Below are 251,312 nucleotides of genomic sequence, written 5' to 3'. Positions count from 1 at the left end.
AGAGGTGTTATCAGCTCTGAGAATATTTGAAAAATGCACTTGAATGCCATTAGAACCTTGAGTACCTGCAGGTGGCACTTACTGGAGCACTGGCACAGCCCTGGGGACTGCCTGGCCCAGGTGTCCCCAAGGAAACCTTTGCTGGTATGAGCAGGGTGGGGTACGGACACACCTCTCCCTCCTGCAGCCTTTAACAATAACTGGGGTTAAATCTTCCCCATTCCTGCTCTCTTCCCTTCCCCATGCCACAGCAGTGTGGGGTTGCAGAGTTGGCTTCCAGAGCTCCTCCACTGCTGGAGCACAGAGCAGCCAAGTGGGTACAGAGGCCACCAGGGCCTGGTGGAGCTCAGATGGACACAAAGAGTGGCCACTGTCTTTAGGGTTCCTCAGCCCAAAGAAGAGGCAAGGCAGCATGCAGAAAAAAAACAGGGAGTGATTTTCCTATGGGGCTTTGCAAGAACCCTTTTGGTTCCCAGATCACTGCCCAAGGCTGTGAGAGGGCTGTGCAGCACATCTCATTCTCTGGGAACCCTTGCTCGTGTTTTGCAAGAGCTTGGGGCAGATGGGGACAAGCAAGAGGAAGAAAAAAAGCCACCAGCTGTGGTGACAGGAATGAGGAAGCCCAGAGTGTGGGGCAGCTCCAGCCCCAGCACAGCCTGGGCTCAGTCCTGGCAGGGCAAAGGGTGTCCCAGCTCCACCCTAGCACTGCTCAGCTCAGGTCCCTCGCTCAGGGCTGGATCAGTGGGACCAGCGCCTTCTGCTTGGGCCCTGTCACCTCTGGGACCAGGAAAGGTTTTGTCCTGCCTGTCAAGACCGGGCCCATCGCTCCACAGAGGAACCCACACCCCTTCCCTTGGCTCTTCCCTCTGCCGTGGAGACCAGGGAAAGGAGACATGGCACAAAGGGATGGGGAGATGGTGAGGGTTCTCCCTCCCCCCCAGAGGAGCCACATCTCTCTGGGCACACATTTTAATGAGCAGTGAGTGGCCCAGGGACCGTCCCAGGCAGCTCTCGGCGCAGCCCAGCCCGGGGAAATCAGCCTTAAATGGCAAAACCTGGCCCTGTCTGCGGTAACCAGCTGGAGCAAGAGGCAGAGAAACCGGAAACCAGAGAGCAGCTGAGGCCCTCCCCCCCTCTCCACGGCTTTGTAAACCTAAATTCACCAGGAATATACCTTAGAAATGATCTCCTCCCTCCTCTGCCCTGTGCAAGTGCTGGGGGTGCCCTCCTATGGGGTGGGTGCCCCTGCTCATCCTGCACCCTGCTCCTGAGGCAGCACAGGGAGAGAAAAGCTCTCTGTATTCCCTCTCCCTTGTTCATCAGCTCAAGGAACATTGAGGGACAGGAGCCCCCTCCCCAACCTCCATTGTTACTTTTGTGGGTTAACTCCCAGCAGATTCCAGGGCACAAATTCCTTCCAAGAGAACTCTCTGTGCTCAGCAGCGAAAACATTGCTGAGCTCCCCCAGTCTCCATGTGCTGGGATAGAGGGAACTTGGATGCTCACTCCTCAGGGGGATTTTGAGGTGCCTCTCAGGCCCAGCTGCTGTAAAGGAGAGCCTCAGATCTGCCTGATATTCTTTTCTGGGCTGTGGACAAGGAGGGTCTCACAGTACAGCCTGAGCCCACCAGTAACATAAATTTCTTCTCATAAATCACCAGTCCCACTTAATGAGCCCTGCACTGGTGCCTGGTGTATTGGGAGCTCCCATTATTTGCTTTGGCTGGGTTGTTGGCCACCCCACTTTTTTGGGATGAATTTATTCCTTTCCCTCGGCCCAATCACATCCTGATAACCAGCAGGCAGTGGGGCTGTCAGCAAGCTGCTGCTCCTGGCTAGTGCTGGGGTGGAGCACAAGGTCCTTCACCCAGCTGCTGCTGCCATGGATTCCCATCTCTGGGATGGGACAGAGCCTGGAAAGCTGAGACTTGCTGCGTTACCATTTCCCAGCACGTTTCTCCAGGAGCACTCTGCCAGCAGCCTCATTAGCTGGGACATCTCATTACAGCAACCATCCTTGGGGGAATTGGCTCACACACAGGATCGGTGTGGCCCTTTTCCTCCCCACCTTCAGACAGGAGAGAGGATGGAGCACTGGGAGAAGCCCCATCCATTGGGATACCCACAGCGGCTGCCCTGGCTGCCAGGGGAAACTGCGAAGGGAAAGTCAGAGGGAGAAGTCTGCACACATCAAAAAGGAATCAGCTCAGCAAAGTCACAGTTATTTAAGAACCCCACAGACAGTCAGAGCTCCCATGGAGCCTGGGGAGGGGAGGAGGAGGCTTTCTCCTGTGCCAGGACCGGTTTCCCAGCTCTCCAGCCCAGTGGGAATGAGGCTCTGCCTGCCGGCCCCGCTCTGTCACAAGGTCCCCACCCTGGCTGGCCAGGGGACAGGGAGTTGCAGCATCTACAGCCCCTGGACTGGGAGAAGCATGGAAATGGCCTGGAAACTGGCTCTGGGTGGATTTAATCCCATCTGATTTCCTCTTCTGTGAGCTTTTTCCAAGTCTTCTGACATTGTTTCCACTCCTAAATAAATATGTTTCCAGCCTGGGATATGCTCTTCTTCTTCATCAAACAGGGAAGGACCAACTTCTTCATCTCCCTCTGCTCCAAAAGTGCCAAGCTTAAGGCAAATAGGGCACAACCATCCTTGGGTGGAGATGTAAATCCCACAATTCAAAGACCAATTTTAAACAACAAAATGGGGCTGTGGGACACCAACAGAGCTGTCAATCCCTGCAACCATCCAGGGTGGTTGATTTTCACCATTAAGTGCTACCACCACCACCTGGCATCACTGCATCACTTCCAAGCTGCTCCCCACTGCTCAGTCTTTCATAAAAATCACATAAAACCAGGGACTAGGACACCACAGTCTGCACGGAAAGAGTTTCCTCACCTCTATACCACTTCTTTGCCACTGTCAGTCCAGCCCAGGATTTCTGCCATTGCCCACAGAGGACAAAGTGGTCCCTTCCTCCACACCTTGCCCAACTGTGTCTCCTGTAACTTCCTTTCTCCAGCCAGATAAAGGGAAGTAGAGATTTCCTACAACCCAAGCACTGCAGATGCTCAGCATGTCCTGGGGCAGGAGGGGCTCTCCCCAGCCCATCCCAGCTGGCCCTGCAGCTCAGGTCTCCCAGCCCACCTTCACCCCACCTTATTGATAACACCTCACACCTGGGGGGGCTGAGCATCAGCAGCTCAGTGAGGAGAAGAAAAACAAAGATGAAAAGGGGTTTTAAACCACTTCAGCCTTTTTCAAGCCTCAAAGAAGCTCAGCCCTCCTCAGCAGGAGCCCTTGGTCCTAGGGGGATGCCATTGTCCCTCCAATGCAGGCAGCAGAGCCAAGCCACAAGAAAAAAAAAAAAAGAGAGAAAAAAAAGGACTCCAAGCCCCTTCTCCATGGTTTTATTTTTCTGCCAGCAGCTGCCAGGAGGAGTCATGCTGCTGAAGGAGGTCAGAGGGTATTTTTTCCCCATGGACTGCCTTGACCCAGGGTTGCATGAGCCCTGCCTTGCAGCCAGGCCCAGCTGCCGCAGCCGAGTGCCCGGGGGCTGCGGGGACCGGCCCGGCCCCGTCCCTCCCCGTCCCCGCCGTTCCCACAGCCCTGCCTTCGAAGGAGGTTTCACCTTCTCCAGGCAGAGCAGCGCTAATGACAAGTGAAGGATGCTGCCACACCTGCACAAAACCATTTTTGGAAGGACACCTGGGGAAGAAATGTTTCCCATGTCGCTGCTCTGTAATTAGCATTAATTACCAGGGCTTGTGAAACCTCTTCCCCATTTACTGCAGGCAGCATCTGACGGAAACTGTGGGAATCCCGCACGGCTGAGTCAGCCAGGAGCAGGGGAGGGGTCCAGGAGCCCCCACAGGCTGCAGGGATCAGGCCCCAGGGTCCCCCCCTAGGTACCCCAGCCCATGGGGACAGAGTTTTGGCCAGGGGGCTGCAGGCCTGGTTAAAAACCCAAAACCAGCTGATCTTCATTCATCTCAGACTTCCCCACAAGGTGCCACTGTCCTTCCCCAGCCAGGGCACAGCCTGGGACATGCCAGGCTCAGGGGGGCTTGCACGTTCTGCCCTTTAAGGCATGGCAGAGTGGGAGGATCCCCAGCAGCACATTTCCTCGGGTATGTGCCTCTCCCTCAGCTCACTGCTGTCAGCAACACCCCAAGCTGTTATTACAGACTTGGGGAAAATCCACCCCAAAAACCTAACCCCAAGCAGCCACTTTGTCACCACCCAATGGCAGAGTACTGATGTCTGAGTAATTCCTTCTTTTTTTTTTTTTTTTAATAATATTAATGATTAGAATGAGTCAGGATGTTTCATCATCTGGAGTGGCTTCGGAGTCATCTCACCCTGCCCCAGTGACTCCCCAGAGCCTGGGGCTAGGGACACATCCACCAGCCACCCCAGGGTGGGGTGCAGCTGCTGCAGCCTCACCCCCAAACTGGCAGATTTTGGCTTCAAAATAAAATGATAAAACAAGAGGGGGGAAAAAAAACCTTTCCCACATGCAGGGCCTGTTTTCTGCTTGCAGCAGCTCAGGGTGCTCCAGCATCTTGGGGCGATCCCCAACCACCACCCTGGCTGGGTGTCCCAGTGGCACTGGGCACCACCATGGGGATCCCAGGGCAGTGCCCAGGTGACCCTGGACATTCCACACATCTTTGTTCTGTGACCTCCAGGGGTGCCCACAGCTCCCAGCACCACGTGGGACCCTGTCCCTCCCCAGGGACCCGGGTGTCCCCTCAGCCTCCCACTTGACCTACCCTCCTGTCCATAAATGGAGAGGTTTGAGAGCTGTCCCCGGGGTGGAAGAGGAGGAGAAAAAAGGAGAATAATGCCAAGAATGCAGGACACAGCTGAGGAGCCCAGTCCCAGCCCCTCGACACGGGCTGGGGGCTGTGGGACAGCCAAAGCCAGTCCTGTCCCTGCAAGCCACCCCACTGCAGTCACTGCAAAGGTGCTATTTTTGTTTCTCTCTCTCTGCTTTTCTCACCAGCTGGGGACTTTCCAAGGCTGGGCTGCCCCGTTTCCATCTCAGCACCATGGAGCAGCCCTGGGGTGCAGAGCTGTGCCCCCACACCCCAGGAGTGTCCCTTTGCAGCAACGTCCCCCAGCAGATGATGCCCCCACCCCTGCAGCAGTGTCCACTTCCAGCGAGGTGTCCCCCTGCAGGGACACATCCCCTTTCACCTCTCTCTTCGCCCCATCACCTGTGGGAAAGCCACACTGGGAGGGATGTGAGGTGCAGGGTGGCCCCAGAGAGGCTGGCACGGAGGGTGGCACGGAGGGTGGCAGCAGCCACACGCCCCGGCTGGCACCGCGGGCCTCCGCTCGGAGCCAGAGCCCAGCGCCTTAAAATAGAAAGTGAAAACATTCGGGTGCCCCGTCCGGATGGGCGAGGGGGGCCCATCCCCGCCTCTACCAGCCGAGCACCGCCCCACGACCCACCCTGCTCGCCAGCCACCCTTCTCCAGCCCGGCAGTGCCCATCCCCAAGGTCAGGGTGGATCCCTTCGGCTCCTCTCGGAGAATTGCTCCAGCGGCTCGCTCAAATCCTCCATAAAAGGAAAAACAGCCAGCAGGTAGCACTGCCAAACTTAGTCATCCCCAGTCCGGCAGCGCTCGCAGCTCCGTCAGCAGCAATTTCCTCTCCGCGCTCCCCTCTGCGCGGGGGGGACGGGGAGGAGCGGCTCTGCCTCGGCCGGGACCGTGCCCAAAGCTCCGCGGCTGCTGCCGGACACGCTGCGCTGGGCAGATGCTGCCGCGGTCCCAGCCAAGAGCCAGGGGGGAGATGCACGCTCTGGGAAAAAGAAAATTTGGCACCCGGTGCAAGTGGTGTCACTGTTGGTCAGGCAGCAAAATCTCATTTTCTGCAAAGAATTTGCTCCTGAGCACAGATGTGTGGATGTACCTGGGAACACCTTGAAGCGCCTGGAAATGGGTGGGCAAAGCCTGTTTGCTGCCCACGGGACAGGGACCACAGAGCCCACGAGATGGATATCACAGAGCCCATCACTGATCTAAGGGACCCCCAGCCCCTCCAGAACACAGGCTCTGGGTGCTGGTCCCATCCTTGATGGCTCCAAGGGTGACCCGTGAGCCAGACATGGGACATCCCTGAGTTCCATCCATGCCACCTCCTCCAGCCCTGGCTCTGCCTCGATTTCCCCACAGAGGAAGCAGGGCTGACTGCCTGCTCTGCCCCAGGGCGCTTTATGGAGCCTGAGGGGAGTGACCAGGGCTCCTCACCCCTGCAGGATTGCCCACAGCATGGCACACTCACCCGGGACTGAGTCACAGGCAGAAACGCCCTGGGGCGTGAGGAAGTGACATCTTCTGCTATTGCCCCAGGAGACAGCCTGGGTGTTGCTCCAGGTGGCTGTGTCACCCTGTCACCTCACCATGGGGACACAGCAGCGCTGTGAGGTTTGAAGCCTTCTCTGGAGCAAGGAGGGGAGTCAGACTGGTGGCATCCGCACTGCAAACACCTCAAAACCCTCTCGGGGAGGCTGTGTTCAGCTGGCACCAGCTGGCACCAGGGTTTCGCAGACAGGCTGGCTGCCCCAGTAAATGATTCACCCCAGCAATAAAAGACTGGAGATGTTCTGGTGACATCTCACAGCGCCAAAGGTGTGTGCAGGGCCATGGGGAGTGCAGCGTCCCCGGGGCTGGAGGGAGTGACAGGTCTGTGTGGGGGCCAGGTGCTCTGCGAGTCACAAAGAAAGGTTGAGGTGGATGATGCTGAGAGGGTCGTGTGGGGTCTCTTGTCCCTGTGCTGGGCACCACGGTGTGGATCAGGCTGCGATGGAGTGACTGGTTACACCAGCACTTTGTCAGCTCAGTGCAAGCTGAACCAGCCTGAGGGGACAAGCTGGAGCCTGCTGTGAGCAGCACCGAGCCTGGGGCTTCACCAGCAGGGATCTGGTGGCACCGGGGCACCCATTTCCCCGTGCTGAGATGCCCACTCCCACCCTAAGCTCAAATCCCACAGACAGAGCTCTGGCTCGCGTTCCCAGCAATGCCCAGAAAGAAGCGACCCGCCCGCGGACAGACAGAACACCCAGGAGGGGCTCAGCCGCCCTCGGGTGCGGCCGGAGCGGGCTCAAGCCCCCACCTCGCTCCCTGAGCGCTTTGTTCGTCTCCACGCTGCCCGTCCTTGCTCGGCTCGCCGGCGCCGCCCGTCCCGCCGCAGCTGGGTGGTGCTGTTGGGATGCGCACTGCCGGCCGCGCCGGGAGCGCGCACCGGGAGCGCGCACCGGGTAACGGAGCGCGCACGCCGGGACGCGCAGGGCACAAGCGATCGTGCGCGCTGCGTGCAGGATCGTGCACACGGATATATATGTTGCATGTGGAGTCAGGCATGCCAAGATGCACAGAGCGCACGGGATCATGCGCACCAAGATGAACCCTGCACATGGGATCGTGCACACCAATGCATGCGCTGCACGCAGGATCGTGCACACTGAGATGCGTGTTGCACGTGGAGTCATGCATGCCAAGATGCACAGAGTGCATGGGATCATGCACACCACACACAGGAGCATGCACACCACAATGCATCCTGCACTTGGGATTGTGCACACCAATGCATGTGCTGCACATGGGATTGTGCACGCTGCACATGAGAGCACACACATCAAGGTGCACATTGACACACGTTGGGGTCACTGTACCAAGATCCACACGCTGCACAGGCTGCATATGGGGCCACGGATGAGCCACACACTGGGATCACACACGCTGCTGCATGCAGGTTCATGCACGCCATGCTGGGTGTGGGATCACACACGCTGAGATGCACACGACTCACATGTGATCACTCCAGGGTGATCCCAACACACCTGAAATCACAGCCCAGCACACACACACTGCATGGCATTGCACACAGCAGCACGCCTGCTGCACGAGGAATTGCATGAATGACACACGGGGCTGCACACACCAACACACACACACGGTCTGTGGGACTGCACACACGTGCATACCCCACACGGGATGGGGCACACCAGGGTGCTCCCTGCCCATGGCACTGAACACAGCAAACTGCAGCTGTGCATGGCCTGGTACAGCGATGTGTGTCACACAAGGAATGTCAGGCACGAGGGATTGCACACACCAGCGTGCACACAGCACACAGCAGTGCACACAGCCTGCACACGGAGTGCTCCTGCCAACACACGCAGCACAAGCAGTCACAGGCTGCAGTGGGTTGCCCACTGACCAAAGCTCCCCACCAGAGGCCTTCCTCACCCTGCAGAGCCACCCCTGTCCCTGCCAGGGACCCTCTGGTGGCTGTGCACAGTGCCTGCCCCAGGCTGCCCAGGGTCCAGCCCAGTTTTGTGCACACACCCAGGCCCAGGGGCTGCTCTGCTCCCCGGGACCCCAACCTCACATCAGCGGTGTTCTCCTTCACCTCCATTTCCAGCTGGGAATGGCTGTATGCAACTGCATCTGGGGGATGGCAGGAGGGGCTGGGGAGGGGGCTGCCAGCCCCTTCACTGCAGGGAGGGCTGCAGAGCCCCCAGCCCCAGCTGCCCACAGCCCCTGTGCGAGGTTTTGGGTTTCAGGGCCGCCCCCCTGCCTGCATTCCTGCCTTCCCAGGGCCTCTCACAGCCAGCCTGGCCAGAGCCCCCCAGCCTGATCCCTCCTCGTGGCCATTTGCCCACGGACAAAGCCAGCCTGTCAGCACTGGGGAGCCAAGGGAGCTATGGGACAGTGGGGATGGGGGGATAAAAGCCCCCCCAACTCTCCCTGGCGCTTCTTTCACACCAGCAGGCACCAGGTTCCCTGAGCTGGAGGTCAGATCCAGCCCCTCTTTGCAGAGGATACAGGGAATCATGGAATTCCTGCCCAATGGAATTATTCTCAACTCATCAAGGGGCTCCTGATTTTGGGACTTCCCCCCCCCCCTCAGCCACCCCTCCTTGCAGATACCACAGGAAGAACGTGTTCAACTCTTAGCCCAGATGTGGTTTCCCACAAACCAGATGGCAAGCACAACTGGACTCCACTGCCTCAGTTTCTCCATGTGCAGAACTCCCTCCAGCCCCCTACAGGGATGCACAGGAGGCCCAGACACTGAGGAGAGATGGGGTTCTGTTAACCCCTTCTATCCAAGGGGCTCTCCTCCTGGGAGAGTTTGCAATTCCATGAGAAAATGCAATGGGGAGCAGGATCACATCACCTGGGGACTCAGCTCAATTCCTTTCACAGATTTCCACATTTCTCAGCCCAGTGGTTCAGAATCCCATCCCTTTCTGCATCCAAAAACCCAACGGGACTCTCTAGTGCCCCTGGACCAGCAGCACCAGGAATCAGGGAGGGCCAGGTGGGAGGTGCAGGGCTAATCCCCAAAGGCCCCGTCCCTAATCCTGACTAATGGACTCTTTTCACTATTGACAAAGGAGTTATCCATCTGGAAGGGGATCTCTGGGCCCAGGAAGGCACAGCTGGTGGGGGCAGGGCTGGGCAGGGGGGTCTGACCCCTCCCCCAGCCCCAAACCTCTGCTTCCGATCCCCTTCCCTGGCCAAGACCCCTCCTCCCCGTGCAGGCAAGGGCACGGCTCTGCTGCCCCCTGCATCCCGCCCCACACTGCCCCAACACCGCCCCCAAGGAGTCAAACAGCCCCCTCACCTCCTCTCCAAGGCACAGGCTGTAAAAGGCCCCTGCCCCTCTCAGCCCTTTATAGGGCTCCCCCGGGGCATCCCAGCTGGCTCCTATTGCTGCTCCTATTACCAATACCTCACCCTCGAAGAGATGCCCCCCCCTGACCCGGGGTGTTGGGGGGATCCCCCTGGTCCCTCTGTTTCTCTCCAGGCTGAGCTTCACCCCCCTGACCCCCCCAAGGGGGATTTGTGCACCTGTGGGTGCTGCACCAGCATCCTGCCATGTCCATGTCCCCCTGCACGCTGGGGAGGTGGCAAACACAAAACCCCGAGCTGTCACCTCCTCCTCGCCCCCCACCCAGAGTGGCTTGATCAGAGTCTGCTCATCCCCGTCCCTGACATCCCCCTGCTGCTGTCTGACTCATTTCCAAGCCCTCCCATCCCTCTTATGGATGCACCCTGCTCCATCTCAGTGTGAGGATGGGACAGCTGTGCGCTGCTGGGTCCTGCAGAGGAGGGGATCTCCATCCCAGCCTTGCCCTGAGCAGCTTTGGGGATGCTGCAGGTCCAGAGAGCAGCTGTGCGCTGGGAATGCGGGCAGTGAATGCCTGAACCTGCCCTGATGTCCCTTCCTGTGCCCTGATGTCCCTTCCTGTGCCCACCAAACCCTCCAGCATCCCTGGGCACAGAGGCCCTGAGCAGAGGCAGCATCAGACACAGAGCCTGGGCTGCGGTGGGGAGCGGGGATGAGGCACGGCCGGGTGAGGAGAGCCGAGCAGAGAGGAGCTGCTGTCGCTGCTGTCGCTTCTGTCGCTGCTGTCGCTGCTGTCGCTGCTGAGTCACCCGCTCCGCCCAGCGCTGCCGGAGCCTGGGCTGGGCTATTTTGGAGCTGCGTGGGAGCCGCTGGTAACACACTTTGCTCTGCCCTGCAAACTCCTCTCTGCTGACTCTGCGCTGCAGCAGGGAATTAAAAGTGGGGCCAGGCAACAGGGCTGGCACTGGGATCTTCCTCTGGGCCTCCTGCTCGGGGTCTCATGGCTACAAAAACCCCCAGGGCTCTCGCTTGCTCTGCTTGCAAACTGGGCAAATTTTCCTTTTTCCTGTTTTTTTTCTTCTTCTTTTTTTTAAAGGCTGGAAAGCTTCCCCTGGTAATGGCTTATTTTGTCCCACAGAACGCCCTGTGTCCCTCGTGTCCTGCTCCTGGGCACTTGCACTGGATTACAAGAGCCCTGGTGTCCCTCAGAGCCCCGGGGACCAGGCAGGGCACTGGCTCCAGGACAAAGAGCATCGTCCCCACCACAGAGGTCAATCACTGCTGCACAAAAGGTCTTTGAAGCTTTCCTAATAAAATTCCTTCTCCTGCTGGATGAACCAGCCCCAGCCTCCACCCCACCTCCGCAGGGTCCTTGGGGGAGACGGAGGAAGGAGCAGGTTTTCACGTTAATTTCTGGTAATGTAAAAACCACACCAGAAAACACCAGAAAATGAGCTGGGGTGGGACGAGAGGGATGAATTCCCAGTGCAGAGTGTCCGTGTGCATTCATCCACTTCCTTCCTCCATTTGCTAGTGTCCAACATCCAAACTGTTTAAAGCAAGGCACTTCAAGCACTTCCACCTCTTTTTGCTCTCTGGATGCAATTAAATTAAGCTAAGGGGATAAATCCAGCTAATAGAGCTGAGCAAGCCACATGAGCAGTGCTGTGCCTCACCCTGGTGTCCAGGAAACGCAGGAGCGTGGCTGAGCCCCCATCATACCCCACCTCTGTCCCTTGCTTCCTGAGCAAACCCCCTTGGGGCAGCATCCCATGGGAAAGCATCCCTGGAGCACGATCTGCCTCCCTGAGCCCCTCTCTGAGGGCTGCTCTTTGTTCCCCCTGGTGCTGCTGCTTTTTTTTTTTAACATACAGCCTAATACAATTTTAATGAGGCTGGGGCGCCTGCCAACTGTCGGGAGGGCCACCAGAGAACCTCTGCTGAGCTGGCTGGTGGCATATGGCAGCAAGAGTGGGCACCCTAGGGTGTCCCTGTGGCCCCCAGCAGCAGCAGGGGACAATTGGGGACCTGGGGAAATGCAGCCTCCAGCCAGGATTTTGTCTGCACCTGGGACTTGTTCCCAGCCCTGGCCCATGGTCTCTGATCCCTGGGTGGTTTTGGCAGAGCCCTTTATCCCGCTGGAGAACAGCTTAAGGTCGCCTCATCCTGCCTGGGATGGAGGTGGTGGAGAGCTGGTGACCCCAGCACTGCATCCCCATCTCTGCTGAGCCCCTCCAGGGGCGAGGGGGCATCTGCGTTGTGGGGGGGCTTCCCAGGCCAGCCTTGGCCATGTCACAGCCACTGCCACCCCCACGGGGACAGCAGCACCCCCAGAGGGGTCTGTGTGTGCCATGGACCCTGAACAGTGCGTGGGAAAGCACCTGGCTGGTGGGCACTGTGCTGGGGGTGAAAACCAACCAGCAGCACCCCCCCAGTGAGAGTGAGCCCCCAGATTTGCTCCATCAAAGAGGAGCAGGGAGGGCTCAGGCCAGGCTGGAATCCCTGAATCCCGGGGAGAGATGTGCTGCAAGGGAGGGACCAGCTTTGGACACAGTGACACAGCTGTGCCCGAGGGTCCGTGTGCTCTGGAGGGCAGGAGGGGGCTGGGCACAGCTCAAACCATCCCTGGCCGCTGTGCCTGGGGCTGGAGCTGCTGCCTCCCCACTGCCCCTTGGCCTGAGGACATCCCTCTGTGCCCTGGGCTGTCCCCAGTGCCCTCCTGGGGACACAGGGCTGGGACACTGCACGCTCAGACTCCTCAGCAGCCACTGCTGTGCCCTGCGTTTGCTGTCTGTGTCCCCTCTGAGCCCCGTGCCAGCCCCTGGCTCCGTGCATCCCCCCGTGCTGCAGAGCCCAGCTCTGCCCTCCCAGGCTCCAATGAAAATCCCGGGATTGCTCCAAACCAAGCCGGGCTGCCACAAGAACCGTCCGGCCAAGCAAAAAATGGGAATCCGGGGGCGTTTCTGTGCCTGAGGCAGGCGGACAGGGGTCACTCCACGGCCGGGGCTCCTTTTCTCCTGGCTTTTCTCTTTCGGGATCTCTTTGAGGTCCCACAGCCCCTCGGGGGACTCAGCCCGGGGAGCCCTTGTCAAAGTGTGCCAGGATCGGAGCCCTGCAGGGGCGGCGCTGGGCGGGCTGGGGGTGACCTCGGGAGCGTTTTAGTGACGGTGCCTGCAAAGATGACGGGAAATGCAAAGCACAGAGGGAAACCCAGAGCCTTTCCTGCCGCTCCAGCAGGCGTGGATGCCCTCGGGACAGGGGCTGTGGCTGCTGCACCCCCAGGTCAGGGGGCACTGGGCACCCTTTGGCACCACAGCCACATGTGGGGGGGTTCAGACCGTGTTTAGGGCTCTCCCAGCCCCCGGAGCAGGCAGTGCAGGCAGGGTGGTACAGGCAGGGTGGGTGCAGGCAGGATGGGTACAGGCAGGGTGGTACAGGCAGGATGGTACAGGCAGGATGGGTGCAGGCAGGGTGGGTGCAGGCAGGGTGGTACAGGCAGGATGGGTACAGGCAGGGTGGGTGCAGGCAGGATGGTACAGGCAGGGTGGGTGCAGGCAGGGTGGGTCAGACAGGGTGGGTCAGACAGGGTGGGTGCAGGCAGGGTGGGTCAGACAGGGTGGGTCAGACAGGGTGGGTGCAGGCAGGATGGGTCAGGCAGGGTGGGTACAGGCAGGGTGGGTGCAGGCAGGGTGGGTACAGGCAGGGTGGGTACAGGCAGGGTGGGTACAGGCAGGGTGGGTACAGGCAGGATGGGTGCAGGCAGGGTGGGTACAGGCAGGATGGGTACAGGCAGGATGGGTCAGGCAGGGTGGGTACAGGCAGGGTGGGTACAGGCAGGATGGGTACAGGCAGGATGGGTCAGGCAGGGTGGGTACAGGCAGGGTGGGTGCTGCTCTGGAGGGACCCAATCTGCTGAGCCAGGCAGTGCCATCCATCCACACAGTGCCACCATCCACCAGTGTCACCCATCCATGCCACAGTGCTGGGCGGTGGGGAGAAAACAGGGTGGGTTTTTCTTTCTCTGCATAATTGCCTTTTTTTTTTTTTTTTTGAGGAGAAAAGCTGTTTCTTCCCTGGCCTCATCACCATCTGCCCGTGGCGGCCGGGGAAGGCAGAGCCCAGCAGCTGTGGGTCTGGGCAGCTGCTCAGCCTCACGGCCAGCTCTTAATGCAGGGGGGCTTGGAGCCAGAGCAGCAAAAGGGATTTGCTGGGCAAACATGGATGTGCCTCACTGCAGCTCGGAGGGGACTTGTTTCCAGCCCAGACAAGAGGCTGTGGGCTTGGCTCTGCTTGGCAACGGTCTGTCTGGACTTGCAGGGCTGGGCAGCAAGGATGAGCACAGAGCAGGTCTGGCCAAGACTTCCAGGAACACAAACCCCATCCCAGCCTGGCAGGTTTGCCCTGGAGGGGTTGTGCCAGTGACCCCCGGGCAAGGCTGGCCTGGGGTGGAGCAGTGGCTCCAACCAGTACAGCCAGTGCAGAACCAGCGGAGCCTGAAGGGCCTTGGCAGGTGGGGTGGGATGGATGCCATCCTGCCTGGGATGGGTGAGCCTGGGGCAATTCTTTGTGCCAGCCCTGAGCTGGCAATGTTGTGCCCTTCACTTGTCCTGCTTCATCTGGGACAGGCAGTTCAGCTCCCTGATCCAGCTGAAAACCACCCCATCTGTCCTTGCCATCTTCCCTCTTTCTCTGGTTTTCTGGTTCTGCACATCCCTCCAGCCAGCTCCCCCCTGTAAGTGCAGGGCTGTACCTGAGCCAGCTTCAAATCAACCCCTGCAGCTGTGCTCCCACTTACTGCTTTGTGTCCCTGTCAGAGACACAAGAAATGTACCCCAGGTGCACAGACAGCCCTCCCCAGGCTGGATTCTTCCCATCTCCAGGTCAGCCCTGCTGGATGTGCCACCAGATCATTGTGCCACTGTTTGTCTACTGGATTTGCTGTGGCAGTTCAGCTCCCCAGGGCCAGGGTGCTCCAGCCTCAGTGGTGCCTGGCACAGGGTGCTGGGATGGCTCAGAGATGGCAGGAGGCCACAGCACCCGTCACCCTGCTCCCCATCTGCCCCACAGCCTTGGGACATGGCCAGCAGCCCAGGAGGGACAGAGGGGAGCAGGGGGGTCTCACAATGCATTGGAGTGGGATGGGGATGTGCAATCAGAGGGATTCTTGCAGTGCAGGACAGAGACTTGCAGTTCAAGTGGGCGTTGTGCAGTGCAAGGGGTGTTCTCATTATGGGGAGGGTCCTGCAATGCTTAGGGGTCCTGCAATGTGTGGGGCCCTGCAGTTCAAGGAGGGGTCTTGTTTTACAGTGGGGGTCTTGCTATGTGTGTTTGGGGGTCCTTCAATTCAATGGGCCCCTTCCTGGAGGGGCCTTTCCATGCTGAACTTGTGCTGGAGGAGGAGATCCTGCAATTCATGGATGCTCCTGAAATGCAGAGAAAGATCTTGGGGTCTTCCAGTTTATGGGGAGATTTTACACTTCAAGGGGGCTCTTGCCATGCTTGGGGCAGTCTTGCCATGAGGTGAGGACCGGCATTGTGTGGGATTCCCGAAATGCAGGGAGGGCTCTTGCCACGCACTGGTGCTGTCCCACAGCTCAAGGAGGCTCCTGAACTGCATGGAACAAACACTGGGGGTCCTGCAGCGTGGGAGGACCCCGCGATCCATGGGGGTTTTGTCGCACAGGGCAGGGGCTCTGCACGCAGGGGGAGGCGGGGACGGTGTCCTGCGGCTCTCGGGGGCTCCGCTGCTCCTGGCGGGGTCGGGCCGTGCCCGGGGCCCCGGGCGGTGCGGGGGGCGGGCGGGGGTCGCGGCGGGGCGGCCCCGGCAGCGGGCGGGGGGTGCGGGAGGCGGCGCCGCGCCCGGCGCTATAAAGGCGGCGGCGTCGGGGCGGGCGCGGCGGTGGCTCTCGGTGTCGTTCGCTCGGTGTCGGTCGCTCGGTGTCGGTCGGCGGCGGGAGCAGGATGACGGCGAACGGGACGGCGGAGCCGGTGCAGATCCAGTTCGGGCTGATCAACTGCAGCAACCGATACCTGACGGCGGAGGCGTTCGGCTTCAAGGTGAACGCCTCGGCCGCCAGCATGAAGAAGAAGCAGATCTGGACGCTGGAGCAGGACGGGGAGGACTCCAGCGCCGTGCTGCTCAAGAGCCACCTGGGCCGGTACCTGGCGGCCGACAAGGACGGGCGGGTGAGCTGCGACAGCGAGGAGCCGGGCCCCGACTGCCGGTTCCTGGTGCTGGCCCACGGCGACGGGCGGTGGTCGCTGCAGTCCGAGCCCCACCGCCGCTTCTTCGGCGGCACCGAGGACCGCCTCTCCTGCTTCGCCCCCGCCGTCTCCGCCGCCGAGAAGTGGAGCGTCCACCTGGCCATGCACCCCCAGGCCAACCTCTACAGCCTGGCCCGCAAGCGCTACGCGCACCTGGGGCCCCGGCGCGACGAGCTGGCCGTGGACCGCGACGTGCCCTGGGGCGTGGATGCGCTCATCACCCTCCTGTTCGTGGATCAGCGGTACAGCCTGCAGAGCTGCGACCACCGCCTGCTCCGCAGCGACGGCCGCCTGGTCCCCGCCGCCGAGCCCGGCACCGCCTTCACGCTGGAATTCCGCTGCGGAAAGGTGGCCTTCCGAGACGGGGAGGGCCGCTACCTGGCCCCCTCGGGGCCCAGCGGCACCCTCAAGGCGGGCAAGAGCGCCAAGGTGGGCAAGGACGAGCTCTTCGCCCTGGAGCAGAGCTGCCCGCAGGTCGTGCTGAGAGCCGGCAACGATAGGAATGTCTCCACCCGGCAAGGTACGAGGGGATGGGGGCTGCGGGTGGGGGGAACGGGACGCCTCGGCTGTCCCAGGGCTGTGGCCGCCTCGGGGAGCGCTCCTGCATCCCTCGGGAATCTCCCGCCGCGAGCAGCCCCGTGCATCCCTCCGGCACCGGCATCCATCGGGCATCGCCCGCCCCGAGCAGCGCTTTGCATCCCTCCGGCATCGCTTGCCCTGCATCCCCTCAGAGTCGCCACCTCGGAGTGCTCCCCTCGCAGCACAGCCCCCCCGGCCCCCAACATCCGCTGCCTTCCTCTGCTGCCATCCCACAGGCGTCTTCCTCCGGCTCAAGCCCCTTCTCACACCCCTCCCCTGCAGCCACCATCTCCCCCCGGGAACCCCCTGCACCCCTCAGCACGGCTGCCCGCGGTCCCTCCCCAAACCCCATCACGATCCCCCCGCATCCCTCCCACATCCCTTCCCCTTCCCCCTCTCGCATCCCTCCAGCATCGCCTGCCCGGGGCCCCCATCCCTGCGGCACCCCCGTCCCTGCGGCACCTCCATCGTCGCCTGCCCGGCACCCCCATCCCTGCGGCACCCCCATCCCCGCAGCATCGCCCCCGCAGGGCCGGGGGGGGGGCAGGGGCGGCGAGGGGCCTGCCTTGGGGTGCAGGGATGGACAGGGAGGGGGCTGGCAGGGTGTGGATGGAGCCTTCCCTCGCCGTGAAGGAGGCAGGGCTGTATCCCTCGCCTTCCTTCCTTTGGCGCTCATTGTTCGCCCAACAAAGCCTCCGGCAGCCTCCCCCTCCCCGAGCACGGCTGAGCCGTGTGCCCGGCGGATCAGGGAGGCTGCGGGTCCCCTCGGGGGGCTCTGGTTGTCCCCAAGGGGGGCTGGAGACCGCATAGGTGTGGGGCTGGGAAGCAGCGTTACATAAAGGGTTTGCCGAAACTCCTGCATCCCGCATCCCCCCGCAAAAAGGCCGCCGTCCCTCCGCACCCGCAGCCCCCATCCCATCGGAGGGGTCACGGTGCCACCCGCCCGCCTCGGGTGCCACCCACCCGCCCTGGGGACCCGCTCACAACCGGAGCTGCCCGGGCCGCCCATGAGTGCCCACCGGGCATCGCAGCCCCGAGCCAGGGCTGCTGCTGGAAAATGGGGGGTCCCGCTCTGCACTGCTCGGGGGTCCCGGTGTGTGCCGGGGGTCCCGGTGTGTGCCTGGGGGTCCCGGTGTGTGCCCTGGGTGCCCCGGGGCTCATCGGGCCGCGCCAGGTCAGGCCGGCACACGCCGGGCGTGGGATGGGTGCGAGCACGCAGCAAAGCCTGCAAGAACAGCGGGGGATTTTTTTTTGGTGTGTAAATGTTGTATTTCAAGGTTGCTGCTTAACCCTGATCCGTGCCTGGGCAGCTCCGTGCGGGGAGCTCCATGCTTTGCTCTCGTCCGAGGGCAAATCCTGCCAAGTAACCCGTTGAAATGAATAATAAATTCTGCCAGGATGGGCAGCGGGGATTGTTTTGCCAGGCGCGGGGATTTGGGGAAGAGCAGGAAGGATGGCGGTGGCGGGAGGATGGCGGGAGCTGCCGCAGCGCCGTGGGGGAAGGGCTGCTGCAGCCCTTTGTCACCAGAGATGGGGAAACCAGATGTGGGGGGAGAGGCGAGGCACGGAGCGGTGGCGGTGGGGGACCCGCGGTGGCGGAGACCCCATGGAGCGGTGGGAATGGTGGGAATGCTGCTGGCCGACCCTCCGGCTTTGTCTGCTTCGGAAGGGATGGGGGAGCGGGAAGGGGGAGAGCAAATCTCCCCAGCAACAGAGGGCCCTGGGCTGTGCCCGGCCCCTTTCCAAGCAAAATACAGCGGGAAGGGCCGCGCTGGGGCTGCACATCCTCGCTCCAGTCCCTTTTGGCTGGAGCAGCCGTTTCCACCCGGTTTATCCTTCCCGATGGCAGTGGAAGGCTGGGAGCCGCCGCTTTGTGGGGCTCACCCTCCTCCCATTGTGTCCCAAAGGTTCCGAGAAGGCAGCAGAAACAGCGGTGGGAGGAAGCCCGTTCCAGACAGCCCTTTCCCCGCCGGGCTGATAAGCGCCGAGCTGCTGGCAGAGGCTCCCATGGCCACTGGGGATGCGGGCTGCGGGCCGGCAGTGACCGCAGCTCGGCACAGCCTGGCGGGAAAAAGGAGCTTATTCCTGTGTGGAGTCAAGGAGGGAACGGGGATGGCAGTGGCTGCCCCATGGGAGGAGCAGGGATGGGTCCATGGGGCTCTTCTGCTGTTCCCTTGGCTGGGATCCAGCTTTGGAACGGTGCTGTCCCACCAGTGCCAGGTCAGCTCCTGGCCTGGCATCTCCTCCCTGTCCCGGGCATGGCCAGCACCCCCTGCACCCCGGGACCACCACACAAACACCCCGGGCATTGCCAGCACCCCCTGCACCCCGGGACCACCCCACAAACACCCGGGGCAGCAGGGGATGGGTGCCAGCCCTGCCTCTGCCCCGGAACAGGCTCTGGGGGTGTCCCTGGTCCCCCTCTCCTGCCCCCAGCCCCAGCAGGATCCCCGGGCTCCCCGAGAGCTCCCATCTCCCGTTTGCAGCTCGAAGCGAGCGGAGCTGCCGGCGGCCAGGGGGCCGAGCAGCCTCCCCCCGCTCAATGGCTCCTTTCTCGCCCGGCTGCGGCAACAAAGGCGCTTTGTGGGCGCGGGGGTCCCGGGGGCAGAGCCGGCCCTGCTCCTCCCCGAGGTGCCCCTGCCCGGCCCAGGGGTGCCCCTGCCCCCCACACCCATGGGGGAGAGGGTGGCAGTGAGGAATTCCAGGAAATGGGATCTTGGGAAGGGGAGGAGGGCGAGCGAGCCTGGACGTGCCGTGCTGGCAGCGGGGAGCTCTGCCCCGGGGCCAGGAGCCCTCCCGGCATGGGCCGAGCCGGATTTTCCCCCCTCCAGTTCATCTCCGTGCCTCGGCAAGGCGGGAAGATGCGGCTCCAGGGCAGGGGGCACGCAGGCTTGGATGTAGATTTTCATCTGGAGATGATGCCAAGCGGCCTGTTGACACTTGGGGGATACCACAAAGCCACAGGAAATCCACAGGGAAGGAGGGGTGGGTTTTTCAGGAAATTCATGTTTCACCCCTGCCCGTGACCCCTTAGCAGAGCTGCACCCTCAGCAGAGGAGCTGCCGGCTCCCCGTGCTCCAGGGTGTTGGATTTAGACAAAAACCTGTTGGATTTCTGCAGGGGCGCAGTGTGAGCCCAGCTGAAGGGCAGGGAGGGGCAGGAGCAGGCTCTGAGCACGTGTGTGGGTGCAGCGCTGCGTGGAGGTGCCGGAGCCCACAGGGAGCCCAGCCCCGACCTGTGCCGGGCACAGCATCCCTGTCCCACCCTGAAATCCTGCCCTGGGGGCTCTGCAGGGTGCTGCCCCTGCGTTGTGGAGCCGTCCAGGCATCCTGGGCTCGGTGTTCTCAGCTGTAACCCTGGGGTTTTTGAAAGGAGAGTTGGAGATGGGAAAGGCTCCTCCCCATGGAGCTCATCCCGCTGGCTCTCGGCAGCATCCCAGCACAGCCCACGGGGGACATTCTGTGTGAGCTGAGCGCAGAGGGAAACTTTTCTGCCTGCCCTGAATGGCCCACGCTGGGTCTGCAGTGCCCCGTGGTGTGGATGGAGGTCAACAGAGCTACCACAAGCTCTGCTCCTCTGGAGAGAGAATCCCGGCTCTGCAGGAGGGGCAGGGAGGTTTGTGCCTGCCTCGGGACGGCCGCAGGGCTCCTGCTACATCCACACTCCTGGCTGGAGAGCAGCGAGGGCTCCACACCAATCCTGCAAACCCACGAGCCTGGGGGGCTTGGGGAGCCCTTTGCTGCTCTCTGAGCGCCCCAAGCCCGGGGACTCAGCATTAGGAAGCTCTGGGGTGACAACCTGCTTCAACCTTCCAAGCTCTGCGTTCTCCCCAAGATCCCCGCTGCACACAGAGCCCGAGGACATCCCTCACCAGGAATTTCGGGGTGTGCAGCCGTACCTGCCCCCCCTCCCAAGAGCCCCCATGTGCTCACCCCTCTCCTGCCTCCAGCTGTAATTAGCAGCTTCCTCAAGGTCAGGAGGAGCAGCGCCAGCTCCAGACTGCGAATTTACCAAGAGCGTTAATTAATCCGTGATTGCAGAGGGAGCGGCCCTGGGCTGCCACAGCGGGGGGGTGGCTGTGGGGACAGCCTGTCCTCCCCACGGGGACACGGGGACATCTCTGAGGGAGCCCCCACGGTCCTGCAGCCTCGCACAGCCCGTGCAGCGCCCCCAGCCCAGCTCCAGCCCAGCTCCAGCCCTCTGAGCCTCCTCCTGCCCCAGCCCCAGCGCATTCCTTTGTGCTGAGTCGCTGTAACCCAACCCCAGCTGCTGCTTTTGGGGAGGGGGCTGTGGGAGACCCTCCTGCTGCTGCTGCTGCTTCCAGGCACTGCGGAAAGCCAAAGCACAGAGAGTGTGGAAAATGGGCAGGCAGAGAGGTGGGGGAGGCTGGTGTGTGCCCTGTGCTCCATGCCAGGGGGCTCTGGGGGCAGGGAGCAGCGTTTGGAGGCTCCTGGCACTCCCAGTCCTGCTCTGGGGCACACAGCATCCCCTGGCCCTGCCCAGCCTGCTCCCTGCAGGTCAGGGAGTTCTTCCCAGAAAAGTCAGGGAGGGGAAGCACCACTGTCCCTGCTCCCCCACAAACCACAGGCACCCACAGCTCTCACAGTCTGGGGGGCCCAGGGGTGCTGCCAGCCTCGAGGGAGGGGCTGTGTCCCCCAGGGGCACCTCCCCACAGCCCAGGCTCTCTGTGAGCCCCTGCAGAGCCCCTCTCTCTCTGTTTTACAGCTCTGGATTGGGGCTGGAGCCGGGGATGCAAAATCAAAACCAAATGTTCCCAGAACTGCCGGCTCAGCCCCCGGCAGTGCTGGCAGGAGGCGACTGTGGGATGGCTCTGGGAGCTGAGGACGTGGCCAGTGGGGCTGGGCTGGTGGCCACCAGCACCCTCTGCCCCCTGCCTTGCCCAGATACCCTGGGGAGCAAAGCACCAGGGCGGCTGTGTGTCCATCAGGAGAGTCTTGGAATCACAGAATGGCTGGGTTGGGATCATGGGCAGGGACACCTCCCACTAAACTGGGCTGTTCCACACCCCATCCACCCTGACACTGAGCACTTCCAGCAAAAGGTGCTGGAGGGTGCCTGGTGAGAGGGGGGATGCTGTGAGCAGGTGGGAGCTGTGGGCCAGTTGGGATGTGGGAGATAAGATTGTGGCCAAAAAAGTGGAGCCTTCAAAGCCTGATCCCTTTGGGAACAAAGTCTGATCCCTCTGGGAACAAAGCCTGATCCCTTTGGGAAGGGTGGGTGATGGATATACAAAGCTCCTGGGTGTTGGGATGGGGCCTGATTTGAGACATGGACAGAGACACAGACAGGTGATGTGGAGCCCCAGGGAGCTGAGCCTGCAGCACAGCTGGGTGCAGCTGTGGGACCTCCTGGTGGCTTCCCAGAGCAGTGGGGCCACTGCTGCCCCTGAGCCCTTGCAGTGACTGTGCACAGCACCAGAAATCCCAGCAGCCCAGAAGCTGGGATGCATCATGGAGCTGTGAGGGGCTGAACAGGAGCCCCCAGCTCCCTCAGCTGCTCCTCATCAGACTTGTGCTCCTTCCCCAGCTCCATTTCCCTTCTCTGGACTTGCTCCAGCACCTCCAAGTCTACCTTAGTGAGAGGACCAGAACTAGACAGAATGTGCCCTCCAACCCTGTGCACCCCTTTGCAGCAGGGAGCGATGCAGGTGTGTTTGGCTCTGGAGAATTCATCCAGCTCCACTGAACTCCCATTTCACTGAGCTCAGTAGTGGGGCTGAGCTCTGCACCCCAGCACAGAGCTCAGCCACTGGCTTTGGCTGCAGCTTGTGGCTCTCATCCCCAAAGTGTTTTTAGGCTGAAATCCACCAAGCTGGAGAGCTCTGGAGCAGTTTTGGCCCTGCTAGCCCTGACTAAGCAGGTTTGCTGGGGCTCAGAGGATGCACACGTGGCTGGCAGTGGCCCAGGGCTGTGGCTGGTGGCCCCAGGACCGGCTGCATCCTCCTCTGCATGGAAATGCTGTCTCTGGCCCCTTGGGCACAGGGAAGGGCCATCCTGGCTGCAGAGCTGGCTGGTGCTGATGATTTTGGAGAGTCAGGGAAAGGCTTGGCTGCCCTGGGTCTTCCCTGAGCCTCCTGTCCCTGCACACCTCAGTGCCCCAGTGGGATATGACAACTGTGGATGAAAAACCTTGTCATGGTCTTTAAACATGCCACGAGCTGGGATTCATGGGTGCTGCAGTGGCCTCTGCTAATGGGCTGACAAACCTGGCTGTCACCTTTGGGAAAAACTGCAGCCCCTCCCTTATAAAACATCTACGCTGGTCTCTGCTTCGTTGTGATGGAGCTGCTGGGTCAGGAGTGGAAGCTCATGGCTGCCCACCAAATAACCAAATGAAAACCTGGATTTGAACCCCAAATGGCAGAGGGGAGGGATTTGGGAGGCAGCAAAGCTCACCCGGGAAGCAGGAGCCACTCTCAGTTGGGTTTCCTGGGCTGCCCTGCACCTGGAGCTGCTGGTCCCACCCCCCAACTCCGTCTGTCTCTGGTCTGTAGGGATGGACCTTTCAGCCAACCAGGATGAGGAGGGTGACCAGGAGACCTACCAGCTGGAGATCAACAAGGACACCAAGAAATGCGCCTTCCGCACCTACACCGGGAAGTACTGGACCCTCACCTCCAACGGGGGCATCCAGTCCACAGCCTCCACAAAGTGAGTCCTCAGGGCCCTGCCTGGGCTTCAGAGCACCCTCTGCACCTCCCAGGGGAATTCAAGGGGTTTTCCAGCTTGGGTGCTCATCCCAAGCGCTTCCCAGCAGAGGCAGTGCATTTTGGGAGAGCCAGGGATGGGTCGGGACTTGCCGCCCACGATGCTCTGGAGGTCCCTGGGGCCACATAATCCTTCCTGGCCGGCTGGGGCTGTCGAAATGTTTGCCCTGCAGTTCAACCCTGAGAGCCAGGCGGAAAGCCCAGAAGTGCCTTTGGCTGCCTGCCTGCCTCCTGCCCCCGGGGCGAGGGCTCCCCAGCGGGATGGCCACCACAACACAGCTCATCCTGCACAAACAGATCGAAGCAGGCTCTCCTGATCCAGCTGTGGCCCTTTCCAAGCCAGCAGGGGGGCGGTGGCAGGGTCCCCCTCCATGCCACCCCCTGACTGTCCTCTGTGCCCCACAGGAACTCGAGCTGCTACTTCGACATCGAGTGGTGCGACAAACGCATCACCCTGAAAGCTGCCAACGGCAAGTACGTGACAGCAAAGAAGAACGGGCAGCTGGCAGCCTCCATGGAGACAGCAGGTAAGGGACCCTTGGGGACCCCACACTGGGGCAGCAGGGGATGAAAAAAGCCCCCCCAGTGCCAGGCACTTCTTCCAGGTGATGCTCAGGCAATAAATTCTCTTAGCGGCTGTTTGACGTGCTGGGAGATGGGGTGGGTGAGGGCGCAGCCCTCGCTCCTCCCCGCTGCCTGCCAGCTCTGGGCTGTGGCTCTGTGCCCCCCCGGCTGCTCTCACAGCCCCTCGGTGTCCCCTCGGTGCAGGCGAGACGGAGCATTTCGTGATGAAGCTGATCAACAGGCCCATCATCGTGCTGCGCGGCGAGCACGGCTTCATCGGCTGCCGCAAGGTCACCGGCACGCTGGACTCCAACCGCTCCTCCTACGACGTCTTCCAGCTGGAGTTCAATGATGGTGCCTACAACATCAAGGGTGAGTGCCCAGGGTAGCCCAGGGCTGGGGGACAGTGGCCTTTGGGGTCCCCGTGGTGGCTCATGAGGCCACCGTGTCCCCTCTCCTGCAGATACCACTGGGAAGTACTGGATGGTGGGGAACGAGTCGTCCGTCACCAGCAGCAGCGACACCCCCGTGGACTTCTTTTTTGAGTTCTGCGACTATAACAAAGTGGCCATCAAAATCAATGGCAAATACCTGAAGGGCGACCACGCCGGGGTGCTCAAGGCATCGGCCGACACCATCGACACCTCCACCCTCTGGGAGTATTAATGCACTTTAGGGTACCTCCCGTTGCCAACTTCTCTTTCCCTTCCTGTCCTCTTTTCCTTCGGGTTCTGTTTCTCCTCTCTGTAACAGGATTTTCAGACTGGCTTGCCCTTCCCTCCTGCCATAGAGTTGGTGCGTTATGTGGGAGGTGGGTCTCCCTAAATCCCTGTAAGAACTGGAAAAGTGGTGGGGCTGCCTGCCTATAGCTTTGTAGAGGGGTCTGTCTCTTTTCCCCCATCCCTGCCTCCCTCCAGGTTTGCTGGGCTTGGAAATGGCCGTATCCCCCTCCTGGCCCTGAGCATCACCTTAGGTAGTTGATTTTCCTCTCCTCAATTAAAAAAAAGGGAATAAGATCACCTCTGTGCTCGCTTCTGCCATATCAGCACTGGCACAGCCTCAGACTGTGCTGCCAGTGTCCCCTGGAGCATCCATCCTGTCCTGCCCTGCTCCAGGCAGGGGTGGAGAGATGGTGCTGGGCTCAGCTGGCTCAGCTGGCTGGTCCCAGCAGCTTCTCTCCCCTCCTGGATTGTGAGGCAGGTTCATCCCCAGCTGAGCTGTAAGAGGTGACCTTACATATCACAGCATCCCTGGGGATGGGGCTGGCGTGTGCCAGCACATCCCTGTGGAAGGGCCAGCAAGCTGCCCCTCCCCAAACACCTGGAAATGATTCTTTAGGGTGATCTTGACTGGAAAGCCTTTCATCTCACGGAGCCCCGTGCTCCTGTCCCTCCACCCCTCCTTGTGCTTCTGGCTCTGGAAGAGCATCCCAGACCCTGATGGTGGGTCCAGCCTGCCCCGAGGCTGGTCCTGCTGCTGTGCCTGGAGGGGAGGGCGTGGGGGACACAGAGCCAGCCCGTGCCAGGGTGGGGGCTTCATCCAGCCCATCCCCAGTGGGCTTTGGTCCCAGCAGGAGCCGGGCTGGCCAACGTCATCTCCCCGGGGCAGTGGCTGGAAGCATAAACTGCAGATTTTGGTTTACAGAATAGAAAAGTTCCTTAGCAAACTTTGCACAGTGATATTTGCTCAGTACCTTTGATGTTGTTTTTTTCTCTCTCATAAAATACTGGAACAGTGAAGCGAATCACTGAACACGTAATGCTGAATTAGGAAGCGCCCGCTCCCGCGGGCACCCCGAGGGGGCAGCTCCTGGTCCCACCACCCCCAGGGCACCTGGGCTGGGCTCTCATGAATTGCAACCCTACTGGAAAAGGAAAAAAAGAAAAAAAAAGACCAAAACAGTATTTTTGTTAGTCTCTATTTATATATGCTCTCCATGGCACTGTGTGACCAGCTGTTGTCTGTACTAGGTCTGCATTAGAGTTTAACGCTGTCTGTAAGGGTGATGCTGCGTGTTCCTTAGGGTGGTGAAAGGCACTTTATCCTTTGGGGCCTTCCCAGGGCCGGTTTCTGCTCCCTACAAACACACCAAGGAGCCTTTTCCCGCGTGGGCCCCCTCTGCAGGGGGGGAGTGCTGGTCCCACCCCACACCAAGGGTGCTCTCGGCATCGCTGCCGTGCCAAACCAGGGCCGGTCCCTACTGCCGGAGGCCAGGCAGGGGCTCGTCAGCCTTAAAGCCATGAGGAGGGATCCCCTCCACAGGAGCTTGGTGCTAAATTCAGCTGGGAGAGCGAGTGGCTGTCCCCAGGCAGGGGACAGCTCTGGGCTGGGGTCCCTGGCGGGCGCAGGGGATCCTGGCTGGGACTCTACCTCGGCTCTGCGCTCACGCCCAGGGGCTGCCCGCGCCCCCCGGCCCCCAGGGACACGCTGCCCCTCCAAGGACCGAGTGTCTTGAAGCCCTGTGTGACCCTGTGACTTGACACACACCCTCGCTGGCCTTCACCCCCTCCCTGTGTCACCTCCTCCCCATCCCCGTCACGCTCCCACCTGTGTCATTCCTGCTCCGGCTTCTCCCGTGTGACATTAGGTCAAACATCTCTCCTGTCTCCTCTTATCGGGTGTCGTGACTCTCTGAAAACATCTCACTCTGAAAATTTAAGTTTTGGGTTTGTTTGGTTTTTTTATTATTATTATTTTTTTGTAAGTGCCATTTGTATAACTTAAAAAAAAATAGCTTCAAATGGAGAAAGATGAATTAAAAAATAAAACCTGCATTCGGATTCAACCTGGTGTGTGGTCTGTTGGGGCTGGCAAGAGCCTGAGTGTGGAGATTTGGGGGAGTGGAACCTTTGTCTGACAAGTTGAGCTGGTTCTAGAGAGTTCTAGAGGAGATGGTGGGAAGGGAATGGTGACTAAGAGGCTCCAAAGAGGTGTAAAGCCAAAGCCAGAGGCTGGGTCACCTCTGGAGATGCTCAGAGCCTGAAGCCACTGAGCCCAGGGACAGCTGGGGATGGGTGACCCATGGGTGGGTCAGGACCAGGAGGAAAGCTGTGCCCCCTCTTGATTCAGGGGTTTCACCTCCATGGGATGGCCCAGATGGGAGGGAAGAGCTCTGGGATGGGGGCTTTGGGTGCGTGGTTGGGTGGGGGTCAGCAATCAGCCTCCTTTACTCAGGGATGTGGAAAAAGACAAGCTAAAGGACTAAAGAGGGAAGGGGAGCCCAGCCCAACTCACATCCTGGAGCCAAAGGAGCCCTCCAGCTCCTCCCAGGACAACTGAAAGCTGCCCTGAAACTCAACCAACAGCACCTGCACTGAGAGCAGCCAGAGCTTCCCTCACCACCACAGCCTGGCCGGGCACCCATGGGCTCCTGTTTGCCTTGGAAAATGTAAAGCTGATTGGAAAAAGCAAAGTTTGGGATGGGGGGGCTGCCCAGCTCCCCCCAGGCACAAACCCCAGGGGGATGGCATTGCCCAGAGGGACCTTTACCATCAGATTGGGGGGGTGAGCCCTGCAAGGGCCAAAGGAAGGAAGGAAGGAAGGATGTGCAGTCCTGACCACAAACAGGGAGAAATCAGGGCACTGCAGGAAATGCTGAGCAGCTCTGATGGCCACACTCGGCCTCAGTGTGACACCTGAGTGTGCCCAGACCTGGCTGTGACACCAGCCTGTGACCCCCAGCCAGGGGAGCGGCTCTGCCAGGGGGCGCCCACCTGGGCTGGGCTCTCCCCCATCCCCTCTCCCCAGCTGCCAGCACACATTTCCTTTTTTCCCCTCAAGGCTGGATTCTGCATTTACCATCATTCTCCAGACTCCAGCAAGAGGGGAAATCCCCTCAGCCTTCCCCCCATCCTGGTTTCCATTTAAAGGAGTGACTGGAAACCATTTTCTATCCCATCCACTTTTTCCTTGGGAGCACAGGGAACAGGTTCAGCTGTTCCAGGAGGGTCAGCTGGGGTTTTGACCTGGGCAGTTTCCATGGCACAGGCAGGATGGGAGGACAAGGTCATGGCTGTAAGAAAAGCACACAGGTGAAAAGCCAGAGTGCACAAATTTATTTACAAAAATTCAAATTACAATATAATACAGGAACTTTTTACACACAGAATATTAGAACTGTTTACTACCAGAATGTAAAGAAAAATATTTTTTGGTTTTTTTCTCCTTTTTTTTTTTAAATAAACCACCTATTTATTTTCAGCTATTGTTATACAAAGTTGCAGAACATGCACATCTTTACAGGTCTTTTTTTTTTCTTTTAATACAATGTTTTGCTAAGTGCAAATACTAAGTTTCTCTCTCCACCTTTAAGGCAAGTAAATGGGACACTGCAATTTAGCTGTAAGAAGTACCTGTAATGGGATCAGCCTGGGCACAGCAACCTCCCCATTGCCTTCAAAACCTTTAAACAATTCCAAAGACTGTGAGACAAGAGGGAAAGTGAGATGCAGGAGTTGGAAACCAGGTCAAGGCTGGATTGGGTGGCTCAGTAAGTTTTGGGCTTTTTCTCTCCTTTTTTTTAATAAATCAACACAGATTCAGAAACAACTTGAGATCTCCTGGGTTAGAGGGGAGAAGCAGCCACATGCCTGGGCTGCAGGTTTTTGGTGCAATGGCTGTTTCCTTGGGGAGAGGGGCAGTGCTGGGTGTGGTGTACCCGCACACCACAGACCAGGCACTGATTTATCCTCTCCTGGACACAAAGAAGCCCTTGGCTCTGGCAGGGGACCCAGGGAACCCTCCCTTCCCTTCCCTCTGTATCCTCCAGGACCCCGCAGCTGTGCCAGGGCAGCAGTGACCCCAATGGATCACAGCCACCAACCTCCCTGTGCCACCTCTGTGCCACCTCTCCAGCCCCTCTGCTCCACACTTCCCTCTGCCAAGGCTCAGCTCTCCATGCCCACACATCCCTGCACCACCATTTTTTGCTGGATGACCACCCTGTGTCCTCCTTAGTTTGGGCCACTGCCTGATCCTTCCTGCACCCACCAGGAAGGGAGAAATGCCTTGGAGAGCCTGGAGGGCTCATCCAAACCATCCCTTGAGCCAATAAAACCTCAGCTATTAAGCAAACAGGATTTCCTTTGCATGAGGGAAGGCACCACTGCTTCTTCTGCCCTGGGTCTGTTTTCTCAGCAGCTGCTGTGACAAAGCTCCCCCTCCCCAAGCCCAAGAGGATTCCTGCTCCTGCCTGCTGCAGGAATCAGTCGTGCAAGGCAGGATTTAAACCTGGTCAAAGCCCAGCTGAGTAACAAGTGACAGAGCTCCAGCAGCCCCCACACCCCTGCCAGGAATAAACGAATTCAAAATAGAAAATTCCAGCAGCAAGGGAATGGCAGTTGGTTATTAATGCTAGAGAGGCCACAGCACAGAGGAGCCAGAGAGCTCCACAGGGAATGTTTGACCCACAGGCAATGGGAAAAGCACTCAGCTCCAAAAGGCAGGGAAATCCTCCAGTCTGGGACACCTTCCTGGGGAGAACAGTCCCCAAATGCTGCGCCGGGTCCCTGTCCAGGAGCATCCCACTGACACCCTGTGCCCCCTGCACACCCAAGGGCTCCTGGAGTGCTGCACTGGGGCTTTGGCAGAAGCTCTGAGGTGGAGACAGGGAATTTTACCTGAAATAAACAAAGAAACCCACAAAACACCTGGATGCTGAAATACAGGGGGGAATGACAGGAGGGGAAGTGCACCCAGAGAGTTCCCAGCAGGACAGAACAGGATGAAGGCCAGAACAAAACATTTCGAGAACAACAGCACAAATGGGCTGCTAAAAGCCAGCCCAGCATTCCTGGGAAGAGGGGTTTTTTCCACTCCAACCATTTTCTTTTCTAGATGGGGCCTGTACCAGGCAGCACAGCCAAGGGATGTGGAGAAAGGGCTTCGTGCCACCCTCCTCCCACAGCCCAGCACTGCACCCCCCACCTCTCACAAGGAAGTTTTGCTTTTCCCTCACTTTCTAAGCCCAGCAATACTCAGGTTTAACTTTTAACACACTTTTCCAAAGCCAATTAAGCTGACACACACGTTTTCAGGAGTTATTTGGTGCTGTGGAAGCAGCCAGCTTCCTGCAGCATGAGGCCCCAGCTGCCCATTGGGTTGTGAGGGGTTGGGTACAGGGGCTCCCAACTCGTGGCAGCTCCAGGGAACATTCCCAATTTTCCTTCCACAGGACACATCACTGCCTACACGTCTGTCTGGGTGTCTCCCAGGCAGTTTTTGCAATAAAGGGCACAGCTTTGGCTCCAGGTGGTTCCACAGCTGCCTGAGCACTGCTGCCAGAAGCTGGGGGAGGTTTGGGATGCCAGATGAGAAGAGCAAAGCAAAGGCCACGTTTCAGAAGCTGAGGGGCACACACCTTTAGGGGGAAAACTGAGCCCTTCAGAGGGGGCAAGTTCAATCCAGCCAAAGATTTGGGTGCCCAAATCTCCTGCCACTTCCTAACACCCCCAAACAGAACATGGCTGTGGGCTTCCTACCAAGCCCTGAGCAGTGGGGCAGCTGCTGCAGCCCCTCGCTCTGCTTGGAGAGTGAGGCACACTAAAAATGCTACACTGACTTGCTTTTGAACAATTTATTTCTGTTGGGAGGTGGCAGCAGGATACAGGGATGCTGGAGAACACAGGAACCCCAGCCCTGAGCCTCACCACAGGCAGGAGGCTGGGGCAGCTGCCTCCTGTCACCTCACTCCTGAAGTTCTTATGCTCACTCAGATGCCAAGTGTCTCCTCCCTTCCTCCAAGGCTCTCCTTGCTGCTCTGGCCAGTAGGAAGGCAGGATTTCTGGAAATTCCCCAAGGAACAGCTGTATCCCTGTGTTCTACAAAGCCTCACTCTTCCTCCCAACAGCTGCCTGAACAGGCTTTGTCAAAACAAAACATCTGGAGATGCCCAGCTCAGGAGGGAACCCCACCCCTGGGAAATGTAGCACCAAACGCTGTCGCAGCACAGGTTGAAATGTTGGATTGCAAAGGTTTGGAGAAGCCCTAGAGAGGATGCAGCACAGGGACACTGAGACCCCTGGCTGCTGGCTAGACCCCAGAGGGGCTGGAGTGGGGAGGGGGTGACATTAAGGGGTGGCTTTGCCCTGTGGTGACCCTGCCAAGTGCTGTGGGGCAGGTCAGAAGCGGTGCCGGGGCTGAGGCCCAAAGTGCATAGGCAGGTTGTGCTCCAGCTGCACGTTGATCTGGGGGAAATCAAAGTTCACCCTCATGTTGGGCAGTGGGGGCACGTAGGGGGCGGGGATGGGGCCGATGTTGAGGGGGATGTTGTTGTACAGGGGCCGCACGGGGGGCAGGGGGAACGGGGGGTGCACGAAGGGGTACGGGGGCATCCGGGGCTGGTGGAAGTTCTGAGGCACCGGCCTGGGGATGGCCTCCATCCTCTGGATCTTCTCCACGGGCTTCTCCACGGGAGGGCCGATGCGCTTGAAGCTGTTCTCTGCACGGGGAGGAGAGCAAAGAGCTGTGACCCCACAGAGCAGCTCCTGGCCCCACAGAGCAGCTCCTGGCCCCACCACCACCAGCAGCCCCATTCCAAGCACATTGCACAGCATCACTCCCTGAAGAGCTCCATGAGCTCTCCAGCCCGGTTCCTTTCACCAACACCACCCCACAAAGGGGGAATGTTTCCTGCTGTGGGATGTGGGGCAGCCCCTGTGCCCCCCAACATCACAGCTCAGAGGTTTTGATGCCCCTCAGCTACTTTGCCAAGCAGAGACATCCACAACACTGGTGCCACATGAGAGCTGGACACAAATCTTGCTCACAATCCCAGCAAAAGTCTGCAGGCAGCAGCACTTTAAAAACAGACCAGCTCCCAGGAGAACAGAACCCAGTGCAGGTCCAGGGACCCATCAGTAGCTGGGAACTCTGTGCTGTCCCATCATCCATCCTCAGTCTGATCCCACAGTGACTTACCCCCATTCTTCTTTCTTTGCTCCTCCTCAGCCTCCTTCTGAATCTCATGAATGATCTTCTCATCATCTTCCTGGAAATCAAGGAATACCAAGAATCAGTGGGAGAATTCCTGCTGCAGCAGCTTTCTGTTCTCTCAATGCTGCTTTTCTTTTCAGCACATTTTCACAGGAAAAACCAAAATAGATTAATTTGGCTGAATTGTCCTTGTTGGGGCTGGCCTAGATTTACCCAAAAGCAAAGCTGTGATGGGGGAACTGCAGCAGCACAAATAACCTGCACTCCATGGAGTATGACCAAGCTGCTTGGATCAGCTTTCCAGGGAGATCAGCACTAAAATTCATTGACTTGATGGAAACCAGAGAACAGCGACCCAGCTCCACCCCTCTGAAGAGCTGTTAATCTTTTTAATGGCAATAGTCTATTAAATATTTACATTATCCTAGCACTTGTAGAGTTTTTGGCCCAACAGCTGGAATTAACACAACTTAAATCCTGGCTCTAGTAGCTAAATGGTGCCATTTAGATCTTATCTGTAACTCTAAGAAGGGCATAAATCGAAATATGTTTCTTTAATGTCTGTCTAGAGGTTATAGCAAGAATATTCAGGGCTGCCGCTCACTGGGAAGACAAGAACAAGCCAGAAATTGAATTTGTCCTGCTGCCTCTCACCACCTTAAGCTCTCTTAACTTAAAGGAGCATCAGTGAGATGCAATGAAGCCTCAGGTGAGTTTCTGCATGTCTGTGGGGATGAAACCAAACCTGGAGATTTCAGGGAGAGCAGTCAAACCTCCAGGACAGTGTTTGGAACCCTGAGCCCCAAGGACTCCACAAAGCACAAGACTCTGCTTGTTTTAGTCACCCTAATTTCAGTACTGCCAAAACACATAAATTTCTTCCTGAACACTCTTAATGTGAAAAATATCCCTTATTTTGAAGAGTGCTCTGGAACTAAATCCAAAATATGCTTCGTGCATGCAGCTACACAGAGATGATTTTAAGCTTCCCAGTCCCCAGCTGACAGTCCTGCACATGCACAGCCTGGGAGGCTTGTGGAGAAATCCCCTCCTCCACCACCAGATAAGGTTTCCCTGGGAGACTGAAGTTATCTTAATGTGCAGAAAGCCAAAAACTCAATACTTCCCTCCCTTTTATTATTCTCTGAGTCGATGGTTAAAAATTAAGACTTTCCAGGACATGTCTTTTTTTTTTCTTTTTTTTTCTTTCCCACTCAGGCTGCTTGCATGGGCTGTTAATTACAGCCTATCTATCTCCACAAGAGCTGCTGAAGAATGGCTCTTCTGAGCCTTTATGGAATGCCTAACTACCCCCCAAATATCAATTTTCCTGTCTGGAAAACCACCTGGGCTTGCTCCACAGGCAGCCAAACACCCCCTGCTCTTTAGCTGCCCCAGCAGCACTCTCAAAGCTTGGTTTCAAGCTTTAAGACTTGATTTTTTTGTTTTCCTTCTCAGACTATATTTTGCAATGCTGTTGAAAATGGACACAGCCACCACTCCCATTTTATTACTGGAGAAGATGCACCTGAAGTTTTATGTGACAAGAAATATATTTTAAGCTCAGCTGAGCAAGATCACCCAGTATCTTCTTTTCTCACACAAAGGATAATCCTTACCTTAAAGGCCAGAAATGTACTCTTTAACTTAACAAAATGCTTTTACTTTAGCCTAAGTCAGTGATTACAGAGTAAACTCTTCCCTGGCAGGGTGGGCAGGCCCTGGCACAGCTGCCCAGAGCAGCTGTGGCTGCCCCTGGATCCCTGGAAGTGTCCAAGGCCAGGTTGGACAGGACTTGGAGCAACCTGGGACAGTGGGAGGTGTCCCTGCCCATGGAAGGAGGTGGAGGAAGATGAGCTTTAAAGTCCTTTCCAACAAAAATCTATGGTTAATCCTGTGAAGTGGTGCTTCCCCTTCCTGTCACCACCCCTGATGCTGCAGCTCTGGTCAGTCCTGCACAAAATTGGACACAAAACCAACTTTCCCAGACCCTTCTGCAGGCAGGGCTGCTCCAGCCTCCCAGTTTAAACTGCAGCTGACCTCCCTGTGATGGGCTGGACACATCCATCTGCCCCGGGGCTGGAGCCAGCTGCACTGGCCCAAGGTGCTGCTGGATTCAATTACTGCAGCTCCCAGAGCTCCTGGGAACAGCAAACCCATCTGCCAGACCTCCAAACTGACCCCAGAGCCCCCCAGCCACAGACCCCCCCTCAGCTCCAGCCCCTCGGGGGTTTCAAGAGGGACAGAGCTCACAGCACACCCTGGGTGCAAAAACCTGCCAGGATCAGGATGACGAGTCCCTGACGAGTTCTGAAACCACAAATCACAGCAGAGCCACAACAAACCCCATCTCCAAGAACAGAACTTATCAGCCCTGTTGCTTCTCTGCTGATAAAAGTGTATTTTCCCACTGGAAGGTTAAGAAGTGCTTACACTTAATCTCACATACCAAGACTTAGCTTGGGATTTTTTTTTTTGCCCCAGTATTTCTGAAAGACTGGTATCCATTAATATCACAAGAACAAAAAAAAAAAAATCCACGGCACATTAAGAGGCTGACATTAAATTTGGCAAGTGATGAATACACAGCACTGTTCAATACCTGCAGTATTTAGGAAAGATACACATCCCAGATGGAACAAAAGAATTGATGATATGTAAACAGCAAGATAATTTTAGGATGTTCTGAAAGAAAGCTGATGCCACAAGCTCTGCCTAATACATATTGTGTAGGTCAGAATTAAAAAAAAAAAAACAACTAACAAACAAGTCCTGGTGCTATTTTAGTGAATCTTGCAAAACACTTCTAATTCTTTGGAAGCAAAGGCTGTTTTTTAATACCACAGTAATTAGAAAGATGACAGATTCATCAAGGGGTAAAGCACCCACACCGAAAATTAAGATTTCATTAGCACACTTATGGCTGGTTTTGTGGTGAGAAACCTTTAACATCACATGGGGTGGAGGCTGCAGAAAGATTTCAAAAGCTTCTTGTGTCCATTTCCCTGAGCGGGTTCAAGTCCCCTAATAAAGGATTAGATTATAATTTTAATGGCCTGTTCACAGGCTGTGTGGATTGAAGGCATTTATCTTGTCAAGTTAACAGTCATCTTCCTGTCAGCTGCCTTGCCTACAGCAAGACAAAAAAAAAAAAAAAAAGAAGAAAAAAGGAAAAAAGCAACCTCCCAACCCTGGGGAGGGGGGTGGTGTCTCAGCACTGGGCAGTTTTTGTGAGCAAAGATGTAACTTGGCTTTTCTGCCCCAGAGGAAATGCAGGGCAAGGCTACAACGTGGCCCTTCCCCACACTCTGCTGCATCACGGGAGAAGGGAGGTGGCCAAGAGGAAAATGCAAAGGATTTCTGAGATGCATTCACCCTTTTAATCTGCAGAAAGCAGACATGGTCATTAGCAGGAGCTGTGTTTTCAAGTGACAAAACAGCACCAAGCTTTATCCCAGACCCAGCAGTGGGATGCTCTGTGCATCCCATGCTGTAGCCAAGGAAAACAAATCTGATCCCTGGCCAGTGTGGGAGCCTGCCCTTGCCATCCCCCACCTGGGAAAGGCTCTCAGCATGGCATGGAGGAAGCTTTTTCCTTTCAGCCCTCTGCCATTGAATCCAGGGAATGCAGCGAGCACGGAGCCAATCACGGAGGAGGGCTCGGTCTGTGGATGGATTAGCGAGGAGCAGGGCTGGGTTGCTAAGAGAGGCACCTTTTCATGGCAGGGAGGCCTGATCCAACAATGCTGCTGCACAGGAGCCTCACCCAGCATCCACACAGGGCCCTGCCACAAGCAGACAGAGCTGCTGGAGAAACAAACTGCCCTTGGGAATGAGAAAATACAGCAGCAAAGGAGATAAAAGCTCAGCAAGTCACACAGAGACAACCTCCCCCCAAATAAAACCTCCTCTGCCCAGAACAAAAGTGCCAGCCAGGGAGCTTTTGAAAGCTCTGTTTTTATCTCCTGCGCTTCTCGTTATCTTTAATTATTAAGTGTCACCGGGAAGCGGCTGCCGCCTCCTGAAAAGAGGGAAAACAAGAGTCCTGGTGCCTATTTCTGGGCTCTGCAACTCCTCCCCTATTTTAGAAAGTGCTTCAGCACCACTGCCTCCCCCTTTCTGCCTCTTTACTGCTTTCTTTTTTCCACGTACGTGTGGCCGCAGCCGTTCCTAATAAACTTGAAATGATTTTTCACGACGGAGGTTTCCAAAGGACTGAGGGGTTTTGTTTCAAATCATTCCCAGATCAGCTGCAGAGAGGCTGAGCAAGAACAGGCCTGGGTTGTCTCTGGGTGCTCCTCCATGCAGCAGGAAGCAGGGATAAAAGCAGCCTGTGCTGTAACTGGAACAGGGCATCCGCAGTGCTGCAGGAAAAGGGGGGCCAGCATGGGGACCAAGCTGGAGTTCAAGAAATGTAGAGTTATTTTAGCAACAGGCATTCCATATCTTTGTGTGAATTCCCCTGGATGAACCATATGCTTATGATTGAGGCATTTAATAGCAGTTAAAAAAACCCCCAAACCCACCACAAACTCCACATCCTAAATTTAGGGGAGCTTCCCCCCTCCTCGCTTCCAAATCCTAAAGGCAGCACTGTGCACTTCATGCATTTCCTTGATGCATTTGAAGTTTTACAGAGTCTTCTCTCAACATCATCTTTTTATAACACCAGAAGGGGGGATAATTGCAAACACCTCATGATGATTAGTCTTCTGCTTTGAACTTTAACGATGGGCCTTTGGGAGGGTTTTAAGAGTTTACTGAAAACATCTTAAAACTTTAAAGCAAAAAAAAAAAGCCTCTGTGCAATATTACTGAGAGCCCAAAGATGAGTATTAAATTCAAAATAATACGTTTGGAGAGCAGAACCTGGTTTACCAGAATGCATTAATCCCATTGCATCCCAGGATTTGTAAAAACTGGATGAAATGCACACAAGCAGCCTTAGGTTTGCTACAGATATTTAGAAATCAGGGCAAACACAGCCCCTGCATCCCAGAGCCAATTTGTAGAACCCTAAAGTGTCCTGAGTTAAGAGGAATCCACAAAGATCATCAAGTCCAGCTTGTGGCTCTGCACAGGACCCAACAATCCCCCCTGTGCCTGGTGTTATCCAAACACTCCTGGAGCTGTGGCAGCCTTGGGGCTGTGACCATTCCCTGGGGAGCCTCTCCAGTGCCCCAGCACCCTCTGGGGGCAGAACCTTCTCTTGATAGCCAACCTAAACCTCCCTGACACAGCTCCAGCCATTCCCTTGGGTCCTGTTCCTGCTCACAGGGAGCAGAAATTGGAGCTGCAGCCCCCAATCAATCTCCCCTCAGCTGAACAAACCAAACAGCCTCAACCACTCCTCAGACAGCTTCCCCTCAAGGCCCTGCACCATCTCTCCCCTGGATGCTTTCTAACAGCTTTATTCCCACTGCTCCCTCCTGAGCTTTGCCTCTGGCAATGTTGCATCAGCCTCTCCTGCAGAGCAGAGCCCGCATGGATTGGGGGACACGAGGACTTTTGGCCAAGCAGCTCCCTGGGAAGGGCTCCTGGCACCTCCTACAGGGGTGCAGGGCACCAGTGAGCTCCAGAAGAAATGCAGGGATTAAACAATTCCTGCCTGCCCCCCTGGAAGCTGCTCACCACAGCAGGACTGCAGCCTGTCTCAGAGCCAGCAAATATTGCACTGATACTTTTAAATCAGACTCCAGCCTGATTACAGCTTAGGGACAAAATTTTAACTAACCTTTAATTATGGGAAATTTTGAAGCCTCTGCTTTACTCTCTCAAGATCATTTGAGACAAAGACTAACAGATGCTGCCATTCCTAGAGGACTGCCTTTAATTTGTTTTTAACCCAAGCTAATGAATAGGTTTACTTATACTTTCACAAGAATTGTTTCAGACTGGGAAAACATTAAACATTTGGAAAAGAACAAAGGTTCCCTATTTTAAAGAAACCTGAATTTTGCTGTAAATAATAGGGATTTAGACTCAAACCAGATCTTTCAAAGCCATGCCTTGGATGGACGTTATCCCTGGCAAAGGACAGAACAATACTGATGCAATGGTCTTTTGCTCTTTCAAATCTCCATGTCAAGACTCAAATTCCATTTTCCTCTTTACATCTACCAGGCTAACTCTTGTCTCCATGTCCCATATGAGAGCAGAGATCACCCTGGAGGGGTTGGGTTGGTGTCCCTAAGCCCCTTGTGAGGGAGGACCATGCACACAGGTACCATCATCGCAGCTTCAAGCCAGCAGCTGAGTTTTGTGTTACTCTTTGCACTGCAGCAAGGACAGTCACCCAGCTTCACCTCCCCAGCCCACCAGCCCACCATCATCCAAAAAAGAATTAAATAATAAAAGAGCAGGCAGTGCCAGCTCTGTGCTGACAGTGGGAAATTTTTCTTTGCCACAACATTGGTTAATTAGAGAGGTGGAAAGGGCCTGGTGACAGTGGCCTCTTTGTGCTGCTTATTTATTTATTTATTTGAAAGTACAGTACGAGCTTTTTTGAGAGGCCTCATGTTTTCTCTGGCTCTGAACAAATGCCATCCCCCAGCACAATCAGCAGCCTGGCAGGAACAACGAATGACAGTGCTGCTGAGCCCCAAATCACATCCTGCTGGAAAAGGAGTGGGACAGCAATCCCAGAAATTCAGAACCAGGTGTCAGAAACGCTCCAGGGGTGCCTGCAAGGAGGTGGCTGTGTGTAGTTTAACAGCTCACACTGACAGGATAATTCAGGGAATAAAAGCAGAGAAGCAAAAGACTTGGAAGCTTATGCTGGTTGTGACATTGCTGGGAGATCCCCAAGAGCCTGGAGGAAGAAAGGAGAGATTTAGAGTGGATTTTCCCTGACTCTGTGCAGATGCAGGATTGTACACATTCCCTGCGGACAGGGGGGCTGGGAACAGCCTGGAAAGCTGCAGAAACCCAAGACAAAGAACCATTAGGAAAAAGGAAGTTCAGGCCAGCTCTGGGAAGGCAGATCCACATTCATGTTTCTCTACGGCTTTGCTAAAAGCAGGAAATGCAACTCCTGCTCCTTCCAACACTCCTGGATTTACAGTATTGAAGAACTCCATTTACGGAGACTTACTTGCTGCAGCAAGTTTTCCCAAGCCTGTCACAGATAGGAGCTGTATTAAATTACTACAGCTCACTCCACACTTCAGCTCTCCCTCTGCAGCTGTTGACAACAGCCCTGAGAATGGACCCCACTACAACTCTGGGCTTGCAGGCACTTTTTTGATGGGTCCATCTCTGTGACAGGATTCACAGCCGGCAGTCAGATCATCTGGGCACCAAAACCACAATTCTCCTTGCCTCCAAATGCCAAGCCATGCCAACACCATCTCAGTTGCAAAAGTAGGAGTGAGTCCCAATAACCCCAAAGCTGGCTGCTGTGCCTGCTGCCAGCACTTGCTCCCCCACCAGCCTCACTCTCCAGAACAGCACTCAGAGCACTTCCAGCACTTCAATCCTCATAAACTATAGTAAATGTCACCTATCATCCTGCTTCTAATGTGGCCACTGCCTTTGTGCTTACCATACATAATGCCACTGTCTACATTATCCATCCCATCATTGCACTAGAATTAAATAATGAAAAAACAGTGCTCTACCCTTCAAACATAGAGTGTAAGCAGGAAAAGTGATTGAAAAGTGAAAGGAGCTGATTTTCCCTAAAGCAACACCAGCTCCTCCCAAGCTGTGGTCAGATGTGACTCTGTGCTGTTGCAGGATCCCAGTGTGGTGTTTTAGCTGCCTTGGGAAAGGTAAAAGTTGTGCTGACTAAAACCATTTTCCCCCAGTGGAATGTGTGTATTGCAAAGCGCCGGTGTGGACGGTGATTGAAACTGGGGTGAGAATCCCTGACAAAAATCCTTTGTTACTTACTGTGGGGTCTGTCCAGAGGGAGCACTTGGCACAGTCCTGGCAGGGTGCCCCAGGAGAGCGGGGGTGCTGGCAGAAGTGGTCGTAGCCGTTGATGGCAGCCCGGCAGAGGTAGCACATCTGGGCGCCGCAGCGGCACGACATGCGGTTACAGCCCTCCGACTTGATCAGGCCTGTCCCACACTTGTGGCACTTCCTAATCCGGGCAGCTGTCATCTTCTCCTCTCTGCAAGACCAGGGAGAATTAGCAAAGGGGTGTTTGCACTCACCAGCCTGTGTTAAAATGACTTTCACACTACTCCAGCAAGGTTTTAACCCCCTCCTCTCTGCTCTGATTCCATCCTCACGTCTGCTGCTGTTCCAAGGAGATCTGGGCTCAGCTCCACTTGGAGCCAGCCCAGGACAACTCGAGAACAAAATAAGTGAAAAAAAGTCAATCACTGGCTGCATGCTGTAGCCCTGATCCTGGTTTCCACGAGAGCCAAAGCACCAGCCTCTGGCTTGGGAGGAATTTGAGATGCAAGTTCAAGGGCCAAAGGGCACATGGATGCTTGAGTTGGCTGAAGGAAAATACAGCCAAGGAGATAAAGTGCAGGAAAAGCAAACATTTGGCTGTCACCTCTAGTTTTTATGTTTGCTTGTTGCTCTGGCTACAAAGTTGCCATGACCATGTATTTCTTTTCCAAGCCCGGCTGCTATGCTCCAGATTCACTCAGTGTTTGTTAAATTTAAATCAGTAACTGAAAAATAATCACATTTCCCCATAGAGGTGTTATCTTTTCTCTAAGATTCCCTACATATATTTTGCAGAGGTTCTTGCTTTAGGTTTAAGAAATGGGTTTTCATCTAACAGAGCACAAGTGGGAATCCAGGACAAAGCTCAATCCTTGTTCCCAAGGGACACCCTGGCAGTGACACAAACTCCAGCACAGGCTCAGCTCACAGCAAGACTATTTTGGCACAGAAATGAAGAAAGGCCTGGTCATTTAATTAAAAGACTTCAGAATATAAATGATCATCCTGAGGGCCCATTTTCTGACCGCTGGAGATCACGTTACACTTTAATTCACAACCTAGAAGTGAAATTTGATGACAGCAGAGCAAAGCCAGCGTGTTTGCATGGAGGGAAGCACAATTCTTCTGACACTGGGGAAGGATCATCCTTAGCCAGGCATCTCCACCCAGCTGCTTCAGCATCTGCAAAGCTAACAAATGTTTGGGAGATGGCAGGGAGGTATTTTTGAGGACTACAGCACAGCCCCACAAACTGCTCCATCAGCACAACCAGAGGAGCAGGGAATGGTGAGGTGGGAACTTCCCAGCCTTGCAGACACCCACAGAGTTACAGCCAGCATGACCTGCACCCAGGCATGTGGAGATGTGCTAAGAATAGGCACAAAAACCCAACTTGAGAGTGACTTTCCTTGGAGCTGCAGCTGCTCTTCCCTCTGCCACTCAACAGGATGCTGTCAATGCAGATTTTTTTTTGGAAACTTTGAGCAAGGCAGGAAGTTTAGCCTGAACTCCAGCTGGGCTTCCCTTTCCTTATGCAGGGCTTCAAAAGGAAGTTTTTATTGTATCAGGCAGTTAGACTCATCTATCCACAGACACAATCTGCTGAAGTTTTGAAACTAGTATTTTTTTCCTTATTAGGGACATGACAAATCGTTCCTCCTCCCTCTCATCCCTCTTTCCTACAGGGAAAGGATCAGCAGGAAAAAAAGTCATATCAAATCTGTAAAGATTTTCTTCTGAATTAAGGACTGTGGGATGAGCAAGCAAGAGTCATTCAAATCCCAGTGGTGGAGCTTTCCAACCTCTACTCAAGCCAGACAGACTAAATCAGAGAGGAAGGGATTGGGCAATGTGGGCAAGTCCCACTTGGCTGCACCAGACATTTAGCTCCATAAATGAAAATTCCCTCATTTCCTGAAGGCAGAGGATTTTGTCATTTACTGTAGATAAGAGAGAAATCAAACTGCAAAAGATTTTAGGGTAACAGTCAGGATTTACATCTGCATATTTTAAAATATGACTGCACTTTGTAACAATTCCTACAAACTGGTTAGAAACAGGCAAAAGCTTCTGGAGGAAAACACATCCTCTCCCACAAAGCAGCAGCTGAGCAAACAGTGCAGTCTCCACTCCAGATTTTCAAAGGCCAGTAATGACCTACTGTGACTCAATCCACTCCTCTGCCTCCATACACCACCTCCCTCACCCCCCCAGCAATGCTAATGGGGGTTTCTCACCTCGGAGAAGGACCAGGTGCCAGCCTGCAGACACTGGGCCAGCCAGAGGAGCAGGCTGGGCTGGTGACAGCTTTCCCACGTTCTCAAATTACCAGCTGGAGCTGCTGCCAAGTATCTTTCACAGACAGAAATCCCATCCTGGGAGCTGTCTGACCCCTCAGCTCTGCCATCCCCAGGACTGAGGGACGGTGTCCTGTGAGTCCCAGTTCATCCACCTCCCTGTTTTCCCCTGGTTCTGGGGTCTCACTTACATGGATGTCCTGTATTTGATGTCATCCTTCTCAGCCAGCTGCTCACAGGTGAGATTCATGTGCTCCTTCCACAGCCCCTGGCACTTCCGACATGTCTCCTGAGGAGGATAACAAACATTAAAGGAAGGAAAAAAACCACCCAGCACACCACTAACAGCTTTAAGAACTGTAAAATTCCTCCATAGAGCTGCAGGTTCTCAGGTGAGGGTGGGGCTGGCAGGATGGTACAGTGGTCTGCAGGTTTGACCTCCATAGGAGACCAAAGGCCACAGATAATGGGAACCAAAGATCTTCACAAGACACAAGAAAATAGATATAAAATAAACCCATAAATCCCAATCACCTAAAACTCATGGGACAGCTACCAGGCTCATCAGTCACAACCCAGAGGAGACTGCAGAGGTAAAAATGTAGGGCCAAAGGACATCAAGTTCATCTGTTTCCTGACCAAAATCCTTCACCTTCATATAAAGGGCTTCTAATTCCACCATTGATGGAACCTCAGCTTCACCAGACACACAAGCAAATATATATATTGTTTTGCAGAATCATACAAAATAAATGATTAAACAGCTGAAAAACAGAATCTGGACAAACATCCATAAAAACGAGGTAGGATATGAACAAATATTTACAAACTTAACCAGAATAGCTGGACTAAACTTAGAGCAAGTAGTTGAACTCTCTTGTTCCTGCAAATTCTTTAGCAACAAGGCTCTAAGCCAGGACTGGTAAAGTTGCATGGAGCAGGATTTCTGTGGAAGTACAACTGGGAAAGGAGCTTGGACCAACACTGGGGACAGAGCTGATTTTTTCAGTTGGCTGGCCAAAGAAAACAATTTTGTTTTGGGTCAAACGAGATTTTCCTTTAATTTGAGGAAGATTAAAAAACATCCAGATCAGACTTGAAAAAAATACATGTTTTATGATCCAACTGTTTCATCTTCAGGATGGCTGGGACTTGGACTCTCAGATCCAACCTTCCCCCTGGCAGGAAAACCCATCTGGCTATGCAGCATCCTTTTCCCCTGCAGACCAGAAAAGGTCCCAAAAGATCTTTGCCCAGCCCTGGTCTCACTATCAGCAAAATACAACCACTGCAGAGACAGATCTTACTTGATTGTATTTACCTCCATTTTATTTTAATGAAGAAATTGGCCGTTTATGTGAGATATGAAAGAAGAAAATGCTTCAAGACACACGTAGGCAGCAACACTCTTTTGATCGTGAATCAGACAAACAGGATGAAGGCCAAAGCTTCCAAGGAAGCCACCCTAGGAGGGGGGGATGCAAAATGGGGCCTTGTTTGTATCTGTGCTCGCTGGGAGATGCCCAACTGCTCGTGCTTTCATCTGGGGAATGAAAGGCTCCTGGGCCTGGCTGCTGAGCTGGATGTGTCTGCAGACAGCAGGGTGAGGGCTGCAGCGAGCTGTGACTGCATCCCAAAACCCAGCAGAGCACTCTGTGATCACTCACCTTGCAAATGCACCCCTTGGCAGGCAGGCACTGGTTTTAAGGGGCAGTAAATGCCTCGGGTTCTATTGATTCTCATGAATCATTCATCACACCCTGTGTTTTCCTGCTAAAGCTGTTAAAACAGGCACCATTTTGTGTGCATTTTTGGCAGCCCACATCTGGCTGTTGGCGGCACAGGAGGATCAGACTGGGAGCTGTTCACATACCTCCATGAGGACCCACCTTCCCCTTTATTCCCAACACCTGGCCACATGCCATTCCAAGATCAAAAGTGCCTTAGGTTGCTTTTTTAAAAAATGTACACCAAGGGTTAAAAAGAGCCTTTGGAGCCCTGTTACACAGAACTGCTTCCACACGCCAGCAACAGAGATTTAACAGCTTTTTGCCAGGAGGGCTGGCACATTTTCCAGCCAGGAGCCTGCTATTCCCAATTACTTAACTCCAGGAGCCTCCTCTGCTGCCCAAACGATGCCCTTCAGAAGCAGATGGTGCCACTTAGACCCTCATCCCAAGTCATTCCCTTCTGCTCCTGCCTCCAGCCTGGTGGCTATTGGAAACAATGCTCTCCCTGGAGCCCAAGCTGCTGTTATTTGCCAAACAGTTGTCTCCTGCACTCAGGAAAAGGGATTTCTGTGCAGGCAAGGAGAAAGGGAAGAGGCATGGCCTGTACATTCCTGGGATGGCACCACGGGAGGTATCCAGTTCCCCTGTGGCTCAGCAGGTCCCACTGCAGCTGTGCACATTTCTGGGATCCCTCCCAAGTTGTGCTGTCCTCAAGGAGCTGCAAACCCACAGGCAGCTGGGCCTGTGCCAATGCACCCCATGAAGGGGACAGTCCTGGGGCTTCCCAGCTCCCGAGTGTCACCTGGTGCTGCCTCTGGCTGAGCAACGTCCTCTCCATGGGAGGCTTGGGAATATGCACCACACACGTGTCATTGGCAGAACCTGTTGTGATTTTCCCCTTATTCCACCCAAAAACAATGGCACATTGTTTGATCCCTTCATACAGAACTGGGGAGGAAGCCCATGGTTCAGACAACAGCTACTGCCCCAGTACCACAACTGAGATCACAGCCCTTGCCCAAGAGAAGTGACCTTTTTTTAATTTCTACTGAGTCAAAACCAACCCACTTGGCTGAGGAGGGTTTTGCACATCTCACACAATGACAATTCTGAACTCTACAATTTCCACAAAGTGTTCTTTTACTTCAGAACCATCCCTTCGTTTGATAATGGAAGATACTCTCCCATTACCATATTAATTAACCTAAACACACAGTGAACAGCTGATTTTTGCAACCAACCTAGATTATTTCCATGGGAAGAGCAGCACAAGGCACCAAGGCTGGCTACAGCAATATAAGGCACCACCTAAACCCAGAAAGAGGGAACAAGTTCTTCCCTGTCCTGAAATCATCTACTCTAAGCATAGTAGCCAAAAAGCACCTCAGTCCACCAAAATAAAGATCCTTCCCAACTTCTTCAGCACTTGGTCCCTTAGCAAACCCTGCTGCACTCAGGTAGGGGCACTTGTGTTTAGCTTTAACAGCACTTCAGCTGAATGCATCATTTCTGGATGCTGTGAATTCCATGTCTTCTCCTGCCTTCTCCCAGCCCGCTCCTCCTCACAGGCAGGTACAGATAAGGCAGCTCACGCTTCAGGTGCTGAAGAAGTCCTGGCATTAGGAAACGGCTCCAAACCAGGCATGGAGACAGGAGATGCAGAATCTGCTGCCTGTTACATCTGCCCCAGCTTGGCAGGGAGCCTGGGACAGTCCATTACTGCTGTGCTGGCTGAGGGAGGATGTGATGGAGAGGGTGTTTAATCTCACCCTGTAATCTCCTCACTGTACATCTGTTAGAGGCAGTGGCTCCACTTCCTCCCGCTGCCCGCCAGGAAGCAGCCGGGATTAACACAAACATGTTTGGGTTCAGGAGGATCCTTTGTTCCCAGGGTCAGTGCTGGATGTGCAGCTTTCTGTGCTCAGGGCCAGCCTGGCCAAGGGTGGACACTTTGCAAAGCCCTTCAACACCCTTGTTAATTGTCCCAGCACCTAATGAAGGTGGCAGGGAATGTTTTATATGAATTTACCACCTTCCTCAGCACTTCTGCTGGTACTTCCAGTGGATGCTACAGTTTTAAACACAGCTAGACTTTTTCCCCCTCACCCTATCAACTAAAAATAACTCTCTAAAGTCCATCCCACTCATCACAGGGGGCAAAAATCCCAAGTAATCAACTTTTCCTTGCCAGTCTCCACATTCTCTTGGCCACAGTCAGTAACAGAAGTCACTTTTCCCAATTGCAACCTAAACAAATGCCACATGGACAAAAACATCAGATGATCCACCCAGATCCCAGCCCGACTGCCCACGGCATTCCCGCCTGCCCGCTTGTGCCGTGGGAGTTTACACGGAGCCATTTACTGACTGAGCAGAACGCAGAGAGGGTGGGGGAAACTCCACTTAAACAACAACAGGCAACAGCCCCGGCTGTCGTCACCGCCCTCCGCTCCCAGTGGTGGCTCTGAGCTCCCCTCAGCTCCCCATATGCTGGGTAATTAAATCCTTGTGTGATTCCCTGCATCCCCCAGGAAGGGCGAGGTGCACGCTCCAGCGGTCTCTGCCCATGGCACACGTGGGATGTTGGCAGGAGGGAAGGAAGGCAGCCTGGGACACAGTCCCAGTGATTGATTTGCTGCTTCCTCCAGCTCTCGGACATGCAACAGCACAGGCTGACCCCAAACAGGCTGAGCTTTACCCAAAAGCAGATGTGAATGCAAGAGCCTCAGAACAGCACCTCAGGGTCAGTCCGTACTGTGTTGCTTTAATTAAAGAGCTGCAATTCCCTACCAGATGAGTTAATGGGAAAACAAAGAACCACAGAGTCTTCCTCCCCACAAAGTCTCACAGTCCATAAAACTGCACCGACCTTGACTAAAAATTGATGCAGAAGTGGCTAAATGAATGAATACAACCTTTAAGCATGGATAAGCTCTCATGAACACACTCCTTCAGGGCTGTTTCTGGGATTTCCCATATGTTAAGCTGGGATAAAGAGGCTATAATCCAGCCCAAGACAATCCATTTGGGTAAGAGACCCCTCTTTAGAGACGTACAAACAGCACAGGGAGGAGGGGTGACCCCAGCTCCACAGATCCCTGACTGCCCAGTGCAGGGAAAGCTCCTTCCAGCATGAATTGCTGGGGCAATATTCTGTCCTGGAGCTGCACACAACGGGCACGATGGGCAGCAAGTACCAACCCCAAACACAGAATCCAGGCAGGGTGCAGAAAGGAATGCCATGCCTTGGATGGGTGATGGAGCACGGGGCAGGGAGGACAGGACATCGTGGTTTGCAGCTCCCCCGGGAGCACGGCTGTTCCCCAGGCAGCGCTGCCCCTCAGTGGCGGCTGCTCACACGGCAGGGACGGAGAGCAGGAAGGGAAAATGGGAAAAACAAACCGAGTTCTCCTCTCCTGAGCACGGCCAGGAGCTGTTCTGTGAGGGGAGAGGTCACAGGGAGAAATAAAGCAAAGGTACAAGCTTGGGCTAGGCTGTAAGAATGTGCTGCGGCATAAAAATAGAGAGGTTAAAAAAAAGTGACTGGGAATTAAAAGCTGGATAAGGAAAACATGCATTTAATATCCAAAACCCACCAAGAATCATTAAACAGAATCATAGAACTATTAAGATTGGAAAAGATCTCCATTGAGTCCAATCTTTAAGAAGGGTGGTTAAAGCTTTTATACAGCCATATATTAAACCCCACTACAAAAAGTCATGACCCAAACCAATGTCTTCTGTTTTGCCTGTTCTTGTTAAATTGAGCATATTTTTTAGTCCCACCCCATCTCTAAGACACTGGAGATACTCAATGCCCTTTTCCTTCCAGGCTGGTTCCCAGGAAGGTTTGGGCTGTCTGTGTCATAATCCCAGAACCAGAAATGTGTGGTAACTCCCACCTATTGCCTAATTCAGTAGGACTAGCTCATATTCGTAATTCAGAAGTTTCTGAAACACACAGACCAAACCAAAATAAGCTTTTCCCTCCTCAGAGTTTGACTTTAAAAGGCCAGAACAGCTGCTGGTGTGGGTAAAGTGGTTTAGAGACCTATGAAGCAAAAATATCTGCAGCTTCACACAAGAAGTGCTGCTCAGCATCACTGACCCTGTGGCTGGCCAGAGGTGGAAACAGCAGTAGCACAAGAAATTGCTCCTTGATCTCACACTCAGGGTAACCTGAGTATGAGAAACAGCTGTTTCATGGAGAAAGGTCACATTTAATTTGAACTTGAACAAAACTATTTTTTTTTTCATTCTCTGGAATGTTTATAAAGAAGTATGATTGTTTCAAAGCTACTTTCTCTCAAGCTCCAGGGCTTTGAGAATTACATCAAAAGGTGCAGGCAGCAGGTTGGCTGCAGAAAAGAGCACTGGAGTATTTGCATCACACATCCATCACACCAGGATGCCTTCCCCTGAGCTGAGGAACAAGTGTTTCTCACAAGGATAAGCTCTCCTCACCAAAATTCTGTGGGTTTTTTTTCAAAAGCTAGTTCCCAGCCCTGAGCAAGCTGGTATCACACAAAGCACCTCTCCAGGTATCAGCACATGGAGAATTCTGGGTACAGGGTGGACTGTGACATACCCAGAGGTGGTCACCCAGCAACCTGAGTGCACCTGCAGTGCAGGTAGAGGAGAACACTGCTTGGCCACTTTAGAAAGGCAGGTTAAATACATCCTGGGACCTCACACCAACTGTGTTGGCTAAATCACTGTACCTGAGGTCATACCACTCCTTCCCAGGGAAAAAAGTTGAGAGAAACTCAGCACATGCTACTGGAAACACATCTGCAGCTGTCAAGCACAGCTTTGAGATCTGTTGGACTGATTGCAGATAACAGCCACTGCCTTCCCAGCCAAAGTAAATAATTAAATACCAGCAGAGGAGTTCAAAGCCTCAGCAGCTGCCCCTCCTGCCCTCCCCCAGTGAATTCCGCACTCAATCCAGCAGAGCACATCCAGGAGGTTATCCAGGTAATCCTCTGCACAATCTCACAGAAAAAGGGATGCTGCTTCCAATAGCTGCAACACCAAGTGATGAAATCTGACTGTGGAGCTGGTGGAAACAATAGAGACCCTGGGAGAGGCACAGATTTACAGTTCAAGACAAGCAACTTGATTTTTAAAGGATAACTCCGGAAGGTCACGCCAGGGGCTGCACCCAGGGATGCCAAGAAGGCAAACGCTGACAAAAGGAAGGTATCTGATTTACAGAGGTACCTGCTAACAATGCATTGTGAGACTGAGAGGAGGAACAATTACTGAAGTTAATTTTGAAACTTCCCTCTTACACCACCACATGACAAACAAATTAATTCCCCCATCACCAGGCCCCAGACACAAACCCCTACGCCTTTGGGTGGCAGAACCTGGAGAGAGCCTCTTCCAGACCCTTTTTCCCTTGGTTTTCTCTCCCCTTACAGTTTCCCAGATTTTTTTATAACACAAAAAGATCAGCAAGAGGAACTCTGTTAGAGATGTCCTCTGCTCCATCAAAAATTGCATGGAGACCCAGGTTTATGTAACACACCTACAACCCTTTTTAAGGAGTCTCTGCAATATAGCAATTTTGATGGTAATTTAGCAGCATTAACACACCTTGTTTTCAATTTAGAACATTTTTAACTGCAATCTCTACCTACAATAGAAGTTCACACTCCAGATCATCACAACACCAGTAAGGGATGGGGGAAGGTGAACTGATGCTGGTAAACAGCTTTGCTCTGGGTACAAGTCCACCCTCAGAAACTGGGCAAGCACAGCTTGTGTGGCCTGGAAAATTAAACCCAAATGAGGGGAAACCCCCAAAGTAAGGTGTTCCTAGCTTTAAACAGGTCAGGCTCAACAAAAAAATAAACAAAATTGTTGGGGAATGAGCAAGGATTGAGAAAACAGAAAGCAAAGGGATATCTGGCCTTCTTGAAAACTCAGAAATTCAGATGATTTACTGCTTTAATGCCTGTATGCTTCAGTTACTTACCTGCTGCTCCCCACATGAGCACTGTGCAGACAGGACACATTTGCACCCCTGAACTGAACCACAGGGCAGCCAGCTCTCTAACTGTAATATTTATAGCAACAATATTTACCACAGAGGTATGAAAATGGCCCTGTGAACCGCTAACCTCACCCTGCACCTTCACCACTGTGACACTGAGTCACCTGCAGCTCATTCTCTGGGTTTAAGAAAGGCAGTGGAGAAACCAGAACCCATGGCCCTGCAGCAGCCTGCTGGAATTGCTAAAAAAACCAAAATGACTGAGAAGTGCCACGTGGTGAAAGAGTTCACACCTGAGCTCCACTGCAGAAATTCACTGGATTTCCTCCTGCAGCATAAAATCTATTATTTTGTACAGGTATCTGGATAACAATAACAAAATATATCAAGCAGACAAGTATACAACAAAGCAGAAAACTAATCAGGGAAATAGATGTCCTGGCAACTTACTGATTCCTCTTCCAGAGCCCCTGAGTGATGTTCCCATTCCCTCCTGTACTTAAAGCACCCACCAGCTGAGCCTGAGTTTCTGTTTACTGCAGAAGTGTTGAGAAAACCCTCAAACCCACAATTTGTGGGTGTTTTTGAAAGTTCTGCTAAGGTTATTTGGCCCTGCACGATGCAATGTGCCCTCCCAAGGCTGCAGGGAGCCCAGGGACACTGGGAAGGACCCAGCAGCCCCACAAGGAGCAGGGCAGAGAGGACAGAGCCACCTAAGGCCATGGAGCCCAGTGGCTGCTGACCCCCAGACCAGCCTAATCTTGGCCAAAGCCGATCAAGCCTCCTTAACTCCACTGGGAGGACGGGCAGGTTACTGGAGCAGAGCTGCAATGTCCTGCCAAACGAGGGTAATTCAGGACACATTCTGTCTTCTAAGTAGAAAAATTGTTTAACCTGTAATTTAATTTTCAGCTAAGTCATATAGTCCCTTTCAATTCACTTTTTTATTAGTTGTGGAAAAAATGCAGGGCTCGGAAACGCTTTGGAGTAAGAGAAAAAGCACCTCAGATCTGCAGACATTGAAGCTAAGCTGAGTTAGCAACTCCAAAGGGAGCCTCTGCACCTGCAGCAGCTCTCAACAGCAGCTGCTAATGCAGCAAGACAAGCTGAGTTCCGCACAGCCACGTGAGAGCAGGGAAAAAGAGGCCAGGAACAATTCTTGGAACCCCTGCAAGGTTTGTGGGGTCCCAGAGCTGTGTGGGACACAGCCCTACACAACTGGAACAGCACCCTGCAACACTGGAGTTGTGAAACCCCAAGTGAAGAGTTCCCTTTCTGCCACGCTCACAAACACCCATCGGAAGGACCGGTTCCCCTCTTGCCCTGCATGAGCACATGAGTTTAATTAAGCACGCTGCTCAAGCATTTGCATGGCATGACTTGTCTACAAACCAGAGATGTTGCAAGCCTGTTATCTGTAAAAGCAGAAAAACCCTCAAAACCTCCCCCAAAAAGCACAAGTCACCCCATCTCCAGGGATCCATTTGAGACCCAGCTCATTCCCAAGCAGCAGCAATTTCTGCCGTGACCCAACGACAACAGCAAAACAAACTGGAATATTTAATTTTGTACTGCTGATGACAATTTGGTTTTGAGGGGAGAATCTTGACTGGTCCAGGAGAAGGAAAGCCATCCTAACACCCCAGGCCACAGAGGAATGATGCTCCTGGCGCAGGATGGGGGTCCACTGGTCAGCTTCACCACACACAAACCATCTCCCTCCTCCTACACCCATACAGAAGGAAAAAATACAAGAACTGCAAGTACAGAGAGCTTTGGCAGAGCTGGATGTAAGTAAGGATCAAAACTGGTGTTGTGGGGTTACATTATCCAAAGGGTGGATTATTAAACTATGCTGTACATGCAGTTCCTCTGAAAGGATTAAGTCCAACACCCTCACAGGGGTAACGAGGCACACACAAGAACGCAGAGGGTGGGATACCCAGAGATTAAATCAACCATTTTGGCAGCACAAGTGAGGTATTTGGACACAGACCGGTCTCAGCCATTTCCCCAGCCCCAGAGCAACTTCCAGATCCTGTCCTCATTTTTCCCAGGATGTCTATTGTAAAGACAAGGAGAGGAAGGAAAAAAGGAAAAAGCACAATCACAAACACACCACCATTAAAACAGAGTTGAAGAATATGCGGATGCTACTGAAAACCACTTCCAAAGTGGTTCCCCAGCACGTGGGGAAGTGTTTAGCTCCTGCTGACCAGTCAGTGACCCTGGGGAAGAGGCTTTCCATGGCAGCAAACCCAACTGTCACCCACCAAGGAATGGAAACACCTTTCTCCAAGAGAGAAGTCCCAACAGTACTCCTGCAACTGGACACTGATCTAGTGAGGGGTGGCTGGAATGAAACAATCCCAGGAGAATCATGAGAGACTCTCCTAACTAGCTACTGTCTTTTTTTCATCCTAATTTCAGAGCTCAAGTGCCACATAACAACCAAAAATAAAGTGTCAGCCAATAGGTTTTGCATGGAAGAAACATGAGCTGTACCACTTAAAAAAGCAGCAGTTTAACCCAGTGCCAAATGAGCCATTTGCATTAACCTCGTGAAACAGGATATGAAGCACTTTTAGAAAGAAACAGGAGATTGACTTTATTAGAAAAGTACTTTTAAGGTTCAAATTCATCAAACCATTTGTAGCCAGGGATGATTTGTAAAAGATATTATTGGCTGACAAAGCTGGCTTTTGCTGTCCAAGCCATCAGCAATTACCACCCAGAGGGACATTACCTGTTCTCAGCTAATGAGTGACACCAGTGCCAAACATCAGGCACAGACATTAACTGGGGTAGAAAATGGCTCTTTAGGGTTCAGGAAGAAAACTATTCTGAGACATCCATAAGAAGCCAAGACATTTCACTTGGTCTAAAGATGATTGCAGAGAAGAAGTGTGTATTGTTCTCCTATGCTTATCTAGACTCAATCAAAATTATCTAGACTCAATCAGACATGAAAACCATCGTGGGTTTGTACCAGATCAACCTCTCCCCATGAAATTAAGGAGAGTCACAATTCCTAATTGCTGTCTTAAGCAACAAGACTGAAAATCTATGGCACCCCTCAAACAAACAAACCCATCACCTCAGGGTCGATGTTGTAACTTGGTTTATTTTAGTCTAGAATTTACTATGTTGCAAATTCCATCCCCACCCACTGGGCTCTGGTAAAACCAGCCCCTTCCTCCTGCCCGACTTCTCGCTTCCACTTCTGACCTAGGATTTTATTGCAAAGGGAAACCAGGGTTATTGGCCATAAAAGGAAAAGACCCATCTATCACATTTCTGCAGAGGGGAGTCAACCAAGAGGAACTTGAGTGACTTCCTAAAAACTGCGGAAGCAGCAGAGGCCTCTGCCGTGGCCCCTTATAAGGATTAAAGGGCTTTTCTCCAGCTTCCGTCAGGGATGCACGTGGGCACCAGCACCAGACACTGCACCAGCACAGATGTCTCATTCTGAAGGAAGACAAAGGGGAAGGGAAAGAAAAAAAGCAGCAGCAAGCAGGCAGTTTAGGGAGTTCTGCCCCACGCTCCCCTGCTCTGCCAGGGCACTGCAGATGCAGCCTTTCCCTTGGTGACCCAACATGCTCCTTTCCATGCAATCCTACTGATGGATCTGCTGGAATTCACAAGCTGAAAATTTCATTTACATCAAGAATGCATTTGGCCTTTTAGTTGTGGCATGTTTATGTTTGCCTAACAAACCTCTATGTTTCTTCCATCAGATATTATTCTGAATTCCTAGCCTCAACTATGGGTGTGCTCAATCAAAAAATAAGGGGAGTCAGAAGTTATTTCATTCACAAACATTAACTTTGCTTTTTTTTAAAATGAAAAAGCATTCTTTTACATTTATACCACTAACCACAGCCACACTTAAACTCCCTTAACACAGAGATGAAGGTGAGATGCCCCTGCACTGAAAATCATTCACCAGCAGCACACTGGACCTTGTATTTCAGATATATTAACAAGAAAAGCTGACAGGACAATTTCATTTTTGTTTCACTTTCAGAATCTCATGAAACAATGCAGCAGTATTGGGTGGAAACCACAAAACTGATTATGAGCCCAGAAGTAAAAGTTAATCTGAGCTTGTTTGTCAGGTCTTAACAGCACAATAGTGCTTAGGGAGAAAAGTCAGTGTGATGCTCACAGGGGATCTTAAAATCCCAAAACATCGCTGATTGTAGGGTTTTTTTTTGGGGAGAGGTTTTTTATTTCCGACTTGGAGGTTCATAATTTTAGGGTAAGCCAAGGAATCTCTGCTCTGTAGCCGCAGGGGCTCCAAGTCTCTTCCTTACAGTGGCTCCCACATGTATGAATGGCGCTTCCCCCACTCCCAGCACCAACCTCTCAAACAAAAAGAGTTCCAGTCAGAAGGGAAGCAAACAACACAAGATGTCCTCTTCCCCTTTACACAGAATCAAATGCTGCTCCGTCCCACATCAGACCTTGGAACAAACAGCTTCACTCTGGGCAAAGTCCCCCACTGATCTCCAGGAAGTCCCACTAATTGAGCATATCCCAATATTTATTTCCGATTTCATTTATCCATATTCATGTACGTAAGCTGAACCTTTGGTAACACATTCTACAACCCAGTACCTTTGTGAAAGGGTTTGGTGTGCCACGTTAATGCTGCCCAGCAGCCACAGAAAGACCCTCAATCCTCTCCCCTTTTTAAACACATAAACACTATTGCTTGACTTCCCAGAAACACAAAGAGGATATATTATAACAAGAAGCAAAAAAAACTTCACTTTTTGGTTTTGACCACTAACCTAGAACCTCTCCCTTGGAAGAGCAGCTTTTCAGGAGTAGCTTGAAAAACACCCTGGCTTACAGCAGTCTCATTACAGGACAGGAGAATGTTCCCCCTCCCCAAGTCACAAAAACCACCAAAATAAATTCAGGTCAGCAAGGCCTCACCCAGCTCCAGGCTGCAAGCCTTCTTAGGGTGTATTGTTTAAAACAGTCTTATTAAATCTGACCTTCACTACCTACTCTTGGGCCACTGGGGTCCCACTGCTAAACCTGAGGCTGATGTTCCTTTGCTAGCAAATCAGTGGCCTGTGTTACTTATCCCAACAACTTCCAGTGCCAATTTATTTTATAAAGCAGGACCCTCAGCAGACATCTTACTCAGAGGAAAAAAAAGAAATGAGAAAAAAAGCCCCAAGCAGGTATAACATCTGACTTGTAACATCTGACTTTACTGTTCTTGAAGGCAAAACTCCACAAGCCCTTTTTGACACGAGGCTCCTAAAAATAACTCATCCTTAAAAAAGTCCAGTTATTTTTATACAGTCACAAGAATCACTGGATTGCTTCTAATTATCCCATCCTTCCTTGGAATGTCTATTTGTGCTCAACACAACTGGCTGTGACACCAGTGGAATCATAACACATCCTGAATTACAGGCAGCTGGGTAAGTTTAGTTTCACCTTGTGAACAGCTTTGAGAGAGTGACAGTTAAAAAAAGCCCATTTTACTGTGATCTTTGGAGCCTGTGTTAAAAAGGTGCCAGTTCAAAGTAGAAACAGATCTTACACTGGTCATGACTTAAAACAAAACCTGTCTTTAACAAGGATTCACAGCAGGATTAGAAATGTTCCACCTAAACAGGATCAGCAGGCAGATTCCTAAAAAGCCCCTAGAGCAGGACTGGTCTACTGGACTTCTCTGTCTTTCCTGTAAATACATCCTTACTGCCTCTGGCCTCCAGGGCACACTGACTTTGCTCCAGAGAGTGGCAGCACACGGGAATCTGCTTGAGGCACACAGAAATATGGACAACTGTCCATCTGCAGCATGCCCAGCCCTTCCAGCTGGGCCCTCATGGTAACCAGGCTATCACTGACAGCCCCAGAGCCTCCCATGGTGCAGCACTCAGCTCTTACTGGAACTCATTACTGCACATCCAAATATTTGCAAGGAAAACTTGCTAGATGCTTACTCATAGGAGGCCTGGCTCCTGCCTGATTTTCTTAATGCTCCTCCACACCCTGAGGGGAAGAACATTTCCAGAATTAGTATCTACAGCCCCATCTTCTTCTCCCAAGCTGCATCTCAAAGCTAGAACTCACACCCTATATTTCTGTTATTATTTAACACTATTTTTTCCCTTCCTGCTATTGTTTCACACTATTTTTTTTTCCTCCTTTAAAAACGTGATGCTTTTATCTGAAGAGTCATCCATTGCAATTTGTATTGTCATGGCAACAGGACTCCCTCCCCTGCCCAGAGCCCATCCCCAGGCTCATTGTGCTCATTGCCAGCCTGGCAGGCAGCACCCTGCATACAGATGAACCTCTCAACGTGGGCTGCTCTCCCTGCAGCTGGACTGACACAGCTCCTGCTGTGGGGCTATGGTTGCAACACAAGAAGGGAAAGAGCATTCCTAACTCAAATTTCCTCTATTCAAAGAAATAAGCTTTACTCAAGGCATTTCTGTAGCAGGAACATTTTTGTTTTGCTGGTTAAAATGAAGAGACCCAGGTTCATAACCTGTCTGAGCAGTGCAACAGGAAAGAATATTTAGAGCAGGTGTAAGAGGGCTTTGCTAAGGCAGCTTGGACATACTGATAAAGAAAAAGGGGAAGATCACTCTACAAAGGAACACGGCCAAGAACAGGGCTCTGGAGCCCTCTTATGGCAGCTCACTCTCAGCTCCTCAGAGCACAATTCCACACACAGCTCACAGTGTCTGTAAGGACAAGGATGCAATGCCATTAAGACAGGGTGGGAAAGAACAACTTCTGGCTTTGAGCACACAAATGTTTTTTAAAATGCCACACTTCCACCTCCATAAGTGGTCCTGCTAAATGTGCAAAGACTGGACAAGCCCCACATTTAAAGTGGGACAGAAGACACTGAGACCAATCTCCTCCACAGCTAAAATGCTGCTTCAGCAACAGAAACATGTAAGGAAAAAAATCAAATTCACTGCTCCAGTGCTAACAACTGCTCCATGGGGATGTCAGCTGGCTAATGCCATGCAGGAAGGCCAGACTGGTTTCATACCAACACTTTCTTCACTTCTCCAAGCTAAGAAGTTCTGACAGAGCCACAGAGCTCAGCTCCAAAATCCCTGCCCAGCAGCCACTCTGGGAGCACATGGTGAGGAGGGGGCTCACCTAAAGCTGGGAAGAGCACAGCTGCTGGGCTCTGAAGGGGTTACTGAGATTCAACAGCAGGGAAATATTTATGGAGAAAAGATGCTGAGCTGTGCATGTTTTCCAAGCTGGAGATGGTTTTAATTTACCTCTTGCAAAGGCTGTGATTATTTGCTGCTGGTTTTTGTTGAAAGCAGCTATTCGAGGCTCACCTACTCCCTCTGGTGTCACAGCTCTGCAGCTGAGCCAGAACAACACACCCCCTAAACTCACACAAACTACAAGGAATCCTGCTTTTTCTTCCCCCTCTGGAAAAGAGGAAGCCATATTTATTAACTTTAGTGATTACCCTTCCCAGGCACAAAGCAGTCTTTGACTATAGCACACTAAAGACATTACAGACATCTCCTAGAGCTTAGAGCTACAGACAGGAGTAGATCTCTCTTTTTTTCCCCAGTTCTCCCCTCAGAGACTGGTCTCTGCCTGACTTTAGCTCAACTGCAGCGCCTCACTAGATTTCCCTATAGTTCTGGTCAGTACTGACATGCCTGTGTTAAAGTATTAGCTTAGATATTTTTATGAGATGTTTTAAAATTGGGGAAGTATCCTCACCCTTACAGGCACCCAATCCTCCTGGAACTAGCTGTACACTGCAGGAGGAAGCTGCATCTCACCAGCCCTCTTGTATCACTCCAGGAACCTGCACAGCCCCAAAAGTGATCCAGTTTTCACCATGGTTAAAAACTGCCACCTCCCAACTGCTGCTTCCCCAGGCATTTCCCAGATGCCACCCTGCTGCATGGTTCTTCTGCTTCTTTCTTCTCAACCTGCTCCTCCTCTTCTTTGTCTTTATGTTTCTTGTGCTATCTTTCAGTGCTAAGCTGCCACACAAGGCTGCTATAGCACAGAGGAGAACAAACACAGCTCCTTATCCTCCCTTTTTTATTTGTAGCTGCTTCTCTCCCCATTCCACCTGGGAATCTTGCATCCTTTTCCTGCATTGTCTGCCCCATGCCTCTTCCCCAGGCTGGCAGCAGCTTACCCAGCCTGGCAGAATCCCTCCTCAGCCCACATGAACAAGGTTTCCAAGCTCTCCTCATAAAGCATCTGCTCCACATTCTCTGATTAATACATACCTTGAAGGGAACCATAAATATTTGCCTGGATTTTCTGTTAATCTTGCTCTGACATAGCTATTAGGATTACTGGAGTGTGGGTTGATAAGCAATGGGGTGAGTGCTGGAGTGTTTCGGGAGATGACAGCAACATCTTGCTGTATTTCACTGATGTGGATGCCTTGGTGACCTGCACTAATCCACTTGGAAAATTACTATGAGAGAACAAAGAGTCTTAAAATATGAAGCTGAGGGAGGTGGAGTGCTGCAAAGAGAAGTTTATTTCCAGACCAGTCTTTTCTAAATATATGCATAAACATCTGTATTCAATGCTAAGTGGAGAATCACAAACAAATGAGCAGAGAAAAACCCAGAGCAGGACCTCCCCACACACCCACATCCACATGCATTGGTCCAGCAGGAAAAATCCAGGAGCCCTAATTTACAGCATAACCTCTCTCTCAGTGCACACACACAAGAACAGCCATTTAACAAAGCACCACACAAAAACAAAAGCTGTTTTGCAGAGTTCAGGTTAAAAGCAGAATTTTGGATGCAGTGATGACCGACAGCCCTTTTCACACAGACCTCTTACTCCTGAATATTAAAATGCTGCTTAGTTCCTTCACCAGCATAATTAGCATGACCCAGTGTAGGGTCAGTAGAAGCCCATCTAGACCTGTGCTGTTTGGAGGGTAAGGAGAAAGCTCCTTATGGACAGAGCAGGAATGCTGCTCCTCACACTGCTCCCCATGGGCCAGGGACAGTCTGCACTTTATCTAATAGCTCTCTCTAAATTCTTCTTTGAATTTGCCTTTGAATCACACGTGTTCTGAGGTTGTCTCTCCCCTGGCAGCACTAATTAACACACCACAGGATTCCCAGAAGTGTTACCTGCTGAATGCAGGCTCCCATTCCCTGCAGTCCCTCAGCCACGTGTTCACACCTAGGCTGGCTCAGCCTGGCCAATCTTGCTGGATCACAGCTGGAAATGGTGGGGCTGCAGACTAATGATGTTACAGCAATAGATTTCAACTCTGAGCCAAAAGTGACCTTAAAATTGGGTGTCCTATAAAAGCATCTATTCCTTTTATTCCATTTACAACTAAGTCTAAAGTCTTCCCCTTCCTCCTTCTCAGTCAGGATCTCTCCATCTTGATCCAAAAGCTCCAAGATGACTCAAAGCACAGGTTTTCAGCCAGCTCTGCCTTTTAGACATTTAATACTAACTTTTAATACTATCTTCTCATTATCTGTTACATTTAAAATGTTACACACATCTCTGGAGGTGTACCCTGACAGACTCATCAAGTGATCTCAACATTTCTCCTCAGAGACTTAGCTTTAACATCTTACTGTCTGTAAGGCAGATTTCTAGACTGCAGAGAATAATTTTAAACTTCTTCTAAGGGTCTTCTACCTTCCTGTCATTCTTGACTAAGAACCAGAACAAAACACTTGGTGTCACTGATGTCATAATATAAAGAAAATGTGATCTGACTCCATATGCCCAACATGTAAGCCCAAGGACTGCAACAGCTTTCCTGGTAATTGGCACTGCTTGCTTTCACTTTTCCACAGGGATGAGATACTTCAGAAAAATGATCCAGTCCAAATTTTTGGGATAGCATGTCATCAAACCCACAGAGAGCAGCAAGAAGGTTCACTGATACTGCAAAGGCACTCTGAGCAGAAAGCAATCTGGAGTAACACATGCAAGCAGATCACGGGGATTTTGCATATTCCTAACAAGCAGCTGTAATGATTCCATGTGGGAGACAAGTCAGAGGACTGTCAGAGGAGCTCAGTCTGCTTCGGTATGGCTGTACAGTTGCACAACTCATTACACACAAGAACAGTCCACCCAATGCACTGAGTAAATGCCTTTTAGTTTTACATAACCAAATCAGCCAGGCCAGCCTTTCCCCCACACCCTGGAGCTCCCCAGGGCCTCTGGGCTGTCTCACAGGCAAGGGAAAAATGAGAGAATGGGTGTCCAGGAACAGCAGGAGAGTGTGTATGTGCAGGCACACACAGCACCCACACTAATACCAACATTCACTTTTGCAGATACTTCCTGGGCACCGAAGATGGCAGAGATCCCATTTCTCTAGGAAAAAAAAGCTGAAGAATAACCCCAGATTTCAGAGTAACAATTGATCAGTGTCTTAGCCATGGCAACTTGCCACCTATAAACGGATGCAGGCGAGGGATAACATGTCTCTTATTCAGCAGCTACTTCATTCCCATTTAACTTTCAGAGCTCACAGGAGGGAACAGAAAAACCAACAGCTACAGCTAATGCACAGCAGCTCTTGCCTCATCAGGGCATCTCATTCCTGCTCACAGCTGGACCTTGAGGCTGCCCCTGCAGCGACAGAGATTGGAGCCAAGTGCAGTGACAGAGCACTGCTACACACACAGCTCTTCCCAAGCATCTCCCCCTGGTATGAGCCACCCTTGTTGGGATGGAGATATCTCATACCACAGGTTTTAATTTATCTCCTTATGGAGGTAAAGCACAGGGAAAGTCATTGCAAATGTCACAGCAATACCTGAGAGTTCAAGTGTCAGAAAAGGGAGCTGATTCACGTGTTTGGTGAGGACCTAGGGCTTCCACCTGGTCCTCACAGGATTCTCTGCATTTTCCCATTGTTTTTACTCATTTGCACTCCTTGAGTTCACCGTAGTGCTTGGATCAGGAAAAGGAAAGGAAATACATGCCAGAGTGGTTTGGGTTGGAAAGAACCTTAAAGCTCCTCTTGTTCCACCCCTGCCACGGGCAGGGACACCTTCCACTGCCCCAGGCTGCTCCAAGCCCTGTCCAACCTGGCCTTGTAGGGATGGGGGATCCACAACTTCTCTGGGCAAATGTAATTATACCCAGGACACTGCAGTGCTTGGTTTGTTATATCAGGGGTCAGCCTGGACTGGGTAAAGGATGCTATGCTTTCAGAGACCAGCTCAAACCAGCTGTGTTAAGTCTCCTGTGCAGAACACAGTTTAGTCTGGCAGATGGAGATGCTAAGTGAGACTCATTAATCTGTTAGCACTTTCACCCACCCACCAAAATCCCAGTGGTCTGAAGTCATGGTTTTCTGACAAATCCAGAAATCTATAGCTTGTACAACAGCTGCAACAAGAATAAAGTTCCAAGAAGAATAAAATGTTTCATTATACTACATGGGTAGGTAGGTCAAAATTATTCAAAGGATTTCAGAGTATAAGAAATTAGTGTCTGAAAGTATCTGCATGCTAGTTTGTGGCACAAAACTGGAAAAGGCAACTAATAAGTCCTGCAAAGCACCTGTTCTTCACTCTGCACATCTGAAACACCACAAAGGGTTAAAGCTTCAGGACAACAAAACTCTTTAAAAGAGAAGCTTTTTTTAAAAAACACCCCAGTTGTTACCTGCAGACAAAACAGCTACAAAACCAACTCTTGCTCACATAACCTCATCCCATTATCCTCTACCCCAGACACAGAACAGTGAAGGACCAAGGCTCTAAACAACAAAGCTCAGAAGTTGGCAAGCCGTGCTCAGGGCTGCCTGGTGCTGTGCCTATCTCCATATCTAGAAAGGTTCAATACCCTCATTCCAGGAGGCCAAGAAAAACTAAATATAGTAGGCAGGCTACCAGCAAACACCCAACCTGGCACAGCTTCCAGCTACCTGAAAAATCCATCCCTCTCTCCATAGGCTACTCCAATAGCTGCAATCCTTTCCCTTCTTTGGGGACAATGTGCTGCAAGGAGGCACTTTCAGGTTTTACTTACATGGATAATTGCACAAACAAACGAAGGGATGGAGGTAATGCAATAACAGCACTGATACCTCTCACTCAGGGGGATCATCTGGCCTTTTCAGATTGGGGATTTTTATTAAGCCTGACATCCGCTCACAAATAGGAGGGAGCATCCTCCCCTCACGTGTCAGGAGCCAAGTCCTCATACAGCAACTGCCTCTAAGAGCAGAGACACCATCCAAGAGCATCTGTTTTGTTTCAACCTCTGCCCTTAAAGGAGGACCCAGAAAGGAAAAAAACCCCAACGCTTTAAGCTGCATACTGGCTTTGTTGGTGTGTACAAGGTTTTCAATCAGAAAAAGCCTGAGGGAGAGCTGCTCACCTCTTGGCTTCTGAATGGCATCATGGATGTTGTGTTTCAAGCTTCAACCCTAAAGACAGACCCCAATTTTGACCAGGCTTTGAGATTTAGCTTAAAGGTATGCATGCTCCCTGCACAAAAAAATGAGGTCAAAGAAGCTTCTTTTGAAAAAATAAATAGAGCAATAAAGCATTCTTTCAGATTGGCTTCGCAGGGGATAAATCACTGAACAAATACAGCCATCTTATCTTGTTGGCAAATGGCACATTACAGCATCCAGCTTCACGGGAAATGCGCTGCTTGGTCGGAGAGCAAACTGATTTCTCATTGTCTTGGAAAATGCTGCTCTTTACTTTTTACAAGACTCGTTTGTTTTTAAAAAAAACACATGATCCCTAAGCAGTGCCAAGGCTGCTTTGCCTCCTGATGCCTCAGGACTTCCTAGCAACCTCACAGCAGAAACACGATCCATCTCCTCCGACCACGAGGACAACTTGTTTAAAATGGTATCCCAACAATATCCTGGCTGCCCTCCTGGCATTCCCCACATGGATGGGATGCAGCAAGCACAGGATTCCATGAACAACAGAGTGAAGCAGGTAAGGCACGGAGGTAAAGCTTTCCCCAAACCTCCCATTTTTAGCCTCTTTGTCCCTTCTAAAATCAAACACAGATACTAAGGACACCCAGTGAGGAACAAGAGCTCATGGGTGGTTACAGAAACACCCCTGGCTGTGGCATCCAGCAACAGCAATGCCTGTTCAGCATTTTGGCACTGATTTATGACAAGTGTACTTGCCTTTCCATTAGCCACAGCTCTCTCAGTTGACCCCTGGGCTCGGAGAGGCAGCCTCGACATTAAACTCCCATCGGCTTTCAGTCCCGCTGACCTCATCCCCAAAACTCTCTGCCATGTTTTACATCAGCCAGGGCCGAGGCATTCCATTAATGCTCCTCTGGCTCAGGAAACATCTGCTCTGTTTACCCTGCTAGCAGCACAGAGACCACTTAAAGCATCACCTTTGCCCCCCCAGCCCACGGCGGGAGGAGCGGCCGCGCACGGGGCGGGCCCTGGAGCTCCCGACCCCAGCACTCCAACCTGGCCATTCCTTATTCAGCAGGGCAGAGGGCACTCACACCATCAGGGCACAGCCACGGGAGAGGTGTTGGGTAGCAGCAAAGAAGGTGGATTCCTCCAGGCCAGAAGTGCAAGTCTGAGAGGGGAATGCGTGCTGACCCTAGCTGAAGATGAGCAAGCTGACTGGAAACAAGGATGGGTGAAAGAATGTCAGGAAATGATTAAATTTTTAAAATCCAAATGGTTTTACAGATCGAGGTAGAGACTCAATGGATATGGATGGTTAATGGTCTATCTCAATTAAATGTGCACTCCAGGGCCACCCTCACATCCCTCCAGCTCCATGACCAGGGCAGGAGTCCCTGCAGGGTGGTTTGTCCCACAGCATCAGGGAGGGACAGGACATCTTCCTGAGAGCAAAGCACAGCTCATCCAAAACAATCCCCCCAAAAGCACTGCAGGAACCACCACAAACACACAGCTTAGCTGCAGCCACCTGGGAGAGCCCAACAGCTCTGAAATACCTGTTGAGGCAGGGGGTGCTTATCTATCAGTACTACGTGCTGGAGGCTTAGGGCAAGTCTCCACCAGATCAAGGGGGATGTTACTACATATTTTGCCAAGGATTTCTGACAGCTAAGACCTCCAAAAGGCAAACCCCAAACACTTGCTGCTGCTGTTATTCCAGTGTTAGGTGTGCATTAAATTAACCCCTGATGTCCTCTGCTGCTGCTAGAAGCATCCTTTACCATTAACCACCCAGTCAAGGCTATAGCTGCTAACAAGCCCATTAAGACACAAAAATGTACAGCAGCCTTGGAATATCCAACAGCAACTGCCACAATAGAGGCCTAACACACAACATCCAGGGCATTCAGCAAGGGACATCAGCTTTTGTTATAATGAAGTCAGGAACAGGTTTTTCCCATCACTGATTACCTCAACAGTCCACGAATCTGCTCCATTTTAGATTTTTGTCTTGCCCTTGGACAGAGCTTAGACTATGAACTCACACAAAAAGACCCTGACACTCACAGAGGGCTTAGACCACTATTCCAATACCCCTATAAACAAGCAACAAACCCTCAAACCACCCTTTTAAAATTTTTAAATTTTGAAACTGCACACTAATGAAGGCTGGTTTGACTGGGGCTGTGCCATGCAATTCTGTTGACTTAACCCCACCAATCCTGAATGAGATGACAGGTATTGGGGAGAGAAAAGAATAAAAACTGTATTTGCTCGTGATCTGCAATACATAATGGAAGAGTAACACAATCTGCACAAACACTCCCTGTTTTTCAGCTCAGCCTCAGTGTCCAAAGTATCAGCTTTGCCAATTCTACCACAAAGCTGAAACACTGACATTAGGATTTTTACTAGTCCCCTTTCAACCAAAAAGATGAAAATGCAGTCAAAGGGGAAGAAGTTGGAACTGAATGAGACAAATCAAATTGTCCCTTTCCGGTTCCTTAATTCACATGTTAGGGGACAACCACAGCTGGGAATTTCAATCTCTGGAGCAATTAAAGAAAATTAAATTCAGGGAATGAGGCCTTATGCATTCAAAGCTTCATTAACCCTCTTGCCTTTTAATTAAATATGTGCACATGAAATTTTGGACAGAGTACTTGCCTCACTGACAATGCTCAATTTTAGTGGTAAATCAGTACTTGCCTTTTTTAAAAAAAAGAATGCACTGGGATTGTAAACTCTAGACCTCTCCAGCTTCACAGTGGCTTTATTAAATACAGTAGAAATTACTGCCTATCACCAGCTCCCACTTCATGGGAATGTCTGCTCTCCCTCAAATGCACCAGCAAAGCTCTGCTCTGGGCTTGCTTCAAGATAAGAGAGCCCCACCAACACCACGGATAAAACATGAGCCAGGATTTAAGAGCCCTACACTTATTACCATCAGTAAGAGAAATAAAGTTGGTGAGCTACAGCAGGATGGGTTTTACAGCCCACGGAGCAGAGATTAGAGCAGGCAGCCTCTCTTTTAAATACTGCTCATCCTTACAAAAGGCTCAGGCAGGCGCCAAAGGCGGTGTGTGACGAGGACACTTGAACGGATAATCTTTGAAAGGGGATATTGTCAAGTCTGCCCAGCCTAAATATCGAGCTGGCTTTGTGTGAGTTACCATCTGACTTGTGAGGGAGTCACGCTGCTCCTGCGCTGGCCTCCCGCCTCCCTGGGAATGTCAATGAAGCAGATTCGAGCTCATGGAGATGCCTGGCAGGGACTGAGCCCTGATTGCTTTGATGCTTCTCCACATCCATCCAGAACAGGGCCCCCACCTGATGCATGGGCAGGCAGTCACATTCTGGGACCAGCAGCACAGAGAGGGAAGACACACATGGTCCCTTTGTTGTCTCTAAGAGACTTCTGGGGAATCTGCCACCTCGAGCCAGACATTTCACCCAGAGATGTGCTCTCATCACTAGCAACCAAAGTTATGCCTCTGGGAGGGATCAGCCTTCAGTCTGTCCATTTTCTTTGTAAGCATGTTTTTGGGAGAGGGACTTGTCATTTGCCAGCACACTCTGATCACTGCTGGGTTTGTAGTTTACTGCTGACCAATGCATTTTAGCTGTTGTGACTATTCAAAGACGATGGTGTGTGTTTAGAGATGACCTTCTCTGTCTGTCACTTACCATAAGAGTAGACACATTTTACACTCAATGACACTCCCATGTTCACATGTGCCCCCCTCTCAAGGGGAAAGCTAACACAACAGACAACTGTTCACACCAGGCCTCCAAGGGATGCCAGTTTCCCAAGAGGATGCTTTGCCCAATTGAGTGAAGAGGCACAGCTCCATTAACCAGAAGCAAGCAATTCCTCATGCCCAATATTCACAGGTTAATTGCTGCATCCCTAAAATAATGTTCTGGTTTAATAGCAGCCGTATTCTCTCACATGGAGCAGAGTGAGCTGTTTGCTGCTGTGGGATGCCCTTGGTGCTACCAAGGACAATCTGAACGCACTGAGCATGACGGGCTCTCGCTGAATGCAAAAATAAACGCAGCCGCTTTGCTTCCTCAGCCTTTGACACCAACAGGGGAAGGGGCTTCCTGCTACAGCAACGAGGCACACGTGAATTTTGTGATGCTTGAAGTGCTGCCAGGCAGAACACAACCCATCACTCCAATTCTCTGCTGCTGGAAATTACAGGTCCATTAACCCTTCTCTGTGTGTGAGATGCTTTTCCCAACTGCACACAGCAAATAAGCAAAGAGGATGTGCATGGTAAGTGTGCCCAGGTGTGCTCCAGGGTGAAGGAGGCATTTCCAATGCAAACCTGCCCATACATACAGTTCTGCTCTCCAGTTCTGATGCTATCATTTTATGATGACAACATTTCCTGACCCAGTTTCTATCTTGCTCCCCATTCTTCTGGTACAAGTAGTAATTAGTAATGTCAGTGTTCTGGCCGAGTTGCTACAGTCCATTAATAATGCAAGAGTAGTAACAGAGAGAGAGCAGAAGAAAAGAGGCTTGAAGGTTAAAAGCAATAAGAGAATGCATTTTGGGGGACATTGGAAGGGGAGAGGAGAAGAGGAGTAGAATTGCTGGCCTACTGAGATTATAAACCATACACTTCAAAACACATCATTCCTTTCAGGTGGAAGTGGTGGGTGAGTCACTCATGGCTAATTAGAGGATAATATGCAAATAGGAATGACACACAGAGGTGATTTTTACTAAATTAGAAGTAAACTTGTGTTTCACCTTCCCTTTGCCCCTCCAAACCTGCTGCCTCACCACTCGGTGCTCCCATTTCCCCGTTACTCATGTTTCAGAGGTCAGTGCTAACCTGGGATCCCACACATGACGCACACTGAAGTTTCCTCTCTGCAGAGAATTTCTGTTGAGACCAGCCTGTACCTGCCCATCTACAGCCAAACCTTTAATGCCATTAATCCATCTTCTCCGGGCACACCTTAACCCCAGGCTCTGCTGGAGCTGTTTATGACATGTCCTGTGAACCTAAAATAAAGCTGGGTTTGAACAGGTAGCCCAGCATTTCCCCAGGCTTCCAAGGCTTGGGAATCTCCTCTGACTGACAGCAGCTCCCTCGAGAGCAACAGCTTCCCCCCCCCTAAGGCACACAATCCTCCCCATGGCACTGAATAAAGCTGCTGGAGCTGCATCCTCAACTGCATCACCTGGGAACTTGGTTTTCTTCCTTTTATGTTCTCCTTTTCCTGCTAAGCCCAGCATAGAACCAAAGCAATAAAGGAGCCTTTAGGTTTGGTGATGATTCCTTGGCTGTCCCTATTGCTAAATGAGAACTCACATGAAGAGTGGAAGGGCTGAAGTGTCTCTGCATGCCAGGAAGGTGGCTGGCTTGGGGCTGACTCTGCTCCCACACTGAAAAGCAGGGATCTTCTACAGGAAGATTTGTAAGACAACTGAACTCATTCTGAAAGGTCTTCTCTCCTGTTTGGCATTTACAGCTTCCTACATGGTACCAGGCCTCTTGTGAGGGATGATGTACAAAGCAACACATGCGCTCTTCTTTCCATTACCTAAAATCAAACACGTCAGTCCCTCTTGAAATATATATTTCAATAAATCAAGCTAATCAATGTTAAAATTTAACTGTGGCATAGCTCATTCTGACACTTAAGAGAACTACTCCAAAGTCCTCCAGCACAAAGGGCTTGGATGACTACCCACAAAGCATAAACACCCAGCATTGAGATTAACCCATAGAAGAATGGCAAAGGAAGGAAAAAAAAAAGGAAAGGAAAGATCAGCTTCAGAACTGCATGGTCGTTTGGGCCTTTCAAGTATCACTTCCTCTGTGGAGAGGAAGTGAGAGAAGCTGAAGGTTCTCAGATACAAACAGCTTCCCCTCCACAACAATGAGAGAAAAGAATGGGTGTTTTTAAAAAAAAAAAAAAAAAGAAAAAAAAGAAAAAAGGAAAAAGGAAAGCAGGCCAGCCCTGAACACACTGTGACCAAATTAGGAAACAAACTCCACTGACAGCCTCCAGAATGGCCATCATCTGCAGCAGCCTTGTGTTAGCTCAGGAAGTCTGATGACTGTGTCATCTGCTGAAATCTGTTTATATGCAAACAGAAAGGAGAAGCAAAACACCTCCCCACACTCCCTGCACCAGGTTAGGCCATCCCAAGGAGTCATCGGTGCCCTGACTTGATGCTATTCCAAACCTCTGCTGCTGACTCACACCCCTTCAAAGATAACTCTGTCCTGGAAGCACTAAGGTACAGCAAAATTAGGTGTATGGGGTTTTTAAAGTGCATTTTTTAAGTGGTTAGCTGAGGCAGATGAAGCTGAGGTTAGAGATCAGTGATTACTACGACAGGAATGTGAGGGGGAGGAAAGAGAAGGAAGATACAGCTTCTTGAGTAAGGTCAGAACAATGTTTTTAATTTGCCTTGGGAACAGCCTTTTTCCATCCCCTCCAACATCCATTTCCACTGCAGCAGCAAAATGATAACCCTGATCCAACACTCTGCAAATACACCAGGCAGGGTTTTAACCTTAAACTGCTGTGAAAGGACCTGCACAGAGCTCACAGCAGTCCCAGAACACTCGGCGGCACTGCTACCCTGCTGTGGGGACACACAAGTGACTGAGCAAAGTTGCCTCACTGTTTAAAAATCAAACAAATGAAAGAATCTGAGCACTTTGGTCCATACAGAGATTCAGGGTTTCTCCCTGTTGTTAGGGTGACTATGTTACATTGCTCCCACTCTTGTCTGCATGAGACAGAAGAAAACCCTCTTGTCCCTTTCAAAGGGATTGAGGAGGAAATGGCAAAGCTGCCAGCTCATCTCAGCCTCAGCACAACTACAGCTTTCAGGGTCCTTCCAGCCCCAGGACTTTGGCTATGAGGCCACTCCACCAATTCTCCACATTCAAGGCAGCCAACAGTCTTTCACAACCCACTCAGGGCGTTCTTCTCCAATTCCTCATGGAATTCATCACCTATCTCCAAAGACAGTCACCATAAATCAGAGCTGACCACAGGTGTGCTGTTCCTCTCAGTGTTTCCTTTGTCTAAATAGTTGCAGGCTCCCTTTGCCCAGGGACAAAAGGCTAAACAAGAAGCTGGAGCTTAAATTTCCATCTCCACATGAAGCTGTACTCAGTTTATTACTTCTGAACCTTCCCCCAAGCAAAGGACAAAGCTATGAATGGAAGGCAGCACTGCTACCTCGTATGGACCTGACACAGAGGCACTCACTGGTCAGTGAACAGCCTTTTCAATTGGCTTTTCACTGACTGGATATTGCTGTACAAGGCAGAAAGTAAGCTAGTAAGCTATTTTTACAAGGAGTAAGCTTTGTTGCTCAAAATTGCACTGACTTACACAGTCCATTTTTAAAGGGACTAGTCTGAGTTCCTGCTTTCAGCAGGTTTTTTTTTTCCCTGCAAGAGACAGATACCCCATTTAATCTGACCTCTTTCCTCAGGTCCATTTCCAGGCTGGGCCTCACCCTCTCCTCCTGTCAGACTCATTTATCAAGTGAAGCATTTCCACATACCACTGCATAAATAGACTTGACCTTGTTAAAGCAGCAGCAGCACCTGAGCTCCCACTGATGGAGTCTCTCCACCCCACCACAGCAATTAACCCAGCCCACTCCTACCCTCTTCCCAGGTGGGGTATTCTCAAAGCTTCTACAGCCCTTTCCTACGTGTCTCAAAGGGTGACAGGTTGGCAAGCAGTGATTTGGGGCTGATCACTGTGTCTTCTTCTCTGGAAAGTGGAATTTAGGGCCAACTTACTGCTTACAACTCAATTCTTGCAACTGCTCCTGCCCATTCCAAGCACACAGCAAAAATCAAGGTGTAAGACAGTACCCCCAGCATGTGGCCTTCCCTTGTTCCCCTTGCAGTTTCTTCCCAGGATAAGCAGCTTGCCCAGCATAAATCTGGGGATGAGAAGATCTCCTGACTTCCAGCACTCCCCAGGCAACTCTGGCCCTCCCCACCTCGATGGCACAGCCCGTGTGGTTCAGCGCACGTGCCCGTCCTCCACGGGACTGTACTTTTAAGGTTTGCTCTACCACAAACTCTCTCCTGTTATCTACCTCCCTTTAGAACCTGGCAATAAAACCTACTGGGGTGTTATCTGCTGCCTACAATCACCTCAACCCCACCTTGGACCTTGGTCCCTCCCTCGGGCCCATCCCTGTGCGGAGATAGGGAAGGAGGCTCCGATAGCATCGCACTCGCCCTGCCCGCAGCTCGGCCCCAGCCCCGCGGCTGCAGCCGAGCCTCAATGTCCTTTTATGGAAGAAAAATGAAAATCGCCTGCCCAGCCGTGGAGAGCCTGAGCAGAGCTGAGCCGGGCTGACAGACGGAAACTCGCCATTTGTTGTGGTTTTGGCACTGAGGGAGCCCAGAGAGTTCCCATGTGCGCTGTGAGTTTAAAAAGGGCGCAGCGGAGAGCTCCAGAGCAGGAGGTGTTGGGGATGCAGAGCCATGAAGAGATGGCTTAGAGAATTCTGCTGACATGGACACAGGGAGACAGGTCTCCAGATCCAAGCAGACATAGGCATGAGTGCTCCATTCCCAAGCACTATCCCTGGAAGTGTTCAAGGCCAGGATAGAGCCCTAAGCAACCTGGTCTAGTGGAAAATGTCCCTGCCCATGGTGGGGGGGTGAAAATGAATGGTCTTTAAGAGTTCTTTCAACCCAAACCATTCTGTAACAAGGTCATTCTCACCACACTTCCCTGTCTTCCTTGTCCCAGCAAATTTTCTTAAAAGACAGAGAGGATGGGAATTCAAACAGGAGCTGGGACTTGAGGTCATTGCCACCAAAAATAAATTAGTGAGGGGTCTGCCACAGCAAATGCCACCTTCAGCTCTGCTCTGTACTAAAGCTGTGGGGCTAAGCTCCAAGTAACAATCAAATCCAAATAAACAGGCTCAAGGCAAAACATACGGATAATAGCAATAAGAATGTCTGAACAGAGAATGAGATGGGGCCACAGGACTTTCAAAATGTTTGCGCTGCTGTCAGGAAGCTGAATGAGACAGCAGACTTCAACAGCTGGGAAAACATGTTGCAAAACAAGGAGAATTAAGTAATTCTCCATATGTATATCCTACTCTGAGGCATTCTGGACAAGCTCAATTTCTCCAACCAGGACAATCTCTTTTTTCCATGTTGCACACGCACCCTGCCAGCTACAAATCCTGATACAGTTTAAGCCTAAATCCACAGCACATCTGGAGTCGGGCAGGGCAGCTCTGGGCAGCATGGCCCAGCCTTTAGCACAGAAATAATGGGCCCTGTGGTATGTGTTGGATGACATCCTTGGACAGCTGTGTCATCCTGAACACATCCCCTGCTGCTGGGTGCTGGATTACACAAACAGTTCCCCCTGCACTCCATAAAACACTCCTAAGCAGTGTTACCCACCTCTGAACCACAAGCAGCTGCATGTGCCTTGCTGTGCCAGGTACAGAGATCACAGTGTCACAGGATCCCCCTCAGCTCCTTCTGCAAATTTAGGTCTTGTTGATCAAGCGATAATTTATTTCAGCAAGACCCCTTCTCTCAGAGCCATGCAAACCGCTCAGTGCAACTCATTCGCGCTACGGGTGCTGGTGGTGCCCTGCTAAGAGTGGTTGTGTTCAGGCACAGCTCAGTGCAAGTTTAAACCTGCCCCAATTCCAGCAGAAAATGAAGGCTAAAAGCAGCTGGGTGCATCTGTTCCTAGCCAGCACCTCCAAATCAATCCCGAGACACAGAACAGCTTAATAAGGCGTGGCCTAAAACACAAAGTCTCAGTGCTGCTAATTAAAACAACATGAGGGTTGTTGGTGGCCAGAGAGCCTAAGCTGAAGATGAAAGAGCAGAAATTTTATCCATCTGAGATAGGCACATCAATGCTCAAGGCAGTCCCCAAACCCACTGGACAGCTGCCCCGGCCAAGGACAATGCCATCCCACACCATGCAGCCACATGGCATCATCTCTTACACCCAGCCAGCACTGACCCAGACAACTGGGTACCATAAAGCAATAAAAATTCCACACTGTGAAAAGGAGTTTTAAGGCAAACTCTTGGAAATGCAAGTCCCTGCAATGTGGCCTGGCTATGAAAGGAGTGCTGGGGGTTTCAAGCTCTCTGCTGCTCCGTGCATGCATTATTTCCATGGCAACGGCAGCTTTCAGCTCCCCATCTCTTGCTGGCTGAAAGCCCTGCAGTGCTTTGTGCTGAGACTGCAAAGAAGGGAAACCATCTCCCTCTCCCACAACACGGCGCCAGGGCCGGCAGCAGCAGCTGGGAACAAAAGCCTTGTCTTCAACAGTGTGGGGTCTTGGGAGGAGGGAGGTTGAGCACAGAGGATGGACTTCCTTTTCTGGGGGAAAACAGCACTTCCCCCAGCATGCAGAAGTGCACCCTCACCTCCCAGTGCTGCACAACTCAACCAGCAACATGTGCCTTTCCTTGTTTTACTACAGTTGCCAGCTTTGGGTTGCTCTGTAGTGCTGGGAGGAGGAATGTGCATCCTTGGAGATGAGAAATTTGAGCGCGGCTTCTATGCAGGGATGCCTCCAAGATGGAGGCCTGGAAAACCCTCCTGTCACCAGGAAGCCTGGCTCCATGTGCAGTCAGCAGCCTATCACAGAGCAAAACCTCAATACTCAGCCAAATCTGAGTGAAAGCTGCCTCTGCCCCAGCTCAGACTGCACACACACAGAATGTATTGTAGGGTGGCTCAGAGGTAAGTGATATTTCTCCTTGGCTAACTAAACTTTTCCTCCACCCTGCTGTTTGTCATATTAAGATTCAAGCCCTGGCCACCTAACCAGGAGCCAAACTTGATGCCACACAGCTGGAGCCACAGTGGCCCTGGCAGATGGTGCCAGCTCATCTGCATGCTCCCTGTGCAGCCAGGCACTCACAGAGGCAGGGCAGCTTGCCCACTGCTCAAGGTACAATCAGCCACATTTTGGCCCCTGCAAGATGCAAATGACTGGAACTACAGGTGAGATGCACAGGCAGTGACCTGGGTGTGTGTAGAGCTCTTACTGTTGAGCCCAGCACACAGACAGAGCCAAAGTGAAGGATTGCAGCTGGCTCACATCACTTGCTTTACAGCATATCCATAGCTGGCCCAAATATGAATGAACCTCCCTGCAAGATTTAATGGAGACCCCGAGGGTATCAACACAAACTCCCAAAGCCAGGCAAAGGATCCAGGTGATGGAGCACAGGGATACAACAGGTCCACCATCTGGTCCTCCTCTCCCCACCCTTAAAGCACTCTGAGATTTTGGGAGAGACACATTTTGACCTTCCCCTTTCCACACTTCCCCTTGCTTTAGGTTCAGCTATGTGAGTGCAGTCCTTCCAACCTGAGAGGGACTCCTTCCAGGATCAGTCATCACCAGAGACACTGCTAGCAAAGCCAGTGCATCCTCTCCAAGCTCTGTGGAGTTCCCTAGATTAGCCCTTTCCTCCCTTAGGGCAACCATTTCCTGCAAGCAAGAGCATTAACAGAAATTCTTCATTCAGGAGAGAGAGGAGATAGCAGGAATATGAAGAACCACTGCAGCTGATGCTGAGACACCACATCCTGCTATCCAAATTCCTCACCCTCGACTTCAAATCCTGAAGTCGTTAAAGACTTCTAAGAAGAGCACAAAGCTACTCAGCAGATTTTCAGCTAATGAATCAACACAAGCTGTCCAGGAAACCAGAAATCCAGCCCACTGGAATGCTGTAACCCCGGGGGGCGGGGGGGAACAGGCAGTACACTAGGAAGGAAATGAAACAGTGAAGCAGTAGGAAAGGAACATTTCAGCACTGATCCCTCTTACACCATCACTCTGCTGCATTACACATTTTAGGGGAAAAGCAACTTCAATTCATTTTGCCCATTGAAGGGTTCATGTTTTTCAAGCCTAAATTCTGTTTTTTAGTGCTGACATATGTACATTTTGAAAACAGCTCAGCTTTTGCAAAAACAGTCAGAAAAAACCTGAGATTTAAACGTGAATCAACATTGCCACCTAGTGCCTAGCAAACCTCCCTGCCCCAACACCAGGACCTTCCTTTCCCCATCGTGAAGGGTAGATGTTAACAAAACCTATCTGGAGATCAGGATCTGAAATGGAATTGAGCATATTTCATAAACAGCTTTCTCCCCCAAAGTAAGTTAAATTTTCGCATGAGAGTTCAGTGCTGGCAACTTCAACTTCTCCAGACGACAGAATTTAACTGTCTATTAGGCTTTTTTAGCCAACATCTTCCCAAGAAAAAGAGGACTCCTCCTCTATCAACAGTGCCCTGAAATTCACCTGTCCAGGCACCCAATTTTACAGAAGAAGATCAGTAGGATCCAGCAAATACTTTGCTGCCCTATGCAGTCACATGAGATACTGCTACTAGGAAGGGTGAGTTGTCCTCCCAGCTCTCCTTCCCAACACTCCAGAAGAGACCAAATGTGAAGTAAGCCCCAATTACCTTTCTGCAGCGGGGATTGGGGCAGCTGAACCGCTTCACATCACTGTCCAGTAGAGCTGGGAAGTTACAGAAGGGACACCTGTAGCCCAAAACAAGATGCCATTAATGCAGAGTGCCAAACACAGCTTTGCTGAAAGCTGATTTAGTCAAATAGCTGCATGGAAGTTGCTAAGGCTGCCAACCCAATGCCTGTTGCCAGGATGTGCTGACTATTGCCTTTTTGCTCATATTTCTTCAATCACTTCCCCGTTTGCAATCAAAATATTATATGCTCAGCACTGCTTTTGACCATGTAATTTAGTGGATCAGCACAGAGCTGGCAAGCAAGTCTTGGGGGAGACAAGTCTATTGAATTTTAATCTGCTCCTAGTCAAAGGCAGAATAAAAACAGACCTGGGAAGGCAGAAGACTGAATTTATAATCCAGCTCTTTAAAAGCTACCTATCTCAGACTCAGCACAAAAGTAGAGTTCCAGGCAACAATTTTGCACAGCAGCAAGTGCAGCACTCTCTGTGGGACACTCACCTGACAAGCTCATCTGCACAGGCAGCAGCCACCTCCTCCTCGGCCTTCCGCTCGTAGTATTTGCAGAGGATGTTCTCAGGGAGCACCTTCTCCAGCTCACTGGTGGGGAAGGAACACGTGCAGCTGCCTTCCATGCAGCTCAGCTCTGACTGGGGTTGGAAAAGAGGGCTCAGGTTCAGTATGACATTAGCAAAGTGCAACTCAGGATCCAGAACATTTCCAAGCAAATTGGTGCAGAGCCTTGCTCAGACAGAGCAAGGGCTGAAGTCAGCAGATCTCAGAATGACTTGGGTTTGGGGACTTTAAAAATCATCCAGTTCTAAATCCCTGTCATGGGCAGGGACAGCTTCTATCCCAGCTTGCTCCAAGCTCTGTCCAGCTTGACACTTCCAGGGATGGGGTATCTGCAACTTCTCTGGGTAACCTTTGCCAGTGCCCCATAACAAAATTTTTTTCCCAAGATCTCGTCTAAATCCACCCAAGACGACTGCCAGAGAATGGGTTCACTATGGAACGAACAAGCCTAATTAAACAAATCAGGCCTCAAACAAGCACTGGGCAGGAAGGTGCTGTTGCCAGCTAGGATCACAATTCACTCCAAGTCCATTGTGACCATATATCAGCCTGTTATTATTGTTCAGTCTCTGCTGAGAACCAGCACTCACACACTTCATTCTTTTCAATAAAGTCACATAAAATATAGCTGTCTGTTTATACATTTACATGAAATGGATCCCAGAGTACAACAGCATCCCACAGTTTGAGCATCATATCCTGAGGCAAAGGAGCAGACACACTTCAGAGCAGGTTAATGACCTGTTTATAACTCAGCTAAGTACCAGGATAATTGCTAGTTAAATCAGAGACTAAGGAGGTTAGTAGTACCATAGAGGAACTAACCTCCCAGTTAAGTTGGGATCACAGTGATACTATGAAGGACAAACACTCTTAGGTAGAAGGAGATAGGCCAAGTCAGAGATAATTGTTCCCTGTACAGATACCACTGGTTTATTTATAGAATAAAATAATATAGAAAATAAAAGCCAAACAAATGATTGTTTTACTATGAGTGTTGTATAAAGTTTTCCTAACAATCAAATTGCTAAGCAGAGAGAGAGAAAAAAAAAAGGAGGTTAGTAACCCTGAAATCCCATGCAAAGATCACATTGTGAAGTTGTTGGCTTCACTTGATGGCAAGACTGACTTGGATTTCAGGGCACCATTCCATTCAAGTATTTCCTGGGAAGTGCAGTTACATCTGTTTTAAGTCACAACACTACACAAACAGCAATGTCATCTCCCAACAGCAATTACCCATTTCCCCCTTGTCCAGTTGTGAAATCCTTACCTTCCCAGAGCCAAAAACTGCCTCCTGAGCATATTTAATTAGGCACTCCTTGCAGAACAAGTGACCATCTGCACACTGAGTCAACTCTTCGAAGGCAAACTCCCCATAGCAGCAGCGGCACTCGATCATCTGTCCATCCTGCAGCCACCAGAGGAACAGCATCAAAACATCAACAGCTATAGCAACACACACACAACTGCAAGGCAGAAAAAACTGCCAGCATTAATGCTAAAAAACAGCTACAGATACACACCATTCCATTAGATATCTTATTTGGTGGTTTAAATTCTCTAAAAGCAATCAGAAACGCTGTTTCAAGTCACTTTGTATCTACATGTCCTGCTTGACAGGATCCAGAAAGCTACAGAACATGAAGAGATTAATAATTCTTAGCTCACAAGCAGAGCAGCATTTTGGGTTTGGGAAGCTGCAGTCACAGGGAAGCAGCTTGAGTGTGCACACCACTCTCATAGGGAAAACCAAGATTCAGATCTGTTACCCTCTAAAGGAACATTTACCATCTGCCTTGGCAGACCCTGTCTTGGCCTCTTAACTGTGGGGGTGGAGAAGTTTGCCACTGCTAAAAAGTATAAGTATAGCCCACTTTTCTAAAGTTTGAAAAGGAAATGAACATTGAAACCAAAACGTAATGCACAGCTGCTGAACTGTTCTCTACACTTTCTCTGAAGCAGAAGAGCTGATTTTCAGGTTTTTAAAAAATTCTTTCTGCAAACAAGGAAGGCCTTCTCACTGGCCAAGCTCCAACAACAGCGGATCTGTTTGAAACAGCCATAATGACAAGAATGAGAGCAAACCTGATGCTATTCTGTTGCAATGTTTGTTCTGAGCAGTGAAGATACAAGCTGAATTACTACAGATCATTACATGCATCAATACTGTCTTGCTGGCCTCAGCTCCTGTATACCTTTCCTAAAAGCCAGCCAACAAACATTACACAGGTTTTGCCAGCTCAGCAAAAGCAGCACAGTGAAATGCAGCTTCAGAAAAGCTCCATTCCAGAGCTAAAAGTATCTGTGAAGGAGGAACTGCAAAAGTGTCTGTGCACAAGCTGAATTCAACTTATAACATTATGGATCCTGACCTTCTGATACTGCTCCTCGTTCATCTGCAGAGCCAGGAGGAAGTCTGCATGCTGCAAGAGACACATGCATCTGTATTTACAGAACAGATAAAGCAATTTTCCAAACTCTCCACTCATTTACATTATCTCAGGACTCACAAACCACCATAAAAGGCTCGCTGTCTGCTTGTAACATCACTCAGCCCATCCCTCCAAGCCATTAAGCTATTTTTGATTCAGCTAAAACAGATGGGAGAAGCAAAGGCAGCAAGAACAAAGAACCAAATTCTGTCTTGTGGGGTTCAGGTTTCCATGGGCAGAGATGATCTCACCCAATGGGCCCCTCCAGAAAACATGAGCTTTTTGTTTCAAAGGAGACCTTATCCATCTGCCTAAGAGACAAGGATCTTTAAGGAGCTACTTTAGAAAGGACTGTGAGTGCAGAGCTGTGAGTTCACTCTTTCCTCAGCCTAGGAGAGGAAGACAACACAGCAGTGGGTGTTGCAGGTTCTGTTTCAAAATATCCAGTTCTCAGCACGGGAGAAACCCTTCTGGAACCACAGGACTGCCAGCCTGGGGAGGGCAGAGTGAGTGGACACACTGCCTTGGGCCTGCCCATTACTCACCACCAACACTGAGCTGCAATTACAAGCCCTAAAGCAGCAGAGAAGCCTGCTAGCAATTAGAGGAAAGAGTTAATTAGTAGAGCTTTCACCACTTCATAGCAAACTTCCCCCTCCAGAATGGTGTTTGCACAAGCAGCAGCTGCATATTTAAGCAAATATGAAATTCTCTGCTTGGCTTCTTTCCTTTATAATGGAGTTTCTTGCAAAGAGATATGTGTAACAGGTAGGGAAGGGGAAAACATAGTTATTCAATACTTGGTTCGGTGTTTGAGTTTCTGTAAGAGACAGATTTTTCATGTTTAGGGCCAAAACTTCAACAGTTGTTGAAGATTTGCACATGATCAAAGCAGCTCCTGTCACTCACCTCTGCCATCTCTTTCACTTTCTGCTCATAGAACTCCTGCTCCAGCAGCACTGGGGGGAGAAGGGACAGCCTGTCATAGGTCCTCCAGTGCCTTCTCTTGTTCTCCAGGAAGAACATGCGCTTCTTAATCTTCACATCCCCTGAAGCAGAGTTAAAGGCTCAATAAAAAGGGATAAAGCAGCCAGAACAAAGCTTAAATCCTTCTTCCTGCATACACCACCAGCTGCAGACTTTCAGCAGCTCACACAGCACTTCACCAAGCAGAGGTGCTAATGAGGAGCATCTCCAAAACAGATACCACTGACAGAAACTCAGCTCTTTTGGGACCACATCCCCTTTCAGGAGTTGCTTTCAGCTGCAAGCCAGTTCTGCTTACAATAATGATGCAGAGAGCATAATACACAGCTTGGCATTTACCTTGCTCAAATTTGAAGTCTATATAGGAATATTGATTCATTTCTTTCCTCCTTTTTCGTTTCCCGCTGGTTTCGGGAGACAGCTCCTGCCACTTTTTGATAGCATCTGAAAAGGCCTAGAAAACAACAAACAGCCTTAAACCCTGTGCCTGGAAGAAAGCAGGAGCACTTAATTCAAGCTGAAGCACAGTACAAACATGGGCATAGGCCTGATCCAAACCTAGAAAGCCAAACACTCCAAAGAGAGGCAAATATACATCTTTCTTCTGCTCACCTTGTTGCTTTATGTACTCAAGTAATTATTCCATAAAAACAAAGCAGCTGAATGATACTTCATAACAGCTCAGCTGTTAATATCAAAGTGGGCACCAGCTGTATTAAACAGAGCTGGTTTGGCTTCTTTTTTTGTTGATGTGTTTGGCTTGTTTAAAAAGGTGAGGTTCAAATACTTGGTGCTCAATCAATCAAGAGAACAGACAACAAGTTTTGTTTTAGTTAAGTCCTGGAACAGTAGAGAAACAAGCTCAAGCAAGGGCATATCAGAGGAGCAGATCTAAGTCAAAAACTTGAACCCACACTGACACTCAGTTTGCAGATACTTCAAACAAGTGTCTTTGCATCTCCATGACAGTGAAATTCTTTTATAAGGAATACAGGACTCATGCCACAAGTCATAATAAGACAAAACAGGACAGTGATACTCAGGCTGCTTCTTAATTCCATGCAGCCAGTTAACCAGCAGCAGCAGCTAAATGTTTTAAGATCTAACTAAATGCCAGGGTTTTATGGGCAATTATACTGCACTTCAGTGGAGACACACAGGAACACTTCCCAGTTTAATGCATCACCCACCATGAGCCAGCTCATGTTTCCCCAGCTCTCCTATTAGGGAAAGTAAAAACTTCCTGCAGCATTCTGTCTGGCCAATAAATTTTGAAAATCTCTACTAAATGGATTAAAACTTCTTAAAAGGAAAGGAAGATTATTATAAAACCCATAACCACACAGCAGCAGATGATACAGTAAGGCCAAAGCTATCTCAGTGCTCTCTGCAGACATGGGAGATAAGCCCAGGAAAGAAAACGGACTTGAACTGGAGCACCTTTCGTGTGATTGCATAGTGCCCCTTGAGCTCGTGCAGTGCCCACTTGATGTCCTGGCTGCTCAGCATTTTGAAGTCTGCCATGAGGAGATCAGCTGCCTGGATAAAGCACCGCTGGTCAAGGGGGGCGAGTTTGGAAAAGTCAAAGTAGTCCACTTTAGGCACCTAAGGAGAAAATGAAAAAGATGAAAAGGTTGCTATAAATACACATAGGAATGTCACAAATGGCTCTCTCAGTGATCAGGGCATTCTGCCAGAGCACCTAAGATGCAGGCACCCAACTCTGAGCACCTTAGCACAGTGTGGGTGCAAAGCCTACTGGCCCAGGCACCTCTGAGGGTGACCTGCACAAGCTAAAATGTTGTTTAAACCATGGTGTGTGGCTGCCTGAGACAGCAAGAAGAAATATTTAGAAAATTGTTCATGATGAAGAGTGAACAACTTTATCAGCTCAAGGTAGAGAGACACTTCCAAGAGTAGAAAGAGGTATTCAACATCTCTCTCAGGCCACACAACACCCTCAGAGTGTAGCTCAGAGAGAATTTTTTGTTAAATGGATGTTTTAAAGCACGAAATCAAGCATCTGTAGGGAGATTTGCAGTTAGGAGGCTGCAAGGCAATGCCTAAAGGCCTCACAAGAGAGACCCGAGGGCCAAGGCTACTTCATGATGAATGACAGAATGATTGTGGAATTCTTGTCTCAGTTATCAAAATGAACACTTGAGATGGGGCAGTGACAGGCAGGCAGGGCAGAGGGGCTTGCTGGAGGCAAAGGAGCAGACACTGTGCAGCTCTGGCACAGCCAAACAGGAAAGGCTTGGAAGTCATCTTACAAACAACTAATTTATTGCTATTTAACGCTGCCTTCCACATACCCAGAGGCCTCCTGTGAAAGCCAGGCTCAGCCAAGCACTCTGCAAACACACACTAATCAAAGCAGACATCCCAAGGTCCACTCAGGCTGAACAGACTGCCCAGAGGCAGCAGGAGATGTGGATACTCTCACTTGCCTTTGTCTCATCTTGGCTGGCAAGCAGGCTGCTGCTGGGGTTTAAAACCACTCTGCCTTCCTTCTTTGGGTAATCTGGATTTTCCAGAAGAAAGTTACAAAGTCTGAAAAGATAAATATAGTTACTTCAGGGTTGGGGAGCTCAGGTTCATTTCTCATTTGTCCAGTTTTTAGTATTGGATAATTATGAGGTCACAGTCAAAGCCTGCCCTGTAAGGACCAAGGGTGGTCCTGGACTAGAGCAAACTGCAAGAAAATGACTGAGAATGAAATGAAAAATAATCAGCTGTGTGGCTGCAGAAGGAAAAGCAAATAGATTTGTCTTTCAATAATTAAGTTTACATACATAAAGCTTGTATGGATGAGCTACTAATCATATATGGAAAAAAACCACAGAAATCTCTACAAAACCCAGAAAAGGGTCATGTCTTCCTCAACAAACTATTACAGATTCAAACTTGAATCAAAGCCTCCATTCTCAGTCTACCTTCACATTAAAGCAGCCAGAGCAACCTGGTTCAGTGGAAAGTGTCCCTGACCACAGCAGAGAGGATGGAACCAGGTGATCTTTAATGGCCTTTCCAACCCAAACTATTCTGTGGTTCCATGATTAAAGCAGAGAAAAAATGAAGTTTAAGATGTGTATCTCCATGGAATACAAACTCTGAATACAGGTTTCATTGTAACAAAGCTTGCAATCACACCAGCATTACCCAAATTCCACTAGAAACTGGTCTGGTGAGAAGAGCACTTAGAAAATAACCACTAAAATTGCTGAAAATTTGCCTAACAGCCTGTAAATGCAGCATATCTGAGGTCCTACCACAAACAGTCATAACTGTCAGGTAAGTGTAGTTTAACTGATTATTTTAGCTTAGAAAAGACTCAGCAAGGGGTTTTCAAATGCCCCTTTGGTGGAGAGTCACAAATACTCCAGAAACCCTTCTGAAAGGGCAGCCTGAATCAGGCTCCCACAGCTTTTTCTCAGCCCTCACCAAGCAGCTGTGCTGGCTGGGGCCAGTAACACAAGCTGTTCCTCAGTTTCCCCAGCTGCAGAATAAGATCCTTCTGAAAAGAGCCAGGACAAGCAATTAACATTTGTAGAACTATTGGAATGAGAAGGTCCTAGGCTGCAGCAAAGACATAATTGCAGCTAATTTATATTCCTGATGTCAGAAATCAGTCCCTAATTAAGAAATCTGAACTGGCTTGAAGCATTAACCCACTATCAAGGCACGATTACTTTAGCTCTGCTTTCACATTCAAAGCAGGGGCATTTCTTTTTGTTTAATCAGGTATTGACATATTGAACCAGAAGCTTTTGACTGAGTGTGAAAGCTCCTGCACACAAAAGCTGAATAGATGATACCCTGCTAAGAGGGGATCCCACATCTTATCTTTCACATCAGCTGAAAGTTTTAAGAAGATCATTTTGGGGAAAACAACAAATATCTTGGCACTGAGCATTTAATAGCTTCCAGCTCCCACCTCCTGCCATCCCTTTGGTAAAAGATAACTGTTTTAATCCAACAAAACAGAAACTTCAAGGAGCTCAGATCGTGGCTCTAAGGAAAGGGTTTCAGCTGGGGCATGGCCAGGGTACATGTGAACTCTCCTGCATGTTGCCATTTCCACGCTGAGGATTTTGGGGGATGTTGACCTCCAGTGTGTGACAATTAGTTAAGTGGGTCCTGCTGCACAGCACACCCACACTCATGGCACTGTTCATTAATATCTGCACCACAGGACGCAGAGCTGGTTAAAAGCCTCACCCCTGCCCAAAACCACTCACCCTTAGTTATTATATTTCAAGCCTGATTCAACTTGACACACCATGGAGATCAAAAAGACCCTGCCAGCGAGGCTGACCAGTGCTTTGACCCATTTGTTCTCACACAAAAGGTGCAGTGACAACTCCAAAGATGGTTTGGTTAAAGGAATAAAAATATGGAGAAGAAATCTTTATCATCCAGTAAGTGGGTAACGCACCGCTGAGCAGGCACTGTAGATGGCCTACAGGGAAGCCTGGAAGCACCTTTTCATCTCCCTGGGTCTGTGGCACACAATGGGAGAGAAGAGATTGCGGGAGCGAAAAGGGAAGGAGCACATTAAGACTGACAGAAGCCAATAGTGGGATTTAATTCCATCAAGCTTCGCTAAATCCCCCCAGGACACAAACCCGAGTTTTTTTCACACAATCTGGGAGAGTCCTGCAGCCAGATGCACACCTTCAACAGCCCAACTGCCCCAAGGAATGGTTCTGCTTGTCCTCTACATTCCCACCACAACCATCCACCCTGAGGTGCACCCAGTCCATGGTGTGGGCACCCCAGAGCTGCTCCACAAGTGCAGGGAAAGCAGTTTTATAAGATCAGAAAGAAGTTCTACTCTGCTGACTTTCTAACCAAGAAGCCCTACTTGGGAGACACAACTTCACAGCACAGGCAGCACAGCAGAATAGGAAATCTGTGCCCAATGGATGGGATCATCCTTAGTTCCTCACCAGTTAACTTATGGCCCAATGACTAATTCTAAACCTCACACACTTAAATGCTGCTTAATTAGTGCCCCAGTTAGCTGGAAAGGGCATTGGGTTTACACAAATGAACATTCTGGCAACCAACACCTTTTCCTCATTCTTGGATCACACAGTAACTAGTCTGGACATGCTGGAGATAACAGAGACAGTTGCAGAGGGAGAAAGAGAGGCCACCAAGCATCAGACACCAGCCACAAGTGATTTACTTCAAACCATGTCCCCTCGGTGCTGCTGGTGCCAGCACATGCAATCCTTCACTCCCCAGCTCTACCCAGCAGGGCAGGGAGATGATGCAACTCAGCAGGAAGGGTAATCACTTTTTTCTAAACTTTTGACTTTAACTTGACTCCCAGAAATCTCCAGTGTGATGAACATTAAGGTATTCCTGAGCTGTTAATGCAATTTGGAAAGCAAGTCCTCACATTAGCTTTCTTCTCCTTTTATTTCATTTTCTTGCTCATATTTCCGCTCAGTTTGACCAAAATCAGTCCCTCATTGGATCTCTATAACCTACCAGCCCCTAAATGTGTTTGCTCTGTTCTATCCCCAAAAAGTGATGTGAGAGAATTCAAACAGCACCACTGCTACTTGAGCAAGTAAATGGGATAAAAGCCAACATCAGGACATTAAATAATGGACTTCAAGCCAGTGTCAGCTTTACCTGGAAAAGTCCAAAAACCAGTGAAACGGAGGGAATGATTTCCTCCAACTCAAAACTCACCAACCCATCTCCATACTATGTTTTATAGCAGTCATCTTAGCACCTTAATCCTCACACTGACTTTTTTAAAGAGTAATAGGTACAACAAAATTATAGGTAGTATCTTCAAGTAGATTATCTTAAAAACAGAGAAGCTACAGCACAACAGAACTAGAAAAGACTTAAAACCAGCTCAGTTAGCAGAACAAAAAAAAAGAATCTGTGGTACTACCAAGGCAGTGCTGAAGGCCCAGCCTGGATGTGCTCTAAAGCAGCATCCCTGGCAGGTGGGACATGGGAAAGTGCTGCAGTTGTATGGCGCACTCTGGTTCTTGCCTCTATACTTACACATTTAAGTCATAGCAGTTCTTGATGAGGATTAATTCTTCAATATATTCTTTCTTCACATCTGGGAATCTTGCTTCCTACAGTAGGAAAAGGTAAAGGTTATATAGGTATTAGAGAAGCTGTGTAACAGACATAGCACCTAGGACAGGGATTTATATGTAATTAATCAACAAAATCCTGAGACTCGAGGCAAAATGGTCAAGAGATCATTTACAGTCATCCAGCCTTGCTCCACAGGATAACGGCTAACAGCTCTTTCTCAAAGGAAGAGTGAGGGCAGGGATGTGAAAAGCCAAGAGCACCTGGCCTAAGGTGACATTCAGGCTCCATAAGAATGAACTTCAACCCAAGGAAAGGGAATATTTACCTCCAGCATGAGCAGCAAGGAGCTCCACACTATGTGCTGAAATACAACATTCCAAAGCAAAAGGGGATAAACCAACAACATGTACCCCCACCCAATGAGCTCAGACACACCAGCAATGAGACCAGAACAGAAAACAAACCTTTGGTGGCATTTCTGTGAAGGCTCTCCCAGTGTTTGCTGCTCTCTCTGGGGTTTCTCTACAAGTACTGCTACCATGTGGTATTTTGCTTTGCAAGACTGGACTGACACTGCTAGAATAGCCTCTTACCATCTCAAAGGTTCTGAGCAATAAGGTCTTAGAAAGAACTGAATTTTGTTAGGCTGCTACTTAAAAAATTATTTTCCTCAACTGCAGTTTTCCTAAGTAGAATTAGCCATGGGATGTGGAGGGAAGACTTGGAGGGGATGGGGTGGTGGTGGAACATACAGACACATAAGAATACGCCTATTTGCAAGATAAAATATTCAACAAGCCCTCCCTAGCAATCAAGGAGAGAGGTGTGCAAACATCACACACATGAATCACCACATTTTTATTTAGCTTTATTTATCATATATAAACCATGCTGCCCAAGCTGCTGGATATACCAAAGGATAAAGAGTGTCCTTCTTGGTGGCTGTTGTCACAGCCAGTGTCCCTCATGCTAAGCTTCACACATGGAGCATGTGCAGTTTAACATACACAAGTCCTCATGGTGCTTATCCAGTTACTCCTTGGTGCTGCTGCTTGAAAATCCAAACTGCAAGGGCAACCCTTACCCTTGGCCACCACGGCGGCATTAACATGGGCATGGACCACACTCCTTTAGGAGAGGCAGCTGAAAGCAGTCCTGGCTCTCAGCCAAGTGCCTCTAAAACTTCTCTACTCCACCCTGTATCCCTCTGCTACTGTTTAGTGTCCCAGGTTTACTCATTTAGTTTTATATCCAATCTTAAACCAGCTCTACAGTGTTGGATTAGGAAAGAACCAGATAAAACCAGACCAGATCCAAGAGGGTCTTTCAGGCAACAGACACAGATTATTTCATGTTAAGTAAAAGTTTTCCAGGACAGCTCATCACATGCTCCTCACCTGGTGCATGGCTGAATCTCAGCCAAAGCAAAGAGGATTTGCAGCTATGCATTCCGAGCATGTGAGACTCCACACACCTTGAAAAACCTGTCTGAAAACATCACACACACAGGAGGCAGAGGAGCCCTGGGAATACTTACTGTCTCTCTGATGAGCAGCGCAGTGAGGTCCTGCTCCTGCCCAGCAGCTCCCTGCTCCGGCACGTCCCCCGAGCCGAGTTCACGCGAGCCCTGAGCGGGGAAGGCGGGCCCGGGCTGCTCGTTGTCTGTCCCTGCCGGCTGAGCCGGTTCCTCGAGGGGATGTGCGGGCTGCGGGGAGGCAGGGCCGGGAATGCCGTCCTGGGGCGGCTCGGGCCGGGGGAAGGCGGGCCCTGGAGCCTTCCCTCCGTACGCCTGCAGAGATGCCGGGTTTGCCTCTGGCTGTCCTTGCTGAGGAGCGCGGCCGTTCGCCACAGCCCGAGGCTCATCTTCCTGCGGTGGGAAGTGCCGGGGCTCCAGCTGGCCCTTCTCCTGCATCTCCCCTGCTCTGGGGTAGTTTTAGCAGCTATTCCTTCAAGTTTCTGCTCTGGCTCCAAGTTCTTTCCTTGCCATTCCCGAGCTTCCATCCTTTCCTCCTGTTGAGGTGGAAGGTTTGCATTCTCCAGACTAATGATTTTTGTGTTATCAGCAGGCTGTGGACCCATCTTGATCAGTGGCAGCACACTTGGGCCAGGCTCCTGGCTACCTGTAAGTTCAGATCTGGGCCCATTCGGCTCAGACGGTCCTGGCTGCTGCAAGGCAACATCCACACTCTCACCCCTGCTCGGTCCAGCATTGCTCTCCACCATGAGGTTACTCCCATGTCCCTCACAGGGCACAGCTGAATGCTGCAGGTCTGTGCTCAAAGGCTCCACAGCACTTTTGGATCCTCCTTCTCCCACAGTGTCTGCACCCTGCCATGGAGCAGCAGGTCTGATGACATTGGGACGCAGAGGCTGCTGATGCTTTGGGGTCTGAAAAGGACATCAACAAGAGAAAGGAGGAATTCTTGTCTGTGTGTCAGAATCCCTGCTCCAGATATTTCTGCATCTAAGAAAACTTCTGATGGGAAACTGATAAACAGTCTGTTCAGCAAGATGCTTAATAAAGCACAGAACTGCAACCCACACATCTGTGTCACCAGCCTGTCCCCAGGTGCTACAAGAACCTTCAGCACAGGGGGGATGCACAGGACTTTCAAATTGGAATAATTTCCTAAGCTCACCTCAGTACTCACTTCCCTTCCAGTAAAATACTCTGGGAAGGAAGAACTAACTGATGACATATTTGTGTTCTCACCAATTTATTTAAACAGGCAGGAACCAAAGCTCCAAATATTAATCTCTGGCCTTGTTCTTGCCTCTGGCAGGCAGACTGCTGTATGCCAACAGAGCCTGAGTGTTCTCTGCTGCTGTTTTCAACTAAGAAGCAGAAAGGTCAGCTTTGCAATCCATTTTCTCAGCACTTCTGGTTAATTTAACAGGAAATTGGAATATATTCTTAATATAAGACAGATATGAAATGCTGAAAAAATATCAGTGCCTGCAACAGCCCAACATGAATGCAAATAGCATAGAAGAATATAAAGCATACAGAGTACATCTATAAATCAAGTAAGGCATGGTTTGAAAACATTTTATGGAAGATCAAGTCCTCTTGCAAAGCACTCCGCCTTGCTGGATTCAAACAGACAACTTTATGGGAGCTACAACCTTCATCAAGTAGAACTGAAACTACACAATGCAGTTCCACAGTCTGGTTCTCCCCTCCTGTGCCCAAAATATGACTAAATCAAGCCAGCAAAATGCCATCACTTCACTGTTATTGCAGACATCCTAAGCAGACTGCTATAACTAGGCAGGACTCAGAGGAATGCATCAGGTATTGGCACAAGACTTGCCAACACAGGCCATGAATACAGCACAGCAGCTGCAACAATGAAAAGTTACCTCTGCTAAGATGACTATATCATCATCTTCTTCCTCAGTCTGCTGCTTTTCTGGCATCTCCAGCAACAAAGGCAAATCTTCATCTGAGGAATCTGATATTGTGATAAGACTTTCATCTCTGTGGTTTATCCAGTCTGCAGAACAGTAAGTAAAGTTGAAGTCAGCTGTTGGCTCAAGGTAAATAAATAGAATTACAGGGTACATGTAGCACTGAAACATCTGAGAAAGCAATTTTCCCATTTGCACTGCAGGAAGAAGCATTCAGAGGTCACCAATTCCTCTGCAAGGCATTGTAACAGCCACTCCTGCATCCCTCAGCCTCCAGCAAAACACCTGCACAGCTTCAGCTCATCACCACAACACTGCAGGGACAGCCACTGACACTCAAAGAATCTTCTACTGCCCAAACTCCAGCACGAGTCAAGCTGCTGCAAAAGTAATTACAAACAAGGCATGTAGGGAATACTTCTGCAGAGAAATCCTGAACCTTCAGTATCTCAGGGACATTGCATTTTCTTTGTTAAAATGCAGTGCAATCTAGCAGAGATAAGGGTCTTTGTGCAATTCAGCCTCTTCTGAAAGAGAGACCTTGCAGGAGTACCTTATGCAGGGCCAAGATAAGGCCTGTGGCTGTGGGTGCAGAAGATACCCTGCTAGTAATGACAACCTTGTGCCTCAAGGTTTGTCAAGAATGGAGTACAGATGCTGCTCAACAGCTGCTGGAACACAGGAGAGAGATTCAAGGCAGAAATAGAAGGTTTCTGTACTGCACAGAGAACATGCAGCTATGCTTTCCCTAAAATCTGACATGTTTTGGCTTATTTTTTAGCATGAGTGTTCATTTATCACCTTTCAGGCATACAGAGAAAGCCTCACTTTAAATTCCTCTCTTGAGGGAGGGGTGCCAATGCACACAGCCCTGTGAGAGCATAAATTTAGGGTCAGCCTGTCTCCTGTGGGGTTCTCAGAAGGATGGATCCTCCTTGGATCTGCTGAAACACATCTACACAGTGTTCCCAAGAAGTCAGCAATATCCCTTGAGGCAGTACAACGTGAGAAAGACAAGAGCCAAATATTTTGCATGCCTGCATAATATGAAAGAGTTTCTGTAGGTGGCTAAGTCAGTGTAACAGTAGTGTGTGATGTGACAGAACAGACCTCCAGCAGTTCCCTGGAAGTTCAGGGTCTGTGAATCCTGCTGCTCAGCAGAGTTTCACATGAGTGTTTTGGAAACAGGCACAAATCAGTACTCACCTTTCCCTCTGTGATTGCTGAAGCTGTTCAAGTTAATCACTTCTTCATTCCCACCTCTCTCTGCCATTTTAAACAGCTGCACCCCAGAGTGTCAATGCCCCAGCATGGCAGTCAGGCTCATGTGAGGAACTGGAAGATAAAATAAAACCACAAGGGAGTCAGGCAAACTCAGATTCAGCCTAAAGGGGTTTTTTCAAGATTTAGCTGCTAGGGGTTCTCCTGGCTCGCCCAGCAGTCTCTCCATATGAGTATTTTTCTGTGCCCTCCTCTCAGGACCTGAAAGGAGATATGTTTGTTATCTTGTGTTCCAACAGTTAAGACAGTGGACTGAAGAGTGCAATTAGGCCAGAGAAGTCTCTCTGGAGGAGCAACGCAATCACAGAAAAGGAGGAGAGATGCAGTTATACCCAAGCAGGACTCAAACCCTCCCAGTATGTGGACTTTCTCTTGTTTCCAACCAAAATCCAATGCACCAACCCACACAGTGCTGTTTCTGCCACCATCAGTTGGTGAGAGGGGCAAAATCCCCTTGCCTGAGCTGTCCCAGGGCATCCCCACATCCACCTGCATCTCACACCCCCAGATGATGTCACTACAGCCACCCCTGTCACACTTACTGCCAGGGAAGTCACACACAGCCTGGAGGGGAGCAGCCAACAGGGACAGCACCATCCCAGCCTGAATTCCCCGAGTGCTGCCAAGCTGAGGCACAACTTCAGAGCCACCAGAGATGCTCCAAGCTCATTTCCACACCCCCCTCATTCCTGGTGTGCCAGAAGGAAGCTGCACCCTGGGCAGAGCAGTGTCAGTGTGTGGTTTGTGCCTGCACTGTGAAACAGCACAGGAACATTCCAGAGAACGCTTCCTTACCACCATCTGCTATTTTATAGAAGAGATTTCCCTGATTTACAGCGAGGGTTTGGTACAAATTCCAGGAAACACCATCTGCTCTCACACCAAAAGGAGAGCATGACAGGAATCAGGTTCCCTCACAGGACTTGGCTTTTTGAAGCTAAGCTTTGCTACCCCCACCTGTTCTGAGAGAGGCACAATGAATTGGCCAGAGGCTCCCAAACAGGATTAGGGGGCCAGAGGAATCACTGCAAACTAAACAGGAGGTTTCCATTTTATGCTCTGTCAGCTTACAGCTCTCCATTCCCACTATCAGAGAGAGGCTGAACACATACAGGAACTCCAAGCACAATTTGATCACTGAAAGGAGGGTTTTTTTCTTTTATTGGAAAGTATTCATCTCCTCTTTGCAGCACAGAGGAATCTGTACTATTAAATATTTACTGATGCATAAGCTGGAAGAAAATGGTGGGTCTGCTATAAAATCCTTTTTGCTAGTACACAAGAGCAGTATAAATTCCCCCTCAGTAATTCTACTTAACTTCCTCTGCAGGGAACAGGATTTGCAGCTAGGACAGTAAAATGAAGAAATTAATTCAGATGCACAAGATACAATAATAAAAATTAAAATGTACAATTTAGCACTTATAAAAGCCCAGCAGCACAGGCTTAGTGCCTGAGGGAACCTTCTTCAGAGGAAACCTCCAGCATAAAGATTTCAAGGCTTGCCTACAAACATCCACATTTACCTGATCCTTGATCTGGTGATGGTCCAATTTTAAGTGGGAAATTGGATGAGGGAACAGCAAGAGGCCTCTTCTAACCAGCATTATCATAAATATGCAACTGACCCTGCATTTGAGCCCTGATACCTCAGTAGCACATCCTAATTCCAGTAAGCAGCTCCAAGGTTATCATGGGCACATGGTGCTTTGAAAACACCAGAAAAGCAAAATTTTGGGGGTGTTTCCACTAGATTCTTAATTTTATGCCTTATAAGGAGAAATAAATCTTTATTTGCCAGAGTGGCATGAAAGTGCTGTTCCACCATCCCAGGTAGGTGCTGGAGCTGCAGCTCAGGGGCTGGGTCACTGAACGTGCAAACTCTGGCCTTTGTAAAAGGTCACATCCACATTATTACAGTTGTATTTTCCCTGGTACTTGTGCACAGCAATCACCTAGCCCTGCATAGCACTTTTTCATCCTTAGCTGCCTGACTCCTTTAGCAAACAAAATCAATTCACTTCTTGTCATTTAAAAGGTGGAGAAATGGAAGCAGGGTAGGCCCAGTGTGGCCAAGGTCACCAAGCAAACACAGCAAAGGATCACTCTGAGACTGCCTGGGAGGAACAAGGACATTTGTGAGAGCCACAAACCAGCCCTTGCAGCATCAAGTGGTGCAGACAGGGGCTGGACAGGTGTGTGCTCAGATCTGCTCCAAGCAAAGCTGAGTGGTTGGATATTTTTCTCCTCCAGGGACTCGTGGTGCATTAGCAGGGCTGGCTGCTTCACAGTGGGGTGACACTGTAAATGCTCAGCACAGCCACCAAAAAAAAAGGAAAAACTTCTTCTCCCAAATAGCTCAAATGGTGCTTTGTCCAATGCTGGCTAAGCCCCAGCTGTTCAGATCCATGAATGATGGATAAGACACAAGACTAAGGTCATATTTTCTATGGGCCCCTCTGGCTCCTCTAGAGAGGAACTTGCCCACTTCCACCTTCAGCAGTGAGAAAGAGGTACAGGGAATATTCTGAAATTAAATTTGGGATAAAAAACTATCTGTACTTCCATAAAATAAAGTGTGCACACCACCAAAATGGTGTAAAAGCAGGAATATAATAAATAGCATTAACTCTAATACACAGTCAAGGCAACAACAAAAAAAAGCCAAGGTTGGAAAGAACTGGCAATTCTTCCTACTTCAAAACAGACTGAATAAAACCCCAAGCAGTTTAATAAAGCCCTGCTTTGAGAGTGAAAGCCAAGCTTCCACCAAGAGCTAGCAATTCATTTTGTCAATACTCAATACAGAGCTGAAGTTTAAACAAATATTCATAAGCATGGGCCAGTTCCATCTAGTGGCATGAATAAGAAGTTTATTCATGTTTATAGCACCAGGCCGCCAAGAATGTGAAGTAACAAGATCAAAGCCACCCTGGGGTCTTGCCCTACATAAACAATAATAAAAAAGCAAGGAAGACAGATGGAAAGAAGCTATTCCACACTACCTCAGTGATTTCAGAGCCTATTTATAGGCAAAGAATAAGGCTACCTATAAGCAGGCTCTAACATGCCCATCAGCTTTCCTGCAATGCAGTCAAGGACAGGAAACTGGAACTGTTTTAACAGCAAAGCAGTCAGGCAAACACTTTCCCAAACTTTTTCAGTTTTTCTTCTTTTCTTAAAAGGCTCCCACCTGCACCACAGCACATCAAGCTGGATTTGGGACTTGAATCCCTATAGCAGGATCCAGGTGACACAAAATTCTCATCATGACTTCTAAGACACCCACTGACTGTGCAGGGAGGACCCACCACACTGAAGACGCGGTCTCACCCAATTTCACCTCTGTATTACTCCATAACTCAGTCACAGAATATCCTGAATTGGAAGGGACCCACAAGGCTCAGAGCCCAGCTGCTGGCCCTGCACAGACAGCCCAACAATCCCACCTGTGTCTGAGAGCATTGTCCAAACCCTCCTGGAGCTCTGGCAGCCTTGGGGCTGGGACCATTCCCTGGGGAGCCTGTTCAGTGCCCAGCACCCTCTGACCCAGCACACAGCTGTTTCACTGTGCAGACAATAAAATCCTCCCCATTATAATTCTTCCTACAGTGAATTCAGAGAAGAACACATTACCAGAACAGCTACTGGGAAAAGCAGAGCCCACCAGGGACTTGGGTTTAGCAGTTCTCTGAAGTGACAAGACCTCAGACTGACAGCTGAGGTCACAGGGACTTCCTGGACAAGCTCCTCAACCATGCAAAAATATCATCCACAAAACCACTGCTTCCAACCACTACTATGAGGTAAGGGATCAGCTGCTACGAGGTGAAGCAGGTCTCAGGAGCACACAGAATGCTTACACAAGGATTTCCAAAACCCATTCAAAAGCCTTTTAAACACCACACGACACATTTTTAGCTTAACCTAAAAATAGCCACCATCGGTGCTGTGCATATATTTAATCCCCTGATATATGAAGGCGTTTCTGGACTGCAGTAACTGGAGCAGAACTCAAATCTGCTCCCTCCACCCCACATTTGTGCTGTGATGAGCATCTTCAGATGGTGCTGGAATTCAAACTGACAGTCAAGGGGAGAGCCCCCCTTCTCAACACAGTGTAATGCATTTCCCCCCCTCATTTACAGCATTTGAAATCTTGAACTCCCACATACCCAAGATGGGACTAGGCTCAAAGTGCTCTTGTCTGGCTGCAGCTCAAGGCAACAGGACTAGACAGAAAGCAGGGGAGGTAGGAACTGAGATCCCAAATGAACAGGGGGGAGGGAAAAAAAAAGAGCAACTTGAAAGAGATGTCAGCAACATCAAATCACTGTGTTTTAGCCTCTCCCCCTCACAGAACACCACTGTTGCTCACCTACACTGACAGAAGAGCATCAACTCCTACTTTGTGCCTGCGGGCAGCAAACGTGTCTGCTGGTAGCCTGCGAGCAAGGTGAATTTCTGGCTTATTTCAAGCTGCTAAAACAAGCTACTTAAATAATGCAGGGCTTGTAACAACCACCAAAATGAAAAGCTAAAAATTCAGTCTTTAGAAATAAAAAAAATAAAGCACAACAGAAGGGAAATAAACCAGCCTGACTTACTGTCAAGCATTTCACAAAAACATTTCAAAGGGTTCACCGTTTGCTGGGGGCTGCTCCTTGTAACAGGCACTGAGCAGGGAGAGTTTAACAGGGGTTGATCGTGTTAAGCAGCATCATCCCAACTGAAAATTAGAAATCCCCTGATCATAAGCCCAACAAGAAGTGCTGGGCACAAACAAATCCTATTTGCTATGCACAGGGCAGCTACTGCCACTGCCTCACACCCTACAAAGGGACAGAGCCAGAGGGCAACACGTGGGGCTGCAGCAGGGCCTCTGCCAGCAGGTTTGCTCAGTTCCAAGCCTGGGGAAAGTGGAAAAAGCATTGATTCCAGCCCAAAAGCCTTACCCTGGCCTCTGAAGGCAGGAGTGTGTGGGCAGAGCTCATAGGAAAGGCCACCTGGTTTCAGCAGCACAATCTGCTACAGGTATTGGCCAAAAGCTCCTCTCAGGAGCACAGACCAGGGGTAGGCTTAGGACAAGAGCATCCACACAGCTCTGCCACCAATTTATGGACCTGTAGCATATGCTGAAGAGAAACAACAAACCTGAAGATCATTTAATAACAGAACTGGCTGGTGAGTTATAAAGTATTCCCCAAGTGTTTCCCACATTAGCAGCTGGCTTGGTTTACCACAGGATTTTAAACACATACACTCTGAGAAGGGGAAGACAGGATTCCTGAGATGTGAGAAAAATCAAGGAACAGAAACTGAAACGAACAATAAAAAGAGCCAGGTTAAATTTCTAGGGCAGAAAGCCACAGAACTGGTTTAACCACACCAAAACATATTATATAATACAAGAAGTATTTTTTGGCAAGTAAACGAAACCTGAATGCTCACCTGTCCTGACAGACAAGACACCCAACACACACAGTTCAGTATCCCAGCAGAGCAGCCACTATTTCCAAAACCACACCAGCCTGTAACTGGCTCCAGCAGCTCCAGGACAGGTCATGAATGAAGATGGAAATGAGGAATGAATCTGGCAGCAATCACAGCTTCCAGTTACTTCCCAAAAGTTCCCTGCTCCTCACCGTCTCTTACCCAAGGAGAAAAGCACTGAAGGGAGTGATGCTCTCTCCTCCCAGGCTCACCATGGGTAACTGCAGAGTCAGGAGTGGGACCAAGACATGCTCCAAAAAGAGAGGCTACAGATTTACACAGGACAGGCTACCTCAGTGCCACTGCTCCAGGCTAATGGAAATTGCTTACTCAGGGGCAAACAAGAGAGCAGATATTTAGGGATTATTTGGCTTCAAATCCCCAACTAGATTTTTCCCCATTTTCTAAGCCCACTCAGGACTTACAGGAAATATCTTGGCTGTTTGTACATCACAAGACTTCTCATCAACCTTACTTGCAGTTCATTTCATCAAGGACACAGTATCATAATTATTAATCACAATTGTTTGAAGTACCCAATCACCATTTTTATCTGAAACACAAAGTACAAGAGCAAGGAAATGTACCCAAGTTTTACCTAATTCACTAACAGCTGGCCACATACATTGGCACCAGCTTTCCTTCCCAAACCTGTAAAATATTTGCATTTCCCTAGCAAAATATCTGCTCTGTGAGCTACTCTCTAAAATGTAAGACTATTTTGAAACAGCTGCATTCATTTTCCAAAACTGGGCAACACAAATGAAAATTTCCCATTCCTTTGAGCTATTCCCTGGTGATTGGCATCAAGGTCAACTTGTGGACATCTCAGTCCTCAGGCCTTTCCAGGACCCCCATCAGTCCCTCTGACAAAAAACAGAGCTCCCATCATCCCATCTCCCTGAGCAGCACAAGGCTCCTCATTCTGATGCATGCAAAAACCCACTCTCTGCACAAGAGGTAGAAATCTTTGAATCTGTCATTCTCCCTCCCCACAACTGAGTCCTGAAAAAAAATTAAATCTACAAATTCTAATTGTAAAGGAGAGTTAAAGCCTTTACCTTGAGCAGCTCATTCTAAGAGTGAAGTGAAAAATCAAGGTTTTGAGGGAGAAGGAGGTGTTCCTGGAGTTAGTTCCGGCAAAGGGCAGTACTCTGCCTGCCTCAGACTTCTGGCATGTGCAAGATCATCCAGTGTAATCCCTAAATCCAAAACCACCCTCCCACATCACAAACACAGGTGCCAGCTTTGCATTTCACATTGATGCAACAATTCAGACACCAGCAGCCCAGCACCTGGCTACAGACCTGCACACAAACCCAGCCTTGCTCTGCTCACAGCCTGTCTCCCAAACCATCATTTAGAAGACCTCATTTGTTCTGATTTTGTGCTATAAGGGTGGGGATGAATGGAAGAGCACATGAAACCATGTGATTTACAGTTCTGCTGCTTCCAGAGTGAGTTTTACTTCCAGTTTCCTTTCCCTGAACTCACAGCCAGGGGCTGCTTTGATCAGCACCAAGATTCAGTCACCTGTGGGTTTAAAGAGCTGGACTCCACAAAGCCCCAGGTGCTGCACATACCTGCCACAGCTCCACAGAGCATTAATTGCAGCTGCCTTCTCTTCTCCATAAACCCAGCAGCCACATGGAAGAGAGCAGGAGAAATGCCCTGTGAGCCCCAGGATATACAGCAGAGTGCTCCTCTCTTACTTGTACTTCACAGATCCCTCCAGGAGAAAGGACAGAGCATTTCCTCTCCAAATCCTCAGTAGTTTTCCTACCTTTTTTCTTTTCTTTTTTAAGGCATCCTGGATGCCACTTTAAAGAGCTTAACAGAACAAAGAAATCCAAGTGCAACCTTTTAAGTAGTTATTTAACAAGCTGGATGAATGTCTTCAGGAGCATTCAGGTTCCCATCCTAGCTCTGTTTTCACTGGAGAGGAAACAGAAATAAAGGATTTAAGATTGCTGGGACAGGCAGTGGCACTGACATTCACATGGATGAGCAATCAGGAGCCTGCTCAGCTCACAGCCCTGTCTGCAGGGGCACTGAGAGCAGGGAGAACCAGGCTGCACACAACCAGCAAACTGCTGTGAAAAGCAGGAGAGGGCTAAGTAGACCAAAACCAAAAGGGCTGGAAAGCACAGAGTCAGGTTCAGTTCCAGAGGCAGCCAGAGGACTTGAAAACCACAAGGAACTGACAGGCTCTGATGGATGCTGAGCAGCTGCCCATCAGACCCACTCAGGAAACCACCTAAGCTGCACTTGGGAAGCTGTGCTCCAGAAAAAATTACAAGCATAATGCACCACCAATAAAAAATGTGGAAAGGGGTATTTTTGTATTTTATTTTAAATGTGACCTGAACTTATCACAAAAAACTTTGCTTTCAAGCACAGCACACCTCACCTCGTTCTCAAAGCTGCTGACAACACAAAAGCTGAGACTTGACCTTGAGGTGGCACACAGGGAAAAAAATCTGACTTACTGCAGCAGCCCACCTTGGCAAAAAGAAGGTCTCTGTCAATCTGCACAGCACTTTCAGAACTATTGACTTAAAAGCCTGCCACCAACCCTTCCAGGTGTCAAACACCCCAGAGTGAGGGACTTCCAAAAAGAATGACTTCACAGGTCACATATTCTGCTTACAGTAGCCATGCCCTTTTTTTAGGGCCACTTTAAGCACCTGCACTTGCCACAGCTCCAAAGGTCAGCAGCCAGAAGCTGTGGCTTCATGCTCAGAAGGGTTTCACTTCAATACCTGTTAAGGATACTCATGTTCCCATACCACAGCTTGTTTCCTCCCCTCACACTGAGCTCCTCCAGCATTTCTTACAGCTTTGAAAGGAAATGCCCTGGAAAACAATTGCGTAGGATTCAGATCAGATACCCTCCACACATGGTGGAATTGGAAGAACAGAATTAAGATGGCAAAATAAACTGCAAGAAGGGGAAGATCTTAAACTGCAGCTTAAGCTGATACAGCCACAGCCTATCCCTACCACTCAAATTACATGTGCTCCTCCTGCAAGGTCAGGCACTTTGAAAGATGCTTTTACACAATCAATTAAGGGTTTAAATATACACAAAAGCCAGTTTAGAGCCAGACTGGGCCAACAGGCCAAGCTCACAGTGATAATTCTTAAATGGCCTTACCTACTCAGAGTAAAATACCAACAGAAACCCTGTAAGACAGGTGCCAACACTTGAGCAACAAATCCATGCTCTGCACCAATTTCTGCTGGAAAGAGTAAAAATAAGCTGCCTCTTGCACCCAACAACTGCTGCAGGAGGAGCATTGTCACAGAAGAACTGCAACTACCTCCTTGCTGCTCCAGCACCACAGATGACCACTTGTCAAAAGATTTTCCAGATGGGCAGCAACAGCCTTTGTAAAACTGGGTTTAGTTTTGTTTACAGCCACGTGTAGCCGTGCAGCCAATTCCAGCCCAGCAAGCTCTCAGCAGTGAAAACCCAGGGCAGCCTTCCAGGCTTGTGACAGTTGTCCAGCCTGACCTCACCCATGTCACGTGGCAGTGGCCACTGTGGAGTTGGAGTACGTTAAAATAGCAGAAAAGCAAAGAGGCTGTATTTGAGGTAAATACCACTGTATCAGAACAGAAAACAGTGAAATTAGATGGTGGCTGGATTTAGAGATGCTCCACATCCAGCATGAATCCCTTCTGAGACTACTAAAGTTCACAAATGAATGAATGATGAGCTAAAAAGCGAGAAAAGAGGAGCTGCACGTTAACTCTCCAGGTTCACAGTCCTGTAGATTAATGAGACTGTACCACCCATTAATCCCAAGGCAAACCAACATTCCACAGACACAGGACTACAAAAACCAGGGGGTCACACAGAGCAGTTGCCAAGAACAGACTGTTTCAGGCAGTGAATCCTGTGCCCACCCTTGGTCAACACACTCGTGTCCAACACCGGGTGAGTCCTCACAGCAGAACAGAAATTCTCTTCCTGGGTGTTGCACTATCAGACAGATTATTTAACTACCTGGGCTGGAGGATCAGTTAAACCAGCCACAAATTGCTAAATAAACACAAACACATCGAGCTGAGGAGCACTCTCCAGACACTGTGTCCAAGGCAGAGGTGCTTCCAGCCTGTGAGCTGGTCTGTGCTAGTCCTGGCAGATCCAAGGGCACCTCCCAGTTGATACACAATGAAGCTCCACTACAAAAGGATTCTGCTTTAACAATCTACAAGGAACTATTTACATTAGGCAAGTTACTGCTCCCATGTCTTGCTCATCCGTAGCTGGAAATCCCAGCAGCACAGGAGGCATTAAATGCCCTACCCTGCTGGTTTCCTGAAAGGAAAAAAAGAGCTGCTTTCCCTGCCTCCCCATTATGCTGTTGCTGTCATCTCCCTCAAATTGCATTTCAGCACATGACAGCAGAGCAGGGAGAGGAGGAAAGTCCTCAGCAGCATCGTGGCTGTGCTGCAGGCAGCTTGTCAGCACTGCTGTCCCTTCTCTCTGCCAACCCCCTGAAATGTGTTTGCCCAACAGAGCTTGTGCTTGCCAGGGGTACGTGGGCCAGTGCTCCTCCCAAGACTGGCCTTCAAGAAGAAATGATCTGCAAGAAGCATCAGGGAGAGGTTTCCCTTCCCCATCCATCACACAAAAACACATCATGTCTTTGGGATGGGATTTGGAAGTGGAAGTATAAATCTGTTCCTTGCTCTGGTTTTGCAAGGACTGAAAAAAGCCAACCCCTGCCTGCTTTCCTCCAAGGAATAACAGGAGCAGTGCCCACAGCTTGGTAAGAGCATCTCAGTCTGGATAAAGCAGTACAGAAGCCTTGTGCAAGGAGTGCTTTGGACAAAACATATTACTTGAGGCCATTTTTCATTCCTATATTCACCCACAAAGAGATTCCAGCTAGTGCAGATCCCAACCACCTTGCACTGCAGAGCAGCATCACGTGACGCCTCTACAGATCCCATCCAAATGTTCCTCTGAATAATGCAAAGAGTAGCTTGGCCTCCTTGCAGGGGAGAGCAGGCTGAGGGAGCAACACCACTGAAAACATTTCAGGCCACTCTGCCACCCACAAACACTCCCAGTTTTATTTCAGCTCATCAACTTCGCTTCTCATTACCAGGGGCAACCACAGCCTCCAAAACTCACCCTGGGAGCAGCTGGGCACCACCAGCACCAGCACAGGAGTGGGGTGCCCTAAAGCCAGAGAGGAATCCACATATTTAATTTAAATTCCTGCTGACCTGGGTCAGGAGCACTGTGAGGTGACAGTGTGGCTCGGGGTAGCAGCTGCCCCACAGTGAAATCCTTCCCTAAAGCCCAATGGTTTTGCCACTTAATCAGGCACTGACAGTTCCCTTCATGAACATAGGCAGGGAACCACAGCAGGGCTGGTAATTAGGAGAGAGGTGTCGTTCAGAAGGAATATCATTTCCCATCCTCAGGAATAAAGCTCTCTCAAGGATTGTTATGAATTTAAAACCATTGCAAGCCCTTAAGCACTGACCCAGAGGAAAAACATCACTCCTGAGATAGTCCAAAATAAACTTGAAATTCTATAAAAATGACACAAAGGCTGGTGAGAATGAGATGACCCCACCTCAGTGAGACACTCCTTATTATCTCTCATCTTATGCTTTGATAAGGATAACTTACTCCAGCCTCCAGGACACTGCTAAGTGGCTTTTTTTCCCCTTTATTTTCCTGTTTCCTCTGCCCACCCCTCCCCAATTTCCCACATCTCCCACTTCCAGTAACCTCCCTAAAAACAAAACTACTCTGGAATAATGTTGGCCAGCCCATTATTCAGCTCCATTTCAAACACAGGAACTCCCAGCCTGTACACAAATGACCTTATCTCCTGGGAGACAGCTGCTGTCCCAGGCAGCTGTGTGTTTCACACCTTCTGCTGTATTTTAAAAGGCACCTGTCCCACTGGGATTGGTCCTACTGAGAGTAATCCCAGTTACATGCAGCAGCTCTAAACCCCACCATCACTTCAGTGCACACACAGGCTTTGGAGACTATTAATGCCTCATCTTTAAGAGTTACAGTGATGTCCAAATTCAATAATTTAAAGGGAGTCTTAAAATATCTCCGGATCAAATCCATCTGCAAAAAAAAAAAAAAAAAAAAAAAAAACAAACAAAAAAAACAACAAAACAAAAAAACAACCAAACTCCAAACTTTCAATGAAGGAATTAGTGGTGCAGTTCTGACTGTCCCAGAAAGAATGCAGCCAGTGGCAAGCCCCAACATCCAGCATTGCTGGCGCTCAGACACAGCAAACCACTCACAATGGCTTTAGAAAGATATAAATAAAAATAAGACACCCATTCCAAATTAATGAATGGGAGCCTCTTCCAGCAGGCACTAAACAGCACCCGAAGGGCTCCATGTCTCTTGCACTTGGGTTTGTGCTACTCCAGGTTGCTAATCAGCTCCTGGCCCCTGGGAAATGCTTCCTGCCTCTCTCCAGCTGCGCCGGAATTGTGTGTTTGCCCCACCTATTCTTGCCACAGGACTTTTCAGTGATTTGTGTCCAATTTCAAAGCACAAGCCTCGCCAGCAGCAGGAACGCCCACTGCATTCTCAGGCAGACAAAGCGCTGGTCTACCCCGGAATTTGGATTTCCGAGGCAGCTCCTGAAACTCCAGGCCAGGAACAGGCTGCCAGCTCCCTGCTGGAATCCAGACTGTACCTTATCACCAGTAACACCTGCCCCAAGTGCCCTTCTAGGAACTGCTGTTCCTGCCCTGACTGCCTGCAGCCAGGCCAACCAGAAGGAAAACATCCTAGGAAGCAAGAAAAAGAGATGGAAGCAAGCCTGTTACCACAGTGCAGCACCTCCAAGCAGGCTGAATGTCTACAGAGCTTCAGGAAATCTGTCTGAGTCCCTTCCCAAGTCTTGGTGTTCCAGGCACAAACTCCTGTCAAGATGATTGTTTATTAACATGCAGTCACACCAGCAAGACACCCAGCACATGAAATCTATTAACGTGTTTACAATTGCAGAAAGCCTGATGTAAGGCAGTGGAATTTCTGCACAGCATTCATCTAGAAATTAAAAGCACATATTAAAGCTGTAAATCCCAGAGTTCTGGAATTAAAAGCTGTGCCTGGAATCCTCCCAGTCCTAAACAAAGTGGGTTCTACCATATGGTTTGAGCTGCACAGGCCCTGCACCTGTTCAGGGATGTACCAGAAGCTGCTCAAGATTTGGATCTGCAGAATGATGGGTCTCAGATTTCCTGCCTCACTTTCCAAACAGGTTGCTGGAGGAAAAACCCTCATGCCATTCTCTCTGAAAGCAGGAGAGGCCATGTTAGCTGAGCATGCAAAGGCCAGTCTGAATGCCTGATGGGGGACACCTGCCTTTCCCACCACTGCTACCCCTGGAAACCTGCAAGAGCTCTAAAGTGCATCAGGTGGGAGAGCAGAAATTGTTCAGAAAGAGGAATCAACCACCACAGAAACAGAAGGGAGAAGCAGAGATCTGCCCATAGGTCTTAGGGACTTGGCTGCTCCTCTCTGCCACCAAGGCACCCTCTGGAACTGCTGCCTGAAGCAATGCTGTTCCATAGGGAAGGAAACACGAGAGGGAATACTCTGAAAAGCACATGGACATCCAGTTTTAGTCCCTCAGCCCCATGCCTGGATTATGGAAATAAAAGTGCACAGCAGAAATACCAGCTCTTCTCTTTCAAAGCATCAGAGGTCTCAGGACAGCAACCAAACCATAAGAAACTGAACAGAAACATCAACAACTAAACTTATTTGTATGAAAACTGTTCTAAGCATCTGTCAGTAAGATTCTAAAGTAAGGCATTGGAGGACACTCAAAGACAACACTCCAGGTCATAAAGCACAGGTGAGATGAAAGGAAAAACTCCCCAGGCTGGGCTGGCAGGTGCAAGCAGCCACTATCTACCCGGGGTTCCAGCCAGCACAGCTGCAAAGCCAGGGATCTGTGGGATGACTCTTTAGGCCAATCTACATTTTGCCCACCCCAAAGCACTGCCCCGGGCCAGCTCACACTCCTCCTCTCTTCACACACACGCTGGAGTTCCCCACAGCTCAGACTTGGGTGGGATTCCAACTTGCCTGCAGCTATCTGGGGGAACAAGGTCACCTCCAGGGGCAGAAAAACTCATTACATAAACGCAGGGTACATTAACACTTCCAGGCTGTGCTCTACCACGGCTGGCTGGCACTTGGATCAATAGAGAAGGGAAAGAAGAGGAGGAAGAGGAGTATCTCTTACACTGATCCCTCAGCTCCGAGGACAGCTGTGTTTGGGGTTTCTTTCCTGCAGCAGCTCCCACAGCAGATACCTGAAATGCCGAGATGTCCCAACAGCACCGAGTGCTCCCACACTGAATAGGGGTCAGAAGAGAAATATCTTTTACCCTCCTCTGCCCACCAGCTCCGGCTTATCCGCGACTCCAAACCCCCGGCCCGGGGTACCCGGCAGAGCCGTGAGGAGCCCCCGGGAGCAGCGCCTGTCCCCGGCTGTCCCTCGGGGCTGCGGGGGGACACACGGGCGGGGAAGGGACCCCCTGGTCCCGGGAAGGGGGAGAAGGGAGCGGCCCGGAGGGGATGGAGGGCGGAGGGAAAGGACCCAGTCCTGAGGGGAGCTGGAGGGGGAGGGGGTGTCCCCGGTCCTGAGGGAGAGCGAGGAGGAAGGACTCGGCCCTAAATGAACGTGGAGGGGGACGGGAGGACGGACATGGAGACGGCGACGCAGGGGACCCGTCCCTGAAGGGAAGCGCTATGGGGGAACGACCCGTCCCTGACGGGAAGAGAGGGGAAGGACCGGCCCTGAAGGGTCGCGGGGGAAGAGGAACGGACGGAACGGACACCGGGCCCTGAGGGGACGCGGGGGAGAGGAGGGAGAACGACCCGTCCCTGAGGACAGGCCCAGCCAGGAGCAGCGCCCGACCCCGCAGCGAGGGGTCCGGCGAGGCCCAGGGACGCCCCGTGGGGCGGCAGGGCTGTCCCGGCACTCACCGGCTCCGCGGGACGGAGGGGTCACCCCGGCACCCAGCGGCCCCGCCGCCCCTCCGGCCCCGCTTCATTTAACCGCCGCTCCCGCCGCTTCCGCCCGGCCCGCGCCACGTGACCGCGCCGCCCCGCACCATAGAGACACGGCCAGGGAGAGCCAGAGCGGCGCGCGGGGACGGGCGGCGCGAGCGGGCCCGGCCCGGCCAACCTACCATAGAGACACAGGGGGCGGGCGGGCAGCGGCGCGGGACGCCCCCTGCCGGGCGGGCGGTGCTCCCGGGGGAGGGGGCGGGGCCAGGACCGCACGTGCGTGAGGGGCGGGGCCGGGGGGCAGAACGGAACTTTTGGGGGCTCAGCAATGCGGAGGGGGCAGAACGGAACTTTTGGGGGCTCAGCAATGGGGGGGGGGGTCAAGGGGGAACAGAACGGAACTTTTTGGGGGGTTCAGCAATGGAGAGGGGGTCCGGGACCCCTGCACGGGATCCCCCCCCAGAGCAGGCTACAGGGTCCTCCTCTCTCTTAGCACCAAAAGGAAAGCAGAAATCAGGAAAATGTCACAAAACGTAGTTATTAAAGAAAACAGCGGTGTCAGTGTGTGACAGAGCACTGAAGGACTGACACGATTTCCTGCTCCAGGGAATGAAATTGTTCAGTCCCTGCCGCTGGCTGACACGAGGGGTGGGCTGCAGCATTTGTTCATACTGTGAAATTACTCCAAGGATAAAAAGCATTTTATTTGTACTCCCTTCTTTTTTATTTATTTATTACACCAAATTATGGCCCATCTTTCAGCATAAGGGAGGGAAGGCACTGCTGCAGCACACACCAACACCGAGCACCCTCCTTGGACTTGCTCCGGTCCTTCTCCACTTGCAAAGCAGCAGTAATTAGGGAAAAAACCAAACAAACAGGAAAGCAAGGATTCATCAACATTAGTGAATATTTCTCCAGCTTTCCTTAAGGGGGAGATTATAATTTCTTTCTGCAAACTGAGGTTTTGGAAAAGTATCCAGACAAATAATGAGATTGGAAGGGAAAAAGATTAAGGTGAATTAATGAAACAAAGTATTCTCGCTGCAGAGGAGGACTTTCATCTGGGCAGTCCTTATAGAGCTGTTAAATCTGTTGCATTTTGATACTTTGTTCTCTCTTTTCCTCTGATTCCCACAAATATTTTAACAAACAAAACAGTAGCTACCAAGAGTTTAAAGTTGTGAGTTTATTGCATATGTAACAAAAATGAACATGACCTCCTGGGTCCAGCCTACTATACAATCACTGTTTATTCCAGCTGGTTCCATAACCACATTAAATAGAACTAGTATTTCCTTAAATACTTTGATTTAGACATAAAATGAAACATTAGTGTACAACTTCCACAAAATAAATCTGCAATAAAAACAGTGGGAAGAATAACAAGGATAGCAGCAATACTTAAACATGACATTACAAAATAATAAATTAAAAAAATACATTATAAAGTGGTTGAGGAACAACAACAACAATAACAACAACAAAAAAAAATTAACAGATTAAAACCAGATCCATACTGTGTTTCTGGGAATTTGCTGTGCCACACAGCCCTGAACCTGGGCACTGGCTCGAGAGGGCCTGGTGGCTGGATCAGTAATTTACAAAACCTGTTGGATTTTACAACCACCTCCACTTGAACTGAGGACAAACTGCTGAGCTGATGGCACCGCCTGGAGCTTGGAGCAGCCTTTTTGGAGCAGGGTCTTGTCTAACATAATGCCCAAGAGAACACTCACACCCATCCATCCAACAGTCTGCTTGCTTCCTGCTGGAGCACACGAGCAGAGTGGTGGTTTCCTACATCCCTGAGCGTAGAGTAGAGGCTGAGGAGCAGCGCCAGGGCAGGGCTGCTGCAGCAGAGGGGTTTGTGTGGCACAGCAGCGACACCCACGCTGTGCCTCGTCTTCCCTTCGGGTCACACCCAAGAGTTTCAGCGCTGGAACGTGGAATGGCAACACCAACACGGGACTCCATGGTTTTCTTTGGGCAAGTTTGAGAATAACAACCAAGTTCAAGTGCTGGCAGAGCGAGTGGGAATGGACACACAAATTCAGACAGCTGAGGTTATCCCAGACCTCTGAGAGCCACTGGCTCAAGCCAACTCCTGTTGGCATTTTGTCCTTCCCTGGCCTTGGAAGAACAGCCCATGGCTCCAAAGCCATTCTGCCTCACTTCTTGCTGTTCTTCCATCCACCCAACCAGCTTTAAGGCCTGCCTCAAATGCACGTACAGAACAAGACAAAAAATGTCTCTGTTGTCACTGAAGTGGCACAAAATTGCAAAGACAACACGGCGGGAGAGGTGGTGAAGCTGTTGAAAAGAGAACTGAAATAATTTAAAAGACAGTGCCCTATTCTTGTTACTGTCAGCACGGAGGAGGTACCTTGACAAGGGCTTTTAAATACAGCAAAAAACAGAGACTTTTCCAAACAACAATCCTTGCCTATTCTTATTTTGTGCATTCAATAAAACACTGACCTAGCAAAGACATTAGGAACTATCTTACGTCAACTGGGTCGTTGACATAAAGCTATTTGACCTACAGATCTCCAAATCAGGGGCCTTTCCCTTCACCTCACTTGGTTTGTACTGAGCCAGTTGTGCTGCAGGTGTGACAGGATTTCTATTAGGGGTGGGCTTTAGTATCTGGGGTTTTGGGGTTTTTTTACATTTTCTTTAGTGAAAAATCCACATGAGACTGCATGCAAAGCTTTTGGGCAATAATCCATTTTGCATTTTTCCTATCTGACTGGTTTATTGCACATTCAAACGTACTGAAAGGATTAAATACACTCTATGAACAGGTTTGACTTCAAAGCAATTTGGAAAATCCAGGGTTGTGGGGACTCTGCTACTCAGCCTGGGACTGCAGAGATGCTGTCTGCCAACTGTTGCACATCCCAACAACCAGAAATGCAGAAACTGGTCTCCAAGTGCCAAAAGATCCCTACAGAACAGGGGGCTGAACATGCCTCTCCTGTACAGTCCTGCAGGATGAGCATCTTTAGCCACCCTGTGCAAATCTCACACTATGGTACAATTTTACACCTCCCATGCGACTCCCGACAACAAATCACAAGAATTATGGTCAATGGCAAAAAGAAAACCACAAACAAACAAAACAGAGAAAGATGCCAGGTTTTGACAAGTGTCTACTTTCTGTCTTATCACAGTTTAAAGCTATTACCAAATGCAATTAAATAAAAAAACAAAATAGAAGTATTCCAGTAGACATCTCCTAAGGACAGTCTCTTACCCACAGCTGAATTTCAATGCACTATTCCATTAATGTAACATCTGTTAAGTGGTTCAGTCATGAATCTCTCTAAAAATCAGGCTTGCCAAAAAAAAAAATCCTATACAAGCAAGCCTGCTTAAGTTTAGACATGTTTGATAGATAACTGGGTCTCTCTGAAGCCATGTTATTTGTTAAAATACTGTCTCATCTTGATGTGCCAAATGGAAAAATGTTAGTGATTCAGTGTCTTAGGTTACAATGTAAGATGTAACCAAAAGTATGTAGTCCATCACAATCTGTTAAAACCAAGTGGGGCAGTGCTCTTTATCTCTTCCATGACACATCCCTGATAACCCCCTCTGGGGGAATTATCTTCTGTTAATGGCCCACGGAGCCTCAATGCATGACTGACAAAATCACATCACCCATGGTGAGATGCTCCACCCAGGGGAGGAACCAAGCATTCCTACCTGGACAGAATCTGAGATTTGGAACAGCACAGCCTTTACCTAATGCATTCCCAGAGGACAAGAGCTACATAACCACCACTGGAGACCTTCAGAGGAAGACCAGACCCTTCTACAGGATCACTGCCTCAAGAGAACCACATTTATCACTTCATCAGGACTGCAGCCACCACTAACTTGGGCTGCCACCACCACCCTGACCAACAGGGTGTCAGCTCCTAGCCTGACTCTGTCACTTTAAGCCAGTGTTTCTGTATTATTGCCTTGTTATATATACTAGTAAAGAGCCATTATTCCTATTTCTCATATCTTTGCCTGAAAGCCCCTTAATTTTAAAATTATAATAATTTGGAGGCAAGGGGTTTACATTTTCTATTACAAGGGAGGCTCCTGCCTTCCTTAGCAGACGCCTGTGTTTCAAATCAAGACACTCAGGTATTGGATTTGCTTTTGTTTCCCCTGTGTTAGAGAACAAACCTTTTAATATTAGTTTCAGATATTGGAAAAAATAGCCTTATGGCTCTCTGGAGAAATTTTCATCCCTACATAACTGAAGTCATAAATTGTTCCAATAGCTTTCTGTAACATTTAGAATGTATTCACTATACAGTTCCCCTTTCACCTCAATCTCCAAATAAACCTTTCCCAAGGCCAAAAAATTTGAAGCAGGAGTTTGTTCTGTTAACTTGACTTTTAGTGATTTCCATGTGAGTCTTAGAATTTAAAGTCACACAAACACGTCTTGGGTAAAACAGTGGCACAGAAATCACAGCTTTGGGATTGAATGGATCTTTATCCTCTGTCTCATCCTCACAAAGCTTCTCTGCAAGGTACTTACATCTGAACAAACGATGGAAAGTAATTCTGCTGGAGGAAAGAATTGTTTTCACGTGCAAAACAATTAGATTTCAGCCAGGACAACCAAAAAGAAATCATACAATACCATTTAAGCTGTCCCAGATTCCTTCACTTTTCTTAAGGTGAGCCACAGCTTCCACTGGGAGCTTCCTGCTAAGGCAGAACTTGGATTTCTTTACCTTTCAGTTAAGTGTTCATATGGAGGTATTTTCTGCCAGAAGTTTACTTTTTAAACAGATGTTTAAAATGTGCAACGCAAATTCTGGTGCCAGTCAGACACTCTGCACCTGCTGGATTCTACAAAGGCTCAACCTTGATTTAAAACAGACTAACCAGGTGCACCTACCAGTTTCAAGTCCTCAGCAAATTAAACTCATTCTCAAATACACTTTGATTCTCCTATTAAAAAAGTCCCACAGGTCGCTGACCCTATCACAATATGTGTTACAAATCTAGCAGAATATCCTGTGTAACCAAAGCCAAATGCTGAATTTGGCTGCGTTTCATTTCAGGGAGGATAGAAGAAGAGGGAAGGGGTTATTGTAACAAAGGGGAGAAAATAGAGTTGGGAACCACCAAGAAAAGCCCCGACCCTCCCCCCCAAATCCACCAGCGACCTAAGGGAAACAGCCTCATCTCTAAGTTGTCAGAGTTCAGATGTTTCAGACAGCTTAGCAGGAAGTTCACAGCAAGCTTCTTCTAGCTTTTGATTTGGTGGTCCATGAGCTAGCATCTGTTTCCTTTGGTTGCTTTTTCATTCCACAGCAAACCCACACGTCTCTTCCACAGCTGTCAACAGCTTCTCATAAAGCTTCTCGTATGACTCATAAGGCGGAATGTCGATCCGGTTAAAGCTGCAGGGAAAGTAACAAAACACTGATGGATCTGAAGTGCTTCTTGGGGGAGAAATGTGAAGAGGCTACATACAGATAGAAATTGTAAAAACTCTCAGCTGTCTCAGTGGCCAAAGGCAACAAGATGAAAAATATCTATTTCTACAGCAGGAATGCACAGCTTAATAGGGCAGCGTTTGGGATGAGGAGGAGGAAGAGGAAGATGCAGGAGACTTGCAAAGAAAAAGCAACACATCAGGCAAGCCCACTGCCTGCCCTGCCTGCAGACAGTCTGCTGCTGCTGACACCATTTCCTGCCTCTGATGGAGTGAGATTTCCGTGCAAGGGCTCAGGCTATGCCTATACTGCAGCAACAGCATGAGCTTGCAACATTCGACATCTGACAACAACTCTTTGTAATAAAGAAATAAAGAAATAAACTTACAAACGTCTCACTACCCAGAATTATCACCTCTGGAATAAATGAAAACCACAGATAGTATAGAAGACAAGCTTTAAGAAAGGCAAATTATTTTGCTGGCTGCAGAGTACAGATATATACAAGCTAACAGAGCACTCCTGGAGTCAATCCATGTGTATCACATGCCTAACCCCTGCCCAGGACAGAGATGACTCCTTTAAATCAAGACAAAGGGAGAGGAAGCAGAGTGTTTCCATCTTACCAAGTGTGAGCTTTTGGAAGGTTGTCTGTGTTTGCATCTATTAAATGGATGGTAAACAGTCTGGGTCCTGCAGCGCCTGTAGAACCTTAGACAGACATTCTAGTTAATGCACTTCAACAAGGCATCATTCACACACACACATTTTGCTGAGTATAAAAAGGCAAGAGAGGAAATTACAGTTCCAGCTGCAAGCCTAAGTATGTCCTAGGCTAAATCTGTAGCGATATTTGCAGCTGATGAAGGGATGGCAGAAGAGATAGGGCTGTTTGTGACAATCATTTTACAGACTGGTATTTTGGAAAGCTGCTAAATTTGATATTAATGAAGCTGCACTATCAAAAATGAAAATACTTAAGTGCACGAAGGTTTTCCTTGTAAAACAGAACTAGTATTTTAATTTTGAACATCAATTTACTGTCAGCCAACAAATGAAATGTGATCAGGAGATCAGAACAGCCAAGGACACTGCCACATTTTTGATAAAAACCTGCAATTTTCAGAAATTTGCTTTAAAGCCTAATGGGTTGTTGCTGAACACTGAGGGGAATACAATTCTCACATGAAAAAGTTCTTTAGTCAGCCATATATCCCTGTGCATATTTGCATGGAATGATTTGAACCTCAGAGCACAGAGCTGCAGGAGACTGACGAGCCAAAATTGACAGCAGTCAAAGCACTGCACAGTAACAGATCCACCAGCTTCCATCACTATCAGCAACAGCCAAAGTGTTCAGCAGCAGCTGAGCTGCTGACAAATGTAAAACAGCTCTCAAGCTCTGAAGTCTGCAAGTACTTGACTTATCCAGTCATATGCTGATATTTTACAAGGAGCCTGTAAGTACCACACCACTTTTATCCCTTTCTCCAACCACAGATTAACTCAGCCTCCACATCAGTCACCTTGTAAAGCCTTGAAACCTTGAAGTGGGACACGCGTCGAGCCCGTCACGAACTGCAGCAGCCTTGCCCTTCTTTCCTCATCAAACGTTTCCACTGCTTGCCAGAACCACTTGACAATGTTGCTGTCAGCCATGCAGTGCTTTAGGCGTGTGTTGGACTTCCAGTCATTCAGGTCTATCTTATCCAGGCCTCCTATGATCAGCTGTTAAAAGATTAGGAAGCACTTTAAAGTCCAGAGTAATTTCAGGTTTGCAGTTATAAAACACATCCAACCACGTCACCAAGCCTGGCATTGTTTAGGTGCTTCACTCAACTTTTTGGTGCATGGTAAACCTTCCAAACCAGTACAGAACTGGTAGTAAATCTCTCCAGTTTGACTGCAGTGAAACTGAGCCCAAGCAGTGCTTTACCAGCATTAGAACTTTTTCAAGCAACTACGAGTCAGAAGCCCATGCAAAATTTGCTTTATTAAATGTGTGCTCCCTGGAAGGTACAGCCTGTCTTTATGAGGGCACAGCACTGATTTGGAATAAGGCTGTGGCACAGCATCATTGTCCTGCTGCAGGATTGTCCTAGAGATGTCAATGGAATCCTGCTCAGCTTCTGGAACATCTGAGTTGCTTTGTTGCCCCACAACAAACTATGGAAACTTTTCATCTGTTTTTGACACCATTTGTGAGAATCTCTGACACAGACCAGACATATCACTTCAATCTCTTTTCCACATGACACCAGGTTGCAAAAAGGAAGTTGCTACTGGCCATGCATTTAACCACCTCCTCTGGCAACAACAAATAAACGGCACAGAGCAAACTTCACCCCTCAAAACAAAACATGTGTTGTATTTTAAATTTCCCATAATATTTCACAGTAGGGATACTATTGCGGAGAGCTGCCCTTGAGCAGCTGCCTTGTTGTGCCACCAAGACAGCACCCACTTACACCTGCTCACATCATTAGGGGAGTTGAGATTGTTCTGAAGTGGAGAGTATTGAAATATTTAATGGATTTTTAATCTACCTTTTAAAGTAAATGGAATGCAAGAACTTTGTGGGATTAACCAAAATGCATGACTGACTAGCACAAAATGCTTTCTAAACCACAAATGATGAATATTCCACAGGTTGTCTTATATTTTCTAGGAAGCAAAACCAGAGGAAAAATTGCTGTAACAGGAACTATTTTAAGAAGTAGCTTTCTGCACCTCAGGATTTGATATAAGAAGACAAATTAATTTCTTTTCTGTATGCTCAACTCTTCTACTTCTGCAAACCAATTCCTGTGTGCAAACAGAAACAGCCATGCTTGAAAAGTTACTGGACAAAACAGGTTCTGGGGTAAATAACGTGTCTGGTCTTGCCAACAATTCCTCAAACTTGCAGTGTTTCCTCCTTCTCAGACCACCTGCCTCGAGCATTAGTCCTTGGATAGAAACCACAGTGTATTTGTTTTTCCCTGTTTAAGTAGCCCTCTCAATAATATCAACCCAAAGAATGTCTAGAATAAACCTAAGAGGGTTTGGTTAAACAAATACTCAGCTTTCTGGTATATAGAATGGAATAAGTTTTGTGGTTTGTTTGCTTTATGTTTGTTTTTTAAATCAGTGCTTGACTGTGGATCAAACAAATTACAGAATAATCCATGCAGATAAAACATACCTCAAGTTCTTTCTGGTCAAAAGGCTTAAGGAGATGTTGAGGAATAAGTTCATTAAAACCTTTCTGCAGAGCCAGGAACTGTGCCTCTATTCCTCTCATGAACCGCCAGTTCACGTACAACCTGCGGGGGAGGAAGGAAGAAGTCAGGGGTGATGAGCTGGACAGCACTGGGATTTTCACAGCAGACTTGCAAAATGCTCATTTTACAGATGACCTTGTTTTAATACACACATTTTGTATTATGAAATAAGTGCTTATCCATTCCTTTTTCCATCAACAACTAATTAATGCACCATCAATGGAAAAACCAAAATACCATTCAGAACTTCATCCTCCCAGGTCTTCCAGTGAAAACATTCATGTCATTTATGACTCAGGAGTTCCCACCCAAAATACTTACTTCCCTAGTTTCACTATATACAAAAATTCTGTTTACTACCCTCTTCCCACTCCATTTGCAGGACATATTTCTGTTGGCAATACCTGACATATTCCTTCTTGTTCTCTTCTGTCACTGGAATATTCCTGCCATTTGGTTTGAGTTCATGCTGTAAAATCCTCCCGAAGGCGTTGTGCTCCACACAGAACGTGTGGTCCAGGACTGGTGTGATATCGTTCTCTCTGCCAATGCACAGAGGGAAAACTCAGCATTTCTGGCATTTTGCTAACTCTCAGTAGTGATGCTGACAGTTATTTGAGCACCTAGGTAGTCTTCAGGCTAAATCTTAGCTGCCACCTGCATTTCACACACCAGAGGAATATTGCCACCATCACCAGTTTCTGTATGGTTTAGTGCATGTTGAAAAGCCTGATCAGATATAGGATATTCACCCAATTCTAAGAGATGGATAAAACCATATATGGAGAAACACACACACACACACACACACCCCTATATATATTTATATATACACCCAGCAAGAATCTGATCTGCTGTCACATATCTGAAGCACAGAAGAGATCATACACAAAGAACTTCATCATCAGTAATTTCTTTAAATACAAAATTCAAAACAGCTTTTAGGAAAAGAAATTAAGATAATGCAAAGTAGTTCTGAAGAGTCCCAAAGCTATGCTGAATGCTGGATCATGTTCTGTGAGCATACAAAAGCCCAAATTACTTCCATTCATTTTAATTTTAATCAGAGTTGGCTTTCTTTTGAAGAAAGCTGTACTTCCCCTCAGACCTCTGTCCTGAGTTTGGATTTTGATAGTGATATTCTACCATACCCATGCCACCTTTAATGATTTAGTGTCTACTTTATTGCAAGGAGAGTTTGCAATGAGAACTTTCCCTCAAGTACCTTTGGTATATTAAGAATAGCTTAATGACTTTGTACAGACAGCCACCATAAAAAGATTTTTGCAAACTCTCTGTCTAAAGCATCTCACTATTGCCAACAAACTCTACCCCATTTTCTCTACAGTGATATGATTGCTAAATTCAGTACTTACAAGATCCAGACTAAACTTTTGTGTAATTCTGGGTCAACAGATTCCAGGTCGGAGAGCTGGATGGGCTTCCCCAGCAGCTGCTTGTAAAAGGGAACTGTGAACCCCCCGTTGATATAGTGTCCATGGAACACAGCCAAACCCATTATCCGACCAACAAAATGGAAATAAGACAAATGGTCCTGCAGGGAGAGAGGAGAATCAGGCTTGGGAAGACACTGACATCTTGTGGCACCCTCGGTGGTTTGTTCTGTGTGAGTTACCTGCAGCCCTCTGGGCAAGAGCAGCCACCACTTTTCCTCACAACATAACCAAAACCAAAGCATTTAATGATTAAAAACCTTGAAGAAGTCTCTGTGCATTACCTGATTAATAAATTGGATTCAAGTGTCTAGACCTCTGAAAGGGAAAAACTTGGAAAAAGAAAATCCCTGTGAAACCTCCAGAATCCAAGGATTCCAAACAAATTAGTTCATTCTTTATTTAGCCATCCAAATGTATCTAGTCTTGAGGAAGCAGTGTGCTTGTTTCCTTCATTTCTTTCATGTTCCTTTTAAACTAACTTTTGAGAGCTGAGGTGTAAGACCTATGGTTAACATTCTTCCAACCCATTTCCCTCATCTTCCAGTGCAAATGTCAGGAAATGTCATGTCAGGAAGAATTCCCTCTACTAATACAGAACTGCTGCTCCTTTTAGGGTCTGCATCAATACAAATCCTCCAGTAAGAGAAAAAGCAAGCACAGGAGAGTAGTGAGAAAGGGCAAGCAAGGGATACATCCCTAAAAGTCATGGGATGGCACTGCTGGGAATGTAATGCTGTGTGCACAACCACCTGTGCTCACAGTGAAAATGAATTTCATCTGTTTTGTCTTCTCAGAGTCACTGTGCAAACCAATCAGTACTGAGGAGTCTCACAGAAATCAGATATTTATCAAAGACTGTCATGTTTTTAATTTCTGAACAAAACCCCTCTGCTTCTCACAGTGTAAATACAAGACATTAACACCTTCTTATGCCAATTTACCCTGCAGTTTAGACTCTTCCTGTGAAAGAACAGCTGTAAAAAACTGCAGAGGACATCTCTTAAAGTAGGAATATTGCTGAGAAATTAGTACTTACAGGATTGATAGAAGAGTCTGGATTGATTTGCAGCATGTAAATATTATCTGTGGAGTACTGGAAGAGTCCATAGTAGGGATTCAACATTTCATGGCACAGTAAATACAACCACTCTCTGTCAAGAAAAAAAAACAAACCCAATAACAAATTTAGAAGAGTGCAACTTGCACTTAAGTTTTAGACAGCACAATTATTGTGATTGATCAGTCATGGAATGCTTATTTCAAAATCAGATCCTCTTTTGCTGCCCTCCATTTGTAGACCAAAAGGGTGTGATTAAAACCCCACAATGTCCTACTCCACTCAGGGCAGACTTGGTTTAGTTTAGAAGCACTGAAGGGATCAACATCAATTAAAGAAGCTACAGCAAGCTGTTAGACAATGCCATCAGCTAATTGAGTCTGAACAGGCCACACTTCCAAAAAAGTCCTGCCTTTGTACAGAGTTCAGCTATTTGGAGCCCATGAGATCTGCTTCTCTGCAACCTGTACAGTATAAGGAAATATTTTTAAAAATCTGTTTATTAGAATCAGCTCAATTGCTGGAGATCTTTAGAAAAGCTGTTTTTCTGCCAGCATGGTCACTGCTTTCAGCAGAGGCCAGAAGGGACAGAGACCAAGTGCATTAAAATTAGGGGTTGGGTAAATTCTCTCACCTCAGTAACACACAAGGACAGAAGCAGAACTAAAGCTATTTTTGACCTCCCAAGTCACCATGACAAATACTCCTTTGTTGTTAAATTTGGACACCCTTCCCAGGTCCAAAATATTCATAGAGAACTATCAATTGTAATGCTTAGAAGTGGAGCTGTACTGATCTGGAAGAGTCTGTTGCAACTAATGGGCAATTATGAAAGGCATCAGGGTAACAGGATGTCAACAGTGGAGACACCCAAGGTTGCCTCGGGTAAGGCAGCTCAGAATGTTCCAGCTTCTTTCCTTTGTCCAGGGATTGATCACTGAAAGATACCTAAGTGGGCAGCTTTTGTGGATTTGAGAAATTTCTCTGTGAATTTACACAACTCTGAGCCACCAGGTGTGCGTTTTTTCAGTGATGCTAAATCAGCTCCTGAATTTCAGATCTGATGTGACCTGCAGGGAGTTATTGTCATTTTTAAGAGGGAGGCAAGTCCTCGCTGAAATTTTAGCTTTTGTTTAGGATTAGTTCATCTCTACTCCTGCTCCAACAGATCAGAGAACTCTCCTGAATGCAGCTGAGACATAACAAAAAGGAACCCTCCTGCAATCCATTTGTGGGAAATCAGAGAGGTGTGTTTAACAAAACCATTCCTGTGATCTGGGTCTGACTTCAGGGTCTATACACTCCCTGAGAGACTTCACAATTTGAGCTGATCACACTTTCATAACTTGCAGTGGGACAACTGTTAAATCACAAGCTTCTACTTCCCAGTGTACCATATAAAGAGTGAAGCTGCAGCCACTGTCTATAAACTAGATCACAAATTATTAACATATGACAGAAACAGGTAACTTGAAAGGGGATGGTAGCAACCATAGGGCACTTAAAGGGCAACTTTACAGTTAAGAGGTGACAGAAAACACCCAAAATCTCACCTTGCTACTCCTCCATAGTCCAGGCCCTCCTCTCCTCGGAATTTCACCATAAGCCTCTTTTTCAAGTCCTTTGGCCTCATCTTCATTATCTGACGATAGGATTCCTGTATGTGCATTTGTACAATTAGCTCTTTTATTTCCTATAATTAAGTCCATTAGGATTTCTCTAATACCATAATTAAGATCTCTGCATTTCTGTAATACACAGACTGTTACTGAATTACAGAAAACATGACTCTGAGTGCTAACCTGAAGCAAATTTCAATGACAACTGTGTCATGTGGTGGGTGCTTGTGAAGCAAAGTTGTTATAATCAGTGATCAGTTTTACTTAACTCTTCAATGACAAAAGCTGCTGTTAGCAGTAAAAAAAAATCAATCAAATACCTCAAATATTTCCTCTCTGGATACTTCAATGCGACAGTGACCAGCCTGAGGTTGCTGAAGAGAGAGCTCATGTCTAAGAACTTTCAACTTTTGTACCAAGTCTCTTTCATATCTCTGTGCAGGCAACTCCTCACCCTCTTCCAGTGACCCCTCATTTGGAGCTGGTAGAGGCTGCTGGCTGGGCTCTTTTAGCTGGCATTGATGGCTTGGAGAAAAAAAGGACAATATTTAGTCTGGACACACAACAATAAGGAATACGTAAAACAATGATGGAAGAAATTATTAAGCTTCTCTAAGAGGAACATGGAGTGAAATGTGTATTCAGCTGAATACTTCTGTACCATCTTTACATTAAATTCAGGGATGCAAGGAACACAGACACTTAAAGAGTTTCAGCATTTTTGAACTGTTTTTATACGGCAAAGCACTGTGGAAGGCTCTGGAGCATGATCACTGATTGCTGACTGAGCAGTAATTAAAGTTTGTGTGGTATTCTCCCACACAGAGAGAACTTTCAGGAGTGCAACATGGAAAGAGATCTCTAATGGAACAAACAACAGCTTTATAAAGGGAACTGTTTAACAACTGCAACTGATTTTATTTCAGCTTCCAGCAGAATGAGGCTGGGGATTCCTGACACAGTGAAAATACTGCATCTATGGTTTCTAAGAGAGAAAGAAACACTTGTCCCAGATTGTTGCAGCTTCATACACTCAACTATCCTTATCCATCAATGCTTTATTTGGGTTGTAGAGCAATTATTTTTTAGATGCAGAGATTCCCTGGCTGGCTTCAAGCACAGGAAAAAGTCTGGCCTTGGGCACAAGCAGCACTGCCAGGCTGCTTCCAGGGTCAGTTCCACAACAGTTCAGCTGCCTTTCCATACTGCAGATTTTGAACTTACCAAATCCTGCTAAACCCAAACTGGCTGTGCACAGCACCCATTGACCAGACTCCAGCTGGTTTTATATTCCCATTGTCTGGAGCTCAAGGGAGCATGAAGTTAGTCCAGATCCAGAACAGCCAGCACAGAGCTAGAACTGCTCATCCAGACAGACACGAGCTGCTGGGGAAACCCCTGGCAGACTCTGTACCCCACACCCCAGCAATTCCAGAACTGTGCAGAGCAGAGTAAAAACCCTTCTGAATAGTCTCAGCAAAAAATTTAGATAAAAGCCAGAACTGAGAACCAGTGCTTGGACCCTGACTACAGCACTGGCTGCATCTGTTCCTCAATTATCATTGAGGGTTTCAGCCCCTCATGACTCCCAGACCTGAGAGGGATTATTTATCAGGCAAAGCTCTTACTTCATGATGTGATGTAGTCGTGGATCTGTGAATTGTGTGGTTCTGTTGTTATGATCTACAAAATATATTCTTCCTGAAACTGTACTTCTGACTTCCCAGCCTGGAGGCAAAGGTCCCAGTTCATCACAATTCACACTGTTAAGGTCTCTAAAGTGAAAAACAAACAAGATGTTAATGCACATTTGAAGTGAAGCAACCAAATACCAAGATCACTTAAGAAGTTAAAATCACCTCTTTAATCAGGTTAAGGTTAGAATCCTGACTATTTGACTGAAAAACCACTGAGAGTAAGTCTTTTAACACATACACTCACTCCCTTCTTCCTGGATAAATTTCAGGTATCACTCTAAGTGCTGCTAAAGGCAGTCACTCACTTCCAGGCAGTGTCTGAATTCAATACATAAAATGTATTTACACCTAAAAAGACTGAAAATACCTAAAGCTCCAGCCAACTAACTGAGGAAAACACCAAGAGTGGCAAGAAAAGGAAGGAAGGAAACATGAAGAAACATGCCTATTTTTAGGCAGAAAACCTATTGTTAAGTAAAGTATTCTTTAGACAGCTGGCATGGATTCAGGGTTGAAGACACCACTCTGTGCAACTCCTCACCTAAATCTAACCATGCAACATTTGTATAAATGAGTTAATTGAGAGGCTTTAGAAAGGTAAAAATGCTTTGTACACTGAAGGTGCCTTAGTGTCACAGTGAGTATAAGCCCAGGGGACACACAGGCAGACAGACAAGCCCTTGTTAGGCTCCTTAAAGGAGATTATGGCTGGGACCATTTGCTGAGATCAGCTGTACATCTGAAAGTCCTGCAGAGATCTGATTACAGCAAGTTTTAACCTACAGCTCTGCCCCATGCCAAGTTTTAACCTACAGCTCTGCCCCATGCCAAGGTTAGGTTTTTGCACCACAAGCTGGTAGCACAAAAGTCACCTTGAACTAGAATAGGTGTGACCTGTGACTCACAAGACACTGCTGTGCCCATTTCCACTGCTGCTCCTGAAACCCTGGCTCAAGGATTTGGGGAGAGGAGCAGCAGCATTAGGGTGACCAGCATCACTTGAAGAAGACACAAGGCTTTGGGCACACAAGCCTGACATGACTGACACAAATGAACAATCACTGTCATTTCTTCTTCCAACAATGCCAGCTAATCTAAAATCAGCTATTTTCTCTCTCTCTCAGCTTAGTTTTTCATTTCCTTCCATACACTGGGCTTTTATTCACCACTTTCGCCTGCACTACTTTGTATCATTTTTCTAATATCCTGTACCACATTCCTCTATTATCCAGGCAGTGCAGCAGCTGAGAGTTACAAACTTCACTCTTGAATCTGGTGTGCAGGTGGCCCATGAAACAGCCCAGATTCAGAGCTACTCAGGAAGAGCACCAGACCTCACTCACAAAGACCTGGATTAACTGCAGGTTAAGGTTTAAAGAGGCTTTACTAAATTAATCATGTGAAGGATTCAAATTTTCTAGCTGCGAATTACTGGCCTAAAGCATAAAAACCTCAAACCATTTCAAGTTTAAAGATAACAAGTAATCTTTCCTTCAGCTATACACAAGTGAGTGCTAATGAAACAAAAATTACAAGTTGAATATTCAAGAAACAATTATTTTAAGAAAGAAGTCAGTTTTTTCTTCAATTTGCAGTCCAAACTGTTTTCATACAGAAAAAAATTGTAGGTAAGATTCAGAAATTTGTAGCTTCACCAAAAACAGCCACATCAACATTTTAGGAAGAATTTGTCAAACGGGAATTCCTGAAGGGTTACACATTTTTTTGCTTTTTGTTTTACATGGTTCACAAGTAAATAATTCTTTCTTTCAAAAAGTGTAATCCCTAATGTTTGGTGAAAAGGTAACTAGAAACATCCCAAACAATTCCTCTGCTGGGAGCTCTCCCTTTAAATTCAGACAGGCCATTTAATAGATTTTTGCTCTTATAAATCCAGCATCCTGCCACACAAATACACACCAACCCCCCTGACTTTTAACTATAAATCCATACCTTGGTATCCTTGGGTCGTGCCACGTGCTCACTCCAGTCTGTGTGTGCAAAAAATAAACCTGTCCCTGTACCGTTGTTCTTTGCTCTATAAAAATGGAAGGAAGATTATTCTAAATTACAATTCTTAAAAAAAAAATTAGTTTAAAGAGTTTAAAGACATTAGAATATTTTCCTCCTAGGAGAAAGTACTGGAGCCATCACACTGATCTCTTGCAGCATGGACTGTTTTATCCTTGACAAATTTACTCTGGCTACACATTTCAACATTCTTTTGAAACTCACAGATCCATGCACCAGCATGTTTTAGTTTGTATTTTTAGTGTTAGATTTTGAGACAATTCAAACCCCCAAACTAGAATTCTCCTAGATTTGGTATGCTCTTTTCTGAGGTTTAAATTCTCCTTAATCCCATCCTCACTAATCTTCTGTACTATTGGTTTCTTTGTTGCTTTTATATATTTTCCTGATCTTTTCTCAAATGTGGGCTCAAACCTACACAACATGCCAAGGGGGAAGGAAAATATAGCATTACTGCTCTAGTTTAAAGAGCTCTTTCCATTTGTTCTCCCTAGATACACAGCCAAGATTAGCAGTGAGTTTTCTGTAACAGCATCATACCACAACCTCATGTTTAATTTACCATCAACCCCTCAGTGTATCCTGGCGTAGCCAACTGCTAATTAGCCAATCTCAAACTCCCATCTGCACTTAGTTCCTTTTCCAAAAGGCAGAATGAGACACACATGGACACTGCTTGTTCCAACAGGCAAAACCCCTCGATGCATCAAAAGGGAAGAAAATTTTTGTAACTTTTGGATAAAGGTGTTGGGGAAGATGAAGCAGGAAAGCCTTATCAATATGATTGCCTGGCAAAAGATTTTGAGAATATAGAAACTATAAGCAAGATTGAAATGAAAGCAAGCTTTGAGATACTTTAGTTACTGAACAACTGGAAAACAATGGTGTGGCCAGTTGAAGGTAATCCCCTTTTGATGAAACAACACCCTCTGCTTGCAGACAGGTCCAAGGGTCAGAGCAGACCCTATAGCTTGGCAGAAGGGTCCAAAGAGGAGTTTTTAGGGTTTAAAATGTAACACAGTATGGTAATGTAATGATTCTTATAGGCTGTATGTAAATGCTATAGGATTTGTGTATTGTACTAGATTGGTTAGTGAGAATTAGGATATTGAACACAGAAGAAGATTTACTGTATTGGAACGGGAACCTCGCTCTCTTACCCTTTTACGCTCTTACCTTTTTTACTCTCTTACCCTCTCATCCTCTCTACCCCTCTCTTCTCTCAGTCCTGCTCTGAGCTGTGGCTGGCAGCTCCCAGCAGGGCCCTGCACCGAGGCCCTTTGCAATAAACCCCAAATTCCACGACCTGGCTGCAGAGATCTCTTGTCTCCATCCATCCCGACCGTGCTACCCCCCGACACTCCTCCATAAAGGAAGCCCTTTTGTGGGGCACTCACCGTAGCCCTCAGGCAGCTCAGGTGACTGGTGGCCGTGGGGCCTGTTCTGAGGTGTCTGCACGTGAGCTCTGAGCTCGGGGGTGCGCAGGCGCTGGGCCTGCAGCCTCTGCTCCTGGCTGGGGGACTCGAGGAAGCGGCAGCCGCCCCCTCCGGCCGCTCCCGTCGTGTCCGTGTACGGCGCCGGCTCCTCCATGAAGCAGCTCAGCGGCCTCCCCGGGCCGGAGTCTTCATAAACCGTTCTGAAAATGGGGAAACTTCAGGAGTTTCCATCACAACAGAAGTGAATGCAGAAATAACTGTTCCTCTCTCCCCACAACTTCAAATACTTTTAACCCAAGAAGCGACATTTTCTTAACGTTTTTATACCTAAATTTCTCTGCACTGGTAACAAAATAAAATCAAGTTTTTCCCAGTTTAGCCTAATAACCCAACTGACGGATACACACTCCCAGAAAATGCAGTAGTCACATTGTTGCTTAAGTTTCTAATGTTAGTTACAGTCTTTCCACACATAGACCATTTTTCTAATTAAGTGTAAAGAAAACAATCCTTACCCTTCATTCTCCAAAAGCCCTCTGCAGTCTACTACAGAACCTCCTGTGCCTATTCTGTCCCGTGTTTGTAAACTGACTGAAAGAAGAAAACACAAACTTAGATCAATAAAAGAAAAACTGCATTCTTAAAAACAGCAAAAAGCAAAAAACCCCACATTTATACAGGGAAAAATATTAAGGAAATCTCTACTCTATGCACAAGAACACATCTCTTACCAAAATTCCCTCCATTCTCTTAAAGCATTACTAATTTTTTAAAAAGCAGAAGAGAAACCAGAGGGTCATCCCCTCAAAACTTGAGTTTATTTCTGTAAATATCAAACATGTCAAGTTCTACATCTGGGTTTCATGAGGATCTAGAAAGGAAAGCTGGAAAAAAAGCTGCTCACCACTAGATGTCATCTTAGGGTGAGAATTTGGAGTTTGCCAAATATATATTTATATATCACTGAAAAGATGGGGTTGGTTGGGGGCAGTAGAATGTGGGGTAAATTTGCTGTAAAATGAGCACAGCCTTGTTGAAATTTGGAAATGGCTTGCATGAGTCAAAGGTATCAAACCAGCAACTTGTTAAATGTCTTTTAACTCCTCCAGATCCTTTTTTAACACCCAAGATTTCCTCTGCCTGTCACCTTGCCCAAAAGCATCATTTCCCAGGGACATTCACCCTTCCAGAGATGCAGCAGAAGCCTTGCCAGATGCATCCCCTGTTTTTAATGCTGTTTCCCATCATCAACTGAGAGGAAACAAACTCCTGCATAGGAGTGTAATGAAAATTTTCAGGTTATGTAATTTAATCCCAATAAAATAAGAAAAACCAGCACAGAACAGGCAAGGAAGCAGTGACTAGAGGAGTTTTTCCCTATGGATATTTACCAAGCAGATGGAATTTAGCTGGGATCATTCTTACCCACTATTTGGCCTCGGACAGCATCGGTGTCTGTGGGGTTGAGTTTGCATAGATCCAAACGCTGGTCTGCAAAGGAGAATTGGAAAAATCAACCCTGGGAAGGGCTGGGTGGGAACATTCACTACTCAGTACAAGGTATGGAGGGTTCTTGGTCACACCAGGGAGGAATTGCTCTTACATCCAGTATCTTTTAGCCTGCTGATGGCATTGGAGAGGAGTCGGACACACCCCAGGAAGCCAGCTCCCTGTTTCTTATGGATTTTTTTATGGTTCCATACACTGATGGTTATGGAATCTGTTTTCCCAACGTATCTAGAAAGATACATATTAAAAGAGTAATTTTAGAAATAATTACCTCTTTTTACTCCACAGAGCTGATGCTGTAATTGGTACAAATTCTGACACATTTTAGTACATTGGTCATGCCTCTTTATTAGAAGTACACAAGTGCTTATGCCCAAAATGCTGTTATTAATGAATTACTGCACAGTGATTTCACACAGCATGGGAAATTGATATTGCTGCAGCATGAATTTAACTACAGCCAGCCTCATTAAAAGCTAAACAACAAGTCGATTAACGTACAAAACTGCAGAATTTATGGTTCTAATAATTTGAACAAAATAAATCATTCCAACAAGGACAATTTTCTGTAAAAACTGGATGGCACTGCTCCAGGAGAGCTCACTAAGCCTTTGTGCTGTGTACCTGCCACACAAATAACTCCAAATTCAAACACCTAAAAGCAAAGTACCACTCCTTTATTAACAAGGATTTCCTTATTGAAAAAAAATCAGTCCCTGAGAGGGCAGGGTTAGATGGCATATTGGGAAGAAATTCTGCCCTGTGAGGGTGGTGAGGCCCTGGCACAGGTTGTCCAGAGCAGCTGTGGCTGCCCCAAACCCTGGAAGAGTCCAAGGCCAGGCTGGGAGCAACCTGATCTATTGGAAGGTGTCCCGACCATGGCAGGGGGTGGAACTGGATGATCTTTAAGGTCCCTTCCAACCAAATTGTTCTGAGATTCTATGAAATGTGACTCTTGTTGCTAACACAGAATGAAGTTGCAGTGCCAATCTTGCACTATTTATTCACTAGACAAATCTCTGTGGTACTGTTTACTTATGACCTTAGCACCAACTCACAGATCATAATGCTGGTTCCACTTGGGGTCCAACGTGTTCTTCACAGTGTCAGTGGAATGGCACTGACCTGACCCATCCACAACTATTTTAGCAAATGGGTCAGGAAGTCCTGTGGAAAGGAAAAGGTGCTGTTAAACACAGTCCTTTGTTTTGCTGCTTCCAAGACAACGCCATTAGAAGCTCCCCCCTCAAGAAAGGACAGTTGCCATTATCCTGAAAGAACTGTAGTAAAACCTGTGTTTGAGGATGCTCCTGGTACCCCCCAGCACAGAGCTGTGAGCAGCAGCCTGCCTGTGCTTCCATCAGTCAGACTTCCAGCTGGAATTTGTGAGCCCTGAGTGTTTCCAACCCTGAAGTGCACACAATCTACAACCCAGAGTAACGTGCACTCCTGTAGTAAAGCAGTGCATATGACACACACAGATGAGCCTCCACAGTAATGCACCATCTCCAAATAAATCTGATTAATCCAGAGCTGAAACTCACACAATTAGGACATACTTACTGAAGAAATCTTTCTTTGCGAGATTCTTGGCACATAATACTGCAAAACAAAAAAGCAGATAAAGAAATCTTAAAACCATAAAAAAAAAGCTTTCTGGTAATCAAATCAGCTAAAATAATACCTGATCATAATTCATAAAAAACCACCTAAATATTAAATGTGAGCATTGTTTTCTTTATCTGGGATTGATATATTTACATATAAATTTGGCTTTATATTTGCTGCTTTAATTCTATTGTTACAACACACAGAAGATTTAATGAACATCCCTTTGCATTAAAACCTCATAATTTCCTTTACTGCATATTTACACAAATACTAAATCAGATTTTTGTTGTTGTTTTAGAATCCATCCATTTTAGAACAAGGGCTAAACATTTTCTGAACAAAGAACAGTTCAGGGATTCCTGGAAGAGACCTTTTCACTAAGTGCCATCAAATGCAGTGCAACCTCCTGCTCCTTGCACACAAACTGTGGGTACATGGTGAAACAAAGCATGGCAGGGATTCTGCAACAGCAGAAGCAATCTGTAAATACACAAAGGTTTGGGGAGAAGTATGGCAGCGCCTCACCCAGGAGAAAAATAAATATACTGGAAAAAAAAATCTGCATCAAGATGTTTTCCTTTGAAAGGGCCACAAATGAGACATCGTTTCCCTCTCTCCAATTCTACTCACCAGCACAGCAGTTTAAGAAAAAATTACATCAGGAAATTCACATCAATCTCCATTTCTACCAGGTCTATTACCAGCTACAAGTCTAATTTTGCTTTTCCATAAGGACTGCTCAGTAGGATCTCAGCAATCCAAGTTGTTTAGTATCCATTAAACTCTTCTAACAGGCCAGGAAAAACAACTCCAGAGCCAAAGAGGAAAATATTGGAGCTCAACTTATCTCAAGCTAAGATCCAAGAAAGGAAGGTAACTATAAAAGACCTAATTACTGCTGAGGGAGTCTCTTTCCCCAGTGGGAAAAAAAAAAGAAATCTTTCAGCATGAGAATGAAGGCTCAGAAGATAATCAATGGGCAATTCCCCAGGTATGGACCATTTCCCCTTCTCATCTCCATCTCCCCTTCTTCCTGAATTACCCTCAGTCTCACTGTAATTCTACACAGGGGAAAGGGAAGGTGCAAAGGAACAAATACTTTATTTATTTATTTTTATATACTTCTACTAGAATTCCACCTCTCAGCTCCAGAGAGACATTCCCTACGTAACACAGGCAGCAGAGAAAAAACTGCCTCGCCTCACATGTCAAGCAAACAGACCAAAGAAATCCACTATTTAACCCAGAAGCTCATGGAAAAAAATACACAAATCCTCCTTCTTAGTAATAATTAAAGAAGCCACACCAAGAAAGTATTTTTAGAAGGGATTAAAAATTACTTATTTCTTACACTGGTAAACTATAATCAGAGAAAACTTCTCTTGCATTTTTTTGCAACAACTGACCAAAAAGAGAAGTGTGCCAGACTCTGGCAATTCAATTTGAAACAACACAGGGTTAGAGAATCACCATCCACTGCCTGTGGAAGCACGACAGAGCAACCTTTAATTTCCTTCTCCTGTTGAGAGTGTTTCAGAGGAAAAACTACTCAAGAAAGAGAGACTAAGTACAAGTAAAATAAGAACTTCAGCATGCTAGTAGCAGCCAAAAGGAATTCTGTGAGATTTTTAAAATCAATTCTACTTTGCCATCACCAGTTTTAAGAATAATTTATTGAGCTGGAGAAGGATGACATCTGTAACTTTCTGCATATGGTTTGTCCATATAATTATTACCTTTATTCCATATTTCAGGTGTGCTTTCAAAACAGCAGCATAAATTTCTAAAGCTATTATTGAAGAATTATATTTTTCATGTAACTCTTTTCCCTCTGCCCCAGCCTTTCAGTCTACAGTAGATGAGCACAGCTGCCAATTTTCCACTCACAGCCTGTGAAACCCTCAATTTTCGGTTGCAAAAATTATTACTCTTTCTTGTAAGAAAAATATTGGCACAAAAGCTAATAGCTGAAATAAACCTTTATGGAGCAATCTCCAGAATCAGGCTGCCCGAGATGGACCATTGGCTCTGTTCCACTATTTGCATGTTAAACCCACTAGAGCAAAAAATATTTGCAAGAGCTGTATCACTTAAAAGCCACAGATTTCTAAATTCCAGTAAAAAAACAGGTGGCAGAGGTCAGCAACGGGAGACTTGGATGTGAAACCATGCCAGCAGCAGAGCAGACAGCCCCTCCCTGCTGTGCAAAGCTGGGACTGGGCCACATTTCCTTCTTAAGCACATCATCTCCAACAGCAGAGGACCTGATGGCTGCTACTTCAAGCCCCAAAGTCATGGACTTGGGTATGTTTAGCTACAAAGGCTTAAAAAGTTATTAATTTTATCCCTGCTTCAGAGAATGTTTTGGAGAATTAGACAGACCCTGAGCTCTTTGCCCAGGTCTTGCCCAAATCCCCTCTTTGCCCATTTTCCAAATTGTTTTTCTTTTAGTTTTTCTTTCTTTCAAACAAGAAAAGTTCTGGGCTTGTCAGCAGGAGTGATCTCCCTGCATTTGTTGCAACACTACAAAAGGTACTAATTCTCCTGACTTGGGTATTTACATTCTGCCTCCTCAAAGTCAACCAACTTGTTTCAGCCTGACACAGGATTTGTTTATGCTCAGCTCAGGATTGTTGCACAGCTCTGAAATACTTCTTTTTTTTAATACAACAGATCCCAAACAACACCGAAACAATGTCTCTACATCTAGATTATAATATTTATAAAGGGATGGGAATGTTTTTTTAAGTACCTGACATTATTGAGATAATTTCAAAGGCCAAATTAGCCAGCTGGGTGAAGTGCTAGTGTGAAAGCATATTTGGCAGGAGGTGAAGAAAGGATGAGCCTTAGACGAAGTCAGTATTCACCCTGGGGATGTAACTTGAGTGAGCTGAGAGGTTCCTCTGCCAGGCCCTGGTTGTCCACCCTGCCTCCAAACAGAAATGAATCATCTGCTGTGGTTCAGGAGGTGCTGCAGGAGCAGGACTGGTACAGTGAGGAGAGCACAGAGTGGCACCAGTGTCTGAACAACCCAGCTGAGAATTGCATCAGAAAGCTGCTAATTCACCCTGAGACACATCCTGCAGCAAGAGCAGCACTTGCAGGGAGGCACAGAAAAACAGCCTGGGAGAGGAACCATCGCTAACATTCCCAAGTAAACAGAGCCTGACTCTGCATCAGCACCAGATTTATTCCCATACACCCAGAATGTCTCAGTTTGGAAGGGACCCATAATGACCACAGAGTCCAACTCCCAACACACCCCATCCCACTGCACACTGCTAAGATGTTACAAGTGTTTCCAGCTGCACAATGTACAAAGGACACAGTTTCCTGGGGGGAAAAGTAAAGTAAATAAGACCAGTGATGAAAATATTCCATAGGCCCAGCCTGTACCAATGCAAAACAGCAGGCAAATGTGCACCTGGGTTTGCATTCATTCACACTTTGCAAGTTTAAGGTAGGAGCCTCCATGCTCAAATTAAGGACCTTTACACGTGGATATGATCTGAGCTAACCACGGCCTTCAACTCAGTATCCAAGTTAATTCTGGAGACAAGACAAGACAAACCAGCAGTATGTTCCACATCTTCCTTAGGAAAGGTGGGGAGAGGTCACAGTGAACCATGCTGGCAAACACCACTTTCAGCCATCTCTGGCCTTCCCTTGGATATTTCAGGTTAATTATTTATGCTTGTACAAACAGGCAGCCAGATTCCAGGATGTATTCGTTTTACTTTGTGACAGAAAATAAACACAGGCCAGCAGGCTGGTGGCATAGAAAGGACTTCACTCAATATTTCCTTCTCTATAGACCATCTTTAATCATAGAGATATGCAGCATAATCATTACAAGCACCACAGGCTGGGTGGTTTGTTCTAAGATAGAAAGAAAGAAGAACAATGAGGCTTTGGAATAGAAAGCAATAAAGGTCTTGACATAAAATGAAACTAAAGTTACTGCACACAATTGGAAAATGAAAAAAGGTTGCAAAGCAGGTCAAATTTGAGACATCCAAGTAATGGAAATATCTCTGCTAATGCTTCAAAGTCTGTGTAGGTTTTGACTTGTGAACTTGGTAGCCTGTGTTGGAGGTGCCCCAGCAGGACAGTCCCCTGTGTGTGCCAGCTCACAGCCTCATTTCCACAGCAGAAATCCCATTCTGAAAAACAGTTTTGGGAAGGTTCCATGGCAAAAATAATGTACATGAAGTGGAAAAAAGCCTCCCCCCAAAAAAGGAGAAAAAAGCAAACATCAGCTATTCACCACATGCTGCTCCAACACCCTAAAACTCATGGCCCACAATTAAAATCTTTGCTGAATCTCTTCTGTGAAATCACGTCTCATCCAAACAGTTCCGTGGATTTTGTGGAAAATACTCTGAATACCACAAGCCACCCCTTCTGAACTGCCCTGAGGAATGACTCTGCTTGCAGTTGTGTTCTCTGCACATAACCTTAAATGAGACTTCACTCTTTTATTTCTACTACCAGACAACCCATGAAGGTTTCACATGTCTGGTTTTCTTAAGGATGACAATCATTTATATGTGGTGGGGTACAAAAAATTATTTTATGGGAAAGGAAAGATGGCTGAAGTGTGTAAAAATGCAGTTCTCTATAGCTAGCCACATCACTGAACTGAAACACACCACTTTACTCACAAATTGCACTTTAAATTGTCACCACAAAGGCCAAGGTTTCTATTCTAGTCATTTTTTTGTTTGCTTTAGGAATACTTTTGGTCTTTCTCTTTGTCTGCTCGAGACTGAAATGCACAAATCCAGACTGCTTTAACTTCTCGGTAACCGAACCCGAACCGCTGCAGCGCCGGCGAGCACAAAGAGATAAACAAACCCACAGCCTTCCTTACATTTGCCAAATAAGCCAATTAGCTGTATGGAACTAATTTCATCCTGACATGCACCCTGAGTGGCCTTCACTAACGATCTCAGCATTGTGGTGCCAATGAGATTTGCAATCTGAGACACAAACCAACCAAAAACCCCTGAGACCCCTCTGACTTCAGGCCCTGCATTCATGCCCTGACACTGGAAGGCTCTGCCTGAACTCATGCTAAACCAGACCCTGACTACCAGATTAAAGCAGGGCTTCATTATAAAACCCTCAATTCTCAAAGAGTCGCTAGAGTTGATACATGAACTCTTTTTGTGGCCCTTTTGTGTAGGCTGCAGTAAAAATCAAAGCCTCTTTTCAAGGCATGATCTCCTCGTGGGTTGGAACTTGGCTTCGTGTAGCCAGTTGCAAACACTAGACAACTTTGAAGAGATCTTCAAAAAACCACACACCCAGAAAAAGCCATTTTTATTAGTCCATTAACATGTCATTAAAGTATCTACTTAGTCAGGAATCAAAATTCCATCCTACCTAAGCAGAAACCAGTCACGAATGAGAGGCAGTTCTCCTACTGCAAAAAAAACCCCAAGTTGACAAAACACAGGAGCTTCATCTCTGCTCCTAAGGATTACTCAAACTGAAAAAATCTCCAACAATAAGTCTTCACATACAACCAGCAAGGGCTGACTTAACCCTCAATAATATAAATCATTGAAAAACCCAGCACAGGGCTATTGGAAGAACTAGACTCATTAAATTCCCTTTTAACTGAGACTGTGTGCAGTACAAGACCAGTAAAGCAAGTTTAAAAATTAACTGACTGAGATGTAAAACTGGAGAAACACTGAAGAGTTATGGAATCAGCTGAAGAACTTTGCAGGGATAAGAAAGGGAGATCAATAGGAAGCTGAATTCATGTTGATGTACAGAATCTGAGAAAGGCACACAAATCAGAAGTGGGAATAAGCTTATCAATTATTTCTCATACCAACTTTTCTCTCTCTTCTTCCCCCTTGCTCACCCCTAACAAATACCTGAGATAAAGGTTACCTCTCAGATTAAATCTTTCATTAAATCCCAGCTATTGCCTCAGTTTTCTTATGACTTTGCAATGCCTGCCTCTAATCCAGGCCAAGAGCATTGTCACACTCTCCACAGAGTTGCCCATTTCCTAGACAGACACAAACCCCAAATATCCCTGAATGCATGAGCCTTACAGACACATCCTCAGCTCTGAAAGCAGAACCTGCCCGTGGGGTTTATCTGGCCCATGTGCCACTCAAATTGCACTTCCATGGGTGCTTTTTCTTTTATATTTTATTTTTTAGGGCAAACCTTTTGTAGACTGCTGTTTCATCAGCTAATTGTTCTTCTTGGCCCTGCAGTGGTTGCTCAGATGTGGGAAATACAGCCAGAGATGCTGGGGCAAGAGTGAGACCCGAACTGGTGACACCTCCTCTGTCACCAAGATGTCCTTGAAGCTCTGCCTTCCCTCACATCCCTTCCACTTTCTTTTTGCTGCCTGTCTCCAAACATGTCCAAAGCACAACCAGTTTCTGTGAGAACTGGAATTTAAGAGCTAAGTCAGTTATTACCATCACCATTTTACAGCCATTCCCAAGAACAGCCCATCATTTACACAGCTTTACCAGGAAATATGTTAACAGAACATAATGTAATTTATACCCACTGTATGGTTTCTAAAACTCACTCATCCACCCCCACCAATAATTCTGCCAGGACCACAGCCAAGTGGGACAATAATTTTGTAAGGAGAGATTTCCCAAATTCAGTCAAGATTCCACAAAGTCTCCTGGTTCCCTGAAAACAAAGGATACACTCAGGCTTCAGCTACAGCATCAGCTTCTGTATACTCTAGGAAGATACAGGAATATCTGTAAAAGCTTCAAAATTGCTGTTAAAACCACACATATGCTGTTCTCAGGGCAAATACAGCTTCTTAGCTGAGAGCTAAACAAAACAATTTCACTGGAAAAAATCCTGCTGGAAATACAAAATGGACTTTTCATTTACTCCACACTTCACTGTGTAAGTTACAGTTATTGGGATCAACACAGCTCTGGAATTCTTCCCTTATTCAATCTTTTGCATCTCTAACCACGTGCACTTGCATTGAATAATTCATATTTCCAAGCAAATGGTGTCTATCCAGACAGACTTAACTGCACGCCTTGCACATTCTTCTTGTGCTCACACTTTGGATCAGACACAACGTGAGCTGTGCAACATCATCACCAAAATGAAGCTAAAAACACACCAGGAAACTATGTGGCTCAATTCCCTTAAATTGCATTAAAGCTAAGGAATAAATCCATGCTGAAATCTCAATACTTTGCTTTTACAGTTACCCAAGCACCGCAAAAGCATCTGGAAAAAAATTCCTAAAGCATGAAAAACATGTTCCTCCACCCACATGCACTCATAACTCAGATTCCAAACTGAATTTTACTAAGATGGCCAAAAATATTTTGTACTTTCAACACCAAGGAGGTTTCAAAGCATCTTTTTCAAATCCCTAAAAATATCAGCACCTAACAGGACCCTGTTCTCATCCCAACATTGCTCACAACAGGTCCCAGGCACAGCTGGGGATTGAACCCATCCCTAATCCCAGAGTCCCAGTAACAAAAGGTCCTTTCTAGAAATCCTATCCAAATGTTCAGATATCTGTTTCTCTGGAAAACGTGAGGTGAACAACATTAAATTAAAAATCAAATACAGAACAGACACCCTGAATGCTTTAGATATTGCTGAGGCATAAATGAGGTATGAAATAGCTGACACTCCTGCAGCAGAGAGCAGTGCCTGTGCTCAGTCAGCATTTCAGGGAGGTGTGTTTCATTTAAGGTGTCTCTGATCTTCACTTTCAGAAGTTCAAGGTATAAAGCCTTGAACACCTTATTTTCATTACCAAAAGGAAACCTAGAAGGACTCTCCTGTGCAGCTGATCATTTGCTTACTAATTCAGTACATAAAAGGTTTTTCCAATAAATATTATGTTCACTATAAAACACAGAAATTCAGATTCTCCTTCTTCCCAGATATTCCCTCTGGGGCTACCCAGACCACTACTACCACTGCATGTTTTATAAGCAGTTTGTGAGATTCAAGTTACAGGTATGTTTCTGTACTAACAGCAGCTTTTTTCCCCCTACAAAACACCATCCAATTAATGGACTTCGAGCTTTTACAAGCCATTCATTTCCTAATTCCGTGAGGAAAACCTGCACAACTGCTCTCTGCTGCTTTATAAAGGGGGAGAAAGTGCAGAACAAGAGACCAAAACCAGAAGCAACACATTTGCGGGTACTTAACTGAGCACTACAATCAGTAGAATGCACAAGGACTCACAGCAATTAAACCAGACCCAGCCTTAGGGGTCCCATCCACGGAGCAAAACATTTGAAATGTCAGGAACACAACACACAACTTTTGCACTTTCTAAGCCAGTACTACCTCCAGCTCAACACATAAATATTGCCTTGCCTCAGAATAGTTGCTTGTTATGCAGAAAGCAGGAGGGAGTCTGACCTGCTGCTGCAGAACACGTGAAACCTGTGAAAGAAGAAACCTTGGTACAGAAAATCTTGGCAAAGTTGGAGTAGATACAGCCAAGCAACAGTTCAATAGAAACACTGAATTTTTGTCAAACAGCAAAAGGTCTACAACTTCCAAGTTAAAACGAATCAGATTTCTCAGTTTAAAACTAAAACATATGTTTTGTATCTCCAAAGAGTGGCTGGTATTTACATTCCTTCACATACAGGTAGTGTCAGTATTTCAACAAAGCAATTTGAATGTTAAGCACTATTGTAAAGGAGGAAAAAAATGTAATTTAACACATTCTCAATCTCAATTTAAAACTGAGATTTGTTTTTCCAGACAAAACCAGGATTTGACTTCTTTGATATCTTACTGCAATTAAATAAGGTATAAAATCAACTTTACAGGAACAAAAGTTTCCAATTGGAGTATATAATAAACAGTACAAAATTAAATGTCTGGTTTTCATCAAGTGCTAAGTAGATTGCTCAAAAGTAAGAACATTGTTATTCAAAAAATTGATGGTGTTATGTGTAAGTTGTAAACTATGTAAACTATTAGTTCATCCCATGGGGCTTAAATGTATCAGTAAAAGAGCTGTAGTTAAACAATCCACATGGAACGTTGCCTTAGTGCTCAATATGCAGCTTTGGCTCTGGACTGCTCAACTCAGTGTTGAACTGAAGCTTCCTTGTGAACCAAGAGCAGGAAGCTGGCAAGAGAATCACTTCAGTGCCCCAGGAAGCTGCTGATGTTGAGATTAACTTCCAGCAAAATGAAGGGGGGGTAAATCCCTGTTTTAAAAACACTGAAAATACAAACCAACACCTTTTGCCAGAGTAGTTTTTAGAAGTTCATAAATAAAAGTATAAAAACACTGATGACTATTGTGGGTACAACGTACAAGAATCCACATTTCTTCACTCATATGGAAACAGTGAATGAAGAATTTACAACACAGAAATTCCACAGGAAAATTTGGCTTGCAGGCTACTATGAACATAGAAAGAAGAAACCTCAGAACAATGAATGGGGTCTAACTTATTTCAGTGTAACCAAGACTCATTTTGATTTTCTTTGATAACTGGAAATCTTGTAACAAGCAGTTGCTTAAAATCTATTGCAAAGAACAACACTTACCAAGCACCTCTTCTGGCACTACTAACTTCAGTAACTGCTACCAGGAGAAATTCCAGCAGGTACTGGATGACTTTTCAAGAGGCACAGTCAATACCCCAAATTTTTTTTTTAAGTAAATGAAAAGCATTCTTTCTTTCAAGTAAGGCATCAGCACCATATCACTGCTTTACCACCACATACCTCAGGTTAGCAAATGCCTCAGAAACTTTCCCTCATTTCCAGCACATCTTGCTGTTTTCCATGCTTGGATTTTAACTGAGGTATGCCGAGTGCTTTTTGGCATGTTTGGATAGAAACATAAAAAGCCTCAAGTCTTGTCATGTAAAGCTTTTCAAAGCCATGGGCCTTGCTGCCAAAGAAACTTTTTCATGCTCTTACAGCTTTTGCCTTCCTTATTCTCAGACCTGCTGTTTGCTTTGCAGTCAGGATGGTAACAAACACATGAGCTGGAGCAGCCCTTTCTGACCTGACCCTGAGTGAGCTCTGACTCAAAAATCAGGGCAGTGAAAGTCCATATTCAGGGAAGAGTTAAGGGAGCACAAAAGCCCAAAGCCATGAGTTCATTTTGTTCTAGGCTACTTAGAGCGGCCAGCCAAAAACTGAACCAGCTGGAATTCATTCCCAAGTACTTCTTTCTTCCCAGAGCTCCCTGGGCTGTCATTATCAACCTGAGGATAACAAACATATGGATCATCAAGATGGAGTTGGTGCTGGAAAGAAGTGGCAGAGCCTAATGGCCCATAATAAATGAAGTCTTGATCCTAACTTGGATCTTAGTACTGAGGTATAAACGCTTTTAATGTCTTAGGGGGAAAACTGCCCACACTAGATGGAATTAAACATTCCACTGACTTCTCTTCTTGATGGTTTCCTTGTTACCAGCTCTTGCACATATCTATTTTTGTCTTCATTACCATTCCATATTCAAATTATATCTGTCAGATTCCAGACGATTCAAGAGGCATGTGCAAAAAAAGGAAAAACGACACCCTGACCATCCAGGTAAAATTTTAAAAAATAATTCAGGTTGATTAAGTGCTGAGCTACAAAATGGAACAATTGCTTTAATTTTCCTACACAAAAGCTAAAATAAAGGTAGCAAGCTTAAAAACAGGAAGAGAGAAGAAAAATTGTGTTCGCCCAAATTAAATTCTTGGCATCCTTTCTCATTTTGAATCAGGTTCATTAGCTGTTTTACAATACTGTTTTTAACTCCTGGAAATTTTTTCAATCTTCAGTAGCTTGTTTTGTGATTATTCCGTTATAATCCCTCCCAACATCCACCCAAGAGGCTACAAATCTCTCTCCACTGTTTTCATGTCTATTTTTTCATTTGTTCAGAGAACTCAGCTCCAACTCTCCTTGTTTACAAATGAGAAACCCAAGGCAGCCCCAAACAGCCGTGTTTGTGGAGGGCACTGATGCTAAAAGGTGAGCAGCCACCTGGACACCTGCCAGGGAATCAGCTTGTCTGGGCTTATTAGCCTGGGCCTTGTGCCAGCCCTGCTGAGCCTGGGGAGGGACGTGGGGAGGTGACAGTGGCGGCACTGGGGAAGGAGGGGGACTGCAAGTGGATGTGCAGGAATAAGGATGCTGTGGTAGAGGCAAAGGAGAACGGGACAGAAACGAGGCTTGTTCCAAAAAAAGACTGCAATTACAGAGGTATTAATAGCTTTGTGAAGCCAAATTTTTGTCATTCATTCACCTACTTTTGTTCTTTTATTAACCCCAGGACTGAATTATTGTTTTCCTCTACAGGACAACTGTCAGCTGTCACAGGGAAAACATCCCTAAGCAACAAACTTTCCAAGGAATTAGTATGAAAGCTTTTATGTAGAGGAAGAAAATCTCATTTAATAACCAGTTCCATTTAAAAACTACAATGAGAGAATGATGTGTAAGAGCCATTTTAGGTGCTGCCATTATTACAGGATAAGTCTTGTCTACATGAAGCACGTAGACACACTCCTTCCAATCTACCTAATCACCTATTAGTCACACAAGTGGTAAATCCCTAAAAGCACTTTGGCCCAGGCCATGCAAACGCTGGATGAACTGAGTTACATCAGTTCTCATCTGATTTCCTGGCAGTGAGCTGCACGTGACTGCTGCTGTGCCGAGGCAATGTGGCTCAATCCGTGTGTGCCCGGTGCTGCTCTCGAGGGACACACAGACACACAGCTCTGTGACTCAGGAGCACCGGGCTGGCAGGAAGGAATTAGTGATGCTCCGTGCTGGGGAGTTCACACAGCACTGCCCATCCTCTGGAATGAGATCTCAGAGCACTCCAGAACTGCCTCAGCAAAATGCTTCTCCAAAATGTTCAAATGATGGAGAAGGCTGTCAGGCACATGGCACAACAGCAGCCACTAAAAGGAAGCTACTTCCTTCAGAAGTGATTAATCACCCGTGGTGTTTGGTGTAAACAGATCTCCCAGCCATGTGTCTGTCAGCTGAGCAGCAGTGAGATGGACAATCCAACACTGCTGCTGCCTTGGAGCTGGGGGCTGCAGCAGGATTCCTCCCAGGGCATGCCCTGTCTGGATGTGGTTAACCAATAACCTCATGGCAGTACCCCCTTCTTCCAAACCTGATCTCCAATTAGTACCAAAGTTCAGTGGATCCCTGTTATATCCATGTTATCACTCTCTTACACAAGCAAAGCCACCCTCTTCACTTTAGGTATTTTAAGCAAAATGTCTCATTCTTGCATGACCTAAGGGAGGCACCAAACTGGGAGCTGAATGGCACCAAACAGGACTCTATGAAAAGAAGGCTTTTATTCCAAATAAAGCTGTATCAGCCTGTGTTATTCCCTTGTTCTAACCATATAGGCCAGCATCTATTTAAACTGCCAAGCTAATGACTTCAAATTTGATCAATAGTCTCTGTTTATTCAGCCAAGTGCTACTGACAGTCACCAGGGATGAACAACAAAACAAACACCCTGCTCAGAGCCAATCCCTGGTTGAGCAAGAAAATCCAATCCATGGTGGCAAACACCCTTCGATTGGATGGGGAGCTGGGGAGGGAGGCCTACTGCCCACGGACACAGACACAACCCCTCTCCTCTGTGCCCACACAACATTTATCCACATTATTCTGCCAACAGCCAGCTCGTGAGCTCAGTGAACTCAAGCAGAACTAACATCAGAGTGGCTCCAACTCTTACTGTGTGCAGTTGTAGCTATGCTAAAATGTTTCCATTTGTTGTCAGATTAAACATGGCAGGACATGACAACAATAAGAGGATGTCACTAAGCCTTTGGACCATAGGCAGTGACTTCCCTCATTGTCACCTTATCCATTACAGAAGGAAATTTCCTTTGGAGAAGCTTCAAGAAAGACTGGAATCATCTTCTTGAAAGCAGGACAAGAAAGTCCTTGACTGAATCTCCAGCCAAAGGATGCTAGGAATGTTTTAGTTACAGACTGGCTGCAGAGAGCAAAATAAAAATAGAGTTTAGAATGAAAACAGATAAGTAGAGCATGCGTAGCATTCTAGCACAGATTTTTCTTTCAAAACAAATAAACATTTTCATTGCAAAATCAGTTTCCCAACAGTGGCTTAACAATATATGAGGACCTTCCTCCCACTGGCAATTTTTATTAACAACTTGCAAGCTCCTCACAAAAGAAACCTCCCTTTCAAATCCCAGGTGAATCTGCAGTCACAAAGACTGGGATCTGGGTGAAAATGTTTTAGTGCATTATTCCCACCAGGATGTTCGGTCCCAATTTTTTCAACATTATACATTCACCACTTTGCCTTTCAACAGCACCTGTTTGCCATTTTCCTTGTACAAAATGTCAGTGTCCATTACATCAATAAATTACAATCCCACTACTGCTCTGAGATACTTTGATCAAAGGTATTACATAAATAAACTGGAGCTTGGAGGAAAAAAATATGATGCCTCTTCCTATACAATCTTAATACATATTCAGATATTCAGACACAGGATTTTATACAAGTGACACCACTTGGTTCCAGGACCCTGCAAAAAAAATATGAAGAAAGTTCTCTTGAACAAAATGTTCTTTATCAAACTATATTAGCACATCCAAAGCCCAGAACTTAATATCTAAAAAACCCAGTACATGAGGATAGCTGGTTCACTCAAAGCCTAAGACGTTTGCTTTCCAGTTTAAATTGATTAAATAGATTGAATACATTACATTTCGCATGGATGGTTAACAGTGCTAATATTCCAGACAAAATGAAATGCTGTATGAGGAAAATTCTCACTAGGGCTACCTCCCCCTGGATATATTCCTTGCTCTCACAGTAATTTAGTATAACGGAGCCCTAACAATTTCACTGAACAGGATTACACAAACAGCTCTTCACAGTTCATGGCACAGAAGCACCCAGAAATATCTATTTCTTCACTACCTTCTCCACACAGGGAATGCATTTGAAAAACAGGCTGACACTTGCTTTATGGGAAACATAAAATAATATAAATGTTGGTTGCTTTGTTTTTATGAAGAAGGTGCTTCTTGTTTATCAAATAGTCAAGATATTAAAAGGCAGCCTTTTATTTGCATTCATATCACAGAGGACTTGCACACCTCGGTATCAGATATTGTCCAAGCACTGAATGACAAACTGCTGATAAACCCAAAAGAGAGCAAATTTTAATAAAAAATTTCCACGAGAGAAAAACCTTTAAACACCATTTCACTCCTTACTCCAATAAGCTATGTGGCACTAATTTGAAGTGATAGTGCTGTTCTTTTAATTAAAAAATGCCAGTAGGAGGTTGATGCAGTGGCTGGTGCTGGAAGCAACGTGCTCACAGGGCGCAGCTGAAGCTTTGTGTGAGGAATTAAGGCACAGTTTCAGCTAGGTGAAAAGGCAAAACAAAACCCCTAAATCCAAACAAACATCTAGGGAGTGTTATTACAGGTGCTTGATCAAGTAATCTGGGTGTTTGTCTCAGAGAATGTTAAATTCTGGGGGAAAAAAAACCCAACAAAAACCCCAAACTCTTACCATAGTTCATGAATATTGGTTTACCTATAGGTGTCTGGGACTTAATTCAAGTATGTCCTTCCCCTTCCTACCTCAGAGCTCCTCTCACTTCCCCCCAGGTTGCTCCTTCCACATCTCCTGTGCACAGGGCTGGGACCAGGACCATTCTGCCAGACCATGGGAGGGTGGATTTGCTCTCCCAAGCTCCTCATCTCCATGAATCTTGAGCTTGGTCTGCTTAATGGCTCTGCCTTTATCAAATTTGACTGAAGCCAGATGAAATGCCAAAAATTAGTTAGAGGAGAATGACAGGTGAGATCCCTTTTCAGCCTGGTAATTTTTCAGTCTGGAAAAAAAGATTAAGCTTGTCCTGTAAGTTTATCCATCAGCCTGATGGTCAAATAAGGCAGCACTTTGTCCTGAAAAGTGTAGACAGCTTCCACATTCCAGATCTCACTGCTGATTTGTGAAACACCAAAAGGCTAAAAAACTGATTAATCTACAAGAAATCCTCACAGAAATATTTGCTGGATCATTTCCCCCTCAGTCTTGCAACATCTTAATTCCAACAGCCCAGAAGAGGCCAGCAACCACATCCAGGGCATAAAAGAAGAGCTTTACACTGGCATCTGGAAGTGATGACAATCCTGAAAACCAGTGGCTGCTCTTCCTGATACAGCCTCCCTGGGGAAGGAACATCCCAGAAACAAGCAGGACATTCTGCCTTTACTTGGCATATGGAGCAGCAAAGAGAAGTCAGTTTATCCACAATCTTCTGGTATATTTACTCACCACTCCTACAATGACTATTTCAATCACGTTTACACTACCAGCATCATTTCAAACATCACAGATAAATCTGTTTTCTTCGGCTGTTTCAAAGTCTGTTTTCTCTCTGCACACTTGCAGGATTTACATCCTAAGGCAATGAGAAAAAAACCTGTTACTACTTTCCAACTGGGCTTTATTTTCTTTCCCCCCCACCCCTTTCTATCAAAAATAGCTCTCATCTACGTTCTAGTTCAATTTGGAAGTAGCACATGCAGACTTGATAAGCATCCTGCAAAGGAAATGCCTTGAATTGCAGACTACTTACAACATATTTTCCCAAGCAACTTTTTATAAATCCCATTTGATGGCTGGTTTGTTAATTTCTATTGAAGCTTATCTAAACATCATTTGTAACAAGTCAAATTACTTCTATGATTGCACAAATAAAAAAAAATTACAAAAGAAACGACTGTGACTATAAGTCCAAGCCAAGCTGCCGGGTTATACTGAAGTATTATTTATCCTGTTACCAGACAGACCTGGAACTCCAAGGAGGTATTTAATTTTAAACTGAAGAACACAACACAGAAAAGCACCTATGTACATGTTTCTTCTGTTTGCCAAAGTCTCCTTCTAGAGCTGGTGACAGCACAATTATTGGAGCTGATTCCATCACCCTCAGCAATCCAGGGCTGCAGACCGGTGTCAGGCTGCCCGGCTGTCTCACATAGAGCTCGATAAATGAGCACAGACACATTAATTAATAAATCTTGAAAGAAGTCTATTAACATTAAATTCCCTAAAATTCTTGGAAAGAAGGAATAAAATATGTAGGTGTTCCTATTATGGCATGTTAGCTGTACATACAGCATACTATTTTTAGTTAATTATTGCCCAATATGCAGAAGTCACTCTTATAAAGAGCCAGACACTTATTCCTACACCCTGGGCTTTTCCAGAGGTAAATTTAATGTTGGATTATTGAATGAATGATGGGATCTCTGGGAAAAGATGCAGAGATTTAAATCTGACTGTGGTTACATCACAGAACTTGGTTATATCACACACTTACCAAGTTGTATAAAGTCATTAAAGCCTGAGTTCAGCACTGAAGCCCCTTTCTGACTCCAGAACATTCAGAGGCTGATGGACCATGCTGAGTTTCACAGCTGAACCACTCTCTGGCACCTTCTGGCTTCCCCAACTTCACCTCATCTCACCTTATTTCACCACTCATCTGTGCAAGGGGGACCTCAGCAGAAGTATTCTCACTGTGGTTAAAAACAATTTCAGGGGTGGGTTAAATGCATCAGCCGATCACAGCACAAAAACGCTTTACGTAAGGGATAGCTGGGAGATGAAAAATTAGATACACAGCAATTCCCTGCCAATTCCAAAACCCACAATATTTCAGGCTTTTTTTTTTTCACTAAGCCATTTCTGCTCTCTCTGATCTGCTCAGCAGGGTATTTACAGACATGAGATATGAACATGCCCACTGCAGCACTTAATGTGGCCATTACCTGTCTGCAGATGTTTTTAAGAAAGAGATATGAGAGACATTGCTCGGAATTCCTTGGAATATAAAGCACTGAAGTAAGTATCACTTCAAGTGCCCAGAAAATTCACCCAATTTCTCTTTCAAAGGCTGACATCAGACCTTTAGCTTACGCTCACCCACTCAACTGCTAACCCAAAGCTTACCAAGTGTAATGGATTCTCCCCCCATTAACATTAAAGGAGCAACAAAGAGGTATCTGCTAATTACACTTACACTTGTAAAATATGATATTTTAATTTTGAATTAAAGTGAAGTTCCCACATGCTTGTAAAAATGTCTGCACATGGGAAAGGAACCAAAACACATCAGCTAGAAGGACAAAGAGCACGGATGGATTCCCTGGGAAATGCATCAATCATGGCAAGTGTGAATCAAACTGAAATCCTTCATTTTTCTAAATTCTGCACTTGTGTAGTCAAAAAAATTTGTTAAAGCAACAGTACAATCCATATACTCAGTTCATTTTCAGTCTGGAGTTTTGGGGTTTTTTTTCCTTTTGCTCTTCAGGAAAACAGAGCACATGTATTTCTAAAGATGTTTCCTTTCCAATAAACTTTTCAGGTCACACACCCCCATGTACTAAAGAATGTGCAAACACTGACCACAGGGATTGAATTTTCTGCCACAATGTCCAGTTGGCTTTGGGGGTGCAACACAGCCCAAATCTGGCATGTGAAGAAGAAAGGTCAGGGCCATGAAAAAAGAAAGTCCGGATTAATGGATTTGCCAAAATAAATAAATAAATTATTTTCCAGTATAAATAAGAAAGGCAACTATCTTCAGTGTTTTAACCTTTATTTTCAGGAGAAAAATACAAGGGGAGTTTTTACTATTGTCCTGGAAACATCAGGAAAACAAATTAGAAGCCTAAAATTTAACACATGCAAATTTAATTTGCTATTTTGTGATGAAAATAAGATATGGAAACTTTAAATTGATAAAAACATAACCATCTTATTTTAGTCTAATTATTAGAGGAAATAGGCAGATATTTAAGGAAGACAAAACTGTAAACATATTAAAAGGTCAACAAAAATGCTATTTTTCCTAATTCACTCATCCAAAATGCCATTTTACTCCAAATAACGAAATGTATCTACAAAGATCTCATCAACCTGAGGAAAAAAGACTGAATCCTACCAAAAATATTTCTTTTCCTGCTACTGGTTACCTATGAAAGCAAAAACTTCTGCCAGAGAAGCATAATAGCAGGTTACCCATGAAAGAAAAAGAAACAAATTTTATTTTCTTCAGCAGACCTTCATAATGAGTTGAGAAAGAAATATCCACCATTCAAAAAAACCAACCACGGGTAGAACTGCACATTAGTGAGGACATTCAGGGACACTCAGCACTCCTGGAGTACAACAGGCAGCGCAGTGGTCAATAATCCCTGAAGTCAATAGAGTGGTTTAACACTGCCCTTCGTTCCTAAACTGCTGTACAGCCTCAGCAATCAGGACCCCAAGTGTAAAATGGGAAGCTGGTACAAAGTCCTATTCCACAGGATTTCCCATCATTTCTTACAGTTTAGGATTATGAGCTTAACCCATTTGAGCTGCTCCATCACACAAGGGCCGAGGCAGGGCTGGTGCTCACCGGAGCCGCTGCTGTGCCAAGGACAATTCCCTCCAGCTGTGGCGAGGTGAGCACAGCTGGAACAGCTGCCTGCAGCATGGCCAGCTCACTGCAGGGATTGTGCATTATTTTTCCATTACTCCCAAACAATAATGGATTGTTTTACCCACAAACAAACCTTCCATTTAAATACTTTCTGTTAAATTGTATTAGTATGCAGAATAGCGCCCATATCCTCCAAAAAAAAACCCAGGGAAGAGGATTTTTCCGGGGGAGGGGAAGACGAGTAAAGCAAGCTCTGCCAGCTTTATCTATCTATGCTGGGAATTGGGTAGCCTTGGGGATTTTTGCCTGCTGTGCTTAGTGTCCCTGACAACAAGCCAGTTTGAATTTTGGCCTTTAACTTGACAAAAATGACTTACTGAAGAGGAAGGCATCAAGCTATTACAGCCCTGTGGAGAGATTCTTTCTGAAACAGCATGGATGCTTACTCTGCTAATTCAACAAGAGCATCATCAGATTTATCATCCTACACCCCCAAATATTCACCATGTAGCTGTCAGTTCATAAAAGAGTATGACAAAGAAAAAGTTCCATCATTTCGCTGTGTTCTCCGATTATGTTTTATGACTTTCCCAGACATGGAAAACTGTAAAATATCCCCAGGGATCCCCTCTCATAAATTACTGAATTTCCCCTTAAACACATGTGAAACAAAGTTTAAAAACATGTAGCATCTTAATGCTAATTGACCCACTGCCTCACTTAGCAAACATACATGCAGCTTTCCTCTTTTATTACATTAATACTTATATAAATAATTTTAAATTGAGATATACACACTTGCTGCGTGGTTTATGAAATCACTAATGTCTCTTCTGATTCTCTCAAAAAACCTCCCAACACATGACTTGCACACACCTGAGCTTCTCAATGTTCAGCAGCTTAGTCCAAATCCTAGAGCTAGGCTTACACAGGAAAGCTGAATTTGCACTGAAGCAGCTGAAGTGCGAGCACGGGTTTTCTTCCGCCAGCTTTCTCACGGCAGGTGACAAATTTTTGGCAATGAGGGTCAGCAGACCAGGAAGGAGATAACATCTTGAGTTAGTGCAGCAGAATTGCAGGAGCTCACTTGTAAGCACCTGAAACATCACAATGTCAGAGCAGCAGCTTCCTCACCACCAGCCATAATACAAGTGCTCCATGTCACTATCTGCAGGCTTAACTACAGCCTGCTAACAGACATGGGAGAGAATGTGAGATGATATCCAGGTGAAAAAAGCTGGAAGTGGCTCAACTGTAGGGCTGTACTCACACAGGGATGGTGAAGCACCAAGGACCATAGTAAGACCTCAGTGAAGACATTCCCTAAAAGCTGAGCAGATCCCAGCACAAGGGTTGTCAACCTCGAGACTTGAGGTCGCATTGACTCCTCTCTGCCCCGACAACTGTCGGTACAGGAAAGAACGAACCATTTGCAGTAACAGTTTATTTCACTCTGGAGGAATAAATTAGCATCTCCTTCCATGAAAAATATCAAAGCTTTCAGCAATATTCCAGACTTTAGTCCTTCTCATAGTAATACTTTGACTATTTCCAGAGGAATAATAATAGAGAAACGTAACAACAACAACAAAGATTCCATTCCAAACTTAGGGAAAAAGATGGCAGATGGAACATCTCTTCCAGCCTTTTTTAAAAAATTTTTTCCTCACTCAAGTCTCACATGAATTGATCTGCTGGGTACATACCTAAACTTCACACCCAACTGATTTATCCACATCTTATCCAAACCATTCTGCTCTATCCCGCTGCCTCCACCAAGACAGCCCAAACCAACACGACAGTGAGCAGTTGACTCAAGAACCATAAATAGCAGCAAGTAATCCAACCAGATTAATCCAGCTCTAAGCATGGCAACTGGACTGGCTTCAAGGTGGGCAGTAATCCAGGTAAACCTCCAAAAACCACACACATGGATGGTATTTCCATGATGTACTCCTCCATTCTGTGACCTGTCAAGCAAGCCTCCAGCCAGCTCAGGAAAAACTGAGGGGGCTCACTGATCTTTATTTACAGTGGCAATTTTAGCAGCCTTGGAGCTGCTGGCAGTAAAGTTCCTCTACCCAGCACACAGAAAATCGTGGTATAAGAGCAACCTCCTCACTGAGAAATTCAACACTGCTTGTATTTCCCTGGAACTGACGATTAATTTTGAAACACAAACAGAAAGGATGATGCTACAAAATCTTAGAAATGTGATAAAGCTGTTTCAAGAAATGGATGAGAAAACTGTTCTTAGACTGGTGGGCAGTATGGAATAAAAAAGAAATCATGAACTGCACAACTACATCCCAAATTGCATTTCTTTAGATGAAGACATTCAATTTGACAAAAGAAAGTTTCAAGTCGGGAATAAAGTAGTTATTGTTTCTACTTTCCCCGCCTGAGGGGGATATTCAAACAAACTCCTTTTGGTGATTTAATTTACTTCCACCAGGACAATGGTGCTGGCACAGCTTTGACTTACTGGGAGAAGTAAAAAAGGACACTTGCTCCCCATAGCCTGCCCAGAGGAAAGGGCTGCTCTTTGGATTCCCACTTCGGCAGCCCAAAAATGTCAGCTGGCCAACTGCAAAGGCTGTGCTCGCCACTTCCTCCCGTGAAAGCAAAACTTTATTTTCCTTAATGTCCCCAGAGTTACTGGCCCGAGCCTCTTTGCCATCCCTATCCACAGGGCTCTGAACAGCCAGGAATTTACCTTCACAAAAATACTGCTGCTTCCCAAGGCAAATGGGGAAGGGAGGCAGGGGGAGATGAAGTGCCTCGCTCAGCATCACACAGGAAACGTGGGGCCGAGCTCAGCACGGAGCTCAGCCCCGCGCTCCAATCGCAGCCAGGTCCCGCTCCCAGCAGGCTGGGGAAGAGAAAATCCTCACGAGAAGAAAAGAACGAAACATGGATTTCTACACACTCCCAGATTGCCACACTAAATAAATTTGGAGCTACCCAACTGTTGCTTCCCATTGCATCCCCCATGGCACAAAGCTGGCTCGATATTAAATACCAGCTGCCAGGGATGAGCAGCCAGCTCTTGCTGCCTTCCTGCCCTAGCACTCTTCACCTGGAACCAGTGGCCCTGATGCCCAACCATAAAACTACAGCCATCCCATGATGTATTCACCATGTCTGACTGAGAGATCCCTACACAGATATTCCCTGGTCCTGAACACAGGACAGAAAGTGCGCAGGTTACCAATATTAGTGCTGCTATTGATCAGTCAGTTAACTCTGCTGCACTGCTCGATACATTAGCCATGAAAGGGAAGTAAAACATCCTGACATTTGGGACACACTTTATTCTGTGCCTTTGTAACAACCCTAAGTGAACACTGCTCTAATGACAACATAATGTTTTATCTTCTGCTTGAAGTCACTGTATTCTTTTATGGATTCCTTGAATCACAAATGCAGAAAGTCCCAAAGGCACCCATTTACCAGCTACCAACTGGCCAGACTTTGTGGCTGGGGCTTCCCTGAACTGGCTGACTACACTGAGCTGGAAGTGTGTGCAGGATACTCATCTGTGTCACTCCTTCCCTCTTCCCCTTTCTTTGCCACTGCTGAGCACAACCACCTTCCTTATAGCAATCAGATTTGTCACCTACAAACCCTTCTGGCTTTCTCACCTCTCATCTGCTTCATCATCATCTTCCTCACTCCTCCCTGATGCTTCTGACACTGCACTTTCTAACCCCTCACACCTGGGAGGATTCTCACCTACACCTGTCTTCCAAAATTGCCACCATGAGCAGCAAACCTCCCCAGGCCAGGTCTTCCAAGGAGGAATTGAGGACTCTAAACCACAGTGAAGTGAGGAGCTTGGAGAAGATTATTTGGATCCTCCAGTTACACCAACTCAGGCCTCTCTGCTAAAGAAACTGTTTTGCCATCAGTCCTCAACACAGCCATCTAACCGTGTATGTGAGATCCAGCTAGGAAGTGATCCTTACAGTTTAACTTCCCTCAGTTCCACAATGGCCCCAGAAGCCAGCCAGCTTTTAACACCTCAGCTGAGGCCCTGCTGAAAAAGCCAGAACCAACAAAACCAGAACCCAACTTACAGCTTTTTTGGTAAAGTTTCATGTTTAGTCCATTTCCATCTGCAACCTTTGCCTACAAGGTACCTGGATCAGTGTCTGCCATAGCCAGCACCATGAGATTGCAGTTTTCACCGGTGCTTGTGGCTGATACAAGTGTGAGCAAGGCGTGTGTGAGCCTTGGAGATGATGAACCCTTCAGAACTTCCCCAGGGAGCAGCAGCAAACAAAGGTTTCAGGGAAGCACAAGGGTAAAAAAGGGACACATGCTCCATGAAGGTCTCCTGGCCTGTGGATTGTGCTCCTCCTTGACCCAGCAGACCCTGAGCATATTTGGCAAGGACATGCACTCACAGGATCACTTCATTTTTCCATCCTTGTGCTGGCAATTCCCCCACTGCTGCACTGCCCTGATGACAGCACGGATAGGAAGGGAGCACAGATTTAACAGGAAGTTTTCTCTTACTCTGCCTAGAACTGTTCCAAGGGACAAGAGACAAGGCCAGAGTATCTCTTGCATCACCCACTGGGGTAAAGGCTTCAGTGGAAAGAAGAGGAGAAACTGAGATATGACAGGAGATTAGCATATTTGAGATCCACAGGCCACAAAGTCATTTCAACCTGTCATGCAACTCAGTGTTACATTGAGGTTTTTAGTATTCCTGCACAGGGTGCATTATTTGCCATTTTACTCCATTACAATTTGCACCAGGCTAGGACTGACGTGTATAAGCTGGGAGATCACTTCTGCTAATCATCACCAGATTGAGAACTTTTGCTTATATTCACATAAATAACCCAAACACACTGCTACCACAAATACCTTTACAAGAGATGAGGAAAAAATTAATTCTTTAGAAAAATCACAGGAGGTTCAACCACTGTTCCCTTGCCATTCACCCAGTGACACTCCCAGGCATACTAAGTGGTATTTACACTGCTATTTTCAGTACTGCAAAACTTCAATGGTGCCTAATCACAGGAAACACAATGCAGGTAGTAAATCATAACAAACGAGGTCCTCTGTCTTGATTTAAATGTGCTCAAACCTCCCAAGAGCCAAGGAGATGAGAAAACAACAGCCAGGTTGGCTGCAGCCATTTGAAACAGGTAAGTCAGCACCCCAGTCCCAGCCAAGAACTCAGCATTGCCCAACGATTCCAGAGCTAAACCTCTCCCAGAGCAATTTATTTGTTGATTAAATACAGCAGTTTTTGTCACATCACCCAGGTTTCCTGCTTGTAAAAACAGAAGATGTGTTTGAGCAAGCAGGAGATTTCTTCAATACAGTTAAAAAATGGGGAGTAATAAAAAATAAATCTACCACGTTGCTCAATAAACTGAAACTTCAGTCTGTTCCAGGAAACATTCCCAGCTCAGAGAGAAAACTAGTGTATGCTAAAAGTAAAAAAGCATTTTGCTGCAGCATTCAGCCTTTAAAATTAAACCCAACAGCTTCTCTCTGTTATTTAAATGATCTCCTCCAGCTCAGAAGGGCTATGACCATGGCCTAAGTTACTTAACTCACATTTTTATTGACTGACTTGCATAAAAATAAGCCACATTAAGGACTGAGCTGACATTTGGTATACATCATCACAAAACTCATTTCAGATCAAACATCATTCATACAACCTAAAAATATTTCCAGCCTTCTCCCATCCAAGAAAAGGATTTTCAGATTTACATTATCCTTACAAACTTTGGTCTTCTGAAGCACAAGCAGTGCAGAATCAAAGGATTAAAAGAACACCAGGATTTTTATTTTTTGATGATCTGCCTCTGAGTGTGTTATGTGCCAGGAGCAAGTTAACCTGTAACTGCAGTTTCACCAGCACCGTTTTCTCATTATTTGCCAATGTTTTGTGCACCCACACAGAGAAGATTCCTCTCCAGGGATCAATTCCAATCACCCAGTGGTTCCTCCAGGCCAAGTGACCTCCAAGCATCCACTTGTTGCCTTTGAAGGAATGGATTGAACCTTATTTTTTAATAATTCACACAGTCTCAACAAGCAGGAACTGTGTCTCTTCTCATTAAAGAAGCAGGCTCGGCATCAAGCAGAGCAGCTTCCAAAAGACTTAATCCAAATCTTTCAGGGTCCAACATAAATTGGTTTATCCACCCATGAACCCTCCAGAGGCCTTGCACAGAGGCAGGACAGACACAGCTCTGGGTGTCACCCCCTGCACAGGGAAGGAACTTCCAAAGTTGAATGCCAGGATGTGCCAGGTGAGAACAAGTCGAGAGGAAGGAGGGAAAATTAAAAAAACACGCTAAAAAAAGCCCAGCTAACAGCAACTAAATGGGTGTTTTCTCATTAGCAACTGAGTTATCCTCCTCGGCACACAGGAGGTGGGGGGGTTGTTAATTAAAGTGAAGTAAGGCAAATTATGAACGGCTTTACTGAAAGCCAGTCTGTGAGAGAGGTGGCCCTGGGAGTCCTGCTGGGAAAGGTGGAGAGAGACCCCATGGAGGGGGAGCGGGGTCTGGAGGGGTGGAAGGGGGAGCACAGGGATACCCCATGGGAGAGGGAACAGGGCAACCCCTGGGAAAGGGGGAAAGGTGTCACAAGGATGCCCACAGACAGGAAAGTGCAGAAGAGCCCCCAGAAGGGGCTGGGAGGGGGGCAGGGGTGTCACAGGGACCCTTCCACATTGGGAGGGTGCAGAAGAGACCCCACAAACGGGCAGAACACAGGGGAGAGTTATCAACAGGGACCCCCAATCGGGAGGAGCGCAGAAGGGACCCCGATTAGGGTCAGGGTGCTGGGGGGGTGGTGACTGTCACTTTCCATGGGCACGGTGCAGGAAAGACCCTAGGAAGGAGAAGCGTGCCCTGACCCGCCGGAGAACGAGGGGGACAAAGCAGTGACAAACAGCGACAAACCCCCCCGCCCTCCTCAAATTTCTGTCACCCCAAGGGGGCTCAGGCACCCCACGCCGGAGGGGCGGGAAAAATATAAATACACAAAAGCGCAGAGAGGCTCCGCCGGGCCACGGCGGTAGAAGCGGAACAGAAAAACGGCGAATAAAAGTTAAGCAAGGCTGGAGCTCGGCCCGGCCGCCCCTCCCCTCACAGCCAGGCCGGGGAGGGGGCGAAGGCGCCGGGGAGGGGAGGGGACCCCGGGCCCAGCCTGGGATGTGCGGCCACACACACACGCTGCCGCCGCCGCCCCGTTACCTGTGAGGCGGATCTTGATGCTGGATCCGTTCCGGCGGGTACCGGGATTCGACATCGCGCCTGGAGGAGGAGGAGGAGGAGGAGAACGAGGAGGCGGCGGCGTCGCCGAGCTCAACCGGCGGCTCCGCGCGGCCCCGCCATGCGAGCCTGCCCGCTCCTCACGATGCCAGGAATGCCCGCGCCCGCGTTCCGGCGGCCGCCGCAGGCTCGGCGCCCTCAGCCCCTTCCCCAGCCGCCGCCTCAGCCTCAGCCTCAGCCGCCGCCGACGCGCCCGCCCGGCCCGGCCCGGCCGCGGAGAACCGTGGCCACGCCCCCGCCACGCCCCGCGCACGGCGGAGGGCGGTGACGTCAGCGCGCAGGGCCGTGTGGCCGCGTCCGGACGCCATGAGGAGAAGGTCGGAGCGAGGAAGGTCGGGGTGCGGCGCATGCGCGGGAGGGGTCGGGGGAGCGCCCCCTGGCGAAGGGAGAGAGAGGGGGCAAGTGGGGGGGGCAGGGGAATGGGATGGGGGAACAGGAGTGGGAGAATGGGGGTAAAGGAATGGGATGGGGGAACAGGAGTGGGAGAATGGGGGTAAAGGAATGGGATGGGGGGAACAGGAGCGGGAGAATGGGGGTAAAGGAATGGGATGGGGGAACAGGAGCGGGAGAATGGGGGTAAAGGAATGGGATGGGGGAATAGGAGCGGGAGAATGGGGGTAAAGGAATGGGATGGGGGAATAGGAGCGGGAGAATGGGGGTAAAGGAATGGGATGGGGGAACAGGAGCGGGAGAATGGGGGTAAAGGAATGGGATGGGGGAATAGGAGCGGGAGAATGGGGGTAAAGGAATGGGATGGGGGAATAGGAGCGGGAGAATGGGGGTAAAGGAATGGGATGGGGGAACAGGAGTGGGAGAATGGGGGTAAAGGAATGGGATGGGGGAATAGGAGCAGGATGGGAGCACAGCAGCATCTCCCCCTTCTCTGGTGGCCCTGGATGCCCCATCCCATCCCACAGGGAGAAAGGGATGCCTCCCCTGTCCCAGAGCTGAGCTTGCCCTGCTGGCTGTGCCTGGGGCTGGCAGGGGAGGGCCAGGCAGGGGCAAGCAGCTGCCTGCAGGTCGCTCACACACCCACACAGAGCCCTGGTGATCCTGCAGGCACTGGGCCCAGCTCTCCAGCTGCCAGGGGAGACAGCAGGCACATCCCAGCACTCTTAAAAAGAGAGGCACATTGTCCTGGCCCCTGCCTTCAGGACAATAGTTTAAGTTACACAAGGATGGAAAGGAGCAGCTCTGGGCCCCTGGCTCTGTGTAACACCACCCACCACAGATTTATGTCCAGCACGTGCAGGAAAAAGAATCCAAGAGATTTCCTATTTCTCTTTTTATCAGAACATCAGCAAAGAGCAGCTGTAAGGGGCAGCCCTGCCTGGCCATGGGAAAAACCAACTGTGACGAGCCCAGCTCTGTGTCTCTGGTGGCAGCTCAGCTTCCTCACATTCCTTTTGCCCAGGGACCTGTGGCCATTCCCAGGTGCCCCAGCAGCCCTGGCAGCCCCAGCCCTGGTTCAGGTGCATGTTCAGGCAGTCCTGTATCATGTTTTGAAGTCCACAGTTCTGGATGTAAGAAGCACTTTGCATTTCATCAGATCCCAGTCTTTGAATATTAAATAAGTGATACTCAACCCTGCTACCCATCACTGAGGCTGCCCAGCTCCTCCTGGAGAACACATTCACTACCAACCCCCTTTTCCCTGGGTGGCCTGCAGGAGAAATGCATAAATCCTCTGATGAACAGATCCAGGGAAGAGGAAGAGTCTCTGTTTCCTGAAGAGGAGATTTTCCCTCCAGATTAAGCTGCCTGTCCCATCACCTCCCACTGCACCTGAGGCAGCAGAGCCCTGAGCCCACCAGGGTCATTTTGAAGAGCCAAACTCCCCAAAGAAGGGAGGGAAATCTGCTCCCTCATCCTGCCTCCAGCAAAGCCCCTGAGGTGCTTCAAGATCTGGGGAGCAAAGGATTGGGGCAGCATCACCATCAGCACTGGAGCAGTGGCCAGCAGCTTGCTGAGAACCCACAGCACAAAACCTTTGTGCCATGAGCTCAGCTCCATCCTCACCTTCTGCTGGAAACCACACTTGGAGGGCTTGGAGAGAAGGAGAAGAAAAGCCAGGGACACACCATGGAAACCTGAAATTAAGGTCCTTGGAATTTCAGGGCAGAGGCAGCTCCATGGGCTCCAGGCTGATGGATGGCACCAGGGAAGCTGCAGCAGAGCTGAATCATTGCCCCTGCACTGCCTCCAACAGCTTCCCTTCCAAAGAGCAGCACCTGCTCAGCAGCTCCCACAGCCACATCAACTCTTCCAGGTGAAATAACACAGCAAGGCCCCTGACCCACCTGGCCCTGGCTCAGCTCCTTCCCCACAGCAGTGATGGTGCCTGCAGAAGGTGAAACACCTCTCAAACAGCTTTTCAGAGATACTTCAGCCACTCCAAGTCTAGCCTAGGACTTTCAGCTCAAGGATTTGGTGGCAGGATGCTGCTCTCCTGCAGTTTCATGTACTGAGAACAAGGACTCCACCAAGAAAACTTGCCCAGGGGCTCCAACACACTCCTGCAAGGCCTTGAGATGATATTGGGAAAAAACAAGTTATGTCATCTGCAACAGCACTTTAAAAGAGGGGGGAAATAATTAAAGGCAAAAGGTACAAAGCCAAAAGTGCAATTTATTGACTGGTTTCAGAAGTAAAAAGGCTCAGCATCTCTGCTCCTCATGGTTTGGATGTCTGAGCTCTTCCAAGGTACCTCCACCCACCAGTTTAAAGCTGTGTCATGCTTCATCTTCAGAAGTTGAAGTCTTGCTTCTCTACTGAGAAATGATACAGCCCATCTTGGCCAGTCTGGGGCTCCAGGTTTATATTCTCCTAGGAGGAAAATTATAGAAATCACTTTCAGGGTCTGCATTTGAGTAAACCTAAGCTTTTTACAGCAACTCTTTCAGTCTCGTGTTAAAGATCCTGTTAAGTTCAGCTTGACTGAAACAGAACTCCTGGAGACCAGGCCAAGCCTTCCTGCTCCTTGCAGCAGCCTGAAGCTGCAGTGTCCCTGCAGCCCACACACAACAGCAGCCAAGCCTTTGGGCTCAGACTCCAGAAGCAAAAGGAAATAAAAGTGGCTGCAGTGGTAGAACTCACTGAAATTAAATGGCCTGCTTGGAACAGCAACAAGCCAGGACTGCTCAGGGAGATGTTCCCTGGCATCCAGCCCCTCCAGCCAGAGCTGCTGTGGAGAACTTTCTCCACACCCTCTCACAGGGACACCCCACAGACCCTGCTCTGGCAAAGCTCTAAACCAGACCTTTGCAGCCCCTGCTGCAGCTCACACCCAAACTGAGCCACAGTTCCAAGGTCTGCCAGACCTCTAAGCCTCTTCCCTGATGTTTTCCCATCTGCAAGTCTAATGCTGGGACCAAACATGGCATCTGTGACAGTCATTGGACCCTTGCAGCTCCTAGCTGGTGTCCTATCCTCTTTTTCCATAGACTCCTTACCATGAGAAGGGTCAAGTAATCCAGATGCAACCTGAGCACTGTTATCAGCTGAGTAGGAGGCTGCCATTCATAGTGACAAGCCAGCTCAGCTCTGAAGGAGGAAACTTCTCCACATTTGGTATTCATATCAGTAACTGCAGTAACTCCAGCTGATGCCAGTTTAAATTCCAGCAGCAAGATGCTATCAAGCCATCCATGTCTGTTGTCCAGCTCATTGGCTGACAACTCAGAGCTTTTACAGATCCTTAAAAGCAGCTGGAAGAACTACTCTGATCATGTGGAAGTCTCCTCTAAAACCTTTCCCCATATCCTTAAACTCTGTGCTTCATTCCAGTGTGTAATAACTTCACATTTTCAGCTGAGAAACAGCAAGGGCTCACATACCTCACCACAAAAGTATTTCTCTATGATATCCAGGGCAGTTCTGTAGACCATGTCATTCTCATGGTTCTGCAAGTTCTCAATTTTCTCCAGACCATCGAGTTCTTCCACCAGCAGACACAACTTCTCTGTCTTTCCCAACTTCTCAGCTGCCTGTAGCATTGGAAAGCCAGGCAGGAAAACAGAACATCAGTAACAGGTCTGAGATGGTCTTTTCTGTAATTACAACCCAGATCTACAAGTCAAAGGCTCACAGTCCCTGAATTTATGGTCCCTTTCTGATGCCAGGGATGTGCCTGTGGAATACCAATCTGTGCTGGGGGCTGCCAGCCAAACCAGAGAGCAGGGGACACAGAGCAGCACTTTGGGAACTCAATCTTACCAAGCCCTTTAGACAACCCAAGGCTATCCAAGACAAATTTAGACAACATGAAGTCTCTCTTTACTCCAAAGGTCAACAGTCATTTTTCTAACCACACAATGTGAGCACTTGCTTCTCTTTGGGAGAAGGAAGTCAAAAGATGAGACCTTATCAGGAAGAGATTAAAAACTGGCATCCAGGATGAGCAGATCTCACCAGGAAGAGATTTGAAATGGTGTCCAGGATGATCAGGATGGTTTTGCTGTCTTTGACCAAAAGCAGGTTGAGCAGAGGTTTGAGGACCCCGGAACGGACAAGCTCCACCACCTGATCCACTGTTGCTCCAGTTGTGAAGTTGGCCACCACCCACACAGCCTCCTTCTGAGCCTTGAAATCACCCTGGAAAAGCAGCACAGCAAAGGCATTCCCGAGCTTTAGTATCCTCTAGGATGAGTGTGAGGCCAGGATAACCATTCCCTCATCTGCAGCTTTCCCAGCCCCTTTGGGTGGTGCATGGACCCTGGCACAGGTGCCAAGGGCAGCTCCAGGATGTTTTTCCATGCAGGTGTACTGACAAATTGGGATGCTCAGGCTGTCCCAAGGACCTCAACAGCTCTGAAACAGCCTGCTTAGGCAGCTCTGGGCCAAGTGATTCACAAAGGAGCCATCCCAGACCTCCTGAACCCCACCATCCCTCCCTCAGCAGCCCTGTGCCCATCTCTCACCTCATCAAGCAGCTCCACCAAAGGTGGCAATAACCCACAGGTGATGATCTGCTGGATCTGGTGGGAAGGCCCTGCTGCAATGTTGCTGAGGGTCCATGCTGCTTCCTTCTGGATCACTGACTTGCTGTGCCTCAGCAGCCGGGGCAGGACAGTCAGGGCACCAGCATCAATGGCTTCCTGGGTCTGCTGGTCTGTGCCTGTGACCACATTCCCGATGGCACGGAGAGCTGGAGTCTAGACAGAGATTAGAGGAGATGAGGAGAGTCCTTACCTCGAGGGATACACGTCAGAAAGCCCAGCAAGATCCCTCCCTAAGTGCTTGATCCTTCACACAAGGAGAGCATTGTGGGTGATGGCTGTTTATTTACAGCCCTGTCGTCCCTTGTTTGCTCTAAGCAGCTTTAGAGCCTCTATCCAGCCTCCAGCCCCAGCCAGCAGAGCAAGCAGTGCCTTGACAGGCAGTCAGTTCCATGGGCTGAGGGGACAGCACAGCTGCCACATAGAACAAGGGCACCTGCCTTCCCTCTCCTCAGACCTTTCTACATTAAGGGACCACAGGGTGGATTTGATTGTTCCCTACCATAATAATCAAATCTGGGCTGTCCATGAGTTCCACAAGCCTTGGGAGAATCCCTGTCTCCACCACAACTTGGATGCGATCATTGCAGCCATCAGTCAGGTAGGAAACAGCCCAGCAGGAGTCAGAGATGACATCCTTGTCCTCGTGCTGCAGAAGGATGACAAGGACTGGCAGAATCTTCTGCACAGCATCCAAGGGAGGGCAGGGGTTCTTGTTCCTGCACAGGTTTGACAGTGTCCAGGTGATGTTCCTCAGGAACCCAACCTGAAACACAAGGCAGGTGTGAGATCCTCACTGCCCCCAAGAGCCTCTCAGTCTGTGTTAGCCTGTGAAGGTTCTCACACCAGAGACAGAACAGTGGGGCAGGAACCATTGCAGAAGGGCAGAGACAAACCACAGAGCAGCAGCAAGAAGCCTGAAGGGCAAGTTCAGCCCTTCCACATGCATATGCAAGCCTGCCTTGCACCAGTTTCATCTTATTCCTAGCCTGAGATAGTCAGAGCTGGATAAGAAAGGCCAGGATGGAAGAGATCACATTGACTTGGAGTGGCTGCTTGGCACCCCCAGCTTTGTGCATAGGCAGGGCCATAAAAGCAGTTTAGAGCAGGGTCTCATTCAATGACACAAACAGTTTGCTGTGTACAAGGCAGACAATGGACTCACCCACCACCCAAAGCATTAAGAGCTGTTAAATCAAGAAAATGGAAGGTTATTTACTGGAGTTGCAGGTGACACCAGAGCCAGCAAGGGAGGAATCACATCACGAGCAATAAGAGCATCCCTGTAGATAGGGCCATCCCCTGGACAGATAAAAAGGGTTGGTCACTGCAGCTGCCCAAGCCACAGGACAGCCAACATCAAACAGCAATTACACCTGCAGGACCAGGGCTGGATGACCCACCAGCCACACACCACTAGGCATTTCCAGGTGGGAAGGATTTACTGGGCAGACTGGGGTGCCAGCAGGCAGGACCCATTCTGTTCTGCCTATGGTGACATTAGAGGGTTAAACCACCCCAGCAAGACAGAGTCTTGCCCTTGGCTTTGGCCAAAATCCTCTTGCAGAGCCAACACAGGATCTCAAAGGCTGCCAGGCAACACTAAGGGGATGAAGGGTTATGGGGTTCAATAGGGGCAGCAGCTTGGAGACCAAGCTGCAGGGAGAGGAGCCCCAATGCTTTATCTTCCCAGCAGAATCACAGAATATTCCAAGTTGGAAGGGGCCCACAGGGATCATCAAGTCCCTGGCTCAGTCAGGGACCTCCAAATGCCCCTCCAGGTCTCCTCACCTGCAATGTTGCCCAGGGCCCACACTGACTGCTCGCTGATGTGCATGTGTGGGGAGGACAGCAGGGAGATGAAGGCTGGGATGGCTCCTCCCTCCACCACGGCCCTGGTGTGCTCCGAGGTGCCAGAGGCAATGTTGGTCAGTGCCCAGGCTGCCTCAAACTGCAGGGCAGCATTGTCAGAACGGCCCAGGAATTCCACCAGCCTGGGGATGATCCCCAGCTCGATGATCTGATTGATGGGGGGGTCCTTGTGCTTGGACAGAAGTCTCCTGTGAGACAGGACACAGCACAGCCAGCCATGAGGAACCCTGTGTGGTGCCACCACAACCCATAGCCCTGTGGTCCTTTGTGCCACAGCCCTGCTCAGCACTGACCCTTTACAGAGCCAGGCTCTCCAGTCCTTGTCCTGCCCAAGCATCTGACACTCAATTTCTTGTGGGATCCAAGATAATTCCTGGCACAGCACAGGCAGGGGTAGCCCAGCCAACCCCTTGGTTTGGTTCATGCAGGACTGTGAGCCAAGCACAGCACAGAAGCCACAGAACAGGCACCAGCTGAGATTCCCATGGGCAGTTTGGGTTACCAGGCTCCTTCTCCCTTTGCCATCTCTCTAGAGAGCTCCTCAAACAGGAAATTGCAGCCTTCTGTCCCCAGGTCCCAGCAGCTGGGCACATACCTGGTGGCCTGGGTGGCAAGCAGCTGCAGCTGGGTGTCTTCCCCATTGACAGCTTCCAGGATCTCCTCCAAGGAGGGCTGAATAATCTGTGTCACAGGGAATGATTCAGAGTCAGCCAGGGAGCTGGGACTCCCTCTGGTTTAATCTCAGCAGTCAATCAGCTGTCTAGACCCAGCTCAGTCACCACTTCATATCTAAGCAGTGTCTATTCTTTATGCAACACAGCTTCGAGATGAGGCAGAGGGAGACAATCCACAAAAGCCTTCAAGGCAGCTAATGCTTGTAATCAAGCAGTGAAAGAGTCACTGACACCATAATGGGCTGTGAGCTCAGTAATTACCCCTGGCTGTGCAGGGAGCCAGACAGGAGCAGCTCCCAGCGAGCCAGAGCACCAGCCTGTTCTACCTGCCATCAAGGGAGGCCAGCAGGACATCATCACCATGAAAAATTGCACAGACAAAGACCAGGCAGTCTGAAACACTCCCCAGCACTGGGCATGGAGATCAGGAATGGCACCAGCCACTTAAATCAGGTCACCCCCCAGCTGGAATTGATAGTGGCCCAAGTAGGGGATGATTCCTGCTGCGCTGATCCTACCCAGGTGCAGAGCACCCAGCACTCACCACCTCAGCTGCTCTGTCTTGTCCTGGAGAGGGATTCTCCTCCCTCTCATGAACAGAAAGGTTTCTGCGCTTCAGGAGCTGCTCATCCTTCTTGGCCTTCCTCAGCTCAACGCTCACCTCCGCCCTCTGCCTCCGCAGGGTCTGGGGGAAGAACAGCATCCCACTCATATCTGCATGGCCCCATTCCCCAGGGAGCTCATCCCTCTGCCCCACATTTCCCACAGGAGGAGTGGGGAGCCAGCATCTCCTCCCTGTGGCCTGGAGGGTGATGAAGGAGTTGGGACAGAGGAAGGCTCTCCCTCAGTGCCTCCCAAGGACATGGGCTGCTGGATGAACCAGTAACCAGTGGGTGTTTTTAAAAGTAGATTTTTCTGAACCTGAAAGGCAAATCCTCATCTCCTCTACTGGCTTAAATCAAGCTGACAGATCCTACATCTGACATCCCATACCAGCCCCAACTCCACAGGGATAACTGCTGCGGAGAGCTCAGCTGGCTGGGGCTGAGCCATCTCCCTTCCCCAGCCACACACCCAAAACTCAAATCCCCCTTGCCTGTACCACCATGCTCCTTGCAGCCCAGCCAGCCCCACACCACATCCCAAAACCACCCAACCATCCCAGCTGAAGGTATCCAGAGCCATTCCCCATTCCCTCGCACAGGTAGATTTGGGGCCATGGACCTTGAGACGCCCCTCCATCAGCTCCTGCCAGCAGTGGGCTCTGCTGGAGTCCAAAGTGCTGGCACAGGCAGGGGGTTACTCACAGTTTCATCCTTGCCCTTGTTCTTGAACAACTTCATGTGCTGGCTGTGCTTCCTGACTGGCATCTTGGCAGAGTTGAGAGAGGTCCTGGAACCCTCACGTGCTCTTGGGGGTCAGCACAGAGCAGGGTCAGGTCACAGCTGCTCACAACCATCCCCTGCCAGCCACTGAGGGGGCTGGGACCCTCCAACTCCCACCAGCAGCCTGGGCCACACATTTCCACCCCACAGTCCCAGCAAGGGAGACACTGGAGATGCCCTGCCCCAAGCAGGGCTTGGTAGGATCCTCACACACTGCAGCTGAGCCACTGAACTAAATAGAAGCACAAACTACCACTTAATATCAGGCTACAAAAATTACAGCTGCTGCAATCCCGGGAGGAAGCCAGACACAGACACCTCATGGTGACAGGAACACCCCCTTCCTCCAGCCCTCATCCTGGGGCTTTCACATTTACTGTGACACACAAGCCTGGCAAAGCCTCTTGCCTCCAAGAGGAGCAGCTCAAGGTCTGATTTAAGGACACACAGCCACATCTAAGCCTCTCTCACTCCACCACAGAGCCCAACCTGGCTTCCTCCACCTGCACCCCAACTAGGAAAGGCCCACAGTCACACACAGTGACACAAAGTGACCAAATTCAGCTGATAAAAAAAAAAGTTCTGGAAACCCAGCAACTGTTACAGGCTGCCAGGGGAGCATCATGAAATAGGGACAGGTCAAAATAATTTCTAAGCACCTCCCAGCAAAAGCCAGAGATTTACACACAAATAAACCAAGACCTGGCCTTCAGACAGCTTTGGTCAGAAAAACAAGGCTTCCAGCCAGCATTAAGGGAGGTGTTTTCAGAGCAGACACCATCATGGGACCCCTAAACCCAGGGTGTGCATCAACACACTCAGGGGCTGATCCCACACAGATGGTGCCTCCTCTCCTCCCCTCCAGGCTTACAGCCAACACCTGCAGCTCAGAGCAGCTTCCAAGGACTCCCTCACAACACCCTTTTAAGTTCAAGGTTTTGGTGTTTTTCTCATTCTGTCTCCCTGTTTCCTGTCCCAGTAACCAAGGCCAGGCACCAGCAGCATCAGCTCCTTTCCCATGCATCCAGCAGAGCTCCTCCAGCTTCCAGAAGGGCCAGGCTGAGCCATCCTTTGGCTCAATCCACCATCCCCCATGGCCTTAATCCCAACACCCAAACATCAAGGTCTGCTCCAGCCTCCCCTCCTCTGTTCCCCCAGCAGAGCCAAACACCCTAGAAAGTCTCTTCTTTTGGGGGAAGCTTTCTCCACTCCATCCCAGCAGAAGGGCACCACACCACTGGGATCACCCAGTGATCCCAGCCAAGCCCCAAACAGCCAGAAACCCACAGTGGAGCATGAGAGACAAAACAACAACCCAGTACCCAAAAGGCAAAGGAAAGGGGAAAACACCCCACTTACTCTAACTGTGCCTCATACCCCACTGCCCTCAGCTGCCTCTTTTATTCCCCCCATGGGGCCACACCCCCCCCAATGCCCCTCCATGATTGGCTGTCCCCTGGACAGCCCCCAATTATCTGCACCTGCTCCTGCACCTGGATGCACCTGGGGATGGATGGATGGATGGATGGATGGATGGATGGATGGATGGATGGATGGATGGATGGATGGATGGATGGATGGATGGATGGATGGATGGATGGATGGTGGACGGATGGACGGACGGACGGACGGACGGACGGACGGATGGATTCTGTCTGGGCCACCACTCAATCCCCAGATCCTCTCCCCTACATTTATGTTTTGCCAGCTTTGGCCTTGTTTTTGGCCAAGATCCTTTGTGGGTGATGCCAGCCTGTACCTGACAGTGTCCTGGGCTCTGAGGGACAGTTTGGGCTCTGCCACCCCATCACTGTCAGGGCACAGGCAGTCTGGGGTGACACTTTTTTGTCTGGGTAGCTTGGGGATGGTGCTGCAGGCCAGGAGAGCACCTCCTCCAGTCAGAGGGGCCCAGGACCAGGGAGCCAGGCAGAATCAGCTGCACAGAGGTTGCAAGTGAGCCAAGACAGGATTAAGCAACTTGGAGCATCATCAGGCACTGAGCTGCTGGCTGGCACAGCAGGGAGGTGGCAAGGAGAGAAACCCAGCAGGAGCCCATTATCTCCATGAGTCCTTTAGCTTTTGGCCAGGAGCTGCTGGGCAGCTCACAGTGTGCTGTGTTCTGTGCCCATGACAGTCTCCATCAGTCAGGAGATATTTTCATTTATGGAGCCCTTTCCCCAGTCCTGCTCTTGCTCCTCTGGTCAACAGGGACAGCAGCTCCCTGACCCCCAGATAACCACTGCAGCAGGGCTTGGCTGCAGCACTGTGGGCACTTCTGGGCACTCTGAGGTGCTGAAGACATCCTGGCTTGGCAACCCCTCCACACCATCACCGTTTTTAGCAAAGCCTCATGAAAGCCCTCTTGGTGTGTGCAGGGGTGCCAGCCTGGTCCTGCTGATGGGGAAGGGAGGAGCAGTGTTTCCCTAATGGGTAGGGAAAACAGCAATCAAAATATTTAATTAAAACCTGACTTTAAATTACTTGACATCATTTTTTGTACGAGGGAGATGGGGAACAAAGACACCCAGAGCTGCAGGAAGGTGATGCTGGGATGCAGATGGGAACTGCACCCTCCACACCCCTGGAGGGGATCTGCACTTTCCAGCTGTGCACAGAGAGCCATCCCAATCCAAATATAGCAGGGAACAACTAGTATTGCCCAGCAGGAAACACCTATGGAGACACACTGTGCAATACCCTGGCTGCTCAAAGTCCTGGATTCCAGTCCTGGGATCACACCAATTCTGCATTTCAAGGCAAATAAAATGAGTTGTACACAGCCTTATGTGGAAGGTGATGGGGAGGTTTGAGGAAAGACCTTCAGATAAATCTGTTGTTTGTAGGCATTAAAAAGCCAGTTGTGCTAATCCTGGCTGCTGTGATTTTAAGCTTCAAGTGCCACTGGTTGCATTATCTTGTTTCTTGGCTGCTTGAGACAGGAAAATTACATTTCAATTGCTTTTTAATTCAACTTAATCTGGTGCAAAAGTTAGCGTGCACCCTCTAATTTTGTTTTCTGAGCGGTTTGTTTCCACTAATTCCTAATCAGCCAACACTAAATCAAAACAGGCCTGGCTCAAGCTGAAATAGATGAGTCCTCGCAACCTTGCCAAGCAATTTAATTAAATTGGCTTAAAATCACACCCCAAGGTAAGTGGGGGCAGCCTCCTGCACAGGCCAGCCCCCAGCCTTTGGTCCCCTGCCTGCAGAGCTCTCACCCAAGATGCTGCAGGATGTGAATGTGGAACAAGGCTGGGAGAAGTTCGTGGTTATCCCAGGCTGCTCTTTTCTCCCTGCTCCTTCCATTCCCTCTCCACCTGCCAAGCACAATCAGCCCCAGCCTGTTCAGTTCCCTGTCACTTCCAGTGCACAGGATGGGGAGAGAAAACCTCGTGTAATGGATGAACATCCCTCTCCTTGTCCTTCACTCTGGTCCCTGATGTCATGAGAGGTGACACTGCCACACATTTGACCCCAGGAGCAGGCTGAGGGTGAGGGGGGTGGATTTGAACCTGTGCTGGGGACACAGAGAGATCAATATTTGCCAAATGGGGAAGGGAACAACCACTGGAGGAAAGAAAAGTTTTGGGTTTCAGCATAATAAGTATCACAGCTAATGGAGAGGAAAGGAGATAAAACCCTAAATCTACATGACAGTGTCCCCTGAGCTCAGCCTTGTGTGCTCAAGCTGAAAATCCACATTGTGACAGGTATGAGAAGCTGTGGTTCCAGTGCAGGAGTTTTTTTGAGGCTGTTCTCCCCCACTCTGCCACCCTTCACCCCACACTGCTCCTCAGTGAGGCTCTGACTGGGGTAGATTTGAAAACACTCATTTTTAGCCCTGAGAGAAAAGCCCTGATTTCCTCTCCTGTGTTTTTCATGTTTCTTGCATGGATTTACCCTCACTGCATGTGGAGAAAGGTACTGGTCGGGGAAGCTGTCAGTGTGTGGCATCTCTGTGGCAGGAACACCCTGGGGTCCATCCTGGGGTGCTGCACAGGCACAGCAGCCCCTCTGAGAGAGGAGAGCCTCAGCTGGATGGAGGGGAGCAGAGGGAGGGGTCCCTGGCAGCCCCTGAACACTGCTCTCACACAGTGTCCTCTCTGTCAGCAACAGCACAGTTCCATTAAATGAACATCAACAAATTCATTTCACTTATTAGTTGCACTAATACCAAGGAAATGTCCATGTGGGTTCCTGAAACAGCTGAGGATGTAACTGCTGGTGGTGTATAAAATCATGATGTGTCCTGAACTGGAAGGGACCCACAAGGATCAGAGTCCAACTCCTGGACAGCCCAACAATCCCACCCTGTGTCTGAGAGCATTGTCCAAACCCTCCTGGATCTCTGGCAGCCTTGGGGCTGGGACCACTCCCTGGGGAACCTGTTCAGTGCCCAGCACCCTCTGGGGGAAGAACCTTTCACGGATATCCAGCCTAAACCTCCCTGACACAGCTTCATGCCTTCGTGGATGTGCAGCATTCCTAAGTGTGGCAGGGATGGAGCCTGGAAATTCCTCCTTGTTCAGCTGGGATCCATCCCCCTGGCACACAATCTGTGAGGGAGGCAGTGCTAACTCCACACTGGTCCCTCCTGGGGTGGTAGGAGTTGGGCAGCTTGTGACCTCCCAGCAGCAGCCACCAGCTTCTTGTCAGAGCTATTGTTGGTGCAGCCCCCTCGGGCAGAGCCGGAGCCGCTGTGTGCCAGGCACGGAACAGGCAGGGAATAATGACAGCCCCCATCTGCTCCAGTCTGGCTAATCAGGACATGCAGAAGGTGGGAGAAGGGATTTATTGTTATTTCTGCCTTGCTGCAGAGATGCAGGCAAAGCTGAGCACTGCAGCTGGATTTTCTGAGGCTGAAGGTTCAGTTTGTGGTTTCCTTTAATTTAGTGGAGCAGCCTCAAAAACGTGGTCCTGCTTTTCTGCCCCTGTGACTCTGCAGCCAGGGAGCCATGGGCATGTGTCAGTTCAGAGAATCATGAAATTGTTTGGGTTGGAAAGGACCCTAAAGCTCATCTCCTTCCAATCCCCTGCCACAGGCAGGGACACCTTCCACTATCCCAGGTTGCTCCAAGCCCTGTCCAGCCTGGCCTTGAACACCTCCAGGGATCCAGGGGCAGCCACAGCTTCCCTGAGGCCCTGTGCCAGGGCCTGCCCACCCTCACAGGGAAAAATTAATTCCCAATATCCCATCCATCCCGGCCCTCTGGCACTGGAAGCCATTCCCCCTTTTCCTGTCCATCCATCCCTTGTCCCAAGTCCCTTTCCAGCTCTCTTGGAGCCCCTTTAGGCACTGGAAAGGTCTCTCATGTTGCCTGGAATCTTATCTTCTCCAGGCTGAACAGCTCTGTCAGCCCATCTCTATGGGAGAGAAAAGAAGGAGGAGGGAAAAGAAGAGGAGGAAAGAAGTATGGTTTTCCATCATTTCAGTTAAAACAGCTCCTGCTGTGGCTGTGGGATTCTGTGGTGCTTTTCAAGGCAAAATGTTCTTCAGGTCCTCTTCCCAGCCAAGAAATGGGATCACTCTGAAATGTAGGCACTGAAACCCAAAAAGGAAATGAATCATATTGACATTGTACAGAAGAAAACTACATTTGTTGATAAAGAGGCCTGGGAGAGTTGGGAATTCCCTGTGAATCAAGGGAAAGAGAATTTGTGTGCAGGAAGACAGCTTGTGGATGACTCCAACTGATTGTCCCATCAGCTGGGCTGGGAGCTCCTGCTGAGCCATCAGAGCACTGGGAAGGAGAACAGCAGCAGGGCTGAGGGAGCTGTGGGAGCTCATTCCTACTTTCCAAAGGCAGCTGTTTGTGTCCATTTGGCTCCACTGTAAGTGGATGCCCCAGAAAACCAGGCCAGCCCTGGAGCCTGTAACTCCACACCAGGCTGAACGTGAAGGAACTAATTTTAACTTCTGAGCATCCTCCTTTCTGCCAGCCACAGAGGGATTAGAGTAACAGTTTTTGAAATTATTTAAAAATAACATCAGACTTAATCAGAGTTATTTATTAAATCCATTATCCTCTGTCAGTTATGGGACACTGATTCAGCTGCAGAAACTATAATCACCTATGGCCAAAATCTTACTTTTTTTTTCCTTAACAGGGCCCAGCAATAATTATTCCTTTAGTCCCTGACTCTATAACTCAAGGAACTGAAACAGAGAAATCTATAGTGCATTTGGGGATGAGGCACAATGGAGTGATGAAGTGACCTTGAGATTAATCAAAAATCCACATAATTTTGTATAAATCATGCATGGCCTTGCTCCACAGCACCAAGCAGGAGAAAGGCTGAGGTGCTCTCTAAAGGAGTGGAGTGCCTTGTAAATCATGCAGGAAAGAGAAACTCCACGAAAACACCAGGAAATCCATATAAATCATGGGGTCTTGAGCTCCTGGATGCCTCTTTGCTGTCAGGGAGTGCATGTGCAGCTTAATTAGAGGAGGGGATGAGCTTTGCTGCTGCCAGACGCTGCTGATCTTGCTCCAGCGCCTCCAATTATCCCAGCTGAGGACAGCATTTCAACAGAAATCAGTGTCTTTGTTTAAAATGTGTATTTAGGGGCTTTCCTTTGAAAGCCATGCTTAGGAAATGCTAAAAAGAGGATTGGACATGCATATTTCACCTGATCCAAGTGCTGCAGGTAGTTTTTGCTAAGCCCAGAGGTGATGTCCTTCTCTGTTGCAACTGCTTCACATCTCACACACACTGATTTGGGAATGAGCTTCTGGGGAACCCCCCTGGTAATTCCATCTCCTTGTGCCACCTCCTTCCTGCCACTCCACTGCTGTCCTGGAAATGTGACAGTGTAACAAATTGTATGTAAAAATGTAAACCAAATTCTGCAGGGCCCACAAGTGTCCTGGGCTGATCCCGCAGTGTGGGCAGCAGAGGGGGGGATTCTGCACCTCAGCTGCATCTTCTGGGACCCTCCTTGGGACAGTGCTTCCAGCTCTGGGGTGTCCCTCATCACAAGGATGAGGAGATGCTGGAGTGAGCCCAGAGGATGCCACAGAGATGCTCCAAGGGCTGCTCTGGAGCCAGGCTGGGAAAGCTGGAGGTATTCACCTGGAAAGGAGAAGACTCCAGGCAGAGCTGAGAGCCCCTTCCAGTGCCTAAAAGGGCTCCAAGGAAGCTGGAGAGGGACTTTGGACAAAGGATGGAGGGACAGGACACAGGGAATGGCATCCCACTGCCAGAGGACAAGGTTGGATGGGATATTGGGAAGGAATTCTCCCCTGTGAGGGTGGGGAGGCCCTGTCACAGGGTGCCCAGAGAAGCTGTGGCTGCTCCATCCCTGGAGGTGTTCAAGGCCAGGCTGGATGGGGCTTGGAGCAACCTGGGATAGTGCACGGTGTCCCTGCCCATGGCAGGGGATTGGAAGGAGATGAGCTTTAGGTGTCCTTCCAACCAAACCATTCCATGATCCTCTGATTGTTTAATTCCTTGCATTGAACGCTACAATTGAAAATGTACACAGAAAAGTTGGATACCAGAAAGACAGACCTGAACTTTGCTTTCCTGTGTGTATCCTTCCCTGAGGCTTTTGATCACAAGGCACAGACTGTCTCCTGCAGGATCTGTGACTCACTGAGCACCTGGTGGGATTTGAAAGGCCTTGGCATTGTCCCCACCAGACCCTCTGTGCCCCACGAGCAGTGATGTGCCCTTGTTTGGTTAGAGCCTGCTTGTGTCTCTATAGAGACAACATCCCTGCAGCCCTCACAGGAATACACTGATCCTCCCCAAGCAAGCACAGACAACAGCTGAGAATGAGGTTGCAGCTTTCATTATTTTCTAAATGACTAATAAATGCAAAAACTTCTTGCAGTCTCCTGAGGCAGGTCTTTATATAACCCTGTGATCCTTCAGCAGCTCTGGATTCCATTCCTCCCCAAACCACCAGAGATCAGTTTGCTCCTGCTGCTGAAATGCAACCCCAAAATGCAGCACCCAAGCTGAGTTCCTTGTTATTCCAAAGCTTATCACAACAGCACAAGGGCTGAGGCTCTATAACAAGCAGTTATAAATGGCTTTGTACTCCCTGTTCCTCACCTTGTCCTCCTCCATTTACACTCTCCTGCTTTTCAATTGGGAATGTCACTGTGGACACCTGGGCTGCTGTGTTTATCCTGGGATCCCTGGCAGCACTGAGGAAGAGACAAGAGCCTTTCCTGTGTGTGGTCTGTATTGGATAGGTGGAATGCAGGTAAGGAAATTCAGGGAATTCTTCCCCAGAAGGATGGTGAGGCACTGGTACAGGGTGCCCAGAGAATCTGTGGCTGCCCCATCTCTGGAAGTGTCCAAGGCCAGGTTGGACAGGACTTGGAGTACCCTGGGATAGTGGAAGGTGTCCCTGCCATAGCAGGGAGTGGAACAAGATGAGCTTTAAGGTCCTCCCAACCCAAACCATTCCAAGCTCCTACATGGGCTGACCTGCCTTTATTGGAAGGCCATTTTCCAACCTGAAAATAGAATTATGCTCCACATCCCTTCAGGCAAGAGGGCTGGACTCTCAGTCTCACTTTAACATTATGAAGGAATCTGTGTCAGGGCAAGAAACTGAACCCACACCAAAGGCAAACATCCTGCTTAGCAGACAACTCCCTGCACAAGCCGTGGTCTGCAGGGCTCGCTGTGCGCTGCTATCGGGACACGTCACTCCACAATCTCTCCTCTGTCCTCTGAGGGAACCTCCAATCCCCTTCCCAGATAATGCAATCACAAGGAGACACGCTGGGGAAGCAGCTGCAGCCCAGCCCAGGCTGTCCCAGCAGGTTTTGAGTGTGGTGATGTGCTGGAGCAGAGCGTGGCTGGTGAGATACAGGACAGGGCCTGGGCTGTGGACACGGCTACAACAAGTCATGACACTCAGCAAGAGGCACCCTTGAGAGCAGAAAGCAGCTTGGCCGAGTCCTGGCCCTTGCTGATGTGTCTGTCAGATGAGTGGGCCAGCAGATGTTTCAGGTTTACCATTCTGCCTTGGATCGCTGCATGGAGAGATCCAATAGGTGCCTTTGCAGCTCTCTCCTCCTGTGTGGTTAAAACATTTATTTTTTTGAATTACACATGAGCAAACAGGTCAGAATCCATGACTTATTTGATGCATTTCACATTCTTCTCTAAGATGTTGGGTTGAGAACTGTTTACAATCTCCATTCACAGATTCAAGGTTGGAAATAATTACCTAAAAAAGCCCAGAAAATATGACTTGCTCCAGAGAGATTCCTGAGGAGTTAATCACAGTTCTCAGCACTCAGGACTCCGGCTGGCCATGGTTTCTGTGGTATTATTCTGCTCCTGACAGGACATGCTGAGTTCCTAGAATCAGATTTTCAGGGTGAATAGTCAGTTACAAATTCAAGAGGTGGGTGTAACATGAACTCTCTAATTTTCACCTCAAAGCAGTTGTTTATCTGAATCTTCCTGCTTGGAAACTCAATCCCAAGCGTGTTCACCCACAACACCCACAATGGCAATCCTGGCAGGGTAACCACATCCCAAACGCTCCAGCTGAGGCAAATATAGCAGAGAAATACTTAAGGCTGATACAGGAGCTGTTGTCTTTCATGTCTTTCAGGGCAGCTCATACCCACTGAGTGACTGAAACATGCAGGATGCTAACACAACAACAGCTTTATCCTCCCTGCTTGCAGCAAACACACAGGCTTTATTCATCATAAACATGGGGCACAGAAATGATTTTAAAATGAAACTTCAGTTCCATCACCAGCGTGGCTGCTCCTGTCAAGGGTTCAGCCTGAGGTTTGCCTGTCAAAGATCAGATCTGATCAAATCTGCTGTTCCACCTTGGCAAGAAAATACAGCCAAGGATGTGACTTTGCACGGAAGTTTATTTAGATGATCTTTCTATTTCAGCCTCTTGTCCCCTACCCCCCAGCAGCTGAGTTTACAGAACACCCTACAATGCAAGACAAGAAGAAATTGCCACAAAACAAAGCATTATTTGATGTCTCCTGAGGGATCAAAGCTTCCCAATCAGACTCCCAGCATTATCACCCCCTGGACTTACAGATAAGGAATGTGTTGTCTCTTTTAAAATGTAATTTCTGGTTCAGGCCCTTTGGCCAGCTCTGAAAGAGCCTTGCAAACACACACCTTCCAGGACCTTGGGTTTAACCTGCTGTGTGTGTGGCTGGGAAGAGGTGTGAGATGGAGAGCAGGAAGGGCCATGTGGCAGCAATGGGAGGCAGAGAGAAAAAAAATGGTGTCTGCAGGTATGTGTGGAGCCCATCTGGGTTTATATTCACTGTTTTCTATCAGGTAGACTTGAATTCACAGGTATTTTAGCCATAAGTTTATTAAATTCGACAAGATCTTGAGGAAATGAAATCTCAGAGTTTCAACTCACCCCCAGCTGTTGGCATGGCCTTACCCCTTCCTTGACTTTTGGGTCTACATTTACACCTAAGCTTTTAAAAAGGTCACTCCTTCTGGCTTCAGACTGAAAGCTCAGAACAAACCAGACTTTTTGTAGGTAGATTGCCTGCCAAAAAATGGGCTGACCATGGGTGGACAACCCTGAAGGTGTAAGTTGTCGTCATGTCCTGCCTCAGTTTCCCCGTCTGTGAAAGGATGAGATATAAAGAATTTAAAGTTCCAGAAGAGTCTGAGCCCTACACCCAAGAAACTCTGGTACAAGTATGAGCTGTTTTGTGCCATACACTTATTTTATGTAGGCATTTGGTTTAAAATTTCATTGATCTGTTCCAGGGACCACTGTTACTCCCTGTGCTTCAGGGAGGTGATGGATTAAGTGCAGACCTGAGCCAGGGCTCAAATATACATTGCAAATCCAGGCATCTCAGCCCAGCCAGCCTACAGATTTAGCTGTGTAGATTGAGAGGGGAAATGACTGCTGAGCTGTTACATTCCTTATCTCTGCCTGATCAAAGCGGAAATGGATGGAGGAAATTTCTCCTTCCTGCTTTGCGGGTGAAATTCACCCCAGAGCAGCAGATTGCAGCTGAGGGTGTTACACCAGGACCTTTCAGAGCTGGGAAACTGGTTTCCAAGGGCACAGCCCTGCTGCCTTGGAGTCCTTGCACACGTATATTTTTAGCCCATCAAGGTTTTCAGGAGGATGGTGGGGAAATGAGATCACCAGGACAGCCAGGGCTGCTGCCGCCTCCGACCAGTGCCAAGCTGTCCTGACTGCAGCCCGAGCAGTGGCCTCTGAACCAGCCCCTGGTGGCCACAAGTGCCCTCCCCAGCCCAGGAGCTTCTCCCACCGTGCCCATCCTGACTCCTGAGCCGGCTGAGTCACCAGGCTGGCGCCCAGCATTGCTCGGGGCCGCAGAGGTGGGACAGGAGCAGCCCTGGGCATGGGCAGTGTGTCCCTGCTGCCAAGGAAAGCCACAGCACAGCCCCTGCTCCCTTTAATCATGGGATGATGAAATCAGCCTGGCCTCTGCAGGGAGCAGCGGCTGAGCAGGTAGGGCTGGTCCCCAGGGGCACATCTTGGGCTGCTGGACACAGAGCTCACCATCAGCTGCTGCAGATGTGTGGGTGGGGAAGGAAAACTGCCTGGAGTGTGGGACACAGTCTGCTCCCAGCACAGAACAGGTCCCAAAAAATGCAAAGCCCTGGGACATGAGTCACGCCCTTGAACTCCCCTGCTCCCTCCCCTGGAATGGCTTTGCCACAGCTCAGGTTGTGACAATAGTGAAAACCACCAAGGGCCACGGGAAATGGATGTGCTGTGGGCTCTCCTGGTAGTTTTTGGTGGCTGAGGGCAGAAGCTGATGAACCAGGTCCTCCTTTTCGGTTTCCTCTGAACCCCCACCCAAAAACTGCCCTCACCAGAACTGGTCTAACAGTTTTCAGGGAAAAAAAGGGATTGGAGAAAAGCTCCCTGTTCTCAGCCACAGGCAGGTTCCCAGTGGCCTGGGCCTTGTGAGGAAGGCCAAAGAGAAAGTAGAAATATTCTCCCTATTTTTCCCAGTCAGTCTCTTGTTTCTGACCCCTCTTAGGAGCTACCCATCCATATTTGGGATCTTCCTTTTGCTGCAGCTTCCCATTGAACTGGAAGGCATCACTGATGTGAAGAGGACACTACCACAGGAAATTCCATATTTCTTCATTCTGCTTCTCAACAACATGGGAAACACTGCTGTCCTTCTCTTTTCCTTCTAGTTTTACCTTCTACCCAAGAGAAGCCAAAATGACTGATGGTTATAGGGAAGAGGGTGTGAATGACACTGACCCCATGCAGCTCCTGACTCTGCATGAAAAAGAGAAACCTGAGGCCATGAACAAGCCCTGGGATAGATTTTTCGTTCTGGCTGAGGAGAAAGGCTTTCCTTGTTAAAAACAAATGGCAAAACACCGGAATATTTGAGTTCTCTGTGTTGCTTTGCCCTCTCTACAAATAAATTCCCTGCACTTCTTTTTGCCCATTCATAAACCAGGGGGGAATCTTGATCTGTGGCTGCAATGAATCCGCAGTCACACAGAGCTCTGGGGGCTCCCAGGTGGTCTGGAAATGGGAATAAATAGTGGGAGGAATAATCACAGTGTTTGCAGAGGGCATGGAGATTCCTGAGAGAACAGTGCTGTAGAGCAGCCTCAGGGATCCTCAGCCAGGTGGGATTTCCCAGCATTTTATTTCCTGCCACCTGCACAACCAAAGCGTAGTAAAAAGTGTTTTATCTGGGTAAAATATTGTGAAGAGCAGGTTATTCAAATAAGGAAGGAGATATAAGCATCAATAATCAGGGAGGAAGATCCAGTCTTTTTTGTCATGATAGCAATGAGGAACGTTGTTTGGCATCAGCTAGAAAGAATTCCACTATACTGATGTCTCCTCTCCTCTCCTCTCCTCTCCTCTCCTCTCCTCTCCTCTCCTCTCCTCTCCTCTCCTCTCCTCTCCTCTCCTCTCCTCATTTCCTTTTCCTTCTTTCCTCTTTGTTCTTATTTTCCTTTTTCCTGTCCCCTCAGACCCTGCTGTGGGGGGTCAGGAAAACAATTCTGAATTTAAAGACACGAATAGCAGCGACATTTGGCCAAGCAGCAGAAATCCTGTTATTCAAGCCTTGTGGGATTCCTTCGGTGGTTTCCTATTCCTCCTTCCAGCTTCCTCACCGCCAGACCTCTGGATTGTCAAGTCCCAGCTTGTCCCTGCGCCTGTTTCCTCCTCCACAATTTCTCCCCCCAGGCTCTCCCAATCCCACATGCATTCCTAGCCTGTCTTATGCTGCCCTCTATCCTTGGAATAACCTTCCTCCTACTCCAAGCAACAAACCTCATTTCTCCTTCCCAGCTTTCTGCCTGCAGGTCCCCAGTGCTGCCCCACCATTCCCTGTGGGAGTCTCAATCCTGGGGTACCCCAAACCCTCTTTCCTAGAACTAAACCCCACAGCCCACTTTGCATATGGTGCTCCTTCCTGGAGCTGGGATTAGCCAGACTGCCCTAAATCCACATGGCTGGACCCCCGTGGAGAGCTTCTGGCAGGGCTGAACCTGAATGGAATTGCTGCTCACAGTGTGAATTCAGCTTTTCGTGGGAGCTGGCTGACAGAAAATCTATTCCATGAGTTGGTTTGGATGGTAAGGGGTCATTGTGCTCAAAGCCCAAGGCTTCTGCATTGAGCATCCTGCTGGCTTTTGCAGGAATCCCTGGAAGATCAAGTCATCCAGATGAATCCTCTTCTGGAGACCCTTAATAATGCTAAAAATAGGAGGAAGAACAATCCCTTCCATTTGTAAGTAGCAGTCTTTCACTGGTAGGTCACTGTAGATCATAAAAAGATCTTCCCTCAGAAAAAAATAAAACCAAAACTATCTTAAAATGCTTCCTCAAGCATTAATTTATATTTGCTAACACTTCCCCTTGAGCATTATTGGTTCCTATTTTCTTGAACTGAGTTTGTCACTTTCATTTTGCCTTCCTATTTTTATATGTCAAATTAAAAAATAGTTTTGAACAACCCCTCAAATCAATGCCCTTTCAACTGATCACTGCTGCAAAGATTCAAAATGCAAATTATTTTTAATTTTACAGATTTTTTTCAGATTATTTTGCAAATTTTCTGCAGTTTAATTTTGGAGTTCTCAGTGAACATGTAAAACATTGGGAATTTCAAATGAAGCCTCACTCCTGTTTCTGTGTGCTACATACTTTTGCCATATGCTGCAGAGAAAGGAGGATTTCTTTAAGCTCTAATACAGAATCTAAGAAGAAAGACAGTTTTTTATAGATCTGATCTTTGAAAAGATTAAATTTCCTCTCACTGACTTTCAAATTTGCCCCTACAGGCAACGCTGTCTGTCCCTGATGAACACTCAGAACCACTCAGCTACTTTCTGTTTTCCTACAGATATTGCAATCTTGATTAACAGACTCATCTTTTATTTTCTCATCCGAGGCAAATTTATCTGAATTGACTGTGGTGGCACAGGGGGGCTGGCTGGGGCTAACACTGGGAGTTGTAAGTAAGCAGATAATTCTCCATATTAACTTTGCTTTGGATTTTTTCTTGTGTTGAATGGACCCTGTTTTGATTAAATCAGACACGAGCAAATCTGAAATGTATTCTGTGAACTGGAGGGATCTGCACTGCTGTAAATGAAACCAAACCCTATCTCTTCTTCTACAGTGAAGTTACATGTTTTAGATGATGACAAATTTATTTCCTCTTTCTTTGCTTGCCTGTGAGACTGTGTGCACACAGAAAGGACACGATGCCTCCCCCAAAGCTGTACATTTTTCACTCCATGATTATATTGCAAACATTACTAACACTCATCAGCACAAAACTGTAATAGCCTTGCAACCAAGACCCTAAAAATAGCTCTGCAGGGAAGGTGCATTGTTCTGTGCTTGCACACGTGCATCCAACACTAAATTGAGAGCCACAAATCTCAGCTCTCAAGGTGAAAAGACCCCACCACATTTCCTGACTAAAGCCCTCCAACACACAGAAAAAGGAGAGAGGAAACATATGGACCAGCCATGCTTTAATGTGGGATTGTCTGCATCCCTCTGACTTTCAACTCATCCCAGATTTGCATCACACCCAGCAGCCATATGTTGGATTTGCCTCTGTGGACAGTTCAAGGCCAAGGCAAGTTGAGGTTGTTTCCTGGCAGCTTTCAGCCTCCTCCTGCCTGGCATAGCCAGACCTTTGCTGGGCAGGTCCAAGGTTCTCCTGCACCTTGGCTGGAGCTCTGTGGGCAGAAGGGATTGTGAGTCCTCCCCAGAGTTACTCGGACTAAACAAAATTGGCAATAAAGGTGATTTGAGTCAACCTAAACTCGCCTGAAGAACTCACACCATGCACCTCAGAGCAGATTTACATGGAGAGTATACTCCAGCTGAGAGGCAAGGATGAAAATGCCCAGGCAGGACCATTCCTGGTGGTTTGACATCCCTTTTGGGATTTTGGAGTGAATTGATGCAGTGAGGTTTAGAGACCAAAAGCCAAACTGTGTTAGAGCCTGACAGAAGGCACGGACAGAGTGATTTCAGGGTACAAACCACCTTCTCCAGAGCTCTTCACTGAAACAAAGGACACAATGAACAGGACAATCCTACAAATCATGCACTGGCAATTCAGAGGATGCTCAGAAGCAGGATGAGTTATTCTGGACAGCTGCTCCTGAACCAAAAATGACATAACTGGACAAACATTGATATTTTCTGCCTCTCTTTCACTTGCTGCTAAAATATCTGTACTAAAACTTGTGTCAGTGGGAACATTGTGAAGGTTAAAACATTTTCTGGGAGCATCACTGAAGGATGCTGTGGTTTTTGCTGCACTCATAGGACTTCCAAAGGATATTGGTGAAATACTGCTTTCACTGATATCCAAAGCAAAATTGTCACTGACATCCACAGGGCTGTGACTTTTCAATCTCTGGCTGCTGGATACACCTGGGATACAAACATATATATGTTACCTTCTGTGTTCCATGTCTGGAGAAGTCATGTATCATTTCTCAGGAATGAGCCAAGAGATACTACAATTTCTTCCTTGAACTTACTGGTACAGCACTTTGTGTGTGTTATTCACTGCCTTTAATGCTCACATCCCTGCTCAATCCTCTGTTTCTAGGATAAAAAACCTACTCACCAGAACGGAGCTTGGTCAGAGATTGAAATAGGTTCTCTGCAGTGGGGGGTTGTCACTAATTACCCAGGAAGAAGAGGATTGCAATTGACTTTTCCTTAGGCAGGCCAGAGTGAGAAAGGAAAGCTGTCTTCCCTTATCTTGATCAATGAATGGTGAGATCTCCCTTGATCTGGCAGGGCTGCCATGAAGGTAAAAATTATCATTTTCAAACTGAAGTGTTGAGCTGCTTCATGCTAATTGCTTGAATCTCCTCAGGACAGGGAAAGCAGCCAGGACAAGCTTTTCAATACTCTTGAAAAGGTTTGGGTGCTCAATCCCACTTACTTCAGTGTGGCTGCTATGTCAAAATCTCCTGGGCAGCCTGAGCAACTTGTCCCACTAAGGGATTTTTTTTTGTTTTGTTTCGTGAAACACTCAAAACATGCTCAGGAATTGAAACCTAGAAGAACATTCAGTCTCCAGTCCAAAATCTGATTGTTATGCCTTGTTTGGACTGATTGTGTAATTACCTCTTGCTGCAGAAACTTCTGCTTGTGTTCAATCCTAATTTTTAGCATTGCATCAAGGTGTGATCACAGCAAAAAACCACAGATGGTGGGGAAGAGCCACTTCCCACTGGAAGCCTGAAGGAACATCAGTGAAAGTGAAAATACAGCAAACAGGATGCTCTCCCCGCTGGCCTGAGCTTCCTGTAGGGATAAAACTCAGCTTCTTCAACCTGAGGATAAATAAGCAACTGAGGAGCAGCTGGGACAGCCTGAAGATTTGTTCAATTGTCTGTGAGCTGAAGCCTGAAGATAAAATATCAGCTTCAGAGTAAATGAGCGTGATGTAGGAGTGTCTGGTTAACATTCAGTGACCTGGGGTTTGCAGGACTTCAGATGAGCTGTAACAGGGTTTGTTTGAAGCCTGAAAACTGACAGATCTGAAAGCTGTGGCAGAGACCACAGGTTAAAACCTGCTCATTTCGCATACACGTGTAATCTCAAGGAGCAGCTTTTGTGAGGAGACGACTTGACCCTTTGTCTAGTTTTGACACATATTTTCCTTTTTAATATAATTTTGAAGAGTATCTGTTGCTGAGCAGAGCTTATTGGGAATATCTGCTGGCTTCTGAGACTATTATTATAAGCAGGACTTGAGCTACAGCAAGATCAAACAGTCTCCAGCTGCTGAACTTCCAGTGCCCTTTCCAGCAGCTGTTGGTATTTTACAGCTCCCAGGATTTATACATTGCAAACAAGCCTTTTGTACAAAGCAGATATGATTTTCATAGCCCACAAAGACAGGCAGTTCTAAATCATGGCTCACAAATAACACACTGCAAGATCCTCTGGTGTGTTTGGAGCTGTGCACTCTCCCTGCTCCGGGCAGGGTGGAAGAGCAAAGCACAGTGCTGGTCTGATGGGACCTGGCTGCTCAAATCTCAGTGGGATGGAAAATTATTTTAGATGTTTGACACCGTGGCCTGGCTTCCAGCTTATGGTGCAGATTAAAAATTCCCTTGTGGGGGTCTGTGTCCCTTCTGTCCTTTTATATCCTGGGCTCTGGTTCAGAAGAAGAGACTTCTGACTTGGGATGTCATGGAAAAATTCAAGCAGATGCCAAGGAGGAGCAGGCAGAGGTGGACAACATGGGCCTGGCTTGAGATCTCACACTTGGTGACACAAATCAGGGCAAAGCCAGTGTGCCATGAGCTCAGCCAGTTCACTGAGATTGGAAAAGCTGCTAAACCCAGACTCTTGTTTCTGGGGAATATAGAATGACCTTAAACAACACACTGATTTTTTTTTAAATGAACAGATGTGCTGTTGAGAGTCAGAGCTGGCATCCACAGCTGCCACAGGGCAGCAGGCCTAGCAGATGGCTGACCTGTCAGCTAAGGACTTAGTCCTGCTTTGTCCAACAGTCTTGCCCGTGAGTTTGGAGCCATGGTGGAGCACAGGCACGGACCCTCCAGAGCTTACAGGAGCCCAGGGGCAGCAGCACCTTGTTTGAGGTATTATTGCTCTGCTCCAGCCAGCCAGCCCTGCTGAACAGTGTCTGTGTGTGTGTGAAGGGATGGAGCTGAGAGCTGCTTTCCTTCTGTCCTTCCCAGTTTGTTCCCAGCAGGGCTGATCTGCAATTATTTTGGTGAGTGTGCAGCAAAGGAATGGGGACAATGAGGGATTTTCTCCCTGTAACTCAGATTAATATGTTCACCTTCCCTCCGACAGTGGCTGACAAAGTTACTCAGCTGCAGCCTGGAGTTCCAGTGGGGTCACCACCAGGCCCAGGGGAAAGCAGGGAACAAGCTGGAGTGGAAGAGCATCCTCTCAGCATCAGAGTGCCAGAATGGAGGATTTGGCCATCAAAGGCTGCCACTGTAACACCTCTGGGCCAATCACCCAACCTCCTCAAGCCCAAGGGAGGAGAAGGGAACATCAGCACAGCCAGCGCAGAGCAGTTCTGTTTCTGCCATGCCCTTTCTCTAAGCCTGTGTAAGCTGGAACATGCTCTTAGCAAAGTCAGAGATGAGCCCAAGACCTCTGTATGAACAGATCACCCTAAACTTCCATGGGTTTTTCACATACAGTGACACTGGAAAAAGTACAAGCTTGAACCAAATTAATGTGTGCCTGTTGCCATAAAGACAGAGGTGGCTCTGCCATACAGAAATGTGCATCTCAGAAATCCTTTCCAGTGACAGTTAGTTGAAAATACTGATTATGCAAATGTCTGACCTGTGATGCCACAGTTGGGCGTTTTAATGCACAAAGAACAGCAAGGCTGTTCCATGACTCCCCACCAGGCTTTGATTAAAAATATAATCCTTACAGAAATTCTGAAAAGGAACAAACCCTCAAAAATTCACAGCTTGTTTCTAGTAACACAGAGTTATAGGAAAGCTACCTAAAAGGCACATCAACCAAAGATTAAATCAAGGTTTGCTTCCCTTGCTTGCATGTTACTGAAGAGCCAGAGCCCTGCAGCTCACTGCAGCCTGTCTTGCCTTTCCTGATGGCTGTGCCTCGCCTCTCTGCTGTGCTGTCACACAGCCATGCTAATGCTTAGCAGCAGGAACAGTATTTAAGCATATTATCAAACTCCACCAGTTATTCATATACTCCACTGCACAGACACACTGACAGAACATGATCAGAGCATGAATCACAAGCCCTTTGGTCTATCTTTTTTACACTCAGCAACTATTTCTTTTCTTTGCTACCAAGTAGGTTTCTGAAAGTGACATTTGACTGTGCCAAAATATGTTCTGATTGTGCTTGGTTATAGCAGCCTATAAGCCACATTGTCCTCTCTGTCAGTGTATCAAAGTATGAGCCCAAAAGGTAAAAATATAATCTCTCCATAACATGCTTTGCTTTGGCAGTGCTGCAGAATCATTCATTCAGGGCAAATGGATTTTCCCTGGAAAGGACCCCCTGTGAGGACTGAGACTCTAAGGATTGCTTTAATGCTATTCCCATGCCAGCATTAACTCATTTCCTTTCCCTGTACCCACAGGGAGGATTTCTGCCTCTCTCTGCACAAGTTAACAATCATAAATCTGCTTTCTCATGCACTACCAGGCTGTTCTCTTGCTGTGTCTGAACTGGTCATGCCTTTCCTCCCCTGCTCCTTTCCAGGTGTGACACAGCATCACAGGGTGGTAACAGAAGAACAAGGATCCCACCAAGCAGGGGTGGATTTGCTTCAGAAATCCGGATTGTCCTGCTCTGGATCCTCCTTAAAGCAGAGGAGAGTGAACATCAGGGTACAATCAATTGTGTCAGCTCCATGTGTCAGCACGCAAATGTCCCTGCTTCTGGTGCCCAGTGCTTCGCCATGGTTCTTTTGTGGAAAGGACAAAGCCTGCTCCTGTAACACTCCCTTCATCCACGTAACAGCCTGTGTCTGCTCGTGTCCTTCTCTTCCCTGCTGAAAGACAATCTTGCTCTGACCTTGAGATTTCTGCCCCTCCAGCACGAGAGGCAGACGGTGCGTGCGCGTTCGTGCGCTCGGGAAGGCACCACGAGCGCTGCTCCAGAAACATTCCTGCACAGATGGGAGCGTGAGTGCAGTCCTGGATTAATGACAGGCTACAAAATCTCCCCCTGGCAGTCAGTGGCCTTCTGCTGCCCAGACAAATGTCAGGTTTCGATCAACCAGAAAAACCCGCTGCCTACCAGGGCTGTCATCAGCTCAGCCCAGCACTCTGCTGTTGAGAGGTGAATGGGAGATTTGGGGAAACTGCTTTGCAGATTTTGAGCTATCAAATGGACAGGGTTGCATCTTGCATCTATTCCCTGCTTGTGGAACTCCATCTTGGGCTTTGCTAAACTGATAAAGCAGCACCGACATAAAAGGGGAGACTGACTCTTGAGATGCAGTCCAGCACCTTGAGGATGTGATGTTTCTTTCTGAGGCTGCTGTCACAGCACTTCCAGTAACTCTCAGGAGTGCTAGAAACAGGACAGGAAAGCTCCAGAGAATCCTGTTAATATTTTGCCTTGAAAGTCACAGATGAAGATGGGAAATGCATTACAGAAGAAGTTTTGTGTTACTTTTCTGTGTATCCAAAGCTAAAGCCAGTTGTTATGGGGCTATGATTCCAGCTGGGAAATGCAAATCACTTTATAAACCAGAAGGTTTTCTCTCTCCAGCCTTGGTAACTCCTGTTAGCTCTGTCACTCCACTCCTCTTTGTCTCATTCCAGGAGCAGCTGGACTAACTGAGCATTGCTTTGCACAGGACATCCCTGCATTTCACCCACTGCATTGCTCCAAATGGATTCAAACAGTGTACAGCAATCCTCAGGCAAAGCACACATTGCCTCCTGCACAAGCTGGGACTGGCTGAGCAGATTCTCTTTCAGTAATGAAAGAGTTTGGTCATCCCTTCACAGGTTGCCTTGTGCCCAGGGGAATGTCAGGCTGAGAGACACTTCCAAGCACCAGGGCCAGAGACAGGATGTCTAATAAACCTCTCATTTTGTGAGAGAAGCACAAAGAATTAGGAAATACATGACCAGGAACTAGACAAATTGGCACCATTTTTTATTGGCCTGTATTGCCTCCTGTGACCCTTTTTTTTCTTTTTCTTTTTTTGCAGGATAACCACGGAAGCAGGGAGTTGCAGAGGGGGAAGAGCAACATGAGTTTTCACCTATGACATATATAATAAAGTGGAAGGGCAAGTAATGGAAAGCAGTGAACAGCAAACAAATGTGCTATGAATAGGCAGTTACTCGTGCTGTTTGAATTCCAACACCATTACTGAATGCACATCTTCCACTTGCAGATGTCAGAGCTCTGCATCCTGTGCAGGGATCCTGTCCCTGATGGGAAATCACAGAGGGAGTGGCTAGAAATGGCTGCTTCCATTGCTTCTGCTTCTTCCAAGAACTTTCACAGGTAGGAATATCCACAGGCTTCCTTAGAGCAATATTTCAGTGCCTGTGGGGCTGGGAAGATGCACCAGAGAAGATCTTAGGCAGTGATGAGGATTCTGCACTGCTGATGAGTTTTTCTGTCATTATACCTGTATTTCCATGTTAGATACCAAAAGCTGAATCCCAGCTTGATCTCTGCAGGGTTTGTGGACAATAAGAAGGGACTAGAGCTGCTGCTTGGCTCTTCTGCCCTGGGGGAAAAGGAGTGCAGATTGGATATAAAAGAGGACCATTTACTCCAACCAAACTGGGCTGACTAAACTGATGGCAGTTATGACTCAGGATGCCTTTGGTGTAGATAGAGCTGCAGAGTTTGAGTTTCTACAGCAACCCACTTCCTCATGTATATAATATTCTCTCTTACACAGGCTCCTGAAACTGACTTTTAATCAGACAGTTCAGTTAATAAAATGCAAATGAAGTGCACCTTCAGCTATGTGATAAATCTCACTTGCTTTTTACTATTCCTTAGTCAGGCAAAAATCCTACTAACTGATCATTTATCCAATTTAAGACTGGAAAGTAAAATGTAGAGAGATTGTTGTAGTCATCTAATATTAGCAGAATGCATCATTAATTTTGCACATATGTTTTTGTCATAGCATAATGAAAGTAGCTATTGTAACAGCCACGCAGAAGGGAGCATTCTGTTCTTTCCAAGAACCTAAAATCTGCATTTCCCAACTTTTATAATAATTACACAATAGTCATCCCTCATCCAACCTACTCTATCCTTAGATTTCAACTTATGGATGGAGATCACTGCCTCAATATTAATTTAAAGCCAACAGCTGCAAGATTACTGCTATTATTTTTCATTACTACCAAAACAATTTAGTGCATTTCTTGGCACAGGATGGCACAAGGTGTATTTTGGTTTTATTAAGGACAAAAGTTCCACCCCTTCAGTTGTTTTAAGCCCCACATGTTCTGTTTGCCACAGGCTTGGCCTGATGGCAATTCAGAGGAATGGCCACAAGTTTCTGCAGCTGCTTTTCTGGGAGAAATTAAACATTAGGGTGAGGAAAATAAACTGAGATTGTCCTGTTCTGCAGAATTAAACAGTGGCAATTACAGGCACTGAGAACCTTGGGATGTCTGGGCAGGAAAGATAAGGGCTGGGAGAAAAAATAACAGCCATGTTCAGTTAGAGACACTGAGAAAGTCAGTGACTTTCTTGTTAATTATTGATAGGGCAAGGGGCCTGAATAATTTCTTTCCAAATCAATGCCAGAAAAGTTAGTAAATGGAGAAAATCCTGAAATCTGAGTCTATGCCTGCTTCCTCTAGGGAGTGGAAAAAGTATGTCTTCAAAATTCAAGGCCTGGATTTCCCACTTCTCAAACCAGCACAAACCAGAGGAGGGTGAGGGTATGAGCATGGGAATACAAGATTTCACTATTCATTAACATTTAAAAGATGAAACAAAGATATTTGGTTCACTTCTCTTAAGCAGGACCACGCAGCCATCACAAAGGGGCAGTTCCAGCTCAGAGTCTCTTCACTTAGGCCCAGGATGGACAAATCAGTTGGGTTTCTGGCAAGAGGCGAAAGAAAGTGCTGACCAAGATATACAAGTTTAAGTGAAACAAACAAAAAAATTAAAGCAAATTTTCTACATATGGTTGAACCAAAATCTGCTTTTTTATCTGGGTACACACCTTCCAGCTCCAGTGTGAGCCAAATGAGGCTAAGAAACAGCCTCAGAAAGTAAAAGCTTTCAAAGGGTTCTGGTCCCATTAGGACTGGTGTGAATCTAGATCATGATAAGAATCATTCTGCATTTATATCAGTTCAGAATTTGGCATACAGTCCTGACTTCTGCGCTGGCACACAGATCTGCTCCTGTGCTCCATAACAACCTTTTCTAGGAGCTGTATTACTCACACCAGAGATATGAAACTGCACTAAACAGGCATTTCAGGAAACACCAGGCCTCCCACTGGTATGCAAAACCCTCTAGGATCTGATAATAAAATGACCACCTCAGGGCTTTTAGGAGCCATTAGAATAGAAATGGCTTGTTTTGGGAGCCTCATTGCTTGGACTCCATACTTCCAGGTGAAGCTGTTGCTGAATGTGGCTCAGCAGGAGGAGGAAATGTAACTGAAGGGATGGGAGGTGAGAAGAATCATGTCAAAGATTCTCTCTCAAAGATTTGGGAGCTCAGAGAAGACAGGAAAGAGCAGAGGAGCTGGCAAGCCACCCTGAGCCAGGAGAAGGGTGACCTCTCCACCCAACTTCAGGCTGTTATCCACAGGGAATGGTTAAAGGCTCAAGATTCATCGAGGCAGGGCATCAGCTCCCTCAGGTGACTCATAAGAGGCTCCTTTTCAGAATGTGGAATGAATAAAGAGCACATGGGGATGATGCATGAGCTTCACAGGCAGCCTGACTGTAACTCAAATAAAGACTGAAAAGCCTCCTGGTTAAAGCAAAGGATCTGCTGTCACAAGTTCTGTCCCTGGTCCACCACTGATATTCAGTACGAGCCACAGCAAGTTGGGGTGGCATCTTTTTGAAGTGCAAACTCTTTTTTAGGAACCTGTGTGTGTACAAACAGAGATTTTGATGCTTAACTTACAGAAGCTGTGGCCTGAGTCACAGAGATCAGCTGTAACACAGGCATGTTAAAAGACTCTTATCAGCAGCCTTTCACAGGATGAACACTGGATTCATTAGGAACAAGGGAACTTGTTGGATGGCCCAAAATGAAGGATGGGTCTCCTGAGGCAGCTCCTGGATGTGAAGGAGCTGACAGGAGGGCCAGCAAGCGGATACTGGAGGATTAGCTCAGCCATTTGAAATGGCACTTGGAAGGGCTGGAGAACACCCTGGCTAAAACCCAGAAGGAGAAGTGGGTATGACACATAGCTAGGGGCTTTTTCTGCCTTATTCTTCAGGTAAATGAACCCAGCCAACCATTACAGCTCTTCCACTCAGAGCACCTTTTGGGATGCTCAGATTTACTCAGCTCATCTCCCCCACGGTTTCTTATATTGTCTTCTAGCATCTCATACAACCTGGGATGGATTAAATTATTCACTTCACCCTCCTACCTGATAGCAATAGTCATTTCACAGGAGTTTTTAGGGATCTCTCTACATAAAGACATTGTATTTCCTTGATATTCTTTATTAATTAGACCCACTTTTATGTAATGATGCTGGTAGGCCTCTGCTTATAACACATCTCCCTCTGCAGCCGTGAAACTCCTTTCCATCCAGCCTTGGGGAATGCTTCTCCCTCTCCTGCACCTGAATTGTTTTTTATTTAATGTAATTGAAGAAGTTTTAAATCTGCACCAGAGCAGCCATGTGGCTGTCTGCTGCTTCTTCTGAAGTCAGTGTTAACTTCCACAGGATGTTAAACTCACAGATGCCTCATATGCCTCAGAATTTATTAACTGAATCTCAAATTCCTTCTAAAGAAGCACAAGTTTCTAGTGACATTTTGTCCTGCTGCTGCTAACGGCTTGTGTGATCCACAAAAACCTTTTCCTGTCTGCAGGCATTAGACCACGGGGTTCAAACTTAGATCTCTCTGCTTGGAATGACTCAGTCACTAAATGCCAAAAGGAGAAGAGGGCTTTGGAGGGAATTCACCAGGCAGAAAGAACTGTTTCATTTTTCTTTATTCTCTCCCATTCTCATTCTCCTGGTCTGGGAAAAAGGAAAAAACCCCATTGTCTACTTGGTTCAATGCTGTGAGACTCCAGCATGCTGCACAAACAGGAAGGGGCTGTATTTTTCTAGGTATTTAACACAGTGAAGTGTTGCCAACTTGTGCCACAGCCCAAAAGAGCTGTGTGAATTCTGAGGGCGAGCAGGATGCTTTGGGAAGAGTCACTGCTGGACCAAGCTCCTGTGGCCCCATTGAAAGCCACACATGGAGCTCAGGCTGCTCTCCAGAAGCACCTTGGATGAATTCGTTGGGTTTTCAGTCTCTTGCCAGGGCAGGGTTTAGCTTCTCACCCAACTCTGTGCACTGGTTTTGGCTTCTCCCTTCTTGGAAAACTGCAAGGTGAGGAGAACAATGTGAACCACCTGCCCAAGAACAGCAGCCAATCTGCCACTTAGATACCTGAGGTACAGTTGCCCTGGTCTCTATTTTACATGACCTTCTTTGCTCTGGTTTCAACATGTTGGGCCCTTCTGATAAACATCATCTAAATGTTTGCTGCGGCTGCCCCATCCCTGGAATGTCCAAGGCCAGCTTGGATGGGGCTTGGAGCAACCTGGGATAGTGGAAGGTGCCCCTGCCCATGGCAGGGGGTGGAATGGGATGGTCTTTAAATCCCTTTCAACCCAATCATCCCATGATTCTATGATTTTTATGCTTGTTACAAAGTATTTTTTCACATTTATTCTCCTTTTTCCAGCTAGCTGGAGGACAACTCTGAAGAAGAAAAGAAAATCCATGGCAAGACGAAAAAGGCTCATCCTAAAGCAGAATGTGACCTCAAAACGACAACTGCCAACCTCAAGGAGATGAAATGAGCAAAATTTGAAATATGTTCTAAGGAATTTTCATGGCTTAATGTGTCAGTTGGAATGGAATTTCCCAGGGTACACAATCCTACTGGGTGCAGTTGTGCTACGTCACAGCTCTGACAGCATCAGCTACAGCTGAAAAGTCCCTTGACCATAAATTCACTGGGAAAGTCCAGATCTCATCAGCATTAATCCAATGACAAGCACAAGTACAGTTCAGTAATTGAGGCAGGCAGAAACAGAAATGCAAGATTTTGTTTCCTAAGTCTTTCTCTGACTCATTGTCTGATATTTGTAATTCATCTTCCACACTCACCCACATATAAAGTGTGTATAATCACAGGGAAGTTATGAGGCTTAAATGATTCATGTTTATGTAAGGCCTTCTGATCCTCAGACAAAAACTGTTTTAGAATTGCAAAATATTATCACAAATTAGAACTTCATTTTAGTGTCACTATTGACTACTTCAGTGAATGGTCTGCCAGCACTGCTCTGAGAAACCTCCCCTTAGAAATTAACTTCCTGGAATACAAATATCCAACTCTATATTATCCAAACCACTAATTTACCTAGTTAATGAGCTAAGTAGCAAAGGCAATGTGTACAATCATTAGTACATACTGCAAGCTTTGCTAATTCAAATTCTCCACAGGGAATACAAGATCCTTGTGCTTCAGAGCAAGGCTACTGGGACACTTAAGTGACAGAAGAAAAATTAAGTGTTTTAGTCCTTCAGGCTCAGCTTCCCAGGCTGCTTGAGCCTTTCTGTGCAGACCTGTTAATGATGGGGTAAGAGGAGCTTCCACAAAGGGAAAAGGGACTTAAGCACCCTGCCAGTCCCATTAGGGAGACAGGACACTAAATCTCAGCTGTTCACTACAAGCAGAAAATAAAATTTGGGTTAATTCATCTGCTGTAATGTCCTACCTTTGCCACCCCACAACAGGCAGCTTGTGCAGCTTTGACTTTTTGATAAGACTGAGTTGGCATAAAAGATTAATACAGCCCTTTAAACCTACCTGGTTAAAGTGGAGTCTGGATCCCATCTCTCTTTAAATCCTTAAATAACAGAACCAGCTGAGATCTAGTATTTATTTTTCCCCAAGCAGATGCTGATGTTTTTTCTACAGCAGATTCTGACTTCTCTATGAGCTTGTGAAACCCCTGGGCTTGGAAACATGTGCCTTTTAGTTTCCAGTGCCTGAACAGTTCAGCCAGCTCTGAATCCAGCTTGTCTTGTGTATTACCCACTCACTGGAAACTCCACTGTGAAGTCTGGGGACCTGTGTGCTCACTGCCGATCTCCTGCCATGCTGCTCTGACCAGGAGAAAGGTGATGTGATCCAGGATCCTCCTCAGGAAGTCAGCAAAGATGTCTGGTAGTCTTTTCCATGGACTCTACTGCCCTCCAAGGCACTGTCCCTCTCACTCTGGAAGGAAAGGTGGTAAATCAAACAAGAAATGAGGCCACAGTTCACAGGATGTGCAGTGTTACCATTCTGAATTCAAATATTTATTTCATCCAAGTATTTCAGTGTTCAAATATTTAACTAAACACTCAGCATTTCAACAAAAACATAGACACAAAGACCTAGATTGCAGCTATTTCTGTGAACAAGCCTCTATTTCCCTCAAGTAAGCTTGATTATATTCCTGAAGGCCAAATTCCAACATCATACAGGAAGCCAACCATGCTGCAGATAACATCAGCTGTCTGCTGAGACACCTGGCCAGACATTTCTGCTTTCTTGGCTCAGTATTCTCAGCCATAGATCTCTCCCAAGAAATAAAATCCAGTTGAGCTGACAAACATAAAGAGAAAGGAGTGAAGAAATTAAGATTCTTGTTCATATTCCCACAAATTTCTCTCACATCTCCTGCTCACAGACACTTCTGTGCTCCTATGTGTACTCCAGTCACTCCAGACACTGAAGAGCTGGAAGAAGACCTGGAAGCTGAGGCTATATTTGAATAGAATGCTCTGAACATGTTCTAATGACTAATATAAAATGATAGCATCAATAATAAGGAACATTTCCATTTTAATTCACTTTAGAAATGTGAGCTGACTAATTCTCATCCATATCAGGAGATAGGTCCATGTTGTCAGACACCTTGCAAAAGGGAAAACAGGTAGAAGAGCTCGTCCAGTGGCACAGAAAGCAGCAAGGTCAGTTCAAGCAGGGCAGGGCCACAGGAAGAGCAGTTGCCATGGCTGGGATAGCAGAGCTCATGGAGATGCCCCAGAGTGACAGCAAAGCTGGAGATGGACAAACAGCTCATGAAGGCAGAAATGGGTAATCTCAGCGTAAGCATGGAATCTCTGCAGAAATCCAGGGGGAGAGACCAGCAGGGAATTCCTGACCAAACCAGCGCAGCCACAGGTGCAGCCATGAGTGCAAAGCAGAATCCAGCTCTCAGTGGGAGCTGCTGATGCCAGGAAGCAGCTGTTGGCAGCTGATGCTGAACACTGCCCATCCTGGCTGATGGAGCAGGCATCCCCCTCACAAAGGCCAGGGCACTCTGCACTCCCCCGGGCTGCTACAGCCATCCCAGTGCAATTACCAACTGGAATAAAGTGAGTTTGCCAGGGAGGGAGGATATCTTGGCCCTTGAAGCCTTACTCAGCATCATATGACTGACCTCTCTCTTCCAGCTGAACTCCCATGCTCATGTGCACTGGCTGGAAGAGAACCTGGCTGAGGCCAATGCCCAGCTGGCTGCGGCAGGGGAGAGCCAAGCTGAAAATAAAGCCATCAGGCTCCAAGGTAAATTCTTGACAGCTTTGTGCAATGTTACCTCCCTCAGATCCTTCTCTTCCCCTATATTCCATCCAGCTCTGGCAGCCCTGCCCTGTTTCCTCTCACAGATCTGCCCAATCCTTCTCTCTCACTCCAGTCACATTGAATTAGTTCCTCTCCTGCTTCTTTATACAGTTGTTGCACAGCCAAAACCAGCCAGCTGAGTTGGGAGCTCCAGGAAGCCCAGAGCAGGCTTACCCAGACTGTCTATAAAGCTTTCTCTCACCTTGCATGCAGATGCCTTGAGGAGACAGATGGATGAGGAGTCCAAGGTGCTGGGGAACACCAGCTGCCTGCAGAGGCTGCTGCTGTCATGGGTCATGCACTGCCTGCTCCCCTGAACGTTGTCCACTTCAGAGTAACAAATCTGTTGTGTTAGCCCTCACAAAGGAGAAGTTCCTCACCCAAGTTAATGTCTGGGCTTGTCACCAGCTGATCTTGGAGGGGATGTGGGGGACATGAGCCTTGTATGGATATGGAAATAAGTCTCCCATGAGCTGCCAGCAGAGCAGAACAGAGAGAGCCACCTGATTATCAGTCCACTGTCCATTCAGTGGATTGTGCAGCAGTTTATTTGCAGAGATCACAAAAGTCTGGCTCAAAATATATCAACATTTCATCTCCCTGTCTGACACCTGTGTGTTGGAAATGTCTGCTTATCTCCAAAGAGTAATTCTAGTGCTGCACCTGTATATCACCAGTCTGGCAAGGATTCTGTGCTCAGAACAATCACCAAATGGGTTTGCTGTCATCATTCTTTGAAACACTGAAAGCAAACAGTGATGGTGACATGCCAAGTTCTGTTTTCAGTTGTATGAGCTCAATTCAATTCACTCCAATACAGCATAAAACAGGTAAGGAAAAAAAACCCCAAAACCTTGGCTCCTGAACAGGAAGATATTTTGAAGGCTGAGATGTCTCTAGATGGTCCAGGACTGAGAGGTTCAAGTGGAATATATTCTACCTTGAGTCCTGCATGGCTGCAGTGGGTGCCCAGACAACACCAAGCAGGATTTGGACCTGATGAAAGAGCAGCTGGAGAAGAGGAGAAAAACAAAGCTGAACTGCAGTTCAGGTCTCTAAACTCAATGCTGAAGTCACAGTCTGAGGGCCAAAAGAGGATTGATGCCATTGACAGAAGGAAAAACTGGAGGAAACTAAATGAGCACTCAGCTTTCAGGGAGTCTGGGGCTTAGGGCAGTCTCATTATTTAGCTTGGCTGCTGAGTCACAGCTCATGGATGTGATATCTTGGGATGTAATTTGGTAAGAGAGAGAGAAAGCAAAGGGCTCCAGCCAAGAGAAGGAAAATAATACTTGCAATAACAGAGACGATTGAGACCCAACATTGGTACACTGACAACAGAAAACAAACCTTTCTGATTAAGGCTTGAATTTGGGTAGTCTTTTTTAATTTCAACAGGACTTTACTCTTCCATTAGCCCTACAAAAGCCACTATAATTTCCTAAGGATAAAGCAAACACCGAAGTTTTTACAATCTGTTTTCTGAGACTGCTGCCATGTTACCATCTTTTCCCTGGTGAAAACAGTGATGGTGTTCAGTAGGTGAGGGCTGCTGATTCCACCACTCTTCAAATCCATGATCTACTCACCAGGATATTTCTGCCATCTTTCCTTCAGGAAAAAATTGGCTGTGAAGCTCCAAAAGCAGAGGAGACAGTGGGATCAGTCCAAGCCTGGGCTGCCAATATGGAGAAAACTAAGCAGAGGCTTCAGAATGAAGTGGAGAAACTCACTGCTGACTTGAGAAGGCCAGAAATCCAGGAATGTTCTCAGCCTGACCACCAAGATCTAAGACCTGGTACCAGAGGCTCTGGGACACTTTCTGTTAACTCAGGTCAGCTTTGATCCATTTCCTTATTTCTTAAGGTCTCTCCACTAAATGTCAAGCAATCTGTATGGCCATGAGAAACAAGGCTAAGGCTTCTCACATCAAGAGAAAACCCAGATGAGAGCCACAGCTAATTCCTGGGAGCACACAGCATGCTTCTCATAAGCTCATTAGCTGACTTCCAGAAACAAGAGTCCAGCTAAAGCAAAAGCCCTCCTTTACTGCAAGGCAAAGTATTCATCTTCCTTTAAAGGATAATGATATCCTGCTTTGAACTTTTCAGTGTTGCAGTACTGGTGGGTTGGCCACTGGTTATTAACAACCAAACTCAAAGCAGAGCTAAACAACACAGTTTAAACACCAGCTCCTTCATTAAATTAGTATTTCTACTCTTGCTCATGTTAGTGTAAGAGCATGAATAGTAGTGCAACTGTAGGATATTTGAATAAAAATGTTACTTAAAATAGGCACAAAGGCTGCTCCAAATCCACTGAAGTCCTTGGGTACCTGCCAATGCCTGCAGTTGGCTTTAGAACAGATCCCAAGAGCCGAAAATCCCACATACAGCATTGCATTACTGGGCTGAAAAAATCTGTTTCCCCATCCCTTTCTTCAATGAAGCAGTTCTTTATTCTATGGTTCCTGTGGTGTGCTTGTCACCATGGTATCTGAACACATGTGTGGATCATAAGGATATGTAGAATATTTGTGATTAAAAGCTCCTAGGAAAGAAAAATGTACCTTTATTCTTTCCCTTCATGACAAGCAGTTAAACAGTCTAAAATAGTCTTGAATAACATCTTGTTTGTAACTGAATCTGCTTTAATGTAGAAAAAGTCACACTGATCAACCCAGGCAATTACCAGCAGCACATCTGTGCAAGGAACATCTGAAGTGGAAAACATTTGCTCCACAGCAGCATCATTATAACCACAGGAGCGAGGATGACTATCACACTGATGGGAACTGGGTGATCTTGTTAAATTCCTAATGGTGAGGAAAGACAGCCTCATAAACATTTTAATCATCCATTCAGAGTGACCAAGAGAAATGCTGCCAGCCTTTAGAATGGCTGCCAATTTAACTGTGACTGGCTGGCAGGATATACAGAGAAGTGAAGTGTGAAGAAAACTTGTGTCCAGTGAATGCTTGGCTTTATTTTTCCAGGCCAATGCTGCTTGTGCTGCTCTGGACAAGAGGCACAGAGCCTTTGGTAAGATGCTAAAGGAATGGCAAAAAAGGGCAAAGAGCTGCAGGTTGAAGTAAATTCACAGAAGGAATGTACACAACTGAAAATGTAGAGCTTTAGGATACCTATGAAGAATCCTTGGAGCACCTGGAATCTATGAAGAAAGAGAACAAGGCCCTTAAGGTTAAGTACTGGTTTGATGTACAAAAATTGTGCACATCATAAGCCCTGTGATTTCTACTGAATGATCTGTTGGGGTGTCTTCCAGCACTAATTCCACTTTCCTTATTCCTAGCAGTGCTTTCAGTCTCTGAGGACATTAATTTGGTGCCATAAAAGAGAGGCTGCAGTGCCAGTTCTGGCTACTAGCATCCTCTAATTCTGAGCAATTCACTTGGGGGGGCTGTTAACAACAGCCAGCTTTACCCTGGGAAGATGATATTCCCTTTAACCTCTGTGGAGAGGATTCAGCATCTCCAGCAATCAGTTCAGAGCAAGCCAGTCAGACTCCTCTCAATCTCCCTCTTTGCATCCCCTCTCCCTGCTGGCTGTTCAGTGACACCTTCACCCTTCCCCCCACCCTTTCTTTTTTTCAGTTCTGTAAATTACAAAAATTGATCTCTTATAGGACTCTCCAGAAGATTACACTCTAAACATTTAGAAGATGCTACAGTCTCTTGTCCTTGTGGCCAAGAGAAAACAGTGATGGACACCCTGGCACACACCCAGAATTTCCTGGGCTCTCCCCCAACCTCCATCAGTTGGCAGGGAGCCCCTCCCTGCTGCAGGGAGATGATGTGGTGTCCTGTTCCCATTTTGTGAAAGCAACCATCTGAAAGGGGGAAAGGGGAAGGCTGGATAAAAACTGGGGAAAAAAATTCTCATTATTAGTGTGCTTCATTCTTCCACCTCTGTGAACACATGCAGCTAGCAGGGCTCATTCAGAAATCCAGGATAATATCTAGCAATGAAAGAAAAGGGCGGCTGACATAAAGTGACTGAAACCATTTCATGCTATTTCCAGTCAAAGGATCTGTCTGGTGCACTCAGGAAAGTTCATAGTCCTGAAATAAACCTATCACATGAAATATCTGTTTTCTTCCCTCGAGGAAATTAAGGATCTAATCAATCAGCTGAGGAAAGGAGGGGAGAACACTCAGGATCTGCAAATGGTGAGGCTGGAAATTGAGAAGGACAAACTGCAGGTGGCACTGGAGGAAGCAGAGACTTCCTTGGAGGTATCAATGCTGCAGATGTGAGAGATTCCTGCCAGCCTGCTGCCTGCTGCCCACACACCACCAGATGGATTTTGCATTTATAACTGGATGGAGTTTGTATGTATAATCACGTAGACCATAATTACATTATGTACATAATAAGGTTGTAGCATGGAGGTTTTAAGTTAGACATTAGGAAAGTTTGCTAATCATTAAGGGGAATTACTGCTTGGACCAGATTGTCTGGAGGTTATGGTCTCTGTTACTGGAAGTTAAATGCAGTCTGGTCTCACATCAAGTGGGGCTGGTTTGGCAGGAGCTGATCCATATTTTAGGCTGTACATTCTTAGGATGACCTCTTGAAATCTCTCCAGCCCTGTTTTAAAAGGAGGTATTTGTGAATGGCTTGGTACAAAGTCCTGGTATCTCAGTTTTAACAGATTTGAAAAGTCACTATATTTTTATTACTTGGTGGGCAATAATTCGATACAAGGGCTGGATCAGACTCAAGATAACAGACTGCTGCACCATATGCTTCACTGGAGTCCACAGAAACACTCACCAGCATGCAATTGAGTCTCTGCAGGCGAGTCTGGAGACTGAAGTGAAGGGGCGTGCTGAAGATCTCTGCCTGGAAATGATGGCCACTGACCTGCTCAGAATGGAAATGCAGCTGGATTGTGCCAGCAGGAACAACAGTGAGCTTGTCCAGGCCTGACCGGACTGCAACAGCATGGCCAGGTAAACTGGAGAGGCTGGAGGAAGCTCCTGGATGGAAAATAACTCCAGTTCTATTTTATACTTAAGTAACAAAGCAGTAGATTATGAGCTCTTGTTTAGACAGAAATCTCGAACACACTGGGAATTTATATTCAAAATCCCTGGTTCTCCCACTCACACCAATTTCAATCTGCAGTAGTTTCAACAAATTTTATACAAGACAAGCATTACTAACAGCTTTTGTCAAACTGAAAACCCAAGAACTATTTATATGTAATTAAACCAAAAATGTTCTGTGTTTAAGAGAAGTTGAGATTGCTGTTTGAATAGGATAGCCAAGAAATGGACTGGAAATTAACAGAGATGTAAAACTAGAGAGCTTCCTTCAGCTCTTCATTGCTAATTTAAAATAAAGTAAGCAAATTAGTAAAAAGCTGTCTCTTTGTTGGAATAAAGTTATACAACTGCTGCCAAAAATCCAATTCTAGTAGCTTAAAGACTTACAACAAAGATTCTATCTCCCCATACACATCTATATGTACACACACACTGAAACCTAACTTGTGCTGTTACATCAGCCTCAATCAGAAACAATTCTCTTAAAGTCAGTGTGGCTACAATGAGAGGCAAACATGATGCTGAGAGAGCTGGGGTTTTCATGGGGTTTGGTTTTAAGTTTTGGTTTCTTTAAAAAAAAGCTGGCATCACCTTAAAGAACAGCTTTGCAGAGAGACCTCCTACAACTTTCAGCATCCTCTCCCTTCATTATTTACATCAATCTTTCATCTGCTTTCAGGACCTTTGGATCCAAGGGGAGGAGGATGCTCACCAGCATGAGGAGCTGCAGGAGCTGTAAGTGCTGCCTCTGCCCGCCTCAGAGAGAAGTGGAAGAAGTGCAGGCTGACCTGGAGGGCAGTGAGCACGCTGAAAAATTCCAGGAGCAGGCAGAGGTCGTGGAGAAAGCATGATGAACTCAGTGTTCATGCACAGAGAAAACAGAACTACTTATGCAACAGCTACCTCATCAGAGAGCTCATGTGTGTGTGGTTTAACATTAAATCTTAACTCTGGGTAAGAAGTCCAGGATTAGGCAAATAATGGATAAATATCAGTGGTCTATAAGGCAAGTCTGATAATTCTATGGGACATGAAGAGCTCAGTTTTTAAAAATATTACACTCATAGCAGGATTTTCACAAAAGCACCATCTTGGTCCAGCTTTACTCCTAGCTAGGCTTATGAAGAGACTTTAAACAAATTTGGTGGAACAATTAAGACACTGCTGAGGGAAAAACCAGCCTAAAAGGGACAGCATAAGATTCTGCTTCCATTGAAACCAGAGTTTTACAGTTGTTTCCATGGTGCTCAGATTTCTTCCACGGACTGTAGCCCCCAGTGAAATCCATTGTAGTGAAATTCGAAGCCTCCTTGCATTACAGACTGCAGAATGAAATAACATACCTGCCACTTCAGTTTGTGCACAGATTTATGAAGCCACTTTAACATTCCCCATTAGAGTCTGCAGTGCTTTTCCATCAAGACCACCCATGATAACATTTCCAAGGACGAGAATGTAACTTCTGGAAAGGACTGATAATCCAAGAAGCACTTCTCAGCTGCAATTATGGGGCATTGGTTATAAAAACTGAGTCATAAATGTGGCTTTTATTCGAATAGGATAAAAAATACAACCAATACATTCCCCTCCAATTGACTGATAATAAAAGGATTCATTTTAAGCAGGTGAGGCTGCTATCTCCATACTAAATTGGGGGTTTAAAACTTATTTGTTATATAAAACCCACATAGCACTGAACTTGTGCAGCATTCTGGAACACTGTGGCGCATTTGCATGGCGCTGTTTTGCTGAAGAGCAGCCTTTGTTACCAGAATGCAATTTTTCTATTAAAGCCTTTAGAACTCTCCTTCCACAGTGTGTTTTTATTATTATTATTATTATTTTTTTTACAGCAGCAACAATAACAGTCCTCCAATGATTCATATCAGTAAACAGAAAGCACTAAATGAGCTGTGGGGCTCATATTTTCCATGAGATAAAAAGACACATCCATATCATAAACTGTGGAGCAGAGACTATGTTTGTTGAGAAAGCAATCAAATACAGCTTCAGTCAGGTCTAAAGCCAGCTGCTGCTACTGCAGCAGAGCTTTGAAATAAATAATATTGGTATATAAACTCAAATCCAGCAGAAATTCAGAAAAATGGATGCGGACTTCAGGACTTGGTAAACAACAGGGTCTGTTTCTGCCTCAGAGATGTATCATTGTGTCATTCATAAATCATCTCTGGCAGCTGACTGGAAGAGAGGAGCAGATAGGAAAGATGTTTTTAGTCTCTAAGACTTCTTTCTGCCCTCTAAAATCAGTTTGTTTACTACTAAATGAAAGCTGGGGCCTGACCTTCAACACCTTACTAATGAGCACAAGGAAATCATCAGCGAGCACTGAGGAGGTGATGAGGGAGCAGAGAAAGCTGCGGCTGATATAAGTCACCTCCCCACCTTTTGCCCTTTCTGGTGGTAGCTGGAAACTTTCAGGTATATATTCCATTATTTCTCTCCAGTGCTGATTTGAAAGCAGTGTTAATAATAGATGTCAGCACTTGCACTGCTTTTTATGATCTTGAAAGGCAGGATGCATGTTAGCTCACTGATTGCAGCCTGGCAGAATTAATCCACAAAAGAAGAAATTCACTTTCACTCTGCCTCCCTGGTAATCTGCATCACAGATGGCACCCTGAGGAATTCCTCCATTTCCTCTTGATTTGTCCTTTCTTTCACTTATTACACAACTACACTCCTCACACCTATCAGCCCTCCAACAAAGAGTAGGCTGGGTTCCCTCTCCAGCGAGTCAGTGGCATTTGGAATTGGCAGAGGAGAGCAGAGCTGCCAGCACTGAGCAGATTGCTCCTTTGGCACTGTGCTGACAACTGGCACTTCCCAAATATCACAGCTAGCTGGGGATTTAATGCACAGCATTTCCTCCCAGACTGACACTGAGCCTTCTGCCACCTTTGTGCTTTCTGTGTGCCCAGACAATGTCTTCACCCTCCACCTACAGCACACACTCAGCCACCTTCTTTCCACTGGAGGATGGAAATAAAAGCCTGAGGTGTCATTAGAATCAAAACTATTGATTTAATAACAGGTGGTGATAACAACTTTGACTAGTCCAGAGGTTCAAAAGAGGCATCCCACCACCTGGTTTATGGTCTGATCTAGAGTGGTCCAGAATGTCAGGGATTACTTCCAATTATTTCAGTGAATTCTGGATCCAGCTTTCAGAAAGGCAGCCGGTGATACACAATAAAATTAAAGATATGGCAAAATTTCTCAGAAGGTAACACACAGATTTCAAATCTACATATCCTAGCTTTCCATGATTTGTATAAATAGCTGTGCTCTCAATCTGTTTCATACCTTCCTCAGAGTCTTCCTGTGTGGCAAAAGATCTGTGTCAAGAGCAGGATCATATGTGCACCTGGAAAAGATTAGGAAGAAATATTAAATTGCAATAAAAGACCTGTAAGTCAGGAAGGAATAGGCAGAACAGTTAGCCCTGAGAGGAGGGGAAAAAAACCCCCACCATTATGAAACCCCAGGGTAAAAAAAACATGTACAAATATATGAGAAAGATTATTCCAACAGAGCAGCCATGAAACTCTTTCCTGCACCTAGCTTCCACATTCAGCACAAATACCTGAAAAGGAACATTTTCATTTAACAACCAATGTGTCCCAAAGGGAATGCAGTAATTCAAGAAAATCCAGGCTGGGCAGAAAGGCTGCATGTGGGAACTCTGAACCCACTGGAGCACAAGGAAATTTCAGCACTTTGCACCCCCTGCAGAACTCATCCATCAGAATCTTTATGGTGCCTGAATGCAGCAGGAACAAGCCACTGGTCTCAGCAGCTGATCTACACCCACAAACGAGAATTTGGAAGGTGTGCTGTCATCAGCACCCTGACTTTTATTTTTCAAACTCCAGAGCATGAGTAACTTCAAATTCCTGGGGTAGGTGCCATTGTCCTGTTTCTGACCCTCAAAATGGCACATCAATTCTCCTGCTGCTGGTCTTCACATGAAGGAACTGAAACAGCCAGACAACAAACAGAAACACTGTGTGGAGACTGAAAATTCTGCACAAGGGCAAGAGGTCTCTAAAGGAGCTGGTCTTCCCCAAAAAACAGCTGTAAAACCAACCAGATGGGATAGATGCAGAATAAACTGTAAATGAGGAGGTTGTAGGTCTGCCCTGCCCCAGCTCTCTGTTTCATCCCTTGGGAGTTTGATGGGATGATTCTCACAGGTCCCTTCCAGCTTGGGGTGTTCTGTGATCACACAATGGCACTTGGTGCACACCAGGGGCATTTCCCCTCTCCAAAACACCTGCTGCAGGAAGCACATATTCATTTCATGCTGACAGCATCCCTAGACATGTGGACTTTGTAGACTTGGATGCACCTTTTGAGACAGTCCCTGGAATGTGTACATCACTGTCTACAAAGGATGGTTCTCCTCTGCCTTCTGTGCAGCCACTTCCTGCTCTCAAGCACAGCCTCTGATGTGTGCACAGACATGAACATACAATTCATAAAACACTTATTAACGACCACTCTTCAGGGTCATTCCTGTTCTCCTCACCCTGATGTCACTGTGCACAAATATCAGACAGGTTCCAGGTCAATTTTTCCAGTGCAAAGATTCTTCTTGCTAAATCAAACCATTTCTGGTACAGGAACAGAGCCTGGCCAAAGAAAGGAAGTCCATACAGGATGTGGGAGATGCAGAGGAGAGGGACATGGGATGGCTCCATTGGCTCTAAACAAACTGCACATCTGGCACTGTGTCTCAGGCTTTCCTTCCTGGGGAGGTTATCAAAGGCCTCTGTCCCTACGTCTGTGCCAGTGGCTCAGGGAAGCTGGAGCTCCCGTGTCTGAATCCACCTGCCATGAATTTATTAGAGCAGAAAAGGGTGTGGGATGGAGATGAGGAAAACATAGGTGTGTTCTCAACGCCAGCTGACTCATGCAGTTCTGAGAAAGGGAACACAGATATTCCACAAGTCTCTTTAGGCACAGAGGCTCTCCTGGAACAGCTAATGGATGGTACCGATGGTCACTAATGGTAAAACAGAGAGGGAAAAGGAGCAGCATCCTTCTACTCCCCAAACAGATGCAAAGTAAGGGCTAAATATTTTCTTAAAAGAATAGAATAGAAGACAGAAAGTGTGAAAGAATCTGCAGACAAAAGAATTATTTGTGTGTCAGACTCAAAATCTGGCAAATAATACATCCCTGGTATACCTGGAATGATGGAACACATCCAACACTTTGTGATGGACCTGCGCTAACAGAGATTAAAGATTTTTCAAGTCAAGGATGGGAGATGTGATCCAGGTCATCTCTTGCAAATAATTCTTCTCATCAATAGCCTTTATTCATAGTCTTATTAAGGTTTATTGTATGGGGGAAAACTTGTATTTTTCACAGTGAGACGGCAGAACGTGGTATTCTGCTCAAACTCAAGATGTAAGGCATCACAACAGGAGGGTAGAGAGCACAGAAAGAGCAAATTCAAACAAGCTGAGAGGCAAAACCATCTCCTGTGGCAACGCACACCTAGAATACACTTTTTATTCACCCATTACCTGTTTGTGTATCTAACGGCCTGCTTCCAGAAGATCTCTTTTTGACTCGCTGCTACTCTGTAGCCAAATGAGGATGTCCCAGCTTAAATCTTTTTTTCATATATACCTTAAGGTCAGATTGCATCTAAACCACTTTCGCTAAGAACAGTTCAGCCTTGCTTGTGAGGCTGTAATCTCCAAAACATCAGCATCCTTCTGGATTAGCATACAGCAATTGTATCAGCACTACAGCAGGAGCAGTGGTGGAAAATTCTTTGGGAAGCTTCATTGGAGACAGGGTCTTAGCTTTTAATGCTTAAAACCTCTGCAGAGCTCCTCATTTAGATGCTCTCCCTCCATCTGGTGAAAGTTATTTTGTAAACATAAAACCGTACTTAAAATGTAATTTTGTTGCAGTTATGTAACTCTGCTCGGCCTAGTTGTGTGTCTTTAATCCCTGCAGCTGGGGCAGGTTTATTGTACCAATAAGGGCTGCCCTGATTACACATCTTGCAGCCACAGAGCCCAGGGCCACTGACAGAGGCCATCCACTCTCACCTCCTTCCTGGATACGAGACCTTGTACTGCACTTCTGCCATCATGACAAATATTTCGGATCCATTCCTAAAAACCTCTCAGAGCAGCCCTCCATGCTGTCAGATCAGTTCCTAACACAGGGCTTCACTACTTCAAAGCAGTCACTGGCAATTTTTAACCCCGATCTGCCTTGCTGTTATCTCAGTTTATGACTTCTTGCCCTACCCTGTGGCCATAAGAGAACAAATTGTTCCTTTCCTCAGAGCAGCAGCCTTTCATCTCTTCCAAGACTATGCACATCTTCCCTCAGTTTTCTGTCCTCTCAACAGGCTCAGCTGAAGTTGTGTTCAAAAGCCCTGATCATTATTGCCACATTTTTCCCCAAATCATCCCCATTTCTCTGGTGCACAGGACTCTAATGCTCTTCTAATGCAGCTCAGCAGAGCAGGATCCCTTTGTGTGTGTTACTCACATTTTCTTACCCTTACCCTTACATAGTGTTGTGTGGTGTTTACCTCATCCACAAAATGAATTTTTTTGCTCCTGTTCAGCTTTTGACCCTCAGCAGCCCCTCCACCCTCCCCTGCAGCACAGCTGCCCTATTCCCAGTGGTGTAAATCTGATGGTGTTGGAGTGAACAGCAGTGCACCTGCTGCTCAACCACATCCCATTTTTACCACAGAGCTCCCATTTTGAACCCTGGTTCTGCCACTGTGTTTATTCTGAACTCGATCTCAGCTTCAGATGCAGTAATTGCATTATTGCATCACAGATGAGTAATGCACAGGTAATTCCCTGTACAAGCACTGATATTAAGTACTTCTTCCCTCAACCAGTTTTGCAACTCCTTTAGAGCAGTATCATCTAGACTGGTTTCCCAGTTTATTATTAGAATATCCTGCAAGCCAGTGTCAGAAACTCTACTAAAAATCAAGATATATGACATACAATGCTTTGCCCTTATCTGCAATCCTTGTTATGCTGCCAGAAGAGGAAATTAGACTGGCTCAATTCATTCCTGACAAAGCCACACTGGCCAGCATTCACCTTCTTTTTTTTCGTTTGAGATGCTTATAAATTGTTTATTTTCTCTCAGACTTGAAATTAAACTCACTACTCTATTGCTCCTCAGTATATCTGGGGCTCATTTATCTCTCCCCATTCTCCCAGACTTTTTTGTTCATTGTTGTTGTACGTGAGCTCACAAAATCTCACAAGTTTGAAGGAGACAAACTATGAAACCCCAAAGAGGAAGGCAATTCCTCGAGGGGATTAAGAGTAGGGCAAATTATTGCTCACAAACTTCTTTTGATATTCCAACCCTCAATCATAGAATCATGGAATGGTTTTGGTTGGAAGGGACCTTAATGCTCATCCAGTTCCACCCCCCTTCCACTGTCCCTGGTTGCTCCAAGCCCCATCCAGCCTGGCCTTGGACACTTCCAGGGATCCAGGGGCAGCCACAGCTTCTCTGGGAATCTGTGCCAGGGCCTTTCCACCCCCACAGAGAAGAATTTCTCCCAATATCCCATCCATCCCTGCCCTCTGGTAGTTTGAAGCCATTCCCTGTGTCGTGTCCCTCCATCCCTTGTCCAAAGTCCCTCTCCAGCTCTCTTGGAGATCTTTTCAGTCCTGGAAGGGGCTCTAAGATCTCCCTGGATCTTCTCTTCTCTTCTCCAGGCTGAACAGCTCCCCAGCTCCCCCAGCCTGGCTCCAGAGCAGCCCTGTCCCCTATAGTGACATCTTTCCCTGTATCAGGTGTAGGGGGATACAGTATGAAGGTGATATAGAATGTAATCTTCTCCCCCAAAGAGCTGGGGCTGAACCAATTACTAAAAATTAGGAGCAGGCCTAATGTTAACAGGCCACACCTGTAGCCAATAAGAACAGTAGCATAAAAGAGTGGATTGGTGGGCTCAGGAGTCAGCTGGTTACTGCAAGGACTAGGAAGAGTTAGTGCATAGAAGAGCTGCCTTTGAGGAACATTGAGAAGGTATGGAGCTCTGGTGATATGGAATCCTTGTGTGATAATGATAAGAGAACCTCTGATACACAAGACAACAATAGGGGATGCTGTGGCCAGCAGGATAAGGGCAGTGATCATCCCTCTTTACTTGGCATTGGTGACACCACAGCTTGGGTGCTGAGCTCAGTTTTGGTCTCTCATTTCAAAAAGGACATTGAGGTGCTGGAGCATGTCCAGAGGAGGGTAAAAGGTTCATGAAAGGTCTAGAAAACCTTATAAACCATGGCTGAGGAAATGGGTTTGGTTAGTCTCACTGAGACTCAATGTGGGTTTATTTGCTCTCATATTTGTGGCATTTTGTCTCCATTATACCAGTGGTTATACCAGTACAGATTCTCTGTGATGTCTCCTGTAGGATGGGTTATGAGTGTTGTTGTTTGGGACCTAGTCTCGTGTATGTGTCCAGCATTGTGGCACCTCTGTATTTTGGGAGTCATCTACTGGGATCAATTACTAACCACACCTTTGTGTTTTTCTCCTCAGAGAAACAACCGGGCAGGGGGAAATACCTTCTTTTGTCCCCTTTTTTTCTTTACTTGTGCTCCAGGCTGACTACAGCAGTAGATCTGAAAGGAACGCGTATTGAGGCGGGATCCAGCCTCTTCTACCGTGCCTGCAGTGAGAGGACTGAATGAAATGGCCTTGAGACACTGGAGAGTCAGGTTAGATGTTATAATTTTTTTTTTTCACTGTTTGGGTGGTCAGACATTGGAACAGTATACCCAGCTAAGCGTTGGACTCACCACCCCTGGAAGAGGTGCTTGCCTGATGCGGTTTAGGGTACACAATGGCGGGGGTGCACTAACAGCCGGGCTTTATGACCTTAAATTTCTCTCCTTACCTGGTTAATTCCTCAATTCCAGCCGGAGCCGCCCCGCCCTGAGGGGCCGCGCAGGCGCCGCTCCGCCCTTTGTGTGGGGAGGGCTGGCGGCGCAGGCGCCCCGCGCGTTTCCTGCCGCCCGTGTCAGAGCCGGGCCCGCTCGGCCTCTCCCGCCGCCGGAGCGGAGTCGCGTTGACTGCCCAGAGTCCGCGAGTCCCGCTCCGCCCCCGCCGCCTCAGGTGAGTCCCGGCCGCGGCAGCGATGGGCGCCGGCCGGGGGGAGCCTGCGGGCCCGCCGGCGTGAGGGGAGCGCGGGGGGGAGGCACCGCAGCATCGCTGCCCCGAAGGGCTGCGGGCGCCGTGCTGAGGGTGAGGCGGTGGGCACCGCTCACCGCTTCGCTCTGAGGGGCCGGGGAGAGGCGAGGCCGGGGAGGTGCCCCCCGTTTCCCCCGCTGTGCCCCCCATATTCCCCGCTGTGCCCACACGGCACCCGCCGTGCCCGGTGCTGGCAGGGCCCAGCTCACAATCCGTGCCCGTCCCGGCGGCTTTATCTGCTTGATATCTGATTGCTAACGGTGTCTTGTATCAGGAGGGGTCCGAGGCGAGCCACCCACCCCCCTGGGAAATCCACGCTGAGTGACTTGCGAGGCAGTGACAGTGCTGGGAGGCTGCGCCAAGCGCAGGTGCTCGGCTTCCAGGTGTTTGCAAGTGGTGTAGGTGCTCCGAAATGGGAGCTTTTTAATCCTTTCCCCTTTTTCGCTGTCACACGCATTCCATCTCCACTTCTGAGTCTGTATCCTGGCTGGCTGCTTGTCCAGGAATGGGCAAGTACCATTCACTGCATATTTCTCACCCCAGAAGAGGTGACAGCAGCTGGGTGCTGTACATCCCAGCCTGGATCCTTTCAGGCCTTATACTGAAAGAACTGCTCTACAAAGGTGCAAGATTTCCCTTTTTCCCCCTCCATTTTAAAATATTTTACTGAAACTCAAAGTCAGTTGCTTTCCATTTGAAATAGAGCTCAAGGAGAGCTGCATTAAGTACTTGGTAACAAAGTCATACCAGTATCTTCCCCATGTGAGATTCTGAGTTTGGATGACAGGAAGGCATTGAGGTTATTAATTTGTTAAGAATCATAAAGCCAGCAGCATTTTCCCAAGTGAAATATGAGCTGAATTTTGTCTGTCTATTAGTAAGGAATAAATGCAACTGGAAAACTTTTTTAAGCTTTATCTTCCTGAAGAGCATAGCACTGTATCTATCAGGAGACAGAAATAGCACTGCTTTTTGAGGTTATCATCTTTGTTATCTTTTATGGGTTTGTAACCAAACCAAAATGGAAAAGAGTCTCTTGCAGCCAGTTGTGGAGCTCAAGTAATTCAATCAATGGGAAGGATTGGATCATACACCTTTGGGTAGGTTTTGGGAGCAGCCGAGTAAAAATACCTGAACTAGGAGTTAGGGTGGGACCATATTTTATATGTAATGCCAACCTGTGAATAAAATACTACAGTTGTATTAGAAAGTGTTTCAAAATAGCTGCATTCCTTGGGGAGAGGAGACTGGATATTTTTACATTTTATTTCGGAAAGAGTAGCAAAGGCTGAGCATTCCTTGTTGGTGGAACAGCTCTTGAACTTTTCCTGTATATGGAAATGTGCTGCTACTGAATGTTGGCAGGGCTAAAACAAGATCCTGGAAAAAGCACTTTGCAGTTGTGTTTTGCTTCCACACGTGGAATCTCAAATGATGGATGCCCAAGGGCAGAGGTAACCCAGATTATAGCAACCTTTTCACATTAACAAAAAATAATTAATTATTTTGCCTAGGACTGTGTGTTTTTAATACCTTGTTTGATTGGTGGAATGTGATTATTATAAGAAATGTGAAAATCATGCTGGTTAGAATTATGTGCTGGACTAAAAGCTCATATTGTTAAAAGTTGTATTTCAAGTATATTTGAAATGCACCCATGATTTGCATATTTTTAGAATAACAGTGCTCTATTTCCTTAAATAAAATAAAAAGTCTCTCCAGTTACTTGCATTGGTAAAAAACCGTCTCACCTCTGCTCCAAGATCCAGCACTCTCAATGTATTTGTTAAGCTGATGGTGTCATAGTAACTCCTGAGGCTCCCTAAGTGCATACTCATCCTTCTTCAGTCCCAAGTTTCTGTTGGATTGCCATTCATTTCCTGTTTGCTTCCAAATTCCTACCTTGTCCTGAAGTCTCCACCCTCTGCTAACATGGCCATACTTGGGTATGTTGTAATTCCAGGCTGTAATGGGTGTGGATGTCTTGGAATGACATCACGGAGATAGTTCTTTTAAGAGGGATATGTGGGGGTAAAAATGCTTTGATCTGTCAGGCAGTGATAAATTGCTGTGAAAATTAGTGGAATATACCGAAGGAATTGACAAGTCCAAGTTGGATGTGTTGAGCTGTGCACATTTTTATTATTACAGGTGACCTGGAGTTTTTATGGTGTTATACTCCATCCATTTGTGCTGCTCTGGTTAATACAGCACATAGAAGACTATTTTAATACCTAAAATATTTTGGTATCTAAAATACTTTAATGTATAAAACATTTTCATTTCAAGAATATACTATTCTGTGTCTTGTATTAACCAAAGGCAGCATAAATGGATGGAAGATAATATAATAAAAACAACTTTGTGTCTGTGGATGGATGTGCCTCCAGCTGCAGATTTTCAGCACTGTCTCTTGTAAGAGCCATCAGTTAAAAGAAAAAAGTAGATATTTAGCCATTTTTAAACCAAATACTCACGAACTATAATGATTCAGCTTGTTTTAGTGTTTGAGTTTCATGGGGCAGAAGCCTGATTATCAAACAGTTCAGTGCTAGAGTTAATTTGAAGAAATTACTAATTAGTTAATTACTAATCTTAATAATTTTTCCCTAGGATACATATAAATGGTTTTATCAAATAATATATCAGCAGGTCACAGTTACACATCAGTTTGACTTCTTGAAAAAAAGATTTTGTTGTAGTGCTGCCTGTGAGCCTGGATACAAGTCAAGCTTTAGAATCAGTTCACTGACCTTTGTCCTGGGTATTTATTTTTTTAATTGTTCTATTTCCATAGTAAAATTAAGAGGTTTATTAGATTTCTTGAGGACCTGCTCTCTTGTCTGTGAGGATACACAAAGAAGCAAGTGTATCTGGCTTTTAGGGCAATTGCAATTAGCTAATGTGAGCAGGACAATTCAAATCCATCATCCTATTGGAAATATCTGGGGGTGTGACACAGGCAGCTCTTGAGCAGCCTTATCATATTTATTAACTTGTGATCTGTAAATAAATTGTAGCACTGCACTGAAAGATGCTTGGTAAATGTTGAAGGTTAACTTTGTTTTAATTCTCTCATTTTGAAGCGTTTTGTTTTTGATTTTACACCTTTCAGCCTTTTCACTTTTTACAACATAGGAATCTCTTTAACTCGGAATGTCTCTGCATCAGTTCCTGCTGGAGCCAATCACCTGCCATGCCTGGAACAGAGACCGTACTCGTAAGTAATGAGTTCATTTTCACTTTTCATTTATCTTCTTTTCAATTGCTGTTTTCTTTCTGCTGTCAGTTTTTGATCTGGAGATGTTCTGGGTCACAGAAGGTGACCTTCTTTATGGGAGGTGTGATCAGATACATAGTTCTACATCTTAAATGTTCTACTTCTGATCCAAAAAGCACAAGTCTTCCAAATCTGAGCTTTTCTAAATTTGTTGCTGGACCTCTGGCATAGGAGGTAATTGAGTCTTCCTGGTGTTCCACAAAGCTTTGCCTCTTGGCCAAGTTTTCTATATAATGTGGATTGTTGTGTTCCAAATGTGTTGTCTTCCTGTGCAGAGTACTCATGACCATGATATGTGTAGCAATATCAAACTGCCAGAGGGCAGGGTTAGGTGGGATTTTGGGAAGAAATTCTTCCCACACATTCCCAGAGAAGCTGTGCCTGGCAGTGCCCAAGGCCAGGCTGGATGGTGCTTGGAGCAACTTGGGCCAGTGGAAGGTGTCCCTGTCCATGGCAGGGGGCTGGAACTGGATGATCTTAAAGATGCCTTCCAGCCCAAACCATTCTGTGATGCTTTGTCCATAGTTATTGGAGATTTTCCAGGGATTTTGGCCCTTCATTTACAAAGCCCATGTAATGCTCTCAAATTTGTAAACAGAAGTTTTAGATGGGGAAAAATCTTTCTAAATATGGCATTTGCTATTAAAAAGCCTTCTGTACAATTGGATTGTTTTATTTCTTCTTTCAAGAGATTGCCATTAGCCCTAATAATCATGAAGTGCACATCTACAAGAAGAGTGGGAACCAGTGGGTGAAGGCTCACGAGCTGAAGGAACACAATGGACACATTACAGGTGAGAATGTGCTGAACCACACAAATTTTTCCAACCCCTCCTGTTTTCCTCAGCTGAGATTCTGAACAGAAAATCTGCAAGTGTTGAGTAAATAGATCTTTTTATAGGTTGGCATTCCCACTTAGACAGAGCCTTGCAGCAGTTTTCTGAACTGCATGCAGTGAATGTTAGGAAGAAAAGCCCTATCTCATTTCCAGACATTTCAGTTGAGTTACTGAGCCATTTTTTCTTATCTATGGCTTATTTTTCATCCCTAATGACATAATGAGAACACATTTTCAGTCTACTGAAGTAATCTGCTTGTGTCACAGTGATGCATGCTGTTCCCTTTCAAGTGCTAGTACTAAAATTTCATCAAGTATACAACTGTAGAATTGCTTTGTGGTTTCCAACAACAATAAATACCCTTTTTTAAGGACTGTATAAACATATGAAGTGGTCAGTCCTGGACTTAGACCATCAGTGAGCACATTTATTGCAGACCCTGTACATCCACAATGGAAATTAAGAAGAGCTACCACAATGAGTCACAAGGTGTTATTTTAAGAAAATGTGGTTGTTCTGTGGCAGTCTTTTATATTACTGGGTTGGGTTTTTTTTCTATGGTGATATTTTTTAAAGGGCTTTATTCTCTTAAGAAAATGAAAATAATTAATACAAGCACTTGCCCAAAGCAGCAAATTCTCTTTTCAGCTCACTAATGGGCAGAGGTATCAGTCCAACAGCGTTTTGCAGGAACTTTATTCAATTTTTCCAATTCTTGCTGGCCAAGAGTGCAATTATCCCTGCTTCTTTGTGAAGAGTCACTTGGGCTGCATTTACAAATTAAGTGTGTCCCCCCAAGACATTCTGCTTGTACCTGTTAGTGTTAGAAGGCAAATATTCATGACTTGGGGGAAGAGCTCTCCCTGCTTTCCTGCACAGTGTGAACCTTTGGAGTACAAAACACTGTGGTGGCTGTGAAGAGTGGAATTAAGCTGTGGTTACACACAGGAGAGCCACTGATCAAACTGCTTGTAACCCCTGGCAGGAGTGAGTCAGCTGCTGCCACTGCAGCTCCTGATCACAGGGGACAAGGTCCTTCTCATGGCTCAGGTTTGTGCTGAGCTGCCTCTGCTCACTCACAGGAAGAGCTTGTTTTCTGCTGAGCTAAAAATCTGAACTTGGCCTAAATCAGAACAGCACCAGGGCTGCTGAGAGGAGGTGATGGGCAGGAGAAGGAAAGAGGGACAGGATGGTTGCTCTTTCAAAGGCAGTACTAGAACTCCTGTAGCTGCAGTTTCAGACTCCCAAGCTCTTCACTTTTCAAGCATAAACTTATTTTGAAGTAAACAATGTATGAATAATATGATAAAATTAGTGCAAATTCTTTCCACAGCTTTTATCTCACTTTCAGTTTGTGAGCTTAAGAGATATTTTTAATACTGAATGTAGTAATGGAAAACCACTGATACATAATTTGTGGCAGGAGAGTTGGGGACTGCATCCCAAAGGATGCTAGAGAAAAGATGAAAAATAATGTTCCCATAAGACTTTCCAGTTGGGAACATCCTTCATTGCCTAGGAGGGGAAAGAAGCAATGGAAGCTTTATCAAAGGTTTTATTTTATTGTTTGAATTTGTTATTTTTTTCCTTGGTCAACCTTTCTTGTGGCACAGCTTAAATAGGCATGGAGAAAAATGTAAGCATTGTCAGTGCATAAAGATTGATAACAGCTAACCAAAAAGCCCTGTTATCTAAACTTTAGATCATGGCTGCAGTCTGGCAGCAAGCACAAAATGTTGTTAGAGGTTGTGCAGTTTTAGAATTGCTGAGTTTCAGCTGTTGAGAGGGATCTTGCACAAGTCAGGGGGTTTGGAGGGTGCTGGTGGACAGGCCTTGGCCGGTCTGCAGAGCTCCACCTGTTGGCCAGCCCTCGGAGCTTCCTCAGCCAGCACATCACTGGGATCTGGGAATTTGGGATCTGCAGTTTTGATGGAAGCTAGAGGGAGAAACAAGTATCCCTAACAGCTTGAAACAGCTCCTGGAGAATAAGGGATGAAAGGGAATGACATAACAGTAATAACTGTGTCAGTGATCAGCTCATCAGGAACTGCAGTGACAGGGCAAGGAGGAATGGCCTCAGACTGAAAGAGGGGAGATTTAGGTTAGATATGGCAAAATTCTTCCCTGTGAGGTTGGTGAGGCCCTGACTCAGATTGCCTGGAGAAGCTGAGGCTGCCCCTGAATCCCTGGGATTGTCCAAGGAAGTGTCCAAGTGGATGGGGCTTGGAGCAACCTGGGATAGTGAATGGGCATTGGCACAGCGTTGGAACTGGACGATCTTTAAGGTCCTTTCCACCCCAAGCCATTCTGGGATTCTGTGACAGAGAGCTATGAGGCGATCTCTGTTTTGCCTTAATATAAAGTGGAAAATGAATTCCTGTGCCCTCCTCACTGGCAGGTATTGACTGGGCTCCCAAGAGCGACCGCATCGTGACGTGCGGTGCCGACCGCAACGCCTACGTGTGGAGCCAGAAGGACGGCGTGTGGAAACCCACCCTGGTCATCCTGAGGATCAACCGTGCTGCCACCTTCGTCAAGTGGTCCCCCCTGGAGAACAAGTTTGCTGTGGGCAGTGGAGCTCGACTCATATCTGTGTGCTACTTTGAGTCTGAAAATGACTGGTGAGCTGGTTTTGTATCTTGAAGGGTTGGCATGGGAAAGCTGAAGTTGTTTAATGCTGGTAACTGGGTTACTATTTTACTAATTCCTAAAATATTCAGGAAATGTAGAGGGATGGCCTCGTCAGTTCTTTTGTGGACTTGAATGTTTGGGGAATAAGGTTCTCTCTTCACTCTGCTGTAGCACCTCAAGGCCTTTGCCTATTTTCAGCCAGTACAAGTTGGCGTGGATGTGTTCTGCCTCACTGCCATAAACATATGTTGCTTTTCTGAAAGTGCAAGAATTTCTGCAGAGTAAAGATTTCATTACTACAACTCTATGGTTGAAAAAAGATAAATATTTCGTTCCCCCTTTTGTGCCAGAATGAATGAAGAAATCTTCACTGGAGTCTTTCTTCTGTATCTGTTATTTTGGGCCATTTCTTGTCATTCTGTTACATCTCCAGGGTGATCTGTTAGAAGACGTTAGAGCTTGTCATCAACCTGTTCTGCATTTTGTCATGTACTTTTACCACAGTTTATAGATTTCACATAGGAATATCACAAAAATATTTCCACCATTAACATTTTTCTCATTTTAGCATCTAAACTTAATGCTTCTGGTCTTCTTGTGTTGGAGCTACATTTGTGTATCATCTGTAGCTGAAATTAGTGTGTGGGGTATCTCTTACTTTGGGTTGCATAAACAGGCACAAAACCACAGGTATCCTCTGTGCAGTCTGCCATGTGGAGATGAAAAACAGTGGCACCATCTGCAAAATACATTTTAAAGATTGTTTTGGACTTTTATGCTTTCCAGCATATTCACTTATCAATATATTTTCTCTGCCTCATTTGTCTGCAAAAGAGTCAAGACTCCATATGCTAAAGAAATATAATTTGTAAATTGTGAGCCTTAAAACTTGTGCCTGATGGAAGTAAAATCAAAGAAAAAGCACCATCATCCCAAAGGCCATCAAGTGAATAATAGATTTCATTACTAGTTTGTAAATAGTTCAGATAAACCAAATCTGCTGAGACATATTTAGGCCACTATTGATGATTTCAGCAGCAGGACCACTTTGCACTGCAGTGCAGATAATTGAGATGAATGCACTGGTTGGGTTGTTGGCAGTCCCCCCATTTTCTTGTTGTGTTTTATAGTTATTGTATTTTTAAATAGTAGAAAAGTCAATAGGCAAGAGATGTGACTATAAAATTTGTTGGAAGGACTGGAGAAGGACTTGTGCTTGGTGATCCATGAGAATAGTGCTGCTTAGCTCAGTGTCACAGTCCCAGCTGACCTTGTGTTCACTGTGGGAAGAGACCTGGCAATTCCTGAGCACAATTCACATCGAGGAGTTCCATCTGATGCATCATAAAAATCAGCTTGAAGGGGGGAATAGGACTTAGCTGAGGACATACATATTTAATGAGTTTGTTCATAATATTTGAATATAAGCTAACCATAAAGTTCACAGATTGCGCAAGAGAATGTGAAAGATTTGGGCATGAAGTTTTTTCCAAAACTGATGTGTTTAGCCATTGACAGGGAGTGATCTCTTTGAGGAGTGCTTCATGGATTTGTGGGGATCATGTAAAACATGTTCATATAAATTTTATGTCTTATTTTGCTTTGGTTTTGTTTTAGGTGGGTGAGCAAACACATTAAAAAGCCCATTCGTTCCACTGTCCTCAGCCTGGACTGGCACCCCAACAATGTCCTGCTGGCTGCAGGATCCTGTGACTTCAAGTGCAGGTGAGAGAAACTAAAACATTTATCTACAGTTTGAGTTACTGGATCAAATCAGTAGCTTGGGCATGTTGATCAGGTATTTTGCTTATTATCAGAATAAAAGGTGGCTCATTGTGTACTGTTGTTGGTACCAAAATAAAATATCAGCTTGAGAAACCTTGGCTTTGGTGCTGCTGTGTCCTGACTTTGCACAGCCAGCATGGATCTGCTGAGGGACACACCTGTATTTTGGGGATTGCTGGGTTCCTTCCCAGCATTACACAGCATTTAGGCTGAGAGCTGGTCATTAGGCTGAAGTTGGATTAGCAGGTGTTATCTTGTAGAACAGCAGCACTGCTAGTTAGAGGTTAAAAAGCAATATCCTAATGGTGCAGTTTTCCAAAATTCAGAGTAACTGGTTATTTCCAAAGGTGTTATCCCATCTTTTTTTCTCTCTGAGTTCCTTGTATTCTCCCCTTTGCCTGTGGGGAGCAGAGTCAAGCAATTGATCCACCTGCAACTCAACACAATAGAAGAGATTTTTGAAGATCATTAAAGAAAAAGCTGTTGAAGGCAGATTGGTGTGAGAGATGGATGGGGGAGACTTTGCAACTGATTGTGAAATTACAGTGTGAGGGATGGGCCTGCAAACTGCTCTGTGCTGAGTGATTGGGGTCACTGCAGGGAACTCTGCATGGGGAGGCTGCAGGGCCTGACTTGAATCCACATTGACTTAATCACTTGTACCTTCAATGATAATGAAAGCTTCTTTTCTTAAATTCTTTATGTAATAGGGCAATTTCTAAGCTTCAAAGTGTATACTAAAAATGACTAAGGAGGAGTGGGAGGGGGAGGTGGGATTGACTATTGCATTCCTTATTTCAGAATGAAACCCTCACATCTAAACCCCATCCTTTGATACCTTTTCATGTAAGGAGAGATGTTAAATGGAAAGAGAGGGGAGAGTTGTCTCTTCTTTCCTGCCTTATTTACAGTTTAAATTAGATAAACTGTATGTATTCACTTCCTGTCACAAAATAGGTGATGTGAAACAGAAGAACCTGCTTTTCACATGTGGAAGTTTTTTAATTTGGTTTCATAACGGACCTCAGGATGTTGACATAGGTGACCTGAAATGTGTGTGTGTCTCCAACCCAAACCATTCTGGGATTCTAGGATTGTTTCTTCCAAAACCATGAAAAACTATTCTCTTTTGTAAATGAGGAGTACAGATCTCTAGAATTCCAATTCTTCCTTCAGTTCCATATTAAAAAAAAATAAAGATACCTGAAGTGTGCACCTGTTCTGATGGAAATTAAGAAATGGATCTGCCAGAGCCACTGCCATGTAATAAGCAGCTAAATGGGAAACATTTTGGGGAAGGAATGGAGGGCAGGAGGCTGCAAGTTGCTGGGTATTCAGCAGAGATTTTTGGTGCTTGGCCAAGATAAATGAACTCCCCTTATATTTATCTGAAATACATATGTATCTATAGCTACAAGCACACATAAGTATGATTTTATGTTCTTGCTGAAGGAATGAAATTAATTTCCCAACATTCTTTGAAGGCTGGGGCCTTCAAGCTGAGGCGATTTTGGTTTTGAAAGACAGGGAAACTTTAATAAGGGAGAAGACTTCTTACATTTTTAACTAACAGTTAAATTCAAGGTCTTCCCTACTTAGGTATGATTTTCCTGCCTTGTGTCAAAGGCTGTTGCTTTAAACATCTTGTCCTACTTCCATACATTAAGAGACCATCCTTTTAGGTAGCTCTATAAAATTCAGATTTTTAAAGGATTATCATTAGATTATATTTAAACTAATAGAGCCAAATTTATATCCATACTTAATTCCCTGAAAATCTGTACCTAATATAGCTGCAGTTAAACCCTTCTCATTCCATATGAGCAGCTTTATTGAAATAAGCTGAATATAGGTACCTTTGGAAGTGCTTACCCCACACATAGAAAAGATATAAAAAACAGGGAAGGGGAGGCTACATTTCCTTAAACTCACTATAAAATAATTCCTGTTTGTGTGTGACTGCAACCATGAATATTTGATATAGTTTCTCATTTACACTGATTTTTTTTTTCCCTCTGGTAGTAGCATGGTGTAGCTGCCTTGCTCCTCCTGTTCAATGGACTCAAATCCTATGGTTGTGACGTCCCATTAAATTCCATGGTAACAGTCAAGAACACCATATTGTGGCATGTCTGAATCATGCAGAAGGAATTTGATGAAAGGGGGAGGCTTTCTATTTAAACATACCTTAAAAACTGTAGTGCTGGGAAAAAAAAATCTGTAAAAACATTGCAGTATTTCAGGTTTTCAAGGCATTTTTGCAATAATGAGCCGGAAGAAGGTGGCTCAGAGCTCCTTTGCTGGCATTAGAACATCACAGTTCTTTCTTTGAAATCCTGCTAAAACAGGAATGTTCTTAAAAAGTGGGTAATTTTGTAGGTGTTTGTATTAGCTTCTAATTATACAGTGCCATTCCTGGGTTTTCTCTAGCTGAAGGCTTGACTCTGGAGAGCTGTTAGCACTGCAAAAGGATGAAAGGGAAATCTTGGCACGGGGCAAAAATGCACTGACAATGTGTATTTTTGTGCCATCTTCTGGAAAAAAAGGAGAGGGCTGCAAGAACAGCATTCATGAGAAACCTGTGTGCATTACACCCTTTGTACTGCTGCTTTCTCTCTGCACTCTGCTGCTTCCAGGCTTGTTCAAAAACACCAAAATATTTTATTTTGGGAGAATCAGAACCCATCTTTCTCCTTCCAACGTGAAACACACCCCATGCTCCCAGGAGCTTTGTTCTCTCTTTGTTCACACCAAATTCTTTTTATTTGCAGGGTGTTCTCTGCTTACATTAAGGAAGTGGATGAAAAGCCAGCCAGCACACCCTGGGGCTCCAAGATGCCTTTTGGGCAGCTGATGTCGGAATTTGGGGGCGCGGGCAGCGGAGGGTGGGTGCACAGCGTGAGCTTCTCCGCCAGCGGCAACCGCCTGGCCTGGGTCAGCCATGACAGCACCGTGTCCGTGGCTGATGCCTCCAAAAACATGATGTGAGTATCCCCTTGCTGCTGCTGTGAGCCTGAGGATCCTAAAGGTCTTTTCCAGCCTTAATGATTCCATGTGGAATATTGGGATTGCAAGCTCACACCTCTGTTGCCTGTTTTACTGTAGGCTCCAGGTCTCTTTGAGGCTTATATAAATATTCTATGAATAAGGTTTGTTTCTGTGAATTTTCGAGTATATAATTTAAATTCTTTGTAAGAATCCTTTGGTGAGAGTATAGCTGATTTATTTTGGGGGAAAAAAGAGGCATTTAGGAAAAAAGGTATGTTCCACTGAGTAACCAGGGAAACCATGTTTCCTTTTTCAAAACAATATTTGCAATACAAAATATTCCAAGCAATGTTCTGGAAAATATTCCCAATTCGAAGAGAATCCAGAAATATGCTCACTGCAGCACTAAGACCACATTCCTAACCAGAAGCTGGAAAGTAAGTTAATGAAATATTAATTTCAACATCTGTCCTTAAGATACTGCTGATGCAAGGTTTCAACTTACACCTTCCAATCCAACAAAATACTTTAATAACAATTGCTCCTTCTGCTCCTCCTCTTGATCTGCATAACTTTGCAGTGTCCTTGACTTTCCAGCCAGGAAGGATGAGATTCTCCATATGTTTTGGTAGCAGAAGTCTCTAGGGTCATCCAGACATTGCTGGGATTAATTTTGAATTGTGGTTCTGATCAATACAGTTGTATAGGTACCTGGCAAGGAATATCATTCATTAGAAAGTGTTTAAGAATTCTCTTTATTTGTCATTAAATCATGGAAGTTGTCTTAAGTGAACATCAAGGCTTTTTCCCTCTGCAAAGATGTCAAGCATCAAAATTTCAAGTGGTTTTTATATTTAAATGAAATTAATATTTTCATCAATACAGATATTTTTGGGGGTATTCCTTTTAAACTCTTGCCCCTGTTTACACATAATTTTGGTAATATTAGCCTTTCACCTGAAACACTTGGCTTTGTTATAAATCTTCCAGCACAGTTTCATTAGGCTGAAACTTTTTATTGCAAATTAAATCCTTCTGCTGTCACCACAGGACAGCCAAGCTACCTTGACTTTTCCAACAATTCTTGCTTGGGAATGGTGCCTATTTTTTGTTAGAGCTGAAAATGAGAGGTTTCAGTGAATCCCTCTAACAAATGTCCTTGTGCTCAGGGTTTCACAGCTGAAAACAGAGTTCCTCCCACTCCTGAGCGTGTCCTTTGTCTCGGAGAACAGCGTGGTGGCAGCTGTAAGTGTTTGCTATTTCCTCCTTGCGGAGCTTTGTCGTGTTTTGGATGGGGAGAAAACCCCATATTTTGCACAGTTAATAATAACACTAAACCAGCTGTGCCCTGTGTCAGTGTTTGCCTGTTGGAAGGGCAGGCTGGGAATGCTGAGGTGTTGTTTCCTGATGGGTGTTTGCTTGCAGGGCCACGACTGCTGCCCGATGCTCTTCAACTGTGACGAGCGTGGCTTGCTGAGCTTCGTGTCCAAACTGGACATTCCCAAACAGAGCATCCAGCGCAACATCTCGGCCATGGAGCGCTTCCGCAACATGGACAAAAGAGCCACCACCGAGGACCGCAACACCACCCTGGAGACCCTGCACCAAAACAGCATCACGTGAGTGTCCTGCTGCCAGCTGCAGGGCAGGGAGCGCTCTCCAGGCAGGGTGTTCTGCCCACACTTAGCTTTGCTGTACCAGAAGGGTGTAGCTGGTTTCCCAGGAAGAGGGAAGAGATGAGGATCTGACTCCGTGTTTAGAAGGCTTGATTTATTATTTTTTGATATATATTAGATTAAAACTACTAAAAGAAAGGATTTCATCAGAAGGCTAGCAAGAAAGGAATGAATAACAAAAGCTCCTGACTCTCAGAGTCTGAGCCAGCTGACTGTGATTGGCCATTAATTAGAAACAATCAACATGGACCAGTCAAAGATCCATGTGTTGCATTCCACAGCAGCAGATAATTCTTGTTTACATTTTGTTTCTCTCAGCTTCTCCAGAGAAAAATCCTAGCAAAGAGATTTTTCAGAAAATATCATGGCTGCAGGTATCCCTTGTGGTCTTTCCCTAGCAGCTCTCTGTTTCTGGGATCTCAGTGGGTGCTGGTTAATCATTGATGTGGCTATAACTGTTTGCTCGTGGTTAATGTGTTGTGTACCTTGGACACAGCTTATCTTATCAAATATGTGGGTAGTTCCCAAGAGGCTGGTGGCACTGTGCAAAATCCAGTCAGCAAAATCCACCTGAAATTCACATCCCAGCTTCCTACTTCAGATGTTACTGCCATGTGTATTTATTTATTATGTATCTCTGTTTTCAAATTGAAAGAGTGAAAATTTAGGTTAAACACAGAGAAAAGTCCTTCCCTGTGAGGGGGGGAGGCCCTGGCACAGGTTGCCCAGAGAAGCTGTGGCTGCCCCATCCCTGGAAGCTTTCAAGGCCAGGTTGGAGCAACCTAGGATAGTGGAAAGTGTCCCTGCCCATAGCAGGGAGTAGGGCTGGATGAGTTCTAATGTCCCTTCCACCCCAAATCATTCCACAATTCTGTTAATCAAAAGGATTCATTCAGGTTAATTGGGTAAAATATCTTTGCATTAAAAAAATTGTGATTCCCAGGGATGTTGAGCAATTTCTCTTTATTCAAGGAAAACATTTAGTCTCACCAAGCCATTAAAGAGCTTTCAGCATCTTTTTCTTGGCTTATTTTTCTGAGGCATTCTACCAAGAATCTAGTGTAGGCTCTGGTATAGTCATGTCTCCATCCAAAGAGTAGGAGTAGAATTCAACCCAAATTTCCCAGTTTTCTGGCTCTCTGGAATGGGTGTTGGAGCTCTCACTCTCTGTTTGCAGCCAAGTGTCTATTTATGAGATAGACAAACGGGATTGTCGGAAATTCTGCACCACCGGCATCGATGGAGCAATGACCATCTGGGATTTCAAGGTAAAAATGTGCTTTTACTACCATGTTTATGTGAGCTAGCTTGAGTGATGGATTTTTTTTTTAATCTCTAGTATCAACTCCTGGGGCTCAGCCCCAAGCCAGGTTTTAGTAGCAGCAGGAAATCCAGACTGGAATATTCAAAACCATTAGTGAAGTCTATTACAAAAACTAATCCATGAATCTGCATAAATGCAGATGCAGTTTGTTAAGCAGATGGTACTACTACAGACTTGTTTTTTAATAGAATTAATTAATGTCCCTGTAGAAATCCCCTTCATTCTTTCATTCTCCAGCCTCAGCCACAGTTGGGCTGGAGCAATTAGTACAACACAACCCCCTGCCTCTTCCTTCTTCCATCCCTTGGGGCTCTGCTCATTGCCCTGCTGCAGAACAGGGTCCTGTCCTCTCAGAATTAACTTACCCAAGAAGTAAGAAGTTGTCTCTAACAGCTGGGAAATACAATATTGAAAATCCTAAAAGGATGGATTGCTGTCCATGCTTGCTTTGCTCAGGCCTGGCCAACAGAGGTCCCTGTTGGTCTTCCCAAAACTGGAATATGTGATCTGATTTAGGGAAAGAATAGATTGTCTGTGTTCTGTGGTGCCAGAGTGCTCTGGTGGGGACAGGAGTCAAACAAGAAGTTGAGGTGATCTCTAAGCTGCTTTAGTGCAGTTTTAGGTCTGTATCATTGGCCTGTACATGCCTGAGTTTGAAAGGAATGACTGTTGTGGTCTCTGGCTCTTGCATTAGAAAGAAATCCTTTACTTAAAGTCTTCCCTGTGAGGGTGGGGAGGCCCTGGCACAGATTCCCAGAGAAGCTCTGGCTGCCCCTGGATCCCTGGGAGTGTCCAAGACCAGGCTGGACAGGGCTTGGAGCCACCTGGGACAGTGGAAGGTGTCCCTGCCATGGCTGGAATGAGGTGATCTTTAAGGTCCCTTCTAACCCAAACCATTCTGGGATTCTATGACTGAGTCTAATTTCTAATATTCATGGTTTTTACTTGGTTTTGTTAGGATTTACACTGAATTATTTAGCTCAAGTTATGGCAGCAGATTGTAATTAAGATTTTTTTTCTCTCCTTCAAGACTTTAGAGTCCTCTATCCAAGGGCTACGAATCATGTAAAGATGGATTTCCATGATCTAGCAGGACAAACTGCTTGACAGAATGCAGCTCCCACATCTGCACAAACCTGAAAAGGGAGGAGGAAGGTGAAATATTTGGAAACACTGAGAAACTACAGCTTGGCAGATTTTCTTTTGAATCTAAATTTGGTGAATTGTGTTGGTTACAAAATCAGCTGTGATTGTTGTTTTGTTTTTTGGTTTTTTTTTGGTTGGTTGTTTCATTCCATTCTTTACCAAAGCTGCTCCTTAAGTAGTTTATTGCAGGAAGTTATGAATCACTAACTTAAAAGGGGAATTTTATGTAAATTGTCTGCTAGAAATAATAATAATAATAAAAAAAAGAAAAACTGATTCTTTGTTTTGATGCTTATTGATTAAAAAAGGGATGTTAAGGAGATTGGGAGAGAGACAGAGTGGGGAAAACCCCGATATGCACTGATATTTTACGGCCTTAAAGCAGAAATTCAACTTAACTGAAAGGTTCTAAAGACCTTTGTCAGACCTGGAGTTTTGATATCTGGATGTGAAGATTCAGATGAGCTTCTTCCAGAGGAATTCTTCCCTTGAGGTGACAATTTTGGAGGATGAATGATTTTATCCTACTTTTTTTCATTCTGTCTGCCTTGCATTTAATCCATAACAACAGCAAATTAACCTGAATGTCTTTTTTGTTCTCTGCTCAGTGGGTGACATTTTTCCAAAGGTGAGTGACCAGAATTATTTGTAGTTGCCTTTGGGATTGGTCCCAAGCCTGCTCCCAGGTCAGTGCCCTGGGGACAGGATGGAAAGCTCTGTGTGGAAAGTGAGACAAAAATCTGTTGAGCCTCATCTGGGGAAGACAAAAGCAAATCTTGTGGTAAGTCTGTGGAACTTCATGGAATCACCATCCCTGGAGGTTCTAGGAACAACTTGACATGACACTCGGTGCTCTGAACTGGTTGGCAAGGTGGGGATTGGTCACAGGCTGGACTTGATCAACTTGGAGGTTTTTTCCACCCTCAGTGGTTCTGAGATTCTGTGTCCTGTTGGAGCTCTCAACCCCTAAAATCCTGTATTTATAACAACTGGTGGGCAAAGAAAGGTGCAACCAGAGGTGTCAGTGTGGTCTGGCCTCTGTGCTGATCTTTGTCCCCAGGTACCTGTTTCAGTTCAGCTCTGAGCCTCAGGCGCTCATGGAGGGATTTGCACACAACTTTATTCACAGGGTGTATTCCTCCTCCCTGTGTTGCTGCCTTGCTGTGCTCTGAGGGGATTAGCTGGCTCATGGCATTGCTTTACAAAGCTGAAGTTTGTAATTTCTGCTGAAAATGCAGAAGTGTCTTAAAAAAACCCCAATGACTAAATTTACCACTTCCTCTGGAACCAGAGTTGCTTCACACCCTGCTCGTTTCTCAGCTCTGTTACTGTGGAAGATCAGCTCTGAGTGGCAGCCACTGTTCTCCATCACAGATCTGGATCCTTCTCTGGTTTCCTTGTGTCTCCCACCTTCTCTCCTGGCAGTCAGGCTTGCCTTTACAATTTCCTCTCCCTTCTAAACATTAAATAATCAGTGTTTCATTTCTTGCAGTCAGGGGCTCTGGGGGGTAGCAGAGAGGGAAGGGGGTGAGTGAGTGCATCCCTGTGCCCAGGAGGGAAGGCGTGAGTGCATCCAGGCGGGAATGGGATAAAAATTAGTTACTCTGAAGCAAGAGGTGATAAAACCAGAGGGCTGGATGTCTGCTGCGTGGGTACACAGGCATGGTGAGCACAGCCAGCCTGGCACTGGGTCCCACCGGGCTCTGTGGGATGCAGGAACCAGCAGCAGCTGCTGCCGAGGGCGGCCGGATCCCGGCTCCGCGGGATCCCGCGGCTCTCCTCGGCCGTGGGAGGCGATGCCGGCGGGCGGCTCGCCCCGGGTGGGCTCCGGGCACGGTTGTTCCCTGGCGGAGGCCGGCACCGGGGAGTCCCCATCCCTCTGAAAACTCATCAGGGGCCGGGGGTGAGCAACACCCGCTGCCAGAGGGAGCCGGTGGGGATCTTTCCCTTCTGTTCTGCTGGCTCTATCCTCCCCTGGAGCACCCAGGGCGAGCTGCCCACGTCCAGCGAGGGCCGGGAGCATCCCGGGCCCGGGGCCCGTCCACGTGCGGCGGTGCCGGAGCGGCCCGGCCGCAGGCACAGGGGCAGGGCGGCCGCAGAGCGGCTCCGCTCCCCCAACGCCCACGTAAGGAAGTGGTTGCATTTCTCGGAGAGGAAAAGGGAAGTCGGTCGGGCTGCCTCGGCGGGGCAGGCACAGCTCCCGCCGCTCGCTCCGGGCTCCGTTCGTGTCGACTGCCCAGAGTCCATGAACGAGCCCCGCCGTGCAGGAACCGAGCCCAGCCCGCGCTGCCCGCCAAGGTAAGGAGGGCTCTGCGCCCGCCAGGAGCCGGGGTTGTCCCTGGGGCTGCGGCTGTCACCGCTCCAGCCGCCCACACCCTGCTCAGGGCTCGGGGGATCCCCCCGGGCTGGGGTCAGGGGGGTGCAGGCAGCCCCTTGCCCCCCGCGAGCATCGCTGTGGCTGCGTTTCGGATGTTTTGGGGTTTTTAACTCAGCTTTGTCAGCAAGTTTGAGGGTTTTTCCTCTTGCCGGCGGTCTGACAGCTCTGGGGGATGGAAAGAGTTTTCCTGTGGGGGTCCCCTCGGGGTTGGTGCCGGCAGAGACAGAGCTGCCGCAATCTGTCCTCCCCTCCTCGGGAATCAGCTGCTTCCCGCTTCGCCCGGTGCGAGGAAGAGGAGGCTCAGAGCCGCCTTCCTCTGCCCTGGGATGGGGGTGTCCCCTCAGGGCCAGGCTGGCTCATGGGGAACCCCCCCCCAGCAGCGCTGGGTGTCCCCAGCCTGGCTGGCAGGAGCAGGAGGATGACACCTTCAGCTGCCGCAGGGAGCAGAGAGGCTCCGGGGGTCGGTGTTGGGGTCCGGGTGGTGCAGGGTCCACCACAGTGTCCGGGGAGAGTTTCAGGGGGTCCCAGCTCCCTGCAGGATCCTCACTGGGTACAACCCCTCCTCCCGCCACCCCGCCAGGCTCGTAAAACCCAAACTCCATCTCCTCTGCTGTGCGGCTTCCTCCCGGGACTGGGAGGAGCCCCCGGCCCGGGGATCTGCCAAGGTTTGGTTATCTCCTCCGGGGATGTTTCCGAACTGCTTGGACTGGCCGGGGAGATAACGGAGCTGTTCCAGCTCCCAGTCCCGTCCTGTCTGGCCTTCGGAAAATTCCCGTTTTCCTCCCTCAAGAGCCCCTGGGTTGGGAGAGGGAGGGAGGGAGGGATGTAAGCACGGCTCCTCTGGTGCTGTGCCCAGCTGGGGAAGGGGCAGCCGAGCCCCGGGGGTCGCTCCGGGCCGGGGCAGGACTCGGCCAGTGGGGCACCAGGAGCGGGGAATGGCTCGAAAGGGGCCGAGGGGAAATTAAAACTCCACCCGCTGCCGGGAGCGGCCCGGCCCTCGCAGCCCTCGCTCCTTCCCGTGTCTGGCAAAGGCTGAGCTCGTCCCTTCGGGGGGCACTCAGCGAGGGAGCAGCAGGGATCCCAGCGAGGAGCGTTTATGCCTCTGAGCTCCCAAACCACCTGGAAAAAGTAAAAGTATTGCTGGTTTCTTCGTGTCAAAGCCAGAACGCACCTCGCTGTGTCCTGCCTCCCATCCCTCCTCCCGGGAGCCCTTTGAGCCAGGCCCTCATTTCAGCCGAATCCCTTTTTCGCACATTTTTCCTCTCCTGATCTCTTGCAATGTGCCTGTCGCTGATGGTTTTGTCCATCCCTCGTGGTGCTGCTCCATCCTCAGGGCTCGAGGGAGAGGGCCGTGGTGGCAGCAGCAGCTTTGTTCCCTCCTTGGGACACCCTGTGCTGCATCCCCGGGCATCGCTGGGGCTGGATAAGACAGCTGCCTCCTCATCCCTGCCCGTGTCCTTGGCCAGGGGTTGTGTGACAGCAGGGCTGTCCTGCATCAGCCCTGGAATTTCTCCACATGCAGAACGCAGCTGATGGAGCTCCTCCGATTTTCTTTTCCCCAGCCCAGGGATGGAACTTTGCTAAGATGGACTTTTTTCCCTTCCCCTGTAACGTTTTTAGCTGCCAAAGAAAACGGGACGTGTTCAAGGAGTTCCCAAAATAGCCGAGAGCAGGCTGTGAGTAATTCCCGTCGCCAGCCACGCCCTGGCGAGGTGTTTCCCTCCATCCCTACTCAGGATGGCCAAGGGGCTGTGACAGTGCTCGGAGCCCTTCCCGCTCCCGTGGCACCTGTAGAGTGCAAACTCCCCATCCCATGGCAGCTGGGGAGCAGCAGGAGTGGTGGGAGCTCAGCCAGGAGCAGGGATCAGTCCTGATGGGATGGAAGTGCCGCCGTGGGGCTTTGGCTCTTCCTAAATGAGAGGTGTGGAAGGAGGGAGTGGATGTGGCCCTGCTGGGGTGGAGAGAGGAGGTGCTGCCCGTGGTGGGACCCCAGGGTGCACATGGGGCTGCTGGCACCCCATCCCTGTGTGCCCAGGCAGCTCCCGCCCAGCACATTCCAGCCAGCTGGAGCAGGCTGGCAGCAGGGTTTAGAAGTTCCTGGAAATGGACAATTTCTGAGCCTGGAGATCCTCAGGAAAACTCTCTCTCGGAGAGACATGGTGGGCTGCAGCACAGGGCTGATCCCAGCGGGAAGGATCCTTCTGTGGGACTGGGGTCTCATCCCTGCCTGGGGGTCTCTCCCTGTCCCCAGCCCGTGAGCCATGGCCTACCACAGCTTCCTGCTGGAGCCCATCAGCTGCCATGCCTGGAACAAGGACCGCACCCGTGAGTACACCTGGGGCTCCCGAAATTCCCGAGGGATCCCCGGGCACTGTCCTGGCTCAGCATCCCCGGGGCTGGGGCTGGGTTTGGGGGCTGGGACAGCCCATCCCGGTGCCCCCCGGTGCCCGTGCGGGACAGAGCCTGCCACGGGGGTGTCCTCACAGCGTCCGGCCCCAGGCAGCGGCCGGGGAGGGAGGGACGGGAGCGGAGCCGGTGATTCACGGGCGATGGCATTTCCCGAGCGCGGCCCGGGGGATGTGGGAGAACAAAAAGGGCTTTCTGTGCTGCGGCCGAGAGCCGCGCAGGCGGGGCGGGATGGATGGGGCTGGATTTGGGAGCTGTGCACCCCCAGCCGTCCCGTTCCATCCCACCCTGTCCTGTCTCAGCCCACCAGCCCCATGGGACCACGCTGTAGGGAAGGGATGACCCTGGCTGTGGGGTGTGGGGTTCTCCCTTCCTGTAGGGACAATTTGCAGCATCAGGGCAGTGCAGGAGCAGGGCTGGGGGCTTGGTGGGACCCCCCCCAGGCAGATGGGGCTCAGAGGGGACCTGGAGCCCAGGAAAGGGTGGGTGGGTGCTGGTTGGCTCTGTGGACCCTGTGACCCAGGGGAGGGCTTTGTCCTGGCCACTGTCACCCCCAGAGATCGCCCTGTGCCCCAACAACCACGAGGTTCACATCTACCGCAAGGATGGGGCCAAGTGGAGCAAAGTGCACGAGCTGAAGGAGCACAACGGGCAGGTGACAGGTGAGTCCTGGCTGGCAGAGGGGACAGGGACACGGATGGTGTCCCAGAGCTGCTGCCAGCCCTGCTCGTGGCACTGGCACCCAGTGGATGGGGCTTGTGCAGGGGTGGAGGAGAATGGAGCAGGTTGTGTGGGTGGGATGGATGGGGATGGGAGAGATGGAGAGGGATGAGGTGGAGGTAGAGAGGGATGGATGGGAAAAATGGGGTGAGATGGATTGGGATGGATGGGAAGGGAAGGGATGGGATAGGGTGGAATGGGGAATGGATGGGTGATGGATATATAGGAGAGATGGGTTGGGAGGGAGTGGAATGGTGTGGGAGGCATGGGAAGGGATGGGATTGAATGAGGTGGATGGATGAGAGAGATGGGGTGGGATGGGTTGACATGGAATGCTTTGAGGTGGGAAGGATGGGAAGGGATGGTGTGGAGCAGAAACCACCCAGAACAACCCCACCTTCAGACACCCCCCAGCCCTGAGTGCCACCATTGCCACTCCTGAGGCTCCCTGGGCCACCATGGGCCACCATCATCCCCCTCTGCCTTCCAGGCATCGACTGGGCCCCCGAGAGCAACCGGCTGGTGACGTGCGGGACCGACCGCAACGCCTACGTGTGGACCCTCAAGGGCAACGTCTGGAAGCCCACCCTGGTCATCCTGAGGATCAACCGCGCCGCCCGCTGCGTCAAGTGGTCCCCCAGGGAGAACAAATTTGCTGTGGGCAGCGGCTCCCGCCTCATCTCCATCTGCTACTTCGAGCAGGAGAACGACTGGTGAGGCTCTGGGGGGGTCTGTCCTGAGGGGGAAAGAGGGGGGATGGATGGATGGATGGATGGACGGACGGATGGACGGATGGATGAACGGTCGGATGGACAGGAGATGGATTGGGAAATAAGAGAATGGAGGAGCTGGAGGTGGAGACAGATGGGGAAATAGAGGGATGGACTCCCCATGCCCAATCTGCTACTGCAGGATGGTGGCCCAGGGCAGCTCCTGGCACACTTGGAGCCCTGCCCAACACCAGGCAGCTCCCCAAAATCCCAGGGGGGCTCTGGGGCTGGTGATGCTGCCCCTCTGCTGCCACCCCCTCTGCACACAGGTGGGTTTGCAAGCACATCAAGAAGCCCATCCGCTCCACGGTGCTCAGCCTGGACTGGCACCCCAACAACGTCCTCCTGGCCGCTGGCTCCTGTGACTTCAAGTGCAGGTGAGGAGCAGGGGCTGGGGGACTGGGGGCGCATGCAGGGGGATCCCCAAGGATAGGTTGGGCTTCACCCCAGGTGCTGTTTGGAGCAGGGAATGGAGCACTGGGGAGATGCAGGGAGATCTGGGGACCATCCCAGGGGTACAGCACCCATGAGAGGTAGGGGGGCACCTCACAGGCTCTGCCAGGGAAACTGAGTCACACAGCTGAGCCAAGGGAAGGGATGAGGGTGGCACAGATCCTGCATCCAGGCACACATGCAAGGCTCTCCCTCTCCCAGGATCTTCTCAGCCTACATCAAGGAGGTGGAGGAGCGGCCCAGCCCCACGCCCTGGGGCTCCAAGATGCCCTTTGGGGAGCTGATGTTCGAGTCGAGCAGCAGCTGTGGGTGGGTGCACAGCGTGAGCTTCTCGGCCAGCGGCTCCCGCGTGGCCTGGGTCAGCCACGACAGCACCCTGTGCCTCGCTGATGCTGGCAAGAAGATGGCGTAAGCAGGGCTGGGGACAGGAGGGGGGCCTGGGGGTGGCAGCAGGGCTTGACCCCCAAACCAGCACGGGCATGGGGGTATCTGGGTTGGGTTGGGCCAAGAGCAATCCCAGTGTCCATGCATGTGGGTGGGGGAGAGGGAAGGGTTCAGCCTCAGGAGCTGGGTTAGCCCTAGAACATCCCTGGAGCATCCCTGGGCATCTATGAGTATCCTCTGAGCATCTCTGTACTCGGATGGGGGAGATAGAGGGGTTCAGCCTCAGGAGCTGGAAATAGCCCTGGGGTAGCCCAGGGTATCCCTGAGTATCTATGACCATCCCTGGAGTATCTCTGACCATCCCTGAGCATCTCTGGAGTATCTCTGACCATCCCTGGGTATCTCTGGAGTATCTATGACCATCCCTGAGCACCCCTGGAGTATCTCTGACCGTCCCTGGGTATCCCCTGTAGAACACAGAGGGCTCAGCCCCAGGACCTTGGACACCCCTGGCACGTCCCCAGATCACCAGGGGTGGAGGAGGTGGTGTCTCCCCTCGTGGGTTCCACCCGTGTGATGAGCTGTGCCAGTCTCAGCGCTGAGGCTGAAGCTCAGCTGGTGTTTCACACCTCGCAGCGTTGCCTCCCTGTGCACCGAGACGCTGCCCCTGCTGGCTGTCACCTTCATCACCGAGCACAGCCTGGTGGCCGCGGTGAGTGCGGGCAGGGACGCGGGCTGGGAGCCGCGGCTGGAGCCGGCCGGGGATGCTGAGCAGGGCAGGTTTGTTGTTTGTTCCCCAGGGCCACGACTGCTGCCCGATGCTGTTCACCTACGAGGAGAGCCAGGGCGCCCTGACCTTCGGGGGGAAGCTGGACGTGCCCAAGCAGAGCTCCCAGCGCGGCCTCACCGCCCGCGAGCGCTTCCAGAACCTGGACAAGAAGGCGAGCTCGGACACGGCCAGCGCCACCCTGGACACCCTGCACAAGAACAGCATCAGGTGGGGGCTGGCCAGGCTTGGGGTCACCTCGGGGTTGATGATCCCTGGGCATCCCCTGGTTGTGCTGCTGTCCAGCCCAGGAGCATCCTTGGATATCCCCAGAATGTCCCTGGGCATCCCAGCAAGTTTGAGGGAGAGACTGAGGCTCCTGCACCTGGAGCTGTGACAGCCCTGGGTATCCCTGAGTTTCCCAGGGTATCCCCAAAGAATCCTTGCATGTGGGAAGGGGAGGTAGAGAGGTCTAGTCCTAAAAGCTGGGATGGTCCTGGAGCATCCTTGGAGCATCCCTGGGTATCCCCAAGCATCCCTATCTATCCCCAGTTCCTTCCTGCACTGTGGGGGAGATGAGGGGGTCCAGCCCCATTCCCACCCCTAAGGGCTCAGCCCTGGGACTGATTCCTGCTCTCTCTTTGCACCCACAGCCAGATCTCAGTGCTGACTGGTGGGAAGGACAAGTGCTCCCAGTTCTGTACCACAGGGATGGACGGGGGCATGAGCATCTGGGATGTCAAGGTAAGGAATCCCTGTGGACCCCTCAGGCTGGGAGTACCAGCACTGAACCAGCCCAGTTTCCCCCTTCCAGCTCCCCAGAGTCTTTGGGAGGCCATGAGCTGCTGAAAACCCTCCTGTTTAATTTCCTCTTTCATTTCAGAGCCTGGAGTCAGCGCTGAAGGATCTCAAGATCAAATGAAGGAGCCACCTGGGAAGGGCATCCCAGCTTCCAGCTGCCCCTGCTCTGCCCCTGCCTGCTGCCCTCTGCCACCCCCACCCCGTGCCACAATGCCACCAGTGCCTGTCCCCGCTGCCAGCCAGCCCTGGTGGCTGTTTCCAGACAAAAAACCTCCATTTTTCTTACTATTTTTGTTACCATCCTTCCTAATGCTGGTCATACATTGCTTGGAGAAATAGCAAATAAAGGATTTTCCTGAATAAATCAAAATGGGTTGGTTTTTTTTTTGCATTTTTTAGAACAAGTTCAGTGCAAACACAGGTGTGATCAGGGCAGAGCAGAGTGCTGTGCCACAGGTGGCCACATCCTTTCTGCCACCAGTGCTGAGGGGGAATTGGGATTGTGGGGATAAGGGGAATGTCACTTTTCTGTTCCCTGCTTCAGCACATTTCAAACCAGGACTGGTGTTAGGGAAAATGGAGGGCAGAGGAGGGAAGTGGCCAGGGAGCACAGGTTTATCATTCTCTGAGCTCCCTGGTAAAGTCCTGGCAGGTGGGCAATTCCCAAACCTGGAGCCAGCTCGGAGACCTTGGGCTGCCCAGCTAATCCTGCACCTTCCCCTGGCCTGGGAAGGGAGCACTGGCTGCCAGAGGGACAGTGACATTCGAGTTCTGCTCCAGCCCTCAGTCAGTGGGAGCTGTTACTTGGAGATTTTTCCACCCATTTTCGTGTGTTCACAATCCTCAACCCTCTCCCCTGTGGTTCCTGCTGTGCTCCATGCCAGCATCAGCCCAAAACCTCCCCCTGTCCTGCCCCATCCACCTCCCTGTGCTCCAAGGATCACCCAATGTCCCATGCCAGGCTGTCCCCACCACATCAGCTCCTCCCTCCTGGAGCTGACAGCACAGGCACCCCTCCTGCCAGCACTTTTCATTTTCCACAGCTCCCTGGGAGCATTTCCTATCCCAAATCTTGGCTTGGTCCGAGCTGTGCTTTGAGCCAGCAGCTCATGGTGACAGTCCCTGGGGCACAGTCCTGTGTCACACCCTTGTGCCCAAATCCCTGCAGCCAGGCACAAGAACAAATCCCTTGTTTGTCACCCTTCATCTCCACAGCTGCAACCCCTCTCCCAGTGACTTGCAGTGCTCCAAGCCCTGGGGCTGGATCTCCAGCCTCTGGGAAGTCTGGGAAGCACTGGTGTCCCTGAACAGGCTGGCAGCAGGGCTCCCAAACCCCCTGGGGCACAGCAGGCTGGAGCTGCTCCCCTCCAGAGACATCTGAGAGGAGGTGACAGCGCTGTGACTGCCCTTCTGACAGGACCAGGCCAGACATGGCCTGAGGGTAATTGTTTCCTCCACCGTGGTAAACAGATTGTGCAAGACATCCATCAGAATCAGCAGGAAAAGCTTTTTCCCTCAGGCTGTGTGTGCTGAGGGAGCTCCTGACCCAGAGCCAAACCCCACATCACAAGCAGCAGCCCCCAAGTGCAGCTGAGCCTCCCCCAGGACCCCCCAGCTGTGCCCTTCACACACACACGAGGCCACAGCAGTTCTGATAACTTACAGTTTAATCAGCCAAATATACAAGTTCTCTTGGTGGTTTTTAAACTTGATCAAGTTTTTTTTTTTTTTTCTTTTTGTTTTGTTTTTTTTTTCCATCTGGATCTGACACAATAAATGTTGTTTGTTTTTCTCCTTTAAACAAAGGATGATGTGGTTAAAAACTGGCACTATCCCTAATAAGGAGGAGAAAAAGAAAATGAAGAGGAGGGAAAAGGGGAGACTGGCTGCAAGAAAGGAGGGATGAATCCAGGAAGGAACGGCACTCCAGATGTCCATGAAGTCAGGCTCCCAGCTTATACTGCAACGCCCTGCAGCAAAATTTGATGGGCTCTTTGCCAACTGGATTCCTCAGATACATTATCCTTTGGGATTTCATACCAAGTCAGTTCCCCACCCCATGCCCCACCCCCAAACGACCCCACAATCTATTTTTCTTGCAATCTAGTATTTGAAGCACCTCCCCTCCCACACAGCTCCCTCCCACCCTGCCCCCCTCCCACCGTCTACGAGTTCTTGATCCTAAAAACAGCAAAAACATTCATGTTTCCAAACTGTTACAGGGAATTGCTGTGCAGCACAGCTCTGCACTGCAGAGAGCAGCTGCCCCTAACCCCAAATGGAAATCTGTGCCAGGATGAGGACAAACACATTGTCAGTGTCTCTTGGAGGTGGAGGTGAGGTCAATGCTGCAGGGTGCCCTGCATGGCAGCGATGGAAGGCAGAGCTCCTGGCAGGACCAGGCACAGTTCCCTGGTGTTTCCTCCTCTTGCATGGCCTGTGCTTACTTGTTAAGGGATAGTGACTGCAGTCTTTTACCTGCCATGGCCGCTTCGTCTTTTGCTGGGGAGGAGAACAACAGAGTTTCATCATTTCATGGTGCACATCAGGGACTGGGGGAGTTCTGGCAGCCCCAGGGATTTGAATCCTGCCAGCTGGGGAATGGAAAAATCCCACCCATGCCACTAATTTCTCAGAGGTAAGAGGCACAGCCCCTCTTGATGTTCCCTTCTATCACTGGCCTCTCTCCAGGTGTCCACAAATCACCCTGATGCCCAAATTTCTCTGTGGAAGCCACCAAGGAGCCGTGTTCAGACTGCTGGTTCACACCTCCCAGGGAAAGGCCAGGAAGGGAAGGAGTGCTGGCAACTCCCTGGGCAGTTCAGATCCCCACATGCAGAGCAGATAAATCACCCAGCACAAGGAGCCTGCTAAACCCCCAAACTGGAGCCAGCACTGCCTGGGAGGCAGGGGATGAGATGGATACCAAGGGCAATTCCCTTCTCTCTTTCCCTGCTCGTGTCCAATTCTTGTTTATAAAGCAAAAACTTTATGAGAGGGAAACAGCTGAGCCTGGCTTTGCTGAAGGGAGTTGATGACACTCAGCAACACAACACAGGCTGAGAGGAGGGATGTGCCTCTTGGAAAGGTAGGAGAAAATGATTAATTATTCTCTAACCTTTTCTTTCTTCTTCTTTCTTTCTGGCAGCTTCTTCCCTTTGCTTCCGAATGATGGCTAATCGGGCAAGGTCTGCCTTGGCTTGCTCTGTTTTCCCAGCTAGGTGCATTTTCATGTATCTTTCTTTTGCCTTTTGCTTCTCTATTTCCTCTCTGCCCAAAGGAAAACACACCAGTCACCACAGTATCCAGGCAAGCCCACAGGAACAGGCAGAGTGGGGCTTTCCAACCAGGAAAAAACTCAAAACTGGGGGTTCTTCACCAGTTTTCAAGCACAGGTTCTGTCTATTTGCAGGGTTTGAAAAGGGGTGAGGTGAGAGATAATTCCTACCTTCCTTCAGCTAAGTAAGGACACAGACACACAAGGAGGTCAAATGAATCAGCCCCACATCTCAAGAACTGTGACAAGTTTTTCCCTGCCTTACCCTCAAAGGTGTCCTTCTGCTGAAGCAATCTATCCCAAATAAAAAAGATTAAACCTTCCCTTCCAAACCTCACCATTGCTAAATGAAACTAGAAGATTAAACTTTGGGTTTCAGGTAATTAATCTGGCCAGATAAAAATTTCACCACAATATCTGGAATCTGGGAAAATGCTACATGTCACTAGAGCACCTTCTGCAGCAAGACTAAAGTGGATCCAAAGTGACCTCTGGTTAATGAATTTCTGTTCTGATTTTTGGCATAAAACCTTAGGAAAGGAATGGCCTAAATCCCCTTCTCTCAGAGCACCAGGGCAGGTGCCTGGCTCCAGGATAGCCACAGAGGACAGACAGCTCCTGTGAAGTTTCTAAGGAACCACATTTTGAAGCACAGTGAGCCCAGTCTGCTGCTGCTCAGTGCCTGCTTTAGGCAGCAACACACTTTGAAGGGCCTCCCTGAAACACTGCCACAGAGCAGGGGAAACACCTCCCTGCATCAAACTGCAGGGTGAAATTGCAGGGTGAGCAGGGAACTCTCACCTCTCTCGTCGTGAGAGCTCCTTGGGTCCATCCAGGTCCAGCTGAGTGACTTTTTTGGTTGTCTGAATGACACGGTTGGGGTTCTCTATGTCTATCAACCCCTCCACTCCTTTGCGCTTTTGCTGTGGGTCAAGAACAAGAGGGAGCTTGAGGAGCTCTTAACTCAGCTCTGGTTGTACAGAGCTCCCCAAACACACTGCAAAGCACCCCAAAAGCACAAGGCAACATTTTGCTACAAGCCAGTAAAACTATTTATGAATCAAGGCACCTTCTGCCTTTTTAAAAATCTTGTTGCCTTTGTATTTCATTTGTAAATGTTCACAAGCTCTCATTCTGAGGGCAAAATGCTTTTGGTTTCTAAAAGTAGTTCTATAAAAAATGCACTCCAGGTGGCTCTGCTCAGAATCCAGAGTGTGCATCTCCCCCCCAGCCCAAGTATTAGGTGCATTAAGTGCCCTGAGAATGCAGTACCTGATAATCCTCATCATCTTCATCACTCTCATCTGAATCTAAAGATTTCTTCTCCTTTTTAGGGTCCCCTGTTGCTCCTTCTCCTCCTTCTTCTTGCTCCTCCTCTTCCTACAGAAAGAGAGGAAATGTATGTCACTAAAAACCCCAAACCCAGCTCTTAAATGAGATTTTGGAGGGATGAGCCAGCTCTGAGCACTGATGTTCCTGATGTGGCCTTGTGCCACCAAGGGATTTGGCTGTCACAGAATGAGGGCTCCTCCTCAGCAACAGCATCACCTCCAAACAACTCTGCTGTTCTCTCTAAAAGGAAAATTACTGTAAAAGACACCACTGGCACTTCACTTTCCCCAAATCAAAGCTCTCCAGAAGAATTTTGGCCTGGGTTTCCAGTGCACACTACCTCAGAGACTGGAAGCTACATGGATGCAACTTAGAGCTTATCCTGGGGATAAATAAAAACACCTAGAGGAGAAAATTGACAACTACCAACCTGAACATTATCATCCAAGGAATTACAGCCTTTTTAGCACAGCTTCCACCTGTCAGAAGCTGGGAATTAATTTCTGAATCATAAGAAGAGCAAGCATGGGTGTGAACAGCTTGTTTTACACTACCAACATCTCTCATCAAGCAGCCAGCAAAGTGGATGAGCAAGGAACAGTAAGAGGAGTAATTTTGTTACTTGTAGGGGGTTTTTAAAGCTTTCCTTAATGTATCTGTGTTGAATGTAACCATCACTATGTGATATGGATTATAATAAAAAATAAATCCTTCTCAAAGAGCAGTTCTCTGGTTTGCTGTGAAACAAGACACACATTTCACGTGGGTCCTGCTTTTCTGTTCCACTTCCAGTCAGTATTTTAATTAACAACATGGAAGCAGAGAACACTCACACAGTTTGTGAATGACATCACACTGGTAGGAGTCGGAATTATTCTGGAAAACAGGATGAGACTCATCAGTGGTTTCAGAATTTGGAAATATGGCACGAAACCAAGAAGGTGGAATCAGAAACTAACCAAGAGGAGTTACAGTTTGGAAGAAGAAATCCAACATGAAGCTGGAAGAGCAGCAAACCAAACAATCATCTCGAGTTCCAGCTGGGCAAAACATTAAAAAGGACTCAACACTACGGCTCAGAACTGCTTGAGAGTCATCTCAGAGGTATTCACCAGGATTTCCTACATGGGGTGTAATTATCCTCCTGTGGTCAGTGCTGTGAGGCCTCAGCTGGAACTGTGTATTTGGGCTGAGGCAGCACTTCCAGAAAGTCACAGAAAAATATCAGAGTGTCACCAGAGCTGTGATAAACTGGGAATGAAGAAAGCAAGATCCCCAAAAAGCAGTCAAGGCTTTCATGACAGCAGCCAGGTTGTGGTGGAAGTGGGGGAGCCCCCAGTGCTGGGGCACAGAAACACACCCAAAAGAGGCCCCAGACCAGAAAACTCTCATCTCTCCCTACAAAGCAGAGGCAAACAAGAAAATCTTGGGTCCAGGAAGAAGTCAAAGGAGTTTGGTCCATAAATCTATGATAGAAAGTGGGTAAATACAATAATTTCAATACACAGTAACATGTCAAGATGTGGTCCTTGTTCTCCAAAACCAAGCAGCAGAACATGCATAAAAAATGAGCTGACACTGGAGACTGAAATAATGAAATATGGGGAAAAAAGACCTCCAGAGCTGCTGTGTAATCAGCTCCCTGTCCTTTAACCTTCCAGTGCTGCCCTGGGTGGTCTCCCAGGCCTCTGAACCAGACTGGAGTCTCCCCAGCTGGAGATATTTGGGATCCATGCTGTGATCACTGCTGGAATGATCTGCAGCACTTGGCTAAGCTGCCATTGCTCCTGAGCAGTGAAAACCAGGCTGGATAAGGCAGGAATCAGGACAGAAAGCACACAAAGGAGCAAACACATACCCTTGCCTTTTGCTTTTCTGCTTGGAGCTGGGCATCAATCTCCTCAGGACTCGTGTACTGCCTTGCTCGGCCTTTGTGGCCTCCTTTTCTACCTGCACAAAACAATAAAAATAACAAATGCTTTAGTGCTAACTTCCAGGAAGGTCTGCTCCTCCTGCAGCACTCTCTGGATTTTAGGTGTGGACAGGACAAACCAAAATAGCTCCTCTGAAAGACCCTAAACAAAACCCCCCAGTGAACTTGGTGAAAAGCTCCAAGATTTTTAGGTGACACACACAGAGAATTGGGATTATTGACATCACCCTTCCCTGCCTGTGCTCATGGCCTCTCCAATTCCCTTCCCAGGTTGGAAAGGGATGCTCAGTCCCAGAGCAGATCCCAGTTTCCTGCACAGGAGGAATCACAGTGTGTTCCTGTGTTTACAACCAACATTCCAACAAGCTTGGCTCCTTAACTACTCCCTCTGTGCCAGGAAAAAATAGGAAGCTAATTGGACAAAAGCTTTGGGAATTACAATGGGAGCTGAAGAAGTCCTAAAAGGAGCCTCCAGTTTCATTGCTTTATTAGGAAAGATAAAAACAAGCTCTAGGAACCAAGAAGGGGAGTCACTGTGGCTGGCACTGCCCCAAGTTCAGATTCTGTTGATTAATGAACTGCTGAAGCCATTAATGCTCCCCTCAAGCCACTGCTCTGGTTATTCCAGCCCAAAAATTGGGAAGCGAGTTGGACAGAGCCAATCCACAGCCCTGAGTGAGGGAGAGTGGCACAAAGCAAACTCTGGCAGGGCAGCTCTGCCACTGCAGCAGGCCTGGAGTGCCATGGGAGGAGCAGGAAACTCTGGATCTCTCTCATCCTCCCCAGTTCACCTGCCAAGGACAATGGGAACCTTACAGGGATGGGAAGGGATGACGGATCATCCATCCCTCCCTCCCTGGCACTGTGTGGGATCCATGGGAGATCTGCTCTCTGTTGGCCTGGGAGCCTTAGAGATCCAACATTTCCTGACCAATTCTCCTGGCTCAGCACAGACAGACTCTCACAATGCCTTAGCTCTGCCCCAAAACCCCACTGTGAAGCTTTACAGAAACTCCTAAGTTATTTTTCCAAAAGTCAGGGAAGTGCAGAGACCAAATTCTTGTCCCTGGATTCAGCTGGGGAAGCTCATGGGCTCTCCAAGCCAAAGCACAACCAAAGCTTTGGTGCAGGCACACGGGAGTTTGTCTGTTTGTCTGCTCCCAGCCATCCCACGTGGGAGCACTGACACCCTCTGGAAGGAGATGTGCCATGGGAATGCTCCTGGGGAGACAGGACCTCACTGCCCAGCTCATGGCATCACCCAGAGGGAACAGCAGTGACATCTATGACACACCAACCCCAAATACCCAAACTGTGCTCCCAGCCTGGCCAGGGCTCCTCACCCAGCTGTGCCAGAATTCCACACTGGGCTCAGGACCAAGGAACACAAACTGCTCATAACTGCAAATAAACACTGCTGATGAGGGGGGAGAAGCAACTAAAGAGAAATTATTTTACATTAAAAGCCTAAAAAGAAGCAAATGGAAGAATGAAGCCCACAAGAGCTCAGCACAGAGCAGGGATGGGGCTCTGCTCCCACAGGGAGATCAAACCTCACATCAGACACAGGGAGCTGGTCCAACACCACTGAGCAGCTCTGTGCCTCAGTTTCCCCATCTGAAAACAGGGATAATGCTTATTTTCCACCTCTGTGAAGCACTTTTCAAGTAGAATCACCTGCAGATTTTACCTGCAGCAAAGCCCAGGGTGCCCAGGCAGGCCCACATTCAAACACATTTGTCTTCAGCTTTAAACAGCCTAATTAAGGAATTTAAATGGAAGAGAATGGAATGATACTGATGGAATCTCTTCATTTTAAAATCAAAGTATTAGGGGGGAGAAAAAGGAAATTAATCAGAAATAATCCTGTAAAAATGTATTAGTAGCTTCTTTATACCCCTCCCTTTTATATTAAACAGTGAGTACCAAAATCCACTTTTCTGCCACCAATCCAACAACGCCCACTGACTTGGGGGAAAATGACCAAAGCCCCTCTTCTTCCAAAAAGCCAAAGGTTTGAATCAAACACTGAAATCTGTACAATGAACTAAAGAGCAGGAAATCCTGAGTTACAGGCATTTAAATAAGAAAAATGGGGTTATAACCCACTATGGTTCTTTGCCTTCACAAAAGCCACGTGAAAGCTTCAGCCCCATCTCCCATCACTGTGCAAATGGACCCAAAACGAAGTGGGGTTCAATAAAATCTAAGCAAGGAATCAGTTTGGTGCTAAAGGCTGGGAACTGCTGATGGAACAAAGCAGAGCAAACTGCAGCAGGAGGAACGATGCGGGCTGGTTTTAACGCGTGTGCCCGGGCTTCGCGAGAGCCAATTATGCGGATGGTGCATGAGGAGAAGGTTCTGGGTGGATCCAGCCCGGCCGTGCCCCATCCCGGCTCCTGAATCACACCAGGAGCAGCAAGGCCCTGCCCGCTCCGCACACCCAGCCCGCCGCATCACCAAAGAGCCGCCCTCGGAGCCCCCGAGCCCGTCCCGGGATGGCCGCCAGCCCCCGGTACCCCCGGCGGGGCTGCTCCCCCTCCCCGGGCTCCGTGAGCCCCACGCCCCGAGCCAGGGGAGCGGCCGCGGTTCCCGTCCCAGCACATGGAGCCCGGCCCGGAGCCGCGGGCACCCCCAGGCGCTGCTGCCGCCGCCGCCGCGGCGCTCTGGGGGGCTCAGACCGGGCCCGGCGCCGTGAGGGGCGGGGGGAACGCGGCGAGGCACCCCCGGAGCCCCCGAGAACGGGGAAAGGGAACCCGAGACCGCCCCCAGAGCGGAAACACAGCCACGGGGGCAGCGCGGGGACCGGGAAAGGGACCCCCGCAGGCTCCCCCAAGGCCGGGAGAGCGGGAGAACGGAGCCGCCGCGGCATCTCCACCGCCGGGGGCGAGCACGAGCCCTGCCCGCGCCGGGGCCGGGGCGGCGCACGCACACACCCCCTCGGCCTCCTCCTCTCCCGTGTCCCCCGTGTCCCCCCGCCGCCGCTCCCCGCGGGGCACGCCCGGCCCGGCCCGGCCCCCACCACCTTTCGGCATCGCGGCGATGGCGGCGCGGCCCCCCGGCCCGAGCGGCGCCCGGAACCGGAACCGGAACCGCCCCCAGCGCAGGCCCCCACGCTGGGCTGCCCGAGCGCCGCCGCTGCGCTGCCCGCGCCGCCCTCCCGGTGCTCCCGCCGGGGCAGCGCAGCGGGGCCGGTTCTCCCCGGCGGCTCTCGGCTCTCTCGGGGCGGCGGCGCGGGCGGCGGGGAGCGCTTTGCTCAGGCAGTGTGCGGGGCAGCCCAGGGGGCGCGGCCACGGGCGGGGCGGCTGCGAGAGGACCCCGGGTGACGGCGGCGGCGGCGCGACGGGAGCGGCGGTGAGCGGGACCGGGACCGGGAGACAGAGAGAGACAGGGACAGGGATCAGGGGCAGGGATCAGGATCAGGGAAAGGGGCCGGGACCGGGATCCGCACAGGAATTGGGACCAGGACCTGCGGCCTCCCCTCAGCCCGCTAGCCCCGGGTTCCGCTGTGGGGCTGTCGGGCCGGGCCGGCGGCCTCTGCATCACCGGGATCTGACCGGAGCTGTCAGCTCGGAGAAGGAGCGGTGGCCGCGCTTTGCTGAGGAGAATAACTGACTTATCGTGCGGCACTCACAGAGCTTTTCACGAGCTCCGTAAAACTCATTTTTATCCTTGTAGTGGAAAACGGGAAGAGGGCAGAGAAATCTTAGGAGAAATATATCTGACAGCGGATTTCCTTCCGTTCTTCCCAGTGATTCTGAGGGAGTGCTGGCAGTTCCCCTCGCCCTTTGGCCCTCTCGTTCCCCAGGCAATGCCCAAAGTGAAGAGGAGCAGGAAGCCTCCCCCGGATGGCTGGGAGCTGATCGAGCCCACGCTGGACGAGCTGGACCAGAAGATGAGAGAAGGTGAGTGGGTGTTCTCAGGGATGAGACCCCAAAACAAGCTCACAAGAGCTGCTTCATGGATACAGGGGAACCTTTTTTGTGTCTGTGCCTCCAGTGGTGCTGCAGGTTGGTCCTGGGCCATGCTGGTCCCTAATTTTAGGGTTATGGAGCACAGAGGTTTGGTTACAGCTGGTTGAGGGATGAAGCTCATGGGTGTGTGGTAGTTCCTGTGGGTGTGGGTCATGTCATCCCATTACCACTGGTTTTATATCCCAAAGGAGCTGTTCCAGGTCAGGTCTCTCTCATTTGAGTCTCCTCCCATTAATCTCAGTCTTATCCCTGCCGTGTATTAAAAGTTATGAACGTTCTTGGAACAGTTCACTGCAAAGTGAGTGAGGGAAGCACTTGGTCACCTGGTGTTTGTGTTCCCTCCCAGCTGAGACAGAGCCACACGAAGGGAAGAGGAAAGTGGAGTCTCTCTGGCCCATCTTCAGGATCCACCACCAGAAAACACGTTACATCTTTGATCTCTTCTACAAGAGGAAAGCAATCAGCAGAGGTGAGGAGGGCAGGGCCAAACTGGAGTGAGCGAGGTGTTCACCTGTGAACTGAACTGGGAGCTGGTGGGATCAGGTTTCTGGGGAAGGAGGATGGAGGGAAGGTCTTGCAGCAACCCAGCTTTACCTGCTGGTTACTACAGCTGGTATCTGCTGATAACTTGTGACTGTCTGCTCCTCCCCAGAGCTCTATGAGTACTGCATCAAGGAGGGCTATGCTGACAAAAACCTGATAGCCAAGTGGAAGAAGCAGGGCTATGAGAACCTCTGCTGCCTGCGCTGCATCCAGACTCGGGACACCAACTTTGGCACCAACTGCATCTGCAGGGTCCCCAAAAGCAAGCTGGAAGTGGTGAGTCTCCAGCTTGTTCCTCTGCCCTGCTGTAGTTCTGACTTCTCCCAGCTCAGGGACAGCAGAGGGGGTAGTGCTGCTCTTCCTGGTCATTTCCTCTGCCTTTGCTGGTAGAATTGGTGTCCAGCTGGTGCTGAAGTTACTGTCAGCTTTGGGATTCATTTAAGGTTGTTAAAAGTATGGGAAGTAACACCAAACTGTGGAAACCCTTCCCACCAAGAGCCATTCCCTGCCTGGAGGTCTGAGCCTGCTGGCCTGGCTGTGCTTGGCTCTAACACCCTCCTCATGTTTGTTTTTCAGGGCAGAATCATTGAGTGCACTCACTGTGGATGCAGAGGCTGCTCTGGGTGAAGCCTTTTGCCATCAAACTTGTTTCTTGAACTTTGAGAGACATCCTCCTCCTCCTCCTCAATGGACTATGAGTGCAATTACAGCCATTTGCTGTGATGGGCTATTTCTGTATTAAATTAAAGCATCAGCATGATCACCTGGATCATGCATAAACGGGGGGTGCTTTGGAGTAGGGTTTTGTGTAGCCATTTATTTTAAAATAAAGCTTGCCTTCCTGAGAGACTGCTGTGATCTTCTGGTGAAACATTCCTGTGCCCCTCTTCTCCTGTTGGATGTGTTCTGGGTGCTTGAAGGTTGCTCTGCTCTGGGTTTTTTCTCAGCTAAGTCCATGTAAAAGGCTGTGTGGAAAGGAATTACAGTTCCCAAATGTACAGTCCGAGTTCTTCCCTGACCACGTGCAGATGGAAGCTGCATTTCACTGGAATTCTCTGCTGAGGTCTGTAGCCTGGAATTAATGCACAGATCCCTTCAGGAATGCCAGAGGTCTAGAGACTTAGAGGTCACATGTGAAGTGACAGGACACAGACAAAACCAGCACTGAGCTAAACCCCTGTTAAATCTGATTTTGCTTCTTCCTGGTTTTGCATGGGGTTTGCTAAACTACAGCCCATCTAATCCTCATCAATTGAAGGAAATTCACTGAAAATGTATTTGCTCCTCCTTAAAACAAAAGGAAATATTTTATTATGTAACTATTTCAATAACTGGGGGTTGGGGATACACAAAGCAACTTTGCTACAAGCCAGTTTAAAGAAGCAAGTCATGCATCTTCCTTGTGCTGGAAGAACTTGAAACTTCAGCATCCTGCTCCCTTTTCCTGCACAGCCTCTGCCTCGCTGTCCTGCCCCCCAGGCTTTGCTGTCCTGTACTTGGCCCAGGGGTGGGGGGTCTCCTCTCCAGCCATCACCTTTAACCACCGGTAGTAGTAGCCACGGAAACCATCAATCTTCTCCAGGTATGGGTTTTTGTGCTTATACTGCAAAGAGAAATCCACCAGAACAAGTTTCTGTTAGATGAGAGCTCACTTCAGCACCAGCCTGCAGGAGCTACAAGATCCTACCAAAGAAACAGCGATCAAGTAATCATCAACCAGACCAGACAAACCCAAAGGACACTCAGGCAGACATTAAATCATCATATTTATGATTCCCCTCCCTTGCTGGTGTCCTTTTGAAGCCTTCACAGCCTGCCAGTTGTGGCTCCTTACCCTGTCAAATTTGGGAGGGTAGCGTGCTGCGAACTCCAGCTGCCGGATGATCACTTCATTGGGAGGCACCTGCCTGTTCCTCATGTCCCGCAGGATCTCCGTGAGGTAACTGTAATCCAGCTGCCTCACAGCTGCAGCAATGAGGCTGCTGTAGATGTACTTGTTGGGAGTTATTCCTGACCTCTGGAAAGAACAAATGGTATGGTTGAACAAGTTTATCTGCTGACTAGTGCAGGACTTGCAGAAGGAAGAGGCAGAGAGGCACTTTCGACACAAGGAGCACAGCTCTCATCACAGCACCTGTGAAGCAGCTTGTGCAGTGCCAGCACAAGCTAAGACAGACCACCTGAGCTCCAGCTACTCTGGAGCTGCTCTTTTGGGAAAAGAACAAAACCACTCATCACAAAAACCTCAGCAGGTGTTTTAAAAGCATTAACACTTCACTTTGCCTCTTCCTGCAGCTCAGACCCCAAGCAGCAGAGGAGTTTTCTTTAATTACCTTCAAATCCGAGAGCAGCTGCAGTCCATCCTGCTGGTTGTGGCAGGCAATTGCCAAGTTACAAAATGTGTGGAGGTTAGGTGACAGTCCCCTCTTCACCAGAGCTGGCAGCATGCTCTGCAAGATACAAGTGGTGGCATCACTTCCCAAAAATTCTTACTGTAGCTTTCCAGACAGGGAGCTGGACATGCTAGAACAGAATCCATAAATACTCAGAAATTAACCCAAGCACCACCTTGTGGGAAACGGTGTGAGATCCCAGTTTCTACTGTGGACAAAGAAATGGGTCTCAGCAAAAGAGAAGTCTGAGACAAGGAGGTGGTGATGAGGCTGGTTCTGAGGTTTTTCTCTCACCTTTGCTCCCTCCAGGTCTCCCAGTTTACTTCTCTTCCTCATTAAAGTGTTAAAGAAGGTCACATCTACTTTTACTTTATGATCATCCAGCAATGCCAGCAGGGAGGATTCTGAGGGGCTTTGGGGTTCCACCAGCTCAGCCAGTAATGTGAACGTTTTAATGTTGGGCTCTGCATTGTCCTCTTTCATTTTGTTCAAGAATCCCTCCACATCCCCCATCAGAGCCAGTCTGTGGGATGGTGTGGCCACTGTCCCCAGGGAAACCACGGCTGTGTCAGCCACCCTGGAATCCAACAGGTTGGGCAGGTTGCACAAAGGCAGCTTCTGGCTTGGGTGTGGCTGTCCCTGTTCCATCTCACTCTGAGCTCTCCTCATCAAGGCTCCAGCCGTGCTGTGAGTGACTCTGGGGCTGTCAGGAGCAGCTGGTTTTGCTTCAGCCCCAGCCACATCTTTATTTTGTTGCTGGATCCGTTCCTCGGGCTGCACCGAACTCTCCTGAAATAATTGCTTTTCCATAGCTTCCACATCCAGCTGGACAGCAGCACTCTCTGATCCCTTCTTCCTCTGATTTTTCACCTTCTTCCGCCTGCCAGGTGGCAGCTTTAGCTGAGGTGAGTTCTCAGGGGGGCTGAGCAGGAGCTTAGAGGCCACAGTGGGATCACCAATCCCACAGTCTCTGGCTGCACGCAGCATCAGGTTGTAGGTGTGGCTGTCGGCCTTGATTCCCAGCTTATTCATTTGCTGCCACACCTGAAGAGGGGAAGATGGATATTAAATAACAGGAGCATCTCTAGCAGCCTGTAAGTATATCTGTCAATGGGATCTGTGTGAGAAGGAGTGAATGTACAGCATGACAAGGACAGTGACCTTGAGCTGGAGAGCCCTGTGTGATGATCCAGGGTTATTTACCAATGTATGAGATGTCCTGAGCAAAGTCTGGTTTTCAGAACTTGTGCTAGGAGGAGCTGAACTCCTCCCATTTCACCACCCCACTGCTATTTCCATGTGTTCAGGTGATGAGTTACTATGCAGCAGCACTTTCCCTCCCCTCAGAACATGAGGACAAACCTGCAAGGCAAATCGGAAGCCGTTTTCGCTGTCTTTTATGCAGCTCATGAGGAGGAAGCTGAAGGTCTCAGCTGTGAGGACATGGCCCTTCTGCACAATTTCCTGAAAAGAGCAGAGAGAGCATTAAACTTCCCAGTTACCCTGTGTGGTGAAGTCAAATACCACCTTCATCTTCTGGGGATAGATGTAACAAGTTTTGGACACACCTCAGACAGTTTTAAAGCCAAAGCTGCCTCCTTTTAGGTAATTAAGCTTAGACTTTGGTACCAATATCAATTGTATTTGGTACATACAATTTCACTGTGTGACAATAAAGACCAATTAAACAGAAACACATGACCTGTAATTATCTCTGCTGGAAATGAAATTAAAACCCAATGCACCATGTCAACTTCCAGGAGCTTTAACCACAGCACAGAATAGGTTTAACAGGAGAAAAGCAACCAATTTACCTTGAGTATATCCAAGCACATCCTGAGGTCTGAGCAGAGGGCACAGACCTTCAGCAGGGCGTGGTAGGTGATGAGGTTCAGCTCCTGGTTTTTGCTCTGCAGCTGCTGCCGCAGTTTCAGGGCGCTCTGCAGCCCCGAGTCCTTCCAGGGGGACTCAGCACAGGCGTTGAACAGGGCTGTGTAAGTGGCCTCTGTGGGGATTAACCCTCGTTTTTTCATCTGAAGGAAGAGAAGAAGGATTTGAACTGGCTTTTTTGCAAAAGGACCGCTTGAATTTTTAAACTTTTTTTTAAGAGTTTCAGGCTATGAAGGTGCCAACACTAATGCAGAGGCATTTTGGAGACAAAGGAACATGACTGAATGCTTGAAATCCTTTTAGCTTAGAAAATACTTTGAGGGAGAAGTTAAACCTACATCATTGTAGAGCCTGAATGCCTTCTTCACGTAGCCAACCCTGCCACAGCCGCCAATGAGAACAGTGTAATTGCCTTCTTCTGGCTGGACACGATCCTCTTTCAGCATCTGCACCTCAAACAGCTCCAGAGCCTCTGCCAGCTACAAGGATGAGAAAAATCCATCAAGAGGCAGCAAGAGAATCAACTACAACGAATATTAATATATGAACTGTGGGCAGATTGTAGTGCAAGCCCTACAAAGTGTGGGGTTCCTCACAATAAGGCTGGAGAAGGTCTTTGGACCAGGGCATGTGGTAACAGGACAGGGGATGGTTTTAAGCTGACAAAGGAGAGATTTAGGTTAGATATTGGGAAGAAATTCTTTACTGTGAAGGAAGTGAGGCATTGGCACAGGTTGCCCAAAGAAGCTGTGGCTGCCCCTGGACCCCTGGAAGTGTCCAAGGCCAGGTTGGATGGGCTTGGAGCAAGCTGGGACAGTGGAAGGTGTCCCTGCCCATGGCAGGGGGTGGAACTGGATGGGCTTTATTATGATTCTATAGGAAATTCTTATCTTAATTCTTTCTGTAAAGATACCAAGTGATAGAGACCTGGTCAGAGCTGCATCTTTCATCAGTGCTATTAAAAACAAGAGAAGAGCTGGGCTCAAACCTTGTCCTCTTTGATGAGGGCCTTGCACCGTAGGAAGTACCAGTATGGAGTGTTCTTAGGACCACGTCGAGGTTTTCTTTCTGGTTCTTCTTCTCCTTCTTCTTGAAGCTTTAAATCCCGAAAGTGCGCTGTGGTTTTGTGGTAATATTTCCTAGAGGAAAATTTATCAGTCAGAGTCCCGAACTCCACACCTTCATCATCATCATCGTCATCCTTCTGCTCCTCGGCAGCTCCAGCGGAGCTGCCAGCACTGATCTCTCTCGGGACGCTGCCGGGCAGTTTGGAGGAGGCCTGGGAGGAGCTGCACGTTCTCCAGCCCGGCAGCGGGCCCTGGCCTGGGGGCCGGGACAGGAGCAGCGCCTGCCCGGCTCCAATCCCGGGGGCTGCGCACCGCGCCCGCAGCACAGCGGGGGAGGCGTAGCGGCACCAGCGGGGAACGAGGAGCCGCAGGGAGCCCATGATGTGCCCGCTGTCCCGGAAAAGAGCGGGAGCGGGTGCGGAGCAGGAGCGGGACCGCGAGCGGGATCAAAACCCAGACCCGGCCCTGCTCTCACACGGCCCCTCCTCACCCCGCCCCTGACCCAGGGCGCCTGCGCGCACGGAAGGGGCGTGTCCCCGGTAGTCTCTGATTGGCCGGAGCGCGCGCGCTGCCCGCCGGGCTGGGGCGCCCCGAGCTCTGATTGGCCGGAGCGCGCGCGCTGCCCGCCGGGCGGCCGTGCCCGCCGTGGGTCCCGTCATTCCGCGGGCGGGCGGCGCGGGGCGGCCACGGGGCTGCCGCCGCCGCCTCCCCTCACTGCAGGCACTGCCGGCGCGGAGTGGAGCGGGCCGGGCTGGGCCCGCCCGGGCCCGCCCGCCCGCCGCCTCCAACACCGCCACCATTCCGCCCCTACCTTCCCGTTGCCGGCGGCCCCCAGCTGCCACCATGCAAGAGCTCATCGCCAGCGTGGATCACATCACGTTCGACCTGGAGCTGGCCGTGGAGCAGCAGCTGGGGGCACAGCCGCTCCCCTTCCCTGGCATGGACAGTGCGTGTGGGCTCTCTGCTCCGCGGGGGGCTCGGCCGGGCCGTGGGGCCGAGCAGGGTGGGCAGGGCAGGGCAGGGCTGGGCTGCCTGGGAGGTTTGCAGGGATCTGAGCGTCTTCCTCAGGTCTTACCCGTAGATCTACCCAACTTCTGCTTTCCCCATGAAGTTTCTGTCATAACCCAGATGTTTGTCTTTTCTATTTAGTGAAATTTGTAGTTACTGCTAGCCAGGCTGGAAAATTAAAGTTGAGATGTTACTGTAAATAAACATCACTCTCCTGCACAATAGTTTATATTTCCTTTTTCATTCCCTTTTGGTCGATGAGGTGTTTTGATGGGGAGAGTCATCAGCTTTAGGTTTATCCATGGCTGACTCTCTAAATCTCCTTCAGTCTGACACAGACTCAGGAGACTCACAGTTTGCTGAATTTTTCTGGCAGGGCTACTAAACTTGTGTTTAACTCCCTTGAATGATCCTCTTTGTCAGGATCTGCAAGGAATAACATGCGAATGGTTGTTTCAGGCACTTCTGGTAAAGAAATACAAGACTTTTAATACCATGATTACAAATACAGGGTTCAGGAGTTGGACTTTGACGATCCCTCTGGGTCCCATCCAGCTCCGGGTATTCTGTGATATGACTGACTTAACAGCAGAGGAAAACCCAGAACTTAAATAGCTGAAAAGCAAAACAAGCACCTCCAAATCTCTGCAAACTCCCCTTGCAGTCCCTCAAAAAGAAAACAGACATTTTTATGTGCCAGGCTTTCACAAGGAACTCCCACAGGAAAGTCAATTCCCCAAACCAAAGTGTTGCTTTTTTCTTGATGTTGGAGATCAGATTTTCTTTCTAGGGCAGGAAATGTTTTGAAGGTTGCCATGAAGCTTTGATAAAATAGATAATGTTTCCTTGTTCTCTCCACAGAATCGGGCGCAGCTGTCTGTGAGTTTTTTTTAAAGGCGGCATGTGGAAAAGGCAAGTTATTCTTGTGTGGAGTATTGGAAAAGGCAGTTGTTCTCACAGGACTGGAGGGGTGAAAACAGATTTTCCAGCACTGATTATAGTGCTCTTGTTTTGTAAAGCTGAGGGGATAACCTAGATAGAGGAGAAAACTGAAGGATGTTGGAATATCTGCAGCAATTGGGAAATAATCATATTTTTTAAGGGAGCTGGGAATAAATAAACAAAGCTATTGTTAAAGGAAGGTTTGAACTCACCATAAACAGTCTTTGCTGTGGATCTGCCTCTTAGTTGCTGTGGTTTGTAGTTTCCAGGATTAAGAGCTGGAGACTTTGTTGTGAAGCTCCTTAGAGGGTATCACAAGGCTGTTTTGGAACTCCCTGGTTTTGCTGTTATCACTTAAGGTTAAAATCATAGGTGATGTCTTCTGAAACTCCTCTTGCAGAGGGGTTGCTGTTGCTCTGTGTGACACACTTTGATTGTTCTTTTTTCCCTTCTCCCACCCTTCCACAGGAGGCATGTGCCCATTCAGACACATCAGTGGGGAAAAGACAGTTGTTTGTAAACACTGGCTACGAGGACTGTGCAAAAAGGGAGACCAGTGCGAGTTCCTGCACGAGTATGACATGACCAAGATGCCTGAGTGTTACTTCTACTCCAAATTTGGTAAGTAGCTCCTGCAGGTGTGGGAGTCTGAAGAAGATCCCTCCTCCTCATGGCATTACATTCTTCTGTGTCTGATGTTGGACTGACATTTTTCCAGATCTGCTTCACCTTATTATCCATCTAAATTTGTGATGTATTCTAAATGTCTTCACTTGACTGCTTGTCCCTTGCAGGAAGAGGGGGGAACCTGCTGGTTTTACTGCTTTTTTTGCCTTAAGTTCTTTTTTTTTGGGTATGAGATGAGTAGGCTGAGCAGCTGGTCTTTGCATGACTCTGATTTTGGGGAGCTGATGAGCAGTAGAGGGCATGGGTGTGCAAAACTTTTGTGCACTTGCTTTCCAGCTCTGGAGATCTGGACATAATGAGGCAACTTGATGCCAGAAACTTAGAGTCTTGTAGGTTTCCTTGGATTGAGGTTAGTGTGCAATTTGTAGTTTCTCCACACTTCTGGTGCACTAAATGTTTGGGTTTTGTTACTATGACTGCTCTTCCAAATTTAGTTCCCCCATTGTTTTTAAAAACATAAATCATCCAGTCTGGTAGAACTTGGCTGACCAAGGATGAGTCCTTGGAGCTCTTCATGGAGGTTAATGCAGGCAGTGAGACTGTTATGCCTGAACTTAAAACTGTTGGTAACAGCTCTGTGGGAGCTACATGATCCAGGTAATGTTTTGAGAGTCATTTTGATCTCAGCCCTGCACAATTGACTGAGAAGTGTGTTTGCCTTTGGTACAGGGGAATGCAGTAACAAGGAATGTCCATTCTTGCACATTGACCCGGAGTCGAAGATCAAAGACTGTCCCTGGTATGACAGAGGCTTCTGCAAACACGGTATGTGCCTCCCACACTTTCTGTTCCTGTGCCTGCAGATCAAGGGGGAGTGTTGCTGTTCCATCTTGGCGTGATCTGCTGGGATGTGGATGTATGGAATGTGAACTGCTGAGCTTTGTGTTGTTGCAGGTCCCCTGTGCAGACATCGGCACACTCGGAGAGTCATTTGTGTGAATTACCTGGTAGGATTCTGTCCAGAGGGCCCTGCCTGTAAATTCATGCAGTGAGTATGCTCCAGGCCTGCCCTGCAGCCTTGTGTTTCCTTTGTGGTCTGGTTCATGTCAAATGAGGGTGCTCCCGTGCTTCCCAATGGTTTGGAGATTTGCCAGTGTTTAGTTGGGCCAAATTTTTACTGATTTGAGGATTGAAAAAGTATTTACAAGAGCATGTAGTGACAGAGCAAGGGGAAATGGTTTCAAACTGAAAGTGAGTAGGTTTAGATTAGGGATTAGAAAAAAATTCTTCCCTGTGAGGGTGGGGAAGCCCTGGCACAGGTTGCTCAGAGAAGCTGTGGCTGCCCCATCCCTGGAAGTGTCCAAGGTCAGGTTGGATGGAGCTTGGAGCGACCTGGGATAGTTCAAAGTGTTCCTGCCTGTGGCAGGGTGGTTGGAACTGTATGAGCTGTGAATCCCTTCCAACCCAAACCAGTCTATGATATGGAGCAGGGCCTCTCCAGGGAGTTCCCAGTAAGTGATTAGGAGCATGGTGATTAGGTGCCATCAGTGCAGTGGAATCACATGGATTTATATTCCAGAAGGCAGAGGGATATGCAACACATATGTAAAGAGAAGTGGGGAGGGGGAGGTCTGTTTCCTGTGAGCCAGATTTAACTGGCTGAATGTTTTGTTGTTTGGAGATACTTGACTGAGCTGATGATAAAATGTTGGCATATGATTTGAGAATCAATTTTCTTGTTTCCATCTAAACCAGCCCTCGGTTTGAACTGCCAATGGGAACCACAGAGCAACCACCACTGCCTCAGCCAACACAAACACAGCAAAAGGTACCCAGATTCCCTGCCTCCCCACACAGCCACCCTCAAACCTCTCCCACAGTGCTTTAAAATAGAACAGGTTGTCAAGTGGTCAAAATTGGGCACCCAGGCTCTTGGGTTTGGAAGGGAGAATTAAACAGTGAGCAACCCTGAGTGCCACTGTAGTGATGAAACCCCACAATTGTTCCAGCTTCACATGGAGATCATGTCACAGAACACTCCCACGCCACACAGAAACACATCAGATGTGGTTGTGCAGCAGTCTGCCAGGTTTTGTAATCAGGGTGACATCCCTCCATGATGGCAATGATATTTTAGCAGCCTAAACCTACTCTCCAAATCTGCTTTCCAGAGAAAAACAGCATCACTGGGCTTTGTGAGGCTCAGTGCTTGATTTCTTCTTTCTGGTGCTCCAGCTGGCAGAGCACCCACACACAGATTTGGAGGAAAATTGATCATTTGACATATGGGGTGCTCTTTTCCCTTCTTAACAAAACAAAAACCACAAAGATCTTTATCCTTGATGCACTTAACGAGTCAGAACTCTTCTCCTACCCAACAGAGGACACCCCAAGTCATTGGAGTCATGCAATCTCAAAATAACAACAGTGGGAACAGAGGACCCAGGCCGTTGGAGCAGGTCACCTGCTACAAGGTAATGCAGAGGGGAGGGCTCAGGAGGGAAGGCAAAAAGGCTTTTTCACAGTGTAAAAAGGTCCTTGAATTCTGAGCTCTGCTCAGCAGACACTGTGTGGTGCCTGGATACAGCTGTGGGAATTGGCCTTGAGTTCTGAGGTCGCTGCCTTGCTGTGACAATGACAAATTCTCTAAGACTTTGCTGTCTGCTAATAAACAGGAAAACCCTGCCCCGAAGACTGAAAGGAGACTGCCAAGCTGCGCATTTCAAAATAAGAGTTAATAGAAATTTTTTGTCCCACAAACTGATTTGCTTACACTGGTGGGTGTAGATTCTCTTCTCCTGGAAGGTCATTGAAAGTAACAAATTAGGTTTGCAAAGCCTGCTCAGTGTTTGAGCTGTAAATGCATCCTGTGGTGTCAAACCAAGGAATGAGTTGTTCACCTTGGTTGCTCATTGAGGAGCACCAGGAAAATTTGGACACAAATTTCCATCTCCTTATTTTTCCACAAAAGCCACAGTCACTAGAAAAGGACAAAGAATCTTCCTGTTCCTTTAGCTCTGACAGTTACAACATCTTGCATGTCCACTCTGAGCCTTAGGTGCTTGTTTGGGTGAAAGTCACTGTGATTGGACAGGGATATCAAATAGCTGAATCCATTTCACTGAAAACCTTTAATAACTGCCTCTTCTATCTGCAAGTAAATTACAGATCTGGAGAAGGCAGTTGCACCAGATACTGGCATTTCTCTGTGTTTGAGTAGCTTCAAGATGCAAAGTCACGAATCTGTGACTTTCTCAAGTTCAGAGGTGCTTTTCTTTGTTTATTCATGAAGATCAGGAGAGCCCCCATGGATATGGTGCATATCACTTGGAGTAGTTTGAGAAGCCTCAAATGTTGAAATCCTCCTTGTGTGCTGAGAGTTCTCTCCTTGGAAATGCCTGAGAATAACATGGCATCAGGTTACTCCCAGCATAGAAGCAGTTTTTGCTCCAAGGCGTGGTAGCAGCCCATAAATCCTGTCCCTCCTGACACCCTGTTTCACTGCACCTGCTAAATGCTGCATCTTCCACGTGTGGAAAAGCTTCCAAATGGGAGCACTTGCTGGGTGCCTTAATAAAGGCAGCTAGGAGGAAAGAGCTGTATTTCTGCAATAATTCCTGTCTCTTTCTGTTTCAGTGTGGTGAAAAAGGTCATTATGCCAACAGATGCACCAAAGGACACCTGGCCTTTCTCAGTGGACAGTGAAGGAGCAGCAGGAAGGTGCAAGGGAGCTGTTACCACTGAGGAAAGGTTTCTGCCTAGCACAATGTCTGCAGCTATTAATCAGGTTGTTTTTTTAATGCCATTACTGAAAGAACTGGTCAGAGGCTGGCTGCTGCTAAGCAACGTTTTTGTAATTGTTCCCAACTTTTTTTAAGTTTTAACCTTTTTAAAATCAATTTTGGCCTCCGCCTGTGTTCATTGAGCCCTTATGAAAGGTAGATCTAAAAGCCAGTAGATAAACCAAGCCCTTACTGGTGCAGCACTCCACATAAACACATCTTAGGCCAGTGTTTCTTTAAAGTATTTTCCTTCTGCCACTTCTCTTTGGAGAATCTGCAGCGTTTCAGCCCTCCCTGTGGAAGCAGGAAGACTGACTGGGAAAACTTAACACTTGCAATGCCTTGTCCTCAGTGAGGAAGCAGGGATTCTGCTGTCCTGTAGCTCTTCAAAAGCCAAGTCCTGTCTCCAGGTCAGCCTGGTGAGCTTGTCCTGGTGGCTGACGGGACCCCTCACGTACATCAGGCAGTAAAACCTGTGTCCACTCACTTTGTTTCTGTGCTTCTTGCTGTACTGAAGGTTAGAAATCAATCTTCTGGGAGAGAACTGATCAGGGGGAGAATAAATTGGCATCTCGCTGGTTAGCCAGACAATAAGGAACAATGATTATAGGAAAGCAGCAGCTGTGCTCAGTTCCCACTTGCAGAAAGGAGGGACAAGAACATGGCTTGGAGTAGGAATAGAAGAGCCTTGTCTCAGCCCCTGTCATCCAGCTCACACTGAGCAGGTATTCCCACACTAGAGAGCAGGAAGTGGAGCTGTTTATTCTTACGGAACACTGCTTTTAAAGTGTTGGTAGAGATTCCTTCTAAAAGCATTTTTTTTTTCAACACAAACCCCGTTTATTTTGAGATGACTATTTCAAAAGGGCCAATGACAAAATGTGAATTAAAAGAAAAAAAATACCCACAATGTGAGCCTTATTGATTCTACCCCATCTCTTCATTTGCTGCCTGCCTTTATACTTTGTTTTTATTGAAATGTACTGATGGCAAAAGCTGGCTGTGAATTTATTTTTCTTGAAGAACAAGGTAAATGTGGCTGGATTAAGAGAAGTGACCAGAGCCTGTGTTGGTGTCAATGACTGCAGTTATTTCACTGTGGAAGTTTCAAGTCTGAAGTCACAGACCATCAGACACTTTGATAACACTCTGTGCCCCCCCTCAGACTGAGCTGTGATCTGTTTGTAACTGGGCATGTGGAAAAGGAGCTAAAACACTCCAGTGTCTGATCACCTTCCCCATCCAGTTTAGGAGCTTTTGGGCTTCAGTACCAGTTTTCCAACACTGAAAG

The 251,312-nt window shown here is 48.2% G+C and overlaps 10 protein-coding genes across 15 annotated transcripts; 5 read left to right on the top strand and 5 right to left on the bottom strand.

Annotated features, from left to right (window-relative positions):
• Positions 1–15,534: 15,534 nt before the first annotated feature.
• FSCN1 (fascin actin-bundling protein 1) lies at positions 15,535–26,583 on the top strand. Its single transcript, XM_030958005.1, has 5 exons — positions 15,535–16,439; positions 23,013–23,169; positions 23,631–23,752; positions 23,994–24,161; positions 24,253–26,583. Exons 1-5 carry the CDS (start codon positions 15,617–15,619, stop codon positions 24,453–24,455), a joined length of 1,473 nt encoding a protein of 490 aa, XP_030813865.1. The 5' UTR covers positions 15,535–15,616; the 3' UTR covers positions 24,456–26,583.
• Positions 26,584–27,835: 1,252 nt separating this feature from the next.
• RNF216 (ring finger protein 216) lies at positions 27,836–104,033 on the bottom strand. The gene is given in 19 exon segments (XM_030958013.1): positions 27,836–31,227; positions 31,707–31,776; positions 39,615–39,837; positions 42,115–42,212; positions 74,558–74,636; positions 75,083–75,231; positions 76,431–76,568; positions 77,533–77,583; positions 78,502–78,641; positions 78,919–79,033; positions 80,020–80,184; positions 81,030–81,132; positions 84,616–84,692; positions 86,195–86,572; positions 86,575–87,045; positions 88,021–88,154; positions 89,275–89,403; positions 103,107–103,218; positions 103,853–104,033. Coding segments are annotated over 17 exon segments (2,778 nt in total). The 5' UTR covers positions 89,342–89,403; positions 103,107–103,218; positions 103,853–104,033; the 3' UTR covers positions 27,836–30,907.
• A 948-nt stretch (positions 104,034–104,981) lies between these two features.
• SMURF1 (SMAD specific E3 ubiquitin protein ligase 1) lies at positions 104,982–151,003 on the bottom strand. 4 transcript variants are annotated; one of them, XM_030957988.1, is made up of 18 exons: positions 150,748–151,003; positions 124,965–125,003; positions 124,460–124,568; positions 123,496–123,629; positions 123,318–123,383; positions 122,408–122,483; positions 121,854–122,107; positions 120,379–120,463; positions 118,357–118,503; positions 117,049–117,253; positions 116,663–116,766; positions 115,089–115,203; positions 113,972–114,150; positions 113,000–113,137; positions 112,517–112,637; positions 110,859–111,060; positions 109,959–110,034; positions 104,982–109,296 (listed from the first exon to the last, which is right to left on the bottom strand). In XM_030957988.1, exons 1-18 carry the CDS (start codon positions 150,800–150,802, stop codon positions 109,197–109,199), a joined length of 2,205 nt encoding a protein of 734 aa, XP_030813848.1. In that variant the 5' UTR covers positions 150,803–151,003; the 3' UTR covers positions 104,982–109,196. The 4 variants fall into 4 exon arrangements, with proteins under 4 accessions (XP_030813848.1, XP_030813847.1, XP_030813850.1 ...); XM_030957987.1 differs by having other exon boundaries at positions 104,983–109,296; positions 109,959–110,043; XM_030957990.1 differs by having other exon boundaries at positions 104,983–109,296; positions 121,854–122,092.
• A 2,567-nt stretch (positions 151,004–153,570) lies between these two features.
• KPNA7 (karyopherin subunit alpha 7) lies at positions 153,571–159,772 on the bottom strand. The gene is made up of 10 exons (XM_030958118.1): positions 159,676–159,772; positions 158,913–159,053; positions 158,290–158,375; positions 157,614–157,882; positions 157,042–157,124; positions 156,325–156,588; positions 155,745–155,978; positions 155,236–155,418; positions 154,662–154,811; positions 153,571–153,651 (listed from the first exon to the last, which is right to left on the bottom strand). Exons 1-10 carry the CDS (start codon positions 159,736–159,738, stop codon positions 153,571–153,573), a joined length of 1,554 nt encoding a protein of 517 aa, XP_030813978.1. The 5' UTR covers positions 159,739–159,772.
• Positions 159,773–202,695: 42,923 nt separating this feature from the next.
• Positions 202,696–218,852, top strand: ARPC1A (actin related protein 2/3 complex subunit 1A). Of its 2 annotated transcripts, none has more exons than XM_030958263.1 (10): positions 202,696–202,832; positions 206,046–206,127; positions 206,877–206,981; positions 209,425–209,647; positions 211,275–211,382; positions 214,214–214,426; positions 215,600–215,675; positions 215,856–216,049; positions 217,284–217,374; positions 218,461–218,852. In XM_030958263.1, the coding sequence occupies exons 2-10, from the start codon at positions 206,064–206,066 to the stop codon at positions 218,497–218,499; spliced, it is 1,113 nt and encodes a 370-aa protein (XP_030814123.1). In that variant the 5' UTR covers positions 202,696–202,832; positions 206,046–206,063; the 3' UTR covers positions 218,500–218,852. The 2 variants fall into 2 exon arrangements, with proteins under 2 accessions (XP_030814123.1, XP_030814124.1); XM_030958264.1 differs by having other exon boundaries at positions 206,023–206,127.
• A 1,644-nt stretch (positions 218,853–220,496) lies between these two features.
• ARPC1B (actin related protein 2/3 complex subunit 1B) lies at positions 220,497–227,606 on the top strand. The gene is made up of 10 exons (XM_030958012.1): positions 220,497–220,874; positions 223,205–223,278; positions 223,917–224,021; positions 224,570–224,792; positions 225,119–225,226; positions 225,504–225,710; positions 226,323–226,398; positions 226,487–226,683; positions 227,106–227,196; positions 227,336–227,606. The coding sequence occupies exons 2-10, from the start codon at positions 223,215–223,217 to the stop codon at positions 227,372–227,374; spliced, it is 1,110 nt and encodes a 369-aa protein (XP_030813872.1). The 5' UTR covers positions 220,497–220,874; positions 223,205–223,214; the 3' UTR covers positions 227,375–227,606.
• Positions 227,607–229,007: 1,401 nt separating this feature from the next.
• On the bottom strand, positions 229,008–236,896 carry PDAP1 (PDGFA associated protein 1). The gene is made up of 6 exons (XM_030958075.1): positions 236,821–236,896; positions 233,721–233,812; positions 231,803–231,910; positions 231,332–231,453; positions 230,372–230,523; positions 229,008–229,755 (listed from the first exon to the last, which is right to left on the bottom strand). The coding sequence occupies exons 1-6, from the start codon at positions 236,828–236,830 to the stop codon at positions 229,697–229,699; spliced, it is 543 nt and encodes a 180-aa protein (XP_030813935.1). The 5' UTR covers positions 236,831–236,896; the 3' UTR covers positions 229,008–229,696.
• A 197-nt stretch (positions 236,897–237,093) lies between these two features.
• On the top strand, positions 237,094–239,159 carry BUD31 (BUD31 homolog). Of its 2 annotated transcripts, none has more exons than XM_030958137.1 (5): positions 237,094–237,149; positions 237,548–237,700; positions 238,116–238,238; positions 238,422–238,588; positions 238,889–239,159. In XM_030958137.1, the coding sequence occupies exons 2-5, from the start codon at positions 237,607–237,609 to the stop codon at positions 238,937–238,939; spliced, it is 435 nt and encodes a 144-aa protein (XP_030813997.1). In that variant the 5' UTR covers positions 237,094–237,149; positions 237,548–237,606; the 3' UTR covers positions 238,940–239,159. The 2 variants fall into 2 exon arrangements, with proteins under 2 accessions (XP_030813997.1, XP_030813999.1); XM_030958139.1 differs by lacking the exon at positions 237,094–237,149 and adding an exon at positions 237,157–237,448.
• Positions 239,160–239,598: 439 nt separating this feature from the next.
• Positions 239,599–244,153, bottom strand: PTCD1 (pentatricopeptide repeat domain 1). The gene is made up of 8 exons (XM_030958273.1): positions 243,584–244,153; positions 242,934–243,074; positions 242,520–242,738; positions 242,068–242,169; positions 241,000–241,749; positions 240,646–240,762; positions 240,147–240,329; positions 239,599–239,915 (listed from the first exon to the last, which is right to left on the bottom strand). The coding sequence occupies exons 1-8, from the start codon at positions 244,040–244,042 to the stop codon at positions 239,736–239,738; spliced, it is 2,151 nt and encodes a 716-aa protein (XP_030814133.1). The 5' UTR covers positions 244,043–244,153; the 3' UTR covers positions 239,599–239,735.
• A 179-nt stretch (positions 244,154–244,332) lies between these two features.
• Positions 244,333–251,083, top strand: CPSF4 (cleavage and polyadenylation specific factor 4). The gene is made up of 8 exons (XM_030958274.1): positions 244,333–244,608; positions 245,532–245,582; positions 246,081–246,233; positions 246,969–247,064; positions 247,194–247,287; positions 247,995–248,067; positions 248,621–248,713; positions 249,876–251,083. The coding sequence occupies exons 1-8, from the start codon at positions 244,506–244,508 to the stop codon at positions 249,942–249,944; spliced, it is 732 nt and encodes a 243-aa protein (XP_030814134.1). The 5' UTR covers positions 244,333–244,505; the 3' UTR covers positions 249,945–251,083.
• The last annotated feature ends 229 nt before the right edge of the window (positions 251,084–251,312 follow it).

The sequence above is a fragment of the Camarhynchus parvulus genome, chromosome 14 (assembly GCF_901933205.1).
Source record: "Camarhynchus parvulus chromosome 14, STF_HiC, whole genome shotgun sequence".
Classification (NCBI taxonomy): domain Eukaryota; kingdom Metazoa; phylum Chordata; class Aves; order Passeriformes; family Thraupidae; genus Camarhynchus; species Camarhynchus parvulus.
This window is presented reverse-complemented; position numbering and strand designations above follow the sequence as displayed.

Bases quoted from the DNA above. Each gene is read 5' to 3' on its own strand.
- BUD31 (XM_030958137.1), top strand. From the start codon at position 237,607: ATGCCCAAAGTGAAGAGGAGCAGGAAGCCTCCCCCGGATGGCTGGGAG. The intron at 237,701-238,115 runs GTGAGTGGGTGT...GTTCCCTCCCAG, and splicing joins GGACCAGAAGATGAGAGAAG to CTGAGACAGAGCCACACGAA. The intron at 238,239-238,421 runs GTGAGGAGGGCA...GCTCCTCCCCAG, and splicing joins GAGGAAAGCAATCAGCAGAG to AGCTCTATGAGTACTGCATC.
- KPNA7 (XM_030958118.1), bottom strand. From the start codon at position 159,738: ATGCCAGTCAGGAAGCACAGCCAGCACATGAAGTTGTTCAAGAACAAG. The intron at 157,125-157,613 runs GTGAGGAGACCT...TTATCTGTCCAG, and splicing joins GGCCCTGGGCAACATTGCAG to GGGATGGCCCTATCTACAGG. The intron at 155,979-156,324 runs GTAGGGAACAAT...ATCTCTGTCTAG, and splicing joins GCCCAGATTTGATTATTATG to ACTCCAGCTCTCCGTGCCAT.
- PTCD1 (XM_030958273.1), bottom strand. From the start codon at position 244,042: ATGGGCTCCCTGCGGCTCCTCGTTCCCCGCTGGTGCCGCTACGCCTCC. The intron at 242,170-242,519 runs GTAAATTGGTTG...TGCTCTTTTCAG, and splicing joins TGTGCTTGGATATACTCAAG to GAAATTGTGCAGAAGGGCCA. The intron at 240,763-240,999 runs GTGAGAGAAAAA...TGTATCTTGCAG, and splicing joins GAGACCTGGAGGGAGCAAAG to AGCATGCTGCCAGCTCTGGT.
- CPSF4 (XM_030958274.1), top strand. From the start codon at position 244,506: ATGCAAGAGCTCATCGCCAGCGTGGATCACATCACGTTCGACCTGGAG. The intron at 245,583-246,080 runs GCAAGTTATTCT...ACCCTTCCACAG, and splicing joins AAAGGCGGCATGTGGAAAAG to GAGGCATGTGCCCATTCAGA. The intron at 248,068-248,620 runs GTACCCAGATTC...CCTACCCAACAG, and splicing joins CAACACAAACACAGCAAAAG to AGGACACCCCAAGTCATTGG.
- SMURF1 (XM_030957987.1), bottom strand. From the start codon at position 150,802: ATGTCGAATCCCGGTACCCGCCGGAACGGATCCAGCATCAAGATCCGC. The intron at 122,108-122,407 runs GTAAGGATTGTT...AAACTCCTGAAG, and splicing joins GGGCTTTTGGAGAATGAAGG to TTTCCCCATTTTCAGAACGG. The intron at 112,638-112,999 runs GTATTGCCAACA...CCTCCCCCGCAG, and splicing joins AACAAGAAGGAATATGTCAG to GTTGTACGTGAACTGGCGGT.
- ARPC1B (XM_030958012.1), top strand. From the start codon at position 223,215: ATGGCCTACCACAGCTTCCTGCTGGAGCCCATCAGCTGCCATGCCTGG. The intron at 224,793-225,118 runs GTGAGGCTCTGG...CTCTGCACACAG, and splicing joins TTCGAGCAGGAGAACGACTG to GTGGGTTTGCAAGCACATCA. The intron at 226,399-226,486 runs GTGAGTGCGGGC...TTTGTTCCCCAG, and splicing joins AGCACAGCCTGGTGGCCGCG to GGCCACGACTGCTGCCCGAT.
- FSCN1 (XM_030958005.1), top strand. From the start codon at position 15,617: ATGACGGCGAACGGGACGGCGGAGCCGGTGCAGATCCAGTTCGGGCTG. The intron at 16,440-23,012 runs GTACGAGGGGAT...TCTGGTCTGTAG, and splicing joins GAATGTCTCCACCCGGCAAG to GGATGGACCTTTCAGCCAAC. The intron at 24,162-24,252 runs GTGAGTGCCCAG...CCTCTCCTGCAG, and splicing joins TGGTGCCTACAACATCAAGG to ATACCACTGGGAAGTACTGG.
- PDAP1 (XM_030958075.1), bottom strand. The intron at 231,911-233,720 runs GTATGTGTTTGC...CTCTTTCTGTAG, and splicing joins CAGAAAAGCAAAAGGCAAGG to GAAGAGGAGGAGCAAGAAGA. The intron at 231,454-231,802 runs GTACTGCATTCT...CTTGACCCACAG, and splicing joins AAGATGATGAGGATTATCAG to CAAAAGCGCAAAGGAGTGGA.
- ARPC1A (XM_030958263.1), top strand. From the start codon at position 206,064: ATGTCTCTGCATCAGTTCCTGCTGGAGCCAATCACCTGCCATGCCTGG. The intron at 206,982-209,424 runs GTGAGAATGTGC...CCTCACTGGCAG, and splicing joins ACACAATGGACACATTACAG to GTATTGACTGGGCTCCCAAG. The intron at 217,375-218,460 runs GTAAAAATGTGC...CTCTCCTTCAAG, and splicing joins TGACCATCTGGGATTTCAAG to ACTTTAGAGTCCTCTATCCA.